The 288,358-nt window shown below is 40.6% G+C and overlaps 3 protein-coding genes and 3 pseudogenes across 8 annotated transcripts; 1 reads left to right on the forward strand and 5 right to left on the reverse strand.

Moving 5' to 3' along the window:
• Positions 1–1,626: 1,626 nt before the first annotated feature.
• Positions 1,627–81,670, reverse strand: AP4S1 (adaptor related protein complex 4 subunit sigma 1). 2 transcript variants are annotated; one of them, XM_003901680.4, is made up of 6 exons: positions 81,348–81,670; positions 30,906–31,114; positions 26,232–26,318; positions 23,189–23,257; positions 15,826–15,837; positions 1,627–2,153 (listed from the first exon to the last, which is right to left on the reverse strand). In XM_003901680.4, the coding sequence occupies exons 2-6, from the start codon at positions 31,041–31,043 to the stop codon at positions 2,025–2,027; spliced, it is 435 nt and encodes a 144-aa protein (XP_003901729.1). In that variant the 5' UTR covers positions 31,044–31,114; positions 81,348–81,670; the 3' UTR covers positions 1,627–2,024. The 2 variants fall into 2 exon arrangements, with proteins under 2 accessions (XP_003901729.1, XP_021796791.1); XM_021941099.2 differs by lacking the exon at positions 23,189–23,257.
• On the forward strand, positions 80,608–219,917 carry STRN3 (striatin 3). Of its 5 annotated transcripts, XR_004184958.1 has the most exons (19): positions 80,608–81,228; positions 154,003–154,106; positions 154,548–154,621; positions 159,620–159,701; positions 162,958–163,131; positions 173,322–173,451; positions 174,255–174,396; positions 180,212–180,322; positions 190,837–190,977; positions 196,071–196,204; positions 197,537–197,712; positions 197,895–197,942; positions 198,554–198,675; positions 202,622–202,789; positions 204,414–204,554; positions 207,313–207,420; positions 214,141–214,227; positions 214,309–214,603; positions 219,678–219,917. XR_004184958.1 is itself a non-coding variant. In XM_009211348.4 (18 exons), exons 1-18 carry the CDS (start codon positions 80,947–80,949, stop codon positions 214,476–214,478), a joined length of 2,394 nt encoding a protein of 797 aa, XP_009209612.3. In that variant the 5' UTR covers positions 80,608–80,946; the 3' UTR covers positions 214,479–216,058. The 5 variants fall into 5 exon arrangements, 4 of the variants coding, with proteins under 4 accessions (XP_009209612.3, XP_031524069.1, XP_031524068.1 ...); XM_009211348.4 differs by lacking the exon at positions 219,678–219,917 and having other exon boundaries at positions 214,309–216,058; XM_031668209.1 differs by lacking the exons at positions 190,837–190,977; positions 219,678–219,917 and having other exon boundaries at positions 80,610–81,228; positions 214,309–216,058.
• On the reverse strand, positions 89,073–89,383 carry LOC108586629 (annotated as a pseudogene).
• Positions 145,354–151,111, reverse strand: LOC108586628 (annotated as a pseudogene).
• On the reverse strand, positions 218,881–235,530 carry COCH (cochlin). Its single transcript, XM_003901679.3, has 12 exons — positions 235,484–235,530; positions 235,104–235,160; positions 234,973–235,020; positions 232,346–232,502; positions 231,120–231,253; positions 230,580–230,642; positions 229,288–229,332; positions 229,050–229,197; positions 225,100–225,203; positions 224,125–224,351; positions 223,431–223,947; positions 218,881–219,870 (listed from the first exon to the last, which is right to left on the reverse strand). Exons 2-12 carry the CDS (start codon positions 235,135–235,137, stop codon positions 219,695–219,697), a joined length of 1,653 nt encoding a protein of 550 aa, XP_003901728.1. The 5' UTR covers positions 235,138–235,160; positions 235,484–235,530; the 3' UTR covers positions 218,881–219,694.
• Positions 235,531–288,022: 52,492 nt separating this feature from the next.
• LOC116275739 overlaps positions 288,023–288,358 on the reverse strand; it is a 937-nt pseudogene continuing 601 nt past the window's right edge.

Raw genomic sequence — 288,358 nt, forward strand, 5'->3', positions numbered from 1 at the left:
GTACAGGTGCTCACCACCACAGCTGGCTAACTTTTTAATTAATTATTTATTTATTTTTAGAGACAGTCTCACTCTTGCCCAGGCTGGAGTGCAGTGGCATGATCTCGGCCTACTGCAACCTCTGCGTCCCGGGTTCAAGCAATTCTACTGCCTCAGCCTCCCGAGTAGCTGGGATTAGAGGTGCCTGCCACCAAGCCTGGCTAATTTTTTGTATGTTTAGTAGAGACAAGGTTTTACCATGTTGGCCAGGCTGGTTTCAAACTCCTGACCTCAAGTGATCCACCTGCCTCGGCCTCCCAAAGTGCTAGGATTACAGGCATGAGCCACCACACCTGGCTAATTATTTATTTTTTGTAGAGATGTGGTCTTGCTGTGTTGCCCAGGCTGGTCTTGAACTAATGGGCTCAAGGAATCCTCCTACCTTGGCCCCCCAAAGTGTTGGGATTACAGACCTGAGCCACCGCACTCAGACTTCTTTATTTTCGAGACAGGATGGAGTGCAGTGACACGATCATAGTTCATTGCAGACTCGAACTCCTGGGCTCAAGCAATCCTTCTGCCTCAGACTCCCAAGTAGTTGAGACTACAGGTATGTGCCACCACGCCTGGCTAATTTTTGTATTTTTTGTAGAGACGAGGTCTGTGTTGCCCAGGCTGGTCTTGAATTTCTGGCCTCAAGTGATCCTCCTTCCTCAGCCTCCCAAAGTGCAGGGGTTACAGGTGTGAGCCACTGCACCAGCCCCACATTATAAAGATTTTAAAGCTAGGCCAGGAAAGTTCAAGGTTGTAGTACAACATGATCATGCCTGTGAATAGCCACTGCAGTCCAGCCTGGACAACACAGCAAGACCCGCTTCTCTTAAAAAACAAAACAACAACAACAACAACAACAAAAAACACGTCTTGGCTGGGCATGGTGGCTCATGCTTGTAATTCCAGCAATCTGGGAGGCCGAGGTGGGTGGATCACTTGAGGTCAGGAGTTCAAGAACAGCCTGGCCAACATGGTGAAACACCGTCTCTACTAAAAATACAAAAATTAGCCAGGCGTGGTGGCGCATACCTACAGTCGCAGCTACTCAGGAGGCTGAGGCAGGAGACCTGCTTGAACCCAGAGGTGGAGGTTGCAGTGAGCTGAGATCACGCCATTGCACTCCGGCCTGGGTGACAGAGTGAGACTCCGTCTAAAAACACACACACACACACACACACACACACACACACACACACCCCTACACATCTCTTAAAAAGTAAATTTTACTAAGTCTTTTAAAGGAATAAGACAGCCTTCAGAAGTCGGGCACTGTGGCTCACATCTGTAATCCCAGCACTTTGGGAGGCTGAGGCAGGCAGATCACCTGAGGTCAGGAGTTTGAGACCAGCCTGGCCAACATGGTGAAACTCCATCTCTACTAAAATTACAAAAATTTTTTGTATTTTTGTATTTTTTGTGGTGGCGCGTGCCTGTAGTCCCAGCTCAGAAGCTGAGGCAGGAGAATCGCTTGATTCCGGGAAGTGGAGGTTGCAGTGAGCCGAGAATGCGCTAAGTGACAGAGCTAGACCAGACTCCATCTCAAAAAAAGAAAAAAAAAGACAGCCTTCAGAAAATAGCATTACTCAAAATGCCTTGTGTTTAAATTTTAAAACTTTATTGGCTGACAGAAAACTGCCATACTTTCTTCCCACTACCATCCTGCTATTCCTGAATTTGATTTGCAAAAAGAAGCATAGACCAATAAGGGTTCCTTAGGCGCTCAACAGAATTTAAAGAAGTGGGAAAGATATGTTTACAATTAGAATATAAAACTTCTCTCTCAGTTTAAACAATTTTTTTTCTTTTACATATTTTAAAGTACACTTTGTTTTCTTTTTAGGAACTGTGGGAAACGCCTATTTATAATGTCTTTGGAAGGATACCCCATTTTGTAATTGTGGTCTTCCAGATTCTTCTGGTTACAGATGTTGAGATGTATTCCACGGTACTCGCATTTCTGATAAATCCATTTGTCTGGAAGAGGCTTCCTTTCAGCTTTCTGACATCTTATCAAGAATTAGTAGAGGGGCAAGAATTCTTGCCCTGTTAGTTTCCACAATGCAGCCATTTAACACCATCTCATCCAAAATGATGTGTACTTTATCCAAATTAAACATTATCTAGGGTTGTATTAAGGAAATTAGTTTAAAGTTATAAAAATGTTAACATTCAGTAAAAATTTGTGGCTTAACCTGGAGTTTTCCCAGTGTAAATTAGTCTAAGCATGAGGTTTTCTGTACAGAATTTCTGAAATTAAATTTAAAACTGGCATCCATATTAGAAATTGTTACCTTCACATATACATACCTAGTTTCACCTTGGTTAAGCTAACAGGATAAGTGGGGATAAAAACGAAACAGCTACATTTTTTAACCAAAGGGATAGGGAGTCTACTAAGTGCTAGAGAACACAGCAAGTGTCATGTGGCAAGAGAATGACCTGAACTCAAAAATAATGGTGTCCTCCCAGACAATAATAATAACAGTAACAACCATTTGTTGAATGCTCCTGTTCCAGACATTGTGTTGAGTTTCAGCCCTCTGTAAATCTCTGATGTATGTTGTTACATATTATCCTTAGTTTACCCAGGATCAAACAGGTTCAAAGCATAGTCCAAAGCCACATGGCTAGCAAATGCCAGGCTGGAATTTAAATCCAAAGCTTGGCCTTGACTGCTCTGCTTCCAGGCTCCTCAGGAGCGGCTTGACACCTCCCTCCTCAGCCCCCAAACCTCCACCCCAAAATAAATGCCTTGTTCCTTCAGTTATCTTCTCTGTCAGACAGACTGACGTAAAAATAATTATGAGGAGAAAACGAATGAAGAAGGCACGGTGTAATAAAATTTCTGGATTTCACGACAGTATCTCTTACAAATGGGTAGTTCTAAGAAGTCATTTGAGAATGATGGAGCCACTTTGGCTTACAGGTGTTCTTTTTTTTTTTTTTTTTTTTTTGAGATGGAGTCTTGCTCTGTCGCCCAGGCTGGAGTGCAGTGGCGTGATCTCGGCTCACTGCAAGCTTCGCCTCCCAGGTTTATGCCATTCTCCTGCCTCAGCCTCCCCAGTAGCTGGGACTACAGGCGCCCGCCACCACGCCCGGCTAATTTTTTTGTATTTTTTTTTTTTTAGTAGAGATGGGGTTTCACCGTGTTAGTCAGGATGGTCTCGATCTCCTGACCTTGTGATCCGCCCGTCTCGGCCTCCCAAAGTGCTGGGATTACAGGCGTGAGCCACCGCGCCCGGCCGGCTTACAGGTGTTCTTACCGGAAAGTTAGCATGGGGCATCAGGAAAGAAGAAAATATTGTTAGACTATGATGTCTAGCAAACTAGAAAGAACTAAATACTTCCCTCAAGAATCCCTTCAACTGAATACCTAACTTTTCTTTTGTGAAAGAAGGGGAACTGGAATGAGATGATGACAATGAATGTTTCCCAATTCTACACCTTAATATCTGAAGTTCTGTATCTACTTATAAAGAGCAGGATCACGGTCTGTTACAAAAACAAAAACAGTTGACAGATTGTTTCAAACAAACTTCATTCAACAAATAGGTAATTCAATGCGCTAGGGGAGTTCAAAATTAAATCTTTGTAAAGTGAATTGTTCCCACTTGATTTTTTTCAACCAGACCAGATGTTCAAAGTCTACACTGTATTTGCTTAGTGAAGTGCAACTACACAGAACAGGACAAACGGTGAATGACTTTAAAGTTTTTATTAGGCTCTGTGTGAATATCTCATTAAGCTCTGTGCAAATAGTCCTCCAGCAGAATAAACTGTTTTCCAGGGGCCCATGGGAACTGTCCTTAAGTGACCCAGAAAAAAAAAAAAAAAAACGCATCACTCTGATATACCTATTAATAATGTCTTCCAATTATACAGATGACTGCTTTGTCCCATGGCCAAACTGGGACTGGCATGTTAGGCCCTTGACTCCAACCTGTTTACTAGACCCAGAAGCCAGAACTTAGGTGAGACAAAGTAGGAATGGCAGCCAGGTATATACAGAAAGGCAGAGCTGAGAAGCACAGGTGGCTACGTGAAAAATGGCCTACAGAACCTTCCTGTTGTACTCACTAAGGGCAATGAAAGCCTTAGTGCCTTTGAAAATGTCACCTTCTCCAAGATAACTTCCTTTGAGATACAAGGAAATCTAATTTTAACCCATGAATTGGTTTGGGGATCAAGCTGCTCTGTGGCCTGCCCCATCTCCGGCAAGCAGATGATTCGCTGTTCAGATGTCGCCTTGAGCAACTGCCCAACTGTTTTGAAATTCAGATCAGAATTTACTGCTAAATCTGGCCGGGCGCAGTGGCTCAAGCCTGTAATCCCAGCACATTGGGAGGCCGAGACGGGCGGATCACGAGGTCAGGAGATCGAGACCATCCTGGCTAACACAGTGAAACCCCGTCTCTACTAAAAATACAAAAACTTAGCCGGGCGAGGTGGCAGGCGCCTGTAGTCCCAGCTACTCGGGAGGCTGAGGCAGGAGAATGGCATGAACTCGGGAGGCGGAGCTTGCAGTGAGCTGAGATCCGGCCACTGCACTCCAGCCTGGGTGACAGAGCGAGACTCCGTCTCAAAAAAAAAAAAAAAAAAAAAAAAGAATTTACTGCTAAATCATATAAACCACTGACATCCCCACATTACAAGGACAAGGTCCTCCAGCAAGTCAATTTCCCAACATCCTGGAAACATGAGTTGCTCAGTGAGGTCATTGTATACTGTGGACATGTGACTGCCTGTGTATCTGTGTATCTGACTCAAACTAACAATCATGCAGCTTTCTGGCACTATATGGGGAAACTACAGACCAAATCCACTGTGAGGCAAAGGGCTGAAAGCTGATTTCCCCCTGGAATCATGTGACTCTTTTAAAATAAGAATCCAGCTGTTGTTTACATCTTGATTTGGTTTATGAGCAACTTGTACACCCTGGTGAGGCCAAGAGTAATGGCATTTAGGCCATATGCCAGGTAAGCAGGGACCAAAAAATACCCTATATGCTAAGCCCATGGAATAAACACACTGCAATGGTGACATTTGAAATAGGAGGAAGTAAGAAGGGCCCAGACTGTTGGTATACTAATGTAGTGAGCTGAGAATGGCTATTGAAAGATGGTCTTACCTTCAGGCTATAATGAACTTGACTGACTCTAAATATCCTAAGGAAACTTGTTTTCTTTCATGGGCCCCAGAGGTTGAGCTGACATGAACTAGAAACAATCTCCCAAAGAAGGGAGTTACTGAAGTCCATTTTCTCCCAACCTAGAAAGCTAAGAACCTTTCTGAATTTTCACATAATGTGGATTGGAATTGAACATTGCAGGGCTCATAGAATATTAGTGCCACCTGAAATCAACTTTTTAATGACAGTGATTGAAATGAGGCTGGGTGCAGTGGCTCATGCCTGTAATCCCAGCACTTTGGGAGGCCGAGGCGGATGGATTACCAGAGGTCAGGAGTTCAAGACCAGCCTGGCCAATAAACCCTGTCTCTACTAAAAATACAAAAATTAGCTGGGCATGGTGGCATGCGCCCGTAATCCCAGCTACTCGGGAGGCTCAGGCAGGAGAATCACTTGAACCTGGGAGGAGGAGGTTGCAGTGAGCCGAAATGGGGCCACTGCACTCCAGCCTGGGCAACAGAGTAAGACTCTGTCTCAAAATAAATAAATAAATAAAAATGAAAATAAATAAATAAATAAATAAAGTGATTGAAATGTTTATGGTCCCATCATTGGAATTTTATTTTTTTTTTAGATGCAGCTTCTCTCTATTGCTCAGGCTAGAGTGGAGTGGCGTGTTCTCGGCTCACTGTAACCTCCATCTCCTGGGTTCAAGGGATTCTTGTGCCTCAGGCTCCTGAGTACCTGGGAGTACAGGCATGCGCCACCACACCCAGCTAATTTTTTTGTATTTTTAGTAGAGATGACGTTTTGCCACGTTGGCCAGGTTGGTCTCTATAACTCCTGAGCTCAAGTGATCTGCTTGCCTCAGCCTACCAAAGTGCTGGGATTACAGATGTGAGCCACCGTGCCCGGCCCCAACACTGGAATTTTGATCTCTGGATAATAAAACACTTTTCCGTCATGAGTATTTTAACACCACAGTGGCAATCAAATTATCCTTTAATAAGTGAGAAACTGAGCAGCACAGACTCAAATGGAACCTCAAAAGGAATTCCAGGGCAGAGACCAACCTAGAAGCTACAATTTCTAACTCTAGGCTTGGGTCTCAGATCCCTTGGTTTCTCATTTTATTTCTTTTTTAAAAACATATTCTAGCTAAGTGTTCTTTAATAAAATATGTAGGGTGGGAAAACTTGCTTTCTTACTATTCATACTTTAATTTCCCACCAAATTGGATAAGCGGCCAAGGGCCACTGTGTTCACATTTCCCCCAGAAAATACTACCATATCGAAGGCTACCATTATGAAGATTCTGCATAGTCCTGGAGACATTCTTCTTGTAGTATAGTATAGTCTTCTGTTCACTTTTTTTTTTTTTTGGTGAAGAAAAGGTCTTGCTCTGTTGCCCAGACTGGAGTGCACTGGCACAATCTTGGCTCACTGTAGCCTCGACCTCCTGTGCTCAAGTGATCCTCTCACCTCAGCCTCCCAATTAACTGTGACCGTAGGTGCGCCACCACACCCATCTAATTTCTTTATTTTTTGGAGGGATGGGGTTTCACTATCTTGCCCAGACTGGTCTTGAACCCCTGTGCTAAAGTGAGGCACTTTGCCTTACTCGGCCTCACAAAGTGCTGGAATTACAAGAGTGAGCCACTGTGCCTGGCCCTGTTCACATTTTGTCTCTTGCTAATTAGGCCACTGAAAGGGACTCTTTTTTTTTTTTTTTTTTTTTGAGACGGAGTCTTACTCTGTTGCCCAGGCTGGGGAGCAGTGGTACGATCTTGGCTCACAGTAACCTCCGCCTCCCAGGTTCAAGCAATCCTCCCACCTCAGTCTCCCAAGTAGCTGGGATTACAGGTGTGTGCCACCACGCCCAGCTAATTTTTGTATTTTTAGTAGAAATTAGGTTTCACCATGTTGGCCAGGTGGTCTCGAACTCCTGACCTAAGGTGACCCGCCGGCCTCAGCCTCCCAAAGTGCTGGGACTATAGGCGTGAGCCACCGCGCCTGGCTGTTATCTTTTTTAAAGTTGGTTTTCATTAAAGGCCCACTCATATTCTGAGAACAACGGGATACCCAGCTGTGGTTTTGCTTAAAGTTTATGTAGGCTTAGTTATGTAGGCTAAAACATAAAGTTTCTGTTTGCTTAAAGTTATGTAGGCTTATGTAAAATTAAATATGAAAGTCAGAGGTGGGTCAATGAGCCTGTTATTATTCTCATTTCTCCCCCTAAATCTCTCTTGCTTCTCATAACTTGCTGTCACTATTCCTGACTAAAATGGAACCCAAAAAAATGGAACAAAAGGAATAGGGTTAAAGCTGAGGGACCTGGTGGTGAGGAATGCTGGTGGATGAATATAGCACCTACAGGGCTCCTTAAAGGAAAGAGGAAAGTGGTCAGGGCTAGTGGGAGCCAGAAAAAACCTGGAGGCAGAACTGTTGGATCTGTAACATTCACATCTCCTTCTGGGGTACTGGCTGACTCCTGGGGACTGTTCCTATCCAAGACTCTCATCACCCACCACGGCCCTGGCTAGAGCTCCCATGCTGGAGAAGGCCCTGGGTCCCTCGTCCCTCAGTGCCTGCCCTTCCCATGGAGGAACGGCTGCACATGTTCCCTCGGACCCACAGGCCAGTCCTCACTCTCTGGCAACGAGGCTTTCCATTTCATATTTTCAAAAGGAAAAAAGATGTTTCGAAATCTGAACGTGAACTCCGCTTTTGGAGAGCATGTTCTCAACAAGACATTCACAGATACTCTCAAATGTTTTCATCCTTTCTGACTCCTCCAACCAAAGGCATTTCTCTAAAACATCTCCCCTTATTCACAAAAAAGCTTCGACAACACCAAGGCACCATGGTGACAGGCATTTTATAAATGTTTTGTTAGAGACTAAATTGCCACAGTCTACTCCAGATGATTAATTTTTTAAAAATATGTCAAATTTAGGCTGGCTGCAGTGGCTCACATCTGTAATCCCAACACTTTGGGAGGCCAAGGTGGACATATCACTTGAGGTCAGGGGATCGAGTCCAGCCTGGCCAAAATGGAGAAACCCTGGGTCTATTAAAAATACAAAAATTAGCCAGGCATGGTGGCAGGCGCCTGTAATTCCAGCTACTCAGGAGGCTGAGGCAGGAGGATCTACCTGAACCTGGGAGACGGAGGTTGCAGTGAGTTGAGATTGCACCACTGTACTCCAGCATGGATGACAAAGCAAGGCTCTGTCTCAGAAAAAAAAAGAAAAGAAAAAAAATGTCAAATTTAACCTGCCCAATTTATAATCCTAGAGTCAAGGGCCCTGGCAACCCAGAAACTAGTACCAGCTCTGCCCTAAAGTAGCTCTACGGATTGGGACATGTCACAGAACCTCTTTGGGCCTCAGCCTTTTTACCTAAAAAGTGAGGTTTTACACCAGCCAACGGTGACTCACCCAGCCCTATGGGAGGCCAAGGTGGGAGGATTGCTTAAGCCCAAGAGTTCAAGACCAGCCTAGGCATCATACTGAAATGCTGTTCTTATTAAACAAAATTTTTTAATTAGCCAGCTGGGTGTGGTGGTGTGTGTCTGTATTCCTTGATGTATTTTTTTTTTCCTTGATATTTTTGTTTTCCTACTCTGGAGGCTGAGGTGGAAGGATTGCTTGAGCCCAGGAGTTTGAGGCTGCAGTGAGCTATGATCACAACACTGCACTCAAGCCTGGGCAACAGAGCAAGACCCTGACTGTAAAAATTTTTTTTTACATTAATTTTTTAAAGTGAGGTTTTAACCTGATGATTACGTGTAGGTGTCTTCTAGCTCCAAAGTATCTGGCTCCTACGACTCTAAATATAACCTTCAGGGAAAGCGGAGCTATTCTTTTCTGATAATATCAAGCCATTCCTGGCTGGGTGTCGTGGCTCACACCTGTAATCCCAACACTTTGGGATGCCAAGGGGGGCGGATCACTGGAAGTTGGAAGTTGGAGACCAGCCTGGCCAACATGGCAAAACCCTGTCTCTACTAAAAATACAAACTAGCCAGGTGTGGTGGTGCATGCCTGTAGTCCCAGCTACCTAGAAGGCTGAGGCAGGAGAATCACTTGAACCTGGGAGGCAGAGGTTGCAGTGAGCCAAGATGACACCACTGCACTCCAGCCTGGACAAGAGAGTGAGACTCTGTCTCAAAAAAAAAAAAAAAAAAAAAAAAAATCAAGCCATTCCTGAAGTCATCACATGCTCCATCATACCTCAGAAGAAATGCTTAAATAATGATTTTATTGGCCAGGCGCGGTGGCTCAAGCCTGTAATCCCACCACTTTGGGAGGCCGAGACGGGCGGATCACGAGGTCAGGAGATCGAGACCATCCTGGCTGACACGGTGAAACCCCATCTCTACTAAAAAAAAAAAAAAAAAAAAAAACAAAACTATCCAGGCAAGGTGGCGGGCGCCTGTAGTCCCAGCTACTAGGGAGGCTGAGGCAGGAGAATGGCATGAACCCGGGAGGCGGAGCTTGCAGTGAGCCGAGATCGCGCCACTGCACTCCAGTTCATTTAGAAGCTGCTGCTTCAGTGTTGGATGCTTCCCTGAAGAATTTGTTTGTTCTTCTGGCTGGTATTCCTATAGCCTCAGTTTGAACAAGTATTTTTGCAATTCCGCATTAAATCAGGCTGACATTATCTCCTACTTGGAGAAGCCCTATTCTGGTTTCCGGATCTCTAAAAGTATTTCAGATTTTAGGAAGCTGATGGAACTAGAGGTAGATGCCCCACAGTGGGCCTGATGGAGGCCTGCCTGCAAACCATGGTGGTGCTGATCTCTGCTGCCTGCACACCATCACTCTTCCAGGAAGCACCATGACAGATGCTAGCGGAGTCACAGAGAGGGCACACAGCACTGAGGCCCTTCCTATGCCCCACCCTCAACTGCAATAAAAGGAGCATGAATCAGGGTTCTTTCACACAACCCACCAGAGCTTTACGGCTCTAGAATCAACTGCTCAGGCTTTGAGATTTTAAGAGTTTATAAAATACAAACAGGAATGTTGTAAAGATGTTTTTATTTTTATTTTTAAAGACAAGGTCTTGCTCTGTTGCCAGATTGGAGTGCAGTGGCACAATCACGGCTCACTGCAGCCTCAGTCTCCCAGGCTCAAGCGATCCTCCCACCTCAGCCTCCCTAGTAGTTGGGACTACAGGCTCACATGACCAATGCTTGGCTTTTTAAATTTTTTGTAGAGACTGGGTCTCCCTATGTTGCCCAGGCTGGTCTCAAACTCCTGGCCTCAAGCAATCCTCCTGCTTCAGCCCTCCAAAGTGCTGGGATTACTGGCATGAGCCACAGTGCCAGGCCTGAAGGTGTTTTGAAATCAAGAAAACATTCTGGATTCTAGCGTATGTTTGTGGGACCTGGATGCTAGCCTCTATCTGTGCCTCACAAGAGTATAAAGTAGAGATCCCAGCCTGCTCTCGCTTGTCTCCCCAGGCACGTAGGTGGGACATCCCCGCTACCAGCCCAGCCTTCCTATCATTCCTGCCCCTAGTCTTGGGGTGAAGGTTGAGGAGAGGCTTGCAGAGGCCGTGGTGGCAGGCTCTGGGATATCTAGGGACCTTATAAATTCTAGGAAGTCAGAGGATGGTCAAGCAGTGGACAGGGAGGGCTGGTGGCCAACTGCCCCATAATGGGGAAGGGGTGCTGGCGAAGCAGAGACAGAGTGGGCCCTCTAGAGCACAGGGCCCGAGGAGACCCTGACTGTCCAGGCCTGAAGGCTGTACTGCTGCATTCCATTCTAGCCAAAATAAACTAAGTCTTTAGGCCTCTTTAAAGGCACCAAATACTGAAAAGGCTGTGGAGGTTTTCTGTACCTTCATGCGCAGAGCAGGTGTGCACCGATTTGAAGAGTAGTTGGTGTGTCTCCCATACTGTGCTGTTCATCGGTGCCATCCCCTGGCTATTCAGTAGATGGGGGTGGTGGAGGCAGCTCCTTTGAATTATGAACTGTCTGGAGAAAAGCAAGCCTGCTGGGGCTCCAGGGCTGAGCATATTTTGGGAAGTTCATCAATTGGTTCCTTAAAAAACCACCTTAATTCATAAAATTTAAAGTCTTAAATAAATCTACCAAGGTATGTGATGGGGCAAACTCTCCCTATAGAAACAGGCTTCACGAATCTTCAGGCCTCACTGCAGCCGGGTGGGTGAAGTGGAACTGAAGAGTGCACAGGAGTGTATTCATAGCACGTGAATGATTTAGGTCACTGACGGGCTTGGTCCCGAGGGGGCAGCCCGCCCCACCTGACACCACTGCACCAGAGGGTTTCCACTAACTGGAAGACTTTCAGCAAGCCGGAGTTGCTGTCCTGATTTCTTATGCTTAGGTCATTTCTTTTTAAAATCCAATCTGTCTTGGTCTGTGATGTCAGCCTTACTAGAAGTAGAACAAGTCCATACTAGGGAGAAATGTAAATGGTGCACTGTATTTCTCCAAGTCTAACTGTACAGGTTCTCGGAAACTTCCCTAGCCTTAAAAAATCAGGGGGAAAAGCCTCTGGAGAAAAAGACGGGGCTTCCTGGGAATTTATGAGGTTTTGACTTCCTTCTCCTGTGCCAAAACCAAGCTTTAACTCACATCTGTCCCATGTGGGCTGACAGGGGGGGCTTTCTTAAGCCTGAGCAAATACAAACAAGATTATGTACCGTTAGCAGTCGAAGGACCAAATCTAGGTTGCCATTATAGCAGTTTGCTTGTTTTCAACCTTTTAAGGCCTAAGGGAGCTTTCCTGGCAGAGTGGATATAAGCACTGCTGGCTGCTCCAGGAGGTGCCTGGCTACATGCTACCACACAGTGATGCAGAATGCCTACACCCTCCCCAGATGGAGCAGGAGCCGCAGCCGAGCCTCGATAAGGTCCCCTTGTCTTTCTGCTGTGTAACTAGTCTGCAGAGGTCCTCCTTGGACATGTGATGGTTAAAAAGGACTACGTATGAAGCAGAGAAGAGTCATGGGTTTTTAATTAGATATTTTTCAGATGGCTAAGGGTGGTAATCTTTTAAGAACGTCAACACTTTGGGAGGCCAAGGCAGGAGGCTTGCTCCAGCCCAGAAGTTTGAGACCAGCCTGTGCAACAGAGTGAGACCCCATCTCCACAAAAAAAAAAAAAAATTAAAAAAATTAGCCAGGCATGGTGTTGGGTACCCATAGTCCCAGCTACTTGGGAGGCTCAGGTGGGAGGATCACTTGAGCCCAGGAGATCCAGGGTGTAGTGAGCCATGATCACACCTCTGCACTCCAGCCTGGGTGACAGAGCAAGAGCCTATCTCAAAAAAAAAAAGTGTCAACAGAAAAGAGGGGGCGCATGCCCTTCTCTGCTGCCTGCTCCACTTTTAGACCACTGGAAGTACAAGTGAGATCAAATCTGGAGAAAGACGTAAACTTCCAGGTCTAGAGAGACTTAGTTCCCTTCTCTAAATGATGTAAAATTCCTAATTTGCCAGATGGATATGCCTAAGTAATTCCTAAGGACAGTAAATATATATAACTTGGTTAGAAGGGAAGAGAGGGTGAAAATGAAACCAGGTAAAATGAAGGGAAAATCGTATATCTTGGCGTAAAATTGTAATTCAAACAAGAATGCTGGAGCTCATCACATAGACCTATACTACACACCAGAAGGCTACAAAGACAAGTATCCCCATCTTTATTTCTAGTAAACATCTAGTAAATATCCAACACATCAACACGACTCATCCAACTAGAACACATATCCCTTCACCTCTGAGTCACGTTAACTCTCTCAATATCTAGTCTTGTAAGACTCTCTTCCTGTTTCAGATCATGGCAACATCAACTATTAAGGCTGAGCAGATGTTAAAGCTCTTCCAGTCTTCATTCTCTCATTTTAAGACGAGGGGGTTATGTGCCTTGTCCAATACACACAGCTAGTCAGTGGCAACACCAAAAGTGCAAATTGAGTTCTCTACTCCCAGTGAAGTGTCTTTTAGCCCTTGCTATCTTCCTGATGACTGTTTAAATCAAAAAGCTTTTTGTCTACTTGTACTTTGTTCAAGTAGGAAGAGATTTATTTTGAATTGCTTTGGATGGCTTAATTCAGATAGAATATTACATGTTGAATAAAAACATACTGTAATATACAGACCATGCTGAATGAAAATACACCATAATATACACCATGGTCTGTATATCACGGCACTTTTTATTCAGCATGCTAAAACCTACGAAGGGATCTATAATCCCTTCTAGGTCACAGTGATCACAGATTTGGGTCACTCACCACTAGAGGGCACTCAGATTTTCCCAGTTAGTTCACAGAGGCTTCCAATTACAGTGTACAAAACGAATTTTATCAACATGGCGACATTTCCTATCAGTAATAACAAGTAAACAGCCATTTCCCCAGAAATATTAAGTGGATGCAAACATACTGGTTCTGGGCATTTATATAAGTGTATCTATAAGTTTGTAAATTAGGCTGGGCACGGTGGCTCACACCTGTAATCCTAGCACTTCGGGAGGCTAAGGCAGGTGGATTATCTGAGGTCAGGAGTTCAAAACCAACCTCGCCAACATGGTGAAACCCCGTCTCTATAAAAAAAAAAAAAAAATTAGCTGGGCATGATAGCGGGTGCCTGTAATCCCAGCTACTCAGGAGGCTGAGGCAGGAGAATTGCTTGAACCCAGAAGGCCGAAGGCTGCAGTGCGCCATAATCACGCCACTGCACTCCAGTCTGGGTGACAGAGCGAGACTCTGTCTCCAACAAACAAACAAACAAACAAAATATATAAATTAGACACCTACACACACACACACACACACACACACACACACTCTGTCTTAAAAAAACCTTTTTTTGGCTGGGTGAGGTGGCTCACACCTGTAATCCCAGGACTTGGGGAGGCTGAGGCAGGTGGATCACCTGAGGTTGGGAGTTTGAGACCAGTCTGACCAACATGGAGAAATCCTGTCTCTACTAAAAATACAAAATTAGCCAGGCATGGTGGCGCATGTCTGGAATCCCAGCTACTCGGGAGGCTGAGGCAGGATAATGGCTTTAACCTGGGAGGCAGAGGTTGCAGCGAGCCGAGATCGCACCACTATATTCCAGCCTGGGCGACAAGAGCGAGACTTCGTCTCAAAAAAAATTTGCCATATATATATGGTCAGGCACAGTGGCTCATATATATATTATATATATATTTCATATATATATGATATATGATATCATATGATAATCCCAGCACTTTGGGAGGCCGAGGTGGGTGGATCACCTAGGGTCAGGAGTTCAAGACCAGCATGGCCAACATGGTGAAACCCCGTGTCTACTAAAAATACAAATATCTCATTTATATATGATATATATATGAGAAATATATATATATACACATATGATACATATCAGACACTATGCCCAGAACCAGTAGTTTCGCATCCACTTAATATTTCTGGCAAAATGTGGAAAAATGGCTGTGTGTTTGTGCATGTACTCACACATACACACACATACAAATAAGTGTATGTATATATACACATAAACATATTGTTATAATTTGTATATAGTTGTTATATTCTAATATATATAAATATTTATATATAACATTTGTTATAGTTAATTTACTATTTTAGATTGAAACTTGATGTGTTCTTCAAGGACTCAAGTGGTAGGTAGATTTTTGAAGTAAAAAATAAACTTGAAAGTTAGCTGGCCTCCCAAACACTGGCACAAAGCCTAAGGGCTCCTGCCAAAATCTGGGGGCCTGCAGTACTCTAAGCAAATCATGCTTGTTTTGAGGGTACTTGGATATTGTGATTTAAAAGAGACAGAAGAAAACGAGAAAAGGAGAACTTTCTCTGCTATCAAGGAAATGAATACATTTGATAGCAATGATTACAAGCCAGGCAATTTCTTTAACCTTCCGGTTTATCAACACTGAAGGCCTTATCTGGTCACGTAGGGCATTTCTAGATATTTATACCTGGAACCCTGGAAATCCAGTTTCTGTAGGAGGACTAAACACTTTTTTGGCTGTGTTATTTAAATTTTGAAAATGCCTATTCCATATGTTTAAAGGAAATTAAATTAACAAATAGTAGCTATTAACTACTATGATAGAGCTGTCCTGCCTGAAAAAAAAAAAAAATCTTAAGAGTCATCTTGCCAAGTACAGTGGTTCGCGCCTGTAATCCCAGCACTTTGGGAGGCCAAGGTGGGTGGATCACCTGAGGTCAGGAGTTGGAGACCAGCCTGGCCAACATGGTGAAACCCCGTCCGTGTCTACTAAAAATACAAAAATTAGCTGGGCGTGGTGGTGGGCACCTGTAATGCCTCAGGAGGCTAAGGCAGGAGAATCACTTGAACCCAAGAGGCAAAGGTTGAAGTGAGGTGGAAGTTGCAGTGGGCAGAGATTGCGCCATTGCACTCCAGCCTGGGCAAGAAGAGCGAAACTCTATCTCAAAAAGAAAAAACAAAGAATTGTCTTGTTGAAGAAGGGGGACGAGGTGGGGGAGGAGTTCTGCAGAACACCCACACCTCCGGCTGTCTTGTCATGGCTGTTGGTGATGAACACTCTGGGCTGCTGAATAGTTTTCCTGCTCCGTGGCACTTACCTGATAAGGACTAGAGTGAGCTTGCCAAGTACCGTGGAAAACAGTATTGAAAAAGGATACGTCTAATTCACTCTGGAAGAGAGAAAAAGAGTGCAAGGGTGAGAACAAAGACATTGGGACCCGTTGCTCTTAGCAGAGTCAGACTGAAGAGGCTTCTGCATCCATAGCAGTGGCCTCTCCTACCTGCTTCTGGGCTTGGAGGCCACAGCAGTCTGACTCTGCCAAGGCCCTGAGTTTGGGACTGTAATTTTTTTAAAAATAGGCTGTAGTTCAAAGGAATTTTACAGGCCAGTACCATTCATCTTTAGAAAGCAGAGGGAAAAAGAAACTAACTCAACCTTTACAGATGTAGGTAATTTGATGTGTGTATCAGAGATGGTAACAATGTGCCACACCTTTGAATCCACTAATGTTACTTCTAGGAGTTTATCCCAAGGAAAAAATTAGACAATGGCACAATGATATATGACAGGATATTCAGGGTAATGGTGCTTGTAATAGCAAATTATTGATAATAACCTAAATATCTATCAAGGAGGGGAACTAAGTAAACCGTAGCATATCCACAAATGACAATGTAGAAATATAAGTACTCACATATTGTTATAAAAAGTTACAAAATGCATACATAGTATTATCCTATGTATGCATGTATACAGATCAAGATATATATGGTTATATAGCTACAGACAGACATAGAAAGTCTAAAAGGAAATGTACCTAACAGCAGTTATCAGTAACTGATGGGCTTACTGATGATCTTCTTCTCACTTAAAAAAATCTATTTTATTTATTTATTTCGAGAAAGTCTTTATTTATTTATTTTGAGTCAGTGTGTCACCCAGGCTGGAGTGCAGTGGCATGATCTTGGTTCATTGCAACCTCTGCTTCCTGGGTTCAAGTGATCCTCCCACCTCTGCCTCCCAAGTAGCTGGGACTAGAGGTGTGCGCCACCACACCTGGCTAATTTTTGTATTTTTTTTTTAGAGACGGGGTTTTGCCATGTTGCCCAGGCTGGCCTTGAACTCCTGAGCTCAAGCGATCCACCTGCCTCAGTCTCCCAAAGTGCTGGGATTATAGGTGTGAGCCATCACGCCTGGCCAAAAAATACATTACTTTTTAAAGAGCAAGTTTTAGGTTCAGAGCAAAACTGAGGGGGTCTCTACTAAAAAATACAAAAAACTAGCCGGGCGAGGTGGCGGGCGCCTGTAGTCCCAGCTACTCGGGAGGCTGAGACAGGAGAATGGCGGGAACCCGGGAGGCGGAGCTTGCAGTGAGCTGAGATCCGGCCACAGCACTCCAGCCTGGGCAACAGAGCGAGACTCCGTCTCAAAAAAAAAAAAAAAAAAAAAAAAACTGAGGGGGAGGTACACAGACATCCCATCCCCTGTGTCCCTCCGAATGTGCAGCCTCCTCCTATGATCAGCATTCCCCACCACAGTGGTACATTTGTTAAAACTGACAAACCTACACCATTCTCACCCAAAGTCCACAGTTTACATTAGGGTTCACTCTGGTGGTTTACGTTCTATGGGTTTAGACAAATGTATAATTACATGTATTCGCTTTCCTCTTTCTCTTTGCTTATATGTTTAAAAATTTTTAAAATAAAAATAAAATAGATATTTATATAGTGAAAAAAGTATGGAGGAAGAAAAAAGTAAAGAGAATTAAGTTCAAATATGAAAGGACTTAAGGTTTGTCAAATGCAGCACTGAAAATTCCCTGATATCACTTCTTCAACAGCAGCCACCCTCACCTCTGGCAAAGTCGCATCCTTTGAAGCTAACTGGGTTGGCTTTTTGTTTTAGAAATGTGATGCTGAGATGCTTCTCTCAGCCCCAGACAGCATGAGACTGATCTCCAAATTTAAGATTTGGAAATTCTCGAAGATTAAAAATAGCCACAGAAAGAATGTTTAAAATTCACAAACCTAAAAATAAATCTTACATGACAAGGCTGTCTCTGTGAGGGGGACAGATCCCGTTTTCTTTCCCATAGTGCTCTTTTCCCTCTTCCTCTTCTTCTTTTTGCTATGGTTTGATCCTAAGCCAAGTCGTCCCTTAGTATCTACCGTCCAAGTCCTGCAGAATCACCTAACTGAAATTAAATTCTAATCTTTACTTTTGTGGTTTATGTGGTCTCTGACTCTCCCTAAAATTATACCTATAATTCAGTAATATGCTATTTATTCTTAGTTACTGAATATAATAATAATTTTAAAAACCTTAGCAATGATTGTACTTGTACCCACTTTTTATTCTCCTAGGCTTAGAACATTATTATTTTGGGAAATTATATTCTTCTTGGTGGGTGTCACCTTGAAATGGCTAATCATAGCTCTGATCATAGACCCTGACTTGCAACTAGTCCATCTAAACAAGAAAGTGGTCATCACAAGGTAAAGAGAAGCTAGAGCTATGCTGTCCAATATGGTAAACACCAGCCTCATGTGGAGATTTAAATTAAGTAAAATTAAAACTTCATTTCCTCAGTTATACTAACTGCATTGCAAGTGCTCAAGAGCCACATCTGGCTAATGCCTACTGTATTGGATGGCACAGGTACAGAACATTCCTATCTCTGCAGAAAGTTTTACTGAACAGTGCTGGTCTATGTCTTGCCAAGCAATCAACACAGAGATAGATTTTAAAGCCAGTCTCCGTGTCCTCTGTCCTCTAAGGCCAGTCTCTGGAATGACCACCTCTTGGTCTCTTTCGGCTTTGGAAGGCACCAGCCCCTTCCTGGCCAGAGGCATCACCACATCACAGACCACTAGGCATGTTCCCAACACCAACTCTTGAATCAAGAAAAGGCTGACAGCGGCCAGGCGCGGTGGCTTACGCCTGTAATCCCAGCACTTTAGGAGGCCGAGGCAGGCGGATCAAGAGGTAAGGAAATCAAGACCATCCTGGCCAACATGGTGAAACCCCGACTCTACTAAAAGTACAAAAATTAGCTGGGTGTGGTGGCATGTGCCTGTAATCCCAGCTACTCGGGAGGCTGAGGCGGGAGAATTGCTTGAACCAGGCAGTCGGAGGTTGCAGTGAGCCAAGATTGACAGAGCGAGACTCCATCTCAAAAAAAAAGAAAAGAAAAAAACCAAAAACGCTGACAGCAAGCCTCATGCACTAAGGCAGTGATTACCAAAATTAAGCATATGTCAGAATCACCTGGAAGCCTTCTTAAACCAGATTTCTGGGCCTCAACCTAGAGCTTCAGATGCAATGGTCTGGGGTAGGGCCCAGAATTTGAATTTCTAACAAGTTCTCAACTTATGCTAATGGTCCAGGAATCAGACTTTGAGAATGGTTGCACTAAGACGATGAAGACAGGCTAGCTGACTGTCCCATGAAGAAGGAGTTTGCCAAACCTCACTTCTGGCATTAGGAGGTGGGCTGAAGACATAACTTCCTAATCTGCGTTTTGCCCTTTCCGGGTTTTAGTGCACACAGTATTACTAATTAGGGAGCACATTCTGCTCACTGCCTCAGGAAGAAGCTTGGAAACAATTCCTTAATTGTTTTTATTAAATTGTTTTTATTGAAATTAAATGAAACAACTTTAAAAAATAAGCTTGCGCTAGCCGGGTGTGGTGGCTCACGCCTATAATCTCAGCACTTTGGGAGGCTGAGGTGGGTGGATCACCCGAGGTTGGCAGTTCGAGACCAGCCTGACCAACATGGAAAAAGGAGAAACCTTGTCTCTACTAATAATACAAAAATTAGCCAGGTGTGGTGGCATATGCCAGCTACTTGGGAGGCTGAGGCATGAGAATTGCTTGAACTTGGGAAGCGGAGGTTGTGGTGATCCGAGATCACGCTATTGCACTCCAACCTGGGCAGCAAGAGCAAAACTCTGTCTCAAAAAAAAAAAAAAAAAGCTTGTACCACTGCTACTTCTCAAGAATATCTAACTAAAGCTCAGGAAGGCCTACGGCAGCAAAGTAAAACATCTTTGCTGATTCTTTTTAAAAGACTGGTGAGTTTCAAACTTACTATAAAGCTACAGAAATCAAGAGTGTGCTACTGATGTAAGCTAGACATAGAGATCAATGGAACAAAAGTGAGAGGCCAGAAATAAACACTTACATTTATGGCCAATTGATTTACTGATAAGGGTGCCAAGACAATTCATTGGGGGAAAAAACAGTCTTTTGAACAAATGATGTTGGAATAATTGAATCTTTACAAATGAATGGGAGAAAATATTTTCAAATCATGTATCTGATAAGGGACTTGTATTCAGAATATATAAAGAACTCCTGCAACTCAACAATAAGATAACAAATAATGCAATTTAAAAATGGGCAAAGGATTTGAGCAGACATTTCTGCCAAGAAGATAGACAAATGGCTAATACACATATAAAAAGATGCTCAACATCCTTATCCATTAGTGAAACACAAATGACACCTACAATTCATTGGCGTCTGTACCACTTTACATCTACCGGGATGGCTATCATATAAAAGACAGATAATAACAAGTTTTGGTGAGGATGTGGAGAAATTGAAACCCTCATGTACTCCTGATGGGACTTTGAATCACACCAACACTTTGGAAAACAGTTTGGCAGTTCATCAAAATGCTAAACATGGGGTTACCACATCGCACTCCTAGGTAGTCCAAGAGAACCGAAAGCATGGTTCTATGCAAAAATGTGTCCACGAATGTTCATATAAGCATTATTTACAATAGCCAAAAACTGGAAATAACTCAAATGTCTACCAACTGATGAATGGATAAAAAAAATTTGGTATATCCATCCATACAATGGAATATCATCTGGCAAGAAAAAGGAAAGAAGTATTGATATATGCTACAACATGGATGGCTCTTGAAAACACTACACTCAATGCAAGAAGCCAGTCACACCAAAATCACATGTTGTACAATTATATTTATATGAAATATCTAGAACAGACAAATCTATAGAGACAGAAAGTAGATTAGGTATATATCCAAAAGAAAGGAAATCAATGCATTGAAGAGATGTCTGCAGTCCAATGTTTATTGTAGCACTGTTCACAATAGCCAAAATATGGAATCAACCAAAGCACCCATCAATGAATGAATGGATAAAGAAAATATGGTATATATACATAATGGAATACTATTCAGCCATAAAAAAGAATAAAACCCTATCATTTGCAGAAACACGTATGGAACTGAAGGTCATTATGTTAAGTGAAATAAGCCAGGCACAGAAAGACAAATATCACATGTTCTCATTCATGTGGGAAGTAAAAAAGTACATATCATGAAGATAGACAGTAAATTGGTGGTTACCAAAAGCTGGGAAAGGAAGAGGAAAGAGGAAATGAAGAGAGGTAGATTAATGGGTGCAAATACGCAATTAGATAGAAGAAATAAGACCTAGTGTTTGATAAATCAGTAGGGTGACAATGGTTAACAATAATCTATTGTATATTTCAAAAGAGCTAAGAGAATAATTCGAATGTTCCTAACATAAAGAAAATATAAATATTTAAGGTGATGGAGATCCTAATTACCCTGATTTGGTTTTTATACATTATATGAATGAATCAAATTATCACAAGTATCATGAAAATATCTACATCTCTTATGTATCAATATAAAAAATAAAAATAAAAAACTTACCAAGAAAAAAGATAGGTCACTAGTCACCTGGTGTGGGTGGAGGGGGATAATGAGGGGAAATGCTAATGGGTATGTTTCCTTGTCAAGTAATGAAATTTCCTAAAATCCTCCCACCTCATCCTCCTGAGTATCTGTCCCTACAGGTGCTTGCCACCACACCCAGCTTAATTATATACTTTTATTTATTTATTTATTTTGAGACAGAGTCTCCCTCCCAGGTTCACGTCATTCTCCTGCCTCAGCCTACCGACTAGCTAGGACTATAGGCGTTGGCCACCACGCCCGGCTACTTTTTGTATTTTAGTAGAGAGGGGGTTTCACCATGTTAGCCAGGATGGTCTCCATCTCCTGACCTCGTGATCCACCCGCCTCGGCCTCCCAAAGTGCTGGGATTACAGGCGTGAGCCACACGCCCGGCCAATTATACACTTTAAATGGGTGAACTGTATTATACATAAAATATATTTCAATATAGCTATTAAAATGGCTTCAAAAAGATTTTTGGAAAGGAGCTCACATATTCCTTAAGGAGAACTGACTTTTGACCCTCAAAACAAGGGTTTGGATGGGAATGATTCTTGAAGTGAAAAGTATCCTGGTGTCTTAGGAAAGAAGGCAGCAGGGGCCAGGCGCGGTGGCTCACGCCTATAATCCCAGCACTTTGGCAGGTGGAGGCGGGCGGATCACTTGAGGTCGGGAGTTTGAGACCCACCTGACCAACACGGAGAAACCCCAGCTCTACTAAAAATACAAAATTAGCTGGGCGTGGTGGCACACGCCTATAATCCCAGCTACTCGGGAGGCCGAGGCGGGAGAATCACTTGAACCCAGGAGGTGGAGGTTGCGGTGAGCCGAGATCGCGCCACTGCACTCCAGCCTGGGCAACAAGAGCGAAACTCTGTCCTTCATCTCAAAAAAAAAAAAAAAAAAAAAAAAAAAAAAAAAAAAAAGAAGAAAAAGAAAAAAAGAAAAAAAAGAAAAGAAAGCAGAGGAAGAAGAAAAGAGGAGGTTGCCGGGAATAAGCCTGGAATTAAAGGCCCCTTGGGAGGCTGAGACAGGTGGATCAGGAATATCAAGACCATCCTGGCTAACACGGAAACTGCCTCTGCTGTGGTCACACCAGTCGGTTGTAGGGCGCTGTCTCCAGTTACCGGGAGGCCGAGGGCAGGAGAATGAGCGTAGTCCTGAGTGCTATTACGTCGAGATCCAGCCAGATCTGAAAGAGATCCATTCAAAAAAAAAAAAAAAGAAGTAAGTCAGATCATTAAAGCCTCGACCAGAGAAAACAATAAGTGACGGAGTTTTGTTTTTTTGTTTGTTTTTTGATGTCCGGCCTGGTCTGGCTGAGGGCAGGGATATTGATCTCGGTTTCACTGCGTTCACCTGGTTCATCACGATTCTGTCTCCGAGAAGACTACAGGGATACCACCACTCGCCTCGCTAGTTTTTGTATTTTCAGTAGACACGGGTTAGTCACTGTGTTAGTCAGGATAGTCTCTAATCTCCGACCAGATCCTACCACTGCCTCCCAAAGTGCTGGAATTATAGGCGCGGAGCCACCGTACGGGCTGTAAGAGGGGTTTTTTTTTCCAGTTCTGCAAAGATCTCAGGCATATATGGGCTTGTAATACTTTGGATAAACCAGCAGGAAAGATAAAGAAAATTTGGCATCACTTAAGTTTTAATTTTTACTTATTAAAACTCTGTATTAACACATGTTCTTGATATAGGTCCAAAGAGACTCAATTTCTGGGAAACTGGGTTGAGGAAGTAAACCATTTTTTAGCCATTAGACTTACCACTCGGCTGAAATACTCATCTAAAACTTCCACAAAGTTATGAATGAATTCATAAATAGCCATCTCGTTCTAAAATAAAAGAAGAAAGGTAGAATCAATTTTAGTGTGGCCCTCATGCAAATCAGACAGAACATCTCAGTCAGCTTCCAGCTTTTAGTGAACTGATAATGTGAGGAAAGTAGCCTCCCACTGACAAATACTCGGAACAGTTCTGTACTCACTTGTTTAAAAGATGCTTATCAATAGGGGAAATGTAGATAAACCTTAACCTCTAGGATTTTTTTTGGGCCAGGTTTGGTGGTTCGTATGTGTAATCCTAGCAAGTTGGGAGGCCAAGGTGAGAGGATGGCTTGGGGCCAGGAGTTCAAGACCAGCCTAGGCAATATAGTGAGACTCCGTCTCCACAAAAAATTTTAAAAACTAGCCAGGTGTGGTGTTGCATGCCTGTAGTCTCAGCTACTCACGAGGCTGAGGCAGGAGGATGGCTTGACCCCAGGAGTTCAAGGCTGCAGTAAGCTATGATGGCACCACTGTACTCCAGCCTGGGAAACAGAGCGAGGTCCTGTCTTAAAAAACAAAAAGGTCATGCGTGGTGGCTCACACCTGTAATCCCCACCACTTTGGGAGGATGAGGTGGGAGGATCACTTGAGCCCAGAAGTTCAAGACCAGCCTGGGCAACATAATGAGATCTCTTCTTTACAAAAAATTTAAAAATAGGCTGGGCGTAATGGCTCATGTCTGTAATCCTAGCACTTTGGGAGGCCGAGATGGGCAGATCACTTGAGGTCAGGAGCTCAAGACCAGCCTTGCCAACACAGTGAAACTTCGTCTCTACTAAAAATACAAAAATTAGCTGGGCATGGTGGCACATGCTTGTAATCCCAGCTACATGGGAGGCTGAGGCAGGAGAATTGCTTGAACCTAGGAGGAACACTTGAACCTGGGAGGCTGAGATTGAAGTGAGCCAAGATCGTGCCACTGTACTCCAACCTGAGTGACATAGCAAGACTCTGTCTCAAAAAATAAATAAATAAATAAACAAAAATAAATAAATAAATAAATAAAGTAAAAATATCCAGATATCTTGACATGAGCCTGTAGTCTTAGGTACTCGGGATCATGACGCTGAGGTGGAAGGATCACTTCAGGCCAAGAGGTCAAGGCTCCAGTGAGAGGTGAAGGTGCCACTGCATTCTAGCCTGGGTGACAGAGAGAGACCCTGTCGTAAAAAATTTAGGCCGGGGCCAGGCGCGGTGGCTCAAGCCTGTAATCCCAGCACTTTGGGAGGCCGAGACGGGCGGATCACGAGGTCAGGAGTTCGAGACCATCCTGGTTAACACGGTGAAACCCCGTCTCTACTAAAAAATACAAAAAACTAGCCGGGCGAGGTGGCGGGCGCCTGTAGTCCCAGCTACTCGGGAGGCTGAGGCAGGAGAATGGCGGCGTGAACCCGGGAGGCGGAGCTTACAGTGAGCTGAGATCCGGCCACTGCACTCCAGCCTGGGCGACAGAGCGAGACTCTGTCTCAAAAAAAAAAAAAAAAAAAATTTAGGCCGGGTGTGGTGGCTCACGCCTGTAATCCCAGCACTATGGGAGGCTAAGGCAGGTGGATCACGGGGTCAGGAGATCGAGATCATCCTGGCCAAAAGGTGAAACCCCGTCTCTACTAAGAATACAAAAATTAGCTGGGCGTGGTGGTGGGCACCTGTAGTCCCAGCTACTCGGGAGGCTGAGGCAGGAGAATCGCTTGAACCCAGGAGGCAGGGGTTGTAGTGAGCCGAGATGGTGCCACTGCACTCTAGCCTGGTGACAAGGTGAGACTCTGTCTCCAAAAGAATCTTTTTTTTGAAGTCTATGATAAATCTAGCCAGATTAAAATCTTAGTGTCTAGTATTTAGAGTTCTTAGCTCCATTTCCTGACTTTACCACAAATTGGTTTAAGCAATTGTTCAGGTTCTTCATGCCATCATTTTTCTATCTGTGGAGATGGGAAAACCACTTCAAAGTTTGGTTCATGGATAAAAAACAACAAATCAATATTTCAGCTAGATGTAAAACATCCTTTCAGGGATTCCATGTCCATAGTGCTATTGATCTGGGAGTGGCATTTGTGAAGGGGTGAACTAAATAAATTTGAGGGGATGTAATCACAATACAATCATCTTTATAGTTTTCACTGGCTTTTGATATATCAGCCCATGTTTAATGCCAAAATCAGTTGGTCTCTATACTTATCTGAGCTGCTTCATTGTTCAAGAGAACAAGGGCAGGGCACTCGTATTGCTTACAACAGAAAAAGGCATTCTGTGGTTTGGGGCTTCTCTACTTTGCAAGCTCCTCATCTAATCCAAGAAACATCCTAGATATTTCTCTTCCACACAACTTTCCTCATCCTTGCTAGAAACCAAGATCCTAGCCAGGCACAGTGGCTTATGTCTGTATTCCCAGCTACTTGGGAGGCTAAGCCAGGAAGATCGCTTGAAGTCAGGAGTTCTAGACCAACCTGGGCAACACAGTGAGACCCCGTCTCTAAAAAAAATAAAAGCAAAAAAATTAGCTGGGCTTGGGAGTGTGAGCCTGTAGTCCCAGCTAGTCAGGTGGCTGAGATGGGAAGATGCTTGAAACCAGGCATTCAAGGCTGCAGTGAGCTATGACTGTGCCATTGCACGCTAGTCTGTCTCTTAAAAAAATAAAAATAAAAATAAATTGGGAGTCTGAGGCAGGCAGATCATGAGGTCAGGAGATCAAGACCATCTTGGCCAACATGGTGAAACCCCATCTCTACTAAATACAAAAAATTAGCCAGGTGTGGTGGCACGTGCCTGTAATCCCAGCTACTTGGGAGGCTGAAGCAGGGGAATCGCTTGAACCTGGGAGGTGGAGGTTGCAGTGAGCTGAGATCGTGCCACTGTACTACAGCCTGGCAACAGGGCAAGACTCCGTCAAAAAAAAAAAAAAAAAAAAATCAAGAGACTCATAATTCTTAGGGAGGCAAGTAGAAAGAAATTCTTGCATTTTCCAAGGGCTCTTCTATTATCTTACCTCAGTGTCATTAACTCCAACCACAATGAAGAGAGCTGCATACTGCCGATATATCAGCTTAAAATCCTTATATTCAATGAAAGAGCACTAGACAAAACACAATGAGATATTAACTCCTGTTGTTGAGAGAGAGTTATTTAAAATGACATGCATAAGTTCTAGGTTCTGATTCATCTGACAAACATTCCTAGAAATATAAAATATTAAGATGTTACACAACCACTGGTGGCCTTCTCACAATATTCAGGGGACCACTTGGAAGCATCTCTAGTGGAAATTGGAGAAGTCTTGGAAAAAAGTCTGAGTGTTCACATGGGTTCCCACTTACACTCCTTCTCATTCCTTTGCTTGGCTCTGTGTGGAACTCAGCAGGCAAAGATAATGAATAATCAGCAAAGTGCCTCTGAAGTGAAAATAAGCAAACATGATAAAGAAGACTTTCTTCTCCTCACCTCCCCAAGACTTTTTTTTTTTTTTTTGAGACGGAGTCTCGCTCCGTCGCCCGGGCTGGAGTGCAGTGGCTGGATCTCAGCTCACTGCAAGCTCCGCCTCCCGGGTTCACGCCATTCTCCTGCCTCAGCCTCCCAAGTAGCTGGGACTACAGGCGGCCACCACCTCGCCCAGCTAGTTTTTTGTATTTTTTTTTTTAGTAGAGACGGGGTTTCACCGTGTTAGCCAGGATGGTCTCGATCTCCTGACCTCGTGATCCGCCCGTCTCGGCCTCCCAAAGTGCTGGGATTACAGGCTTGAGCCACCGCGCACGGCCCCCCGCAAGACTTTTTTGGAAGCAATTAGATATTCTCGGTTTTGTACTATTTAATAGTCATCGAGGAGCCAAATACATGGTACAAACAAACAAAAATTGGTTGCTTTTTCCTAGACTCATGAAAAGAATCCATGTAGATTATTTTACAAATCATTTAAAGATGGCCTTTTTGTGGCAGATGCTAGACAAAATCTCGCATTGTAAACATTGCTTCGTATGAATTAATAACTAGCCTGCCACCACTGACACATGGATAAAACTCCCATCTCATTTATCCCTTTCCTATCACCTTTGTACAAAGAGTTATGGGAAGGCGCTGAGTGGATGGGAGGTGGAGAGTGGGCAGAAGCACAGGGTTACTCTCCTTCTGGATTTTAGGGTGTGCTGGATGTGTTGCTCTTGGGTGCCCGGATGTACCTGGGAATGAAGCTGCAAGTTTTGACCATGGAAATACCTCTATGGGAAAGCCATCTGACAGTCTATAAAATGAAGGAATTTAGGTTTTTATTTAAAATTAGGATAAAGGTAATGAGTACAGAAGCATTCTGCAGCTTTTGGCTCACTGTAGAGCCAGTGTGATCTCTGCTCAGCTGGATCTTTCAAGGAAACACAACCTTTTTGAAAGAACTGAGGAACATTTTTCAAAGCCTCTCAGGAGTTTCTGACATTAAAAAAAAAGTATCAAAGCACCTCTATGGATAAAAACTAAGCTGCTATTATGCTACGTTGGTGCCTGATTATGCCAAAAGCCCAGTGGACTCCTTTTAAAATCTAAAATAATTTAGAATGCATCAAAAGTATCTAACAGTATATTCATTCCAAAGCTTTCGTTTCAAAGGGTAACCTATCAGTGAAAATGATGTTTGAAATTGAGTGCCTGCATTCTGCAGAAAGGTTCAAACAGGAATGCTTCTAAGAGTATTTACTTTTACTTAAAGTATGTGGCTATTAACACAGCCCTTTAAAAGTTTCTGTTTCCAGGCCGGGCGCGGTGGCTCAAGCCTGTAATCCCTGCACTTTGGGAGGCCGAGACGGGCGGATCACAAGGTCAGGAGATCGAGACCATCCTGGCTAACCCGGTGAAACCCCGTCTCTACTAAAAAATACAAAAAACTAGCCTGGCGAGGTGGCGGGCGCCTGTAGTCCCAGCTACTCTGGAGGCTGAGGCAGGAGAATGGCGTGAACCCGGGAGGCGGAGCTTGCAGTGAGCTGAGATCCGGCCACTGCACTCCAGCCTGGGCGACAGAGCGAGACTCCGTCTCAAAAAAAAAAATAAAAATAAAAATAAAAAAATAAAAGTTTCTGTTTCCATCTGACAACATGAAACAGTGTGTGCCATGGCAGGCCAAAGTAGTAATTCAAAGAGGAACTCTGAGATGTCCCAACTGAAAAATCAGTTTAGATGCCAGTTTGTGCCATGTTACTTTTGAGCACTGATGTAGCTTAATATTTTATGATTTAGCAGTGGTGCTCACAGGCAGCCCACTATGCAGTGAAATGGAGAACTGACAAGATTAAAATGCATGAGTTAAACAAGTTTTCTGATTTTCCCTCAGTTGTTGAGTAATTTCCAATAGATCTGGCAAGCTTAGGACCTGGATTAAGTAATTCTCTAAATAAAATTCTTCATAAAAATTTTGTTCAAGGGGCCGGGCGTGGTGGCTCACGCCTGTAATCCCAGCACTTTAGGAGGCTGAGGCAGGTGGATCACTTGAGGTCGGGATTTCAAGACCAGCCTCACCAACATGGAGAAACCTCGTCTCTACTAAAAATACAAAATTAGCCGGTCGTGATGGCACATGCCTGTAATCTCAGCTACCTGGGAGGCTGAGGCAGGAGAATCACTTGAACCTGGGAGGCAGAGGTTGCAGTGAGCCGATATCATGCCGTTGCACTCCAGCCTGGGCAAGAGCAAAACTCTGTCTCAAAAAAAAAAAAAAAAAAAAATTTGTTCAAGGTATGAGCTAGGGAAAAAATTCTTTACAAAATGGACTCGGTTTTTGGCCAGGCGCAGTGGCTCATGCGTGTAATCCCAGCACTTTAGGAGTGGCTCATCCCTGTAATCCCAGCACCAAGGCAGGCAGATCACTTGAGGTCAGGAGTTCGAGACCAGCATGACCAACATGGTGAAACCCCATCTCTACTAAAAATACAAAAATTAGCCAGGTGTGGTGGCACACACCTGGAATCCCAGCTACTCAGGAGGCTGAGGCAGGAGGATCGCTTGAACCTCGGAGGCAGAGATTGCAGTGAGCCAAGATGGCGCCACTGCACTCCAGCCTGGGCGACAAAGGAAGACTCCATCTCAAAAAACAAAACAAAACAAAAATGGACTGGCCGGGCGCGGTGGCTCAAGCCTGTAATCCCAGCACTTTGGGAGGCCGAGGCGGGTGGATCACGAGGTCAGGAGATCAAGACTATCCTGGCTAACATGGTGAAACCCCGTCTCTACTAAAAATACAAAAAAGTAGCCGGGCGTGGTGGCGGGCGCCTGTAGTCTCAGCTACTTGGGAGGCTGAGGCGGGAGAATGGCGTGAACCTGGGAGGCGGAGCTTGCAGTGAGCCGAGATCACGCCACTGCATTCCAGCCTGGGAGCACAGCGAGACTCCGTCTCAAAAAAAAAAAAAAATAAAAAATAAAAAAAAAAATAAAAAAAAAAAAAGGACTCAGTTTTAAAATTCCTATTTAACCTCTTTTTTTTTTTGAGACAGAGTTTTGCTCTTGTCGTTCAGGCTGGAGTGTAATGAAGCAGTCTTGGCTGACTGCAACCTCCACCTCCCATGTTCAAACAATTTTCCTGACTCGGCCTCCCCAGTAGCTGGGACTACAGTTGTGCATAATTACGCCCAGCTAATTTTTCACCATATTGGCCAGGCTGGTCTCGAACTCCTTATTTCTGGTGATCCACTCGCTTCTGCCTCCCACAGTGCTGGGATTACAGGCGTGAGCCATTGCACCCAGCCTTAATCTCCATTTTGGAAGATGGATAAATGTGTTGTTTCATATGAATTTTTAATTTCCATTTTCCCCACCTAGATAATGAAATCAAACTTGTTTTGTTTTTAAATCACTGGTTTCAGCATTATATTGGTGGTATATTTACAAAAATAATAAGCAGAATAAAACCACCCCATTTGAGAATAATATTATCCTCTGGCACAAAATGGGTCTTCAGTATTTACCTCTATACCAATCATCTGATCTTCATTTTTTGGCTTATAGAAAGCTACCTGCTACAGGCACTCATGAGAGTTTCAGGGGCTGAATTCATAAGAACGAAAAAAGAAGAGGTGTCTATTAGCAGAAGGAAATTTTATTGTCGTTTCCAAGGTGCATTGAGACAAATATGCTGACTTAAATAAGAACCCAAGATTCTTTTTTTTTTTTTTTTTTTTTTTTTTTGAGACGGAGTCTTGCTCTGTCGCCCAGGCTGGAGTGCAGTGGCCGGATCTCAGCTCCGCAAGCTCCGCCTCCCGGGTTCACGCCATTCTCCTGCCTCAGCCTCCCGACTAGCTGGGACTACAGGCGCCCGCCACGTTGCCCGGCTAGTTTTTTTGTATTTTTTAGTAGAGACGGGGTTTCACCATGTTAGCCAGGATGGTCTTGATCTCCTGACCTCGTGATCCGCCCGTCTCGGCCTCCCAAAGTGCTGAGATTACAGGCTTGAGCCACCGCGCCCGGCCAAGAACCCAAGATTCTTCCAGGTTTTCCTTGGTTTAATTTTCTTAAAGGGATGTAAAGAGAGCTATGCTTCTTTCAGTTTTTCATTTCACATCACTTCTTATTTTCCTTAGTAGCTGTTGAAGGAATATAGATCAAAGAAAATGACGGCCCCTGAGACTCAGTAATAACAAATCTACCAAGGCCGAGTTGAATGCAGAGATAAAGGAGAGGACCAGAGACTTACTTGTTCATTGGAGCGAGAGAGACAGCTCTTTATGACTTCTGTTTCCAGAAGTGTACGCTTATTAATATCCACATGTTCATAGTACTTAGAAAGTCGAGTCTGCCCTTGTTTATTCACCATGAGGAAAAATTTTATCATTTTTCTTTCCTGGCCAGTAGTTTTCGAAATATAGTTCAAAAATTTTGACAAGAGATGGCTGTAACTGGAACCTTGAAGACAAAAACAAACAAACAAACAAACACCCAGAAAGGCAAGATCAAATTTCTCAAAGAATTATATTAAATGTTTTATAGATAAACAGTAAATAAAGTAGTAGTAAATATCATCTGATAATATCAGTCTTCATTCCTATGAACTAATTGAAGTTTTAATAAATAAAAACCAACGATAAATTTTCATCAGTTATTCTCCAAAACAATTCTGAGCAACTGCAGTACTTCTGTTTATATTCATTCAATGTATTCATCCATTTTGCTGGATAACAACGACGTGTCAAGCACCAGAAGAATGGGGAGATGAAGTAGTAAGGACTTCTGATCTTCTGATTTTTATACCTAGCAAAGGTGCGAGGTAGGTAAACAACGGCAGTACAGGCCGGGCGCGGTGGCTCAAGCCTGTAATCCCAGCACTTTGGGAGGCCGAGACGGGCGGATCACGAGGTCAGGAGATCGAGACCATCCTGGCTAACACAGTGAAACCCCGTCTCTACTAAAAAATACAAAAAACTAGCCGGGCGAGGTGGCGGGCGCCTGTAGTCCCAGCTACTCCGGAGGCTGAGGCAGGAGAATGGCGTAAACCCGGGAGGCGGAGCTTGCAGTGAGCTGAGATCCGGCCACTGCACTCCAGCCTGGGCGACAGAGTAAGACTCCGTCTCAAAAAAAAAAAAAAAAAAAAAAAAAAAACAACGGCAGTACAAGGTGATGAGTTATAACTGGGACAGCTCTGCTTCCATGGGTGTACAGAAGGGAGGGACAAGGAACGTCACAGGAGAGTGAAGAACTGCTTCCCAGAGAAGGGGCACTGATGTGAGGTCATGAAGAATGAGCTACAGGGACGACTGAGGCAGAGAAAATGGGTATGAAAGCTCTGCGAAGTTCACTGGGGCTGCAGTTCAGGGCGTGGGAAGAATAGTTGCTGGAAATTAAGCTACTCACATATGATATAGTTGGCTTTAGACGTCATGCTAAGGAATTTGGGCTTTATTTTATGGGCAATGGAGACAAGATCTATAGTAAAGCTTTTCTTTCCTTAGTGGTGGAAATAGTAGTGATATCAATTTATCAAATTCGTCTAGGCCTTATAACAAGCTCTGTAAGGTCCTATCCTGAGCAATTCTCACAACTGTTTGAGGCAGGTACTTCTGTTATCCTTTATTTTTGAGATAGGGCCTCACTCTGCACCCAGGCTGGAGTGCAGTGGTGCAATCTCAGCTTACTGCATCTTCCTCTGTACTCAAGTGATCCCACCTCAGCCTCCTGAATAGCTAGGATTATAGGCATGCACTATCATGCCCAGCTAATTTTTTAACTTTTTGTAAAGATGAGGTTTCACTATATTGCCGGCTGGTCTTGAACACTTAGGCTCAAGTGATCATCCTGCCTTGGCCTCCCAAAGTGTTGGGATTATGGGCATGAGCCACCATATCAAGCATGTTATCCTTATTTTAAGGTCAAGCAGGTTAAAGTTTAGAAGGGCGCGGTGGCTCGTGCTTGTAATCCCAGCACTTTGCGAGGCCAGGCAGGCGGATCATTTGAGGTTAGGAGATCAAGACCAGCCTGGCCAATATGGTGAATCCTTGGCTCTACTAAAAATACAAAAATTAACTGGGCATGGTGGTGCATGCCTGTAATCCCAGCTACTCAGAAGGCTGAGGCAGGAGAATTGCTTGAACCCGGGAGGTGGAGGTCGCAGTGAGCTGTGATGGCGTCACTATACTCCAACTAAGGGAAGAGAATCTCTTGAGCCCGGGAGGCGGAGGTTTTTTTTTTTTTTTGAGACACAGTCTCGCTTAGTCGCCCAGGCTGGAGTGCAGTGGCGCGATCTCGGCTCACTGCAAGCTCCGCCTCCCGGGTTCACGCCATTCTCCTGCCTCAGCCTCCCGAGTAGCTGGGACTACAGGTGCCCGCCGCCTCGCCCGGCTAATTTTTTGCATTTTTAGTAGAGACGGGGTTTCACCGTGTTAGCCAGGATGGTCTCGATCTCCTGACCTCGTGATCCGCCCGACTCGGCCTCCCAAAGTGCTGGGATTACAGGCGTGAGCCACCGCGCCCGGCCTTGGGGCGGAGGTTATAGTAAGCCAAGATTGTGCCACTGCACTCCAGCCTGGGTGACAGAGCAAGACTCTGTCCCAAAAAAAAAAAAAAAGAAAAAAGAAAAGATGATACCCAAAGTCACTGCATGGCTTTGTGTCAGAGGTGGGCTGCGATTCAAAGGCCAAGCATATGCATGGATCCATGACACCCCTAACTCATCCTCCTCATTCAGGGGTTCATGCTTGTGCTATTATGTCTAACTCAGTTGTATTGAATCTCGTGTTTGTTTCTCTTACATTCAACATAGGTTTTGGAAAAATCAATGCAAGTGAGCATAATATTGATGAATGGCCAGTCCTTCTTTCATCATGACCACCAGAGCTGGCTGGTCTGGCTCAGCTGACAAAATCATATTCACATTGTGTAATATCTGTGAGAATCAGTGCAAAAAACTAAGATGAATAATAGTTCTTTTTTTGAGACGGAGTCTCACGCCAGCCGCCCCAGGCTGGAATGTAGTGGGCGCCGATCTCGCTCACTGCAGCCCTCGGCCTCCCAGGTTCAGGTGGCCATCTCCTGCCTCAGCCTCCCGAAAGTAGCTGGGACTACAGGCGCCTCGCCACCACGCCTCGCTAGTTTTTGTATTTTTAGTAGAGACGGGTTTCACCATGTTAGCTGTGGGATGGTCTCATCCCCTGACCGTGATCCACGGCCTCCCAAAGTGCTGGGATTACAGGCTTGAGCCACTGCGCCCGGCCTGAATAATAGTTCTTAAATGAAATTTTAACATTTGAAATTTTAGATTTATAGTAAAGTTGCAAAGATGGCCAAAGTTAGCATCTCACATTACCATGGTACATTTGCCAAAACTAAGAAACCAATATTGGTACATTATTATTAACTCCAGACTTTATTTGGAGTTCATCGATTTTTCCACTAATGTCCTCTTTTTGTTCCTGCATCCCATCCAGGATACTATAGTGCATTTAACTGTCATGTTCCGAGACGGGTGGATCACGAGGTCAGGAGATCGAGACCATCCTGGCTAACACAGTGAAACCCCGTCTCTACTAAAAAATACAAAAAAACTAGCCGGGCGAGGTGGCGGGCGCCTGTAGTCCCAGCTACTCGGGAGGCTGAGGCAGGAGAATGGCCTGAACCCGGGAGGCGGAGCTTGCAGTGAGCTGAGATCCGGCCACTGCACTCCAGCCAGGGGGACAGAGTGAGACTCCGTCTCAAAAAAAAAAAAAAACAAAACAAAACAAAAAAAAACTGTCATGTTGCTTTAGTCTGTTCTGGTCTGGAACAGTTTCTCAGTCTTCCTTGTTTTTCATGTCCTTAATAGTCCTGAGGATACTGGCCCAGGCTGGAGTATAGTAGTACTATCATGGCTCACTACAGCCTTGAACTCTTAGGCTCAAGTGATCCTCTAGCCTCTGTTTCTCAAGTAGCTGGGAGTAGCTGGGACTACAGATACATGTCACTATGCCCAGTTAATTTTTATTTATTTTTATTTTTATTTTTGAGCCAGAGTCTCACTCTGTTGCCCAGGCTGGAGTGCAATGGTGCAATCAATCTCAGCTCACTGCAACCTCTGCCTCCTGGGTTCAAGTGATTCTCCTGCCTCAACCTCCTGAGTAGCTAAGACTACAGGTGCCTGCCACCATGCCTGGTTGATTTTTGTATTTTTAGTAGAGACAGGGTTTCACCATGTTGGCCAGGCTGGTCTCGAACTCCTGACCTAAAGTAAGCCGCCCGCCTCGGCCTCCCAAAGTGCTGGGATTACAGGCATGAGCCACTGCGCTTGGCCTTTATTTTTATTTTTGTAGAGATGGGGGGGTCTCACTATTTTGCTCAGGCTGGTCTTGAACTCCTGGCCTTAAGGGGTCCTCCTGCTTTAGCCATCCAAGTGCTGGGATTATAGGCATGAGCCACTGCCTCCAGCCAATATTTGCTTATAACATAAATTCCTAGTGAATTTTTTTTTTTTTTTTGAAACAGTCTCACACTCTGTCCCCCAGGCTGGAGTGCAGTGGTGTAATCTCAGCTCACTGTAAGCTCCGCCTCCCAGGTTCTCCTGCCTCAACTGGGACTACAGGCGCTCCCCACCACACCCAGCTAATTTTTTGTATTTTCAGTAGAGATGGGGTTTCACTGTATTAGCCATGATGGTCTGGATCTCCTGACCTCGTGATCCGCCCGCCTCGGTGTCCCACAGTGCTGGGATTACAGGTATGAGCCACCATGCCCGGCCAATTCCTAGTGAATTCTTACTGTGTGCTATCAGAGAATCCATTTGATTTCATTAACTTTAGCATCCTCATCTGGTAATGTAAGTATATTAAACTAGAACACAGACCCCTCTGAGAATACAAAGAAAGCTAATGAATCTTTTACAGAAAAATGTGCAAGGAGATACGTACTTAAATGCTGTAAAAGAACCTCAGGACATCCATAGACTTTGCTGACACCTATTCTGGGCTCCAGGTTGAGAACCCTGAGCAGGGTGATTCCTAAGGTCCTTTAAAAATAAATAGACCTGGCCGGGTGCAGTAGCTCATGCCTGTAATCCCAGTGCTTTGGGAGGCCGAGGAAGGCGGATTGCCTGAGGTCAGGAGTTCAAGAACAGCCTGGTCAACATGGTGAAACCCTTTCTCTACTAAAAATACAAAAAGTAGCTGGACGTAGTGGCAGGCGCCTGTAATCCCAGCTACTCAGGAGCCTGAGGCAAGAGAATCACTTGAACCCGGGAGGCGGAGTTTGCAGTGAGCCGAGATTGTGCCACTGTACTCCAGCCTGGGCGACAAGAGCTAAACTCTGTCTCAATAAATAAATAAACCTCCAGGATTTAAAAAATTTTCCCATTCACTTTATCACTATTTGCTATGCACAAAACACTAGATTTGTGTCTAGAATAAATGAGAAATTATGTGGAATAAACGTGGCATACAGATCAATCTGAAATCTTGGTTAAAAATTTGATTTTACAGCCAGGTGCGGTGGCTCACGCCTGTAATCCCAGCACCAAATTTGGGAGGCCGAGGCAGGCGGATCACGAGGTCAGGAGATCGAGACCATCCTGGCCAACATGGTGAAACCCTGTCTCTACTAAAAATACAAAAATTAGCTGGGTGTGGTGGCATGCACCTGTAGTCCCAGCTACTCAGGAGGTTGAGACAGAAGAATCACTTGAACCTGCAAGGCAGAGATTGCAGTGAGCCGTCGTCGCACCACTGCACTCCAGCCTGACAACAGAGCGAGACTCCATCTCAAAAAAAAAAAAAAAGAAAACAAAGTTGGATTTTAATGTATACTTACAACTTGTTCACAAATATTAGGTGTCACTTTTAGCAGCTGCAATTTCAGGGACCAGTTTCCCAATCTGCTGCTTAGGAGACTGAAAGTGGGGGAGATTATTACAGGGCTAGGTCATCCCAGGTAAGCATTTGCAGCTGGTGATCTTAGCAACAGTTCATCAGAAGGTGTCTGTTAAGAGTCAGTTTGCTAAAAGCTTGGCTGTCAGAATACCAGTCAGAGGCTGATTTACAGGGCTTGATCTACTTCACAGCCTCTTTGAGCACAAAACATTAATTGTCTGTTTGATGAGGCATCCATGCCTGTTGAAGAGTGGAGTTGACTGCCCAGGCAAGCAGCGGCTCACACCTGTAATCCCAGCACTTTGGAAGGCTGAGGTGGGCGGATCACTTGAGGTCAGGGGTTTGAGACAAGCCTGGCCAACATGGTAAAACCCCACTATCTACTAAAAAATACCAAAATTAGGCCAGGCACAGTGGCTTATGGCCGTAATCCCAGCACTTTGGGAGCCTGAGGCAGTGGATCATTTGAGGTCAGGAGTTCGAGACCTCATGGTGAAACTCGGTCTCTACTAAAATACAAAAATATTATCTGGGTGTGGTGGCATGAGCCTGTAGTCCCAGCTACTCAGGAGGCTGAGGCAGGAGGATTGTTTGAACCCGGGAGGCAGAGGCTGAAGTGCGCCGAGATCGTGCCACTGCACTGCAGTCTGGGCGACACAGGGAGACTCCGACTCAAAAAAAAAAGAAGAAAAGTAGAGTCGAGACTCTCCTTTATGATTCTCCCTATTTCACTAGATGCCTGAATGTCCTTTTTCATGTGTCATCCCATGCATCTAGTGAAATAAGCAGATTGCATGGAAGAACAGGACCTTTGGTGAATGAGTAGTTCTTGGACTAATCAGAATCCCAGCAAATACAGAGGCTGGGGAACACCACGATAGAGGATGGGTCCCACTAAGCACTGGGCTAAACAGCTAAGTCAAGCTGGAAACCAGCAAGTATTTTTTCCTTTGGGGGTTTTGCCTGCTTGAGGAGATAGGAGAATGCATTGCTTAAAAGCTCAGACCTGGCCGGGCGCGGTGGCTCAAGCCTGTAATCCCAGCACTTTGGGAGGCCGAGGCGGGCGGATCACGAGGTCAGGAGATCGAGACCATCCTGGCTAACATGGTGAAACCCCGTCTCTACTAAAAATACAAAAAACTAGCCGGGCGTGGTGGCGGGCGCCTGTAGTCCCAGCTACTCGGAGGCTGAGGCAGGAGAATGGCCTGAACCTGGGAGGCGGAGCTTGCAGTGAGCCGAGATCGCGCCACTGCACTCCAGCCTGGGTGACACAGCGCGAGACTCCGTCTCAAAAAAAAAAAAAAAAAAAAAATAAAAGCTCAGACCTGAGTAAGACAGACCTGGCTAAGTTTTGGCTTTGCCACATACCTGCCATGTGATGCTTAAGTTGCTTGGGTTTTTTGAACCCCAGGGGATGGTTAACTCTGAGGTGTGAGAGTGAGATGGGTAACACAAATAGCACTTAGCAAAGGGGCTGGTCTACAGTAAATATTCACTTTACAACTGAGCTGTTTTCATTACAGTCAACCCTTGGTATGCAGGTTATTAGTTCCGGGACTGCCTTGAGTATAACCAAATCTGTGCATACTCAAGTCCTGCAGTAGGCCCTGTGGAAAATACGTACACAAAAAGTCAGCCCCATATAACTGGGGTTTTGCATGCCACAAACACTGTATTTTCCATCTGTGTTTGGTTGGAAAAAAAGCTGCATATAAATGGATCTGTGCAGTTCAAGCCTGTATTGTTCAAGGATCAACTGTATTATTTCCTTGCTGCAACTAGAAACATTATGATATAATACTTGGACTAAGTTTTATATATATATATATATATATACATTTCGTCCTCCCAGCTCACTTCTTGTTTCCTAAGCCCTATCAGACAGGTGATTATGTTTTTTTTGTTTTTTTTTTTTTTGAGACGGAGTCTCGCTCTGTCGCCCAGGCTGGTGTGCAGTGGCTGGATCTCAGCTCACTGCGAGCTCCGCCTCCCGGGTTCACGCCATTCTCCTGCCTCAGCCTCCCGAGTAGCTGGGACTACAGGCGCCCGCCACCTCGCCCGGCTAGTTTTTTGTATTTTTCTTTAGTAGAGAAGGGGTTTCACCGTGTTAGCCAGGATGGTCTCGATCTCCTGACCTCGTCTCGGCCTGCCAAAGTGCTAGGATTACAGGCTTCAGCCACCACGCCCGGCCACAAGTAGTTATCTTACAGCAATTCTAAACACTAAGGTGTAAAGAGCCAGGCCCAGTGTGGCCAAGCCTAGGGTTGTTGCCTTCACTCCCTGTGTAGAACAGGATGTTATCTAGACCAGCTCAGCTGGGGATATAACAGCTGTGCCATGGGGGAGGCCTGTGGCCATTCACTCCCTTTTCCAGGAAGATAAGCTCATGGCTGTGGGTGGGGTTGCAACATACTCTGTGGTGTTTAATCATTTGCTATTAAATGCTGCTTTTACTTGTCTCACAAATTACTGTCAGTAAATTATGGCAGGTTACCAGGAAGTTAAGATCACCATCCTTTCTTTTACTCCCTTTCAGCAAAGTTATTTAAAAACCATCTAAATAAAAACCATCTTTATGATAGTTAGAAATTATAATTCTATACCTTGGATTTCAACTGCCGGGTAAAAGGAAAATGTCTCAAAGGTACTCATGGCCAAACCTTTGCCTTTAAATGTCCTGCTTGCATTAAGTGGTAAAATGAGATGTAAAAAGATCTCGTTGAGGTGTTACATCAAGGGATCAAATTGGTTTCTACCTTACAAGCACAGCATTCCTTCCCACTGACTTCAAGAGCAAAGATGACAAATAAGGACATGTTGAATTGATATTCATTAGGATGTAAGTTTTGAAAAGAGTAAATGAAGGTTTCCAAAGACTCGGATATATCTTTCTTTTCTTGCACACTCTTAAACATTAGACAATTTTAACTGTAGCAGGATGCAGTGGTAAAAAACTAGAGAAACACAACTTTAAACTATTTCTACTATAAAATATACAATGCCAAAATAAACATTGTGGAGACTCGAGAGACAAGTACACATCTGAGAACTGAAGATGAATGCTGTAAGCACCTATCATAGTTATTAATCATCGAGGAGGAGGGAAATGAAATAATTATGAAACTGAGGTAAGACAGTAAGAAGGGAATATGCTTAGACAAGTGTTGGGAGTGGTGAGGGAGAGGTATGAACTTCCTTTTTTAAACTATTTGCATTCAGTGACACACAATGACATTCAATGATGCCTGGGCCAGAGAGGCCAGGCGTGGTGGCTCACACCTATAATTCTAGCACTTTGAGAGGCCATGGTGGCAGGACAGCTTGAGACCAGAATTTGGGGACCAGCCTGGGAAACACAGTGAGACGCCATCTTTACCAAAAAAAAAGGAAAAAAAAAAAAAAAAAAAAAAGCCAGGCATCGTGGTGTGTACCTATAGTCCCAGCTACTTAGGAAGCTAAGGTGGGAGCACTGCTTGTGCCCAGGAATTGGAGGCAGCAGTGAGCTATGATCACACCACTGCACTCCCACTCTGGCCTGGGCAACAGAGCGAGATCCTATCTCTAAACACACACACACACACACACACACACACACACACACACACACACACACGCAGAGAGAGAGAGAGACACACACACACAGAGCTGGGAATATGTTTAGATGACCAGGAAGGAAGTCAGTAGAGGCTACACCGAAAAGCTTGTGTGTGAATGTGTATACATAAATCAAAGAAGAAGAAAGAAGGTAAAGGCAACTTCACTGGGGAAAGCATTACACAAATGGTGCTAGGATGCCCCAGCAAGAGAATCTAGAAAAGAGGAAAAGAAGGGTTAAGGTTACTTACAGCAGGAATCAAACAAGCATTTTCCTTGGATTAGCATTGTCAGGCCTCTGAGCCCAAGCCAAGCCATCGCATCCCCTGTGACTTGCATGTATAGGCCCAGATGGTCTGAAGTAACTGAAGAATCACAAAAGAAGTGCAAATGCCCTGTCCCGCCTTAACTGATGACATTCCACCACAAGAGAAGTGAAAATGGCTGGTCCTTGCCTTAAGCGATGACATTATCTTGTGAAATTCCTTTTCCTGGCTCATCCTGGCTCAAAAGACTCCCCCACTGAGCACCTTGTAACCCCCACTCCTGCCCGCCAGAGAACAACCCCCCTTTGACTGTAATTTTCTCTTACCTACCCAAATCCTATGAAACGGCCCCACTCTTATCTTGCTGACTCTCTTTTCGGACTCAGCCCGCCTGCACCCAGGTGAAATAAACAGCCATGTTGCTCACACAAAGCCTGTTTGGTGGTCTCTTCACACGGACGCGCTTGACAAGCATGAACATGCTTTCAAGACTAGTGAGGTTGGTAGATTCACAGTAGAATACAGGGCCAGGCAAGGTGGTTCCCACCTGTAATCCCAGCACTTTGGGAGGCTGAGGTGGGTGGATCACCAGAGGCCAGGAGTTGGAGACCAGCCTAGGCAATATAGGAGACCATGCCTCTACAACAAAAAACAAATGAAAAAACAAGAGCTGGGTGTGGTGGTGCGTGTCTGTAATCCCAGCTACTTGGGAGAGTAAGGCTAAGATCAGGAATTCTAGGCTACAGTAAGCTATGATCACTCCACTGCACTCCAGCCTGGGTGACAGATGGAGACCCTATCTCTAAAAAAAAAAAAGCAACTAGCTGGGTGCAGTGGCTCACGCCTGTAATCCCAACACTTTGGGAGGCCAAGGCGGGTAGATCACTTGAGACCAGCCTGGCTAACATTGTGAAACCCTTTCTCTACTAAAAATACAAAAAAATGAACCAGGCGTGGTGTCGGGTGCCTGCAATTGTAGCTACTTGGGAGGCTGAGGCAGGAGAACCACTTGAACCCAGGAGGTGGAGGTTGCAGTGAGCCGAGATTGCACCACTGCACTCCAGCCTGGGCGACAGGGCGAGACTTCGTCTCCAAAAAATAAATAAATAAAATAAAAATAAAATAAACCAAAACAACAAAAAAAGTAGAATATGCTCAGATCTGTGTCCCAGCAACCACATGATGTAAACTTAATGCCCAGAGAAAAGAGAGACTGAAGAGGCTGAATGAAGTACACATTGATTTGAGAAGGTATCGTATTTCTGATGGCGTACTTCTGGGAGTTAGACCTAGGACAGTCTTTACAGTTTGTCATATCCAAAGATGGCAAATGGGTTTCAACTTGGGTGTCAACTGTGACTAACTGTAACAGTTGCTTTGGGAAGGATTCTGGAGCTGCTTCCAGGTTCAAAACAAAAGGATGGCATGCGTGATTACTCGTCAGTTGTAGGTTACGTCAGCTGTAGGTTAGGAAGCAGGGAGTGGCAACATATGCACCTTATATTTGTCATCCCTGAGGTGTACTCCCTTCATTTTGTAGATGAGAAAACTGATCAGAGATGTAGCGTGAAGTACTGAATTCTGCTCCCCTGACTCATACTATAATGCTGTCTTTAATCTATCACATTGCCTCACTCTACATATCAGTGTCATTAAATGTTCACTTAACCTTTTTGTTTGTTCTGTTGACACAGGGTCTTACTCCAACCCAGGTTGGAGTGTAGTGGCACAATCACAGTTCACTGCAACCTTGACCTCCCAGGCTCAAGCAATCCTCCCACCTCAGCCCCCCAAGTAGCTGGGACTACAGGTGCATACCACCACACCCAGCTAATTTTTGTATATTTTGTAAAGACGGGGTTTCCAGTTGCGCAGTCTAGTCTTGAACTCCTGGACTCAAGTGATCCACTCGCCTCAGCTTCACTAAGTGCTAGGATTATACGTCTGAGACACTGTGCCCAGCCAAATGTTCATTTGAGCTTAATGAGCATTAACTTCAGGTAGCTTCGGAAGTGATCCAGTCATTATTCTCTTTGCTAATGCTGCTGCACAATTAATCTGGAAAATGCCAAACAAACCACTACATGAAAAAGTACAGTATGGGCTGGGCACGGTGGCTCATGCCTGTAATCCCAACACTTTGGGAGGCCAAGGCGCACAGATAACCTGAGGTCCGGAGTTCGAGACCAACATGGCCAACATGGCGAAACCCCGTCTCTACTAAAAGTACAAAGATTAGCCAGGCATGGAGGCAGACACCTGTAATCCCAGCTACTCAGGAGGCTGAGGCAGGAGAATCGCCTGAACTCGGGAGGCGGAGGCTGCAGTGAGCCAAGATTGCACCACTGCACTCCAGCCTGGGTGACAGCCTGACTGACAGCCTGACTGCTTGGCTCTACTACTTAGTTGCTTTGTGACTCTAGACAAGATACTTAGTCTTTTAGAACTCAGTCTTCTGTACAATGGCCACAGTAACAGTACTCACTTCCTAGGTTGTTGTGACAATTAAAGGAGTTAGGATATGTAACATTCCTAGAACAGGCTAGGCAGTTGGCACACAGTGAGTGCTACATAAGGGTTAGCCAGTGTCCTCATGATAACATGTTGTTTTTTCCCTGGTGAAGCTTTTCCTGCCTATTCCAATCCTCTCTTCCCAACTACAAAGAGCTGATGATCCTGTCTATAGTCTATATAATAACGATTTTATTGCATGTTGAGGTCTCCTACCAGAAAAGTAATTTAGACTTTTAAAGCTGTGACTGTAAGAGAAAGATTGTACATTGTGGCCCAGCATACAAGCATATATAATGTAAATGTAAAATTCAATATATATATTACATTATTTACATGATATACAGAGATACACCTTGACAGTTTTGAAGAGTATTGGTCAGATATTTTAAAGAATGTCCCTTTATTGGGATTTGTCTGATGTTATCAGTAGATAGCAGTTATGTCTTTTTGGGAGAAAGAACACAGAGGTAAAGTGCCATTTTCATCACATCATGTCAAAGGCACATACTATCAATACGACCTGTCACGGTTTTTTTTTTTTTTTTTTTTTTTTTTTGAGACAGTCTTGCTCTATCGCCCAGATTATAGTGCAGTGGTACAATGATGGCTCACTGCAGCTTTGAGCTCCCAGCCTCCAGTGATCCTCCCACATCAGCCTCCCGAGTAGCTGGGACTGGAGGTACGTACCTCCATGTCCTGCTAATTTTATTTTATTTTATTTTATTTATTTATTTATTTTTTTGAGACGGAGTCTTGCTCTGTCACCCAGGCCGGAGTGCAGTGGCGCGATCTTGGCTCACTGCAACCTCTGCCTAAACCCTCCAGGGTTCAAGTGATTCTCCTGCCTCAGCCTCCCAAGTAGCTGGGACTACAGGTGCCTGACACCACGCCTGGCTAATTTTTGTATTTTTAGTAGAGACGGGGTTTCACCATATTGACCAGGCTGGTCTTGAACTCCTGACCTTGTGATCTGCTCGCCTCGACCTCCCAAAGTGCTGGGATAACAGGCGTGAGCCACTGGGCCTGGCCTATGCCCTGCTAATTTAAAAAAATCTTTTTGCAGACATGGGGTCTTGCTATGTTGCCCAGGCCATTTGTTTATTTACTCAATTATTAATGTATATAAGTATGGCAGATATTTTATTTTATACTATGGGTTATAATATAATATGACCCACTGATTTTTAATTTCAGAACTTGCTAACAGACTGAGTCAAAGTTTGAAAAACACTATACCAGAACATGAACTTCTTCTAGCGGGGAGAATCTATGCCTTACTTCAGATCCTTGCACAGTGCCTAGTATACAGGGAGCATACAATAAATGTTTACTGAATAGATGAAAGAATGAATGAAAGCTTTTTCTAGCAATAACTTTTCCTTTAAAAAAGTCACATAAGTATTCCAACAAAGCAGACATATAAAATACCCTCATACCCTATTCCTGCCCCGAATCCTATTCATTTTCCCAAAGATATATCCAATGTTTTTAAGTTTAGTGCCGAACCTTTTAGTTCTCCTCTGTATATCATGTAAATATGTATGCAGATGTAGCAACTTTTTTTTTTTTTTTAACATAAATGTGATAAATTCATGAACTCTAAAATGTCTTAGTAACTATTCTCTTCCGGTATCTTTAAATGAACCCATTCCACCCACAAAGCCCTGGCTGGATCCCATAAAAGGTTACTAAAGGCCAGACATGGTAGCTCATGCCTTCAATCCCAGCACTTGAGAGGTTGAGGCAGGATGATCACTGGAGGCCAGAAGTTTAAGATCAGCCTGGGCAACATAATGAGACCGTCTCCACAAAAGAAAGAAAGAAAGAAAGTCACTAAAAAGATGTGTTTTAGAATTTAGAATTCATCCAAAGGACCTCCCATTTCCCAACCTAGCTCAGGCTGTCCCTTCCCTTCATTTGATCCAGTGACTTGGCCCCCATTCCTTCTCTGGCCTCTGTTCTTCGTGACTTGCTTTGGATTTCTTCTTCCAGCTCTGCTTTGGGCAATATTCCAGGACTTGACCTTTGGTATCTGCCCTCTGGCCATCATCCCAGGGGCCTATGGCACCCAGCCCTTGCACTGTCAACTGGGAGTATATCTACTTGACTGACTGATGGAGAAAGTTAAATGAGGCAAATGACATAATTGTTGTAAAAACATTTAGCATAAGTCTGGAGGCGGTGGCTCATGCCTATAATCCCAACACTTTGGGAAGCCGAAGTGGGTGGATTACCTGGGGTTTGGTGTTCGAGATCAGCTTGGTCAACATAGTGAAAACCTGTTCTCTAATAAAAGTAGAAAAATTAGCCAAGCATGGTGGCAGGTGCCTGTAATCTCAGCTACACGGGAGGCTAAGGCAGGAGAATCGCTTGAACCCAGGAGGCAGAGGTTGCAGTGAGCTGAGACCGTGCCATTGCACCCCAGCCTGGGCAACAAAAGCGAAACTCCATCTCAAAAAAAAAAAGAAAAAATTTAGCACACTTTCTTTCCTTTCCTCATTTCTTGTATTAAATTAGGGAAAAAGTACTGATAAGTCTACAGGGAAATAGATACGTATATTTATACATTTTTATTGGTCTTTTAAATTGCTATACATTTTCTGCCACGTAAGCAAGTAGAATGCAAAAACAAATCATGAAAATGATTCTATCTTTTACATTTTTATTTATTTATTTATTTATTTTGAAATGGAGTCTCGCTCTGTCACCCAGGCTGGAATGCAGTGGCGCGATCTCGACTCACTGCAAGCTCCGCCTCCCGGGTTCACACCATTCTCCTGCCTCAGCCTCCCGAGTAGCTGGGACTACAGGCGCCCTCCATCACGTCCAGCTAATTTTTTGTATTTTTAGTAGAGACAGGGTTTCACCGTGTTAGCCAGGATGGTCTCGACCTCCTGATCTCGTGATCCGCCCGCCTGGGCCTCCCAAAGTGCTGGGATTACAGGCGCGAGCCACCGCACTCGGCCCTTTTTTTTTTTTGAGAGGCAGTCTCGCTCTTGTCTCCCAGGCTGGAGTGCAGGTGGCATTATTTTAGCTCAGTGTAACCTCCGTCTCCCAGGTTCAAGTGATTCTCCTACCTCAGCCTCCCAAATAGCTGGGATTACAGGCACCCACCACCATGCCTGCCTAATTTTTTTGTATTTTTAGTAGAGAAGGGGTTTCACCATGTTGACCAGGCTGGCCTCGAACTCCCGACCTCAGGTGATCTGCCCGCCTCAGCCTTCCAAAGTGCTGGGATTACAAGCGTGAGACACCGGTGCCCGGCCAGTGATTTCACCTTTTAACTCAAGCATCCCAGTCTTAGGAATTTATCCTAAGGTATAATTAAAATCTATATGCATAAAAATGTTTACAACATTAAAAATAGTGAAACATGGAGCAAGCGCAGATACTACAAACTGAGAATTGTTAACACCAACTTCATGTCTTTTTTTTTTTTTTTTTTTTCCCTGAGAGGGTCTTACTCTATCACCAAAGCTGGAGTGCAGTGGCACAATCATGGCTCACTGCAGCCTCAATGTCCCGTGGCTCAGGTGATACTCTCACTTCAGCCTCCCTGGTGGTTGTGACTCCAGGTACACGTCATCACACCCAGCTAATTTTTGTACTTTTTGTAGAGATGAGGTTTTGCCGTCTTGCCCAGACTGGTCTTGAACTCCTGCCTCGGCCTCCCAAAGTGCTGGCATTATAGGAGTGAGTCACCTCACCCGGCCATGTCTTTTAATTATTAAAATGAATATGGATGGTGCATCGTGGCTCATGCCTGTAATCCCAGCACTTTGGGAGGCTGAGGTGGGTGAATCACTTGAGCTTGGGAGTTTGAAACCAGCCTGGCCAACATATATATATACACACACACACACATCTATATATATATATACACACACACCCCCCCCCCCCACACACACGTAAATTACCCTCAGACCTAAACATCTGCATTATACTGGTAAAAATTTAAATATTTAAACAGTATCACCATAAAGGTACATGTAGACTTACATACTCAGGCACACACACAAGCCCTCTTCATTTTATTTTTAAAAATTTTTGTTTATTTATTTTGAAACAGGGTCTTTCTTTGTCACCCAGGCTGGAGTGTAGTGGCATAATCTCGGCTCACTGTAACCTCTGCGTGGGCCACCACACCCGGCTAATTTTTTGCATTTTTTGTAGAGTCAGGGTTTCACCATGTTGCCCAATCTGATCTCGAACTCCTGGGCTCAAGCGATCTGCCAACCTTGGCCTCTCAAAGCACTGGGATTACAGGCATGGACGCCATTCCCGGTACCCTGTTAACTTTATTTATTTATTATTTTTTATTTGGTTTTGGAGGAGACTCCCTCTGTTGCCTAGACTGGAGTGAGTGGCGTGATCTCGGCTCACTGCAACCTCCACCTCCCAGGTTCAAGCAATTCTCCTGTCTCAGCCTCCTGAGTAGCTGGGATTACAGGCATGTGCCACCACACCCGGCTAATTTTTGTACTTTTAGTAGAGACCAGGTTTTACCATGTTGGTCAGGCTGGTCTGGAACTCCTCACCTCAGGTGATCCACCTGCCTTGGTCTCCCATAGTGCTGGGATTACAGGCGTGAGCCACCACACTTGTCCTAATTTTTGTATTTTTAGTAGAGACAAGGTTTTACCATGTTAGCCAGGCTGGTCTCGAACGAACTCCTGACCTCAGGTGATCGGCCCGCCTCGGCTTCCCAAAATGCTGGGATTATAAGCGTGAGCCACCGTGCCCAGCATATTTGTTTATTTTTTTTACTTGGAGTAGTCTTCAGTGTTACTCCATCTTCACTTTAATATGAATACTTATGTCTCTCTGATCTCTGCTTTAAAAAACACTAACTTTGTATGTGGAATTATTTTATTTATTTTATTGTTTAGAGACAGGGTCTTGCTGTGAGTCTGGTCTCAAACTCCTGTCCTCAAGCAGTTCTCCCACTTCAGCCTCCCAAGTATCTGGGATTACAGGTTTGAGTATTTGGAATAATTTTAGATTTACAAAGGTTGTGAAGGTAGTACAGAGAATTTTCGTATACCCTTGCCCATCTCCCCTAATATTATCCTCTCACATTACCATGGTACATGTATAAAATCTAACAAATTAACATGGATAGAATTATTATAACTAAACTCAGATTTTGTTCACATTTCACCAGTTTTTCCCTTTGTCCGATTTCTACTCCGGGCTCCCCTCCATGATACCATGTTGCATTTAGTCATCTTATTTCCTTAATCTTCTCTGGACTGTGATGGTTTTTTAGTCTTTTCTTGTTTTTCATGACTGTGACAGTTTTGGGGAATACTGGCCAGAATATCCCTCAATTTGGGTTTGTCTAATGTATTTTCTCATGATTGGCCGGGCTTGGTGGCTCATGCCTGTATTCCAGCACTTTAAGAGGCTGAAGTGGGAGGATCGCTTCAGCCCAGGAGTTCAAAACCAGCCTACGCAACAAAGCAAGACCCCATCTCCACAAGAAAATAAAAAAGTTAGCTAGGTGTGGTCTCAGCTACACAGGAGGCTGAGGCAGGAAGATCCCTTGAGCCCAGGGAGTCAAGGCTGTAGTGAGCCGTGTTTGCACCACTGCACTCCAGCCTAGGTGACAGAGTAATACCCTGCCTTAAAAAAAAAAAAAAAAAAAGAAAAAATACAATGTAGATATGCTGGACAAAGGGGATATTCACATCCCAGACACAGCAGAGCAGGATGGCACAAAACTTCATCATGCTACTCAGAACAGTGTGCAATTTAAAACTTAAGAATTGTTGCAGGCACTGTGGCTCACGCCTGTAATCCCAGCTCTTTGGGAGGCCGAGGAGGGCGGATCACCTCAGGTTGAGAGTTCGAGACCAGCCTGACCAACGTGGAGGAAACACTGTCTCTACTAAAAATACAAAAATTAGCCGGCGTGGTGGTGCATGCCTGTAATCCCAGCAGTTCAGGAGTCTGAGGCAGGAGAATTGCTTAAACCTGGGAGGTGGAGGTTGCGGTGAGCTGAGATCACACCATTGCACTCCAGCCTGGGCAACAAGAGCAAAACTCCGCCTCAAAAAAAAAAAGATTTTTTTATTTCTGGAATTTTCTATTTAATATTTTCAGACCACTGTTGACTGTGGGTAACTGAAACAGTGGAAAGCAAAACTGTGGGTAAGTAGGGACTGCAGTATGTACTCATGTATGTTTATTTTATACTTTGGGCTATATCCAATGCTATACTGTTCAATTTATTCCATCTTTGGCCACTAGGAACTCTTACAGGTTGTCCGATCTGCTTGTCTGTATCTCTTTTTAACAGCTTTATTGAAATATAATTAACATGCCATACAATTCACTCACTTAAAGTGTACAATTCAATGGCTTTTAGTATACTCACTTACTTGTGCAAGTATTACTACAACCTTATACCTCTTGTATATCATCCCCTAAATTCCTATCCCCTGGCAACCCCGAATTTACTTTCTATCTTTTTATATTTGCCTATTTGGGATACTTCATATAAATGGAATTATACAACATGGTGTCCTTTGTGACTGGCTTCTTTCACTTAGCAAAATGTTTTCTTTTTTTTTTTTGAGACGGAGTCTCGCTCTGTAGCCCAGGCTGGAGTGCGGTGGCGCGATCTCGGCTCACTGCAAGCTCCACCTCCCGGGTTCACGCCATTCTCCCGCCTCAGCCTCCGAGTAGCTGGGACTACAGGCGCCCGCCACCACGCCCGGCTAGTTTTTTGTATTTTTAGTAGAGACGGGGTTTCACCATGTTAGCCAGGATGGTCTCGATCTCCTGACCTCGTGATCCACCCGCCTCGGCCTCCCAAAGTGCTGGGATTACAGGCGTGAGCCACCGCGCCCGGCAGCAAAATGTTTTCAAGATCCCTCTGTTTTTGTTTTTGTTTTTTCTTTTGTTTGTTTGTTTGTTTTTTGAGATGGAGTCTTACTTTGTCGCCCAGGCTGGAGTGCAGTAGCACAATCTCAGCTTACTGCAACCTCCACATCCCAGGTTCAAGCAATTCTTCTGCCTCAGCCTCCCGAGTAGCTGGGATCATAGGCATGCCCCACCATACTCAGCTTGTGTTTTTTTTTTGTATTTTTAGTAGAGACAGGGTTTCACCATGTTGGCCAGGCTGGTCTTGAATTCCTGACCTCAGGTGATCCACCCACCTTGGTCTGCCAGAGTACTGGGATTACAGGCGTGAGCCACTGCACCTGGCCTATCTGTTCTATTTTGAATGTTTATCTATTTAGATGTTCACTTTATATAGTTGTAATCCATGTGACTGTAGAATTTGGCATTTTGATTTTGTGACTTAACATTATTTATGTACATTTTCCCATTCTTTTACAGAGTTTGCATATTCAATTTATTTATTTATTTATGAGACGGAGTCTTGCTGTATCACCAAGGCTGGAGTGCAGTGGTGTGATCTCAGCACACTGCAACTTCCCCCTCCCAGGTTCAGGCAATTCTCCTGCCTCAGTCTCCGGAGTAGCTGGGATCACAGGCATACATCACCACACCTGGCTGATTTTTGTATTTTTAGTAGAGATGGGGTTTCACCATGTTGGCCAGGCTGGTCTCGAACTCCTGACTTTAAGGGAACCACCTGCTTTGGCCTCTCAAAGTGCTGGGACGACAGGCATGAGCCACCACGCCTGGCTCAGATAACATCTTTTTTGTTTGTTTGTCTTGAGATGGAGTTTTGCTCTTGTTGCCCAGGCTAGAGGGCAATGGCATGATCTCGGCTCACTGCAACCTCCACCTCTTGGGTTCAAGCGCTTCTCCTGTCTCAGCCTCCCGAGTAGCTGGGATTACAGGCGCCCATCACCACACCCAGCTAAATTTTGTATTTTTAGAAGAGACAGGGTTTCTCCATGTTGGTCAGGCTGGTCTTGAACTCCCGACCTCAGATGATCCACCTGCCTCGGCCTCCCAAAGTGTGTGAGCCACCGTACCTGGCCTTTTTTTGAGATGGAGTTTCGCTCTTGTTGTCCAGGCTGGAGTGCAATGGCTCAATCTCGGCTCACTGCAACCTTGGCCTCCCAGGTTCAAGCGATTCTCCTGCCTCAGCATCCCAAGTAGCTGGGATTACAGGCATGTGCCACTACACCCGGCTAATTTTGTATTTTTAGTAGAGGTGGGCTTTCACCCTGTTGGTCAGGCTGGTCTTGAACTCCTGACCTCAAGTGATTCACCTCCTTGGCCTCCCAAAGTGCTGGGATTACAGGCGTGAGCCACCGTACCTGGCCTGTCCTTATCAAATGAACAGACAAATGATTTGGGGGAGTGCTACGGTCTGAATGCTTGTGTCTTCCACATATTACGTTGAAACCTTACACTCCATGTGCTAGTATGGGAAGATGGGCCTCTGGGAGGTGATTAGATCATAAGCACTCTGCCCTCATGAATAGGATGAGTGCCTTATAAAGGAGACCCCAGAGCTAGTTGGGGTGCAGTGAGAAGGCATAGTCTATGAGGAAGCAGGCCCTCACCAGACACTGATGAGATCTTGATCTTGGACTTCCCAGCCTCTAGACTGTGACAAATCTCTGCTCCTTTTTCTTTAGAGACAGGGTCTTGCTCTGTTGCCCAGGCTGGAGTGCAGTGGCATCATCATAACTCACTGCAGCTTCAAACTTCTGGGCTCAAGCCATCCTCCCACCTCAGCCTCTTGAGTACCTGGGACTACAGGCAGACACCATTGTGCCCAGTTAATTGTTTTAATTTTTTGTAGAGACAGGATCTCACTTTGTTGCCCAGGCTGTTTGTTCTTTTTTTTTTTTTTTTTTTTTAGACAGAGTCTCGCTCTGTCGCCAGGATGCAGAGTGCAGCGGTGCAAACTCGGCTCATTGCAACCTCCTCCTCCAGGGTTCAAGTGATTCTCCTGCCTCAGCCTCCCGAGTAACTGGGACTACAGGCGCCCGCCACCACACCTGGCTAATTTTTGTATCTTTATTTTTTGTATTTTTAGTAGAGACAGGGTTTCACCACGTTGGCCAGGATAGTCTCGATCTCTTGACCTCGTGATCCACCCGCCTCGGCCTCCCAAAGTGCTGGGATTACAGGTGTGAGCCACTGCACCTGGCCTGTTCTTAAAACCCTTAGTTTTAAGCAATCCTCCTGCATTAGTCCCCAGAAGTACTTAGATTACAGGTATGAGTCACAGGGCCCAGCCCAAATTTCTGTCATTTGTAAGTTATTTAGCCTAAGGTATTTTGTTGTAGCATCCTGTATTAGTCAGGGTTCTCTAGAAGGACAGGACTAATAGGATAGATGCATATATAAAGGGGAGTTTACCAAGTAGTATTAACTCACACGATCACAAGGTCTCACAATACGCTGCCTGCAAGCTGAGGAGCAAGGAAGCCAGTCTGAGTCCCAAAGCTGAAGAACTTGGAGCCTGACGTTTGAGGGCAGGAAGCATCCAGCAGGGGAGAAAGATGTAGGTTGGAAGGCTAAGGCAGTCTCACCTTTTCACATTTTTCTGCCTGCTTTATATTCACTGGCAGCTGATTAGATGGTACCCAAACAGATTAAGGGTGGGTCTGCCTTTCCCAGCCCACTGACTCAAAAGTTAATCTCCCTTGGCAACACCCTCACAGACACACACAGGATCAATACATTTCTTTTTTTTTTTTTTTTTTTTTTGAGACGGAGTTTTGCTCTGTAGCCCGGGCTGGAGTGCAGTGGCCGGATCTCAGCTCACTGCAAGCTCCGCCTCCCAGGTTCCCGCCATTCTCCTGCCTCAGCCTCCGGAGTAGCTGGGACTACAGGCGCCCGCCACCTCGCCCGGCTAGTTTTTTGTATTTTTAGTAGAGACGGGGTTTCACCGTGTTAGCCAGGATGGTCTCGATCTCCTGACCTCGTGATCCACCCGTCTCGGCCTCCCAAAGTGCTGGGATTACAGGCTTGAGCCACCGTGCCCGGCCGGATCAATACATTTCATCCTTCAATCCAATCAAGTTGACACTCAGTATTAACCACCACACAGCCCAAACAGAATAAGACAGGGAGCTTGTTAAAACAGAGTCTGATTCCAGGAGTTCGAGGTTGCAGTGAGCTATGATCACAGCTCATTGCTAGCTCCAGCCTCCCGGGTTCACGCCATTCTCCTGCCTCAGCCTCCAGAGTAGCTGGGACTACAGGCGCCCGCCACCTCGCCCGGCTAGTTTTTTGTATTTTTTAGTAGAGACGGGGTTTCACCGGGTTAGCCAGGATGGTCTTGATCTCCTGACCTTGTGATCCGCCCGTCTCGGCCTCCCAAAGTGCTGGGATTACAGGCTTGAGCCACCGCGCCCGGCCAGAGACCCCGTTTCTAAAATAAATACATAAATAAATAATAGAGTCTGGTTCCGTAGATCTGGGGCAGGGTCTGGCATTCTGTACTTCTAACAAGCTCTCAGTTGATGCCAATACTGCTGGTGCAGGGACCATGCTCAGAGTAGCAAAGACTGATCAAGGTTCACACCTATAAAAACATAAGGTTCATTTCACTGAATCCCAAATTAAATTCAGTTAACACTGATTGAGAGCTTACTTGGTATAAGACTACAAGGGAACAGCCTCTTGAGTAGCCGGGACTACAGGGAAACACCATTGTGCCGTTTTGTTTGTTTGTTTGTTTGTTTTTGTAGAGACAGGGTCTCACTTTGTTGCCCAGGCTGTTTATTCTTAAACTCCTAAATTTAAGCAACCCTCCTGCCTTGGTAGGTTGTACCCAGAAGTACTTAGATTACCGGTATGAGCCACAGTGCCCAGCTCAAATTTCTGTCATTCATAAGTTACTTAGTCTAAGGTATTTTGTTGTAGCAGCCTGTATTAGTCAGGGTTCTCTTTTTTATAAAATTAATTAACTAATTAATTTTTTTTTTGAGACAGAGTCTCGTTTAGTCTCCCAGACAGGAGTATAATGGTGTGATCTCTGGTCACTGCAACCTCTGCCTCCCGGGTTCAAGCAATTCTCCCACCTCAGCCTCCTGAGCAGCTGGGATTACAGGCACCCGCCATTATGCCTGGCTAATTTTTGTAGAAATTTTTTTTTTTTTTTTTGTAGAGATGGGGTTTCACCACGTTGGCCAGGCTGGTCTTGAACTCCTGACCTCAGGTGATCTGCCCTGCCTCCCAAAGTGCTGGGATTACAGGCATGAGCCACTGTGCCTGGACATTAGTCAGGGTTCTCTAGAGGGACAGAACTAATAGGATAGTCCTACACAAATATATAAGTATTATGAATAATTTTTCATTTGGTCATGGATCTGGCTGGTTGGGTGGCTGCTCCTCCCTCAAAGCCACAAGGTGTCTCTCCCAAAGTTGAAAATATTTTCAGCAGACATGGAAGAACCATTATTTTGTCAAGCATTTACCAGCACCTGGCTAGCTTTTTTTTTGAGACAGAGTCTCACTGTCACCCAGGCTGCAGTGCAATGACACAATCTCGGCTCACTGTAAATGTTGCTTCTCGAGGTTACGTGATTCTCCTCCCTCAGCCTCCCAAGTAGCTGGGATTACGGGCATGTGCCACCATGCCTGGCTAATTTTTGCATTTTTGGCAGAGATGAGGTTTCGCCATGTTGTCCAGGCAGGTCTCAAACTTCTGACCTTGTGATCCGCCTGCTTCAACCTCCCAAAGTGTAGGATTATAGGTGTGAGCCGCCGTGCCCGTTCCTGGCTAGAATTTTTATTTCACCTCAAGAAATTGCAGAAATAGGCCAGGTATGGTGACTCACGCCTGTAATCCCTGTAATCCCAGCACTTTGGGAGGCCGAGGCGGGTGGATCACCTGACGTCAGGAGTTCGAGACCAGCCTGGCCAACATGGTGGAACCCTGTTTCTACTAAAAATACAAAATACAAAAAATTAGCCAGGTGTGGTGGTGGGTGCCTGTAATCCCAGCTACTTGGGAGGCTGAGGCAAGAGAATCGGTTGAACCTGGGAGGCGGAGGTTGCAGTGAGCTGAGATCATGCCACTGCAGTCCAGCTTGGGCAACAAGAGCAAAACTCCATCTCAAAAAAAAAAAAAAAAAAATTAAAGAAATATATTTCGACTTTTATGTCACACCATATACAAAAATAACCCAAAACAGATCATAGACCTAAATGTAAGCACTAAAGTTATATAAAACTTTTAGAAAAAATAAATTTAAGGCTGGGTGTGGTAGCTAACACCAGTAATCACAGCACTTTGAGAGCCCAAGGCGAGGGAATCACTTGAGGCTAGGAGTTCAAGAACAGTCTGGCCAACAGGGCAAAACCCTCATCTCTACTAAAATTAACCAGGTGTAGCAGTCACGTCTGTAATCCCAACTACTCGGGAGGCTGAGGCATGACACTTGCTTGAGCCTGGGAGGAGGTTGCAGTGAGCCAAGATTGCACCACTGCAATCCAGCCTGGTGACACAGCAAGATTGTGTCTCAAAAAATAAAAAGAAACAAACAAACAAATAACACCCCCCTCCCCGCAAGAAAACCCACATAAGACACCATTAAGAAAATGAAATGTCAGGCCGGGCGCGGTGGCTCAAGCCTGTAATCCCAGCACTTTGGGAGGCCGAGACGGGCGGATCACAAGGTCAGGAGATCGAGACCATCCTGGCGAACACGGTGAAACCCCGTCTCTACTAAAAATACATAAAAAACTAGCCGGGTGAGGTGGCGGGCACCTGTAGTCCCAGCTACTCGGGAGGCTGAGGCAGGAGAATGGAGTAAACCTGGGAGGCAGAGCTTGCAGTGAGCTGAGATCCGGCCACTGCACTCCAGCCTGGGCTACAGAGCGAGACTCCGTCTCAAAAAAAAAAAAAAAAAAAAAAAAAAAAGAAAATGAAATGTCACAGACTAGAAAAAATGATTTGCAAACCATGTATCTGATGAAGGACTTGGATTTAGAATATATAAAGAATTCTTAATAGGAAGACAAGCAACATAATTAAAAAAACAGACAATGTATAAGGAAATAAATTTGAAGAGGATATATGAATGGCAAATAAGCATGTGAAAAAATGTTCAATACCCTTAATCACTGGGAAAATACAACCATGGTTTTAAACCCCAGTAAGATACAATTTCACACCCACTTGAATGGTCATAATAAAAAAGGCAGACAGTAACAAATGCTAGGATGTGGAGACCCTGGAATGTTCATACATTGCTGGTGGGAATGTAAATGCTACAGCCACTTTAGAAAACAAACTGGCAGTTTCCAAAAAAGTTAAACACAATTTACCATATTATCCAGCAATTCTACTTCTAAGTATATACTTAAGAGAAATGAAAATATTTCTATCAGTTAATGAATAGATGAACAAAACATGGTATATCCATACAGTAGAAAACTATTAAACAATGAAGGGGAACAAAATGAATGAATCTTAAAAACAGTTAGTGAAAGAAGCCAGATGCAGAATACTACCTATTATATGATCCTGATAGAAAGTAGATTAGTGGCTACCAGGACCAGCAGAAGAAAGGTTGGGGCTTTGTTTTGGGGATTTAAAAAATCTTCTGGCTCGGTGTGGTGGCTCACACCTGCAATCCCAGCACTTCGGGAGGCTGAGGCCGGCGGATCACCTGAGGTCAGGAATTCGAGATCAGCCTGACCAACATGGAGAAACCCCATCTCTACTAAAAACACAAAATTAGCCAGACATAGTGACGCATACCTGTAATCCCAGCTACTCAGGAGGCTGAGGCAGGAGAATTGCTTGAACCCGGGAGGCGGAGGTTGCGGTAAGCCAAGATCATGCCATTGCACTCCAGCCCGGGCAACAAGAGTGAAAGAAACTCCATCTCAAGGCCGGGCGCGGTGGCTCAAGCCTGTAATCCCAGCACTTTGGGAGGCCGAGACGGGCGGATCACAAGGTCAGGAGATCGAGACCATCCTGGCTAACAATGGCCAAACCCCGCCTCTCTACTAAAACACAAAAAATTAGCTGGCTAGGTGAGCGGCGCCGTGGTCCCAGCTATACTGGAGGCTGAGGCAGGAGAATAGCTGGAACCTCGGGAGGCTGAGCTTGCAGTGAAGCTGCAGAGATTCAAACACCACCGCACTCCAGCCTCATGACAGAGTTTGTGACCCCGCCTCAAAAAAAAAAAAAAAAAAAAAAAAAAAAAAAAAGAAACTCCATCTCAAAAAAAAAAAAATTCTAGCTCCTTCTCTCCCTTTCCTGAAGGCTGGAGGGTGGGACTGAAACTTCCAGCTCTCTAATCCTCTCATCACTTGGTCTTTCCTTGACTGGCCCCACCCTGAGGCTAGCTACAGACTCACTCTAGGTCACTTTATTAATATAAACTCAGGGGTTATGAAAGGGGCTCAGTGTGAATAACAAAAGATATTCCTATCACTCAAGAAACTTTAAGAGTTTTAGGGGCCTTGTCACAGGAATCAGAGACAAAGGCCAAATATATTTCCTATTATACCACAGAACTATATATTTTGAATGGTATATTAGTCCGCTTTCACACTGATATAAAGAACTGCCCAAGACTAGGTAATTTATAATGGAAAGAGGTTTAATTGGCTCACAGTTCAGCATGGCTTGGGGGGGCCTCATGAATTTACTATCATGGCATAAGGCGACGGGGAAGCAAGGCACCTTCTTCACAAGGTGGCAGGATGGCCAAGTGCCAAGTGAAGGGGGAAGGACCCCCTTACAAAATCATCAGATGTCACTCACTATCACACTCACTATCACAAGAATAGCATGGAGGAAACGGCCCCCATGATTCAATTACCTCAACCTGGTCTCTCCCTTGACATGTGGGGATTATGGGGATTACCATTCAAGATGAGATTTGGGTGGGGACACAAAGCCTAACCATATCGAATGGTATGTGGTCAATGGTTCATAAAAATTTTTATGGAATATACATTATACCTAAAGTTGTTTTAAAAAATTATAGAAAACAGGCCAGGATTGGCAGCTCACGCCTATAATCCCAGCACTTTGGGAGGCCGAAGCGGGCGGATCACTTGAGGCCAGGAGTTTGAGACCAACCTGGCCAACATGGTGAAACCCCGTCTCCACTAAAAATACAAAAATTAGCTGGGTGTAGTGGCGGACTCCTGTAATCCCAGCTACTCAGGGTGCTGAGGCACTAGACTTGCTTAAACCTGGGAGGTGGGGGTTGCAATGAGCCGAGATCGCACCACTGCACTGCAGCCTGGTGACAGAGCAAGACTATCTCAACAACAACAGCAGCAACAACAACAAATAACAGAAAATGTATCTTGCAAAATAAAGAATATACTGTCATGTCTGCCCCTAAACCTGACACTCTTCACAAGGTTCATCTTATGAAATGTGAAGGATTACCCTTGGAATGCATTAGGCAACAGGACCATGGAATTAAATGCATAGTGCCTGGGTCATTAAAAATAAACATATACACTTGAGGCCAGGAGTTCAAGACCAGCCTGAGAAACATAGCAAGACCCCATTTCTACAAAACATATTTTTTAAAAACTAGCAAGGCCAGGTTCATGGTTCAGGCCTGTAATCCCAGCACTTTGGGAAGCTGAGGTGGGCAGATCGCTTGAGCCCGGGAGTTTGAAACCAGCCTAGGCAACATAGCAAGACCCTGTCTCTATTTAAAAAAAAAAAAAAAAAAAAAAAAAAAAAAATTAGTCTGGCATGGTGGCATGTGCCTGTAGTTCCAGCTACTTGGGAGGCTGAGGCAGGAGGATGGCTTGAGCCCAGGAGATTGAGGCTGCAGTAATCTATGATTATACCATAATACTCTAGTTTGGGCAACAGAGTGAGACTCTGTCTTTAAAAAAAAAAATTACTAGACATATAATGTGTTCCTCCTACTCCTTGCAATACTTGTTAGCTACTATGTAGAAACTCTATCTCTGGAAGGTCCAGCACTACTATGACATAGTAAGTAGAAAAGGAAGGGTTATAGTAAAGTGCATTGTGCTTAACTCTAGATAGTAGGATTAGGGGCAATATTTATTCTATATTGTTACTTGGTTTTAAACTTCCCAAATTTTAAGAGATATATTACTTTTTGTGTCACATACATATATATATCACATACATACATACATACATACAGTTTGTTTTTAAAATATTGAGTTAAATTATATAATTTTACAAAGTTATCTAGCTGTAAAATAAATGTTTACCCTAAATAATTAAGCTACTGTTTCATTTATTGTGACATTTCTAAATGCCATAAGTCTTTAAAATATGTGCTGTTTTTCAAAATGGATGTGGTAAGAGCATCCAATCAGCATGTCTTAAACTCAGGAAATATGGAAATGGCAACTGCGAGATTCTTTTTGCCACGCCATATTGATTCATTCCATCAGCTTCCAAATATTAATAATTGAGCTGTTTCTGAATTTCTCCATCCATAAATGGGAGGAAATAATACTGGTCAGTAGCAGATTTTTATCTAATTTGGATAACCTCCCTCCGAGTTTGTTATATTATGTTTGTACACAACAAAAACATTGTTTCTTTGCCTCGGAATTTACTTGAATTTTACAATGATTCAGTTTCCTCACCTGTCAACTGGGAATAATGCTAACTCTGTTGCCGAGTTATTGTGAGGGCTAAATGAGATAAGGAAAATGTGAAACCCTCCAGAGGCTCCTTTCTCTCATCCTATTCTCCAGTGTAGGTAAGATTCTCTTGCCAACAGATTCTCCCTACTACAGTCCTAGGATTACTGAAATTTGTTTTCAAGAAACCTGTCACTCATTCTACCTTTTTTCCCATCCACTACCCCCTCTCAGTCTCTCTCTCAAAATCCCTCCTTTATGATTCAAAGTATATTTAAAGTAGCTTTAGATGAAACTTTTTCTTTTTTCTATTAAAGTCTTGAGTCACTCAACAAATATTTCAGCCATATTTGATTAATTTGGCATTAAACACATATGTATGTGTGTTGCTTTTTTTTTTTTTCTTTTTTGAAACAGAGTGCCACTCTGTCACCCAGGCTGGAGTGCAATGGTGCAATCTCGGCTCACTGCAACTTCCGCCTCCCGAGTTCAAGCGATTCTCCTGCCTCAGTTTCCCAAGTAGCTGGGACTACAGGCGTGCACCACCACGCCCAGCTAATTTTTGCATTTTTAGTAAAGACGGGGTTTCACCATGTTGGCCAGGCTGATCTCGAGCTTCTGGCCTCAGGTGATCCACCTGCCTGGGCTTCCCAAAGTGCTGGGATTACAGGTTACAGGCATGAGCCACTGCGCCCGGTTACATCTGAAAAATTTTAAAGTTTCACACAGCTTTCAGATCTTGATCTAAAGCCATTTTGGTAAAAGACATTTTGGTAAATTGACCGAAGAGTCTCATCAAATTCTGGTCCGAGATACAATTTAAGTCCAAATAAGTGTAGTTATTTGCAACTTTAAAGTAAACATTAATAAAGCAGAGGGAAGTCAAATGTTTTACTGAAAAGGATACTGTATTTTCAAAGAAGTTCAAGTCAGACTTTTTATCCTAAATTAGGGAGTTGAACTAAAGAATTTTAAATATTTTTACAGGAATATGATGCAGGCTGGGGAGAAAAACTGAGGATGAGGAATCTATATACTATAAATAGATCATCACATTGATTGATTGAAAGTACTTGTTTTATTTTTACTCCTTAATCATCTCTGTGCCTGTGGAGTGGGGGATGGAGAGATTGAGAGTAGACTGTCAAGCATTTGCCAGCGAGAAACTGACTAGCAGAATCCCCTGATGGTAGAGGAGGTAAAAACAGTTTAAAAAGATATAAAGTGGTAATGGCCAGAGTGTGTTATGTACCTGTGTGTGCATGTTTGTGTGTGCCATTGTTGCTATCTATTCCCTACATTTAAAGTTAAAAGTAACTTGGATCATCATATTCTACCTTCCACTCTTTGGACAGAAAAGCTAGTTCAAACAGACCCAAGCTTCCCATTACTGTATATAATGAAGGCAACAATATCTTTCAAAATGGAAATAAAATTTCTTCTTCTAAAATTATCTTTCTTCTATTTGGTTTCAGTGCCAAGGGTAATTTATTCAGAAATTTAAAGTAATGTTGGCCGGGTGTGGTGGCTCATGCCTGTAATCCCAGCACTTTGGGAAGTTGAGGCATGTGGATCACCTGAGGTCAGAAGTTCGAGACCAGCCTGGCCAACATGACAAAACCCTGTGTCTACTAAAAATACAAAAAAATTAGCCGGGTGTGGTGGTGTGCTTCTGTAATCCCAGCTACTAGGGAGGCTGAAGCAGGAGAGTTGCTTGAACCTGGGAGGTGGAGGCTGCAGTGAGCAGAGATGCAGCCTGGGCAACAGAGTGAGACCCCTCGTATCAAAAAATAAAATAAAATAATGTTAAAATAGGGAATTAAATACTCACTTTGACAAACTGGGGTATAGGTTAGAAATGGAAAAGAAAAAGCCCTGCAAGGGGAATCTTATTCTCAATTGTTCTAAATTAGCCACACAATATTTGTGCTTAGTGGTGAAAACTCTTCATCAAACTTGTGGATTCACAAGAATATCCAGTATCTTAATTTTAGACAAAGGCAGTGGGGACCAAAAATTGTTGTGTTTGGGATGCTCCCAGGAGGTGCTATAGTGATGCTGCAATGAGTCGTGATGCATGTCATGTTACAAAGGAGGAACTGCAGAGGAGAACTAGGATTACTACAGATTACTTCCCATTCCTAATAAATGGTGAATCAAGTTTTCCCCTCAAATTAAAAATATTACAAACCTGTCAGGCATGGTGGCTCATGCCTATAATCCCAGCACTTTGGGAGGTTGAGGCAGGTGGACACCTGAGGTCAGGAGATCGAGACCAGCCTGGCTAACATGGTGAAACCCCATCGCTATTAAAAATACAAAAATTAGCTGGGTGTGGTGGCAGGTGCCTGTAATCCCAGGTACTAGGGAGGCTGTGGCAGGAGAAATGCTTGAACTCAGGAGGTGGAAGTTGCAGTGAGCTGAGATTATGCCACTATATTCCAGCCTGGGTGACAGACACAGTGAGACTCCGTCTCAAAAACAAAAAAATAAACAAGCAAGCAAAATATTTCAAACCAGATACTCTGGATTCTGAAATATTTGTGTACTTTTTTTTTTTTTTTTTGAGATGGAGTCTCGCTTTGTCAACCAGGCTGGAGTTCAGTGGTGCGATCTCAGCTCACTGCTAGTTCTGCCTCCCCAGTTCACACCATTCTCCTACCTCAGCCTCTCGAGTAGCTGGGACTACAGGTGCCCGCCACCATGCCCGGCTATTTTGTATTTTTAGTAGAGACGGGGTTTCACCACGTTGTGTACTTCTTATCTAAATTTGTTAATTTTTATTAGATATCTGATTCCCAATGAAAACTGTGAAAGAAAACTGGTCTATCATTTTTCTAGTAGTATATCTGAAAAATTTATAAAGCTTCATGTGGCTCACAGATCTTGACCTAAAGCCATTTTGGTAAACTGATCAAAAAGTCTCATCAAATTCTGGTCCAAGACACAATTTAAATCCAAATTGTTTTATGACAGTCTTGAAAATTAAGAAATACAATAAAATGAAAAAAACTGTGAAAGACATACAAAGGCAAATAGATTTTTCTCATATAGTACATTTTTCTCTTCATTTAATGGGCAGTGATCACCTAACAGCACTGCATTAGGATTCAAATGACAAGTCTGTGAGTATTCTTTTTTTTTTTTTTTTTGAGACAGAGTCTCGCTCTGTCACCCAGGCTGGAGTGCAGTGGCACAATCTTGGCTCACTATAACCTCTGCCTCCCAGGTTCAAGCAATTCTCCTGCCTTGGCCTCCCGAGTAGCTGGGATTACAAGCGCCCAACACCACACCGAGCTAATTTTTGTATTTTTAGTAGAGAAGGGGTTTCACCATCTTGGCCAGGCTGGTCTTGAACTCCTGACCTCATGATCCACCCCCCTCGGCCTCCCAAAGTGCTTGGATTACAGGCGGGAGCCATCGCACCCGGCTCTGTGAGTGTTCTTAAGGTCAAGTGCAAAGTTATAGATTTTAAGTTCAAATCAAACCAAAGGACTTTAGAATTAAAATTTAATTTACCAATGTTTCCTATAGCTTTGTGTTAAGGAAGAAACAAATAAATGAAAGCTTACTAAGATGTGGAGGGACTAGCCTGAGCAATATGGCAAAACCCCATCTCAACAAAAAATACAAAAATTAGCCAGGCATGGTGGCACCTGCCTACAGTCCCAGCTACTTGGGAGGCTGAGAGGGGAGGATCACCTGAGCCTTGGGAGGTTGAGGCTGCAGCCAGCTGTGACTAGGTCACTGCACTCAGGTCTAGGGGAGACAGTGAGACCGTGTCTCAGGAAAAAAAAAAAAAAGATGCAGAGGAATTTGACTTTACAAAAACTATATCTCTGACAAGTTGACTGGTAGACTGTAAGTGAATTTAAGTGCAGTACAGGGATTATGGAGACTGTTTCTGTAAAACAATTGCTCCATAATTTATATGCAATTAATTTGTTTCAACATTACAAAGTCTTTTACTCTAATGTTCACATTACCTAGGGATAAATTAATTACCATGTGAATTTTCCCCTAAAAATATACAAGAAAATAAGACTATAAAACTACACCTGGCCGGGCGTGGTGGCTCAAGCCTGTAATCCCAGCACTTTGGGAGGCCGAGACGGGCGGATCATGAGGTCAGGAGATCGAGACCATCCTGGCTAACATGGTGAAACCCCGTATCTACTAAAAAAAATACAAAAAGCTAGCCGGGCGAGGTAGTGGGCGCCTGTAGTCCCAGCTACTCGGGAGGCTGAGGCAGGAGAATGGGGTGAACCAGGGTGGCAGAGCTTGCAGTGAGCTGAGATCCGGCCACTGTACTCCAGCCTGGGCGATAGAGCGAGACTCCGTCTCAAAAAAAAAAACCCAAAACTACACCTATTGTATAAGACCTTCCTAATTAAATAAAGTGTTTCCTGAGTTAAAATTAAGTGTTTTTTTTTGTTTGTTTGTTTGTTTTTTGAGACGGAGTCTCGCTCTGTCGCCCAGGCTGGAGTACAGTGGCCGGATCTCAGCTCACTGCAAGCTCCGCCTCCCGGGTTTACGCCATTCTCCTGCCTCAGCCTCCCGAGTAGCTGGGACTACAGGCGCCCGCCACCTCGCCTGGCTAGTTTTTTTTTTTTGTATTTTTTAGTAGAGACGGGGTTTCACCGGGTTAGCCAGGATGGTCTCGATCTCCTGACCTCGTGATCCGCCCATCTCGGCCTCCCAAAGTGCTGGGATTACAGGCTTGAGCCACCGCGCCTGGCCAAAATTAAGTGTTTTTAAAAGCCACATTAGGGCCAGGAACAGTGGCTCACTCCTGTGATCTCAGCTCTTTGGGAGGCTGAGGTAGGCAGATCACCTGAGACCAGGAGTTTGAGACCAGCCTGGCCAACATGGCAGAACCTGTCTTTACTGAAAATGCAAAAATTAGCTGGGCATGGTGGCTCACACCTGTAATCCCAGGTACTTGGGAGGCTGAGACAGGAGAATTGCATGAACTTCGGAGGCGGAGGTTGCGTGAGCTGAGAGCATGCCACTGCACTCCAGCCTAGGAGACAGAGCGAGACTCCATCTCAAAAAAAGTAAAAAAAAAGTAAAAGCTACATTAAGGCTAGGCTCCATGGCTGTCATCTGTAATCCCAGTGCTTTGGGAGGCTGAGGTGGGAGGATGACTTGAGCCCAGGAGGTCAAGGCTGCAGTGAGCTGAGATCATGCACTCCAGGCTAGGCAACAGAGCAAGACTGTCTCAAAAAACCAAATAAGCAAACGATAAAAGAAGAAAGCCTCTACATTTTAAAAAACAAAAACAAGTGAGTCATTAATGCTCCCAATGTTTGATGGTGGTCGTGAAAGACTTCCATTGCTATAATTTGGAAGGCAGTATTACTCACTCTCGGTAATACAATGTGCTAATGAGAGGTGACAGCAAGCTGGCAGCCCTTGCTCGCTCTCGGCATAGTGGACATGGACGAGGGGGCAGCTTGTCTCTCATTGGACAGTCTTATTTTAAAGTGTCCTTGTAAACCACACTGATAACAAGCTGTACCAGCTGATTGGCCTGCTCCATTTTTGGTCCTCTCTGAACCACCAAGGTTTGTTTGTCTGAGGGCCATGGGTAAGGCTGCGGCCTTTCTCTGATCTCGCTTTTCCTTTTGGGCCTGTTCCTCTTGGTCCCTATTATAGAACACCGAGGTTGCCAGGTTTAATAATGCCTCCATATTTTGTTCAGGGCCCAGGGCTTGCTTTTGGAGTCTTATTCTGATATCTGCAGCTGATTGGGTAATAAACTTATCCTTTAGAATCAATTGACCCTCGAGTGATTCAGGTGACAGGGAAGTATATTTTCTTAAGGCCTCCTATAGCTGCTCAAGGAAGGCAGAAGGATTTTCTTGCTTTCCCTGAGTTATGGTGGACATCACTGAATAATTCATGGGCTTTTTCTTAATTCTCCTTAGTCCTTCTAGAACACCGGTCAACTGATGTTTACAACTCCAGTCCCCATGATCTGAGTCAAGGTCCCAGTGGGGATCCATACTGGGTATGGCCTGCTGACCGCTAGGGAATGTGTCCTTTTCTTTGGCTGTCATTCTATCATTTACTTGACTAAGAAACCCGGTATCTCCAAACTCTCAGGCTGCAGCTAAAGCCGCATTCTTTTCATTAAAGGCCAAGATTTGATCTAACAGTAGCATGACATCTCTCCAAGCGAGATCGAAGGTTTGCCCTAGACCCTGTAGGACATCTATGTACCTATCAGGATCATCTGAAAACTTCCCCAGGTCTGCCTTGATCTGTTTTACATCAGAGAGGGAGAAGGGGACATGTACCCAGGTTGGGTCAAATTCCCCTCTCCCTAGAGCTTGAAGGGGACATAACCAATAGCCCAGGGGGTTTGTGGGCATTTGGAGATTTCTTTGCTTATTTCTTTTTTTTTTTTTTTTTTTTTTTTTGAGCCGGGTCACAAGCTCTGCCACATGGGCACGGTGCACAGTGGCCGACCTCCAGCTCACTGCAAGCTCCGCCTCCCGGGTTTCGCCATTCTGCCTCAGCCTCCCGAGTAGCTGGGACTACAGAGGCGCCATACCTCGCCGAGCTAGTTTTTGTATTTTAGTAGAGGCGGGGTTTCACCTGCCGTGTTAGCCAGGATGGTCTCTAGATCTCCTGACCTGCGTGATCCGCCCGTCTCGGCCTCCCCAAGAGATGTAACTGGGATTACAGGCGAGCCACCAGCGCCCGGCCTCTTTTGTGGGGCAGTGGCAGGGGAGGGAGGTTGGGATGAGGACAGGCTGAGGGTTGCATGGGATGTAAATTGCAAGCTTTGCATAGTTGTGTATTCTCCTTCAACAAAAAGAAAGCTTGGACATAAGGTATTTCACTCCATTTGCCTTCCCTCTTACAGAAAAGGTCAAGCTGCAGGATAGTATTGTAATTTTTACTTCCCTCAGGTGGCCCTTTTTCCCCATCAGAGAGAATATTGGGGCCAGGCTGTAGTGCAGAAAAAATGAGCCACCTCTTTTTCAGGGTTTGTGGGTCAAATTGGTCCCAATGGCTTAGGATGCATTTCAAGGGTAAGCCTGTTGATGCCTGAGTGTTTCCCATCTGAAAGACAAAACTGCCCACAGTTTTGGTTTGGTTTGTTTCTCCTCCTGCCCAAGAACCCACAACGGTCCCTTGGACCCTGCTGATTGGAATAGTTGTGCTCACCAACACAGCAGCAGAAACAATCCCTGCCCAAGAACCCACAACGGTCCCTGGACCCTGCTGATTGGAATAGTTGCGCTCACCAACGCAGCAGCAGAAACAATCCCTGCCCAAGAACCCGCAACGGTCCTTGGACCCTGCTGATCGGAATAGTTGAGTGTTGCTCTCAAAGGCGGCATGTCTGGAGTTGTTCGTTCCTCCTGGTGGGTTCGTGGTCTCGCTGGCTTTAGGAGCGAAGCTGCAGACCTTCGCGGTGAGTGTTACAGCTCTCAAAGATGGCGCATCCAGAGTTGTAACACTCACAGTGAAGGTCTGCAGCTTCACTCCTGAAGCCAGCGAGACCACGAACCCACCAGAAGGAAGAAACTCCAAACACGTCCGAACAGCAGAAGGAACAAACTCTGGACACACCATCTTTAAGAACTGTAACACTCACTTCAAGGGTCTGCGGCTTCATTCTTGAAGTCAGTGAGACCAAGAACCCACCAATTCCAGACACACTAATACCACCCAACTCACCAACTCAGGAGCAGAGGATAATAACAATAGGAAGTGCTTACAGTGCTCATTAGGTGCCAGGCATTGTTTTGAATGCTTTAACTATACCCATTTAATCCCCCTCATAGCTCTGTGAGTCAGAGACTTTTGATCTCCACTTTACAGATGTGAAAATTTAATTACTTGCCAAAGGTCACTCAGTGAAATGGTTGAGGAAGATCCAGTTTCATTTAGTGCATGGCTTTCAAGTCCGTGTTCACCCAAAGCTCATTACCTCTGGGTTTGCTTCAAGACTAGTTAAAGTTAATTCAGTAATGGCTGTAACAAGACCATGGATGTACAGTTTCACTCCCCATTCGCTGGTTTAAATCCAGCCTGTTGTACCCTCTACATAAAAGCTTTCAATGGCTAATATGCATGTTTTGGTAGCTTAGATCTTGACCCTGGAGCACACCACAAAAGGTACAATTCTAACAGATTATTTACTTGTAGTTGATCTCAACAGAGTCAAAGAAGTGGCTCAATCAGATAATGTGAAAATTTAGGACAATAAAGTTTAAATTACTATATTCACTATAGTGTGTTTCACATTTGTGATTAGAGCTAATAATACTTCCAAAACAAAATTCTTAAGTCTGATTTTCTCTTTTAGAAAGTTGAGCTAATCACTCTTTCCACTTGCAATAAATAAAACATACCAGGCAAATGTTATCCAAGCCAAGTTTACAGAAGTATGTCTGAACTTGGTACCATCCTCATTCAGATCAGTTGTCAGAGCAGAACACAGAGACTTTTTAGGTGGCCTGCTTGGTTGTCCTTAGTCCAGAAGCACTTTGTGCTATTTTGAATTTCACAATAAAGTGTAGCAACATGTTACAGCTCTTGCTAAAAATGAATTTTGCTTTGTTTTGTTTTGAGACGGGGTCTCCCTCTGTCACCCAGGCCACAGTACAGTGGTGTGATCATAGCTCACTACACCCTGGAACTCTTGGACTCAAGATCCTCTCATGTCAGCCTTCTGAGTAGCTAGGACTACAGGCATATGCCAGCCCACCTGGCTAATTTTTTCTTATTTTTTGTAGAGACAGGAGTCTCACTATGTTGCCCAGGCTGGTCTTGAGCTCCTGGGCTCAAGCAATCCTCCCACCTTGGCCTCCCAAAGTGCTGGGATTACAGGCATGAGCCATTGCATCCAGCTAAAAATGTAAATAAATTTAAATTGTCAGACAAGAGCCTGCCTGACTGTTGCCCAGAGGATATACATACTTAAATTTACACTTCTATATCTCACCATCTTTGGACTAGTAAAAAATGTCATAACGACTTTAATAGTGGTCGGATGAAAATATTTCAAAAGCAGGGCTAGAATATATTACTTAAGGAGAAAGAGCAGGCAATTTAAAATTTAAAAATGCAAGAGTGAAGAGAAGCAAAGAAAGTAGTGGTGATGGCAGCAGAGTACTTCTGGGATCTTCCTGAATCTCCTCACAAAAACAGTGAAAACAACTAGGATAGCAAAAGAAAACATCTACAGACAACACCTCTAACAAAAACTACATGAAAAAATGTCCCCTGGAACTCTAGGACGCTAATTAATTGATGGGGCCAAACTAAGGCAGCAACAAGAACAGGGGGAGGGTAGGGAGAGGTCAGGGTGGGAAGGGTGTGTCTGTGTGTGTGTGTGCGTGTCTGTGTGTGTGTGTGCAAGGCAAGGCATGTCCTGGCAGAAGTGGAGGTTAGAAAAAGAGGACTTGGCTGGGCACGGTGGCTCACACCTGTAATCCCAGCACTTTGGGAGGCCGAGGCAGGCGGATCACAAGGTCAAGAGATGGAGACCATCCTGGCCAAGTGGTGAAGCCCTGTCTCTATTAAAAATACAAAAAATTAGCCGGGCATAGTGGCACGCGCCTGCAGCCCCAGCTACTTGGGAGGCTGAGGCAGGAGAATCACTTGAACCCAGGAGGTGGAGGTTGCAGCGAGCCGAGATCGCGCCACTGTACTCCAGCCTGGCAATAGAGCAAGACTCCACTTAAAAAAAAAAAAAAAGAAAAGAAAAAGAGGACTTGAGAGCATCACAAGAACCAAGAAACCCAGAAATCACTTAAGTCATCACCTAAAAAAGGAGCCCCACTAGAAGTGAGTATGAAACTAAGAATCATAGTGGGAAATGGAAGGAGGACTGGTAGGGTCCCTGTTGCAGGGAATGACCCTAAAGCTCCCAGAAACACCTAGTAGAATTTCCTTTGCAGGACAGGCCCTGTACAGAGCAAGGTAGAATACAGTATGTATGTTAATAGCTAGCTAGCTAAAGCTGACAATAATAGCTAGGTCAGTCTAATCAAATTTAGTAACATACTAAAATTCAGATAACTAGACATTATGTGCCACCTGGTGTGACGCCACAGGAAGTATGCTGTATCCCCAAATAAGCATTTTTGCCAAGAAAATAAAAAATAAAAACTTAATAAAAAATATAGGCCGGGTATGGTGGCTCACGCCTGTAATCCCAGCACTTTGGGAGGCCAAGGCGGAAAGACTGCTTGAGTTCAGGAATTTGAGGCCAGCCTGAGTAAGAGCCCATCTCTATCAAAAGTTTTAGATTATTAGTTTTTTTCTTTTTATTTATTTATTGTTTGGTTATCTATTGCTACTGAACAAATGATTAAATTATTTTTTCTTTTTGTTACTAATTAATTCATGATGCAACAATATATTCGAATATTTTTTAAAAATAAAAATAGAAAATATGGAGGAGGAAATAATATATTAAATGATAATATAAGATTGTAATTATCCAAATGTGGGAAATTCTCCAGGATAAATAATCTAGTCTCTTCAATAAATAAATGGCATGACAATGAGGGGGGTCATAGAAAGGCACATTAAAAAAGAAAAAAAACACCTAAAGACATAACAACCAAATGAAATGTATAGATTTTGTTTGGATCCTGATTTGAAATTACCATCTTTTTTTTAAAAACATTGTTTTTTGAGATATTGGGGGAAATCAAATATGGACTGAGGATTAGATTATATAAAGGAATTACTGGCTGGGTGTGGTTGCTCACACCTGTAATCCTAGCACTTTGGGAGGCTGAGGTGGGTGGATCACAAGGTCAGGAGATCAAGACCATCCTGGCCAACATGGTGAAACCCCGTCCCTACTAAAAATACAAAAATTAGCTGGGTGTGGCGGCACATGCCTGTAATCCCAGCTACTCAGGAGGCTGACGCAGGAGAACTCCTTGAACCTGGGAGGCGGAGGTTGCAGTGAGCCGAGATCCTACCACTGCACTCCAGCCTGGTGACAGAGCTAGACTCCATCTCAAAAAAAATAAATAAATAAAAAGGAATTACCATTAATTTTGTAGGTGTGATAATGGTATGGTGTTTTGTTAAAAAAAAGAGAGGCAAAAACGCCTAATCTGTTAAAGATACTTGGAGAACTATGTACCAATGAAATATTATAATGTCTGGTATCTACATTAAACATTTCTTCACACAGAAAAAAAGTAGATGAAATAAGATGGCAAAATCGTGCAATGAGAGTTCATTAGATTTTTGTTGTTGTTTTTCCATAATTGAAGTTCTTCAAAATAAAAAGTTAAGTGGGGCCGGCCATGGTGGCCTGTAATTACAATTACGCCTGTAATTCCAGCACTTTGGGAGGCCAAGGCAGGCGGATTACCTGAGGTTGGGAGATCAAGACCAGCCTGGCCAAGTGGTGAAATGCTGTGTCTACTAAAAATGCAAAAAAAAAAAAAAAAAAAAAAATTAGCTGGGCATGGTGGCGGGCGCCTGTAATCCCAGCTACTTGGGAGACTGAGACAGGCAAATCGCTCGGACCCGGGAGGCAGAGGTTGCAGTGCACCATACCATTATCACACCACTGCACTCCAGGCTGGGCGTGACAGAGCAAGACTCCGTCTTAAAAAAAAAAAAAAAGTTAAGTACAAAACTTCTAGGCACAGGTGTAGTGGCTTACGCCTGTAATCCCAGCACTTTGGGAGGCTGAGGCAGGAGGATTCCTTGAGGCCAGGAGTTCAAGATCAGCCTGAGCAATGTAGTAAGACTTTGTTTCTCCCCCACAAAAAAAAAAAAGTCTAGGCAATAACATTATTATATAACAATACCTTGTGTAACACCCTGAATTTTTTTTTTTTTTGAGACAGAGGCCCCGTGGTTGCCCGAGCTGGAGTGCAGGGCTGGGATCTCAGCTCTCACTGTAAGTCTGGCCTCCGTGGCTCTTATCCTCCTGCCTCCTATTCCTGGTGTTGGGACTACAGGCGCCAAGCACCTCACCGGGCTATGTTTTGCATTTTTTTTTGTGAGGATGAGTCTCATTTGTCGCCCAGGCTGAGTGCAGGGCTTTATCTCAGCTTCACTGTGTCCCCACCCTCCCGGTTCACGCCGCATTCTCCTGCCTCAGCCCTCCCTGCAGCTGGGACACCTACAGGCCTCAGCCGCACCTCGGCCTGCTAGTTTTGTATTTCAATGACGGGGTCACCCCTGCCAGGCCAGGATGTGGTCTCCCACCCCTGACCTTGATCCTCCCTGCCTCGGCCCTCCCAAAGTGCTACTGTACTGAGCCAGCCCCAGCCCCTATATGTTTTGTATTTCTGTGGTAATGGGTTTCACTGTTAGCCAGGGATGGTCTCTCGGGACCTCCTGACCTCGATCCTTGCCCCATCCTCGGCCTCCCAAAGTGCTACTATAGGCTTGAGCCACTGGCCTGTCCAACTGGAACCATGAGAAACTATGAAAACGAGGAAACAAAGAACAAAGAGCGTGAGAGTTATTTTTTTAATGCCTAAAAGAATTCTTCAGTCTTATTGTTTATATAATTTGTCAAATTTCTGTCGTAATTTGCTTTTTCAAACTAGTTGTTATCATCATTTCAAAATATGTTGCTACAAAACATGCTTTGACTTTTTATTAATTTTAATATATTCTCCAGTTGAACACTGTCTTTAGCATAGATTTACTGGGCCAGGTGTCCATGTTTGCTCTCCTTCTTTGGAACACTCACCCTGCTGCTTCAATGACAGACAAACCAAGCCTGTTAAATTATTACCTAGCAAACTTTTGGCAATTTCCCAGTCAGTCACATTTTCCAGTCATTTTGCTCTTACGTTTACAGACCTGGTTGTTCATTTTTAGCCAATGTCCAGGAGGGACTTGGCTCCAGGCAATCTTTTTTTTCCTTTTCAATTTTGACATCTCTATGAGTTAGCTATTAAACAATATTATCACAGCCTATTTTTTTCTTACTCATATTACCCAGGAGACAATTCCAGAATGAACTTGGACTAAAATTTTATACAGCATGCTGAGTTTCCTAAAGGTTTGGTATCTATTTTCTATAATCTGTGAAGGTTCTTTTCCTTACAATATTTATCCAAAGGGTTCAAGTGCCCTGCCTATGTTTCTACAATTTTCTTAGCCAAAGCCAATCACTATAATGAGAAGTAGATCTTATTTGGCAGGTTAAAGTATGGCGCAGGTCAAAGCTGCCTCCTTTCTGTACCACGTGCATTAAACATTTTGCTTCTTTGGTTTCTGAACACATCAGCTCTTCTTAAAGATCTTTCTCTGGGGTCTAATACTTTACTCTCTCTGCTTATAAATGTAAACACTATGCCAGGTGCAGTGGCTCACACCTGTAATCCCAGTACTTTGGGAGGCTGAGGCATGTGTATCATGAGGTCAGGAGTTTAAGACCAGCCTGGCTAGCATGGTAAAATCCTGTCTCTACTAAAAATACAAAAATTAGCTGGGCATGGTGGCGTACGCCTGTAGTCCCAGCTACTCAGGAAGCTGAGGCAGGAGAATTGCTTGAACCCGGGAGGCAGAGATGCAGTGAGCCAAGATCACACCACTGCACTCCAGCCTGGGTGACAGAGCGAGACTCCGTCTGAAAAAAAAAAAAAAATTTAAACACTATGTAATTTCCCTGAGTGACTGGATCACCCCAAAACTATCTAAAAATAATTTCAAACACGTAAATGATTTGAGAACTAGAGACAGTAATATTGAACCCATTGATAGGATGGCAGTAGGCAGAACTGTGCAGGGAGACTTTCCAGTTTCCAAATACACATATACACTCAGAGCGAGAACTTCTTTTTTTTTATTTTTTCATTTTTTATTTGATAGGGAGTTTCGCTCTTGTTGCCCAGGCTGGAGTGCAATGGGGCAATCTCGCTGCAATCTCCACCTCCCGAGTTCAAGTGAGTCTCCTGCCTCAGCCTCCTGAGTAGCTGGGATTACAGGCATGCGCCACCACGCCTGGCTAATCTTTGTATTATTAGTAGAGATAGGGTTTCTCCATGTTGGTCAGGCTGGTCTCGCACTCCCAACCTCAGGTGATCCACCCGCGTTGGCCTCCCAAAGTGCTGGGATTACAGGCGTGAGCCACCGCGCCCAGCCAGAGCGAGAACTTCTACTAAGGACTTACTGAAGTGATCAAGAGCTCTTCAGCTTTCTTTCTTCACTGTGGAGATAAGAATACTTGTTATAGCCTTTGCAGATGATGCAAAAAAGATGACTAGTGTTTGTGAATTGATTTGAACTCTTTGGTAGAAGGATGCCAGGTACCTAGACAGCAAGATATAAAACTGTACAAGGCTGGGCATGGTGGCTCACGCCTGTAATCCCAGCACTTAGGGAGGCTGAGGTGGGCGGATCACAAGGTCAGGAGTTCAAGACCAGCCTGGCCAAGATGGTGAAACCCTGTCTCTACTAAAAATACAAAAATTAGCCAGGCATGGTGGTGCATGCCTATAGTCCCAGCTACTTGGGAGGCTGAGGTAGGAGAATCGCTTGAGCCCAGAAGGTGGAGGTTGTAGAGAGCCGAGATTGCACCACTGCACCCCAAATTGGGCAACAACAGAGTGAGACTTTGTCTCAAAAAAAAAAAAAAGCAAAACTGCACATTCTGGGTGAGTAATTACAGGGAGCTATACAGTCCTTAGAGGCAGGGTCAACACTCTTTGAACATCAAGTATTGTAGTAACTGGTAAGAAGACATCTGAGTTTTATCTACTCCTGATTTATTTAAAAGCCTGGAATTCCTTAACCTATCTTTGTTGACATAACACATGTAGATAAAATATGACAAGTCCCTCTCTGGTTCAAAATAGAATAAGCACACAGTGTCTAAGATTAGATGCCCTATTTAGGAAGTTTCAAAGGTGACGCCTGCTACCACACCTGGCTAATTTTTTGTATTTTTAGTAGAGATGGGGTTCCACCATGTTGGCCAGGCTGGTCTCGAACTCCTGACCTCAGGTGATCTGCCTGCTTCGGCCTCCCAAAGTGCTGGGATTACAGGCGTGAGCCACTGCGCCCAGCTCTTTTTCCTTTTTTTGGCGGGGGGACAAGGTCCCGCTCTGTCATCCAGGCTGGGCACCTAGTGGTGTGATCATAGCTCACTGCAGACTCAACCTCCCAGGCTCAAGTAGCTGGGACTACAGGCACCTGCCATCATTCCTAGTTAATTGTTTTATTTTTTGTAGAGACGGGGTCTCCCCATGTTGCACAGGCTGGCAAATAGGCATTGTTGAAGATTATCAGCAATAGATTGAAACTGGGAGAACTTATGGGCATGGAGGAGGCATGAACGGGACTGATGAAAGGACAGAACAAATAGGAAGTTTCAAAGGTGAGCTTTAAGAGAGGAAATGGGCCGGGCGCGGTGGCTCAAGCCTGTAATCCCAGCACTTTGGGAGGCCGAGACGGGTGGATCACGAGGTCAGGAGATCGAGACCATCCTGGCTAACACGGTGAAACCCCGTCTCTATTAAGAAATACAAAAAAAACTAGCCGGGCGAGGTGGCGGGCACCTGTAGTCCCAGCTACTCGGGAGGCTGAGGCAGGAGAATGGCGTGAACCCGGGAGGCGGAGCTTGCAGTGAGCTGAGATCCGGCCACTGCACTCCAGCCTGGGTGACAGAGCGAGACTCCGTCTCAAAAAAAAAAAAAAGAGAGGAAATGACTCAGCCACAGTTTAGGGTGATAGTTCCAGTTAGGTGAGTTGTAGGTGATAATGTGGCTTGGGTGAGCTCATTATCTATGGAGGACAAGATTCTAGAAACTCGCTCCGAGTGTCATCAGGAATCATGAACCAAACACAACATTACACAATATTTTTCCAATAGAGGAGGAAATATTGGCATTCTTTACTTTTAAAACTCAGGGCAGTTCTGGTTATTGAAGCTTAAGAGACAACTGGTATAATGACAGTAACAACTAATAAAAATGATTGACATGAAGAAAAAATATTCGTATTAGTCTGGTCTAAATTTGACTTATTCATCAAACATTTGAAGATCCACCCTTTCCCAGACTCTTGGGGTACAGTTTTGAAAGAGAGGGGTGTAGGTCCTTCCCTTCTACGAGGCTGCAATCCTGTAGATAAATGACTTTACGGTCTAGGAAGGATGAAGTCAAAGACTGCTGTATTAGTCCATTTTCATACTGCTATAAAGAACTTCCCTGAGACTGGGTAATTTATAAAGGAAAGAGGTTTAATGGACTCACAGTTCTGCATGGCTAGGGAGGCCTCAGGAAACTTACAATCACAGCAGAAGGGGAAGCAAGTACATCCTACATGAAGGGCAGGAGAGAGGAGAAAGTGAAGGGAGAAGAGCCCTTTATAAAACCATCAGATCTCCTGAGAACTCACTGTCACGAGAACAGCATGATCCAATCACCTCCCTCCCTTGACACGTGGGGATTACAATTGGAGATGAGATTTGGGTTGGAACACAGAGCCGAACCCTATCAATTGGATTATTGATATTTATAAAACCATGATTAAAATGAACGTAGACACATTCCATTGTAATTCTTTAAATAGGCAGCACACTTGAAGTTTCAAGAAAGGTAGTTTCAAGACAGATCAGGACAAAATATTGAGGAAGCCAGAGTGGCTGGTGCTAAGTAATTTGCCTAAAATTAGACGAGAAACTCTGTGAAGGTAGAGATTACATGTCTGGGTCATAGTGGATCAGCAGGGAGCAGTAGAGCACCTGAAAAGTCGTAGCCAATCAATACTTCTTAAAAAATAAAAAAAATGGGCTGGGCTCAGTGGCTCATGCCTGTAATCTTAGCACTTTGGGATGCCAAGGAAGGAGGACTGCTTGAGGCCAGGAGTTGGAGACCAACCCTGGCAACATAGTGAGACTCCCATCTCTACAAAAAATTAAAAACAAAAAATAGCCTGGAGTGGTGGTGTGTACAGGTAGTCTTAGCTACTCGGGAGGTTGAGATGGGAGGAAAGATTGAGTCCAGGAGTTCAAGATCAGCCTGGGCAACACAGTGAGACTCCCTCTCTACAAAAAATAGAAAGGAATAAAACAAAAATTGAGTACTCATTACGTGTAAGTATTGCTTTTGGAGTGTTTAGTATGAGTGTTACTGATCAGTACACAGATGGTGTAAATACAGTGTAATAAGTATTAAAGAGATAAGGCCCTGTGCAGTGGCTCACACCTGTAACCCCAGCACTTTGCTAGGAGTTCAGGACCAGCCTGGGCAACATGGCAAAATCCCATCTCTACAAAAAATACAAAAGTATTTGCTGGGCATGGTGGCACATACCTGTGGTCCCAGCTACTTAGGAGGCTGAGGTGGGAGGATCGCTTGAGCTGGGGAGGCTGAAGCTGGAGTGAGCCAAGATCGTGCCACTGCACTTCAGCCTGGGTGACAGAGTGAGACCCAGTCTCAAAAAAGAAAAAAAAAAAAAAGATTAAAGAAAAAAAGAGATAAGCATAGGAGGGAGGCTACTAGAATAGAATAGTGATTCTAAAGAATTCAGGGATATGGAGGCTTCTTGGACAAAGTAACGCTTGAGCTGAGTTTTTTTGGGGGGAGGGTTTTGTTTATCTTAAGACAGGGTTTTGCTCTGTTGCCCAGACTGGAGTGCACTGGCGCAATGATGCAATCAATTATGGCTCACTGCAGCCTGGACCTCCTGGGTTCGGGTGATTCTCCCATCTCAGCCTCCAGAGTAGCTGAGACTACAGACTCACATGGCCACTCTGGCTAATTTTTGTATTTTTAGTAGGGACGGGGTTTTGCCATGTTGCCCAGGTTGGTCTCGAATTCCTGGGGCTCAAGCCATCCTCCCACCTCCGTCCCCGAAAGTGTTGGGATTACAGGTGTGAGCCATTGTGCCCGATCTGAGCTGAGTTTTGAAGATAGTCAATGGGGCACAGTATGTGTTAAATCACTGTGGAATGAAATAGCATTATACATTTGAGGAACCAAAAACAGTGCAGTTTGGCTGAAGAGAAGAATGAGGTGGCATGATGGTGTTACGGTAGATTAGGTTATAGGGTGGATCTAGATCTATTTATATGCTATGTTAAAATTTCGGCTTTATTCTAAATTTAGAAATCACTCAACTATGTTAAACAGAGGAATGACAGAATCATATCTTCATTTTAGGAAGACCAATCAGGCAGCAGTGATAGTGCAAAGTGGGGGTAGAACGGAGGTGGGAAGGTTTAAACTAAGTATAAAGAGATAATAGAATCCATAGGAAAGATATCACTGAGAAAGAAATTGGATTGTGGGGGCTGAGTGAAGGGTGCTAGAATGACTGCTAGGCTTCAAGTTTGGATGTAGTGTCACTTAATAGGGTAGATAATAGAAGTAGAGGTTTTGTTTTTGTTTTGAGGGTAGGTGAGGAGGCAAAAAGGATAATAAGTCCAGTCTTTCCTTAAGCTCAAGGTACCAATGGGACACATAAGTGTGCATGTTAGTCTTCTTTTGATGCTATCATCAGGTCACCCACTCTCACAGATGGTTTTCTTTGTTGTTGTTGTTGTTTTTGGAATGGAATCTCACTCTCTGTTTTGCCCAGGCCGGAGTTTAGTGGCATGATCTCGGCTCACTGCCACCTCTGCCTCTGGAGTAGCTGGGATTACAGGCAAGTGCCACCACACCCAGCTAATTTTTGTATTTTTTTGGTAGAGACAGGGTTTTGCCACGTGGGCCAGGCTCGTCTCCAACTCCTGAGCTCAAGTGATCTGCCTGCTTCGGCCTCCCAAAGTGCTGGGATTATAGGTGTGAGCCACTGCACCCGGCCACAAATGTCTCTTTGTGTGTGTGTGTGTGTGTGTGTGTGTGTGTGTGTATATATGTCTTTGAGGCAGCATAATCTTTCCAAGCTTTTTATGTGCTATGAGGCCCCCTAAAAAGGAATCGGATGAATAAACAGGTTGTATGTTGGTAACTATAAGATAAATAGTACTTTGATAATTTGAAGAAATATGAAATCTTAACACTTTGTGAAGCCAACGGGGGTGGACCACTTGAGCCCAGGAATTGGAGACTAGCCTGGACATCATGACAAAATCCCGTCTCTACAAAAAATACAAAAATTAGCTGGGCGTGGTGGATGAACGCCTGTAGTCCCAGCTACTCAGGAGGCTAAAGTGGGAGGACCACCTGAGCCAGGGAGCTCCAGGTTGCAATAAGCAGAGATTACACCACTGCATTCCAGCCCGGGCAACAGAGTGAGACCCCGTCTCAAAAAAATAATAAATAAAATAATAATTCGAAGAAATAGTCCCTAGCATTATAGTACTACGATCTGATATCTCATTTCATATATAAATAAAACATGGCAGCATGAGTAACAAGTCCAATCTGCTTTCCATTATACTGTAATAACAGTAAAGCAGACGTGATAAAATAAGATGAATTACTTTATCTCTTTGAAATTACTTCCTGATTGGTTGGTAGTGCATACTCCATAGTACAAGTTTTATTGGCTTTTGCAACAAAGAAAAAAATTTTTAAAAGTAACAGATCTTAAATGCAATTTTCTTTTTTTTTTTTTTTTGAGACGGAGTCTCGCTCTGTCGCCCAGGCTGGAGTACAGTGGCCGGATCTCAGCTCACTGCAAGCTCCGCCTCCCGGGTTTACGCCATTCTCCTGCCTCAGCCTCCCGAGTAGCTGGGACCACAGGCGCCCGCCACTCGCCCGGCTAATTTTTTGTATTTTTTAGTAGAGACGGGGTTTCACCGGGTTAGCCAGGATGGTCTCGATCTCCTGACCTCGTGATCCGCCCATCTCGGCCTCCCAAAGTGCTGGGATTACAGGCTTGAGCCACCGCGCCCGGCCAAATGCAATTTTCTTGTATCGCTATTAATATAATTACCGAACCTAATTTCCTTATGTTGCTAATTATTTTTGTCTTATTTTTCAAACAAATGCCTCTTAGCTATATTAATTTTTAGAAACATTCTAGTGCATTAGGATATTTTCTAGGAAACTAAGCACATAAAAATACCCACGACTGTACTTAAAATATTAGCCTTGTCTCTTATGCGTATATTACATTCACTCAAACTTTTTAAAAAATTTTTCCGACACGGAGTCTCGCTTTGTCGCCAGACTGGAGTGCAGCGATGCGATCTCGGCTCTCTGCAACCTCAGTCTCCTGGGCTCAAGCAATTCTCGTGTCTCAGCCTCCTCAGGAGCTGGGACTACAGGCATGCGCCACCACGCCCGGTTAATTTTTGTATTTTTAATAGAAATGAGGTTTCACAATGTTGGCCAAGCTAGTCTCGAACTCCTGGCCTCAAGTGATCGCCCACCTCGGCCTCCCAAAGTGCTGGGATTACAGGCTTGAGCAGCCGCATCCGGCCATATTCACTTAAACATTTAATGACCCAGGAGAACATCCATCTAGGATTTTAAGTTGTACTCACAATGCTTTTATTTTCTGTTTCGATCAAAATAGTCTATTGATGACAATATTTGTGAGCCCATTCATTTCTAAGATATCAAATTGTTAGTCTAGCCAGTCTCCTTCAAACTTTTCTCCCTCTACCTACCATCGTCAAGATCTAAAGGAATTCACTACCTCTTCTTCTCCCAAGAAAAAAAAAAAATCGCTCCTCCCCCTCTCCCAACCCCCCGAAACACAACCCATTCCAGAAAAGGAAAGAAGAGGGGACGCAAAGTGGAATAAGTTACGACGCGCGACCCAGCGCACAGAAACGGGACCAAAGCCCAGGCTCGAGACGGAGACAAGGAATCAGTAACCACAGCCGGAGGATCTTGGCTATTTGCCAGAAGAGAACTGACTGGTGCTAAGAAACCAGAGACAGAGCCAGTGACAGGAAGGGAAAGAGGGCCCACCCTTGGGACTGCCTGAAACACCCAAAGAATGAAAAAGAAACGTCAGGAATCCGAGACGGGCTGCGGTCGGCCAGAGCTACCAGCCAGGTTAATAACCAGCTCCGAAACCCGGCACACGGGTGAGAGACCCTTGGGAAGGAAACTGCGCCTGGGGACGGCCTGCTCGAAGGAAACTGATAACCAGGAAGCCTACGGCCGCCTCGCTTCCAAAAGCCAGAGTCGGAGCCCCGGCGCCCTGTAGCTGCCGGCAGACACCGCACCGGGTCAGTACGCCGGCCTAGAGGCGGAGCCCGAGCTCTTTCCCCGCCCTCTAACGGCGACCCGGGCTGCGTTCTCAGTGCGCCGGCGTAGGGTGAGGCCGGACTCTATTTGGCGATTAAGCGTGAGGCTGCGTTCGCTACCCAGCATGCTGTGCGCTAGTGACGGCCCTCCGCCTATCCCCTTCCCAACTCTCCCCCCACCCCTCCCGCCGCGGCCCCCCTTCCCCTAAAGTGAGTGAGTGAGACGGGCAGATGGAGGAGGGACTGTAATGGCGGCGGCCGGCAGCTCCCTGCTCTGACCCACGGCAGGCACACATTAACGACCCCTTCCCCGCCCCTCTCCCGGCCGGCCTCCGCCCCGCAGCCAGCGCGGGGCCACCCTCTCCGGCCCTTCCCCCAGCTGTCGGCGTCTCGCCCTGCGCCCCGGCCGGGGCCCCACACACAATGGACGAGCTTGCCGGAGGCGGTGGTGGCGGCCCGGGGATGGCGGCCCCTCCCCGGCAGCAGCAGGGACCTGGGGGGAACCTGGGCCTTTCGCCGGGGGGGAACGGAGCGGCGGGCGGCGGGGGTCCTCCGGCCTCCGAGGGAGCGGGTCCCGCGGCAGGCCCCGAGCTGTCCCGGCCGCAGCAGTACACTATCCCGGGGATACTGCACTACATCCAGCACGAGTGGGCTCGGTTCGAGATGGAGCGGGCGCACTGGGAGGTGGAACGGGCCGAACTGCAGGTACCTCGTTGGGGTCGGTGTGCGGGACGGCTGCGGCGGCTGGGTTCCCGGCCGGGGGGTGGGGCCGGGGACTCCCCTCAGCCGGAGCCGGTGGCCTTGGGAGGCCGAGCGGAACCTACCTGTGCTGCTCGGGGTGTGATGGTCCTCTCAACGGCTTTTCCTGGAGTCCCCCTCCCTCTTTCCCGCAGAAGCTTGCTCCCCAACCTTCACTAGCTACGCGGTGCGGGCCTCCTCCAGGCAGCCATTTTGGCTTTTAGTATGGCGTCTGCGGGGGCTCCTCCGGAGGCGGCCTTCCCGGGTCTCCGGGGCTTGGGGCCGAGCACCTTTCTGTGGGAGAGTCCGGTTTGGGGCCTCTCGACCCAAAGTTTACTCTTGTTTGTTCCTCTTGAGATGAAGAGCCTGACGAGAATGACTAGGATAGGCATCTTACCCCCCTTTTCCGGACCACCCCCCTTTCCGATTTGGCATATCTGGCCCCCTCCCTCAGTCTTGGTACGCACTTGCCCCTTGACAGCCACGCTTCTTTCCTGGGCTGCTACGGTGCACAGTGACTTGGGACTGACCTGTGAAGTTTTATTTCCCATCGTCAACTTTTTACGTACTTTCTTACCTGAGATGCTGCCTTAGTCACTTGGATTCTCTGTAGTTATTCCTTACTTAGTGACTCATCAACGCTTTCAGCACTGAATTTTTCTTTTCACAGTACTCTTCACTAGATCTCCTTTCGTCATCTCTTTATCCATAAAAAAACCCAACCAGACGATCGATGCTGTACTTATGAAACGACTGAAGAGATTTAATATTCGCTTGAACTGAAATGTAGTTATATCATGTTACTTGTGCAGGAGAAGAGAAGTGAGATGTTCTCAGGACCCTTCATAGTTGAGCTTGACTCGATCCTCATGATGTGAACCTTTGATAGGCTACACATTTGGAAGCTGTTGGTAGTTAACAGCTCATGTCCTGGTTCTCAAAATTGCTGCATCTTTTTGAAAGGATTATTTAACTTTCTTAGGTATTTGTGTTTATTTTTAAGTACCTTTCCAGGGCAAATTTAGGCTTAGAAGCAAAAAGCATGCGTCTAAATAGTATGGCACCTGTTCTTCAGACTGTTGTATATTTAGGAGGTAAGCAGTATTTGCTGTCATATATGTCATATGCCTATGGTGAATAGTTAGGCAAATGTAGTGCTGAAAGGAGGAGGATTGGATTAACTAGAAAGGGCGTCCTCAAACAAAGGGTGTCCTCTTTAGTTTGGTTCTGAACTAGTAAACTTTTATATGACTGCACAAAGTGGGTGAAGTTAAACTTTTCAAAAGTAAAAAATACTTGGGTATTTTGACACTGTATGAAGTCTTAAAAAATTGTAATACTTGTTAGTCATAGCTTTACAATTGTGTTTTGATATAATATTGGGCTTTAAAATTACATAACTTTAAAAAAGCTGAAGTCAAAACTGGTTTCTTTTAAGTTGTGTACAGTCTTGCTTTTAAAATACTTAAAATTTATAGAATTCTGTTGATATACAGCTTTCTACTACATACTGTAAACTTAATTTTCTGTGTGAGTAAAGTTAGGCATTTGTTTTTAAAATTTGGATTGACAAGTGCATTAAGGCCTAGGCTAAGTAATACTTCACCAGTCCCTGCTATGGTTTCTTTGACCTTTGTACTATTGTATGCAAGTTTTGATTTTAACACTCTTTAAGTTAACAATTGCATTTTTCACCCATAAACTTCACTAATGTGAGCAGCTGAGAAGAAAGATATCTTGTGCGCAAATTAGTAAAACCTATACTATATATTAAAGAAGCCTTTATTGCCTGCTCTAGCATTTGCTTTCCCTTCTTGGTCTCCTCTCCTTAACGGCAGCAGCAAAGTATTTTAAGGAAGATTCTTTTTGCTTGCTTGCTTGCTTTCAGATCTATTGGTACAGTAGTTCTGTTATTAGCCATCCTACGTTTTTGTTTGTTTCCTTGTTTTGAAGAAGTCCTACACTGTTTCTAGACTTATTTCGTACTGATTCTTTTGGAGTAAAATGTTCATGATGGCTTTGTTTTTTTTGTGTTATATATTTAAAATGTTTTATTGGGTTAACTTAGTTAATAAGGTTTCTAGTTTCTATCAGGAATATTGAATTTGCCTTAGGTGCCTTCAGTCTACTGAGATTGCTTGTGAGATGCATATTTTAAAATGTATGTGTTGAATACATATTTGTGGGAGGATGTAGTGAAGCATCAGTGGATTTTTACTGTAAACCTAAACTTATTTTTAAGAAAGACAATCTAGAATTAAGACAACTTACATATTATTATGTGCAGTCTCCGGTGCGATTCCATCTACACATATTTTTAAAGTGTTAATTATGGAATAGTTTCAATAGAGAACATGAGCTTAAGGAATACCCCATATTGATGTAAAATTTTAATGGGGAATATTATTTTCCCTGGCTTTGGGAGAGATATTAAAAGGAACTTTGCAGTATGATTCTGTTCTCCGTAAAAAGAATTTATAGTAAAGGTCTTAGAAACTTGGAACGAAACCAAAGGATCATGTCTTAAAGCTCTTCTGTCTCTGATTCTTCCTTACCTTGAACTCAGGTAAAGCATTGTTAGTAAGATCGTAGGACAGTTGTTTCTTAACTTTTATATAACATGAATTACCAAAATTCCACAGACAGTCCACTTCAAGCCCTAGATCAGTCCAGATCTCCAGAGAATAAGAGGCCTACGTATTTTTTAAAGTTCTACAAGTGATTCTTTCTTCACAGTAGTGCCTGTTACAGAGAAAAATCACTGCACTACACTTTTCTTTTTTGTAATTTCATAGTAGATTCATTAAATCTTGTCATGGAAAAGACACTAGGATTTGCAAATCACTATTCTAGACCAGCTTTTGAAAATCCTGAAAATAGAAAATTCAGGAGATTCCCCCCTTAGAAATGAAGAAATCAAGTTAAGTCTAAGCAAAATATCTCCTACTAACTTAAGGATCTTTAAGCAGCAACATCTATCATGTTACGACTTGTAAAAGTTAGAAACTGCCAGTTAATCAGCACTATAACCTTCTGAGGTAGGTATTCCTATTTTACAGGTGAGGAGACAAATTTAGGTAGGTTAAATAATTTTGCCAGGGTCACCTAGCCATAAAGTATTGCAGCTGAGATTCAAACCCAGGTCTGTCTGATTCCAAAGCCTCTGGTCATATCACCACTCTTGTAACCATTATGTTATACTGTCTTAGCACTTTTTTATAGAGTGGAATCTGACGTGTAATTCTTCGTCTAGTTTTGTGTGGCCCACACCACTTGAGTACATTTCAATGAAGTTTTATTGAGCCCCCATGATGCTGCTGCAAGGCATAGTTTATATATATTGCTAATGTGTCCTTATATTTTTCTTTGTAGTTTATATATAGTAAGTGGATTTTGGGTATATACAAAATGCTTGTTTGCCAAGTGTAGAAATATGGCATACCTAATACAAGAAAATGTAGTCAAAGAGTTTTTGTTCTTTTTTTTTTGAGACGGAGTCTGGCTCGACTGTTGCCTGGGCTGGGGTGCAGTGGCACCATCTCAGCTCACAGCAAGCTCCGCCTCCGAGTTCATGCCATTCTGCTGCCTCAGCCTCCCAAGTAACTGGGACTACAGGTGCCTGCCACCACGCCTGGCTGACTTTTTTATATTAGTAGAGACGGGGTTTCACCGTGTTAGCCAGGATGGTCTCGATCTTCTGACATCGTGGTCTGCCCACTTTGGCCTCCCAAAGTGCTGGGATTACAGGCTTGAGCCACCGCGCCCGACTGACAGTGATTTTTCATAAAGGTGTTGCCTTTATTCTGGGATTTTTTCCCTTCATACATTTTTACTGTTAGGCGTTTCCTTTTTCAGATGATGGTGATAATAGAGTTAAAAAAAATTTATTGATGGTATTAAGGGAGTCCACTACCTTGTGTCAGATTCCCTGTTTCTTTTTGAAGTCCTTGAAATGAAGTTTAGGGACCACTGATCTAGAATTCTCTGTATGCTCCTCCACTACCCATTAACCCCACTCTATAGTCTGCCTTTTCGCACTACTCTCCCCTCACTCCCTTCTAAACACTTTGTATAACACTATGTTTTCTGTTCATGATTGACCTTCAAATTGCCAAATCCTGTGGCCTTATAGACCATATGTACCTAACCAACACTCTGCTGTTAACAAGTTCTTCAAAATTCTTTTCTTTTGCTTCCACTCTGTTTTTCCTGTCATCCACTTATCACTTTTCTTCATATGTTTTCTTTCTTTTGTTCCCAGTTGTTGTTACGTGGGGTTCTGGTTCTGTTTTATGTTTTCACTGTATATTCAGAATCAGATTTTTGGCTACCATGTACCATCTTAATAATACCTAACATTTATTTACTCTTTCCTAAGTGTTATTCCTGTGCCCCAGTATTTCAGTATTCATTTAATTCGTTCAGTATTCATTTAATTCTCAAAACAACTCAGCGAGGTTGATACAGGTATAATTGGCGTCTTTTTTTTTTTTCTTTTTTCTGACACTGCCATATTGAGGTCCAGAGGTTAAGTAATCTATGCAACTAGGAGGCAGTAGAACTGGGATTTAAACTTAGACTGCCTGTAGAGGCCATGTTCTTTTTTTTTTTTTTTTTTTTTTTTGAGACGGAGTCTGGCTCTGTCACCCAGGCTGGAGTGCAGTGGCCGGATCTCAGCTCACTGCAAGCTCCGCCTCCCGGGTTCACGCCATTCTCCTGCCTCAGCCTCCCGAGTAGCTGGGACTACAGGCGCCCGCCACCTCGCCCGGCTAGTTTTTTGTATTTTTTAGTAGAGACAGGGTTTCACCGTGTTAGCCAGGATGGTCTCGATCTCCTGACCTCGTGATCCACCCGTCTCGGCCTCCCAAAGTGCTGGGATTACAGGCTTGAGCCACCGCGCCCGGCACAAGGCCATGTTCTTAACCACTACTAGATTTTTGGCATCCAGATGTCCCTTGTATATCTAATTTCCTGTTTAGTTTTTCTTCCTCCAATTCAATGCATCCATTCAGTTAATCTCAAGTGCCTGCCTCTTCCCCTTGACAAAACACACTTGTTCATTCTTTATTCCTTGCCGCATTAAAGTTAACACTATCGGCCGGGCGCGGTGGCTCAAGCCTGTAATCCCAGCACTTTGGGAGGCCGAGATGGGCGGATCACAAGGTCAGGAGATCGAGACCATCCTGGCTAACCTGGTGAAACCCCGTCTCTACTAAAAAAAAAAAAATACAAAACACTAGCCGGGCGAGGTGGCAGGCGCCTGTAGTCCCAGCTACTTGGGAGGCTGAGGCAGGAGAATGGCGTGAACCCGGGAGGCGGAGCTTGCAGTGAACTGAGATCCCGCCACTGCACTCCAGCCTGGGTGACAGAGCAAGACTCCGTCTCAAAAAAAAAAAAAAAAAAAAAAAAACCACTATCCTCCCCATCCCTAGTACTATAGAGGTCATTGAACCTTCCCCCTGTGTATGTTTGGCCTGTGAGTTTTATTGATTCCAGCATGATTATTTGGTGGTATTTGAGTGCAATTTTATGCTAGATCCTGGGTGTATAATGATGTATGAGACAAATACTTTGTCCTCAGGGAGCTTATACTCTAGAAATAATTCTTTTTTTTTTTTCAAGAGAGGGTCCTGCTCCGTTGCCCAGGCTGGAGTGCAGTGGTGCCAACATGGCTCACTGTAGCCTCAGCCTCCTGAGATCAAGTGATCCTCCTGCCGCAGCCTCCTGAGTAGGTAGGACTACAGACATGTGCTGTCACACCAAGCTATTTTTATTTTTAGTTCAGATGGGTTCACAGTTTGTTGCCCAGGCTGGTTTCGAACTCCTGGGCTCAAATGATTCTCCCGCTTCATCCTCCCAAAGTCCAAAGTGTTGGGATTACAGGTATGAGCCACCATGCCCGGCCAATAAAATGTTACAAACAACAAATTAACAGAATGCTGAGAGATAAATGGTGATAGGAAACCTGTATATGTAATGGAGTTTCAGATAATACCTAATATTTATTGAGTACTTTTTTTTTTTTAGAGACAGAGTTTTTGCTCTGTCACTCAGGCTGGAGTGCAGTGGTGCCATTTCAGCTCACTGCAACCTTTACCTCCTGGGTTCAGGTGATTCTCATGCCTCAGTCTTCTGAGTAGCTGGAATTACAAGCACCCACCAACACGCCCGGCTGATTTTTGTATTTTTAGTAGAGACGGAGTTTCACCATGTTGGCCAGGCTGGTCTTAAATTCCTGACCTCGAGTGATCTGCCCACCTCGGCCTCCCAAAGTGCTGGGATTACAGGTGTGAGCCACTGTGCCTGACCTATTGAACACTTTCTATATGCCTGACATTATTTTAGGTTCTTCAATACATTTAATTCTCATAAAGTTCCTAAATGTATACTTTTAGATCTGAAGTATCAGGAATACCTAATTGTACAAAGAGCATTCCAGTTGGAAGCTACAGCATTTAGCAGAAGTTCTAAAGTAGGAAAGAGCTTCATTTAAACTGTGTGAACTGGCCAGGTGTGGTGTCTCATGCTTGTAATCCCAGCACTTTGGGAGGTTGAAGTGGGAGGATCACTTGAGCCCAGGAGCTGGAGTCCAACCTGGGCAACAGTGAGACCCTGTCTCTAAAAAAAAAAATGTGTGAACTGGACTATAATGATTCAAAAAGGCTAAGTAATATAGATAACATCAGTATCCTAAAATATATTCTAATTCACTGATTCTTGATTTTTTGGGGGATTGTGTAGTCCCCTTTGCATATATTACGAAACCTATGGAGCCTCTTATAGTTTTTTTCCAAAAAGGGTAAGAAAATTTTACTTAGAATGCCCATGAAGCCTGACTGCTGACCTAAGGAAGTAACTGATTTAATCTGTGCTTTTTGTTTCTGTACTAACATTGCCTTAGTTCAGAGTAGTACTCCTGCCGGAATTCTTTGAGATAATCTCCTTACAGGTTTGTTTCATCCATTGCACCTCTTAACAGTTTATCCTTTATATCATAAATATGATTGTATTATGTATGATCCTCCTTTCCTTTTTTTATGAAAAGTTTCAAACATGTATGAAAATAATATAGTATTGTGACCTCCCACAAACCTGTCACTCATCTTAAACAGTAACAACTCATGATCAGTCTTGTTTTACCTGTACTTCTATCCAGTCATTGTCCATTCCAAATTATTATTATTTTCTATTATTTTATTTTTAAGAGACAGGGTCTCACTATGTTGCCCAGGCTGGAGTGCAGTGGTGCAATCGTAGCTCACTGCAGCCTCAAAACTCCTGGGTTCAAATGGTCCTCCCACCTCAGCCTCCCAAATAGCTTAGACTATAGTCTAAGTGCCACCACGCTTGGCTAATTTTGTTTTTAGTAGGGACGGGATCTTTCTGTGTTGTCTAGGCTGGTCTTGAGATTACGGCCTCAAGCAATCCTCCTACCTTGGCGTCTCAAGAGTGTTGGGATTAAAAGCATGAGCCACTATGCCTGGCATTGTTTTTTTTTTAATTTTTATTATTATTTTTTTGAGGCAGAGTCTTGCTGTGTCACCCAGGCTGGAGTGCAGTGGTGCGATCTCAGCTCACTGCAGGCTCCGTTCCCCCCACGCACCCCCGTTTCAAATGATTCTTATGCCTCAGCCTCCAGAGTAGTTGGGATTACAGGTGTGTCATCATGCCTGGCTAATTTTTTGAATTTTTCGTAGGGATGGGCTTTCACCATGTTGGCCAGGCTGGTCTTGAACTCCTGACCTCAGGTGATCTGCCCACCTTGGCCTCCCGAAATGCTGGGATTACAGGTATGAGCCACCATGCCCGGCCTAAATTTTCTTTTCTTCTATAAGTGCTTGAAGTTACTGAGTTCTGAAGTTGTTGAGCTCTCTGCTATTGATTTGAGCAAGTTCCGGGCACTGATGGCTTTCATCTTCTCATTTTCTGCTTCTTTTGCAAGCTGATCATCAAGCTCAATTAAACTACCAATTATTTTTTGAAACTGGCCAATTTTGTCCACAAAGTTCTTGCACTCTTTCTTGAACTTTATGGTCTACTGGGTAATCTCTGAGTCCAACACCCACAGCTTGTTCAGCTCATCAAAGTGCAGTCCCTCTTCACCCAGGACGTCTTTTACCATAGGTGTTTCCCATCCAGCTTCCCTAGAGAAGCTCTGCTCTGAAGGAGTGACAGTGGCAGGAGGAAGTGTGTCATAGGAACAAGGGTCGAGAAAGAATAAAGTTCGCTTGCACAGGTATTGTTCATTCAACACACATTTCTTGGAGTGCCCACTACATGCCAACACTGCTGGATGCTGGGGGTACAAAGATGAATGCAACATGGTGCCCACCCTGCTAGCCCTGTGGCGGCAGCTTACTATGACCCAGGCTGATGTAGACTGGCAGCTTCTCCCTGTCCCTGGCAGCTGTTATGCAGGCAGCCTGCCTCGGCTGTTGCCATGACTACAGAGACTCTTTACCCATGACCTGAAATATATTTTTATTAAGGTTTTTTTTTTTTTTTGCAAAATGCTTTTAAATTTATTTAAATTAATTTCCTTTTTTTAAAAATTGAGGCAGAGTTTCGTTTTGTTGCCCAGGCTGGGGTGCAGTGGATGCGATCCTGGCTCACTGCAACCTCTGCCTCCCAGGTTCAAGCAATTCTCCTGCCTCAGCCTCTTGAGTAGCTGGGGTTACAGGCATGCACCACCATGCCCAGCTAATTATTTTGTATTTTTAGTAGACACGGGGTTTCACCGTGTTGGCCGGGCTGGTCTTAAACTCCTGACCTCAAGTGATCACCCACCTTGGTCTCCCAAAGTGCTGGGATTACAGGTGTAAGCCACCGTGCCCAGCCTAAATAACTGTGTATGCTCGCTTCTGTGTGTACACACTCACTACCCCTCATAAGACCATTGCAGTTTTAGGTTCACAGCAAAATTTAGCAGAAAGCACAAGCAGTCCCCTACCCCAACGTTTTGCCTTTTCCAGAATACATTCATATACCTTCCCATGGTACTCTTGGGGGAAATTTGTTCTAAGAGTTCTCCTCCAGGATACAAAATTGTTAGATGCTCAAGTCCCTCAATACAATGACTTCGTAACTTATGCACATCTTCCTGTATATTTTAAATCTCTAGATTGCTTATAATTATGTAATCTAAATGCTATGTAAATAGTTGTTATACTTTTTTAAAATTTTTATTTGAGACAGGGTCTCAGTCTGTCACCCAGGCTGGAGGGCAGTGAAACAGTCACTGCTCATTGCAGCCTCGACTTCCGGGTTCAGGTGATCCTCCCATCTTAGCCTCCTGAATAACTAGGACTACAGGCACCCGCCACCACACCTGACTAATTTTTGTATTTTTTCTAGAGACAGAGTTTTGCTAAGTTGCTGAGGCTGGTTTCAAGCTCCTGGACTCAAACGATCTGCCCTCCTCGGCCTCCCAAAGTGCTAGGATTACAGGTGTCAGCTATTGCACCTGGCTAGTTGCTATAATTTTTAAAAACTGTTTTTTGCCTGGGCACCGTGGCTTATGCCTGTAATCCCAGCACTTTAGGAGGCCAAGGCGGGTGGATCACAAGGTCAGGAGTTTGAGACCAGCCTGGCCAATATGGTGAAACCGTGTTTCTACTAAAAATACAAAAATTAGCCAGGTGTGGTGGCATGCGCCTGTAATCCCAGCTACTCAGGAAGCTGAGGGCAGGAAAATCACTTTAACCCAGAGTCGAAGGTTGTAGTGAGTCGAGATCACGCCACTGCACTTCAGCCTGGGTGACAGAGCGAGACTCTGTCTCAAAATATATATATATATTTTTTTATTATTTTTCCAGAATGTTTTTGCCTTGCCATTGTTTGAATCTGTGAATGGGGAACCCTTGGATACAGAGGGTGGCCTTAGTTTGAATCATAAAATATGTAGCCTTTTCACTTAGTAGCAGTGCATTTAAGGCTTCTTCTTGTCTTTTCTATGGGTTGATTATTTCTTTTTAGTGCTGAACAATATTCCATTTATGGATGTACCACAGTTTGTCTATTCACCTTTTGGAGGGTATCTTGGTTACTTTCAAGTTTTGTCAGTTATGAGTAAAGGCTATAAACATCCATGTGCAGGTTTTGTGTGGACGTATGAGTTTTCATGTAATTTGAGTAAATACCAGGGAGTGTGATTGTTGGATCATATGGTAAGATTATATTAAGAAACTGCCAAATGGTCTTCCAAAATGGCTGTACCATTTTGCATTCCCACCAGTAATGAGTGAGAATTATTATTGCTCCACTTTCAGCTTTTGGAGTTGTAGTGTTTTGGATTTTAACCGTTTTGGTAGTTACGTAGTGGTATCTCACTGTTTTTAATTTACATTCCCCTAATGAAAAACAGTATTGAAGCTAGGCATGGTAGCATGTGCCTGAAGTCCCAGCTACCTGGTGGAGGGGTGAGATGGAGGATTGCTTGAGCCCCAGAGGTTGTGGCTACCATGATCCATGATCTCCCCACTGCACTCCAGCCTGGGTGACAGAGTGAGCCCCTGTCTCACAAAGTTCTGTAGAGGACTGCTGGGAACAGAACTGAACTTCTAAAAGTAAATGTCTTGACAGCTGCTTTCCAAGGCCTGGCTATAAGTAAGGTCTGTAGAGCCAAAAGGAACATATACCTCTTCTTAAAATTGAGGGTGTTGGCTGGGCACAGTGGCTCATGCCTATAATCCCAGCACTTTGGGAGGCCAAGGCAGGTGGATCACCTGAGGTCAGGAGTTCGAGACCAGCCTGGCCAACATGGTGAAACCCTGTCTCTACTAAAAGTACAAAAAATTAGCTGGGTGTGATGGCGCATGTCTGTAGTTCCAGCTACTCGGGAGGCTAAGACAGGAGAATTGCTTGTACCCGGGAGGCAGAGGTTGCAGTGAGCCGAGATCGTGCCATTGTACACCAGCCTGGGCGATGAATGAAGCTCCGTCTCAAAAAAAAGAAAAAAAAATGAAAGTGTTTAAGCCCAAGATGAAACTGGATTCTATTTAAGAGATATGTTTATGTGTATAAAGCAAAGAATAACATAGTCAAATGGAACAAAACTAGAGTAATTAGGGAAACGCAACTCATACCTGTGGAAACAGTGGCGTGATTTGTGTCAAATTCTGAAGCAGCCTTCCTGGTAAGGCTACTGGACACAGAATACCCTTGAAGGAAAGTAATGAAAAGTAAATAAATAAAAGTGGGTGTGAGGCTGGACGTGGTGGCGCTTACGCCTGTAGTCCCAGCACTTTGGGAGGCCAAGGCGGGCGAGTCACTTGAGGTCAGGAGTTTGAGACCAGCCTGACCAACGTGGTGAAATCCTGTCTCTATAGAAAAATACAAAAATTAGCCAGGTATTGTGGCGCATGCCTGTAATCCCACCTACTTGGGAGGCTGAGGCAGGAGAATCACTTGAACCTGGGAGGTGGAGGTTGTAGTGAGCCAAGATTGCGCCACTGTACTCTAGCCTGGGCGACAGACTCCAGCCTGGGCAACAGAGTGAGACCCTGCTTTTTTTTTTTTTTTTTTTTTTAAAGTGGGTTTGTGCTCTTGTAATGAAAAAGAAAAAAGGTTTAAAAAGGGTGCGCTTTTGACCAATATGTAATGCTGTTTCAAGGTAGTACCAGTATCTTGTGTTCAGTGGAACCAAGGTAAACACAAGGTACTGGTATTACCTTGAGATAGCATTAACACCTAAGTGGTTTCAGTGAACAAGATTTAAAAGACTAGAATTAAAGCAATTATAAATGTGCAGTAAAATTTTGGACTACTTTTAGATAGACTTTATAAAAAGACTTAAAAATTCCTATTAAAAATTTTGCACTTTGGCCGGGTGTGGTGGCTCATACCTGTAATCCCAGCACTTTTGGAGGCCGAGGCAGGTGGATCACGAGGTTAGGAGTTTGAGAACAGCCTGACCAACATGGTGAAACACCGTCTCTACTGAAAATACAAAAATTAGCAGGGTGTGGTGTCACATACCTGTAATTCCAGCTACTAAGGAGAATCAGTTGAACCCGGGAGGCGGAGGTTGCAGTGGGCCGAGATCACATCACTGCACCCAGCTTGGGCAACAGAGCAAGACTATCTCAGTAACAACAACAACAACAAAAATTTCTGCGCTTTCAGGACACTTACAAGCTCCTTCCTATAATCCCAGCACTTTGGGAGACCAAGGCAGGAGGATAACTTGAAGTCAGGAATTCAAGACCAATCTGGGCAACAAAGTGATACCCTGTCTTTACAAGAAAATTTAAAAATTAGCTGGACACAATGGTGTTGTGCCTGTAGTCCCAGCTACTCGGGAAGCCAGGGCGGGAGGATCACTTGAGCCCAAGGGTTCAAGGCTACCGTGAGCCATGATAGCACCACTGCACTCTAGTCTGGGTAACGGACTGAGACTGTCTCAAAAAAAAAAATAGTAATAATAGTAATGATGATTGCTTTGAGAAACCAAGGCAGGAGGATTGGTTGAGGCCAGGAGTTCGAGACCAGCCTGGGCAACATAGTGAGATTCCCCACTTTCTACAGAAAAGAAAAAAATTAGCCGGACATAGTGATGTGCACCTGTAGTCCTAGCTTTGGAGGCTCAGGCGAGAGGATTGCTTGAGCTCAGGAGTTTGAAGCTATAGTGAGCTGTCATCAAGTCACTGTACTTCAACCTGGTAAAAGACTGCCTATTAAAAAAAATTATATTTTGAATAAGTAATATGTGGTTCAAAATTAGATCTTATACTCACCATGATCCTGTCTACTACCCCCATCGCCAAGTTAGTAATCGACTACTATTTTTTTAGTCTGTGTGTGTCCCTCTGTAGTGTTTTTTATGTAGGTAGATGAAAGCAAATATGTTTTCGTCCTTTTCTGGTACAATGTGGCAAACTGTATAACCTATTTTTCACTATAATTTTTTTTTTTTTTTTTTTTGAGATGGGGATCTTGCTCTTTTGTCCAGGCCAGAGTGCAGTGATGCGATCTTGGCTCACTGCAACCTCTACCTCCTGGGCTCAATTGATCCTCCCACTTCAGCCTTCCAAGTTTGGGACTACAGGAACGTGCTTCCACACCTGACTATTTTGTTGTTGTTGTTTTGTAGAGATGGGAGTTTCCCTATATTATCCATGCTGGTCTTGAACTTCTGGGCTCAAGCATTTTGCCCACCTCGGCCTCTCAAAGTGCTGGGATTATAGGTGTGAACCACTGCCTACTTTTTCATTTAGCATGTTGAGAGATCATTCCAAACCTGCTAATAGAGAGCATCCTCACTTCTTTTTTTTTTTTTTTTCTTATTGCCCAGGGTAGAGTGCAGTGGCGCAATCTCAGCTCACTGCAACCTCTGCCTTCCGGTTTCAAGCGATTCTCCTGCCTCAGCCTCTCAAGTCACTGGGATTACAGGCACCTGCCACCACGCCCATCTAATTTTTTTGTGTTTTTAGTAGAGATGGGGTTTCACCATGTTGGTCAGGCTGGTCACTTACTGCTGACCTCGTGATCCACCCTCCTCGGTCTCTCCCAAAGTGCTGGGATTACAGGCGTGAGCCGCCATGCCCAGCCCTACATCCTCTCTTCTTTTTAACAACTGCATAGTATTCTGTGTAGATGGGCCGTAGTTGATCCACCTAATCCACTGTTGCTGGACAGTTGTGTTAAATTTTCATAAAACATTTGTAGCTGTGTTCTTTCTTAAATGTGTGAGCAGTCAGTCTTGTTGCCTCAAACTCTATTGTGTTTCCTTTTTGTTGCTGTTGTTAGAGTTGTTAGCAGTTGTGAAAAGTTTAAAATTTTTGTAATACTTTATTTCCTGGCTTGCATTTAAATCTGAACTTAGGATGTTTTTGCTTTGAAAGCTGTTAACTGGGACTTGATTTTATTTAAGTTATCTTTCATCAAAATCCTGGAGAGTAGAGAGTGAGAAAGAGGAAACAAAGATAATTAACGGGATGAAGTGGGTAGAAAGAGAAATAATATGAGAGAGTAACAGTGGATAAGGGTAACAATATGACCCTGATAGTCATCTTAGATAATAAAAATATTTCACAGTGGCCTGGACTAGTATTTGTTGTGTTGCTTTTTTCTTTTTCTTTTTTTTGAGACGGAGTCTCGCTCCGTCGCCCATGCTGAAGTGCAGTTGCGCAATCTCGGCTCACTGCAACCTCCGGCTCCCGGGTTCAAGCAATTCTTCTGCTTCAGCCTCGCAAGTAGCTGGAATTACAGGCGCCTGCCACCATGCCTGACTAATTTTTTTAAATTTTTGGTAGAGACAGGGTTTCACCATGTTGAGCAGGCTGGTCTCCGACTCCTGACCTCAGGTGGTCCGCCCGCCTTGGCCTCCCAAAGTGCTGGGATTACATCCATTAGCCACTGCCTCAAAAAAGTAAAAAATAAACAAATAAGAATAAATAAAAAGATGAGGATTGAGATTCTAGCCTCTGTTTTGATGAATCTTTATATTTTACATATGTAACTGCTCCCTGGTCATTTCCTTCTTAGCACTTAACATATTTTGCAATTTTATTTTATTTTTTTGAGACACAGTCTCGCTCTGTCACCCAGGCTGGAGTGCATTGGCATGATCTCAGCTCATGGCAACCTTCACATCCCAGGTTAAAGCAAGTCTCGTGCCTCAGCCTCCTGAGTAGCTGTAATTTCAGGTGTGCGCCACCACACCCAGCTAATTTTTTGTATTTTTAGTTGAGACAGGGTTTCGCCATATTGGCTAAGCTGGTCTTGAACTCCTGTCCTTAAGTGATCCACCCACCTCGGCCTCCCCAAATGCTGGGATTACAGGTGTGTATACCCAGTGTGAGAGTAAAGGGTCTGGCACGTGATAGATGTCTGCCAAATATTTGCTAAATAAGTGAAATTGCCGAAGACGTCTCATTAAACTGTTAGAGATGAGAGCTTGACTTACAATTTTTGTGTTGTGTATATACTAGGAGAAAATGTTCACAGGATAGAGTAAAAGAATACTCTTTGTCAACCCCTCATTTGATACTGGAATGAAAACAAACTTTCTGGGTTTTATTATATTATGATTTTTCTCCCCTCCCCGTCATGGGAAAGGGAGTATCAGAGAAATCACTTCAATTAAAATGTTTGTTTTGTTTTTTTGAGACGGAGTCTTGCTCTGTTGCCCAGGCTGGAGTGCAGTGGTGCAATCTTGGCTCACTGCAACCTCTGCCGCCTGGTTTCAAGTGATTCTCCCACCTCTGCCTCCTGAGTAGCTAGGATTACAGACATACGCCACCACGCCTGGCTAATTTTTGTATTTTTAGGAAAGACAAGGTTTCGCCATGCTGGCTAGGCTGATCTCGAACTCCTGACCTCAGGTGATCCACCCGCCTTGGCCTTCCAAAGTGTTGGGATTACAGGCATAAGCCAGCACACCTGGTACTTCAGTTAAAACGAATCTTTGCCTGAGATTAATGCACTGTGGGGGGGTACTTTATCCCTTTGAAATGAATAATTTTTATGAAGAATGTTTAATGACTGTGCAATGCTTACGGTAAACTAAACATAAATTTTGTGTGCCATAAATCAGCTATATGAAAAATATGTACATTGAAAAAGTTCAGATATTTTTAAATACTTTGCGGTTTTTTTGGTGATGGGATTATTGGAAACATTTCTCTTTTCCTTATTTAAAAAAAATGACCCACCAAACATTATAGTTTATTTTCTTTTAAAATTGATAAGTTGGCCGGGCGCGGTGGCTCAAGCCTGTAATCCGAGCACTTGGAGACCATCCTGGCTAACACCGTGAAACCCCGTCTCTACTAAAAATACAAAAAATTAGCCGGGCATGGTGTCGGGCGCCTGTAGTCCCAGCTACTCAGGAGGCTGAGGCAGGAGAGTGGCGTGAACCCGGGGGAGGCGGAGCTTGCAGTGAGCCGAGATTGCGCCACTGCACTCCTGCACTCCAGCCTGGGCGACTGAGCGAGCCTCCATCTCAAAAAAAAAATGAATAAATAAAATAAAATAAAATAAAAATAAAAAAATAAAATAAAATTGGTAAGTTTCAGGAGTGAATTCTTTATGCCAATACATAGTCATTGTTGAAAAAATACTTTGTTATAAAACAAAACAATTGTATTAGTTTTAGTGAATTTATAGACTAGTTTGTCTTTTTCCTATTTCCTTTTTTACCGATTTCTTCTTTTGTTTTTTATTTTACTTTCGTTTTTTAGAGACAGGGTCTCATACCGTCGGCTAGGCTTGAGTGCAGTGATGCGATCGATCATGGCTCACTGTAGCTTTGTCCTTCCGGGCTCAAGCAATCCTCCTGCCTCAGCCTCCTCAGAAGCTGGGACTACAGGCATATGCCATCATACGCAGCTACTTAAAATTCTTTTTTTCGTAGAGATGGTGTCTCAGTATGTTGCCCAGGCTGGTCTTGAATATCTGGTCTCAAGCAATCCTACTACCCCAGCCTCCCAAAATGCTGAAATAACAGGCATGATATCAGCACCCAGCTTCTTTTTTACTGATTATTTAGAAGCTGTCAAATATGTTTTGTTACTTACTAAGATTTTATTTTATGATGTATTTAAAATTTTTTGTGTTTATATTTAGCCACTTCTATTTGTTTTTATATTAGTTTTTCATATTTTTATTTGTAGTTAAAGTAATACATTTATATGAAAATTAAGTTATAGAAATGTAGGAAAAAAAAAAGGAAAAAAAGGCAATGGTTTTTTGTAATCCTGATTTTCCAGGAACAACCACTGCTATATTTTTGGGTGCATGTCTTTTCGGAGGTTTTTCTGTACATATACAAAAGTGGTTTTCAACTGGGAGTAGTTTTGCTCCCATTGGACACTTATTTGGCAAGGTCTGGAGACATTTTTGGTTATCACAGTTGGAGGCAGGCGCTCCTGGCATTTAGTGGGGAGTGGACAGGGATGCTGCTAAACATGCACAGGACAGCCCTCCATGTCCCAAATAAAATATTAGTCCAAAATGTTAATAATTGCTGAGGTTGGGAAACCCTGATATACAACTATATGTATGTATTGGTGTGTGTGTATAGATATGTCATCTCATATCCTTTCATGTCTAGTGCCTGGTAGTCATATAATTGTTGCAATAAATAATTGTTGGGATGAATATATCGATACAAAAGAAACTCATACTAAGTTAATTTATTTTAAATATTGTTTTATTTTGGCATACATAGATCTACTTTTTTTGTGTGTTTACAAAATACTGTTTTTCTTAAATTTTTTTTCTTTTCTTTTTTTTTTTTTTTTGAGACATCATTTCTTTCTGTCTCCCAGGCTGGAGTGCAGTGGCACAATCACGGCTCACTGCCACCTAAACCTCCTGGGCTCAAGTGTTCTTCATCCTCAGCCTCCTGAGTAGCTGAGACTATAGGTGTGTGCCACCATGCCCAGCTAGTTTTTGTATTTTCTTGTAGAGACAAGGTTTCACTGTGTTGCCCAGGCTGGTCTCAAATTCCTGACCTTGAGTGATCCACTTGCCTTGTCCTGCTAAAGTGCTGGGATTACAGGTGTAAGCCACTGCACCCAACCATTTCTAAAATTTTACTGAAAGAATACGTGCATAAATACTACAATACTTACAGCCAAAATAGTTGTTCCCTACTGAGTCCACCTCTCTAGACCAGCTTTCCAGAAGCAACTACTTTCAACTCTTGTGATATTTACTTATATTTAAATAATAGACTTACCACTATTTCTTGTCTCTGGCATTTAAAAAAAAATGATGCTGCGAAATATCCTGTCTAGCAATATATAATTTTTAAATTTATTTTTTTTTAAGACAAGGTCTTGCTCTGTCATTCAGTCTAGAGTGCAGTGGTGTGATCATGGCTCACTGCAGTCTCGATCTCCCGGGCTCACATGATCCTCCCACCTCAGCCTCCCAAGCAGCTGGGACTATAGGCGTGTGCTCCCACGCCCAGCTAGTTTTTGTATTTTTATAGAGACTGGGTTTTGCTGTGTCGTACAGGCTGGTCTTGAACTCCTGACTCAAGCAATCTACCTGCCTCCGCCTCCCAGATTGCTAGAATTACAGGCATAAGCCACTGCACCCAGCCAATTTTTTCTGTTTTGTTTTTTTTTTTGTTTTGTTTTTGTTTTTGTTTTTGAGACGGAGTCTTGCTCTGTCGCCCAGGCTGGAGTGCGCTGGCGTGATCTTGGCTCACTGCAACCCCCACCTACTGGGTTCAAGTGATTCTCCTGCCTCAGCCTCCTGAGTAGCTGGGATTATAGGCACCCACCATCATGCCCAGCTAATTTTATTTTGTAGAGACTCGGTTTCACCATGTCGTTGCCCAGGCTGGTCTTGAACTTCTGACCTCAGGTGATCCTCCCACCTCGGCCTCCCAAAGTGCTTGAATTACAGGTGTGAACCACCATGCCAGGCCCAATTTTTTATTTACTTCAGAAACAGGGTCTCACTGTGCTGCCTAGGCTGGAGTGTTGTGGTGGGATCATAGCTCACTGTAACTTTGAACTCCTACGCTCAAACGATCCTCCTCATAGCTGAGACTACAGGTGAATGACATCACATCTGGCTATTGTTTTTTATTTTTGTAGAGATGTAGTCTTGTTATTTGCCCAGGATGGTCTTGAACTCCTGGCCTCAAGCAATTCTCCTGCCTTGGCCTTGGCCTCCTAAGTTGCTGGAATTATGGATGTGAACCCCTGCACCTGGCCATCTGACAATATTGAGTATTACGTTTTGGCTTCTTACTATGTTAGTAGGATTTATTACACCTCTTATATCTCCTTTCATCATATTCCAATATAGATAATATTTCAGTATAGGTAACTCTTTTTTTTTTTTTTTTTTTTTTGAGACAGAGTCTCGCTTAGTCGCCCAGGCTGGAGTGCTATGGCGCGATCTCGGCTCACTGCAAGCTCCGCCTCCCGGGTTCACGCCATTCTCCTGCCTCAGCCTCCCGAGTAGCTGGGACTACAGGCGCCCGCCGCCTCGCCCGGCTAATTTTTTTGCATTTTTAGTAGAGACGGGGTTTCACCGTGTTAGCCAGGATGGTCTCGATCTCCTGACCTCGTGATCCGCCCGCCTCGGCCTCCCAAAGTGCTGGGATTACAGGCGTGAGCCACCGCGCCCAGCCCTAGGTAACTCTTAAGATGTATACTGTGGTTACTTGTCTGTATATTTTGTTTTATTTGGAGTTATTTGCCTCCTTTTTTAATTTGCCTAGTTTTCTAGGTATGTATTGCTGTATTTCCAAAAGGTTCTACAACTGTTAGGGTTTTTAAATTAAAGACTCCCAAGCACATCACATTGTCTACCAGTTCTGCCTTTTGTGTGTATGTTTGGAGCGGGAGAAGACTTGCTTTCCAGAGTTGTCCATTCTCTTGCTCTAATGTAGACTTGTTCTCAAGATTTGGTATCGAGTTACTATTCTGAAACTAATGTCTGCTGCGGTCCTTCCGGAAATCTCTTTTTATTGGACCCTTTCTTGGCTTACTCCTTCATTTTGCTGAAATGTTATCTAATTGTTTCTTGAGAAAAGTTGGATTGGAGGTAAATGTTAAGGACTTAACCTCTTTTAAAAAATGTCTGTATTTTATTTTCACACTTGATTGCTAGTTTGGAAATACACTTTTATTTAACTTTATTTATTTATTTATTTTAGAGTCAGGGTCTCACTCTGTTGCCCAGCCTGGAGTGCAGTCGCTCTTCAGAAGTGCATTTACAGCCCACTACAGCCTTGACTTCGTAGGTTCAAGCATGTCTTTCCACTTCTGCCTCCAGAGTAGCTGGGACTACAGGCCTGCCCTATTGCACCAGGCTATATTAACATTTTGAAGACGTTTCTCTTGTCTTTGAACTTTCATGTCTCTTTCAAAAGGTTTGATGCTGTTCTGATTCTAGATCCCTTGTTTTGTTTTTTTTTTTTTGTATGTGTGATTTGAATTTCTTTTTCTTTTCTTTTCTTTTCTTTTTTTTTTTTGAGATGGGGTCTCGCTCTGTCCCCAAGGCTGGAGTGCAGTGGCGGGATCTCAGCTCACTGCAAGCTCCGCCTCCCGGGTTCACGCCATTCTCCTGCCTCAGCCTCCCGCCTTTTTTTTTTTTTTTTTTTTTTTTGAGGTGGAATTTCACTCTTGTTGCCCAGGCTGGAGTGCAATGGCGCGATCTTGGCTCACTGCAGCCTCTGTCTCCCAGGTTCAAGTGATTCTCCTGTACTTAGCCTCCCAAGCAGCTGGGATTACAGGTGCCTACCACCACGCCCAGCCTTTTTTCGTATTTTTAGTGGTGTTGGGGTTTCACCATATTGGTCAGGCTGGTCTTGTACTCCTAACCTCAGGTGATCCACCCACCCCGGCCTCCCAAAGTGCTGGGATTACAGGCTTGAGCCACCACGCCCAGGCTACTTTTTTAATTTTAGTAAACACAAGGTCTCACTGTGTTGCCCAGGGCAGTCTCAGGAGCTACCCTGGGCTCAAGAGCTGCCCTTCTGCCTCAGCCTTTCAGAGTTCTAGAATTACAGGCATGAGCCACCATACCCAGCCTAGATTTCTTTTAAAGGGTGGTTTTACCTTTATATAATGAACTGTTTTGAGCATAGTAGAGTTTTTGTTGTTGAATTTTTCTCTCCATGATTTATTGGTTTCCTCAGAGTGCCTTTTTTTGTTGTTTGTTTGTTTCTTTTTTTTTTTTTTGAGACAGAGTCTCACTCTGTCACCTAGGCTGGAGTGCAGTGGTGCGATCTTGGCTTACTGCAACCTCTGCCTCCCAGGTTCAAGAGATTCTCCTGCGTCCCTCCTGAGTAGCTGGGATTACAGGCGTGCATGTGCCACCACACCTGGCTAATTTTTGTATTTTTAGTAGAAATGGGTATCACCATGTTGGCCAGGCTGGTCTTGAACTCCTGAGCTCAAGTGATCCACCCGCTTCAGCCTCCCAAAGTACTGGGATTACGGGCGTGAGCCACTGTGCCCAAGCTAGGTTTTCTGAGCTGTACTTATAATTGGTTATCTGACTCTCCAGATAACTTTCTGTCTAATGTTCATCCTTGTGATTTAAAAAATTTTAGCTATGTAAAAAGAGAGTTTATCATTCTTGTATTTTGAGTAGAGCCTGCCTGCAGGATATTCTATCCCTGCTGCATTCTTTGGTGTCAGATTTCTTCAAATCATCTGTTAGTGAATCTTTTCACAATTCTTTTTTATATCTCTATTAGTATTGTGAGAGGAAACCAAAAACTCAAGACCCTAATTCACTATGCCAAAGGAAAAATAATTAAGCTGAAAGCTGTGTCATGCAAGAAATTGCTGTTCCTTTTGTTTATAAGTAGATAGCTACAGATAAAAGGTTAAATATTTCCACAGGTAGCTACTCTATGTTTACCTTATGTAAGGTGCCATTTCCTGATCATGAGACAAATACATCGTTGACTGTTCTCCTACCTGCTCCTCCCCTGCCATCCCTTCTCCTAGATGGAGTCTCTCTCTGTCGCCCAGGCTGGAGTACAGTGGCATGATCTCGGCTCACTGCAACTTCCGACTCCTGGGTTCAAGCGATTCTTCTGCCTCAGCCTCCTGAGTAGCTGGGACTTCTGGCGTGTGCCACCATGCCCGACTAATTTTTGTATTTTTAGTAGAGATGGGATTTCACCATATTGGCCAGGCTGGTCTCAAATTCTTTACTTCATGATCTGCCCGCCTCAGCCTCCCAAAGTGCTAGGATTATAGGGGTGAGCCACTGTGCCCGGCGCTGCTCCTTTTTTTCTTGCAACATGTGGATTACCATACCTTTCCTCTTTTCACCTGTAGCCCACTTTTTCCCTTTAAATACTGAAACCCTCAGCATCATCTTTGGAGAAAAGGTTAGACTGTTTCTGGGATTCCCTGTTTAGTTCTTCCAGGCATGTCCTTAATCTTGGCAAAATTAACTTCTAAATTGTTTGAGACCTGTTTCAGGTAATTTTTGGTGTACAGTATGTGGTCACTTTCCCCCAAGATTCTTTTTTAAATTTTTTTTTCTGAGATGGAGTTTCACTCTTGTTGCCCAGGCTGGAGTGCAATGGCATAATCTCGGCTCACCACAACCTCCGCCTCCCGGGTTCAAGCAATTCTCCTGCCTCAGCCTCCCAAGTAGCTGGGAGTACAGGCATATGCCACCATACCCAGCTAATTTTGTATTTTTGGTAGAGACAGGATTTCACCATGTTGGCCAGACTGGTCTTGAACTCCTTACCTCAGGTGATCCACCCGCCTTGGCCTCCCAAAATGCTGGGATTACAGGGCTGAGCCACCGTGCCGACCTCTTTTTTAAAATTTTTATGTATTATAACTTATTTTAGAAATACAACTAGTACTTTTCTTTTTCAGACAGGGTCTTACTCTGTCATCCTTACTGGAATGCAGTGGTTTAAGTGATTCCCAGTTTAGTTCCCTACCAAGTAGCTGGGACTATAGGTGTGTGCCACCATGCTCTGCTAATTTTTTTCTTTAACTTTTTTTTTTTTTAGCCAGGGTTGCGCCCTGTTGCCTAGGCTGGACTGGAGTGTGGCAGTGTGATCATGGTTCACTGCATCCTCAACCTCCTGGGCTCAGGTGATCTTCCCACCTCTCAGCCTCCCGAGTAGCTGTGACTGCAGGCGCACGCCATCACACCTGCCTGATTTTTTTTGTATTTTTTGTAGAGATGGGGTTTCGCCATGCTGCCTAAGCTGGTCTCGAATGCTTGGGCTCAAGTGATGTGCCTGCCTTGGCCTCCCAAAGTGCTGAGATTACAAGTGTGAGCTATTGCGCCCGCCCAGAAACTTGTTGATACAGGGTCTCACTCTGTTGTCCAGGCTGATGTTGAACTCCTGGGCTCAGGTGCCTGGGAGGCCTGTGTTGGCCTCCCAAAGTACTGGGATTATAGGCATGAACCACCATGCCTGGCCAACTAGTGCTTTTTGTATCCTCTACAAGAAATCTCCCTTTGCTACCAAGTTTTTTTTGTTTGTTTGTTTAGTTTTGTAGAAAGATGTGTTTTGCATTAAGGTCTATCTTAGTTTATTTTGTGTTGCTATAAGGAACACTTCACGCTGGGTGACTTACAAAGAAAAATGGTTTTATTTGACTCAATTCTGTTGGCTGGCAAGTTGAAGATCGAGCATCTGTATCTGGTGAGGACTTCAGTCTGCTTCCACTCATGGCTGAAGGCAAAAGAAAGCAGTGTGTGCAGAGCTTACATGGCGAGAGAGCAACAGACAGCTTTTGCTGGAACTAATAGAGTGAGAACTCACTTGCTAGCCACCTCCAGAGAAGGCATGAATCTATTCATGTGGGATCCACCCTCCATGACCCAAATGCCATTAGGCCCCACATCCAACATTGGAAATCAAATTTCAGATGAGGTTTGGAGGGGACAGATATCTAAACCATAGCAAGGTCTATAATCCAGCTTGAGGTTTTTTTTTCCCCCAATTTTTAAATTGTAAAATACATATAAGATAAAATTTACTGTCTTAACCATTTTCTTTCTTTCTCTCTCTTTTTTTTTTGAGACAGAGTCTTGCTCTGTCACCAGCCTGGAATGCAGTGGCGTTATCTTGGCACACTGCAACCTCCGCCTCCCGGGTTCAAGCCATTCTCCTGCCTCAGCCTCCCGAGTGGCTGGGATTACAGGTGCCCACCACCACGCCCAGCTAATTTTTGTATTTTTAGTAGAGACGGGGTTTCACCATGTTGGCCAGAATGATCTCGATCTCCTGACCTCGTGATCCGCCTGCCTCAACCTTCCAAAGTGCTTGGATTACAGGTGTGAGCCTCCGCGCCTGACATCATCTTAACCATTTTCAAAGGTACATTTCAGTAGTAGGCAGTATATTTATACTGTGCAACCTTTACTACCATCATCTCCAGAACTCTTTTTCTTCTTGCAAAACTGAAACTGTACCCATTAAACAATAACTTATGTTCCTTCATGTCCTAGCTCCTGGAAATCACCATTCTACTACTTTCTGTCTCTATTATTTTGACTACTGTAGGTACCTTACATAAGTGGACTGATACATACAAATGCCCTTTTGTGACTGCCTTATTTCCCTTAGCGTTGTGTCCTTAAGGTTCATCTATATTTTAGCTGTTTCAGAATTTCCTTTTTTTTTTTGAGAAGGAGTCTTGCTCTGTCGCCCAGGCTGGAGTGCAGTGGTGTAATCTTGGCTTGCTGTAACCTCAGCTGCCTGGGTTCAAGTGATTCTCTCATCTCAGCCTCCCGAGTAGCTGCGATTACAGGCACCCACCGCCCAGCTAATTTTTTTTTTTTTTTTTTTTTTGAGACAGAGTCTTGCTCTGTTGCCCAGGTTGGAGTGCAGTGGCGCGATCTTGGCTCATTGCAACCTCTACCTCCCGGCTCAAGCAATTCTCCTGCCTCAGCCTCCTGAGTAGGTGGGATTACAGGCATGTGCTCTCACGCCCAGCCAATTTTTGTATTTTTAGTAGAAACGGGGTTTTACCATGTTAGCCAGGATGGTCTCAATCTCCTGACCTTGTGATCTGCCTGCCTCGGCCTCCCAGAGTGCTGGGATTACAGGTGTGAGCCACCAGGCCCGGCCCCCTCCCCCGCTTTTTTTTTTAGAGGTGGAATTTCGCTCTTGTTACCCAGGCTGGAGTACAATGTCGTGATCTCAGCTCACCACAACCTCTGCACCCCGGGTTCAAGCAATTCTCCTGCCTCAGCCTCCTGAGTAGCTGGGATTACAGCCATGCGCCACCACGCTCAGCTGATTTTTTGTATTTTTAGTAGAGACGGGGTTTCTCCATATTGGTCAGGCTGGTCTCAAACTCCCAACCTCAGGTGATCCACTTGCCTCGGCCTTCCAGAGTGCTGAGATTACAGTCATGAGCCACCGCACCTGGCCTGATTTTTGTATTTTTAGCAGAGACGGAGTTTCGCCATATTGGTTGACCAGGCTGGTCTGGAAACTCCTGACCTCAGGTGATCTGCTTGCCTTGGCCTCCCAAAGGCCATTCATAATAGATAACAGATCCATTTATCTGTTAATGGAGACTTGGGTTGCTTCCAATTTTAGCAATTGTGAATATAGTTGCTGTGAACATAGGTGTACAAATATCTCTGAGATCCTGCTTTCAATTCTTTTGGTACAACTGAGTTTTACTGACTATGATAAATTTAGTGCTTTCTATCTGATATGGTGCTTTTCTCAAAATGTGAATTTAGGGCATTCAGGTTTTTTTTTTTTTTTTTTTAGATGGGGTCTCACTCTGTTGCCCAGGCTGGAGTGCAGTGGCAGTGGCATTACATAGCTCATTACAGCCTTGATCTTCTGGGCTCAAGTAATTCTTCCACTTCAACCTCCCGAGTAGCTCTAACTGCAGGCGCACATCACCATGGCCGGCAAAATTTTTAAAATTTTTTTTGTAGAGACAGGGTCTTGCTATGTTGCCCATGCTGATTTTGAACTCCTGGCTTCAAGCAATCCTCCCACTTTGGCTTCCCAAAGTCCTGGCATTATAGGAGTGAGCCACTGCATTTGGCTGCTGCTTCTTGTTCCTCTAAAATTCAAACACTGATTTTTGTTTAAGTTGTAAGAATACTTGAATTTTTGGTGGACAGTTTCACATGATATCACCTGACTGCTCATTTAAGGCTACAGTGGCCAAACATACCAGATTTTTAATCTGACTTAGATACTAATTTCAACAGAAGCATCCAACACAGCTAGGTACTCCCTGTAAACCTTCAGCCCTAGCACCTCTGCCTCACTCAGTAGATGTCTTTACAACTCCCATTTAACGGAGACAATAGAATCCTATCCAGTGGGGAGTTCTTTATTGTTACCAAGTCTACAGATTGTATATGTGCACACATATCCCCTTTTCTTAGGTTGCTATTAATATGAGAAACATTTCTGTCCTTATAAGGCTTATCTCTACCTATTGTTTTTTTTTTTTTTTCCTTCATTGGCTGTTTATTTGGCACCTGCTGTGTGCCAGCCACTATAAATAAAATGAAGCCGTTGCCCTATTGAAGCTTAAATTTTAGTGGGTAGAAAGTAAAGTTTGTTGGGTGGTGTTAAGTGCTATATAGAGGAAAGTAAAGCAGAGAAGATTGGTAAGGAATGAGTTGATGTGTAACATTATTATTTAAACAGGGCTCCTGGGAAAGATAACCTCACTACTGAAGACCAGATGCCTTTTGTTTTTCTTTACTCATCATTACTGCTGCCTTTTATGCTAAGATGTTTTCCTGGGTACCATTTAAAATCTTTTATTTATTTATTTTTTAAAAGATTCTTGCAGTGACTCGGAATTGTATCTTTTTGAGTTATTTTCCTATTGGTTGCCCTAGTTAGGATTAATACCCATTTTAATTATAATAGTATATAAAAGAACTTTGTTCCTATAAGCTTTATTTCGTTTCCTCTTTGTGCAGTTGGTGTCCTACAAGTTATGTCTCTCCATTGAGTACCCATCAACACAGATTTCTAATTATTGCTTAATGTGATTGATTGCCTTTTAAATTGAGAAGAAAAAAAGACTTACCCCCCGCCGCAGAAATACATTTATACTATCTTTTTTAGTTACATATGGAGTTAACTTTACTAGCACTCTTTTATTTTTTAGGTGGATTTGAATTACTCTCTGGTGTCTTTATATTTTAGCCTGAAGGATTCCCCCTTAATATTTCTTTTAGGGTAAGTCTATTAGCAAGAAGTTCTTTTATGTTTTGGTATGGGAATAAATTAATTTCTCCTTCATTTTTAAAGGAGAGTTTTGTTGGATATAGACGATCTCTTTTCTTTCAGCTCTTTGAATGTATCCCACTGCTACCATGGTTTCTGGTGAAAAGTCAGCTGCTTTGGGAGGATCCTTAGTATGTGATGAATTGCTTCTCTTTGATGTTTTCAAGATTTTCTTATTTTTATTGACTTTTAATCATTTGATTTGATGTATCTTGATGTCAATCTCTTTGAGCTTATCTTACTTGTAATTCATTGAGCCTCTTGGATGTGTAGATTAATGTTTTCTATCACACGGGAAATTTTGGGCTGTTATTTCTCCAATTATTTTTGCTGTCCTCTCTCCTTCCTTGATTCTCATCATGCATATGTTGGTATACTTAATGGTGTCTCACAGGTTTCTGAGGCTCTGTTCATTTTTCCTCATTATTTGTTCTTTCTGTTTCTCAGACTGGCTAATCTCAGTTGACCTATCTTCAAGTTGGTTGATTGTTATGCCTGCTCATAGCTGCTGTTGAGGCCCTCTGTTGAGTTTTTCATTTCAGTTTCCATACTTCCCAATTCCAGAATTTCTGTTTGATTCTTTCTTATAATTTTTGTGTCTTTATTGGCATTCTTTATTTGGTAAAATATTCTCGTATGTTTTCCTTTAGTTCTTTAGACATGATTTTCTTTAGTTCTTTCAACATGTTTATAATAGATGACTTAAAGTCTTAGTCTAGGGCTAGGTGCAGTGGCTCATGCCTGTAATCCCAGCACTTCGGGAGGCTGAGGTGGGAGGATCGCTTGAACTTGGGAGTTTGAGACTAACCTGCGCAACATAGTGAGACCCCCATCTACACAACAAATAAAAAAATTAGCTGGGCATGGTAGCACATGCACCTGTAGTCCCAGCTCCTCAGGAGGCTGACATGGGAGAATTGCTTGAGCCTGAGAGGGCGAGGCTACAGTGAGCTGTGTCACTCAGCCTGGGCAACAAAGTGAGACCCTGACTCTAAATAAATAAAGTCTAGAAAGTTCAGTGTCTGGGCTTTCTTAGGGACAGTTTATATTGACTGCTTTTCCTCTGTGTGTAGGTCCTACTTGTTTTTCTGCATGCCTAGTTAGTTTTTTGTTGAAAACTTTTATTTTTTAGGTACTGGGTCTTGCTGTGTTGCGCAGGCTGGATTTGAACTACTGGACTTGAGATCCTGTTGCCTCAGCCTCCTGAGTAGCCAAGACTACAGACATGTGCCACTGTGTCTGACTAAAAAACTAGGCATTTAATATAATGTGGAAACTCTGGAAATCAGATTCTCCCACCTCCCAGGGTTATTTGTTGTTTGTTTTGTGAAGTCTATATTTTTTGTTGTCTGTGGTTACTGAAGCCTCTGCACAGTTAACTTAGTAGTTGAATGAATGGGCAAAGAAGCTAATAAATGAGCCGAGATTTCCTTGGATGCCTAAAACATGTAAGTCCTCTGGTCTTTGCCAAGGGGCTCTATGTGTATGTTGGGGCATGCCTTCAACATTCAGCCAGGAATTTACAACTCTGCTTGAGCTCTTCCTGCCTGTGCAGAGCCTTAATGTTAGCCAGAGGTGAGAGTTTAGGTCCCCCTCTGGTCTTTTCTGAGCATGTGCACAGTGCTACATGAGTATGGCCTTTTGGGTTCTCAGGATTATGTCAGAATTTTTCAAAGTCCCCTACATACATCTCATTTCCCAGCTTTTCTTTTTAAGCTTTTTAGTTAGCCTCTTGTTTGCCTCAAATATTATCTTCTACCTCAGGCAGCCACGATATTAGACAGTTGTTTCTGATTGTTTTTGACCAAAGGTGCCCATGGAAACACCTATTTACGCTGAATGAGCTTGATTACAGGTCAGATAAAGATGACTTTGCTAGGAGAGTCTTCCAGAGAACCACCAGATATGTCATATATTGACATTTGTTTAGGGATGGGACTTTAAAGGGGCTCCAACTGTGTTCTGCCCCCTCCAGTGGCCGCTGATTTTCACGGTGATTGTGGGCTATTGGATTTCATGGGTACTGTGGAAATGGGAAGGAGTGAAATGGGAGTAGGAAGTTAAAATGCCATAAAGGTTGTAGCTCCTACCAAGATTCAGCCATATTTGTTTAATAGACACTCCCTGGATTGCCACAATCCTTTGGTTGATTTCCACAGTTTTGAAAAAGTTGATTTTTACAACTTTGCTATGTTTTTGTTGCTTTTATGAAGGAGAGAATTTCAGAGGTCTCTCCTCTGCCATTTTTGCCGACATTACCTTCTCTGTGTCATTGGAAGTCAAGGATGGGAGTAATATCCACCCTTAATAAGGATGGATATTATTAAGATATCCATCCTTAATAAGGATGCGTGGGTTCCTTCTCTGAGCTTAGAGGGTTCAAGGGATCTTGGGTGTTTGTACTCTAGTCAGGTGACACCATAAGAGGAGACATAGAAGAAGTTCAAGAAAACAAAGTTTATTATACACACAGGTTTTATAGACATGAGGCACAACATGCCATGCAGGGCCCTCCAGGGTGGTCAGGAGACTGAAGACAGGAACGAGGGGAAGGTTTAAGCCAGAGCCTTTATTAGAGTTTCCATGGGAAAAACAAGACAGGTGCTTTGCAGTTTAGGGCTGACTAGTCTGAATAATTTTGGTAGGCTCTAATCTAAAGGGTTGGTTCCTAGTTGTGTGCTACTTGGCCTAGGATGATTAAGGCAGAGGAACATTGCCTACTGGGGTGTAGGGGCCAGATAGAGGAGGTGTGGCTCTGGATTAATTTGTTTGTATATTAAAGGCAGGTTCCTCCTTGAGGCCTTGCTATCTGTAAGAATTGGCTATCCCTGGGAGGGGCAGCCTACATACAATACACTGGGGATTGAACATTTTTAAGTTAATCTGCTCGTGTCCCCCTCCCATTTTTCAGGGTCCCTGTTCTTTCCTTTTTCCATGCAGGCATTAGTTTAACTTTCTTTTGAGCCCTGCTGCTGTTATGAGTGGGTCCTGATCCTGGTCCTTAGCCTTTTGTGGCCTCCTGTTGCTGGAAATGAGTGTCTTTTTATGCTACCAAAGAACCTTCTGGCTTTCACATTTAGTTTTTTTTTTTTTTTTTGTCTATTACTTTCGCCTCTTATTATAGGTCATAGTTTTCCAAAGGGTCGGTTGCCTTTAACAACAACAACAATCCAATTTCATGGTCCTTATAATTGCTCTTTTCCTCCTATTTCTCAAATACCTGATAGACTGCACTTTTTTTTTTTTTCTTGAGGCGGAGTCTTGCTCTGTCACCCAGGCTGGAGTGCGGTGGTGTGATCTCGGCTCACTGCAATCTCCACCTCCTGGGTTTAAGCAATTCTCCTGCCTTGGCCTCCCAAGTAGCTGAGACTACAGGCGCACACCACCATGCCCAGCTAATTTTTGTATTTTTAGTAGAGATGGGGTTTCATCTTGTTGACTAGGATGGTCTTGATCTCCTGACCTTGTGATGCACCCACTTCGGCCTCCCAAAGTGCTGGGATTGCAGGCATGAGCCACTACGCCCGTCCTGCATTGCACCTTCTATTGCAGAGGTTGTCAAAGTATGGCTTACAGGCCAAACCCAGTTCTTGGCCTGCCTGTTTTTGTGGTGGCCCATTATTAAAGAGTTGTAAAACAATAACAACAAAAAAGACTATGAAATGATGCCAAGCCCGAGTAATATATTTACTGTGTAACCCTTTATCCAAAAGATTTGCCAACTTCTTCATTCCCTGTACTGGAAAACTACCCAGTTTACTACCAATGGAAGTTTTAACATTTGCGGTGCCACTTTGTGCTGGAGGCTCCTTTCTACCCACCACCAGTGATAGGGTTCTCATTGTCAGCTGGGTGACTAGGTGGTCGATGACCCAACTCCAGTACTATATTTTAGAGCCTGTTTTCTTATATTATTCCTGTCACCAGTGGCTTAAAATTGAGCTCCCTGGGGGAGCTAACAGAGGCAACAGTTAGCATGTGTGAAGTATGTTATGGGAAATCTTTTAGTATCAATGTCTGTGAAAGGAATGGAAAATAAACTGAAGGATAAATCGGCTGCAACAAAAAGCTCACTTGAACCCAATGTGGAACTCTGCAGCTGGGATAGCCCTCAGAATTGTCGTAAGTTGGGGGTAAGGGGCTAGAATTTGATCAGTCATTGGATGGAGGCTACTTCGGAGGACAACTGAATTTAGCAGAGGTAATTTCTAAAGAGGATTGACAGCCGAGGACTGTTTTCCAGCAGCATTCTCAGCAGCTGGACAATAAATCCTTCATTCCTGAAAGGGGTTATGGGGCAGCACCTCATGTGTCTGCTACATGTAGTATCTGCTACATGTAGCCTCGTGTGAGTTTTTCTAATTAAAATTTACTTTTATTTTTTTAAATTGTTATAATTTTCTTTTTTAATGAATTAGTTTTTCTCATGAGAAAGTGGTAAAATACAGTATTCTCAAGTTGTGGTATATTTTTACTGATAATAAGATGGACAGTTCTTCCTAAGGCATTTTGGAAAAACTGAGCTGTTTTGGTTTTAATTTGTGTAAAGTATAGTTAACCATTTTAGTACTAGAAATATCATCATAGAGTCCTGAAATCCTAATCAAAAGATTGAAATTTATAGCTATCAGATCTTGAAAAGGCAGCTAATTCATTCCTCTCATTTGACAAATGAGGAAACTAAGAACAAGAGAGAGGGTTATGAAGCTATTAGTGACAAGGAAGGATTAGAATGTAAGTCTCCAAACTCCCAGGCTAGTGTCCTTTATAATAATTTATGAGAAGAGAGAGAGAGAGAGAGAGAGAGAGAGAGTGTGTGTGTGTGTGTGTGTGTGTGTATGACCTTTATAGCCATCTTGTTGCTCCCAGGAACTTTGTTAAACAATATGCAGATACTTCAGTAACAACAAGAATTGTAAAGTTAACTTTTGGAGTTATGTCATTTTGGACAGATGAATCTGATTTATTTTTAACTTTCCTGGAAGATGATTCACAGTTAGCTTTAGAAACTTTTTCCTGATGACTATGGGTTATCAGGTAATGGAAACTTCATTATTTATTTGCTGGCAGGATCATGCAATGAACATGGTATTTTCAAGTGCGATCTGAAAGTGCTCTGGCATTTAAACATTTGGTATTTTAGTTTTAGTAATAGATTATCTTAAACATATTCTAGATCATTTGACTCATAACTGTCACTTGACCCTGGGATCAAAATTTGCATTTGTGTTTATGTTTATAGTGGTGCCAAGTAAATACTGTTTTGATGTTGGGGACTAATACTGAGGAAAAGAATAGAGGTGTTCTTAATGAGTAAGATGATTTTGAGTTAAATGACCAAATTATTTTCTAATATGTGGCATTAATGTTTCATAATTGAAACTGAGAAAAAGTACGTCTTATCATGAGGCATTCAGTAGTCCAGTCGTTCAAAACTTAAAAGATATCTTGTGGTACAGTTGGTACATTTTCATGTTGTGAGCAGAGATTTAAATTCAGCAAAAGCACATCACCTATTTTTTTTAAAGTGTAACTTGTTAAATTGAAATTTGTTTGGAAGTTTTATATTTAGTTTTTAGTTTATTTGGTTTTGTGTTTATGTTTTATATTTAGTTTTTAGTTTATTTGGTTTTGTGTTTTTAGTTTATTTGGTTTTGTGTTTATGTAAGATCCCTATGCATACAGTTTATTTCTAGATTTATGTTTGGATAGATTTAAATAACCTTAAAGGAGAAATAATTTATGTAATACTAGAAATTGCAGGAACATTTCGCCTTTTTAAAAAGTCAGTGTATAACTCAAGTTGATAGCCTCTATCTCCAGAGTACTAAATGAGTTTAAAGAAATTGATGTTAGACCACCTGAAGACATCTAGTTAAAGTATATGACAGTTGGGCTGGGCGCCGTGACTCGTGTCTGTAATCCCAGAGCTTTGGGACGTTGAGGCAGGTAGATCACCTGAAGTCAGGAGTTCAAGACCAGCCTGGCCAACATACTGAAACCCCGTCTCACCAGGCACGGTGGTGGCTCATGCCTGTAATCCCAGCCCTTTGGGAGGTGGAGGCAGGCGAATCACCTGAGGTCGGGAGTTTGAGACCTGCCTGACCAACACGGAGAAACCCCATCTCTGCTAAAAGTACAAAATTAGCTCGGCGTGGTGGTGCATGCCTGTAATCCCAGCTACTCGGGAGGCTGAGGCGGGAGAATCGATGAACCCAGGAGGCAGAGCTTGCGCTGAGCAGAGATTGCGCGCCATTGCACTCCAGCCTGGGCCACAAGAGCGAAACACCATCTTAAAAAAAAAAAAAACAAAAAAAACAAAAAACCTCTTCTCTACTAAAAATACAAAAATTAGCCGGGTGTGGTGGCGGGTGTCTGTAATCCAAGCTACTTGGGAGGATAAGGCAGGAGAATTGCTTGAACCCGCGAGGGCGAGATTGCAGTAAGCTGAGATTGCACTATTGCACTCCAGCCTGAGCGACAAGAGTGAGACTGTGTCTGAAAAAATGAAAGTATATGAAAGTCATAATGAATGTGTTAGTCATATTTTACATGTATATAAGCAGCAAAGGAGTATGTAGAAGAATATTTTAAATTATAAAAATAATAAATTTGTTCTGAATAAAGCATCTGATACCATAGGCTACTGCAAAGAAGTTCTGACAGTTTCAGCCTTCAAAGATTCACTCCATTTCTCATGTTATAGTTAAGTCATTTGAATGTGTTTAACTCCAAATATTCTATAGTGAATCTTAGGAAAAAATTCCTAATTTATTTGTTTTGTAAATTCACATTTTTGCCAATTGCTCTTTAGTGTGATGCAGGTATTCATGATGAAATAATCATGTTCTCCCTACTAAGATTTACTTGATAAATCCGGTACTTATTGAAGTCAGGCACTACGTGTAGTTTACTCAGTTTGTGGATTTTTTTTTTTTTTTTTGAGACAGTGTCTCACTCTGTCACACAGGCTGTAAGGCAGTAGTGGGATCATAGCTCACTGCAACCTCAACCTCCCAGACTCAAGTGATCCTCCTGCATCAACCTGCCAAGTATAATAGCTGGGACTACAGGCACATGCCACCCTACCTGGCTAGTTTATTTTTTGTAGAGTTGGGGTCCCACTATATTGCCCAGGCTGGTCTTGAAGTAGAAGAATGATTATGTTGATAAATAATGTCTTATTAAGATTATAGATAATGTCTTATTAAGATTATAAATTATGATTAGTGAAATATCTAGCTAGGAACAATGGCACAGCCACCCATGTCCTAGCTACTCAGAAGGCTAAATCCAGTAGTTTGAGACCAGCCAAGGTAACATAGTGAGACTCTGTCCTCCCCACTATTTTGTTTGTTTGTAGAAATAAGGGTCTGGCTGTTGCCCAGGCTGGTCTCGAACTTCTGGGCTCAAACAGTCTTGCCGCCTTGACTTCCCAAAGTGCTGGGATTATAGGCATGAGCCACTGTACCTGGCCAGTTTACTCACTCTTTAATTAGGGAATACAGACGCGTATAAAAATAATTACGGTGAATTGAGCTGAGCACCAGTAAGTTTTATTTAGTCTTTATACTCTTGAAAAGATATTTCACGTTTCATTAGCCCCCCCTACCTCTTTTTTTTTTTTTTTTTTTTAAGAGACGGGGGCCGGGCCCTGTGGCTCATGCTTGTAATCCCAGAACTTTTGGAGGCTGAGGCTGGTGAATCAGTTGATCCTAGGAGTTTGAGACCAGCTTGGGCAACAGCAAGACCCTCATTTCTTTTTCTTTTTCTCTTTTTCTTTTTCTTTTCTTTTTTCTTCTTTTTTTTTTTTTTTTTTTTTGAGACAGAGTCTTGGTCTGTCTCCAGGCTGGAGTGAAGTTGGCACAATCTTGGTTCACTGCAACCTCTGCCTCCTGGATTCAAGCGATTCTCATGTCTCCCGAGTAGCTGGGATTACAGGCGCCTGCCACCATGCCCAGCTAATTTTTGTATGTTTAGTAGAGATAGGGTTTTGCCATGTTGGACAGGCTGTTCTTGAATTCCTGAGCCTCAGGTGATCCACCCGCCTCAGCCTCCCAAAGTGCTGGGATTACAGGCATGAGCCACTGCACCCGGCCCCTTTACCTTTTTAAAATTGCTTTTTTTGTGTTGTTGTTGTTGAGTTTTCCATATACTGTTATCTCTACTGTTGTGTTTGAGAATGTCCAAAAAGAATTTTCAAAAACATTTTTAGTAGTCATATGGACAGATATATTCAAATAAAACTTTTAAATTATATTTTATTTATTTATTTTTACTTTATTTTATTATTTTTTTAAAGAATAGAGAAAGGGTCTTGCTATGTTGACTAGTCTGGTCTTGGACTCCTGGCCACAAGCATTCCTCCCATCTCGGCCTCCCAAAGTGCTGGGATTACAGTTGTGAACCACTGCTCCTGGCCTTTAATGACATTTTCTAATAAGGTCTTTTATAATATGGCTTCTGCTAACCTTTCAGTTTTATATTCCTTCTGTCTCTTCTCCCTCCTCTCCTCTCCTCTCTTCCTCTCACCCCCACCCCCCAAACACACACACAAAATAAAGTTCCAGCGATTCTTTATTTCCCTAAACTCTGGTGAAGTTAGTGTATCTTCATCTCCAGGCCTTCACACATACTGTTTCCTCTACTTGAAACACTTCCTCTCCCATTTGATCGGAGTTCTCTTCAGGTCAAAGCTTAGCTATCATTTACTCTGGAAAAATATTTTTGAGCCTGCAAGTGTAAATGAGGTATTCCTCATATGTGGTGAACTTCTGTTATTATAATATTTATTAACCTGCATTACAGATGCCTATCCTATTTACTTTATCTCTAACAGTAGGCTAGGGATTATATTGCCCTGTGTATCATTGTATCCCAGAATGAAAGAATGAATACTAATATTCATATTATTTCAACAAATTTGTGTTTCTTGTGGGTTCAAGGAACTCTGGGTGATACAGAGTTGAACATAAGTTCTTTTATTCAGGTAACTTCAAATCTAATGGGGGAGAAATAGGTTTCCTCATCCCTTGCCCTACTCCACATGACCTTTTAATAGTAGGAACTTCACACTAAATGGTATGATCATATCTGGTCAAAACCAAGTTGAAAATAAAACCTAGAAATACTGCTGGCCTGTGTCTGAAGCAGCTAATGATTAGACTGTATCTTCTCTTTCTCATATTAGTCAAGAGTAAGCTGTGATGATCTTTTTTTTTTTTTTTGAAACGGAGTCTCGCTCTGTCGCCCAGGCTGGAGTGCAGTGGCCGGATCTCAGCTCACTGCACGCTCCGCCTCCCAGGTTCACGCCATTCTCCCGCCTCAGCCTCCCGAGTAGCTGGGACTACAGGCGGCCGCCACTTCGCCCAGCTAGTTTTTTGTATTTTTTTTTTTAGTAGAGACGAGGTTTCACCGTGTTAGCCAGGATGGTCTCCATCTCCTGACCTCGTGATCCACCCGTCTTGGCCTCCCAAAGTGCTGGGATTACAGGCTTGAGCCACCGCGCCCGGCCAGCTGTGATGATCTTAATGCTGTGTCTTAATTCCTTCATTTTCTGGTACAGCTGCCTCTCTGTATGTGTGGGTTCTACATCCTTGGGTTCAACCAGCTGTGAATCATAAATATTCAAAGAAAAGAAAGGACTGTTGCATCTGTACTGAACATGTACAGACTTTTTTCTTTGTCATTATTCCCTAAACAGTACAGTTTAACAACTATTTACATGCGGCTGCATTCTATTAGGTATTTAAAGTAATCAAGGATAATTTAAAGTATATGGGAGGACATGCATAGGTTATATGCAAATACTATACCATTTTATTTAAAGGACTTGAGCATCTCTGCATTTTGGTATCCTAGGAGGGTCCTGAAACTGCCCCCTCACAGATAGTGAGGGCCAACTATATTTTAACAGATGAAATCTGTGCTGTGTCAGCTTTAGAGAGACAAGTCATGGTCACATTTTCTGGCACTCTTACACACACCCTAAATTCTGTGGTCTTTATTATAAGTTAAGGAACCTGTCTTCCCTTTTGCATATCAAGTACGTGCCATCTCTTAAAAGTCATAGTGCCCTCAGAAGACTGCTAGAACACTCTTGCCACTCTGGTTTACTATTACTTCTCTTTAACTCCTTGAGTCATTAGGCCCAGGAATTTTTTTAGGAAATGTGTATAAAAGAGAAAAAATTCTCTCTTTTATACACATTTCCTGAGTTTATAGCCTCTTGTTCTGTCCTATTCCTCTTGTTGTGTCCCATTCCACATTTCTGAATTGGAATGACACACATGCTCTTAAATTATCTGAGCCTTACTTCCATTTTTTTTATTTAGTCATCATTATTGTCACCATTATGAGTCTTTCAGTAACTGATGACAGACAATTCGTATTAATCATCCCATTTCACAGATATGGAAACTGAGGTAATTAATTTGCCCAGGGTCACATGAGTTAGTATGTGTTAGGGATGGAATTATGAATTGGAATCTCCTACCATCTGGCTGTAAATCCTGTGTTTTGGCTGGGCGTGGTGGCTCACGCCTGTAATCCCAGCACTTTGGGAGGCCAAGGCAGGGGGTTCACGAGGTCAGGAGATCGAGACCATCCTGGCTAACACAATGAAACCCCCTCTCTAAAAATACCAAAAAATTAGCCAGGTGAGGTGGCGTGCGCCTGTAGTCCCAGCTACTTGGGAGGCTGAGGCAGGAGAATGGTGTGAATCCAGGAGGCGGAGCTTGCATTGAGCCGAGATTGCGCCACGGCTTTCCAGTCTGGGCAACAGAGCAAGACTCCGTCTCAAAAAAAAAAAAAATTCTTGTGTTTAAATGACTGTTTTGTTGCTGCTGTCTCTACCTCCCAATCTACTACTTTTGGAGAAATAGTCACTATATCATTGGACTGCCACAAAGAGGAAGGCTTTTGAAGTCAGGCCTAGGTGTATAACAGCAAGCCATCTCTTCCAGGTATGGGTGCCATTGCTGTGAAGATAGAGGAAGTTCACGGTGAAGAAGGTAGTCAGAATCTGTTTGTGGCAGAGTGCCAGACTGGACAGGTTACTAGAACAGGAGGCTTTAAGTGATTGCTTAGTGGGCCAAAGAATAAGGTAACTGACCCGTCTCTTTATCTTGAACTTGACCAGACTACTTTGTGTGGATGATTCAAACTCCTTTTCATATGAGTCTTTTATTTTTGAAGGTTGAGAATCTACCTGGGGTAGTGAAGGCATTGGACTCTGGGAAGCCAGTAGACTTGAGATCTACTGTCCTGATTCTTCTATCTTACTAAACAAGACAGTGTCTGTGAGCAAGACACTTTACCTCCAGAGGAGGTGGCTTAGTTGCCTAATTTGTAAAATAATTATAATTCATTATTGGAAGTGGAGATTATAGAGCTGGAATAGTCAATACCTGTGGTATAAATAGTGTGAACAAAAGTTGGATGGCCGTAAAGTGCAAGGTCTTTTTTGAGGAATGTTGCATGGTTCACTTGTGGTAGAGTACAGAGGAATGATGAAAAATAAGCCTGAAAATGTACGATAATGGTAGATTTGAGAGAACCTTGAAAATAGCCTGGAGGACAGTAGATGAGTCCTTCAAAACTTTGTAGGAGAAAAGTGAGAGGACCTGCTTTATAATTGTACCATGACTTCATTTTCTTTATTAATTATTCTCTCTTTTTAAATGTTCAGATTTTAAGGAATAAATTTGCCTTCCAACCAAGTTTTGCTGTTTCATCTCCATTCATTGATAAGTTTTAATTTTGTTGTAGTTGGGCTCAGCAGATTTCTACTTTGTATTGTATATGTTCGTTGAGTAAATATATTTGGTAAAATTAAGAAGGGTAAATAACAAGCAAAAATAGGTTGTGATGCTAGCAGAAATACATTTCTATGTTTCATTAAACATAGAAATTGGCATAAAGAAATAAGCTTAGAAAAGTTACTACTTGGAACAGCTTTTTGCTTATTAACTTTTAGTTTGAGTATAAGGGTCAGAGTTTGGTTGATAATACCTTTTAGGATTTGCTCATGAGGCCAAAGTGCTGCTCTTGTCACAGGACCTAGCTGAGCATCTTGGACATTGTTTTTTAATATGTCAAATCAGTTTCAGTCTTGTTCAGTATAATAAACATTTATTGAATGTTTGGAATAATGGAAGACTTGGCTTCTGTTCAAGGCTCACAATCCAGTGAAGGAATATAAAACTTGCTTGAATATATAAGACATTCAGAAGAAAGCACTGCAAGAAGTGCGAAAAATAGCCGGGCGTGGTGGCTCACGCCTGTAGTCCCAGCATGTTGGGAGGCCTGTAGTCCCAGCATGTTGGGAGGTGGGCAGATCACGAGGTCAGGATTTCAAGACCAGCCTGACCAACGTGGTGAAATTCCATCTCTACTAAAAATACAAAAATCAGCCGGGCATGGTGGCACATGCCTGTAATCCCAGCTACTTGGCAGGCTGAAGCAGAAGAATTGCTTGAACGCGGAAGGCAGAGGTTGCAGTGAACCGAGACCATGCGCCACTACACTCCAGCCTGGGCAACAGAGCAAGAGTCTGTCTCAAAAAAAAAAAAAAAAAATTTCAACTGGTTAGATGTAAGAAAATATTGTGGGCAGAATCACAGTGAGTAGTGAGAATAATCTTTCTGGAATGCAAATATTGATTATTTTATTGTTTTACTTTTTAAGTTACCATGGCTCCCTCAAATTTCTAATACGACCCTCAAGGTCCTGTGTGGCCTGGTTCTGACTTATTTCTCTAGCCTCAGCTTAAATTGTATTTTATATTTTCTTTTTCCTGCTGCCATGCCTCTCTACATACTCTTGCCCTTTCTTTGGAGTTTTACTATTCTTTGTATCCTCAGAGTCTATCACAGTGTACAGCCTGTACTAGTAATTGTGTTTGAAGGACTATGTGCCTTGTTGTACCATAGAGAGGGTAAGTTAGGGCAAACACTGAAATTGAGGAACAAAATTTTGTTGGTAATTGGAGCTTGATTATTCTTTTTTTGATTATACTTCCATACAGTGAAATAAGTGGAGATACCAAAATACAAAAAAATGAACTTTTTGCTTTGTGGATTTGAGAAAGACTGTAAAGAGTAAATTATATAGTATGTGTGAGAAAGGTGAAATTCACCATTGATTTTTCTTTTTTTTTTTTTTTGAGACGGAGTCTCACTCTGCCGCCCAGGCTAGAGTGCAATGGCCGGATCTCAGCTCACTGCAAGCTCCGCCTCCCGGGTTCACGCCATTCTCCTGCCTCAGCCTCCCGCCACCGCGCCCGGCTAGTTTTTTGTATTTTTTAGTAGAGACAGGGTTTCACCGTGTTAGCCAGGATGGTCTCGATCTCCTGACCTCGTGATCCGCCCGTCTCGGCCTCCCAAAGTGCTGGGATTACAGGCTTGAGCCACCGCGCCCGGCCTACCATTGATTTTTCTTTCCTTCCTTTGATTTGAGAGTTTAAGCTTGTATTAACAAACTCAAATTAACAGTTTCATTTCTGAAAAAAAATAGTTGATACCGTCTGTTTAAGCATGGCACTACATTACACCAAAGCAGGTATGAGCCAAAATGAATTGTACTTTTTTCTGTTTATTTCCCAGACCTGGGGAAACATTAACTTACTTAATAAGTATTAGCTGGCACTTGCATTATGCAGGATGGAAAATGTAATTTGCATGACGCTAAGGTAGCACTATAGTAGGATATAATGACGTGGCCTGTGTTTTCAAGGCACTTTTTTCCTGCATAGTATGGAAAGTAAAAGAAATATAGGGATAGTGTTAATAGATAAAAGGTTTATTGCCTTTTAGGTTAGGTACTTGTCTTATTTGCAAATATGTCCTTTCCGGCTACTGTCTAGCCACTACTGTAATAATCACATTCCTGAGAAATGCTTGAGTTCTTGAAGGCATTTCAGCCAAGTGCACATTTCTAAGTAAAACTTGGACTGTCCCTTTCTATGTTTTCTAAACAGGTGAGCAGGCTAGATAATGTAAATAAAAATACATATTTCTCTAATTTTCTTTTGATCCTAGAACACTACAGGTGGCCAGTATTTTTTTCTTTTTCCCTTTGGATCTGCTTTGGTTGTTCTTAGCGTTTTAGAAGCATACCTGTCCCTCACACGCATCCATGCAATGAAGCCTTATACATGTTTTCCAAATGGAAGGTAAATGAAGAGGGAACTTTTATACCTTCACTTCTTTCATAGAAAGATCATTCTCATTGTCTTTTTAAGAGATTATTTCTCTTTAACAGAAAGATCATTCTCTCCTTCCCTAGGTTTCCCATGTTGTGGTTAAGGCTGAGAATTCCTGAGAGAGATAGAGTGAGAGAGAGAAAGTGCACGCACACAAGTGCTTATGATTGAGAATGAAAAGAGAGCTAAGTGGGGTGTGTGGGAGACTTAATAAAATAGATGTCGAGCTAGGTCTTGAACAGGTAGTTTTTGGACAGAAAAAAAAATGGAAAAGGATACTAATGTGAGCCTAAGATATTAGCAAAAGATGTAAGTGTGCAAACATTAGCAAAAGATGTAAGTGTGTAAACGTTAGGAAAAGATTTATTTCTTATGATAAAACTATAAACAAACGTAAGTCAAACATGGATCATCATTTATACATGTTTATGTGAAGATCTTAAAGTTTCTCCTTAATGGTATATTTTCCCATATAAGAAATGTTTATGATACTGTTTAGACTACTAAAGATCAATTTTTTTGGCCGGGCGCGGTGGCTCAAGCCTGTAATCCCAGCACTTTGGGAGGCCGAGACAGGCGGATCACGAGGTCAGGAGATCGAGACCATCCTGGCTAACACAGTGAAACCCCGTCTCTACTAAAAATACAAAAAATTAGCTGGGCGTAGTGGCGGCGCCTGTAGTCCCAGCTACTCGGGAGGCTGAGGCAGGAGAATGGCGTAAACCCGGGAGGCGGAGCTTGCAGTGAGCCGAGATCGCGCCACTGCACTCCAGCCTGGGGACGACAGAGCGAGACTCCGCCTCAAAAAAAAAAAAAAAAAAAAAAAAATCAATTTTTTTTTTTTTTTTGAGATGGAGTTTCGCTCTTGTTGCCCAGACTGGAGTACAATGCATGATCTTGGCTCACCGCAACCTCCACCCAGCAGATTGAAGTGATTCTCCTGTCTCAGCCTCCCAAGTAGCTGGGACTACAGGCATGCGCCACCACACCTGGCTAATTTTTGTATTTTTAGTAGAGATGGGGTTTCACTATGCTGGCCAGGCTGGTCTCGATCTCCCAACCTCAGGTCATCCACCCGCCTCGGCCTCCCAAAGTGCTGGGATTACAGGTGTGAGCCGCCGCACCCGACCTTTTTTTTTTTTTTTTGGCGGAGTTTTGCTCTCATTGCCCAGGCTGGAGTGCAGTGGCGCCATCGCGGCTCACTGTGACCTCCGCCTCCTGGGTTCAAACGATTCTCCTACCTCAGCCTCCTGAGTAGTTGGGATTACAGGCACCTGCCACCACGCCCGGCCAATTTTTTTGTATTTTTAGTAGAGATGGGGTTTCACAATATTGGCCAGGCTGGTCTCAAACTCCTGACCTCAGGTGATCCGCCTACCTCGGCCTCCCAAAGTGCTGGGATTGCAGGTGTGAGCCACCGTGCCCGGCCAAGATAAAATATTTTTTTGTTGTAAAAAAAACCCAGTATTCCTCAATTACATTTTAACTTTTTTAAAGCTTAGGATACTTCATAAAAGGAAACATCCTAGGAATTTCTAAATGCCTAATTCTCATCTATTCAGATCATTAAGTATATATTACTTCTAAAGGGGTATAACAAATTAAGCTATTAGAGTTCTTAATGTCAAAATTGTGGGAGCAATGTTCTCTATAGTTGCCATACTTTTTGTTTTATATTTATTTAATTTTTTTGAGACAGAGTCTCGCTTTGTCGCCAGGCTGGAGTGGAGTGCAGTGGTGCAATCTTGGCTCATTGCAACCTCTGCCTCCTGGGTTCGAGTGGTTCTCCTGCCTCAGCCTCCTGAGTAGCTGGGACTACAGGCACTTGCCACCACGCCCAGCTATTTTTGTATTTTTGGTAGATATGGGGCTTCACCATGTTGGCCAGGATGGTTTCAATCTCTTGACCTCATGATCCGCCCACCTTGGCCTCCCAAAACGTTATAGTTGCTATACTTATGAGTGGTTTCAATGAGCTAGTACTAAGTAATGTGAATAATTTTTTCCTGGATATTTAAAAGCCATCCCTCTCAAAATTAGGTGGCTTAACTAACAGCGAAGTTTTTTTTTGAGACGGAGTCTCTCTGTGTTGCCCAGGCTGAAGTGCAGTGGCAGGATGTCGACTCACTGCAGTCTCTGCCTCCCGGGTTCATGTAACAGCGAAGTTTTATTTTATTTTATTTTATTTTTTAAGAATTCTTCATCATTTTCTTTCTTTGCCTGCTTTGTTTTTCCTTCATAGTAAGTTTTAATTATCAAGACTTTTTCATGAAAAGAAATACGTTTAAACCTTTTTATAGGCGCGTGTGTGTGTGTGTGTGTGTGTGTGTGTGTGTGTGTGCGCGCGCGCGCAGAGGAAGATGCCATGGAATTCATTCCACAGAGCTATCCAGGATATCTTTCTACATCAGTGTCTGTGGGCCAGATCAGATATCCTTTTTGTTGTTGTTGTTACTGCCATCACCCCCACTCTCCTTCCCTCCCTAGACACAACCTAGTACCTGCCTCCCAGACCTGCAAAATTAAGTTTCTGTATTTTGCAGAAACTTAATTGATAAGTAATGTCTACATGAGCTGTTAAAGGGAATTTTCAAAGAATATTATTATTTGCTTCTTTTATTTTTAAAGGTTAGATATATCTATTATAGAGATTGTGTTTAGATTTTTTCTCTTGGAAATTTTAAATTCTAGGTTTAATAACTACATTTATTGAATTTAGTACTATAGTAATAAATATGAGTATAAATACCTGACTCCTAAATTTAGGATTCTTTCAGCTTATTCATGTTTATTTTCTTAACGATCTTAAATATTTCTTTCATTTTGATCATCAATATACTGAATTAGTGTAGAGTAGATTAATAAAATCTGAGGAATCACATTTATTTGATCAAAGTGAATTCTCCCTTTACACATGTAAAAAACATCTTTGCCTTATTTTATTTATTTTTTTTGAGACGGAGTCTCACTCTGTTGCCTAGGCTGGAGTGCAGTGGCACAATCTCAGCTCACTGCAACCTCCACCTCCCGGTTCAAGCAATTCCCCTGCCTCAGCCTCCGGAGTAGCTGGGATTACTGGCACACGCCACCACACACAGCTAATATTTTTTTGTATTTTTAGTAGAGACAGGGTTTCACCACGTTGGCCATACTGGTCTCGAACTCCTGACCTCAGGCAATCCTCTGGCCTCAGCCTCCCAGAGTGCTGGGATATAGGCGTGAGCCACTGCACCCAGCCTGCCTTATGTTAAGGTAATTTCATTTTTTGTAGATGAAGTAAGTTCTTCCAAACTTGAGGTATTATTATAAGAGATTGCACACATATGGTCATTTCCATATTTTACAGTTAAGAAAACTGAGAACTTTATGACTTCATTTATTCAGCAACAAAAATTTGCCAAATATTTATTGAGTCTTTACATATGCCAAACAATGTTCTAGATAATAGGAATATATCAGTGAACAAAAGACAAACACTTTCTAATTTTATAGAGGTTACATTTTGGTAGCATTTTTCTCATTTATTTTTAGTTTTTAAGTTTTAACTTTTATTATAGATTAAAGGGTACGTGTATAGGTTTATTATTACGTGGGTAAATTGTGTGATGCCGAGGCTTGGGGTCCCAGTGATCTCATCACCCAGGCAATAAGCACAGTACCCAACAGGTACTATGATCGGCACCATTGTACTCCATCTGGGCAACAGAACGAGACCGTCTCTAAAATAAAAAATAAAAGTAAAAAAATAAAGTACCATTAAGATAGCTCATCGTTTCCTACCTCAAGGAGGTAAACTTCCTCTGTTTATGGAAAAGGGGCTTATATGTGGCTTAATGCTTTCAAATACCACATAAATGTGAAATTATTGGAATACAATTACCAGTTAAAAATTATCTATTAGCCAGACACAGTGGCTGACGCCTGTAATCCTACCACTTTGGGAGGCCCGGGCAGATCACTTGAGGTCAAGAGTTCAGCACCAGCCTGGCCAACATGGTGAAACCCCGTTTCTACTAAAAATACAAAATTAGTCGGGAGTGGTGGTGTGTGCCTGTAGTCCCAGCTACTTGGGAGGCTGAGGCAGGAGAATTGCCTGAACCCGGGACGCGGAGGTTGCATTGAGCTGAGATTGCGCCACTGTGCTCCAGCCTGGGCAACAGAGTGAGACTCTGTCTAAAAATAAATAAATAAATAAAAATTGAATATCTCTATTATGCTTTAAACCACCTACTGCCATGTAAAATGTCATTGAGATCTTTGAGGATGGTGGTGGTATTTTGATAATTCATTAAACCTTATTTTAGGATCTATTATAAGTAGAAGAGATAAGTTTTATTTGCTTTTGGACATCCTAGTTACTGTTTAGTCTTTTTTTTTTTTTTTCCACCTCAGAATTCTTTTTTTTTTTTTTTTGAGAGGGAGTCTCGCTCTGTGGCCCAGGCTGGAGTGCAGTGGCCAGATCTCAGCTCACTGCAAGCTCCGCCTCCCAGGTTCACGCCATTCTCCTGCCTCAGCCTCCTGAGTAGCTGGGACTGCAGGTATTTTTTAGTAGAGACGGGGTTTCACCGTGTTAGCCAGGATGGTCTCATCTCCTGACCTCGTGATCCGCCCGTCTCGGCCTCCCAAAGTGCTGGGATTACAGGCTTGAGCCACTGCGCCCAGCCGTTTTTGTTTGTTTGTTTGTTTGTTTGTTTGTTTGAGGCAGAGTCTTGCTCCTCACCCAGGCTGGAGTGCAGTGGTGCAATCTTGGCTCACTGCAACCTCCCTGCCTCCCGGGTTCAAGCGATTCCCCTGCCTCAGCCTCCTGAGTAGCTGGGATTACAGGCACATGCCATCATGCCTGGGCTAATTTTTGTATTTTTAGTAGAGATGGGGTTTCCCCATGTTGGCCAGGCTGGTCTCGAACTCCTGACCTCAAGTGATCCATCCACCTTGGCCTCCGAAAGTGCTAGGATCATAGGCGTGAGCCACCACGCCCAGCCTGGAATTCTTTTATCAGTAAAATTGGAAAATGTTATTTTCATGAAAAATTTTATAAGCTCTTGCAAGCAAGTTTTTTGTTTATCCATTCTCTTTGAAAAGACGAAAATTGAGTATGTACTGGGTAGGTGGGGGACTGGACTGTTTCTATTATTAGATGATCGTACAAAGGTTTTTGTGCCCTGCTTCAGCACACTGAATTATGGGGTAAGGGGTGTGTGTGTGTGTGTGTGTGTGTGTGTGTGTGTGAATTCTAAGCTACCTTGTGATTCTCATAATTAACTAGGTTTTGAAACCCTTGTGTGATACGGTTTTTATTTTGTATTTTTTGCTTTATGTAAAATGTCAATGGTTTGCCTGACTCTTTATCTTAAAATTATTTTACATTTGAACCTTGCCTCTAGCTCCAAATACTTAAGTGCTTTGAATACACATGAATAATTTTAGTTGACCATTAACAGATGAGGGTGCCAACATTTCTTAACCTACTGTTTTATTTTAATTTATTTTGAGAGATGGAGTCTTGCTCTGTTGCCCAGGCTGGAGTGCAGTGGTGCAGTCATAGCTCCCTGTGGTCTCCAACTCCTGGGCTCCAGTGGTCCTCCCATCTCAGCCTCTCAAGTAGCTGGGATTACAGGCGCACACCACCATGCCTGGTTAATTTTTAAATTTTTTTTGTAGAGACAAGATCTTGCTTTGTTGTCCAGGCTGGTCTTGAACTCCTGGCTGGCTTCAGGTGATCCTCCTGCCTGGGCCTCTCAAAGTGTTGGGATTACAGGTATGAGGCACCGTGCCTGGACAGAAAACCTACTGTTTTTGAGTAGTGGTGTTATGGATTTATTATTAGTTGCTCTAACCTGAATTTGCCTGTATGTTGCTTCCAAAGCTACAATATTTAAGTTTTTTCTTAATTCCTTAGATGTTTGCTTCTGAATGGTATTGCAGTTTCTTTTTTTTTTTTTTTTTTTGAGACGGGGTCTCGCTTTGTCACCCAGGCTGGAGTGCAGTGGCCGGATCTCAGCTCACTGCAAGCTCCGCCTCCCGGGTTTACGCCATTCTCCTGCCTCAGCCTCCCGAGTAGCTGGGACTACAGGCGCCCGCCACCTCACCCGGCTAGTTTTTTGTATTTTTTAGTAGAGACGGGGTTTCACCGGGTTCGCCAGGATGGTCTCAATCTCCTGACCTTGTGATCCGCCCGTCTCGGCCTCCCAAAGTGCTGGGATTACAGGCGTGAGCCACCGCGCCCGGCCTGCAGTTTCTTTATTAAGTGCTAAAGAATGTCTTAAAATCATTAAATACAACAAAACTCACCTGTATCTAGTGTTTCCTTTTAGTTAAAATTTTTTTTTAAAGTAAGAAAACTCTTGCAATAGAATAAATTTTATGAAGTTATTTGTCAAAGCAAGATACTGTTTTTTTAAGAAACATTGCAAAATAGGGCCAGGTGCGGTGGCTCACGCCTGTAATCCCAGCACTTTGGGAGGCCAAGCTGGGCAGATCACAAGGAGTTTGAGCCTGGCCGGTATGGTGAAACCTCATCTCTACTGAAAATACAAAAATTAGCTGGTCATAGTGGTGGACGCCTGTAATCCCAGCTACTCGGGAGGCTGAGGCAGGAGAACAGCTTGAACCCGGGAGGCAGAGGTGGCAGTGAGCCGAGATTGTACCACTGTACTCCAGCCTGGGTGACAGAGCAACACTCCATCTCAAAAAAAAAAAAAACTGCAGAATAGTAGTTGAACTTTTTAGTTCACTACCGGCAGAATCAAAGTTGAAAGTTTTACACTGGTGACCTCTAGTGGTCTTGCAGTTAAAAAATTATCTGCTGTCAAGTACCAACAAATATCAAATAATTCTCCCCACCCCCATACAGAGTCTTGCTCTGTAGTGCGGGTTGTAGTGCAGTGGTGCAATCTCAGCTGACTGCAGCCTCTGCCTCCTGGGCTCAAGCAGTTCTTCTGCCTCGGTCTTCCGAGTAGCTGGGATTATAGGCACGCGCTACGCCCGGCTAATTTTTGTATTTTTAGTAGAGATGTGGTTTCACCATGTTGGCCAGGATGGTCTAGAACCCTTGACCTCGTGATCCGCCCACCTCGGCCTCCCAAGGTGGTAGGATTACAGGCGTGAGCCACCGTACCCAGCCTGAAATAGTTCTTAAGTGCATTTGCCTGCTGATTGTTGAATAAATTCAGATGATATATAAAATGTCCCGCCAGGCATGATGGCTCACGCCTGTAATCCTAGCACTTTGGGACTCCAAAGTGGACAGATTACCTGAGGTCAGGAGTTCAAGACCATCGTGGTCTTTCACATGGTGAAAGCCCATCTATACTAAAAATACAAAAATTAGCTAGGTGTGATGGCGTGCACCTGTAGTCCCAGCTGCTCAGGAGGTTGAGGCAGGAGAATCGCTTGGACCCAGGAGGTGGAGGTTGCTGTGAGCCAAGATTGTGCCACTGCACTCCAGCCTGGGCAACAGAGCGAGATTCCATCTCAAAAATAAATAAATAAAAAATAAACTGTCCCAAATGAACACCTTTTCCTGTATTCAAAGGAAGAAAAGCTATCCTGAAAATCAGTAATAATATTTGTTACCCTGAATTATCAACTGAAATTGTATATGGAAACAAGTTTACAAAAATTAATTTTTGCCTGAAATAACACTTCAGATCAGAGTAATTAAAAACAAAATTTGTTGAGTTGGGCACATAAAAACGAAATTTTTGGTGCCTATTTTATTGATGCAACTACAGAGTCCATTGGGAAACCTTTTTCTTTGGGCCTCGGTCTTTGACCTTATCTTCACAATAAAAATACACCTTTTAAATCTTTTTTTTAATTTAGATTTTCTTTGATATCTCTCAGAGTTTTTTGTAGTTTTCTTCCTGTGCATGTTTTGTTAGCTTTATGCTTAAGGTTTTTGGTGCTAAGGTAAATGGTACTGTGTTTTGACTTTCAAAATCTAAATGTTTATTACTATTGCATAGGAAAGTAATGGACTTTTGTTTATTAATCTTGTTTCCTGCAACCTTGCTGTAATTGCCTTTTTTTTTTTTTTGAGATGGAGTCTCACACTGTCATCCAGGCTGGAGTGCAGTGGCATGATCTTGGCCCACTTCATCCTCTGCATCATGGGTTCAAACAATCCTCCTGCCTCAGCCTCCCGAGTAGCTGGGACTACAGGTGTGAGCCACCACGCCCAGCTAACTTTTGTATTTTTTAGTAGAGACAGGGTTTCACCATGTTAGCCAGGCTGATCTCAAACTCCCAAGCTCAAGTGATCTGCCTGCCCTGGCCTCTCAGAGTTCTGGGATTACAAGCGTTAGCCACCGCACCCAGCTTTATAATTGCTTCTTTGATCCAGGGTTCTTTTTATTGATGTTTTAGGATTTTTAATATAGGCAGTCAGGTCATCTGCAAACAGAGTTTTATTTCTACCTTCTCCATCTGTATACCTCTTCTTTTCTCATCTCCTGCATTAGCTAGGACTTTGAGTATGATGTTGAATAGGAGTGATGAAAGAGGAGATCCTTGCCTTCTTCCCAGTCTTAGAGGGAAAAGCATCTGCTTTTTCATAATTAAATATGATATTTAGCTATAGGTTTTTCATTGATATCCTTTATTAAGTTGAGGGCGTTCCCCTTATCCTATTTATTGAGAATTTTTGTCATGAATGGATATAAGATTTTGTTCTTTTCTGTATTTATTGATATTTCTTCTTTAGCTTGTTTAACCAATTAATGATGTGTTATATTAACACAGTTTTGAATGATGAATCACTCTAGTATGCCTGGAATAAATCCTACTTTGTTGGATTCAGTTTGCTAGTATTTTGTTAAGGGGTTTTGCATCTATGCTCATGAAAGATACGTTTGTAGTTTTCCTTTCTTGTAGTATATTTGTCTGGTTTTGGTATTAGGATAATACTGGCTTCATCAAGTGAGTTAGTAAGTGTTCCTTTTGCTTCTGTTTTTTGGAAGAGATTGTAGAGAATTGGTATTTCATTCTTAAATGTTTAACAGAATTCACCATTGAGCCCATCTGGGCATGATGCTTTTTATTTTTGAAGACTATTAATTGTTGGTTCCATTTCTTTAGTATATATGGATCCATTCACATCATTTGTTGCTCCTTATGTGAGTTTTTGTAGAGTGTGTCTTTCAAGGAATTGGTCCATTTCATCTTAGTTATCAAATTTGTGGGCATTAAGCTGTTTATAATTTTTATTTTCCTTTTAATGTCCATGGGTTCAATAATGAGGACCCTTCTTTCATTTTTTTTTTTTTTTTTCCCCTGAGATGGAGTCTTGCTTTGTTTCCCTGGCTGGAGAGCAATGGCATGATCTCTGCTCACTGTAACCTCTGCCTTCTGGGTTCAAGCGATTCTCTTGCCTCAGCCTCCCCGATAGCTGGGATTACAGGCACCCACCACCACACCTGGCTAATTTTTTTTTTTTGTATTTTTAGTAGAGATGGGGTTTCGCCATGTTGTCCAGGCTGGTCTCAGATTCCTGACCTCAGGTGATTTGCCCAGCTCGCCTCCCAAAGTGCTGGGATTGCAGGCATTGAACCACCATGCCTGGCCTCATTTCTGATATTAGTAGTTTGTGTCTTCTTTCTTCCTCTTTCTCCCCCTTTTTCCGTCTCTCCCCTTGTTTTTTTTGCGAGCCTGGCTAGAGTTTAATCCATTTTAATGATCTTTTCAATGAACTGGTTTTACTGATTTTTCTATGGTAAGTTTTTCGATTTCTATGTTCTATTTTGTATTATTTCTTTTGTTTATAATGCTGTTCTTTCTCTGCTTTCCTAAGATGGAAGCTAAATTGTTGGTTTCAAAGCTTTCTCTTTTTTTTCATTTACGTATTTATTTTGAAATACTTTCACTCTTGTTGCCCAGGCTGGAGTGCACTGGCACGATGTCTGCTCACTGCAGCCTCCGCCTCCCAGGTTCAAGCGACTCTCCTGCCTCAGCCTCCCAAGTAGATGGGATTACAGCCACCCACCACCACACCCGGTGAATTTGTTGTATTTTTAGTAGAGATAGGGTTTCGCCATGTTGGCCAGGCTGGTCTCGAACTCCTCATGTCATGTGATCTGCCTGCCTCGGCCTCCCAAAGTGCTGGGATTACAGGCTTGTGCCACCATGTCCGGTCAATTTTTGTATTTTTAGTAGAGAGGGAGTTTCACCATGTAGGCCAGGCTGGTCTCAAACTCCTGAGCTCAGGTAATCTCCCCACCTTGGCCTCCCAAAGTGCTAGGATTACAGGTGTGAGCCACAGTGTCTGGCCAAAATATTTTAAAACGTATCCTGATACTTCTTTGACCAATGTTTCACTTACAAGTATGTTTAATTTCCTATATTCTGGGATTTTGTAATTATCTTTCTGTTACTGATTTTTAGATTTAATTATATTGTAGTCTGATAGTACACTGTATGAATTCTAATCTTTTAAAGTTGTTAAGGTGTGTTTTATGGTCCAAAATGTTTTTCTTTTTTTTTTTTTTTTGAGACGGAGTCTCGCTCTGTCGCCCAGGCTGGAGCGCAGTGGCCGGATCTCAGCTCACTGCAAGCTCCGCCTCCCGGGTTTACGCCATTCTCCTGCCTCAGCCTCCCGAGTAGCTGGGACTACAGGCGCCCGCCACCTCTCCCGGCTAGTTTTTTGTATTTTTTAGTAGAGACGGGGTTTCACCGGGTTAGCCAGGATGGTCTCGATCTGCTGACCTCGTGATCCTCCCGTCTCCGCCTCCCAGAGTGCTGGGATTACAGGCTTGAGCCACCACACCCGGCCCAAAATGTTTTTCTTGATGAACATTCCATGTGAGTTTGAAAATAAGGTGTGTTTTGCTGTTCTTGGATAAAGTACTGTGTAGATATCAATTAGATCCAGCTGATTGATGATGCTGTTCAGTTGAACTATATCTTTACTGGTTTTCTGCCTTGCTGGATCTCTCAGTTACTGGTAGAGGAGTGTTGTAGTTTCCAGCTATAATAGTGGATTCATGTATTTCTCAATTTTTGCTTCTCCTATTTTGACACCCTAAAGGGTTGTTTTGTTCTTGGAGAATTGACCTCTTTATCATTATGTAACATCCCTCTTTATCCTGGATTATTTTCCTTGTTCTGAAGTCTGCTTTGTCTGAAATTAATGTAACTATTCCCACTTCTAAAAAATTAATGTTCCCATGGTATAACTCCCCATCCGTTTACTTTTTGTCATTTTCTGTGTTTGTACTTAAATAAAATTTATTGTAGGCAACCTGCCTGGCATTTTATTTTTTTAATTCACTACAACAGTCTTTTTTGATTGGTTTATTTAAATAATTCACATTTAAAGTGATTATTGATGTAGTTGGGTTAGTACCATGTCCGTAACTCTTTTCTATTTTTGCACTTGTTCTTTGTTTATAATCCTCTTTTTCTGCCTTCTCTGGTTTGAGAATTTTGTATGACTGCATTTTCTCTGCTCTCTTAGCATATGAACTATAGTTTTAAAATTTTTCGTTTGGTAGTTATCCTAGAACTTCTAAAATACATTTACAACTAATTCAAGTCCACTTTTTTTTTTTTTTTTTAAAGAGCCAGGGTCTCTCTCTGTCACCCAGACTGGAGTGCAATGGCACAATGTAGCCTTGATCTCCTCGGTTCAAGTGGTCTTCTCACATCAGCTTCCCAAATAGCTGAGACTAGAGGCCTGTGCTGCCACACCTGGCTAATTTTTTAAATAAAAGTTTTGTAGACATGCAGTCTTGCTATATTGCCCAGGCTTCAAGTCTGCTTTCTTGCCTTTCTTTCCTTCCTGTTCTGTTCTGTTTTCTTTTCTTTTCTTTCTTTCTGTCTTTCTCTCTGTCTCTCTTTTTTTCTTTCTTCTTTCTTTCTCAGTAGATTTGGGAGAATAGGTTGCGTTTGGTTGCATGGAAAAGTTCTTTTTGGTGATTTCTGAGATTTTGGTGCACCTGTCATCTGAGCAGTGTACACTGTACCCATTGTGTAGTCTTTTATTCCTCACCCACCTCCCATTTTTCCTCTCAAGTCCGCAAAGCTCATTATATCATTCTTAGGTCTTTGCATCCCCATAGCTTGGCTCCCAGTTATGAGAATGTATAATGTTTGGTTTTCCATTCCTGAGTTGCTTCATTTAGAACAATGGTCTCTCCAGCTGCATCCAGATTGCTGCAAATGCCTTTATTTCATTCCTTCTTATGGCTGAGTAGTATACCATGGTATATCACATTTTCTTTATCCACTCGTTGGTTGATGGGCATTTAGGCTGGTTCCATATTTTTGCAGTTGTGAATTGTGCTGCTGTAAGCATGCGTGTATAAGTGTCTTTTTCATATAATGATTTCTTTTCGTCTGGGTAGATAACCAGTAGTGGGACTGCTGAATGAAGTCACCTTTCACATAATATTGTATAGCTTCACAGGCAGCGCAGGCACCTCATAGTGTAGGCATACTTCACATTAGTGCACTGTGCTGATACGAGTTTTTTACAATTTGAAGGTTTGTGGTAACTCTATGTCAAGCAAGTCTGTGCCATTTTTCCAACAGCATGTGCTCACTTTGTTAGCAGTTTTTGGCAATGAAGTGTTTCCTCCTGTTTGTTTGTTTATTTTTGTTTTAAGACATTGTTACTTATTTTAAGACAGTCTTACTCTGTCACCCAGGCTGGAGTGTAGTGGCGCAACGTCAGCTCATTGTAGCTTCTACTCCCCCCAGGCTCAAGTGATCATCCTGCCTCAGCCCCCTGAGTAGCTGGGACTACAGGCGTGTGCTACAGCACCTGACAAATATTTGTTTTATTTATTCATCATTTTCAAGGTTTTCTTTTCTTTTCTTTTCTTTTCTTTCCTTGTAGTTATGCTATTGGGGGTTCCTTGAGATTCCATGTGAATTTTGTGATGGATTTTTCTATTTTCTGCAGAAATAAAGTTGGGATTTTGATAAGGACTGCATTGAATCTGTAGATTGCTTTGGGTATTGACATTTTCACAGTATTAAGTCTTGTAATCCATTAACATGAGATGTGCTTCCATTTATTTATGTCTTAATTTCTTGCAGCATTGTTTTATAGTTTTCATTATGTAAGTGTTTCACATCCTTGGTTAATTCCTACTCTTTTTGATGCTATTGTGAATGGAATTGTTTTCTTAATTACCTTTTCAGATTGTTCATTGTTAGTGTATAAAAATGAAACTGATTTTTCTGTGTTGATTTTGTATTCTGTACTTTGCTGGATTCATTTATTCTCATAGATTATTATGGAATCTTTTGAGTTCCTACATCATACCGGTGAACATAATTTTATTTCTTTCTTTCCAATTGGGTTGCCTTTTATTCTGTTTCCTAATTGATGGGAATTCTAGTACTATATTGAATAGAAGTGTGAAAGTGGATTTCCTTGCTTTGTTCCTGATCTTAGAGAAAAAGCTTTCAGTCTTTCATCATTGACTATGTTTGCTGTAGGTTTTTCATATATGGCTTTTATTATGATGAGGTAATTTTCTTCTGTTTCTTGTGTGTGGAGTGTTATCATGAAAGGGTGTAGAATTCTGTCCATTGCTTTTTCTGCACTGAGATAATCATGACTTTTTCCTTCATTCTGTTAGTGTACTTTCTTACGTTGATTGATTTTCATGTTGAATTATATTTTCATTACAGGAATAAATCCTTCTTGGTCATGTAATTCTTTTAATATGCTGCTGAATTCAGTTTGCTAGTATTTCGTTGAAAATTTTAGTATCAGTGTTCATAAGGGATGTTGATTGGTCTATGGTTTCTTTAGTGTCTTTGTCTGCCTTTGGTTATCAGGGGCAGTGCTGGCCTCATAGAATGAGTTGGGTAGTATTCCCTTCTCTTCAAATTTCTGGAAAAGTTGGAGAAAGATTGGTGTTAGTTATGCTGGTGGAATTCACTAGCGAAGCTATCAGATTCAGGGCTTTTCTTTGTTGGAAGAGTTATTTGTGTGGAATTGGTGGTTCCCAATTTAACTTTAATATCTGATTTTAGTAATTTGAGTCTCTCCTCTTTCTCCCTCCCTCCATCTCTCTTCTCTCTTTCTCTCTTTGTCCCCTTCTCTCCCCTCCCCCCCAGCTAAAGGGTTGTCAGTTTTTTAATCTTTTCGAAGATCGGACTTTTGCTTTCAATAATTTTTTTTTTTTCTGTTCTCTTTCATTGGTCTCTGCTCCAATCTTTATTTCCTTCTACTGGCTTTTGGTTTAGTTTGTTCATTTTCTAGTTTAAGTTGTAAGTTGTTTGAGATCATCTTGTTTTTTACTTACTATTGTTTTTGGTGTGTTCACTTTACTAACAACACATCAGTTGTTCTCACTGTGGAATGTAAGTTCAGGTTAGACGAGAATTTCGTAAGTGTAAAAGCATTCTGTAGTGTATCAAAGTTTGTATATAATGTCTGGCAAAACCAACTTGCTCATAAATCATTAATCACTTCCATTATAGATAATTTTAGTTTAAAATGTATGAATTCTTACAGAGAAAATAAACATAATGTACACATCTTAATAGTGTTCTTTTATCGTTGTATCAAGGCTTAAAAATATATATGTATTTCAAGATGACATTTTAAAATATTCTAATAGAACTGTAGCAAAATACAATTCTGCAGTTACAAAAGAGCTAAACTGGAATCCATAATTAAGTTATTCTAATCTTTACAATTAAAAAAATTTTTTTTGAGACAGTCTCACTTTGTCACCCAGACTGGAGTGCAGTGGTCTAATCTCAGCTCACTGTAACCTCCGCCTCCCGGGTTCAAGTGATTCTCCTGCCTCACCCTCTTGAGTGACTGGGATTACAGGCACGTGCCACCACACCTAGCCGATTTTTGTATTTTTTGTAGAGATAGGGTTTCACCATGTTGGCCAGGCTGATGTCGCATTCCTGACCTCAGGTGATCCACTAACCTTGTCTTCCCAAAGTGTTAGGATTACAGGCGTGAGCGCGTGCCCGGCCTAATCTTTCCAATTGTGATTCTGAAATAAATATTATGTAGCTCTGTTGTTTGCTGTAAGTTCAATTTAGACACACTTTTCGTTGTGGGAGGCGTTAAAAGTTACACTCCATTACAAGTTAATAGAGATAGGGTCTTGCTCTTTTGCCCAGCTGGAGTGTGGCGTAATCATAGCTCATTGTAACATCAAACTCTTGGGCTCAAGCTGTCCTCCCCACTCAGCCTCCCAAGTAGCTGGGACTCCAGGTGTGCACCACCATGCCCAGCTAATTTTTTTTTTTTTTTTTAACTTTTTTATAGAGATGGGGTCCTGCCATGTTGCCTAGACTGGTCTCTAACTCCTGGCCTCAAGTGATCCTCCTGCCTCAGTTATAAAGTTTTGGTGCTACAAAAGAAATAGCACTCAAATATAAAATTTTCTTTTTCTCAGCAAGGCAAGTTACTTCTATATAGAAGAGTGTGCCCTTACAGATGGAACAATGGTGAGCACACACTTGGACAAGGGAGAGGAAGGGGTTCTTATCCCTGACGCATGTGGCCCCTTGCTGCTGTGTCATTCCCCTGTTGGCTAGGGTTAGACTGCACAGGCTAAACTAATTCCGGTTGGCTAATTTAAAGAGAATGATGGGGTGAGTGCTTTGGCGGGGGTCAGGACAGAGCAGGTAGCAGGTAATTGGAATGAGTTAGAGTGGAGCAAGTGATTGGAGTGTAGAGTGAAGTAGGTGAGTCAGGGTGGAGTAGGTAATTGGAATGAGTCAGGGTGGACTTAGTTAATCGAAAAAGATTGCTTTATGAGGAAGTTTAAAAGTAGAAGGCAAAGAATTGAACATACTGACACATTCTTTGAAAAGATATTTAGGACTCATATCTAACAATCCCTCCCCTTGGTGTTTCCTTACAGCTTTCTTTTCAAACTTTTTTTTTTTTTAAATGTCTTTGCTTAGTTGTTTTGCTTGACTTTCTAAAAGAAGCAGCTTTTCTGGATAAGGTGGAGGGTAGTTAAGGGAGGTTTTAGTAAGTGCCGTTTTTATGAGCCTCTGCATCAGCTTACGGATGCATGGTATGACACAGCACCTGACAAGAATAAGTACACCTATTATAGCTGCAAGGGAAGAATTGAGGCTATTATTCCTTTCCATTTACCAAACTACTTTTTTTAGCCATCCTGTAAAGGGATCATTTACCCCTGAGTTGCTGTCTAACTCATTGGATAGAGCAGTCAGACCTTGGAATGCTTTTGTTATACTTTATTAGGGGCGGTGCTGTTTGGGATGAAGGTAAAACATTGAGTTTTAATCATGATGCAAACTCCTCCTCTTTCTGCTACTATCGTGTCTAAGGCTATCCTATTTTCCTAAGCCATCTAGCTAGTAGCCCCTAATTGTTCAGGTATTCCTTTAACAGCATCTCTAGTGTAGTTAATAAATCGCTGTTGGTTGTAATAGATGTAGTTTATCCAGTCTACCTTTTTGTCACCCACCAAAATATTGAATCAAATCTTGCAGCTATTTGATTTTGGGCTTTAAATTGATCTGGTATTCCCCATGGGACTTTAATTGTATCTAAATAGACGTGAGCATTGAAAGAGCTGTAAGGGGCTTCTCTCGCTTTACGATGTCTTATTTTTCCTTTCTCTGGTTGATGAAATGGTAGGGTGAAAGGGATAGCCAATTGGACTAAAGCACAAGTGCCATTCCAGTTATTTGGCAGAGTGTCCAGTAAAGGTCCACCACAATACCACCACACATCCGCTTGGGGATGAACAAGGGCTGACTGATTGATAAGCTCTTGAAAATTCGTAAGCTCACTGCATCCCTTCAGGTCTCCAAGGAACGCTGAATTTCCTCCCTGTTGTGAGAGACACAAAGTGAACTTAGTGTTGGGAGATGGAGACTGGATGGCCCTCGGGGGCTGACCCGCGGGGTGCCAGATTTCGGGATATACCAGAGAGAGAGCTTGGCAAGACTTATTACTCCAGGCTGTAGAATCCTGGAAAAGAGCTACCATGCAGCCCATGCCTGGTTGACTGGAGGACCACCTTACTGGAAAGGGGACAGTCTGGGCCTCTGGCCTGCTGTGCGCACAAACGTAACAATTGCTTTTGTTTAATGTGCGGTTGGAATATTTGATCCATTCCAACCAGGTATGTATATCTTGGTATCTTGTCTCAATTGCCAAAGTTTGTTTTAAGTCTTTAACTTTTACCTTCGCTGTCTTGGCCTTGTCGTAAGATGGAGGAGGAACAATGGTTCTGTGAGAGGTTTTGGAAAAAGGCTTAGAGGCCGGTGCAGGTGGCGGGGTATCCAAGAAACGCATTTTAAAGAATCCAATAGGGTCTGTCCTTGAAACCTCAGCCCCTATACCATAAAGCTGGTGTAAAGAAGGGAACAGGCTTAGAAAAGGGGGAGAACTTTGGGGGATTGAAATAATAGCCTGTATAGGGTTACACTGGTTTAGCTGACAGTTGAGGGAGGCTGTCCCTGTAGTAAAATGAATGTGTGGTTTTAGGAAGTTACAAAAACTGGTTAGGGCAGTCTATCTTTGCTCTTTAGTGGTCCATAGAACGTTGGACTAGCTACAGCATAAAAGCTCTATATCAGGGGCAAGGCTCCTGGTTGACACTCGGGTCTTTATTGAAATCTCCCTGGATTAAAAGGTCCCAATTTACTAATGCCCATTCTGAGGAGAGTCAGGATGGACAGAGGTACTTTTCTGAAGTAGAGAGCTGTCTTTGACTTGGCAGGTCCCCACAGTGTATAACAAGGCAAGCATCAAATGCAGTAGTTTGAGGTGAAATTGACTTGGTTATGTTAATAACTAGAAGGTCAGCAATAGAGCGAGAAAAGAAGAAAGAGTAATAGAATAGATGAAAAAGTTAAATTTTTCTTAGCTTTAGTTTGGTAGGGTTTTCCCCTGGGACTGTAGTCCACAACATTGGAAGGAGTGGTGCCTTGACCTGGGTGTGATGAGTCCATCCCTTTTTTTGCTATGCGAACAGCAGTCTCGGTGGTTAGCAGCACAAGGTAGGGTCCTTCCCAGGCTGGCTCGAGTTTTCCTTCTTTCCACCCTTTCATGAGAAGGTGATCTTCAGGCTGGTGCTGGTCTACTGGAAATTCTAGGGGTGGTACCTGTGCCACCCTTTAGTTTTGAGGGAAAGGAAAGTGGAAGATAAACCAAGTATATAATTTCTAAGAAATTGACCTTTTGCTTTAAATGTGGGGACATCAACAGTGGACTTTATAGTCTTTGGTGCCTTCTAAGAAATTTCCTATAGCACCTATTTTTATTACTTTTTAGACCAAAGAAAGCCAAACAACCATTTTATATTTAACAATGCTTCCTGTATGATTTTTATACCAGATAAGCTGAATTTCACCTTTATATTAGTGTGTTATTAATGTTAATTTTAATAAAACCTTGTAGACATATTTATCCAATTTTTAATGTCTGACCGTGAATTTTTTTTTTTTTGAGGCAGTCTTGCTCTGCCCGCCCAGGCTGGAGTACAGTGGCGGATCTCCAGCTCACTAGCTCCGCCTCCGGGTTCACGCCATTCTCCTGCCTCAGCCTCCCGGTAGCTGGGACTACAGGCACCTGCCACCATGACTGGTTTTTGTATTTTTAGTAGAGGCGGGGTTTCACCGTGTGGGATGGTCTGATCTCCTGACCTGAAGTGATCCAGCCCATCTCCAGCCTCCCAAAGTGCTGGGATTACGAGCTGAGCCACCGCCCGGCCCTATGACCGTAAAAGATTTTTATAGACTTTTTTTTTTTTGGAGACAGAGTCTCGCTCTGTGGCCCAGGCTGGAGTGCAGTGGCGCAATCTCAGCTCACTGCAAGCTCTGGCTCACTGCAAGCTCCGGCTCCCAGGTTCACACCATTCTCCTGCCTCAGCCTCCCGAGTAGCTGGGACTACAGCGCCTGCCACCACACCCGGCTTTTTTTGTATTTTCAGTAGAGATGGGGTTTCACCGAGTTAGCCAGGATGGTCTCGATCTCCTGACCTCATGATTCGCCTGCCTCGGCCTCCCAAAGTGCTGGGATTACAGGCGTGAGCCACTGCGCCCGTCTTATAGACTCTTTTTAACCTTTTTTATAATTTTTGTTAAAGAGCAGGTTAGTGCTTTAAGAAAAACCTGTTATGCTTTTATTTTTTATTTATTTATTTTTTTGAGACGGAGTCTCTGCCCAGGCTGGGTGCAGTGGCTGGATCTCAGCTCACTGCAAGCTCCGCCTCCCGGGTTTATGCCATTCTCCTGCCTCAGCCTCCCGAGTAGCTGGGACTACAGGCGCCCGCCACCACGCCTGGCTAGTTTTTTGTATATTTTAGTAGAGACGGGGTTTCACCATGTTAGCCAGGATGGTCTCGATCTCCTGACCTCATGATCCGCCCGTCTTGGCCTCCTAAAGTTATGCTTTTATTTTAATATCCAGTTCACAGAAAAACTGGATGATACCTCTTTAACTAATGTTTACACACAGAATTTCCTTTACAATTAACGTTTTAAAACTTGCTTAAACCTTTGAAACAAAATATATATATTTTTAACCTTTTAATGTAGGTAAAAATTTATATTCTCATGCCTCCTTATAATCTTTTTACCAAAAGTATATTTTACTTTCCTTACACACACTTTGCACATAAACTGTTTCTTCAATCATTTTACATTTAGGAGGCTTAATTACTTTTAAATTATACATTTCTTGCATAAATTTCCTTTTATAACCTTTTTTTCCCCATGACTTTCACAGATAATTCTGCGACATGCCTCCATGCCTCACCTTTCTGACATGTCACAAACATCCTTTTTTTTTTTTCTTTTTTTTTTTTTGAAGACAGAGTCTCCCTCTGTTGCCCAGGCTGGAGTACAATGGCACCATCTCGGCTCACTGCAAGCTCCGCCTCCTGGGTTCACGCCATTCCCCTTCCTCAGCCTTTGGAGTAGCTGGGGCTACAGGCACCCGCCACCATGCCCGGCTAATTTTTGTATTTTTAGTAGAGACGGGGTTTCACTGTGTTAGCTAGGACAGTCTCAATCTTCTGACCTCATGATCTGCCCACCTTGGTCTCCCAACGTGCTGGGATTACAGGTGTGAGCCGCCACGCCCAGCTTTTTTTTTTTTTTTTAAACAACCAGTTAATTTATTTTAGGACAGGACAGGAATTTACAATATAACATTCTTTTTACATAAATTCCCCCCCTCACTTTTTTATTTTTGAAGATGGTAATCATTCTTTTCTGAAGTGAAGTTTGTTCATGTCTGTAGAGTAGACTAAGGCCATAAGATTAGAAGTTAGGATAATACATGTTACACTGTTAACTTTTAGCAAACTTGACTTTTGTTGAAAACCTTCTAAGTTTGGGATTTCAGTTATTCTGTGCTATTAATAAGACCCCGTTTAGTCCAAATTTACTTAGAATTGATGGTTCTAAGTAAATTGATGGTTCCTTCCTGGTTTTGTAAGTACTTTAAGGCTTGGCTGAGTGCAAACAGCTCACATGTTTGAGCAGACCAATTATTAGGCAGTTTTCCTAACTCTGCTTCTACAAGAGTTTCCCTGTCAATTACTGAGTACCGTTGTTGTTGTTGTTGTTCCCCACTCCCCAGTCACCCAGGAGGAACCATCTGTCTTCCTCTCCTGAAGGGGCTTCCTCCTAGGTCTGGTCGGACCTTTGTATGGTAAAGATTTAAATCCCCTGTTAGGAAACCTGCTGGGTTAAGGGAATTTTCAGTGGTTAATGATAAATCATCTTTTTCTAACAGAATAGCCCTATGCTTTAAGATTTTTGAGTTAGTAAACTACCTTTTTGCTTTTTGACTTAGGATAGTTCTGAACCGGTGAGGTGTGCTCACAGTGAGGTTTCCTGTAAAAGTTCTTTTTCTACCTTCTTCTGTTAGCAAAGCAGTTGCCGCTACAGATTGAATGCATTTGGGCCATCTGCGGGTTACCAGGTTAAGGATTTTTGATAGGAAGGCCGTGGGTTGTCAGTGGCCTCAGTGCTTTCTGGCTACGCCCTCAGCCCTTTCTGGCTACTGACAGTGAGGTGGTATTGGAGTTTGTTATAGGGTCCCGGAGAAGACCTTCAATTATTAACTGTAGGTTTTAAATTTACCCTGGCTCTTAAAGGAATGTTTTTTCTTTACTGCTTCTATTTTTCTCTTTCTCTTTTTGACTTTGTCTTTCTCTCTGACTCCATCTTTGTCTCTCTGCCTCTCTTCCTCCAACCTCTCTCCCTGTCTTTCCCCTCTCTCTGTCTCTCTCTCTGCCTCTAGGGTAGGGACCTGCAGGAGTAGAGCTACTCTGTCTTCCCCCAAGAAGAAAGGAAAAGTCAGGGGGTTATGTCAGATTCAACCCTTGAAATTAGTGGAAGGTTCAACCCCTTAACACCAGGGATGTCTCGTCTTGCATGTCCCGGAAGGCTCAATCCCTCAAACCAGGGAGTGTCTTGTCTTGCTTGTCCTGGGAGGTTGACCTGTTTCCCCCCTTTCCCCCTCTGAAGGTCCTTTGCACACTTCCCACTCATGCTGTCCTCTCTGGCTGCTCCCTTAAGGGAGAATTAGGCCCCTCTTAGTGTTGGCGTGGTGGTATAAATCCCATGGCAGGATCTGCTCTAAGCCATATAAGGTAGCTACAGAACCGCGGAGAGGACCCACTCACTTCATTCAGCAGTAGGACTTGTCACCATCCACACAACACCGCAAGCAGGGTTGTTGATGATCATTCACACACACACACATTTAGCCCTCCAGAATTTGACCACAAAGGAAGTACTTTACCAGCTCCTACCTTCTCCTTCCTTGGCCTGTGCACAGAGTTGTAGCTGCAGTATGTGAGGATCCTTTAAGCTAGGTTGCTGGCCAGTCCCACGCTGCCCCACCCCACCCCACCCGACCCCACCCCTGGCATTGCTGAGAGCTTGGGTTATTCCTCACACTGGCTGGGTCTTGATATCTCATCCCTGAGGCTGCCACAATAGGGAGGGTGCACCTCCTCATGAGAGAGAACCAGAGACTGTCCCCAGAGGGGAATGTAATCCTAGATGAACCCCCAAATTGTTATATATAAAGTTTTGGTGCTGCAAAAAGAAGCAGCACTCAAATATAAAATTTCCTTTTGAATTCTCAGCAAGGCAAGTTACTTCTATATAGAAGGGTGCGCCATTACAGATGGAAGAATGATGAGCATACACTTGGACAACGGAGAGGAAGGGGTTCTTATCCCTGACGCATGTGACCCCTTGCTGCTGTGTTGTTCCCCTGTTGGTTAGGGTTAGACCGCACAGGCTAAACTAATTCCGATTGTCTAATTTAAAAAGAATGATGGGGTGAGTGCTTTGGCGGGGGTCAAGGCAGAGCAGGTAGCAGGTAATGGGAATGAGTTAGGGAGGAGCAGGTGACTGGAATGTAGAGTGGAGCAGGTGAGTCAGGGTGGAGTAGGTAATCGAAAAAGATGCTTTATGAGGAAGTTAAGTTTAAAAGTAGAAGGCAAAGAAAGAAGTGAACATACTGACATATTCTTCGAAAATAAATTTAGAACTCATATCTAACACACAGCATCCCAAAGCACTGGGTTTACAGATGTCTGGCCCCATGCACTTTTTTGTTTGTTGGTTTTTTTTTGAGATGGAGTTTCACTCTTGTCACCCAGGCTGGTATAAGTGATTCTCGTTCCTCAGCTTCCTGAGTAGTTGGATTACAGATGCCTGCCACCACTATGCCTGGTTAATTTTTTAGTAGAGATGGGGTTTCATGATGTTGGCCAGGCTGGTCTCGAACTCCTGACCTCAGGTGATCCACCTGCCTCAGCCTCCCAGAGTGCTGGGATTACAGGTGTGAGCCACCGCTCCTGGCCTCTTTTTGTTTTTTTTTAGAGATGGGTCTTGCTCTGTTGCCCAGGCTGGTCTTGAACTCCTGGCCTCAAGTGACCCTTCTGCCTTAGTCTCCTAAAGTGCTGAGATTACAGACATAAACCACTGCACCCCCATGCACTTAAGGAGCCCACCAGTCTACTAGGCAGGCATAAGAAAGTATATTAACTGGGGTAAATAGGACTCTATATAACATCCAAAGCATGTGGGCTTCTGCAGCAAACTGGGAGTACTTCTGGATTGGCCTCCTGTCTTCTTTAGAACTAATTTCACTGTAACAGTTTAAGAAGGTGGATATTTTTACATAGTCAAGTGCATTAGGTGACATATTTCTTTTCTGTTAACTTGCTTCCTCTGAATGACCTAGTTCACTAGTGAACTAGTGACTAGTAATTTGGTCACCAAGCAAATCAAGCCTGCAGGAAAGAAAATCAATACTTAAAATAGTGTGTTATCATCTGAATTCCATCAAATAATGTGTTTTCTATGTGAACACTTAACCTCAATAATGACGTGTCTGACTAGAGCAAGCTCCTCCAATAAGACGAAGACCAAGACAGCACCAAGACCAAGACTCTCTTTGTTTTTTTGTTTGTTTGTTTGTTTGTTTTTTGAGATGGGACCTTTCCCTGTTGTGCGCTGGCTGGAGTGCAGTGGTGCAATCTTGGCTCACTGCAACCTTCACCTCTGAGTTCAAGTGATTCTCCTGCCTCAGCCTCTGGAGTTCTTGGGATTACAGGTGCGCACCCCCACAACTGACTAATTTTTGTATTTTTTAGTAGAGACGGGGTTTCACCCTATTAGCCAGGCTGGTCTCAAACTCCTGACCTCAGGTGATCCGCCCCCCTCACACTCCCAAAGTGCTGGGATTACAGGTGTGAGCCACTGTGCCCAGCCTGCATCTCTTCTTTTAAGGCTTAGGTTTTGCCCAGAATTCTCAATGCATGGAATAGCTCACACCAGCCGTCATTGTTCCCACCACAAAACCTTGGGCTGCCACATGCATGTGGATCAGGTGAAGGGACATTTTAATATTTCTCCTGCTCTTCAATTTGTATATCCACTGCAACAATTGCTGCAAAACCTGCTGTTCCAATGGGGGACAAATGGTGCCTCTTTAGCTTTTTGGATGCATTTGGATCCCTGATCATCATATGAAGAAAGAGAAACATCTGTGTTGGTTGGTATGGAAATTGCTAGAAGAATCTCCCAAGAGCAACAAAACCCTCATAATCCAACTGGCTTCAAATCCCAGCTCCTATACCCTGTCTTTTCTTGTGTATAGTTTTTTGTTTTTTGTTTTTCTTTTTTAGACGGAGACTCGCTCTATTGCCAGCTTACTGCAACCTCCGCCTCCCAGGTTCAAGTGATTCTCATGCTTCACCCTCCCGAATAGCTGGGACTACAGATGCGCACCACCACACCTGCCTAATTTTTGTATTTTTACTAGAGATGGGGTTTCGCCATGTTGGCCAGGTTGGTCTCGAACTCCTGACCTCAAGTGATCCGCCTGCCTCGGCCTCTCAAAGTGTTGGTATTACAGGCATGAGCCACCGCACCTGGCTCTTTTCTTGTTTTTTAATGTAAGCATTTATATCTATAAATTTCCTCCTGAACACTGCTTACATTGCATCCTCTAAGTTTTGGTATGTCCTGTGTTTGTTTTCATTTGTTTCTGTTACCTGATTTTTCTTCTTTGATCCATTGGTTAAGAGTATGTTGTTTAATTTCCACAAACTTGTGAATTTCCAGTTTTCTTTTGTTATTGATTTCTAACTTGATCTTTTTGTGGTCAGAGAAGAAACTTTGATATCTGTCTTTTTAAAGTTATTGAGACTTGGCTGAGCATGGTGGCTAATACCTGTAATCCCAGCACTTTGGGAGGCCAAGGTGGGCAGATCACTTGAGGTCAGGAGTTCGAGACCAGCTTGGCCAGCATGGTGAAACCCTGTCTTTACCAAAAAATACAAGAATTAGCTGGGTTTAGTGGCGCGCGCCTGTAGTCCCAGCTACTCAGGAGACTGAGGCAGGAGAATCACTTGAACCCAGGAGATGGAGGTTGCAGTGAGTTGAGATTGCACCACTGCACTCCAGCCTGAGTGACAGAATGAGACCCTGTTTCAAAAAAATAAAAAAGTTATTGAGACTTAACTTGTGACTCAGCTTACATGGTCTATTCTGGAGACTGTCCCGTGTGCACTTAAGATGTGTATTTTTTTGTTGGGTGAAGTGTTCTGCATATGTTTGTTAGAGCTGATTTGTTGTGTTGTTCAGATCCTGTTTTCTTCCTTACCGTTTGTCTGGTGGTTCTATCCATTATTTACAGTGGGGTATTGAATCTCCAACTACTGTTGTCTATTCTCCCTTCTATTCTGTCAGTTTTCACTTCATATGTTTTGGTGATCTGTTACTAGATGTGTGTGTGTTTATAGCTGTAATATCTTCTTGTCATTATTAGTATAGTCGTGTCACTTAATGACAAGAATACGTTTTGAGAAATGTATCAGGTGATTTCATCTCGTGAACATCACAGAATATGCTTACACAAACTAGATAATGTAGCCTGCACTTGGGCTATATGGTATAGCTTATTGTTCTGAGACCACAAACCTGTATAGCATGTTACTGTACTGAATACTATAGGCAGTTGTAACACAGTGGTATTTATTTGTGTATCTAAACATAGAAAAGGTATAGTAAAAAATTGGGGCCAGGTGCTGTCGCTCACACCTGTAATCCTAGTACTCTGGGAGGCTGAGGAGGGAGGATTGCTTGAGGCCAGGAGTTTGAGCCCAGCCTGGGTGACGTGGTGAAACCCCATCTTTACAAAAAAATAGAAAAGTTAGCCAGTTGTGTAGTAGATACTTGTGGTTCCAGCTGCTCGGGAAGCTGAGATGGGAGGATCACCTGAACTTAGAGAGGTTGAGGCTGCAGTGAACTGTGATCGTGCCACTGCACTGTAGCCTGGATGACAGAGTGAGGCCCTGTCTCAGAAAAAAGAAAGATAAAAAATGGTACGACTGTATAGGGCACTGACCATGAATGGAGCTTTTAGGATTGGAAATTGCTCTGGTTGAGTCAGTGAGTGAGTGGTGAGTGAATTTGTAGGCCTGTGGCATTATTGTCTCTCCCGTAGATTTTATAAACATTGTACACTTAGACTTTACTAAATTTATGTGAAATATTTTTCTTCAATGATAAATTAGCTTACCATAATTATTTTACTTCATACATTTTAATTTTTTCAGCATTTTAGCTCTTTTGTAATAACACTTAGTTTAAAACAAGCACATTGTACAGCTATATAAAAATGTTTTCTTTTTATCCTTATTCTATTAGCTTTCTTCTAGTTTTTAAAATTTTAATTTATTTTTACGTTTTAAACTTTTTTTGTTAGAAATGAAGACACAAACAGACATATTAATCTATGCCTATGTAAGGCCTAGGAAGGCCTGGGTTAGTATCATTGTCTTCTACCTCCACATCTTGTCCCACTGGAAGGTCTTCAAAGGCAGTAACACACATGGAACTGTCATCTTCCGTGACAACAATATCTTCTTCTGGAATACTTCCTGAAGGACCTGCCTGAGGCACTTTTGCAGTTAACTTTTCTTTTTATAGGTAGGAATATACTCTAAAATAACGATAGAACCAGGCATGATGGCTCACACCTGTAATCTCAGCAACTTGGAAGGCTAAGGTGAGAGGACCACTTGAGGCCAGGAGTTCAAGGCCAGCCTGGGCAACAAAGCAACACCCTTCTCTACAAAAGTAATTTCTAAAAAATTAGCCTGGCTGGTGGCCCGAGCCTTAAGCTGAAGCGGGAGGATCACCTGAGCCTAGGACTTAGAGGGTACAGTGACCTTTGACTGCACACTACAACCCAGTCTGGGTGTCTCAAAACAAAAACATATAGTAAATCAACTGTAGAATAGTCATCATTGTCATTATAAGTATTAAGCACTGTACATAATTATATGTATTGTACTTCTGTACCACTGACAACACAGTAGATTTGTTTATAACAGCATCAGGACAAATGTGAGTAATGCGTCTAATGCGTCCCACTACAATGTTAGAATAGCTATGACTTCTAGACTTCTACGACTTCACTAGGTAATAGGAATTTTTCAGCTCTGTTATAATCATAATGGGACCCCTGTTGTATATGCAGTGTGTCATTCACTGAAATGTCATGTGGCACATGACTGTATATAAAGTTCTTTGTCTCTTGTCCCTTTTAAAATTTTAAGCGTATTTTGTCTGATATTAGTATGGGAGATTGACAGACTTTTAAAGTAAGTATATTAGGTTTTGTGGGCCACAAAGGGTTTGTGTTGCCTATTCTTTGTTTCTTGTTTTATGATACTTTAAAAAACATTTTTAGTTTTAGGGCTATGCAAAAACAAGCGTGGGGTAGGTTGCCAATTCCTCTTTTATCTTGAATAAAAATTTTTTAATTGTAATGAATTTTTAATCCTTTTCTTTATGGCTAGTGTTTTTGTCTTTTTCAAGAAATCTTCCTTTAACCTGAAGTTGTGAAGATACTTGTTATATCCTAAAAGCAGTACTGTTCTGCCATCATATTTAGATCTGTAATCCTCCTGAAACTGTGTGAGGCAGAAAGTATGAGGCAGATGTTCCTTTTCTTTTTTTCTTTTTCTTTTTCTTTTTTTTTGAGACGGAGTCTTGCTCTGTCACCCAGGCTGGAGTGCAGTGGCGCCATCTTGGCTCACTGCAAGCTCTGCCTCCCGGGTTCACGCCATTCTCCAACCTCAGCCTCCCAAGTAGCTGGGATTACAGGTGCCCCCGCCACCATGCCCGGCTAATTTTTTGTATTTTTAGTAGAGACGGGGTTTCACTGTGTTAGCCAGGATGGTCTCGATTTCCTGACCTCTTGATCTGCCCACCTCAGCCTCCCAAAGTGCTGAGATTACAGACGTGAGCCACCACGCCCGGCCTCATTTTCATTTTTAGCCCACATTTGGATTCTCTGTTACTAAGCACCATTTTTGAAGCAACCTTTTTTTTCCTCAATGTTCTGCACTGCCATCTTTCATAAATCATGTGATCTTCTATGCTTTAGTTTGTTTCTGGAATTTCTGTTCTGTTTCTTTGGTACATTTTACTATCCCTGAATCATCAGTGTCTTAATTTCTGCAGTGTTATAATATATCTTATTGTTTAGTAGAGCAAATTCTATGACCCCATTCTTTTTTCTTCTCTTGAAACTCTGTTGCCCGAGTTGGACTGCAGTGGCGTGATCATAGCTCACTGCAGCCTCTACCTCCTGGGCTCAAGTGATCCTCCCACATAGGTGGGACTACAGGTGCATCCCACCACGCCTGTCTAATTTTTGTGTTTTGTAGAGATAGAGTTTTGCTGTGTTGCCCAGGCTGGTCTTGAACTCCTGGTCTCAAACAATCCGCCCTCCTCAGCCTCCCAGAGTGCTAGGATTATAGGCATGAGCCCCTTCTGTTTGGCCCATCTCATTCTTTGTAATTGTCTTGGCTGTTCTAGGTAATTTGAATTTTTTTTTTTTTTTTTTTTTTTGGTAAATTTTAGTATCAGCTTGTCAGGTTCTACACATACAAATTCAGAATTTGAAATTAAATCTGTCAGTCAATTTGGGTGAAAGTTGATATTTTTACAGTAGTCAGCTAGTCCGTTTAGGTTGTCTTTAATGCCTTTGTTAAATTTTTATATTTTCTGTATAAAGCTCTTGCCCATCTTTGGTGTTTTTTTCCTAGTTACTTTTATTTTTCTATTATAGTTTTGGAGATGGAGTCTCACTGTGTTGCCCAGGCTGGTCTCGAAGTCCTGGGCTCAAGCAGTTCTCCCCCCAGCTCAGCTTCCCAAGTAGCTGTCATGTGCCACCATGCCTTTTTTCAGTACTTTTATTTTTTGCTGCCATGGGGAATGTGTTTTTTGAGGTTACTTTTAAAAGTGTTTATTTGCAGAGATGATGCTATAACGTTGCTGAAAAGTCCATTGTTAATGATCCTATACTAAGTGCTTAACTTATTATTTAATTGGTCATTATTATGTTATTATCACTATTAGGTGTAACCTTTACCTTTTCAATCAGTTTACCCTCTAGATACTTGATGATAAGAGGTCATAAGATCAGTTCCAGTCATTATGGCTTCTCTCTTTACTTGGTCCTCTTCCATGTGTTTTTGGTTAATCCATGGGTTGGTGGTGGTGGTGGTGATGGTTTTTTGTGTTTTTTTTCCTTTTTTTTTCTTTAGACAGGGTCTTGCTCTGTCACCCAGGCTGGAGTGCATTGGCAATCATGGCTCACTGCAGCCTTGACCCCTCGGCTCAAATGAGCCTCCTGCTTCAGCCCCTTAAGTAGCTGGGACTACAGGCGCACACCGCCACACCCAGTTAACTTTTAAATTTTTGGTAAAGAGAAGATGTTGCTATGTTGGCCAGGCTGGTCTCAAACTCCTGGGCTTAACTGATCCTCCTGCCTTGGACTCCCAAAGTGCTGGGATTACAGGTGTGAATCACAATGTCCACCCTAGTCCACATTTTTAAAAAAGGTTTTGTTTTAATTAATTCTTGAGCCTTTTCCTTGTCCTAAATTCGTGCAAATTATTTCCTTTCAGCCCTCTGTTCAGTACTGCTTTGGGATTTTTACTTTTTGGTGTGTGGTTTGTGCTTGTCTTAGATTCCCTAAGTGTGGATAGTTGGTAATACAAAAATGCAAAAGAAGGAAATGAAAACCAATTCTCACAACAGTATAAGATTCTACTAGGAAATACTACTGCTGGGTAGTCTTTTTTAAAAAGAATCTCTTAGAGGACGTTACGACTTTCACCTAGTTTCAATGCCTTTCTCAATCAGAAACCCACCAATTTTTACTTCAGAAGCAGAATAATAAAACAGGTTTCCTTCAGCTTTTTGTAATGGTAATTTTAGAATGCTTATTAGATCTGAAAATTGAGAGTTACATAATTGTTCTATAGTATGGGCTTAGTGGTTTTTAGAAACAACAACAACAACAACAAGCAGCCAATACAGGGAGAAAACCCTAGTCAGAATCTTTCTTGAAAGTGTATAACGAATTTGACATCTTTTCCCTTTGCTCCATAACTTGATATAGAGTAAGTGCTGTTCTTTTCTTCAGGATCATAGACTATTAGGTTCTGAACCTTTATTATTCCTCCTAGTGCTTTTTTAAAATTTTGAAAATATGTAGTTATAAGTGTCATGCAGCTGTTTATTTATTTATTTATTTTAATTTAAAAAAAAATTTTATTTTGTAGAGGCAGGGTCTTGCTGGTCACCCAGGCTAGAGGGCAGTGATGTGATCGTAGCTCACTCTAGCCTCACTCCTGGGCTCAAGCGATTCTCCTGCTTCAGCCTGCCAAGTAGCTAAGACTACAGGAACATGCTACCACGCCTGGCTAATTATTGATTTTTTGGTACAAACAGGGTCTCGCTGTGTTGCCAAGGCTGGTCATGAACTCTGTAGCTGTTTATAGCTTTTCAGGTGTTACGAAGTTGTAGATAATTTCATACAAATTTTTTTTAGGGTAACAGTTTTTTTGATGACAGCAATTATTTATTAGGTGTTTTTATTAGTAGTTTTGGTTTAGCTGGTATCCTTGGCTAATATATTTGTCTTGTAGAAATCAACACATCCTGACTAAAATTTTAACCACAGTTTAGCTTACTAAATAGCTTTCTTTCTCATACTGAACAAATGCACCTGTGTCATCTCTGCAAGAACATTCTACCTCTTGTGAAAATTAGTTTTATTGTGAATGTGTGGATAATGGCAAATGTCCTCAGACAGATGCCAGTCTCTTTCAACATTATTCTTTAGTGTGAGGTGGTTAAAGGAGGCTGACATACAGGGAAGGGCTAGAAAAAGGCAGAGAATTGCCTTTTTCAGGAAATAAGGATAAAAGGCACTTAAGGAAAAAAATTCTCTCACAGTGGAAAAGTGACAATAGAAAGCAATGAGGTAATGGAATGTATGGTGGCCTTATTTAAACTATTTGTATTACCATGGCATTTACCATTTCAAGAATTAAAACAGAATTTGGAGTGGGGTGGTACAATGGAAAGATTATAAATTTTCATTTTTCTCTCTCTTTTTTTTTCTTTTGAGACGGAGTCTCGCTCTGTTGCCCGGTCCGGAATGTAGTGGCGCTATCTTGGCTCACTGCAACTTCCGCCTCCCAGGTTCAAGCGATTCTCCTGCCTTAGCCTTCCAGGTAGCTGGGATTACAGGCACCTGCCATCATGCACAGATAATTTTTGTATTTTTGTAGAGATGGGGTTTCACCGTGTTGGCCAGGCTGGTCTTGAACTCCTAACCTCAGGCACGCCTCGGCCTCCCAAAGTGCTGGGATTACAGGCATGAGCCACGTGCCCAGCTCAGATTATAAATTTTCTAGTATTTCAAGAAAAGCTTTTGAAGTAATCTGATTTTTGAAATAATATCTCACTTTCTGACATATTTATCTATTTGTGAACATGTTTTTCAGTTCTTTGTGAATTGTATGTTAGGAATTAGGTGCCATTTTTATGTATATTTTTCTTTCAAGGTTATGTGAAGGTGAAATACTAATATTAGGAATCTTAAGGATTATAAACTAGCTAATTTATAGTTATCTTTATTTCAAAAGGAATGTGTTAGATCTAACGGAAAGTTTGGCCATTTTATGAGTTTTTTTTTTTGTTTGTTTGAGACAGAGTCTTCTCAGCTTCGAGTAGCTAGGACTGTGGGCACACACCACTACACCTGGCCAATTTTTAAAATTTTTTGTAGAGATGAGGTCTTGCTGTGTTTCATAGGCTGGTCTAAAACTCCTTGTCTCAAGAAATCCTACTGCCTTGGCCTACCAAAGTGCTGAGATTACAGGTGTGAGCCATTGCCTGGCCCGTTTTTATGAATTTAAAATCTTGATATCATGAGTCAAGTGCAAAAGTTTGCGTTTATTGTTTTCCATTTTTCAGTTTCCTATGTATGGTTAAGGGAAAATGTAAATAAATGCATCTTTTATGTTTTTAGGCCCGGATTGCATTTCTACAAGGAGAAAGAAAAGGTCAAGAGAATCTGAAGAAGGACTTAGTAAGAAGAATAAAGATGTTAGAGTATGCATTAAAACAAGAAAGGTATGTGTGCGTCATTTTGTTACATGAATAAAGTAGAACAATAGTGTACTCATGTATACCATTGTACTCTGTATTTGGCAGCTTTTTTTGAAAGGTACAAATCCTTGCCCAAATACATGATGCTATCTTGATTTGATTCGTACTTGGGAAAGAAAGGCAAAAGAGATTAAGATACTTCAATTGAAATGTGTTTTGTTACAGAATCTAAATTTTGGAACTTAAAAAAAAGACAAAGGATAATTGATCTTTTTTTAACTTTTGGATATGTGTTACTTGGGAAACTTACATTTTTTTCTTTTACAGCAATAGAGTCTTCAACGTTCTTTGCAAACAAAGTTTAAAGAAACAAACATTCATATTATGTTTTGTTATTGGAATAATATAAAACAAGAGTGACAAAAGGAAGAAGTTATTATTACTAATTTGTGATTAAATTTTCAGGGCAAAATATCACAAATTAAAATATGGCACGGAACTGAACCAAGGTGACTTGAAAATGCCAACCTTTGAGTCAGGTAAACTTGATTCTTCTGTTACTTTTTTTTTTTTAATTCATTTTTTATATTTAGACATGTTCCCTTTACCCACATTTTGGTTTGATAATATTAGAGAATGACTATTGTAAACTGTCTGGAATTTGGGAAAAAATATTAAATGAATAAAAATAAATGGTTTCATGTACATCTTAATCCTAAGGCAACTTGTCTTATCCTTGAGTTGAAATCTATGTAAAAGTGTGATTGCATTTATGGTAGTAATTTGAGCTGAAAGGTAAGGAAGTTTAGGTATTACAGTAAATTTTAAAAATTTACTTAATTGTTTTTGAGTTCAATATTAAGTACATAGAACTTGGCAGAAACACACACCATACATACAATTTGCAGTTGATTTATTTTTTAATCTTTAACACTTTCATTCTTAGCAGTAGAACTTTATTAGAGCTTCCGTTTGTTATCATATATATAAAATTAAGAGACCAAGATGGGAGTGGCATAGGTTTTCTTTGACCTGGCTTTTCAGTGGTTATGGAGACTTATTCTGATGCCAGGAAACTATATTAGAATCTCCTCCTTGGAAAAAGCAAAAATCAGGAACAGAAACATGAAAGGTCTGTTTGTTCTGAGCCATGATTATTATAGTCGTCTCTTTGCAGTTAAAGGGAGTAGAGTGACTTCACCAGAAAAATACCGGGTTAATTCAGAGCTTTTTTTTTTTTTTTTTTTTGACTCATTTTATTTCCAGTATGGCTAGAATATTCAGAAAATAAGCAGACACTTCTAGAACTGTAGGGCTTGGTCTGTGTAAAGAAGGGAGGCTAGTTAAAGCCACGTTGTACCTGCAGTAGAGGCTAAGCAGAGTCAGAATTGGCTAGGTGGTCCCAGTGTAACAGTTTGTATAAAGCAAGATAAATCTTTTTTGCTTGCAACTGAAATTGTGGCAAAACAAATCTGTTTTTATCTGTATTAACCTAAATATTAAAAGTTCCTCAAGTTGAGGAATAAAATAATATCCAAGTATTTTCTTTACAGGACACACAATAACAGTGAAGTAAAATGTTTTCAGTTATATAGAAAAATTTGTCAGGGTGTTCAGTGGAAAACCAAACAAAGGGATGGGCAAAAATACATCGTGTGAACAAAATATTATAGAATTATTTACGTCAGAGTATATATGGAGATAATATTAAATGAAACAGTGTCACCTTTTATATACCCAATATGGGAAAGAAAATGTACAAAATATTGATTTGATCAAAGTAGAAGATACGTGAGTATTTATACCCCTCTCTCAGTAAAATAAATAGATATAGCCTAAACCTAACCTTATAAACAGGTTATATTTAAATATAAAAGAGTTCCCTTTCTTCTACATTTAGAAAACAAACGGTCAGATAGAATAATGGGCAAAAGACTTAAAAAGACACACCATAGAAGAGGATATATAAATGGCCAATAAAAATATGAAATATTGCTTGATTTTTATTAGTTATTAAGAAAATACAACTTAAAACCACGATGGAATATAATTAGACACTGACCAGAATGGCTAAAATGCAAAAGAGTCAATATTAAGTGTTGAGGATGTGGAGTAACCAGAATTCGTAGACATTGGTGTTAGGATTATAAATGGATAATGCTGCTCTGAAAGTGACTTGACACTGTGACTATTACTAAAGAGGATATAACATACATATCCTAGGCCAGGTGCAGTGGTTCACTCCTGTAATCCTAGCATTTTGGGAAGCCGAGGCATTGCATCACTTGATCCCAGGAGTTCAAGACCAGCCTGGACAATATGGCGAAACCTCATCTCTACCAAAAATACAAAAATTACCCAGGCTTGGTGTTACATGCCTGTAGCCCAGCATTTAGGGGGCTGAAGTAGGAGGATTGCATGAGCCCGGGAGGTCAAGGTGACAGTGAATTTTGTTCACACCACTCTACTCCCTCTTGGATGACAAAGTGAGACCCTGTCTCAAAAATATTTATATACATACCCTATGATCCAGTAACTCTACTCCTCAAAAGGCATATATATGTTCATCATGAAGCTTGTGTAAGAATGTTCATAGCCTCATTATTTACAGTGAAAATCTAGAAACAACTAGAACAGTCTTCAGAATCAGAATAAATGGATAAGTACATTGTGATATGTTAGCATAATAGAATGCTGTTTAGCAACAAAAGTGAGCAAACTAAAACTGAATGTGACAACATGGTTTAATCACATAAAACTGAAAATTGAAGAAATTATTACATCATATTCAAAAATCTCAGTAATTTTAGAAATCAAGATAGCGTTCATACCCTTTTTGGAGTGGCTAGTGACTGGAGGGCACAAGGAAGGCTTTTGGGGATGCTGATAGTGTTTCGTTTCTTCATCTAGGTACTGGTTACATGGGCGTGTTCAAAAATTCCTTGAGCTATACACTTGATGTACTTCAAGAATATCCTTAGCAACATTATTTATAATAGAAAATGGAAACTAATTTCAACATTAGGGGATTGGTTAGATAGGTATATGTTTTCTATAGAATGTTATGCAATCATTTTTTGTGTTAATCTGTATTGCCATACAGAGAATGTTCAAGGTACATTTAGTGTCAGAAGCAGATTATAGTGCAGTATATACATTGGCACATTTTTTAAAAGGGTGGGGTTGTATTATGTATATTTTCAGGTAGAAAATATGAAATGATAAACACTAAAGCACTACCAGTTGTTAACTCTTGGCAATAGGGTTTTAGGCAGTTGTATTTCTTCTTTTTTTTAGTATTTTTTTCTCCAGTGATAATGTGTTATATGTAATTTTAAAATGTTATAAATAGAAGAATCAGCAGGGGGACTATTTGAAATAATTATTTCTGGAAATCAAAGAAATGCTTACTTTTGGGGTAGAATAAGAAGTGTTTTTTGTTTTTTTTTGAGACAGGGTCTCGCTCTGTTGCCCAGGTTGGAGTGCAGTAGTGTGATCTTGGCTCACTGCAATCTCTGTCTCCCAGGCTCATGCAATCCTCCCACCTCAGCCTCCCAAGTAGCTGGGACTACAGGCACGTGCCACCATGCCTGGCTAATTTTTGCATTTTTTCTAGAGATAAGGTTTTGACATGTTTCTCAGACTGGTCTTGAACCCCTGGGCTCAAGCGACCCACCTGCCTTGTCCTCCCAAAATGCTGGGATTGCAGACCTTAGCCACTGTTCCCAGCTAGAGGTATTAGTAATTGGATTGTTAGGGTTAGAGAAGTAATGTCTGAAGAGGATATTTGAATCACTACCAGCAGGTACTAAGTGACTTTGAGGAGCTTACGAGCCTCACAGAGTCCTCAGCATTCAGTATGAGGGTTGATCTTCTAAGTCCCTCTCTTCTTCACCGTGTCTTTATGTTAATAATGGGAACTTATGGGGAAATATTTCTGTGATATAAATGTCAATAGTTTTAAATTTTGTTCTGGAGATGCTTGTTGAGAGATTAATCTGAAATCATACTGTTTATTAAACTTTTTTTTTTTAAGACACAGTCTTGCTCTGTCGCCCAGGCTGTAGTGCAGTGGTGCAATCTTGGCTCACTGTAACCTCCGCCTCCTGGGTTCAAGCGATCCTTTTACCTCTCAGCCTCCCGAGTAGATGGGATTACAGGCATGTGCCGCCATGCCTGGTTAATTTTTGTATTTTTGCTAGAGACGGGGTTTCACCATGTTGCTCAGGCTGGTGTTGAACTCCCATGCTCAAGTGATCTGCCCACCTCAGCCTCCCAAAGTGCTGGGATTACAGGCGTAAGCCACTGCACCTGGGCTAAACTCTTTTTTTTTAATGTGTACACTTTGTTATCTGAAAATAAAATATGACTCTTTACCTATAGTAAAAACTCTTTTCTGGTTTAATTTTAGTTCTAAAAAAGGAACTTAGCTAGATGAAGTCCTGTGATGTAGACTTAAGGTCCATTGATACAGACCCCAAATTAAGGTATTCAGTATTTTTATGTATGCCTAATATCTTAACGGTGTTGATTTTGAATAGCTCATATAATACAGCTTTTTAATTTTTTTTTTTTTTTTTTTTTTTGAGACGGAGTCTCCCTCTGTCGCCCAGGCTGGAGTGCAGCGGCCAGATCTCGGCTCACTGCAAGCTCCGCCTCCCGGGTTCACACCATTCTCCTGCCTCAGCCTCCGGAGTAGATGGGACTACAGGCGTCCGCCACCACGCCTGGCTAGTTTTTTGTATTTTTTAGTAGAGACGGGGTTTCACCGTGTTAGCCAGGATGATCTCGATCTCCTGACCTCGTGATCCGCCCGTCTTGGCCTCCCAAAGTGCTGGGATTACAGGCTTGAGCCACCGCGCCCCGCCATAGCTTTTTAATTTCAAAGGCAATCGACTCAGCAGAATTCTAGTAGTTAAAAAAAAAATTAAATTGCCAGGCATGGTGGTTCACACCTGTAATCCCAGCACTTTAAGAAGTTGAGGCGGGTGGATCCCTTGCGCCTAGGAGTTTGAGACCAGATTGGGCAACACGGCAAAACCTCATCTCTTCAAAATACAAAAATTAGCTGGATATGGTGGTACATGCCTGTGGTCCCAGCTGCTCGAGAGACTGCAGTGGGATCTCTGGAGCCCAGGGAAGTCAAGACTGCAGTGAACCGAGATGGTGCCACTGTACAACAGCCTGGGTGACAGAGTGAGACCCTGTCTCGAAAAAGAAAGAAAGAAAAAAGAAATCAGTTCTAATAATATTTTATCTCCTGTTCGTTTGATTTTTGAATCCTTGATACTAATAAAGTACACTTGGGTTTTCCCTGTTTTAAAATGGGGGACATAGTACTTAAGTCATTGGGTTATTAGGACAAACACATTTAAAATGAGTGACCCACAGTTAATACTTAGATAAAACTTAATTTTTTCCTGTCCTTTATAAAATATTTAGGTATGTTTTTATGGGAATTTATCCCTAAGAAAACTTTGACGGTATTTTCAGGAGTTGAAATAATGTATGTAAAACCTTTTTTTCTTAATTTTTAGAAGAAACCAAAGACACAGAGGCTCCCACAGCACCTCAGAATAGCCAGTTAACGTGGAAGCAAGGCAGACAGCTTTTAAGACAGTGAGTAATTATTTATTTTCAGCTTTCTTTAAGGATCTAGGTATGAAAGTGTTTATATTGAATCAATTTACAAGTAAAAAATTATATTGGGACAATGTGTATGTTTTTTGTATTGCTGCTTTTTTGTTGTGAGATGCTTGGATCTTTTTAAAAGTTTGTTTCCTCTGAGTTTCAGGATGATGTTGTCTTCTTACTTGCAGGGTAGAATGTCTAAAAGACTGGATGACTTGAGCAGAATAAAAACAATACAGAATTCATACTTCCTAGAGCCCTCCATTCCTGTCAGTGCAGAATTCACACGTTTCTTTTCAGTGGGGGTGTGACTGGTCTAGAAAATGAATTTAGTTGAATTCATCTGAAACTTTTCAGAAGTGGATTGCCAAATTTTCCTTTTAGTTGAAATTTTAAGGAGGTTTTTTGAATTTTGACTTACTTGGTGTATTAGAAGTATTTCTCTGGCAAATCTTGTTTTTTGTCTTTCATGTATTATTTTCCTTATATTTTGAAAATTTTGAAATTTGTGTCCTACTGATATCCTGGGTGATTTTCAGTTATTCAGCCTTTTCTACTCTAGGTATCTTTACCTTCACCCTTAATCTTGTAGAACTGTCTTTAGAATATTTCATAGTCTGGACAGGACAGTCATCATGCATTCCACCTCTGACCATTGTGTTATTTGCGCTCTGACTTTACCATGATTTTTAAATCCTTAACTATATCATTTTTCTCTTTAGCTCTTCTACCTATGGTTGCTTTTATTTTATTTCTGTTTCCCTAGCTCCAGCTTAGACTCCATAATTGATCACCCTTATCTAGTACCCTTAATTTTCTTGCTGCCCACTGCTTACCACTTCCTCACCAGTCATTTTACTAAATTTACCTGAAAAGCTCTAGCCCTAGTTCATTCTGTCTGCCTCTTTCTAGTTAACTCTTGGATGAAAACTATAGAATCATGTGAATACTATTACGTATTCATAGTTTCCTGTCCAAACATTGCAGAGAACCTTTTTCCATAACCCTTGGCCACCCCCTGCTTCCATTGTCCTCAGTGGATATTCTGAACTTTTACCGTATCTCAGCCCATTCTTCTTTATTTCATTAAAGCACTTCAGGCTCTGCTTCATGGAAAATATGAAGGCTGTCAGGTGACAATTCCCTTAACACTTTCCTTTCTGTAAATGTGTGGTTTTTTTTTTTTTTTTTTTTTTTTTTTTTTTTGTGAGACGGAGGCTCTGCTTATAAGTGACTAAAATTTGAAGAAAAGAATAGATTATTGATTGGAAGGATGCTGGATAACTAGCAGAATTGAAGGAAATAGTGAACAACCGAGTGTCAGGAAGTGAAGAGCTAGGGTAGCTTGGAGGCCGTCTCAGACTGGAAACTCTAAAGACATTCTTACTTGATTTTCTACCCCTCTCTGTCTCAGGTTTATTCTTCTGAAAAACCACTTTTTTTCTGTATGTCAGAGAATACTCTGTATTGTCCTGACTAATCAAATAATTGCCCATGAGTCCTGACTGATCAAATAATTGCCAGTTCATACCTGGGTTGTGTAAGATCTTGGCAGTTCATTCAGACCAAATGGTTAGAGTATGATGGGAGCTGTTCTCCCCAAGAGAGGACTGCATTTTTTAGAAGAAAAGTGAGGACAGCTCTTCTGGACAGTAGAGAAATCACTTGGACAGTATTCCTCTCATAAATGCTTAATCCCATTGCCTGATTTACAATTTAGTCTCTTGCCACCTTTATCTTTCCCTGTGACTTTATAGCCAAACTTGTTAAGGGTAGTTTATCTCCATAGTCTGCCTTCTTGTTCGTTTGTCAGCTGTCTATCTGTTTTCCATTTTGACGTTTCTCTGAAGCAGCTATCACAAACATATTCAAGAGACCTTTTTTGTTATAATTGGTATCTTGGAAAAATTTGGCATTAACTATTCTTTCTTGAAACTTTTATTTTTGCTTCCATGACAGCACTCTCTGCTATCATTTTTTCCCTCTAGTTTCTCAAATATTTTCATTTTCCTTTGAGTTTTTATTATAATTCTAGTCCTTTGGATGTTTGTATACCCAGACTTTCTGTCCTTATTTATGGTTATTCTCTCAGTGACTTCATTTAAATCCATGGCTTCAAATATTGCCAAAGATTAATGACCCAAATCTGTAGACCCAGGTCAGTCTCTTCTGAGCTTTTGATTTGTATCATCCATGTGCCTAATAAACGTTGTCACTTGTATTTTTTTATAGACACTGTATGGTTGTCTGATAGGTACTCTATAAACTTGATTCTGACTCTATATAATATTTTTGAACGTACCCATCATCTGACCATCCAAGCTAGAAACCTGAAAATTGTGCAAAGTTCTTACTTGTTTTTTCATTCTACTTCCATATATATTTATGCATCATGTCAGAAAGATTATATCTTCTTATTTTTCTCACATTTATTCTTTCTCCATTTTTACTTCTTGCTGTGTTAGTGTCCTGATCAAGTCTTTTTAGCATTCACCTAAAAATCTTTTGTTCTTCTGCCAGCAGTATTTAAAGTTTCTTTTAAGCGTCCTTCATTACCCTCTTAAATACTTTAATTTATCACAAAGCCATTCACAACTCATTATCTTTGTATCATAATCTAGTCCTTTTCTTCTTTTCCAGTCTCATCTTAGATCCTAGGTTAAGTTCCTTGTTTAGATATAGTGAAAGATTGAAAATCACAGGACTAGAGGAGTGCTGTGAGATCTTAGATCCTAGAAGGAGAATTAATGTGTTCATCAATCTCTAGTTAACAACCCCAGGTTTAAACTTAGTATATCTGTGTGCTAAGATTGAGTTCTACTCATTCTTTACTGCTCCTTGGAAATTACAAAATGTATGTGTGTGTATTGTGTTTGTGTGTATATGTGTGTATAAATTTAAAAATATGTGTGTGTATAAATTTAAAAAATGTGTGGTTCTGTGTGTATGGAAATTTAAAGATGTATGTGTGCGTACATAATCCTAAAAGCGTTTTAAGACTTCTTGGGTTTTGAGATAATTGGCTCTTAATCAGTGTTAACCATACTATATGCTTTTTAATTTAAATTTCGTTTGTAATTGGTATAGTTCTCTTAGAACTGGAACTAGTCTGTAGAGAAGAAAGATACTGAGACAAAGGGAGAGCATGTTTTAATAGGATTATGGGTTTTTCTAAAATTGATACGATTTTGAGTCTGGCAAATGTTAACAATATGTGGATTTTAATATTTGTTTTCTCTTACAGGTATCTTCAGGAAGTAGGTTATACAGATACAATATTAGATGTACGGTCTCAGCGGGTAAGGTCATTACTTGGACTATCTAATTCAGAACCAAATGGATCAGTAGAAACAAAGAATTTAGAACAGATCCTGAATGGAGGTGAATCTCCTAAGCAAAAGGGACAAGAAATAAAAAGGTATGATTTATACTTAACATAGTTTATATAATGGATATTATGGATATTATTACTGTTAATCTGTTTAGCTCCTTGTTACTGCCATTAACATTTTTTTTTTTCTTTTTTTTTTTTGATACGGAGTCTTGCTCTCGTCGCCTGGTCTGAAGTGCAATGGCGCGATCTCGGCTCACTGCAACCTGTGCCTCCCAGGCTCAAGCAATTCTCCTGCCTCAGCCTCCTGAGTAGCTGGGATTACAGGCACCCACCACCACTCCTGCCTAATTTTTTGTATTTTTAGTTGAGACGGCATTTCACCGCATTGGCCAGGCTGGTTGCAAACTCCTGACCTCAGGTGGTCCACCTGCCTCGGCCTCCCAAAGTGCTGGGATTACAGGTGTGAGCCACTGCACCCGGCTGCTATTAACCATTTTTAAAACAAACCGAGTTCAGAGTTAAAGAGCTAGCCATCTCCCACCCCACTCCATGGTACCATGGGCAAATAAATTTTCTAAATTTTCTATTTAATGGCTTTTAAATTTTATCTATGTTAAGTTGGTGTGTGTTTGTTTTTTGAGTCAGGGTCTGGCTTCATTGCCCAGGCTGGAGTGCACTGGTGTGCTGCTGGCTCATTGCAGCCTCTGACTCCCATGCTCAAGTGATCCTCCCACCTCAGCCTCCTGAGTTGCTCAGATTCCAGGCATGCACCACTATGCCCAGCTAATTTTTAAAAATTTTTTGTGGAGACGGGTTCTTGCTCTGTTGCCCAGGCTGGTCTCAAACTCCTGGCCTTAAGCAGTGCGCCCACCTCAGCCTCCAAAAGTGCTGGGATTATAGGCATGAGCCACTGTGCCCAACCTGTTAAATTTTGATAACAGGAGAATGACTGTAGTTCGAAATAGGTGCAGAATCAGATTTGAGGCTGATTTCATGTAGTTCAGAGCTATTTTAACATCCTTATTTTAAAATTTTCGCTAGAAAAATTTATTTTTCTATATTAATTATAATGCTACTCTCACTAGAATAAGCAATGGTTATTTAGACACTAGTGTGAAAGAAACAAGGCTTTTCTTTGTGTTTGGATTCAGAAAGCTACCAGATAAAAACATTTATTGAAATATAATTTACATATCATAAAATTTACCCATTAAAAAATACAATTTAATAGTTTTTAGAATACTTACAGAATTGTTCAGCTATCACTACAATTGAAGTTTAGAACATTTTCATCACCCCTAAAAGAAACCCCATACCCATTAGGTGGCTACTCTCCATTTCCCCCTATCTCCCAACCCCAGGCTACCACTAATCTACTCTCTGTCTCTGTAGATTTGTATATTCTGGATATTTCATATAAGTGGTCTTCTGTGAGTGGCTTCTTTCACTTAGCATATTTTCAAAGTTTATACATGTTATAGCATGCATCAGTGCTTCATTCCTTTTTATTTCCAAGTAATATTCCCTTATGGATATACTACATTTGGTTTGTGTTTCTTTTTTATTTCATTATTATTGTTATTATTTTTGAGACAGGTCTTACTCAGTTCTCCAGGCTGGAGTACAGTGATGTGATCACGGCTCACTGAAGCCTTGCTCCCTGGGCTCAGGTGATCCTCCCACCTCAGCCTCCCGAGTAGCTGGGACCACAGGTTCACAACACCATGCCTGGCTAATTTTTGTAGAGACGGGGTTTTGCCATGTTGCCCAGGTCTTGAACTCCTGGGCTCGAGCAGTCTGCCCTCATTGGCCTTCCAAAGTGCTGGGATTACAGGCCTCAGCCACCACACCCGGCCTTCATTATGTGTTTCTTATACAGGTGAAGGGTATGTGGGTTGGTTCCAAGTTTTGGACTAATGAAGAAGATTGAGGACCTGCCAAACTCTTTTCCAAGGTAGTTGCACTATTTTACCTTCCCACCAGCAGTACTAAAAGGATTCTGATTTCTCCACATCCTCATCAACACTTGTTACTGTCTAACAGATACGCTTTTGATTAATATAGACTTGATAAATACAAGGAGTTAAGCATTTTTACCATGAGACGTTACCCTGAGTAACATAGGTTAGAAAGACAAAGAAAATGAGAAAAAAACCAGATGAGTTCATTGAGGTCATTTAGAGCTTAATAAATAAATAATGTGTATAGTTTATAAACATTATTTCATGCCCTAGATGTATTTTATGATATTGTGCAGTTATCTAAAATATATTCTGGTCAACTGGGCGCAGTAGCTCTTGTCTATAATCCCAGCACTTTGGAAGGCTGAGGCAGGTGAATCACTTGAGGTCAGGAGTTTGAGACTAGCCTGTTCACCAACATGGTGAAACCCCATCTCTACTAAAAATACAAAAATTAGCTGGGCGCATGCTTGTAATCCCAGCTACTTGGGAGACTGAGGTGGGAGGATCGCTTTAACCAGGAGGCGAAGGTTGCAGTGAGCTGAGATCATGCCATTGCACTCCGGCCTGGGTGACAGAGTGAGACTCCATCTCAAAAAAAAAAAAAAAGAAATGTGTGTGTATATATAAATATATCTATATATACATATAACACATATATGTGTGTATATATAGATACATATACACACACATGTGTATGTGTATTTTTTTTCTGTAAGGTTAAAAATTAAGCCTTTGATTTAGAGTTTTTATTTCTGAGAAATGACTATTAAAGTCAGTTTGACATCAAATAGAGCCCTTATTTTCTATACTGTGATTTCAGAAATAGAGTGCTTTGTAGCATAAGAGAAAAAGCAGAAATATTATCAAGTATTTTTAGCCAAACTGGTCACCCACGTAGTTCATAGAATTTATAAATATTTTACAGCAATAGAGGTTTGCTATACCACCAGTGACTCTGAATCTGAATCAAAGATCCTTTCGTTTTTTTCCCCCTCACTCTTAGTATCATCTTACAAAGATCCTTGATAAGCTGTATCTTCTCCTTGTAAAGCTTCTTGCTTTTGCAAAATTAAGATTTTGATATTTTTTTGGAGTTTGTGTGCGTGCGTGTATGTTAAACACATAACATGAGATCTGCCCTCTCAACAAACTTTAAAGTGTGCAATTTCGTTAACAGAGGTACAATGTTGTACAGCAGCTCTCTGGAACTTTTTCATCTGGTATGACTGGAAACCATAACTTTTGAACAGCAGCTCCCCATTTCCTCCTCCCTCCGACCCTTGGCAACCACTATTCTACTTTGTGTTTCTGGGTTTGACTGCTTTAAGTACCTCATGATTGGACTCATGCAATGCTTGTCCCTCTGTGATTAGCTTATTTTACTTAGCATAATGTCCTCACGGTTCATTCATGTTGTCACATATGACAGGATTTCCTTCTTTTCGTAACTAACGATATTCCAGTGTACGCATATACTACATTTTCTTTATTTCTTTACCTGTTGATGGACATTTAGGTAATAGTTGTTTGTTTATTTGCTTAGTGTTGTTTTGAATGGTGTCTTGCCCTGTTGCCCAGGCTGGAGTGCAGTGGCATAATCAACAGCTTACTGCAGCCACAACTTCCCAGGCTCAAGCAGTCCTCGCACTTCATCCTCCAGAGTAGCTGGGACTACAGCCACGCGCCACCACACCTGGCTGGTTTTTTAAGTTTTTGTAGAGATGGGACCTCATTATGTTCCCCAGGCTGATCTTGAACTCCTGGACTCAAGCAACCCTCCTGCCTCAAGCAGCCCTCCTTCCTCGGCCTCCTAAAGTGCTAGGATTACAGGCATGAGCCACTGTGCCTGGCCGGAAATAGTTGTTTTAATCAAGGCTTTCTTCTTAACGAGTACACTGACATTTTCTGATTCTGCCCTAATGTAGGTGTGTGTGGTTGAGCCATTATTAGGGCCATTTGAAAACCCCTAGGAATAAGAAAATGATATAACATGTGGATCAAGATTTCAGCAAAATATGTTTATTACATTCTTATTTATTAATAGGAGAAAATTAGAAGCAGTCTTAATGTCCATAAGTAGAGGATGGTAAATTTTAGATTCGTATTTTAGAGGCAGTATGCCTAATGATTAAGAATATGAATTCTGAAGACAGACTGGATTTGAATCCTAACTTAACCACTGGTTACTAGCCGTAACTTTGGACAGGGAACTTTACTTTCCTTATTTGTAAAATGAGTATCATAGGATTGATATGAGGAAGGAATGAATTAATGTAAAGCATTTAGAACAATGCCTGGCACACAGTAAGTGTTACATAATTGTTAACTATTAGGAAATATTGTGTATCTAGTTGAAGTGTGACTCCCACCAAGACTAGTGTTTATTAGATGCTACCGAGGGAGTGACACTATTGTATTTCTTGATTTATGGTAGGGATGTTGTGGTTGTATAGAGCATCATAGCACAAAGCATCTACTTTATGAGTATTCATTGGGAAAGTTCTCTTAGATCTTATAACTGGGAAAAGTTGTGCTGTTTCTTAATAACTGGTCTTATTTACCTTTGAACCTCCAGTTGTTGCTCCCCTCCCACCTCTTTTTTTAACCCTGTTTGGAATCTCAGGGCCAAATTTGTGGGCCTCCTCTAGAAAATGCATTGACGGCCGGGCGCGGTGGCTCAAGCCTGTAATCCCAGCACTTTGGGAGGCCGAGACGGGCGGATCACGAGGTCAGGAGATCGAGACCATCCTGGCTAACACGGTGAAACCCCGTCTCTACTAAAAAATACAAAAAACTAGCCGGGCGAGGTGGCGGGCACCTGTAGTCCCAGTTACTCGGGAGGCTGAGGCAGGAGAATGGCGTAAACCCGGGAGGCGGAGCTTGCAGTGAGCTGAGATCCGGCCACTGCGCTCCAGCCTGGGTGACAGAGTGAGACTCCGTCTCAAAAAAAAAAAAGAAAATGCATTGACACATTTAGTCTTTTACTTAGCAACCTTACCTTTGGCTTCATTTTATTTACCCTTTCATCGGGATATATTTATTTTTAAGATTCTGTTGTCTTTTTAGAATGAGAGAGGGTAGTAAATAAACAGTTGGCAAAGAGAAAAATTATCCACAGATGGAGACTTCCATTTTAAATATGGTAGGTTAAAGTCACATTTTACTTGTGTGCCTTTCAGAAATTTTGCTAAAAGGACAGTGAAGGGCTTAAGATGCATTAACACAAAAGAACAACAACAAAAAAATAATGACATACAGAAAGAATTAGAGAGTGTACTGTCTGTGAGATAGAGAGTATTTAACAATTTTGAATCCAGAAAGAAAATGGAGGAATGGCAACTGACTGAGTGACCCTGAGAAAGCTTATTAAACATAAGTGCATTTGAGAGTGATAGTATGAAGAAAAGGAACAAGCCAATTCAAGTCACAGAATTCCAGTAAAGCCACAAAGGCTAAGGAATTATATGTATATGGTGAGGTTTAAATAGGGGTATGAATAGAGAATTGGTTTAAAGTTTATTTAAGAAGCACAGGCTGGGCATGGTGGCTCATGCCTGTAATCCCAGTACTTTGGGAGGCTTAGGTGGGCAGATCACTTGAGATCAGGAGTTTGAGACCAGTCCAGCCAACACGGTGAAACTCCATCTCTACTAAAAGCACAAAAATTAGCCAGGCATGGTGGCAGGCGCCTGTAATCCCAGGTACTAGGGAGGCTGAGGCATGAGAATTGCTTGAACCTGGTAGGCAGAGGTTGCAGTGAGCCAAGATTGTGCCACTGTCCACCAGCCTGGGCGACAAAGGGAGACTCCATCTTAGGGGGGATAAAAGTTTAAGAAACACAATGTGAAATCCTCTCTTTCATTTTGTGAAACTGGTTTAATACCACCCCTCCCCTACCGCAAAAAATGGTAGTGTGTTTTCCACCAGTGATTTCTGTTTTTTTTTTTTTTTGGAGACAGAGTCTCGCTTTGTTGCCCAGGCTGGAGTGCAGTGGCCAGATCTCAGCTCACTGCAAGCTCCGCTTCCCAGGTTTACGCCATTCTCCTGCCTCAGCCTCCTGAGTAGCTGGGACTACAGACGCTCGCCACCTCTCCTGGCTAGTTTTTTGTATTTTTTAGTAGAGACAGGGTTTCACCGTGTTAGCCAGGATGGTCTCGATCTCCTGACCTCGTGATCCGCCCGTCTCGGCCTCCCAAAGTGCTGGGATTACAGGCTTGAGCCACCGTGCCCGGCTCTGTTTTCTTAAGAAATAAAACAACTGAAAGATGGCGTTATTGTATTAAATGAAAACAGCAGAGTTGTGTGAAATGCTCCAGCAGAGCATTGAGATCTCCTGTGTTCTCCTACTGTTTGACTTCCAGTATGTGGGCACACATGTGTCGAATCACATTAATAGGAAAGGCCTAATGGTACTGAAAATTGGGATATGTCAGTGAAATGGCTGGGCCTGTGTCCTATCATGCAGAAGTTAAATCAGCAGCTTGACAAGACATAGCCATATTCTCAGTCCTTCTGGGCTGCTTTAACAAAATACCATAGACTGAGTACGTATAAACAATAGAAATTTATTTCTCACAGCTCAGGAGGTTGGGAAGTCTAAGATCAATGTGTCAGCATGGTTGGGTTCTGGTGAAGACCCTTTTCTGGGTTGCAGACTGCTGACTTCCCACTGGATTTTCACGTGGTGGAGAAGGCAGGCTCCTTTGGGCCTCTTATTTTTATAAGAGTACTAATCGTATTCATGAGAACTCTGTCCTCATGACCTAGCCACCTCCCAAAGGCCCACCTGTCAATACCATCATATTGGGGATTAGGTTTCAAAATAGGAATTTTGCTGAGGGACACAAACATTCAGACCATGGCAGATTTCAGAGAAGAATAGTGGTAACATCCTTGGAAAACCAGGCAATTAAAAAAAACCAGACTAGGCAGTTATTTCAGGAAAACTATATATAAAAGAAAGGAAGTAGAGTCATTGTAATGTGATTTAAATGGAAATATTAATATGTACTTACAGTGTAACCATGGAATATTAATATAACAAAAAGTAAACTGATGTAACTATATTACTGTTATGGGTGGAAGTATAGATGTGGGATGGAGATTGTGAGGGAACTACATTTTTATCAAGAAATAGCAATCTAAGCATGTTATTTAGAACAAATAGGGTAAATAACAAAGGAAGCTTCTTTAAAAATAAGTTTAAAATGGTTTTTCCTAGTGTGTGGGAATCAAAGACAGAGAAGAATAGGGCAGGAGACTCTATTGTTACTCATTGTATGCCTTGTGAATTTATTTAGAACAATTTGGCTTTTTTCTCCTAAGTATTTCCTAGCAAGCAGAACTTCATTTTAGCAACTGCAACAACAGTAACAGCAACAAAAGATTTACGATACTCATGATCCCCAAATTATTCTTAGCTAACTTCAGTAGAGCCCTAAAAGTTGTCTGACAAATCTTTTCTTTTTCTTCACTGGCTGATTCCTTACTTCATTCTTCAACTCAGCAATTCTAATCTTTTTCTACTCTTTATAAACTCCACTCCAGACTGTGTTCCTTAATTTTAGTCATTCTTATAAGTTTGTGACACTTCCTCATTTTTGTTTTGTTTTTTAGAGACAATTCTCCACTGATCTCTCATGTTTCTAAACATCCTGTGAGCAGAGACACATATTGCCCTTTTATTCTGGACTATCTATTTAAGGATATTTATATAACAACCAACATTGTAAGATAGAGACAGTCTTCTGGGAAGTCATGCTTACTGTTCAATATAAATGATTCAAGTTCCCTAAGCTCAGAGTTCCTCCGCTATGATTCAAACGAACTGTAAGTGTAACATCTACCCAATTACCTCCTTGCCACCCTTGTGGGACCTGGGCAAAGGAAATTCAGCAAACATGGTCCTATTACTTCCTGTGCTCCTGAAGAGAATTCTTGTCTCTGTCTCAATTTTATGACTTATTTCAGGATCCATGAAACAGTAATAGGCTAGGTTGTTAGCATGAAGGCCGGGAAAAACCTGAGACCTTTCACAGTCCATGATCCTTTAATTTTCATTTCCCTAAAGACTAATGATGTTGAGCATCTATTCATATGCTTATTTGCATTCCACCTATCATTATGATGCAATATCTATTTGAAATATTTCCCCATTTTTTATTGTTTTGTTACTGTTATGGTTTAAGTGTTCTTTATATACCCTTGACACAAGTTTTTCATGAAATATAACTTGCAAATATTTTTTCACAATTTATAGGCTTTTCTTTACATTCTCTTGATGTCTTTCAAAGAGCAAATGTTAATAATTTTGGTGAAATCTGATTGACGAATTCTTGCTTTTATGCGCTGTGTTCCATTTGACTTTTAAAGCCATGCACATATGTTGCTGTGATTAAATACAGTTTTTAAAACCTGGAAACAGGAGGCACTCTCACTTTAGAGACAGAAATTTCTATCCAAGGAGCAGGAGTACTTAATTTTTCAAAGTTCAAAACAAATATATCTTAAAATTCTTTTAAATTATTGTATCATTGATATGCTACTTTTATCAAATGCATTCATTGCCTTTCATTTAATATCCAAATATTAAGTTATATTGTAAGTTTTGAGCTGAAAGTACATTTTGTTCTCGTAGATTTGTGGTTGTTTTTACTAATTTGCATTTGAAAAAACCATCTCCTACATTCATTCATTATACAGTTCCTTTAAACTATGTGCTGGATTGGGTGGGATATAGTACAGCCTATTAACACTCTTTGTTAATGCTGTTTTAAAAATATAGTCAGCCCTTTCTGTGTAGGTTCTGCACCTATGGATTCAAAATACCACATTGAAAAAAATGACAATTAAAAATTAAAATAATGCAAATTTAAAAATACTGTATGACACCTATTTATGTAGTATTTATATTGTATTAGGTATTATAAATAGTCTGGAGATGATTTAAAGTATACTATAGGGAGAATGTGCTTAGGGACTTGAGCATGATAGGGAGGTGTGTATCCTAGAACCAATGCCTCATGGAAACCAAGAGACAAGTATAATCTGAATTGTGTTATATATTTAATTTGGACTAATGGAGTGAACCAATCAGAGAGGGGGGCAAAAACCCTCCCTGAGTTTTATATTATTTTTCTTTTTGTTACCATGTACTCTTAGTAAAGACATTTGAGATAATCTAATTCAGCCCCCACAATTTACAGGTAAAGAAATTGAGGCCAAAAGATATAAATGGTTTGGCCAAATTCAAGCAGCTACTTAGTGGCAGAGCAGAGACTTTTCATGGTGAAAGTCTTTGTTCGGCTGAATTTTCTACTGTTTTGTTGCTGCCTTTATTGTTAAACATTTAAACAACTATATGAAAACCTTTTTTTGTGTGTGCATAGAGAAACTCAAATTAGTTAAAAGATTTAGTTAAGTGGATAAAATAGATTGTCCCTATGACCTGTTAAATGAGTAATTCTACAAGACTTAAAAGTATTTATTTAATAGATTTTGAGTTATTTTTTCTAGCTAAGACAGTCTGTGAAATGGATTGGGATGTTTTATATTTGATGTACTATAAATTTAAATCTGAGCTGCTTGATAAATTATTTTTAAGTTTTTTTTGTTTTCATTTTGAGACAGGGTCTTGCTCTGTCACCCAGGCTGGAATGCAGTGTATAGTCAATAGCTCACTGCAGCCTCAACCTCCTGGGCTCAAAGAATCCTCCTATCCCAGCCCGCTGAGTAGCTGAGACTGTAGGCACATGACACCATACCCAGCTAATTTTTTTTTTTGAAGGTGGGTTTCACTATGTTGCCCAGGATGGTCTTGAACTCTAGGCTCAAGCGGTCTCCTCCCATTCACCTCCCAAAGTGCTGGGATTACAGTTACGAAGCACTGTCCCTGGCCCCACCTGATAAACTTTGGTATTTGCTGTTTTAGTCCTCAAACATTTAGACCAAACTGTAAGAGGTTGTAGTTATAAGAAATACTAAGTTTCAGTTGCTCATTTATGATGGCTTTATTTTCAGAACTAATAATATGTGTTTGAGTGTCTAATACTATAGGATTTTAATGTGTTGCAGTAATTACCTAAAATATTTTGGACAATGAACTTTGGAGAAAGTCAGCAGAGAATAATTACTTTTATTTCAGTTGTAGAACATAAATGTTTCAAACTTTTTTTCTTGAATAAAGTCCTCAGACAGTAGGTAGTCATTCAAATCTCTTTAGTTTTAAGAATTGATTTAAAATGGGAACCAGAAAGAAGTATTAGAACCAACCATTGGAATAGTTGGATTCATCTTTTTTCCTTCACACAGGTCCTCTGGTGATGTTCTGGAGACATTCAATTTCTTAGAAAATGCTGATGACAGTGATGAAGAAGAGGAAAATGACATGATTGAAGGCATCCCAGAAGGAAAAGACAAACATCGGATAAATAAACACAAAGTAGGAATTAGCTTTTATATTCTTATTAGCTATATATTCATATAGTTGGAATAGGAATTTTTTTTTACATGTGTGCTATTACCATTTTTTAAAAAATTATACTTTAAGTTCTAGGGTACCTGTGCACAATGTGCAGGTTTGTTAAATATGTATACATGTGCCATGTTGGTGTGCTGCAACAGGTGGGTAGGTTTAATTGTGGGTATTTGAGATTTTACAGTTATGTAAGAAAAAAATGACGATGTTCCACAAAAGTTTCTGGTCTGCAAAATCAGTTTTCAGTTTTTGTTTTGACACATTCTATATGTATAACGTCTATTTGAGTGAATAGGGATTTTGATCCTTTTTATTTATTTTTTGTTCTGAAAGGTAAAGCACTGTTACAATTATCACAGCTATGAACTTAAATTAGTTACTATGCCATATCTCTATGAGTGAAGGGCTAAGCATGCAGTTTCCCATTTATGAGGTCAATTCAACATAACATATCAGAATGCAAATAAGTGACTGGTTCTTTAGTGGAGGACTAACTGTGAATGTACTGTAATTTAAGAAGTTAACTGTTCTTGATGATTAGCACTTAAACCATTTTTAGTGCCACATTACTTAGATCAATCTTGGCACAGCACTGTTGAACCATTTAGCTAAAGTATAATTTGGGATTTGTGAATTACATGGGAAATCTAAAATTTTGGGTCCAAGTAATTTTAAAATGGGTGTGTAAATGTAGTTATGTGACGATATTAAAGCATCCCTTTTCCATTTAGGATAAAAGTAATTCTTGGTTTATATTCTATTTACAGATAGGTAATGAAGGTTTAGCTGCCGACCTAACTGACGATCCTGATACTGAGGAAGCACTGAAAGAATTTGATTTTTTAGTGACTGCTGAAGATGGTGAAGGAGCTGGAGAAGCACGGAGTTCGGGGGATGGCACAGAATGGGGTAAGATGATAAAGAAATAGGGGGTGGGAGGAAATCTAGCCCTTAATGATGGGTTATTATTAAATATTTTATGTGGAATGTGTGTATCAGTGTATGGTGGCAGTTAAACTGAGAGCAAGGGGAAGTGGTATTGAATAATAGCAACGTATTTTGTACCAATTTATTTAAATTTGGTGACTAAACTTTAATATATATGGCTTTTGGTGAATTTTGATTTTTAGAATTTGTCTGGATTTAAAGTTGAAACATTTAATTGATTTGGAAATCCAATTTCTTTCCTTTTAGTAGATTTTTAAAAATGTATGTATTCAGTTTTGAACATTCCCATTGTTTAATTTGATATTCTAGATTTAGGAAGATTTAACACTCAGTATGTCCATATAGTGTTATCTGACTAATTACTAAGAAAGAATAAAGCTACTCATCCTGAATTATAGCTCTATATTGAGCACAATTTAATGAAGATACTACACTTTATTACCTATAATATTCAGTGTGCAAAATGTTAGGGCCTAAACTTTGGAAGTGGTACATTGTGCTAATAATGATTCAGCCATAACTAAGAGAAAACCATTCTCTATCTGTACATGGTTAAAAACCCCATTAGGAGGTAAAATAAGTGTAAAAAATACTTTAAATGAATAGCTGGTGTCCTTAATGTTTTTCCTAGTAAATATGTTCATGCATTCCTCATTTAATATCGGCATGTTGTCTGGTAGGTAGAACAAAGTGTGTTTACTGAGCTTTATTGGAGAAGGTTATTATTTATTTTATTATTTTTTTTTTTTTTGAGATGGAGTCTCACTCTGTCGCCAGGCTGCAGTGCAGTGGTGCAATCTTGGCTCACTGCAACTTCGCCTCCCAGGTTCAAGTGATTCTCCTACCTTGGCATCCCGAGTAGCTGGGACTACAGGTGTACACCACCACACCCAGCCAATTTTTGTATTTTTAGTAGAGGCGAGGTTTTACCATGTTGGCCAGGATGGTCTCGATCTCTTGACCTCGCGATCCACTGGCCTTGGCCTCCCAGGGTGCTGGGATTAGAGGCATGAGCCACCGTGCCCAACCTGGAGAAGGTTATTTTAATGCATCAAAGTTTTGCTTAATTACAAGCAAGAAGAATAATCACTAGATCTTTTTTTAAAACTACTTTGATAGCAAACACTTGGCTTTTAAAAGATGCCTCATTTATGTGTTTAAACCAAATATTGCTAATAGCAAGAGAGAAAAAACCTAATATATAGTACATTTATTATCTTGATATAAAAAAATGAATCAGGTACTTAAAAGATTTGAATTTTGCCACCAGTTTTCTTATTATAGTTCTTAAGCATTATTTTCAGACCTTCACTTCTTTCTTCTTCTAAATGGAAATAGAAGAGACACATTAATTCAAACATGAGAAAACACAATTACCTTCAAGACTACATTTTTGTACTTATTTGAAAATGATTGTGTTTTAGAAGAGTATCTTTCTTCAAAATCAGCATTGCTCAGGAGAAACAGTAAAAATATTTAACTTTTCTTTTAGCTTCTCTGTGCAGACAATGTTGGAAATACCTTTTTCCAGTAATTTCAAAAGTATTGCTTTTTTCCTGATTGTTTTGTAATTATATAAATATATAATTACTTTGTAATACAAGTGTGTTTTAGAAAACTTAGAACCTACAAATACATGTGAAGATGAATATTTTTTATAAGCATGTGTATATATATTTATTTATTTAGTAAAATAAGGAGTTTGCTCAATGTTGATTTGTAATGCACACTTTTCACTTAATACATGGTTCTTCTGCATCCCCCCTTTTGTTTTTTTAAACAGGATCTCGCTTTGTTGCCCAGGCTGGGGTGCCATGGTGCAATCTTGGCTCACTGTGACCTTCACCTCCCAGGCTCAAGGGGTCCTCCCACCTCAGCCTCTTGAATAATTGAGACCACAGGCGTGTGACCACACCTGGCTAATTTTTGCCTTTTTTTTTTTTTTTTTTGTAGAGACTGAGTTTGGCCATGTTGCTCAGGCTAGTCTTGAACTCCTGGACTCAAGCAATCTGCCTGCCTTGGCCTCCTAAACTACTGGGATTACAGGCATGAGCCACCATGCCCAATCAGCATCATTTTTAATAGCTGGAAAACATTCTGTCAATAATGTGCCATGATTTTATTTAACCAGAGCCCTATGATGCACATTTAGATTATTTTCATTAAAAAGAAAATGATCAAAATATTTATCGAGTATCTTTTTAGCTAAATCTTGACACATACTTACTCCTGTTTTCCTTAGCCTAAAGTTGCTAGAAATTTAGTCAAAAGGATAAAGAAAAAATTCAGGAATGTAATTGGTATGGAATGGCATTATTTCTTTGATAATAGTTCCCATATTATGTACAACTGATTGGTCCTTCTGTCTGAAGACTTTTGATTGTAGAGCAGAGTTTTAAGACAACTCTCAATACTTTGCTTTTTACTATCATTATTTGACAGAGCCGGTGTCTCCTGTGTTAAGTGGAAATAATTGGAAAGGTCTCTTACTTCCAGACAAGACGGAAATATTATCTTTAAAACATTTTAAGTTCTTGATGAAGGAAAATAACTCATTTAAGTATAAGATGGTTGAAATAGTTTTTTTTCTGTGAGAAATGAAAACTGTCAAGTGATTTATGCAGTGTTTCCAAAGTTCTTCATCTTTACTCAACAAGATGTCATAGTCATTTTTTCCAAAGCAAAGACGATGAATATGCAAACACTCTTTATATTTATGAAATTCGTTTTCTAAAAATTTGAATATATTTATAAATAGGAAAGTGGTAGCTTTCAGATTTTTTTTTTTTTTTTTTTTTTTTTTGAGACAGTGTCTCACTCTGTTACCCAGGCTGGAGTGCAATGTAACGATCTCGACTCACTGCAACCTCCGCCTCCCGGATTCAAGTGATTCTCCTGCCTCGGCCTCCAGAGTAGCTGGGATTATAGGCGTGTGCCACAATGCCCGGCCAGTTTTTCTATTTTTAATAGAGACAGGGTTTCACCATGTTGGCCAAGCTGGTCTTGAACTCCTGACCTCAGGTGATCCACCCGCACGGCCTCCCAAAGTTCTGGGATTACAGGTGTGAGCCACGATGCCCGGCCCAGATTTGAATTATTGAGTAAAAGAGCACTGATTTTTTAAAAATGTAAGTCTTGTCTTAATGAAACATACTCTGTAGTCCTTACATTAGAGAATCTAGTTTTTATTTTGTATATTAGCAATCGACAATTTGTTATCTCTGACTTTGAATTTTTTTTTTATCTTATGAAACCACTGCCTTTTGGCAAGCTTTCTAACTCTCTTTTCAGTGTCATCTGTGTTAGATAGTCTGAGTTTAATATTAGTGATTTTTAGTTCTTCTAATTATCAAAAACAATAGTTGGCATTTCTATTTTGCTTTTTCTTTCATGGAGACTAGGCATTTTAAGACTGTTCATTTATTGTCTCCTATCTTTGAAACTGATCTGTAGAGATTTATAGAACTACAAAATACAATTAGCACCTGAATGTTTGTACTTAAGTATAATGGATAAAGTATAAGTATATGCATAAAGTTAGTTACAAATTTATGCGACAGTTAATAGATGTGTATAATTCCTCTGCTTTGGTAATCAGAATTGCCATAGTAGAATTTCATGTTTTTGTGGGTTTGAGCTGTCAGGAGTCAACTTTCTTATGCATATTTGTGTTTTCTTTTAGACATAAAAGTTACCGTAAATGATTCAACCTCATTTCTTGGTATTTTTTCCCCCTAGATTTTTTAAAAACAGGATTAATATGTAGAAGATTATGCTGCCTCTTCCCTTTTGCTCTTATCTGTTTCTTATAAGCAATATCAAACAGCTGTTACTTACCAGGCAAGTTTCAGGATGTTGTTTGTGCACATATGCATTCACCAACCTGTTCTTTGCACTGCCTAAATTTACTTTTGTTTTCTAGATTTGAGATTATCTTGCAAGTAATATTTTTTCCTTAAGTTTATCCTTTTTTTTATTCTCTATGCATTTTCACTCCACTCTCTTTGTCAACATTAGAGCTGTTCACAGTTTTATTCTCTCTACACAGGTCTTTTAGAAAACTGTTTGGCTCTTATTAAATTTTTCTCTTCTATCTGATTTCCTATATAACCTTTATACAACTTAAGTTTTTTTGGTCTCTGTGAGGTTTAAAAAATATTTGCTCGTAATGTATCAATTTGTCTTGCTTTAAGTAGTTGAAATTAAGAATTGTTAACTTCATTAAGATGAGTGCAAATGATTAATTGTTGAGATCCCGTTTTTCTTAGTATATTCAATAAGTTTACAGAAGGATTCCTGATGCAGTGTAGTTTTCAGGAAACTTCATGATTTGAGTGCATGTGAATTGAGTAAAGTGAATTTTCTCTTTATAACTGTATTACAAACAGCATTACAATTTGTGGATTTGACAGATAATCTTAGGTGTAAGTTTTAGTCATGAGTAACTTAGTTTCAGGTAATTCAAGTTAGCAAATTAATTTAAAGCTTAGGATTTAGCTTTTCACATACTGACCACCTGTGATCATAGGTGGTCTAACCATCAGGGAAAAAGTTACGACAATTGTAGCAGGAAAAACTCAAGGTACAGTAAATATTTGCATTTCTGTGTGCCATTCAAATATGAGAATTTCTTAAGTTTGGTACGTATAACAATCTATAAAGGAAGAGAACGGCTTTTTATGTCTACTTTATAGATTAAGTCAGTGAGGCCTAGCGTGGCTCTTAGAAAACTTGTGAGCCAGAATATACTGAATTACCAAAAACTTAACAAGTCAGGATGTTAAACTTCCTTATAACATGGCTGTTTTAAAACCACACAAAGGAAGGAAAAATCCTCAATATTTAAAATAAGTCTCAAAGACTTAATTATTTTTATGCTGCCTCTTTAGTGCTGTTTTTCCTCTAGTTGACTATGAGTAAATTTTCTCAGGCACAAGTATTTAGTTAAATATGGATTTATTATTCAGCTAAAATAGCTGATGTAGCTTTAGCAGATGTACAGCAATGTATGTTTTCACTTCTCCATGCTGATCACTACTTTTATCCTGAAAAAAATATCAATTTAAAAAAAATTCTTCAGTGGAATTTGAGTTTTGTTTTTTTGTGTTTTGTTTTGTTTTGTTTTTGTTTTTTTGCTAATCTTAGTTGTAGACCAATGGAAGAAGGTAATGAGATGTTGAACTATTTGGGTGGGTGGGGGCAGAGGTGGGACTTTCTGAATGCTTTGTATGGATTATTCAAGACATTGTATTTTTCACCTTATGTGTATTATATTGGACTAGAATGCCTCTCCATTAGTACAGTTAATCCTGTGCATGCAGAATCAGTATGACAGAAGGTGCATGAATATTTTCATCAATGAAACAGCACTTAACTTTCTAGCTTGCACTTTTCCGAGTAGTTCGCATGTATTTCATTCATTTGCTTTTATGATGCTGGCTGAATAATTTTTTATTAACATTTTTATAAAGATGCAGTGATCTATTTTTATTTAGATTTCTAATGTCAGTCTATTGAATGAATGATAACCTTCAAACTTGTGGTTCATGAAAATGAAGCACTATTTAATTGTTGATATTAAATGTTTAGAAACTTATGACATGGGCATTTAGAGTTTGAGTTGTGAATACCAGAATTGAGACTGCACCTTTAAAGTATTTTGAGTATATGCTATTATACATTTTTTTATGATTATGTAAAGCTATAACAGTTTACTGCCAACAGCTTGCATTGCCAACTGCTGATTTTTTTTCTTTTAATAATATGCTGCATGTAGATAAAGATGACCTCTCCCCAACTGCTGAGGTTTGGGATGTAGACCAGGGACTAATAAGTAAACTGAAGGAACAGTACAAGAAGGAACGAAAGGGGAAGAAAGGGGTGAAGAGTAAGTGCAGATTCTGACTATTATAATTTTTGTATACCAATAATTAAGGAAAAAATTCTTCAATTCTGTTTTTTTGTGTAACTTAATTTTTTGTTTCAAAAAGGGGGCAACTAACTTTAAACTTTGTCTGTTGTATAATTGAAATTTGTTTGTATATAATTTAGGATGTGTTACCGATCAAGTAGAAAATCATTTAAAATATATGGGAAGGGTAAAGGAAAGATTTTGAGGATTGTTTTTAAGCTTTAAAAACTTTACCAAATTGTTAGGAATATTGACATTGGAATAAAAAAATAAAAATTTGTTCAGAAGGGAGAAAAGTATAAATTTCTCCATTTTTGATACATAGAGTATAGCTATAAACAACTCATATCCAGGTTACATTTCTTAGTTTGGGAATCCTTACCTAGAGTGAGTAGGAAAGCCCTTTCTGTAGTTTCTGCTTTCTGGTCTTAATCCAACCACAAACAACAGCAGCAGCAAGAAGAATCTCTTGGGTAGTTTTTTTTGGCTACTGTGGTGAAGGAGACCAGGAGTGGGAGGTTAGTGGTGGCAGTAGGGTTTGTTTAGTCATTGCTGGGTGTCTTGGTGCCTGGATGTATTTTTCACTGTGTTGTATATTAACCAATTTACTTATTAAAATATAAATCCGCTACAGTACCTCTCTTAAAGTAGCAATTCATTTCCATTTGGTGGTGCAAACTTAAAAGTTGCTACATAAAAGTATCTTCAGATCTATGACTGTTAACTAGAGAGACTTGAAACTTATTTTGGGACTCTTTTCAACTGGCCATTGACCCCTCCTAGTCTAACATGTTGACTATATAAAGGAGAAAATAGTGTGAGAAAAAGGCAAAAATGATACAGACATTCTTTTTGTGTTTCTTTGGTGACAAATACATTAATATATAAAATGGCAGGTGTAATAGAAACATGTGCGAGTTTCTTTCAGTAAAACCTTTTTTGAGTGATTTCATTTACTGTGGAGGCTAATAAGTGAAGTTTTGGGGGTTTCGCCTGTTACACAATTTTCTTTTATAACTTTATGATAGCTTTTGTTATTGCATGTGAATTAAAAGACTGTATAGTGAACAGCTTATTGTATTTAAAAACATTTGATACTGGGCTAGGGTTGTGTTTAGTTCTAACATCATTTACCTATAATGCAAGCATTTTGAGTATAAAAGTACGTTTGCATGATTGACTATTTTAGAATAGACAAAATGACATTAGAATTTTAGGGTTTAATTTTTTTTTTTTTTGACGCAGTCTCACTCTGTCGCCCAGGCTGGAGTGCAGCGGCGCAACCTCGGCTCACTGCAACCTCCGCCTCCTGGGTTCAAGCGATTCTCCGGCCTCAGTCTCCTGAGTAGCTGGGACTACAGGCACGTGCCACCATGCCTGGCTAATTTTTTGTATTTTTAGTAGAGACAGGGGTTTACCACATTAGCCAGGATGGTCTCAATCTCCTGACTTCGTCATGATCTGCCTGCCTTGGCCTCCCAAAGTGCTGGGATTACAGGCATGAGCCACTGTGCCCGGCCTAGGGTTTAATTTTTTTTTTTTTTAAGGAAATAAAGTGGTTCATTTTACTAGTGGATTGCTTATTTTATATATAGTATCAGAAACTGGCTTAATCTGCTAAAGATTTTTTTTTTGGAAATATTAGATAACGTTGCTTCTAATTTAAGATGGAAGTATCCCATTTTCCTCCTCTGATAGACTATGACTAGACCTATATCTTTTTGAGGTCTGTAAATAAGATGTAAGTCAAGGTCTTTTTTAGTTGTTGCTTTTAAACTTTTCTTAAAAATATTTTTAATTTAAAAAAGTATGTTTAAGTATGTTTAAGAAATATTAGAAACAGATAAATTAAAGCTGAATTTTTAACCCCTCATACAAATTTTAATTTTTTTAGAACCCGGTTTGGAGTGCAGTAGTGCAAATCATAGCTCACTGTAGCCTTGAACTCTCCTGCCCTCAAGATGTCTTCCCACCTCAGCCTCCTGAGTAGCTGGGACTATAGGCACGTGCCACCACACCTGGCTAATATTTTATTTTTAAAAGTTTTTTGTAGAGATGGGGTTTCTCTGTATTGCCCAAGCTGGTCTCGAACTCTTGGCCTGTGGCCATTCTTCCACCTCAGCTTTTCAGAGTGTTGAGATTATAGGCATGAGCCACCATGCTCGGCCTTATGTTTTTTTTTAATTGGACCTTAATACACACAATATTATAATTTGCCTAGTACCATCATAGAAAACATCATTTTATGTCAGCAAATAATTCCTTTGTATATGTTTGTGATTTTTTTTTCTTTCCAAACAACAGAGAGGAACCCAGTATGTGAAATGGATGAAAGTGAACTTCTTTTATTGAATCAGTACCTGGAGACCCCAAATTCATAACTTAAGGCTTACATGTCTCAATAACATCTTACTATCTAGATGGGTATTCTGTTATTCAGCCCATTCCACTTTAATTTTGATTTTATATCTGTTTTTTCAAAAAAATGAATTTTGCTTATATAATCATCAACACAACACATGCTTGTTATTCAGATAATATAAGAAGTATACAGGAACATAAAGAAAAACTATAGCGGTGGCTCAAGCCTGTAATCCCAGCACTTTGGGAGGCCGAGACGGGTGGATCACGAGGCCAGGAGATCGAGACCATCCTGGCTAACATGGTGAAACCTCGTCTCTACTAAAAAATAACAAAAAACTAGCCGGGCGATGTGGCGGACGCCTGTACTCCCAGCTACTCGGGAGGCTGAGGCAGGAGAATGGCGTGAACCCGGGAGGCGGAGCTTGCAGTGAGCTGAGATCCGGCCACTGCACTCCAGCCTGGGCGACAGAGCAAGACTCCGTCTCAAAAAAAAAAGAAAAAAAAAAAAAAACTATAAAAATCACCTGCAATCCTACCACTCAGAGACTATTTGGCATATATTCATCCATCTTTTCTTAAAAGTCTATATACACAAAACCTCCTTCTTAATATTTTAACTAGAATATTATTGTTGTAATTTAACTCATTATTTCTTAATGTTTCACAGTCATTTAAAATACAATATTTGTGGATTTAACTTAGCTTCCATTAGTTAAACCTGTAGATTTGTTTCTAATTTTTAAACATTTTTTAAGTATTACTGTCTTTAAGGCTACTAATGTAAGTAGATATAGGGATAAGGTCTCTAGCAAAGTGTCTCAGGAAAGATAATTCAGAAATAAATTATGTTTCTTTTTTATACTTCCTTTATGAAATTTTGTAAATTAAAAAATTTTTGCTCTTGAATACAGAATTCAGTGTGAAAATGTTGGCTCTGAATCCTTGCCATGAAAATAGAGTTTAAGAAAGTAAAAACTTTTTTTTCTGTTTATAGATCGCAAACTTCTAATGATCTTAATTCAAATAACTCATCGTATTAATACTAAGATATAATTTTACATGAAAAGGTAATTCATGAATTTCTTAGCATTTCTATTATCTAGTCCATGTTGTTGTTCTGATGTTCTCCTTATGTAGCTTTGTACAAGATAGAATAATTCATTATCTGTGGCCTTTTGATTTCTTTAAATTTTTTTTTTGCTTATAAATGACACATAATTATAAATATTTATGGGACACAGTGTGACGTTTTAATATATTTAAACATTGAATAATGAAAATCAGAGTAGTTAGCATATTCATCATTTCTTTGTGGTTATAGCACCCATACCCTTTTTTTCTAGCTATCTTGAAATATAGAATACGTTATCATTAGCTATAGTCACCCTATTGTGTAATTAAACCAGAACTTGTTCTACCTATGTAAATGTAAATGTGTATACATTTACCAACCTTGATTTTTTTCTTTATTCCAGAATTTGTTAATAAGTCACACCTACTGAATTAGTATAAGCTTCTACAGATTTTTCACCGCAGCGTCTTAGAGGGAAGAAAACTATTTGCTGACTTTACCATATGGAATCAGCAGATGTAATCCAGTATTTTTTCTTTTTCTTTTTTTTTTTGGAAGGGAAAGAGAAAAATGGCAAGAATGCTGACTTTTTAACTTTGTAAAGACCCATTCAAGATTTGACTTTTAAATGGAAAGGCTTCTAAAATCAAGTACTAAGTTAAAGTTTCTTTGTCTTCCAGCTTGTTCACTGCATCCCACTCTTCCTTTTTTTTTTTTCTTTTTTTTTTTTTACCTTGCCCCCTGCAAGAGGAAGAGGGGTTAAAAGTGACAGCCTTGCCTTGGAATGTAGACCCACTTCAGTATTTCCTTCTCACTAAGTGAGATATACAATATAATTGAGATGTACTTTATCTTATTAATACTCTTAAGAGTCAATACTATGAAACTAAAGAGGTTTGATGCAGTTATTTTGGTCTCAGGCTTCACAGGGTTAAGCTTTCTTTTCCTTTTAACTTTTTATTTTGACATAATTTCTGACTTAAGAAAATTTTGTGAGAATAGTACAGAGAATTCCATACACTTTTCACCCAGGTTTCACTTTTCGCCCACCAAATGTTAACACTTTACCACACTTGCTTTTCCCTTTCCTTTCTGTAAATATATTCTTTTTTATTTATTTATTTTTTGAAACAGGCTCTCTGCTTCTGCAGATGGAGTGCCATAGCACATCGTAGCTCACTGCAACCTCAAACTTCTGGGCTCAAGCAGTCTTTCCACTCCCACCTCCTGAGTAGCTGGGACCACAGGTGTGCATCACTATGCCTGGCTAACTTTTACATTTTTTAATAGACAGGATCTCTGTATGTTGCCCTGGCAGGTCTCAAACTCATGGCTTCAAGTGATCGTCTCACCTCAACCTCCTAAAGCATTAAGATTTCAGGTGTGAGGCTGAGTGCAGTGGTTCATGCCTGTAATCCCAGCACTTTGGGAGGCCGAGGCGGGCAGATCACCTGAGGTCAAGAGTTTGAGATCATCCTGGCCAACATGGTGAAACCTTGTCTCTACAAAAAATACAAAAAAAATCAGCTGGGCATGGTGGCTCACACCTGTAGTCCCAGCTACTTGGGGAAGCTGAGGCAGGAGAATCACTTGAACCCAGGAGACGGAGGTTGCAGTGAGCCAAGATCACGCCACTGCACTCCAGCCTGGGTGACAGAGGGAGACCATCTCAAAAAAGAAAAGAAAGATTTCAGGCATGAGCCACTGTACCTGGCCATGGAATTTTTTTTTTTTTTTTAAATCAGAAAACTAAGTTGTAGACATATTGCTCTTTAAATATATTAGTATGTATTTAAACAAAGACTTTCTGGTGTATGACCATAGTACAGTCATGAAAATCAAGAAGTAAACATTGATGCAATACTAATATCTAAGCTAAAACTCAGTTTTCTTTCACTTTTTAATAATTTCTGTTTTCTGTAATTTGGGAGGAGCTTGAAGTGAATTAATCTTTTGTAAAAATGTTGGGCTGGTAGCATTATTCTAACTTTTTAAGGTCTCCATTTGTGCTGTATTTTATATCTTAGTAAAAACATGTAAATCAGTGATTAAAAATCACACAGTGTGAACGAAGCATCTGAAATACGGAGGCTTTAGTTAGAAGCGGCTAAAAATCTTTTAAGACTTTCTTTAGTATTTGTTATTCCTTTTCAACATGGACAATTTAAACTGTGGATTATAATAATGTATTTTCCCTTGATAGGAGCCGTTATTCGTATAGCCTGTTGTTACTTTTAAGCTATATTATACCTATAAAATTTAAACTTACCAATAAAAGATTTTTTCATTTCCTTTCTTGAAAAGATGTATAGGCTTTCCCCATTTTAAAAAATTCACATTTTGGGAATATGTGTTTGCATTCCTGGTTCTTAGTGAGTGGATTTATCTTAATTTTCCTAATTATTCTCATTTATCCTAACTTTTCTGTCTCTTCTATGTATAGAATATGATTTTTTTTGCCATTTCCCTTCTTTCCTTTACTAGCATTGCAGAATTGCTATGCACCTTCTGGCCTGATTATCAATACATTTGAAAAGGGGGAAGTCTTGTAACTTTTTCAGCATTTCTTAAAAATCATAAGTGAGCTCCCCCGAGTCATTTTCTAATTTTTATTTTTAAAGTTTTGTATTAATATTTGTCGTTTGCTATTCTAGATCCAAGAAAACATGTTGTCAACAGGAAATCCAATTTTTTAAAGTGTGACTTGAAGCCAGATATCCAAAATTAAGCATTTGAATACATTTAAGAAGAAATTACTCTTAAGTAGGCTTTTAAAAACACCTTTGCTCACACTACAAATTATCTGTGATGAGTAAGCTACTTCCGTTTAGCACATAGTACTAATTCGAAGAGCTCACAGAATAGTTATATTCTCTCTCCTCCCTCAAAGACAAAAACAAAATTGTTTCATAGAAAAGAGATGTTATTTTCAACTAGGCATGTGGTTTTATGTTTCTGACTTTAATTTCATTCTTTTTTTTTTTTTTGAGACGGAGTCTCGCTCTGTCGCCCAGGCTGGAGTGCACTGGCCGGATCTCGGCTCACTGCAAGCTCCGCCTCCTGGGTTCACGCCATTCTCCTGCCTCAGCCTCCCGAGTAGCTGGGACTACAGGCGCCCGCCACCTCGCCCGGCTAGTTTTTTTGTATTTTTTAGTAGAGACGGGGTTTCACCGTGTTAGCCAGGATGGTCTCGATCTCCTGACCTCGTGATCCGCCCGTCTCGGCCTCCCAAAGTGCTGGGATTACAGGCTTGAGCCACAGCGCCCGGCCGATTTCACTCTTCAAAAACAAACTATTCATGTCCTTTAACTCGGGATTTTTTTCTTTCAAGAAAATAACTTAGGTGTTTTGCCTAGGATCAGAATGTATCAGATTGATACTGTTTAATCAGTGCACTTTTTAAAACTGAAGAGTCACTTTGCAGCTGAAGTTATTTTTTCTTATTATTGTGATCTCGTATTTATTTAAGACAACAGTTGTGTGAAAGCTTTAATTATAGAAAATAGAACAGATCTAGCAAACATTACTTAACTAAATAAGCTTATCTTTTCCAGATTGTTTGCCTCCTAACAGTTTTGCTTCAACAAAGGGAGGGCTTATTTGAGAAAGGGAAAATGTTAGATTTATTCAAAAGTACTATTTTACTTACAGTGATAGAGAGCATAGGAAGATAAATTTCATGGCATGAGCGTGTACATGTTAGAGTGGAATTTGAAAACGTAACAGTAGTCTATAGTTTGGCTTACACGTGGCATAATTAGTATATTTTTCATTGTGTCAGTCCGTTTAGAGGATTATGCATTTATATAGGACTTTGTATTAAGAAGTAGGTGGGTTGTTTTCACAGTAGTAGAAAAGTTTTTCTAGCTGGGCACCATGGCTCATGCCTGCAATCCTAGCACTTTGGGATGCTTAGGGGAGAGGATTGCTTTACCCCAGCAGCCAATACCAGGCTAGGCAGCATGGTGAGACCATCTCTACAAAAACAAAAAATACAAAAATTAGCTGAGTGTGGTAGTACATGACTGTGGTCCCAGCTACTCTGGAGACCGAGGTAGGAGGATTGCCTGAGTCTAAGAGTTCAAGACCAGCCTCGACAACATGGTAAGACCCTGTCTCTATAAAAAATTTTTTTTAAATTAGCCAAGCTTGGTGGTACATGCCTGTGGTCCCAGCTACTGGGCAGGCTGAGGTGGAAGGATCACTTGAGTCCGAGAGGTCAAGAGCCAAGGAGATCAAGGCTGTAGAGAGCCGTGTTTGTGTCACTGCATTCTAGCCTGGGTGACAGGGCAAGACCTTGTTTCAAAAATAATAATAAAAATTAAAAAATAAAAGTTTTTCTTGCTGTAAGAATTAGAAAAAGTATTTGTACTTCTATAAATTTCAGTTTTTGTTTAATTAGTGCTTAATGGGCCTTCAAATATGCCTTTAAATATTGATATTAATATTGTCTAGTATCCTGTTATACCCCTACAGTTTTCTCATTGCTGATAAGACTTCACATTTTTTATTTGAAATTGTTTTGTTGCGTTTATTATATTTAGAATATTGGATAGATTTAGAAAGAAAATGAAGACATTAAATTTGCAGTTGAAAGATGCTCTACACAATAGAGTAAAGACTAAATTGTGAAATCTGCTGTCATCTTTTGGCAGCGTTTGAGAAACTAGGATTAGAGCAGGGAAGTTTCATCATTTCCTCAACTTGGCACTGTGTCACACTGAAACTATCTGGCTATAGTATGTAAATAATATTATATAATTTGGGATCCTCAGTTTGAACAGTAGCTTCCATAATAGTTCCTAATTTCTTTCCCTTCTGTATCTTCCAGTTCATGTATACAGGAAGATTTTGACTTTACATAATCTGTAACAAAACTTTGTCAAGGCTTTATTATGTTTCACATTAACTATCATATAATGAAATTATTTACAAGGTAGTATTTAATAAAGTCATTTTATGTTACACACAAATAAGAGAACATTGAAAGATCAACAAAAGCTTTACAGAAGAGATGAAACTGGTGTGGAGGAATGGGTAGAATTTAGATAGGCTGAGGTGCATGTTAGAAGATTAGAAAGAGAGAGAGAGAGAGAGTGTGTGTGTGTGTGTGTGTGTGTGTGTGTAGAAAGCATTCTCACCTTTCTGAGAATGGGTGAGGACAAATATGACAAAATATGGCAGAAGTAAACTCAGTGAACACCGAAACTACATATGGAAACTGCTTTGACTGGAAAATGGAGGGAGTTTGTATTGTGGATTATTAAAAGATAAGATGGGGTAGAAAAAATAGGATCAGATCATAAAGCCCATGAAAGGTTAAGTACATGATTTTAGTTAACTTTGATCCAGAGTGTTGAAGTGCTACTTGTGGTTTCTCAGTGAGGGAAGATATAATAAATGTAATAATTTTGGAAAATTAGTTGTAGTATATTAATGTGATTGAAGGTAAATGGAGCTCAGAGATAGAAGAACCGATTAGGAGTCTGTTGTAGTAATTCATAAGGTTGAAAGGCTTGATTAAAGTCAATAGAGAGATAAACTTGGAGAATACTTTAAAGGAAGATTCTTTTTATAAAAAAGCCCCCACCCTTTTATAATTTTACAAGTTGAAGAAGAATTAAGATGTGGTTGCAGAATTTTAAGAAGCGAAATTAAACAAACGATGGTGGTAGTCATACAAGTGGGAAAGTTACAAATGGGAGCTATTTTTGAGAAAGAATAATGTTTATGTTCTTTTACATTGAATTTAACTGGTGGTTGGATATCCAGTAGACAGTTTTTTGTTTATTGGAGAATTTGTTTACAGTCATTTCTCTGTGGGGGAAAATCCTCAGGTAACACTGAGTTTCTTCATTATTATTAGTTAGGAAATTCAGACTACATAACATATTACCTAATCCAGAAGTAGAGTTGTTTAAGCATTTCTAAGAAATTAGGAATTACTGTAAAATAGGACCAATAAATGTTTAAAAGTCCACCTATTTCCACTAAATTTTACCATCTAATTGTCTGGTATTTTGTTTAGGATACATAGATGGGTAATAGTTCTTAGAGTTACTTACACTCAAATAGCCACAGTGAACTTAACATCCATTAATGATGACGTTAGTAAATATAAGGTCATAATGTTTGACCTTGGACTTACCTATTTTATTTTTTTAAACTTATGTAGATTATAAAGCATTGTCTTTTCAAAGTATTTTTTTCTGACATTCTTAAAACTTGTTTTCTTTCAAAATATATGGTTCAAAATAAATAATTCTGCTATTTCTAAAGTTCAGAGTTAAAGAATATTCTACAATACTACAGAAGCTTTTGAGTTTTATATGTTTTGGCCTGAATTACCCAGGCAACAGCCAAAATTCTTCCCTTACATTTATGGCTTATGACAGTGCTGACTTTCATATCATTATGAGAAACTCAGAGATCTATCTCATGGATAAATCAGGTTTTTCAGATTTGGGAAAAATGAGAAAAACATTTTGGAAGAAATTGGGGATGATTTGTTAATGACAAATTTGTACTAACATGGCAGGAAAATATCCATGGAAACACCAGGTAAAGTTAATCGTTTGTTGCACCCTCATAAAAATTATTTGTACTTATTCCTTTGTTAACTTTTTTAAACAGTGAATTATGTTGAAAAGCCCTTATTTTATTCTTTATACTGGTAAATGTTAACCTTAAACACCAAAATTTTCCTTTGTTTTAATGATACCTTCTGTGTCTGTGAGTTTACAGAACTTTAAAGAACTCTCTCTAAAGTATTTTATGGAGATATATATATATATCTTTAGAGAGAGATATATATGTAATACATATATGTATCTTTATATATATATATCTCTCTCTCTCCACAGAAATAATAAATATTTAAACTCAATGTGTTTTGGGGGATGGTATGGAAAATGGAAGACATCTTTAATTTTCTGATATTTTAATAACTGAGACTTCTTAATAGTCTGTTTTGTTAATGAACTGGTTTTAGACGCTGCTGGCAAGTCAAGCGGTAGCCATTAAATGAACCTCTACTGCTGACATTAATTTACAGGGGCCAACAGGACAAAACTCTACGACATGATAGCTGATCTGGGAGATGATGAGCTGCCCCACATCCCTTCAGGAATCATTAATCAGTCTAGGTCAGCCTCTACTAGAATGACTGATCATGAAGTTGCAAGAGCAGAGGAAGGTACAGAATTTAGCTACCGTGTTTATTTACATTTCAGAAGACCTTAAATCCAAATCACATCTTAATATTGCAACTAGGCTACTGTTTAAAATGTTGATGATCATTTTATATGATCTTTAGAGAAGGTGTTGGGCAAGCTCTTGATGTAATTAATTTAGGGATTTTGACATTTCTGGCTTCTATTTCTTCATATTTTGTTTTCATTTTTAATGTGAGGAGGAGTTGTTTCCATCATAGGTGAATTCAGAGTCTTTTCTTTAATTTTAACTACAGATCCAGTAATGGGAAAATAGTAACTTACAAAAACAAACTTAAAATAATACATATGGAAAAAGCTGCTCATTTTGTCTTATTGCTTAAATTTAGCAGCTAATAATAATTACCACTTACTAGAAGACAACTGTGGTGCCAGGCATTGTGCTTGGAACCTTTTTTTTTTTTTTTCTTTCTTTCTTTCTTTTTTTTCCGTGAGATTGAGTCTCACTCTGTTGCCCAGGCTGGAGTACAGCTCACTGCAACTTTCGCCTCCTGGGGTCAAGCGAGTCTCCTGCCTCAGCCTCCCAAGTAGCTGGGACTACAGGTGCATGCCACCATGCCTGGCCAATTTTTTGTATTTTTAGTAGAGACAGAATATTACCATGTTGGCCAGGCTGGTCTCAAACTCCTGACCTCAAGTGATCCGCCTACCTTGGCTCCCAAAGTGCTAGGATTACAGGTGTTAGCCACAGTGCCCAACCTGTTACTTTAAATATGTATTACTTTAAAAAATATGTGTAACTGTTGCCTCAATTAATCCTTTGAGAATAAGGCAGTATCATTATTCTTTAACTTGGTAGCAAGTATATGCTACCTAGTAATCAATTTTATAAAATTTGCCTAAACTAGAAATGTGTAGGAAATGAAAGTACTACTTAAACATTTTTTCCAAAATTGATTTTGGCCAAAGATATATAGGTATACTTGAATCATTTATAACTCTAAGTCTAGATGTTTATAAGTATTGAATCTGAGTTTTTAACCAAAGATTATTGTGACATATGAGATACAGTAATTTGGCATATATATTAAATTTCATTGATGTTATTGCCTTTGCTGTGTAAAGAGGATTTGTTTGATGTCCCAGTCAAAAAATTTTAAATGCATCTTGTTCCCTTTTAAGATTTCCCTAGTGGCACAGTTTCCTTACAGTTAAATAATTTTGCATTTTTTTCCCTCTCATAATTTACCATTTACTTCACTCACCTTAAAAAAAAAAATCACTAAAATAACAGTCATTCAAAGCAAAATGAATGAAAAATAAAATAGTGTCTGTTAATTTTTTCAGATCTCATTTCCACTATTGAGATATATTCCTGTTTTACTTTAGAATGAAAAATAAAATAGTGTCTGTTAATTTTTTCAGATCTCATTTCCATTATTGAGATATATTCCTGTTTTACTTTAGAAGTATTTTCTAAACTACACATAGCAACTCCATTTTTTTTTTAAAATGCATTTAGTGATGATTTTGCTTCATTTTTGGTCTGTTTTGCCAAATATGCATAGCACAACTTGCTAAAATTTTTGTAATTAATGTACATTTAAACTGCAAGTTTTGCAGTTTAAGGCAAACCCATGTTAGCAGTGTGAACCCTTTTAAATGTTTCAAACCAATGACTTATGGTAAAAGCCAATCAAGGCACACTCTACACGAAAACCAGCTTAGAGCTCTCTATGTGTGTTTGTTTATGTGTTACGTGTGTGTTTTAAAGAAAGAATATAGGTCAGTGATCTGTTTCTTGATGCTGGGAGAAGGGCGAGGGGAGAGATTTGATAAGTGTGAACTTCATTACAGTTTTTGAAGTGTCGATCTTACTAGAATTTGTTATTTAAAGAGATGTGAGTTTGACTTCAAGCTAAGAAGGCAGCTTTGGAGTACATAATCTCTTTATTTTCAGTGGCACTGTCCAACTTACTTCTTTACTTTTGAAGTCCATGTCCTACCTCATTTTGTAAAGAACAATGTCTGTTTTCTAGGAGTGGTACTTCAACATTACAATCTTCTAGACTGTTGTTACTAAAGACTTGAGACATATCACGTTGCCCCTGGTATAAATGGAATCTGTAACCTGGACTAAGTTCTTGGGAAAAAGAGTTCAGTATGTGAGCTACAGGTTTCCTTCATGATAAGTGTCCATCAAAAGGAAGATTAGTTATAAAAATCTGAAAAAAACCTTGTATTTTATAGACCCATTATACTAGTATTGTTATATTACTTGATGAAATCCTTCTTAGGCCTCCTAATAAAATGTCTTATAATTTCCATCATTAAATTAAAAACTAGGCCAGGCATAGTAGCTCATGCCTGTAAGTCCAGCACTTTGGGAGCCCAAGGCAGGAGGATCACTTGAGCCCAGGAATTCAAGACCAGCCTGGGCAACATAGCAAAACCCTGTCTCTATTAGAAAAAAAAAAAAAGATACCGAAACTAATTTTTTAGGCTGGTTAAAATAATTATATTTTTCTTTGAATTACTAATGACATTTTTGTACTATGGGTAATTATATTACCATTAATAAAATGAATTTTTAGGATAGAAATTAATTCCATCTGCAGGGAAATAAGGGTAAACAAATGAGTAGCTGCTGGGATTACCATATGCCACAGTGATGGGTAATATGGAAAGCAGAGATAATAGTGTAAAAGAAGTTTTACACATATATATGTAAATAAATACTGAGTAAGCAGAATAGCTTGCAATATCTACATAAATATGTCATGAAATATATGTGTGTATATAGAGAAAAGGATAGAAATGTGGTCATATGATTAATTAGAAATGAGTATAATACTAATTTTTTGTTAAGTACAATTAATCCAAAACGCGAGCAAAACTAACATCCAGACACTTACCTTCACATGCTCCTAAATTGGTCAGTGGCTGATCAGAGATAGTCCTGCAAAATAATTTGTTACGTTAAAGTTATTTTATTGGGCTTTGTGTCAGTGAATGTTTGTATAATTGTGAGTGGGAAGAACTGTGGCATTTTAGAAACAAATTATGAGCTTAAAGTAAAAATATTTCTTTGTCTAGAGAAAAATGCTTTGAGTAAATGTTATCTAATGACTTATATGTACTTATCCTTAAACATAAGTTTAAATTATTGATTTTATAGTTTATAGCTGCTTCTGGTATTGCCAATAACTGCATGCTAATAATTTGTAGGAAAAGATCAATGCTACAGATTATTCAGATTCATAAGTGTCATAATTGAAAGATTAACTAAATACTAGTTAGGATCTCTATGTATATATTTTCTGTCAGGTGCTTTCAGATTCATTTTAGATCAAGTAACTGAATCAGAGCTGCATTTTAGAACCCTATTTGAGTCAGATTATATAGCTTACTTTGATAGATAAAATAATAAAATAACAAGATGTTTTAAATAAAGATGAATTTTATTTTGCCATAGTATACATATATGAATTATATCTTCTCAGAATTATTTCCAGTAGTATTAGTGATGACTGTCAAGTTTCATTACAGCTCTTGTGTTTCCTGTAGCATATTTATATCATTTTTCATGGGAATTTTTAAAAAATTGACAAACAGCTTAATTTTTTTTGTATAATGTTTCCCTTTTAAATTTGCTCATGAATTTTAAGTGTGTTTTAATATATTGAGTTTTATATTATAATGATTTGAGTATTTCTCCCTTGTTACCTTAATGTTAAATTTTTGCTTTCAAAGCATGTTTGAAATGATATTGAAGGTTGTTGCTTAAACTATGACTGTTACAACAAAATATTTAGATAATAGTTATTCAATTATGGCAGAGTTTAATTGGTTAATAGTATGTACAGAAAGGAAAACACATTTTAAATAATTCGAACTGCTAATATTAACATGAAAAGCTGTAATAATGCACATGATATAGTCAAGAAATCTAAGTGAAGCTCAACCTGAGTTTAGTTTGAAATTGAAATGGCACATCTGATCAGAAATTAAAACTCTGTGGTCAAGATTAGTTGCTTCATTTTAGAATGTCATGGTAACTAGAATGGGACATTAAAATAAAAATCATAGTCAAAGCTTTAAAGCCAGAAGACAGGCTGGACGCGGTGGCTCACGCCTGTAATCCCAGCAGTTTGGGAGACCGAGGTGGGTGGATCACTTTTGAAGTCAAGAGTTCAAGACCATTCTGGCCAACAAGGTGAAAGCCGGTCTCTACTAAAAACAAAAAAATTAGCCGGGCGTGATGGCTGGCACCTGTAATCCCAGCTACTTGGGAGGCTAAGACAGGAGAATTGCTTGAACCCAGCAGGTGGAGGTTGCAGTGAGCCAAGATCGCACCACTGTACTCCAGCCTGGGTGACAGAGCAAGACTCTGTAAATAAATAAATTAATTAATTAATTAAATAAAGCCGGAAGATGTTCTGAAGTCCACATGGATTAACCTCTTTATAGAAAGGAAACTGACGTTGTTGGTGGAAGAACTTTTTCCTAGACCATTGCTGTTACTGAAGGAATCTGAACAATTAAAGCTTCATTCTAGTGAACTGATATAGTAATAGCTGACTGTAAACCATTTACATTTCAGTGTTTGTACTAGTTTTTATCAGGGACTAGAATGCCTAGTACTTCTTTAGAAAGCAAAAGGACTTAGCAACAACCTATTAACATTTAAAAAATACTGTATGACTACTTTGAGGTCCTTGAGGTCCATGGTAGAGATTTCCCCCCATGAATAGCAAAAATCTGATATTTAACTCCATTGTTTAATCAAAATTTGTTTTATTTCTTATTTAACATGTAAACTATAGTTATAATTGTACTGAAGTGATAAGAGATTTAGACAAAGCTTTTGTGCCCCAACTTCCACCCCAGAATAATATATCTAGTGCACATTTTATTTGTGGACAGTTACTACACCACAGTTCCAACACATTTGTTTAACACTGCTTAGTAACAGGATTTTTTGAGTAGAAGTGGGAAAATAAAAATTAATTATATTACTGAATATTGTAACTGTTAAGTGCTTAAATTTTCCCCACAATATTGTCTTGTACTGTATGATTTTTCAGCATTTAAGAAGCGGTTTTGTTCTTTATAGCTGAACCAATAACGTTTCCATCTGGAGGAGGCAAGTCATTTATTATGGGTTCTGATGATGTTTTGTTAAGTGTACTGGGCCTTGGAGACCTTGCAGACTTGACGGTAACAAATGATGCAGACTATAGTTATGATGTAAGTGCAGTTTTATTTTTAATTTTTTAATGATTTAATAGAAGGCTCCTTATTTTTTGGAATCACTTATAAAACAGAATTAATGTCGAGGTGCATGGAAAAGATAAGTTTGTGTCAATGTGTTGATTTGAAGTGACATGTAGTTTTTCTTTTATAACTACTTTCTTTGTGGTATTTAAATTTTGTTTTAGGTATTTTGGTGGATTAACTAGAAGTTTGAGATGATTAATATATTGGTCAATAAATACATCTTGAGTAGTCAACTCTCAATTATCTCAAATTAAGCCATATTTTGGTGTTAACAAGAAAAAAAATAACCTGAATCACTTATTTGCCTTCAGAATACTTCTTAAAAAGCATGTTTTATTTTTGAACTTTTATTTTCTTAAGGAAATATTTTAAAGTTTCTAAACATTTTAAAGTTAGCTTGCATCATTTCCTGAATACTTAACTCCATTAGAGGGATGGGGAGTGGATGGAAGGGATAGGGAGTCCGGTGTTAGAGGTGAAACTTGTCTTGAATTTAATTTTTCTAGATATTAATATTTCAATTGAGAGTTAACTATACCTGTTAGATCTTTATGTTAATTGCAGTTTTTCAGCAATTTTTTTTCTTTTTATAATGAATTTCTTTTTCTACATTTTATAGTTAACGTTAGCATGCTTTTTAGAGACAGCCTTTGGTGGGCTGGATTATTCTCATTAATGTATTTTTTTAAATACATAAGCAACTAAATTCCAGTAAACTTTTGACTGCTTTAGAAGTGGTTTCACAGCCTGTCTTTACAGATGGAGAAATGTGAAGGTAAAAAGATAAACCTCTGTCAATACCAAGAATTATGAAAATGGGATAAAAATATTCTTAAAGGGTCTTTAGTTCAGACTTTCAGAAAGTACCTTAACTTGCTGCCTTTAAAAATTTCACATGTTAATACATTTCCTAAATGACTTTACTGTTAATACTGTACCATTGGATATTTGTAATATGTAATTAGTTTTCATGTAAAGTATTGCAGCAATGGTAGCAGTGATGATTTTGTTCTCATCTGACATTTAATAGGAGCTTTGGGTTTAGCTTGATAGGTATAAACAGACTAAAGAACTCTGCATTTGATCTAGGCTATTTGTAAGGCAAATGAAATTATTCTGAGTTATTATTAAATGATAAAGATTTTTTAGAAAGTTTTAAAGGTACATTAAATTTCCACTGGACATTTTAGCCAAACAGTTTTAAATATATGTGTTAAACACACCAAAAAGAAACGAATAAACACTCCACATGCCTTCCAGTTTACTACTTTCACCACTAAATATTGTGTTCTTTCCTTTTAGTTGCCTGCTAATAAAGATGCCTTTCGAAAGACATGGAATCCCAAGTATACACTACGTAGCCATTTTGATGGAGTACGGGCATTAGCTTTTCATCCTGTAGAACCTGTGCTGGTTACTGCTTCTGAGGACCATACCCTGAAACTCTGGAACCTGCAAAAAACAGTTCCTGCCAAAAAGCAAGTATTTTAATGTTAGCCTGGTGTATTTCTTCTAATTTTGCTAATATAAGTAATTATTCCTCATTATTGTTGCATATCTTTAATGCACACATTTGATCTAATGACTATTTAATATCAACCAGTGATTTATAGTTATTTAATTGCCTTCTCTTCCCCTACCCTTTTTCCGCCTCTTTTAGGAGTGCCTCTTTAGATGTAGAGCCTATCTACACATTTAGGGCCCACATGTAAGTTTTACTGAATTGGTATTTAATTAACAATCATACTTATTATTAAATATTATTTATCAGTCCTCAAACCTTGTAATTTTCTCAATGTTTTATATTAGAAAAGATGTATTACTTGAATAATAGCTATTTAATAATTGTATTGGTGAAAATATGAATATAATAGTACCATTCAGGCTAGATGCAGTAGTTCACGCCTGTAATCCCAGGACTTTGGGAGGCTGAAGTGGGCAGATCACTTGAGGTCAGGAGTTCAAGACCAGCCTGGCCAACATGGTGAAACCCCGTCTCTACCACAAAATACAAAAATTAGCTGGGCGTGGTGGCATGCGCCTGTAGTCTCAGCTACTCAGGAGGCTGAGGTGGGAGAATCGCTTGAACCTGAGAGGCGGAGGTTTTAGTGAGCCGAGGTCACCACTGCTCTCCAGTCTGGGCTGGCGACAGAGTGAGACCCCGTCTCCAAAAAAAAAAAAAAAAAGTACCATTCATATGTACATGTTCTGTTAAAACAGTTTTTCGATATTACATAAATGCAGAGGTTGGGGGAATGGAGACTTGAGTTTCTTCTTGGAATTTATCAGTAATTTTTTTTTCCTCTCTTCCTACAATAGTGGCCCTGTTCTGTCATTAGCTATTAGTTCTAATGGAGAACAGTGTTTCAGCGGTGGTATTGATGCAACCATCCAGTGGTGGAATATGCCGAGTCCCACTGTGGATCCATATGATACGTATGGTAAGTAAAAGGATCAAAATGTATTTTTTTTTAACTGAATGGAGCTGACAAAAGTAAATACCTCAAATAGGATTACAAGGTTATTTAAACCTATGTTAGTCACCTCATTTTGTTCTTCCATTTGCTAATAAATTGCTTTATTAAAGAGAAAAATTAGAAAATGTCATGCCATGGGTATTTAAGCCTATGAATTGATACTTCCTCTGTTGTTAAAAAAAGTATATTAATTAAAGTGTTAATTTAGGTAGTAGGAACAAAAAGAAGAAGGAAACAAAATATAATCTAAGTAACAAAATTTTGAACTTAAGAAATAGTTTATATATTTTAAAAATATTAGCAAAAGACAGTGGAACCAACAGCAAGGGTGTAAATCATTAAAACTTTTTGGAGCCAAAAAATTTTTTTGTTATTCTTAGCTCTTATATACAAAAACATTTTTAATTTCAAAATGGAAAGAAAAAGAAAAGAAACCTCCTTTGACTTACAAATGGAGCTTTTAGAAATCTGTTCTACAGAAACACCTACCTGTACCTGTGTTCAAATATATTTGTAAGGGCATTATCAATAATTATATTAAAACAAAATGTTTATGAACTCTTTGTTCTTTTTATTTAACACCACTTTGTGCCTACATTAGCTAGGCATTGTGGTAAGCACTATGTCAAGAAATAAGATTGTCTAATGGAAAGTAGAGACATAAATAAGCAAAGGGATGGGATCTGTGGTTACAAATTGTGATAAATGATAAGAAGATAGAGTACTGTGAGAGGGAGTAACAGGCAGAACCTTCTCTAGAAGAGTTAGTCAAGAAAGGTCTTTCTAAAATAGTGAGATTCAAGCCAAAATCTGAAGGATAAAAGGAAACTTTCAGTAAAGAGTTTTAAGCCAGAAAGTTATCTGATAAATGTAAGGTTTTAAAAAGGTGACTGTGTCTGCTGTGAGAAGAGTAAATTGGGGGTGAGAAGAGTGGAAAGAGAAATACCAGTTAGGAGGCTGCTGTCATATAGTAGTCTAGTAAACTAGGTGACAGACGACATTGCCAAGATTAGAGTGGTGGTAGCAGAGCAGTTAGAAGTGGTTTTAAGATAAACTGAGGGAGTATGGTAGAATAGACAGGATTTATTGATAAATTATGTTGAGTAGATAAAGTGATGGGTGAGTGATGCTTAATTTGATTGTATGTGTTTAACTGCTTTATTGAGATGTAATTTAACATATCACAAAATTCACCCTTTTAAAGTATACAATTCAGACTGGACACAATGGCCCACTCCTGTAATCCCACCACTTTGGGAGACCGAGGTGGGAGGATCACTTGAGGTCAGGAGTTCAAGACCAGCCTGGGCAACACAGTGAGACCTCATGTCTACCAAAAATTTAAAGATTAGCCAGATGTGGTGACACGTGCCTATAGTCCCAGACACTTGGGAGGGTCACTTGAGTGTGGGAAGGGTCACTTGAGTGTGGGAAGTCAGGGCTGGAGTGAGCTGTGATGGTGCCGGTGTACTCCAGCCTGGGCAAGAGAGTGAAACCCTATCTCTGGCTCTTTTTTTTTTTTTTTGGAAACAGGGTCTCACTCTGTCTCCTAGGCTGGAGGGCAGTGGCGTGATCTTGGCTTACTGCAACCTCCACCTCCCAGGCCCAAGCCATCCTCCTGAGGAGCTGGGACCACAGGTGTGAGCTACCACACTCCACTAATTTTTGTATTTTTTGTAGAAATGGTGGCCTTGTTGCCCAGGGTGGTCTTAAAACTCCTGAGCTCAAGTGATCCGCCTGCCTCAGCCTCCCAAAGTGTTGGGATGATGGGCATGAGCCACTATGCACAGCCACAAGACCCCATCTCTAAAAAAAAATTAAAAATAAAGTCTACAGTTCAGTAGTTTTTACTATGTTCACAAAGTTGTACAGCCATCATCACTAATTTCAGAACATTTTCATTACCAGTCCTGAGTGTTTGATGTGAGTAACTGAGCAGGTGATGGGAGCATTTATTGAAACAGAGGCAGAACTGGTGTAAGGAGATTTAAGATGGTGAGTTCAGATTTTAGGCATGTTAAAGGATGACAGTATCAAGTAGGTAATACACAACTAAGGAGCCCAAAGAGATCTCGATTGAAGTTAAAAACATGGACAGTCTTCTCTATACAGATGATACATTAAGCTATAAGAATGGGCAATGCAGGGAGAGGGTATTGTTTAATATAAGAAGAGAAGACAACCTGGGACTGAAGTCCTCGTAACTCTGACACTGGGAGGGTGGCTAGAGCAAGAGAGCCAACAAAGGAAACTGAGGAGGTATGACCCAAAAGACAGAAGGAAGTGCAGGAGAGTGTGTGAAATCATGGAAGCACACTAAAGAAGAAACCCATTTTGAGAAGAAAGAAGCAGTCTGTACTTTCAAATGTTACTGAGAGTTCTAATAATATGATATAAAGTTTCCCTTTTATAAGTGACCAGCAGGTCACCCACATCTTGGCCAGATAGAGTTTGGATGCTGGAGCTAAGACTGAAGGATGAAGGGACCTCTGGATAATCTTTCATGTCAGACTATATGGATGAAAAGCATAATGGGAACAACAACAAAATGTTTTGTATCATCAAAGTATTAAATTTGATAGTAAAGGGATCATCATTAGCAAGGATTGTTTTGGTGTGGTAATGGTATCAGAAACCAAACTGGAGTCATTTGAAGAGTAAACAGGAAGTGAAAAGCATATTTCTACTGCTGGGTAGAAGGGGTGGTAGGGTAGGATTAATGAAGATTTTTTGTTGACAAGATTCTGGAACAAGTTTTTTTTCACTGTGGTAATGATCCCAAGGAGGAGAATTTGTGTAGTAGAGAAGCAGTAAACATTACAGCAAGTTAGTGACATCTGGTACTAGCCCTTGATAGGATGGAGGACAGATTCCTTGCTTGTATCTGGAAGCTAGGAGAAGATACCTTTAGACACTAATCATTTATATGTTAGGCAGCAAGAAGATGGGGGATAAGAAACATACAGCATTATTTGAATGCTGTATTTTCTCAGTGAAGTATGAGGCATGGTCATGTGGAAGAGAGGTTGGGAGCTGTGAGAATTGTGGAGATGATAAGAAGCATTCATGCAAAGTGGGAGGAGTTTACTAGAAAAACAGGATTGTCAGACAGATTATGTTCATTGTTATCAGCTGTCAAATGTCTGTCAGTTAAGGAACAGATAAATAAAATATGGTATATCCATACAGCAGAGTATTATTTGGCACTAAAAATAAATGAAGTACTGATACATGCTGCAACATGGATAAACCTTGAAAACATGTTCAGTGACCAGGAGGTCAAGGTTGCAGTGAACTGTGACCGTGCTGCTGTACTCCAGCCTGGGTGACAGAGCAAGACCCTATTTCAAAAAGAAAAGAAGAAAACATACTCAGTGAAAGAACCCAGTCACAAAAGACCACATATTGTATGATTCCATTTATAGAAATCGTTCATAATAGGACACATCTGTAGAGACAGAGCATTAGTTGTTGCCTAGACTTGTGGAAAGGTGGGGAGGAGGAATTGGGGGAAGTGACTAATGAATGATGAAAGTGTCCTAAAATTGATTGTCATGATGGTTCTATAACTCTGTGAACATACCAAAAATCATTAAATTATACACTTTAAATGAGTGAGTTGTATGGCATGTAAATTATATCTGTATCTCAAAAAAGCTGTTTTTTTAAAAAAGCACATGTTCCTTTATAGAAAATTGTGAAAATACAGAAAAATGTTGATGGGAGGAGGGGATAAAAATAGGCCATAATTCTACTCTTAGATATAGCCACTATGTACACTTTGGTTTATCTTCTTGTGGCCTAAATTTATGTTGTGTTCTTTATACTCAGTTATATAGTAAGTTTTCTTTATGTATCAAAGTTTGTTTTAAACTTCTTTTACCTGATTTTTTGTTTGTTTTTTCTCCAGAGCCAAATGTTCTAGCTGGCACTTTAGTTGGTCATACAGATGCAGTTTGGGGTCTTGCTTATAGTGGCATAAAAAATCAATTACTGTCTTGTTCAGCAGATGGCACTGTTAGGTTATGGAATCCACAAGAAAAATTGCCATGTATTTGCACTTACAATGGAGATAAAAGTAAGTAAATTTTGCATCTGTGAGAAAAGTTCGTTTTTTAAAAAATTTGGAATATATAAAGGACAAAGTAATTGATTTATTTCTTTACTGCTTCGAAGAGATATATTGAAATAATTTTGTAAAAGTTAGGATAATCTTTTTACTCATTTTTTTTTTGAAGTGCTTTGCAACTATATCCCGTAATGCAGTTCTTTTTTACCTTTTTTGTGTTCAATTTTTTAAAAATGTAAAACTACTTGTATGTAATAGTGGAATAGACAAATGAGGATACATCATAGGGACAACAGGAGGCACACCATCTGTTCCAGATGACTACCCACAAAGACTGAAGGGATCACAGTCTCAAGCATACCTATAAACCATGTGTTCCATGACCCTGAGCACACTAGTTGAGTAGTCCAGCCATAATCACTGAACCCCTAACTGGAAAAGTACAAATTAGGTTATTTTCATGATTTTAAATATTTTCTATTTAAAAAGGCTTTAACCAGTTTACCTTTTGAAGACATTTACTGATCTTATTTTCCAAGTCATTTTTAATTTTTTTTTCTTTTTCTTTTTTTTTTTTTTTTGAGATGGAGTCTCGCCCTGTTGCCCAGGCTAGAGTGCAGTGGCGCGATCTCAGCTCACTGCAAGCTCCGCCTCCCAGGTTCACGCCATTCTCCTGCCTCAGCCTCCTGAGTAGCTGGGACCACAGTCGCCTGCCACCATGCCTGGCTAATTTTTTTTGTATTTTTGGTAGAGACGGGGTTTCACCATGTTAGCCAGGATGGTCTCTATCTCCTGACCTTGTGATCTGCCCGCCTCAGCCTCCCAGAGTGCTGGGATTACAGGCGTGAGCCACCGTGCCCCGCTTTTAATTTTTTTAATTAGACCTTTTATTTGTATGTAAAAATACATATTATTTTAAAACATTTTAGGTGAGTAGTAAATGTATAATTTTGTGTCTCTTAGGACACCTTAGTGGTACTAATTTTCAGTTATCCAAGCTTTAGAGGTAAGAATTCATTTAGATATTTGTTTCTGGCTTCATCTAGATAGTTAATAGCTTGGCTCCATATTTCGTCTAACTGCATTGATCTGGCTAGTTTAATTTAGTATGTTAAAGAGAGAAATTGCTGCTCAGGCCATTTTAGGGTGAAGTACTGCATCAGCTGATTCCAGAGTCCAGGCCATTTTCATGAGTCCAAAAATTTGACTTGTATTAGCTCCTTTATAAGGCCTACAGATCTCTGACAGGTGAACCAGCCTGCCAAAACAGTTATATGAGAGTGCTAATTTGTCACTTTTACAGTAAGAAGTATTATTGGCAAGTTGGCCAAAAGACTAGGATTTTATTTAATTCCTTAGAAGAAAATGTGTAATAGAAGAAATAACTTTTACATGTATTTATTCTTTATGAGCTCTGTAGTTATATTTTTCTTATAATATTAAATAGAATGCTATAAATTTTTTAAATAATTGAGGAAAAGATATTTCTTATCTTACCATCCTGACACAGTTGTATTCCTTTTCATTATTAACAGTATTTCAAGATTATTTGAATTCCTTTTTCTGATTAGAAAAGTAGAGATTTCATAGAATTTTACTTTGTTTACATTGTCTGTCTTTGGGCTCATTTCAGAGCATGGAATACCTACATCAGTTGACTTTATAGGCTGTGATCCAGCTCATATGGTAACCTCTTTCAACACTGGTAGTGCCGTAATTTATGATTTAGAAACATCACAGTCATTGGTGATACTTTCATCACAGGTAGATTCTGGTAAGTTTTCATGGAGTTTCTTTGAAACCTTAAAAAGGGTTATTACACAGAGGATGATCTTTTAGCTAATTTTAATGTTTTTACTATTTGAATTTAGGATGGCAAAATAGTTTCATAATGTTACAGTTATACTTATTTATATTATTTCTGCTATTCAAATTTTGCTTAAAAGTTGGGGCGGACTTATGGGAAAAGAGGAATGACTAGAGCAATATAAAGGTGAAAGTAGAGAAAATAAGATAATGAACCTAATGTACTCATCATTCAGTTTTAATACCTGTCTATAAATGCCCAGTATTGCACATGTGATATGTGGTATGTGTTTTACAGTTTATATAGATAAGGATCGCATAAGATTTATGTATTGCAATTGGTTGATAGGTCTCTCAGGTCTCTCTTCATCCATAGATTCCCCTTCATCTCTTTTATGTTCCTGTTTTTTTAATTGAAGAAATTGGCTACTTTGTCTTGTGAAGTTTCCTACAGTCTGAATTTTGCTAGTTGCGTACCTGTATTATTTAACGTGCTTCTCTATTTCTATTCACAATTCTCCTGTGAACTGATTATAGATCTAAAGACTTACTCAAATTCAGGTTCACTGTTTTTTTCTTTTAAAAATGTTTACATGTTTTTGGCAACTTTACTTCACAAGTAATTTGTAAGCTTTTATCAGAGGTAAGTATTTTCTGGTTGTTTATATTTTTGTGATGTTTTAAGTCGGATTATTGCTTGGGTTCATTAATTTTCTATTGAAAAATGATTTTCTAATTTTATCATTCCCTCTCCATTTATTAGCTAGATTATTCCTATAAAAAAGAACATCTCCTTATCAATAATTTGGTTACCTTGGATATAGTGTGTATTAAGGAAAGGCAAGATAAATTATTGGGTTTTAGTTTTCCCCTTTATTTACCAGTTTTCAAAATATGAGTTGGTTTGCTAGCACCCTCTAAAGGTGACCAGTTTGTCTTGGGTGGTGTTTTTGGTATCATCGTACTCTCTCATGGATATAATGTATTTGATGTGTTTCAATCCATTACAGGTATTATCTTTCTTTATTGCTGTTCAGATCCTTTCATTTTGGCCAGTGGGGCTTACTCCGCGGGGCTGAGGTTGGCTCCTGAGTCCTTTTGCCATGACCTTGGTAGTTGTTGATAGCTTCCTGATATGACATACGACAAGATGTGCTAGGTTCATCTTGTTCATTTTGTGCCCTAGATCTGAAATCAGCTATTTATTTAAGGAGTTGTGGTTTCTTTTAGTGGGAAATGGCATTTAGAGACTACAGTTGGGGTGCTAGGCTGCTGGGTTGATCCTCATGGTCTTCATGGCTCCTGGGTTGTTCATTGTGTTAGACTTTTTCAATGTACAGAGCTAAGAAATAAGCATTTTTTAAACAGTAAAATACTTCCTCTTCAAATTCAGATTTATTTTGGTTCTCAACAAAATTGTTTCTTATTTTATTTACCCCACCCACAGTATACACAGAATTGTCTCAGTAATAATACCATTGCCATGAAAAGATTGAATATTGATAATAAAACTTTGTAATTAGCGTATATTCCACTAGTAATATACAATCTGATTTCTGTGCTTTAAAGTCACTTGGAATAGTTCCTTCCTTTGTAGTTATACCACCAGTTGGATATACTTAAGTTCATTTGTTTAATTTTACTTTTGATTTTCATTAATTTCTTTTAGAAAAACAACTGTTGGTTGGGCGCGCATTGGCTCATGCCTGTAATCCCACCACTTTGGGAGGCCAAGGCAGGAAGATAGCTTGAGGCTAGGAGTAGAGACCAGCATGGGTAACATAGTAAGGCCCCATCTCTACCAAAAGCTTAAAAAATTAGGTGGGCATGGTGATGTGTGCCTGACATCCTAGCTTTGGAGACTGAAGCAGAAGCACTTGAGCTCAGGAGTTCAAGGTTACAGTGAGCTATGATTGCACCATTGCACTCCAGCCTAGGCGACAGAGTGAGACCTTGTCTCTTAAAAAAAAAATTGCTTTGTAATTACGTAAAATATTTACATGGTGCCATGGTCAGGTCTTAAACCAAAATTATCTTCTCTTTCCCAGTATCTCCTCAAACCTTTTTTTTAAATTACCCTACATAGATAGCTATATATACATATTCTTTTATGTGTTTAGGTGTAATATATGAGTCATGGTACGCATGCAGAATGAATGATCTAAAGTCTATTAATATTGAGGATTTTTCGCCCATTTATTTGTTTTGATATTTCTCTGTTCTCCCTCATCTTTAATAAAAAGTTAGTAAGAGCTTCCTGGAAAAGAAAAAAGTCTCATCTTTAAAGAGCATTAATTCCAGTTTTCTGTTTTTTTGTTTTTGTCAGTGTAGGTAGGATGGGGGTTGTTCCTTACAAACATCTAACTAGCAATTATGAATGTTTCCTTCTTTAAATGCTTATAATTCTTATATGGACTGTTTATTAGAAGTAATAATTGTGGATCTTTTAAAAATTCTAAACTACCTATAATAAAGGGCTGCATTAAAACACTTCTCATTTTTTCTAAATTTGAGCCTAGTACAGTCTATATTATAGGACATAATAACGTAAATGTTTATTTTTAAAAAAATCTCTCTGGAGTCCTTATTTCGTTGTCAGATTTTTTGTTTTATGCAAAAGGTTTAGTTTTTAATGATTTTTATATTTTAACATGATTAAAAAGGCCATTATCCAACTTCTTATTAAAGGTTTGAATTTTAACGTATTGTCTTCCTTTATTTTTCAGGTTTACAATCTAATAATCATATCAACAGAGTAGTAAGTCATCCCACACTTCCTGTTACAATAACTGCTCATGAAGATAGACACATCAAATTTTTTGACAATAAAACGGGTAAGCAAATTGTCTTCTTTTCATATTAGTTATACTGTAAATTTGAGATGATCGATAATGCTATTTTATATAAGGTATAGTGAGTTTCAGATATGAAATTGCCAAATGAAACCATTTTAACTCAGATTTTTGCTTTTCTTAATGTTGCACATTTATGTTGTTTTATCCTTAACTAGCCATAATACCTTGCCTAGCTATTATGATTTCTTCAAGTCATGTTAGTTAAATGTAGATCCTTCCATTTGAAATTTTTTCCTCATATTCTGTTATGAATAAGTATGATGGAAGAGGTCTCTTTCTGGTGTTTGGCATTTCCAGTATTTTTTTTTTTTTTTTGCGGCAGTTTCGCTCTTGTTGCCCATTATCTAGTCATTACCTAGAATAGTACATAATATATTGCTTGCTCTCTCTCAGGAGAGGTCTGACAGCTAGAAAGGCTACTTGAGGAGAGACTAGAACAGTCAGGGTACTGAAGGACTTCTAAATAAGAAACATAAATGTTAATTGCAACATTGTTACAGGGTAACAAATTATCAAGTAAGACAGTGACCCAGAATTACAGGTTTCTCTTTGAAGATTATATAGAAAATGACAATATGTTTTAGTCCGTAGTCTTAAGGATGAAACCCTTTTGTTCAAACAACGCTTTCTTTTTTTTTTTTTTTGTGAGACAGAGTCTTTGCTCTGTCGCCCAGGCTGGAGTGCAGTGGCGCGATCTAGGCTCACTACAAGCTCCGCCTCCTGGGTTCACGCCATTCTCCTGCCTCAGCCTCCCAAGTAGCTGGGACTATAGGCGCCCGCTACCACGCCCGGCTAATTTTTTTGTATTTTTAGTAGAGACGGGGTTTCACCGTGTTAGGCAGGATGGTCTTGATCTCCTGACCTTGTGATCCGCCCGTCTCGGCCTCCCAAAGTGCTGGGATTACAGGCTTGAGCCACTGCGCCCGGCCTAAACAACGCTTTCATGGACAGATTCTTTTTAACAAATTGCAGACAAAATGAATATTTACAGGTTGTGCACAGGACGTAAGATTCAAGTGGATGTTCTCTTTAAAAAAATTATTTAAAATTTTTTTTTTTTTAGAGACAGGATCTCACTGTGTTGCCCAGGCTGGTCTTGAACTCCTGAGCTCAAGCAGTTCTCCCATCTCAGCCTCCTGAAATGCTGGGATTACAGGCATAAGCCACTGCTTCTGGCCCGTGTTCTCAATTTAACACTTTATCAAATCAATCCTTTGAACTATTTTTATGAAACCAATAATGTTTTTCTCTGCTGCAAGAGCAGAGAGGTTAATTTCCTTTGTGTTTCTAAAAAGATTCCTTTTTATTAATTATTGAAGATTTACAGTTATATGGGAAAGTTCAGGAATTTTAGTAGTTACATTAAAAGCAAAAGGTGAGAATCTGTAGAGCTGTTTTATTAGCAGAAATCAAGAAAATGGTCAGTAAAAGTTTACTCAATATCAAATAAGCAGTGTATAGTCTTTCAGATTGTTTCCAAATTCTACCTATTTACTCTTTCTGTTAACTAGTACCTTGCCTGTAGTATGAAGATAATTGAAGCAGTAGGTTCCAAATAATAGGAAAAAAAAATCCTTTTCTTTTCTTTTTTTTTTTTTTCTTTGGAGCCAGTCTTGCTTTGTTGCCCAGAGCTGTAGGGCAGTGGCACCATCTCAGCTCACTGCAACCTCCGCCTCTTGGGGTTCAATTGATTCTGGTGCCTCAGCCTCCCGCATAGCTGGGACTACAGGTGTGTGCCACCATGTCCGGCTAATTTTTGTATTTTTAGTAGACATGGGGTTTCACCAAGTTGGCCAGGCTGGTCTTGAACTCGAGCTCAAGTGATCTGCCCGCCTCAGCCTCCCAAAGTTCTGGGATTACAGGCGTAAGCCACTGTGCCCAACCATAGTAGAAAAAAGTATTTCTCAGTTGACCTCCTCTCTATCTCATATCTCTATCTCCTTTCTCTCTCTCTCTCTCCCCTCCCCTCCCATCTTTCTATTTCTCTCTGTCTCTGTCTCTCACTCACACACACACACACACACGCCGTTTTGAGTTATATGAAACTATGAGTTGTCTTCAGATGTAGTGGTTTTTTTTTTGAGACGGAGTTTCATTCTTGTTGCCCAGGTTGGAGTGCAGTGGCACAATGACGGCTCACTGCAACCTCTGCCTGCTGGGTTCAAGCGATTCTCCTGCCTCAACCTCCTGAGGTAGCTGGGATTCTAGGCATCTCATTCCACGCCTGTATAATTTTTTATATTTTTAGTAGAGATGGGCTTTTATCATGTTGGCCAGGCTGGTCTCGAACTCCTGACCTCAGGTGATCCACCCACGTTGGCCTCCCAAAGTGCTGGGATTATAGGCATGAGCCACTGTGCCCGGCCTGGATATGGTGTTTTCAAAGAAGTTCTTTAAAAATTCATTTAATTGTGGTAAACTAGATTGTCCCCATAACTGCTACTTCCGGTTAGCTAAGTTGTTTTTAATAGAGTATTATGTTATAAAATGAGTAGTAAATTTATTGAGCTTTTATGTCTGAAACATGATAGAACTTTATGCTATGAATAGGCTCAATAAATAAATATTTAAATGAGTAAACCATTTTAATGAAAATTTTCTCAGCATTTTGTGTTCTATAGTGCACTGGATACTATCATGTATAAGATGTGGTTCCTGATTTCTCTGGGCTTATCTAGAGGAAATAAGAGGGGGTGCGGGAGGGTGTGTGCAAAATGAAGCTTTGCCTTAGGAATGGAAAGGTGTTTTTGGGTTGTTTTTAAGTGAAGGAAGTGGTAGTAGGAAGTTACAGGTATGGCGATACTTTGAGCAGAGGCGCGGTGGTAGAAACTCTAAGGAACAGAAGTTTCTTATAGACAAAACCAAAGACAAAGTTTGAGGAAGGAAAATAGAATCTATTGAGGACTTTTAGAACCAGGTTAAGAATATTGAATTTTTGTCTATGCTGTATATGTGGGAACTACTAAAAATATTTGAACAGCAGGGGCTTGGCAAAATTGGTTTAGAAAAATTAATCAAGTCACATTTTGCACTATATGATAGATTCTTGACGTTAAAGGATTTAGAGTTTTCAATTTCTACTATTTATTTCAGAGAGATTTTCAGGGCTCATGGTTTCTACCAAAATTTTGGTAGAGGTACAAATTCAAGTTTCCTATGCTGTGTCTGAAAGACTTAGGTAGTGAGTGATTCTGGAAGAACCTATAGTATGAGTGAGGGATGTGGAGGAGTGGGAGGAAGATCTTGTATCAGTTGTGGACTCATTCATTTAGCAAAATGGCTAGACTATCTGCCATATTCTTGGCACAGTTCTTGAAGCTTGGTGAACAGAATAAAATGTCCTGTCCTCTTGCAGCTACAGACTAGTGTTATATTGTCTATTCTGTGTGAGACATTGTTCTATTTTATTTACATATGTTAACTCATTTGTTCTTCTAATAACTCTATAATAACTCTATAAGGTAGATATAGTACTATTATTATGCCCATTTTACACATGAGGTTGAAAGGCTTAAAGAAGTTAAGTGACGTGTACAGTATTTAAACTCACAGAGTTTGTTTCTGTAGTTCACATTTGACATCTTTATTTTCTCTCCATTTAATAGAGGCCCACAATACTAGCCAGTGAAAGGGCTTAAGGTGCCAGGGAGGGGAGAATGGGCATGTGCAGTGGCATGTGTCCAGCCTTTATTTCTTTAGTCATAGGAGGAAAAAATTAGGATTAGTATTGGTAGACTATTAGCAGAAGCATGAGGCCAAAATGAAATTGGTGAGATGTGAGAAGCTGCAGGTGTATGTTAGTGAAGGAGAGGTCCTAGTTACTGGAAGGGGTCAGAAGCTTTGTGATTTATGTGGTCACCAGTGGAAGCCCAACATACAACTTGGTCCAGCATTGAAGTCTCTATTCATGGTCCATCTGAAGGGATTACTTACATTTTGAAGTGATTTTTGTGACTGTGGACAAGAAGGGTTAACTCTCAATTGACTTAAGATAATCAGGGTGAGGGTTAGTTTAGTGCACATGTTGGAGAGCTGGAATTAAACTTAGAAAATTATAGCATCCTTAAAGAAATGTATAGCTCTCGTATTGGAAAAAAGTCTTTTGGTTTAGAGATGTTAAACTTAGGAGATAGAGGATCATTCTCAAGAGAGAAGCTTGAACTAGATCTGTGAATTAAAACACCATCAAGGCTAGGTGTGATGGCTCATGCCTGTAATCCCAGCACTTTGAGAGACTGAGGCAGGAGAATCGCTTGACACCAAGAGTTTGAGACCAGCCTAGGCAACAATACGAGATTCTGTCTTTACAAAAAATTTAAAAATTAGCCAGGCATGGTGGCATGTGCCTGTAGTTCCAGTTACGTGGAGGGTTGCTTGAGCCCAGGAGTAAGGTTGCAGTGAGCCATGATGGTGCCACTGTACTCTGGCCTGAGTGACAGAGCAAGACCCTGTCTCAAGAATACAAATAAAATAAATTTTAAAACTAAAACTTACCATCATAGATTTAACATAAGGAAAGCTAATGATACTTGGTATTTAACCCCTAATATTTTGAAAGTATTGTCATGGAGGCCATCCATTTTATACGCTGTGGTCTTTTATAGGAATTTTGAGAGGAGTGGATTCTAGAACTGGAAGATGAATTGTGTTGAACTAAACAATTGACGATAGTTTGTTGAAGACTTTTCTGTTCTTTGGGCTAGCAGAGTAGAATTTCTAAGACTGTTTTGTTTATTACTCTTAGTATTAATGAGAGATAGTTGTGGCTTGAAATGAGAGACTTTAATTTGGTCTTAAATTTTTGACTTTTTAAAAAATTTTGTCTTCAACTGATCAGTGTTTAATAGTTCTGGAAAGTGACAGGACATTTTTTCTTTTTTGAGACAGAGCCTCACTCTGTCACTCAGGCTGGAGTGCAGTGGCACAATCTCAGCTCACTGCAGCCTCCGCCTTCTGGGTTCAAGAGATTCTCTTGTCTCAGCCTCACTAGTAGCTGGGATTACAGGTGCTCACCACCGCACCTGCTAATTTTTGTATTTTTAGTAGAGGCAAGATTTCACCATGTTGGCCAGGCTGGTCTTGAACTCCTGCCCTCAGTTGATCCGCCTGCTTGGGCCTCCCAAAGTGCTGGGATGATTATAGGCATGAGCCCCTGCCTATTACTTTTTATAGGTTTTTTGGAGTGTATTTTTGCACATTTTATTATGTTGTGGTTTTGTATTCAGGTCAACAGCTATAGCCCCATTACAAATAATAAAACTAGACCTCTTTCATATCTTAGTGTAGAGTATCATCATTGGGACCAGAGGCATGGCTAATGATTATAACTAGAATTTTGGAAAAAGCCTCTATCTTTCATTAGGGACATCCCAGGCATTTGAGTAATAAAGACTCATTGCTGAGTGAAAGGGGAGTAACTTATAAAAGTATCAGTATTTCTATTTTATTGCCTGCCTAGTGAATCAGTTTATAATGCTTTCTGTCTGTCCAAAGCATGTATTGCCATTGCAGGATGCCCTTGCCCCAAAGTATTTGTGCAATACAACTTTGTATTCACAACTTGTCTTTTAAATTCTACTTTCTATTGAATTCCATTTGCTTGCCAAATCTTCACTGAAGATACTAATTAAGTCACATTTTCCAGAGCAGCGTTTTTGTTAATGTCTGGGGAAATCTAGAGTTATTTGTTTACCTCCTTTCTTTTTTAGAGTATGTAAAATGATTTTATTTCAAAGGATAAGTGAACTGAACTTGATAATGGAATGTTTAGGTAGAAATATATTTTTTGGTGATTTAGTTTTTGTTAGCCCAGTATATAAAATAGTCTTAAGGTCTTTCACTGACACTTTTCCTTCCTTCTCCCCTCCACTCCCCTTCCCTCCCCTCCCCTTCCCTTCTTTTCTTTCTTCTCTTTTCTCTTTCCTTCCCATTTTCCTTTCCTTTCTTGACATTTCTCTTTGTTGCCCAGGCTAACTAGAGTACAGTGGCAACTCACAGGCACAATCATAGTGCACTGCAGCCTTGAACTCCTAGGATGAGGTGATTCCCCAGCCTCAGCCTCCTGAGTAGCTTGGGACTACAGGCACACCTCACCACACTTGGCTTATTTAATTCCAATTTACATGATCTTAAGCCTTTGATGCAATCCATTGTCATTGCTTTACAGTGTCTATCAGATATTGTCAGATACATGTTACACAGATGTCTTTTTTAGGAGTAATTATCAGAGAAAGTTCTGCATTCGAATTAAAATTGTCTTGAAAACATTACTGTAGTGGTGGATGTACTCTTAAAACGTTATGTTAAGTGAAAGAAGCCAGACACAAAAAGCCACATATTGTATGAGTTCACTTATACGAAGCATCCAGAGTAGGCCAGTCTATAGAAAGAGTTGATTAGTGGTCAGGGGTTGGAGGGACAAAGAGGAGTGATTGCTTAATTGCATATGGGGTTTCCTTTACCAGTGATGAAAATGTTCTGAACTCTAGAGAATGGTGATGGTTGCATAACCCTGTGAATGTTCTAAAAGACACTGGATTGTGTACTCAAATGTTTATAGTGGTAAATTTTATGTTGTGTATATTTTACCACAATAAAAAAGTTGCTATAATGATTGTTTTATGTCGATGCTATATTGTAGTTTCTGTTCTCTCATTAGTATTTGTGAAAACTTAATCTGTTCTGTTATGTTTTGTTTAGGTAAAATGATCCATTCTATGGTAGCTCACTTGGATGCTGTTACAAGTCTAGCAGTAGATCCTAATGGAATCTATTTGATGTCTGGAAGTAAGTCTTAAAGTCCTGTACTGCCCACAAACTTTATAAAAGATTGTTACTCAGTAACAAATTTTATTTGTTCTTTTATAGGCCATGACTGTTCCATCAGATTATGGAATTTAGACAGCAAGACATGTGTGCAAGAAATAACAGCTCACAGAAAGAAATTGGATGAATCAATTTATGATGTTGCTTTCCACCCGTCAAAAGCATATATAGCTAGTGCAGGAGCTGATGCCCTTGCCAAAGTATTTGTATGAATCAACAAAAACTTGCATCGTAACAAGATTTGCTTGGACAGAAAGAGGGTCTGCATCACTGCCATCAAAAAGGTTACTGATATGACACTACATGTGATCTGCCTGGTGAAAGCTATTTGGGGCAGGTACAGATTGGTGGAAATCACACCTTAATGTCAAGCTCATTAAGTTAACTGTAATTACTGTATTTTGTGGGACAAAGAAAAAAGGACTCCAGTATTTGTGGCCTGTACTGGATATGAACTGAGCGTATGTCTGTTTTTAGGTGTCTTTAAGCCAATGTGGAGTCTGATCTTTCAAAAAAAGTTTTTTTGTTTTTTGGTTTTTTTTCTTTTCTTTTGGACTCTGTGTGCTGCCTTAGGGTTAGGAATGTGGTGCTCTTGTTGGGGGAAGTGAGCTCCAAGAGTAGCTTTTTTTCATCTCTTAGTGATTTTCTGTTTATCGGTTGAATGCCACAGATTCCCTTTTAAACTTATTTTGCTTTAAAAAAAAGAAAAAGAAAAAGAAAATTTAACTTAAAATATTTTAGCATTAGTTGCACAAAATGTTTGGATAAAATTCTAGTTTTTATAAGTCTTTTTATATATTTAGCCTGTCACAACAGTGCTCAAGATTGTATTGAAGTTTTTCTGCATTATACAACCCTAAAACACAGAGATCTCACTGACCCGCTGCCCTGTAACCACTTTCTTTTCCTTCTTTTGCCTAATACAGCTCAGCTAAGTCCTTCCATAAAGATGCTAAATAACTTTCATCATCACATAAATGTCTTCATAAACCAAGGACTATTAAGTGTATTAAAATGAAACAGTGGAGTTTAGTACTCCAAATGAACTCTTAAAGAAAAAAAAAACTAATCTTGGCATCCTATCACTATGTGATATTTTGTACATCTTACTGTATTTACAAGTTTATTTATCAAGGATTATCCATCTTGCTAATGGCCTATTATTTATTTCACTTTTTGTTGGTCTTTATATCCTTTTATTAATGTGCTAAAGGAACCTGTATATCTATTTTGGAAATCTTTGAATAGTCTAAAATAGACTAAAAATGGAATATTTTATAGTTTAAATTACAAACCAAGATGGTTTCCCCTAAGATATGTATCTTGGTTTACCATGATTCCAAACAAAACTAACTTGTTTTAAAATATTTGGAGTAAAATTTTATTTGCATTACAAATAGGATACAAAAATAGTTGAATCAGGATACAGAAATCTGCTGTGTTTTGACTAGTTATCCCTGTTTTATTTTTTTAGATGTGCTTAATTTTATGGTGTAACTAAAGATTTTGTTTGTGTAATGCATGATTAAGACAATAAAGTATTTTTTCTAGTCTTCCAAGAAACTTTTCTGATCAGTTTGCGAGTTTTGATGAGTTTTGTAAGGTTTTTGTTTTACAAACTATGAATCAGCAAATTTTTAAGATTGTACCACATAGCAAACATACAGCTGTTGAAAAATAATGTATATAAAATGCATATAATAAATATTAAATTGTGTACCTGTATGTTACTGTTGGCTACATCATTTTGTGTTGAATAATAAAGTGCAATACTTTACTCTCCGTAATTAAACTAGGAAATGGAGATTTCTTAGTGAGTCCTTCATTTTTATGCTGTTCTTTCAAACTTTGTACTACTTATTGATATTCTAATAAGAGTAGATCACTATTAATAATGTCTAAGTATTTCACCCCACTTGAGGATTAAAAAAAATCTTCCATTAAATTATGCAATGCAAAATAACCCCAAAAAATGCACAGATGCAGTTATAAATAATTTGCTTAGACAACCTGTTTCAATCTGAATTTCAGTTAATGGTGGTGTTGTTCCTATTTGCTATACCTGTTTCTACAAAAAAATTCAGCAAGAAATAAACTACATTGAATATTTAGCTTAGTTGGTGCAAAAGTAATTGCGGTTTTTGCCATTTCTGGCACAAAAAAAAAAAACTGTTAAAAGTCTTACAAATAATGTTAAACATTAATATTTTGAAACGTGTCTTCAATAAGGTAATATCCTTTGTCTTTTAAGGGAATTGCAGATGAAATTACAAGGGAACACTAGGAAACTTATGCGTAAAATTCAATTTGAATGCTTGCTGCTGTTGCTGGGGGAAAAAAATTACATTGTACATTGAGAAATTTTGTCATCTACCATAAAAATCTAAGTGGCAATTTTAGTCATTGATGAAAAACTAAAACTTTTCAAGGTTTTTTTTTTTTTTTGAGATGGAGTGGAGTTTCACACTTGTTGCCCAGACTGGAGTGCAATGGTGCAATCTCAGCACACTGCAATCTCCGTCTCCCAGGTTCAAGTGATTCTTGTGCCTCAGCCTCCCAAGTAGCTGGGACTACAGGCATGCATCACCACGCCTAGTTAATTTTGTATTTTTAGTAGAGACAGGGTTTTACCATGTTGGTCAGGCTGGTCTCAAAGTCCTGACCTCAGGTGATCCACCCGCCTCGGCCTCCCAAAGTGCTGGGATTACAGGTGTGAGCCACTGCATCCAGCAAATTTTTTTTTTTTAACCATTTTTTTTGTTTCTCTGAACTGAACATTCAACTAAAGAACAAAGTAAAGGGGGTACTTTTCTCCTCTTCTGTTTCTTCTTTTTTGAAATAAAGAATAAGCTTTTCCAAAGCTAGAATTGTTTCTAGCAGCTGTTTCAACCCAGTACATCACCATTGATCTGAAATATAATTATTGGAATGCATAAACATTGATGTATTTTGGAATGTATTAAAACTGAAATGGATAAAAATTAGTATATATATTTTGTTGTTATCTCTTTTGGTTGTATTTTTCTCTGCAGTATTTAGTCTCTTTGGAAGAGACTAAAGGTATGCACAAATAATGTCTTATTTTCATTATGTGTGCTTCCATTTGACACATGGGAAATTGATTTCACTATTAAATAGTACTTTATACAAATCTTAATATGTTGATTTCTTCCCTCAATAGTTAATCATATTCTGCCTCTCATATTTCATGTTGTTTTTCTCATTATTTCAAACTAGGTAACATCCGTTGAAGACTAACATTGCATTTAATGCATTAAGTTATAAATGGGCTAGCATATTTGAAATCTAAGCATGTTTGCTTAAGTTGGATTGTAATACATCTTTCCTTTTTACTCTCTGTCCCCTGTAAATAACCTTTATCCTGATTATGTTTACTTATAAAATTATTGATAGTAACCTACGGTTCTGATTTCTGCTCTCTTGCTGCTATTCCCTGGTTACTTCAGGTGACTCAAAACTTGGTCCTTTATAAAATTAAAGAAAAAAGCACTTTCTTAAAAGGGCTAATGAGTGGTAGCTGGGTTTTCATTAAAGCTTAATTTTCCAAGGGGTTGTACTCCTAGCTGAGAGTTTTCGGTTTACTTACTGGGGAAAAAGTCATATTATGCTAAACCCAGTTTTTATGATGTTTAATTAAAATTATCCTTGTTACATGATTCAGTCATGTTTGAAGCATTTTATAAAGGGGGAGGTTGTCTTCTGAAACTCCATTTTCAATTATGTAGTGAAAAAGGCAATTCCAGTTCAGTTTTTCCCTGTGTGTACTCCTTTTATTCCTCTTATGCAGGGTATAAAACTGTAAGACTCAAAAGATTTACTGGAGTATATTATTCTGACTGTTTAACACCTTTTTCAGGGGGCTTAGGTGGATGAGAGGAGGAGATAGGACCCGTATTTAGAAAAGACAGGCAAGATGGGATGATAGAGCACCTCTTTCTTTTGGGAGAGGCCTTGGTGAGCTAATCATCTAAGTCATATTAAGGGAGTCCTAATGTCCTCCTTTCATAGGGACCAACTTCACAAGCATTTTTAAGTAAAAATGATGTCAATTACAAAACATTTCTGGTGAAGCAAGTACTCAAAAATATCTTATACTGTTTAACCAGGTAGTCACTGTGTATAATGTCTAGAACAGTAGGTATTCAATAAACTTGTGTCTTTTTGTTTTTTTGTTTTGGAGATAGGGTCTTGCTCTGTCACCCAAGCTGGAGTGCAGTGGTGTGATCATGGCTCACTGTAGCGTTGACTTCAGCTCAAGCAGTCCTCCCACCTCAGCCTCCCGAGTAGCTCGGACTACAGGCATGCACCATCCCACCCAGCTAATTTTTTTTTTTTCTTTTTTGTAGAGTCAGAGTTCTCACTGTTGCCCAGGCTGGTCTTGAATTCCTGGCCTCAAGCAGTCCTCCCGCTTCAGCCTCCCAAAGTGCTGGGATTACAGGCATGAGCCACTGTGCTTGGCCTCAATAAATAATTGAATCAAAAAATATTCTTGGTATTAATACATGATTTAAAAAACAATTCAGATTGGTCTTTCCACGTGAATTTTTACCATATCCTCAGGGGAAACACTTGCAGTAATAAAAGTAGGCCAGCTTACAATCACTCACTAGCAGTTTTATTGCTTAAGTATTCCAATTACATTATTTTTTCCTGCAGTTACTTGAAATGTCTTTAAATGTTTATAAGCAGTCAGTAAATACTTTACCAACTTTTAAGTACTTGGGTGACAGAATATAAGCCAAATATATATACATATAAAATTAAGGAGAGAAATAGAAAAATACCTGGCAATCCTGCTCTCTTATTCAGTGTGATATTTTTAGTCATAAGTTGTTATGAAAACACACTACAAAAGCAGTTTGATACAGGACTCCTTTCTATACCCAGATTTTATAGTCTGCAGAATAGCTAGCTATTGTTGATTGATTTTAAGAAAATATCCACTTGGGTCAAAATATGTATACCTGAACCATGTTAAAGAGCTGTGTTCCATTTAAGTTTCTCTTTTCATTTTGCTTATATAATCAATACAGAATGGTTAGAGAAGGAATGTTGCTTTTGGTCTAAGTGTTAGATTCTTTTATTGAGCTATGGAATGTGCATATCTGTACATTTAGTAGGCATGGTTAGAACTCAAGGTTTTAATCCACATTATCTCCTCTTTCCTGAGTTTCTAAGGGCCATGATTATGAAGCCTCAGCAGTGTTTTTAACAAAGTACACTGTAAATTGTAACCAAAAGGCAGTGGCTTTAAAGGAGTGCTTATTTGCCTAAATGGCTGTTGACATATTTAATATAATAGTTTTGTATCTGATTCTAGTATGCTAAAGCATTTCAGTATTATGAGAATACAATTTATACACTGGATCCCCTTGTACTTTTTCTTTCAGTTGTCAAAATGTTACCATTATTGCTGGGATTCTAAGAAATCTCTACAAATGCCTCTGATGACATCAGAAACAATCGGTTCTAATCCTGTGAACTCTCTTGTGAAGAAAGCATGAGACTCCTTCGGTTTAGAAGCCATATCTTTCAGGTCATCCAGAGGTGCCCAAGCCACACCAACAGAGAAGATAGTGATTCCTACAATGGAAACATTTTAAAGTGAATTAAAAACCAGGTCTATCTAATATATGGAATTATGTCTATATGTTTTCCATACACTGTTACATAGTTGCAGCAAAAACTGCTTACTAATTTCTGGACAATTAAATCCCCCGAACAAATTTAAGTTTTCACAGTCATTGTGACAAGAGTGGCAAAAGAGTGGTCCAAACCAGAAACTCTGCTATATCTGTAACTCACCACATGAACAGGTAAGTCATGATCACTGATAAGAAATATTTGATAAAGTTCAACATCCATTAATGACGGAACACATCTAATAAACTAGGAATAGAAGAAAACTTTTAACCTGATCCACAGTATCTTTTTAAAAATCCTACAGTAAATGCAGATGGTGAAAATTTTCCATACAAGGTTGGCCTGCATCAAACAGTATACTGGAGTCAGTCACAGTCCATTAAAGCAAGGAAGAAAGGTACCAGAGATGGGATAAGTAAAAGGTAAAAGTGTTCAAAGGTTGTTTGAGGAATGGTGACTAGTCCTCTGATAATGACAAACCCTCTTCCACTTCAATCTTTAATACTGGCAAACTAAAATCAGAAAATGTCAGCCTATAATCCCAAAGCAAAACTAGTGATTAAAAAGTACTGCCCAAGTGGGGTCTGTATGAAACTGGAGTAATTTCTTCCAGTTCCATTGAGGTATTCTATTTCCATTCACTTGAGTTACTAGAAGGCTTTTAGTACAACTGTACATTTAGATAGGGTGATAATACATTGGTTGGATTCACCCCAATCTCAATTGTAGAAGTTTTCATTTAATCTTTTTTTTTGAGACAGAGGCTGGCTCTTTCGCCCGTGCTGGAGTGCAGTGGTACAATCAAGGCTCACTGCAGCCTCAACTTCCTGGGCTCAAATGATCCTCCTCAGCAACCCCATCCTCGAGTAGCTGGGACTGCAGGTGTATGCCACCAAGCCCAGCTAATTTTTTAATTTTTTTGTAGAGATGGGGTTTCACCATGTTGTTCAGGCTGGTCTTATTTCAAACTCCAGGGCTCAAGCGATCCATCTGCCTTGGCCTCCCAAAGTGCTGGGATTACAGGCGTGAGCCACCACACCGGGCCTCATTTAGCAGATTCTTAGTGTAGAGTACCATCTATCTAATGCTGGGTGCAATTTTCTATAGCTTTTGGAGTTTCTTTAATAGATTTCCTCTACGGATCTAAAGCTTCATCCCCCTTCTAGTGGTACACAGTGCTCAGAGTGGTAAACACCTAAGATACACAGCAGGTTTACATGATGTAAAAGCTACTTGGAACAATTTCCAATTGTTCCAGTCTCCTTTTCCTGACTCCTACTCCCTGGCAAAAAAAAAAAAGTCAAAATATTTTTTTCCTCCCCCTCAGTTTTCCTCACTTCTTTTCAGTTCTACATTCTAGTTCAGATTTTTTAGCTCAAGCCCAGCATATAATTACAGTTTTGAAAAATAAAGCAATCACACCACTGTACTCCAGGCTGGGTGACAGAGCAAGACCCTGAAAATAAATAAAAACAGTTGTGATCTAGCCCTAAAATCCTACCCTATTTTCTGGCCTTTGCAACTTTCAATATCACTAAGGGATAATTTTCATGAATCAATTTTGGTGTAGTCCAGCCTTCTGAAGTTTAATGAACCTAATCACTTTATAGCCTGAATACAATCCTGTTATCTATAAGTTCAGTAAGCTAAGCATTAAGGAACATGAGAGTAAACAGGTCTTTACTTCACAGATTAGTTGCTGATGTATAAAAAATACTTTTTATGCTGGGCGCGGTGGCTCACGCCTATAATCCCAGCACTTTGGGAGGCCGAGGCGGGCAGATCATGAGGTCAGGGGATCGAGACCATCCTGGCTAACACGGTGAAACCCCGTCTCTACTAAAAATACTAAGAAACTAGCCGGGCGTGGTGGTGTGCGCCTGTAGTCCCAGCTACTCGGATGCTGAGGCAGGAGAATGGTGTGAACCCAGGAGACGGAGCTTGCAGTGAGCCGAGATTGCGCCACTGCACTCCAGCCTGGGTGACAAAGTGAGACTTCATCTCAAAAAAAAAAAAAACACTTTATAAGCTAGATGTGGAACGTAAGTTGCATATCTTCTCTGTCTTAAGAATAATCTTTCATCAGTATCTGTAAAAATAGGTAAGTACATTGGCAGAGGTACTAATGTAAAGGTTATGTCATTAGGAATTAAGTAGGGAAAAGGAGGTACAGAAGAGGATAAAAACAGCAAGTCCATTGATTCTTCCCTCCTGTCACTCAGTTATATCCTCAGAAAGGGAATCTTAGGTTTTTGTTGGTCTATTTGATCTCCAACACATTATGTTAATGTCCTCAGGAACGAGGCCTGTGCCAAAAGTAATATTAAGGCTGGGGTGAGGAAGAAAGAAAAAGAAACACTTCTTATACCCTTTTATAACACCAGAGTGTGTTTTTATTATCTTAAGGGGGAGAAAAAAAGGAAGGTTTTTTTTTTTCTTTTTGAAACAAAGTCTCCCTCTGTCACCCAGGCTGGAGTGCCATGGCACGATTTCAGCTCACTGCAACCTCAGCCTTCTGGGTTCAAGTGACTCTCATGCCTCAGCTTCCTGAGTAGCTGGGATTACAGGTGTATGTTACCACACCCGGCTAATTTTTGTATTTTTAGTAGAGATTGGTTTTTACCATGTTGGCCCAGCTGGTCTTGAACCCCTGACCTCAGGTGATCTGCCCACCTCAGCCTCCCAAAGTGCTGGAATTATAGGTGTGAGCCACTGCACGTGGCCAAGGGGGATAGGTAAAGACTATGGGAGACCTTATCTCAGGAAACTCATGCCAGACAAAACTTGACTAAAATAAAAGTTAGGGTTGGGTGCGGTGGCTTATGCCTGTAATCGCAGCACACTGGGAGGCCGAGGTATGAGGAATGCTTGAGCCCAGGAGTTCGAGACCAGCCTGGGCAACAAAGTGAGACCCCTGTCTCTACAAAAAAAAATTTTAAAAATTAGCCAGGCGCAGTGGCATATGCCTGTCGTCCTAGTTACGTGGAAGGCTGACACAGGAGGATTACTTGAGCCCAATAGTTGGAGGTTGTAGTGAGCTCTGATCATGCCACTGCACTCCAACCTGGTGACAGAGCAACAACCTGTTTCATACACAAGAAAGTTAGGATAAATTACTGAATGGCAGATTCATGGTAGGTTATAAGCTGGCTATTTGGAGATATAGTCCAAGTTTGAGCTAAATGTGAGCACCTGTAACATTTCCTTAACGTGACATGGTTCTCATGACAATTCTCCCAACAATACAGTGGTTAGGAATGTGGACTCTGGAGCCAGAATGCCTGGGTTTGGATCTTGGCCTTGCCACTTACTAGATGTGTCATTTCCAGGAAGTTTGTTTCCTTATCTGTAGAATGAGATTAGTAGGGCTGCTTTGACAGTTACTATTGGGTAAAGCTGCAGGTGTTTGTTCAATGAAATGCTTAAATTTTTATTTACTCCTAAAATTCACTGAACCGTTTTTTTCTGTTCCCTTCTCCTATAAAGAACAAGGACCTTACCTGCATCATGTGCAGCAGCTGCAGGGCCTTGGACATCATCATAGGACTGCCCATCTGTGACAATTACTAGGAAGTTCTTGTTGGGGCTCTCCCTTATAGGGCCAAACACATTTCTAACAGTAAAGGAAATGGCATCACCAGTAGCTGTTCCACCACTCATATAGCGGATGTTTCTGATAACAGCTAGGACATCCTCTTTGGTGCTATAGTCAGTGAAACTGAACTCCGTGCGCTGATCATAAGTAAACTGTACAGCAGCTATCTTGGCACCAATGTCTGAGATTTCAAAAGTCTTGGCTATGTTGGAAACAAATTCAAGCATGAGGCGGAAATTGCTATCTCCAACACTGCTGGAGCCATCAATTAGAAAGGCAATGTTCACTGAGTTATAACAGGTCTTGCTGCACATCATTTGTTCATGAGTGCACAGCTTCTGTACCAGAGGCTTTACGTATTTTGTGGTGCCAAACCAGTTGGGCATGTGGTAAGAGAAGAAGCCATTATTCCGACAGACAGCCTAATGGGGGAGACACATAAAAGATATCCAAAAGGATCAAAAGTTGTTTCTTCTTAAAACCTGTGGAAAATCCTGAATGTTACAAGTTAATCTAGATAACAGGCAGTCAGCACTGCACTTAGAGGTCCAAAATGGAATACCTATCACTGTAACAGAAGATGACCCTCACCACTTTACCTTGTCAACAAATGTAACATCCTGAACCATCCCCAGTTCTTCAGGAATAGGCTTGGCCACAGAAACTATAAATACATTGACACCAAACTCTCTGGCCACAATGCCTGCTTCCTCGATGTCATCAGAAGGCCAACCATCAATAAATACCACCACCACTTTGGGGATCCCTTTTCTTACTCCAGCATCTACTGTGAAGAATTTCTGAGCAGTATGCTTCAAGGCTTTTCCTAAATTTGAAAAAGAAGCAAACAAGTAGCATTTACCACTGCTCAAACCACATTTCTGTTTCCCTGTAGCATTTGATGCTGCAAAGTTTAAGAATTATATATAGAACTGGCAGTGGGGCGGGGCACACACAAAAAAGAATTATATAGAACACAGTTCTGTAACAGATGCATCAGCTGGGAAAGTTTAATTATCTACCACGCCTATTTTTTTCTCTTCACAAACCATATTAGTTCCCCCTCCACCTCCTAGAAGCCTCACATTTGCTTATCCCACATCAGTTGCCAGTTAGAAACACAAAACTGATTCCCACTTCTGTGCATGTGCTCTCTATGTAGACCTTTGGTGACTGATTAGTGCCTCTAAGAAGTCTCTCTTCAGAGTCAACAGTAGTGCTACTCTCATTCTTTCTGCCATGTCTGCATTCATTAGATAAGTCTATTGATCTTCACTTCTTTTTAGCAGTAAAAGAGATACTTCTCCAATGTTATATATCTAGTCAATCCAACATATGAGAATTCTAAATCACCATGCTTTATATTTTTTAAAATAAGAAACATCAACACACTTTAGTATACTTCCCTTATAAATTGAAAATTTATCTCAGATGATCAAATGCAGACCTAGCCAAGATTTCAGTTCCAGGAGGATTTCACATCTGCTCATATAAAATAGCATAATACTGTTTTACATGTCTGATCACTGATAATCCTCTCCTATATTACTTCCCAGGTATTGAAGTCTACTTACCTGTATTGGAATTACCCCCTCTGAAACCTACTTCCTTTATGGCAAACAAAACATCTTTGGCTGATGTAAAGTTTTTCAAGTAAAATTCTATTTTGGGATGTTCACTAAGTGGAAGAAAGAAAATGTTACTCAGGGAGAATTAAAAAGGTAAAATAAGCAACATTGCATGCCTTAAAAAACAGTTTTAAAACCAGACAACACACAAGTTTCTTTCTTAATTCCACAGTACAGCCAACTAAGGCATTGCATCCTTACTTGAATTATTGGGGATATTTCAGAGGTGTAACAAAGAATTGCCATATTGAAGATTTATTATATTCTGGATAATAAGTCAAAAGCATAACACATGTATAACCTCATTTCATCATAGCTCTACAAGGCTGGAATTATCCCAATTATGTAAATGAAGAAACTGAGGCTCAGAGCATTTAGGGAGTTTGCCTGATGAAACACAGCTGCATTTTAAGTTCAGGTTGTCTGGCTCCAAAGTCCACGCCTAAACTATACGAAGAACTTGAAATCAGGTTTGGCTCAGAGCCTTGGGTTTAACAGAAGTCCACAGAATTGGGCACTAGGTAGCTAAACTAAATTAGGAAGTGGCTGGGTGTGAAACTAGGGTCTGTTCCATCGTGGGACCCAGAGGCTCTAAGTAGTGTGGATCTATTAACCCAGGTCTCTCTGTTCAGGAGAAACAATTTCACTGATGTGATGGTCAACATTTTTTTAAAGGGAAAAAGGTGAAATGAATTATAAAGTTACAATATTGAGTTTTTCTTATGATGACAGTGACATTTGTGGACCTTAAAATTATGTGTATTATAAGAGTTTTGCGATCTCATTTCCTATATTTAATATTAAAGGAATTTCAGCTTTTATATAACTACTCTGTGTTCATCAGAGACTGTATTGAGTATAAACAACCAAAGCACAATCTGCTGTGTTTAGATTCCAGATGAGTCAGTATTTCATAGTGCAAAATTTTAAGATCTTAGCATTATCAGTAGCTATTTTATTCAAGATTTTTTCAGAGAGAAGTATAACACTGACTGCATTTCTGCACACAAACAAGATGGAATATTGGGTCATAAAATCAGATTCCATGGGTTGAAAACCTTTTCACTTGTGGTCACTTTTCAACTATCCAGATTATGACTTAGGAAATTAGTCTCGTTTTTGTATCCTTAATGATATGTTCTGTCCTTTGACTTACATATAAACTTGACAGGGTTTATCTATTCTAATGGTCTTTCTGAAACAGAAAAACTGCAAACAAGGAAGTTACAAGAAGCTAGTCTTTGTATGAGTCTACAAGGTAATGAAGCATTGATCTTCAAAAAGAATTGGGTCAAAATAGTCAGAAAAAAGTATCAGACAAAAAGTATTGCAGGGGAATTTGCCTCATGGGACGTTAAAATGTGCAAGAAAACTATGATAATTAAAGAAGTGTAGAAAAAATATGTAAAGATTAGCATATGAAGCAAAGAAATAGACTTGCTCAAACTCAGGTATAAATATGATACTATAAGTCAATGAAACAAGGAACCCTTTTTAAGGGTGAGAGACAAATGGTTAAATTATGTAAAAAGAGTTAAATTTTCTTCTCACGCCAAAAAAATTCTATCTAAACTAAGAGCAGAGCCACTTGTAAAAAATAACATAGATGAAATGCAAATTAATATTTGTAATAGCATTGTTTATACATCCTTATACACTGCTGATAGTAGTTTAAACTAGTTCACCTTTCTAGGAAGCAATTTTGCTATTTATTTATTTGTTTTTTTAGAGATAGGGTCTTGCTCTGTTGTCCAGGCTGGAGTGTAGTGGTGCCATCATAGCTCTCTGCAGCCTTGAACTCCTGGGCTTGAGATCCTCACACCTCAGCCTCCTGAGCAGCTGGCACTACAAGCATGAGCCACTGTGCATGGCTCAATTTCACTATTTATATCAGAGGCTTTAAGTCAGAACCTCACTTGTAGAAATCTAATGTGATAAAATAATCAGAGATGGGCACAAAGATAATATAAGGATGTTCATCACAGTGTAGTGTGTAATGTAGTGAAAAAACAATAAAAGAATGGCTAAATAATTATGCAGAGGAATATTATGAAATATTTTTGATGAATATTTGTGATATGAGAAAATGCTCAAAATACTAAAGGATGAAAAAAACAGGATGCAAGGCATTTTTTATAGTCTGAGCTTTTAAAAAATAATACAGTCAAATATATCCTTAAAATACTGAAGGGGCCAGGCGTGGTGGCTCACACCTGTAATCCTAGTACTTTGGGAGGCTGAGGCAGGTGGATCACCTGAGGTTAGGAGTTCGAGACCAGCCTAGCCAACATGGTGAAACCTTGTCTCTACTAAAAATACAAAAATTAGCCAGGCATGGTAGTGCACACCTGTAATCCCAGCTACTCAGGAGGCTGAGGCAGGAGAATCGCTTGAACCTGGGAGGTGGAGGTTGTAGTGAGCAGAGATCGCACCAATGCATTCCAGCCTCATTGACAGAGCAAAACTCCATCTCAAAAAAAAAAAAAAAAAAAAAAGTACTGAAGGGAAATAAAACATTTTATAGTAATTATCTCTAGGGCATATGATTTAGGGAATTTCTTTTTTTGTGCTTTATGTATTTTCAAGCTTTCTACAATAAGCATATTCTATATTCTAAAAGCTAAATATATATTTTTTGTTTGTTTGAAACAGAGTCTTGCTCTGTCACCCAGGCTGGAGTGCAGTGGCATGATCTCGGCTCACTGCAAGCCCCACTTCCCAGGTTCATGCCATTCTCCTGCCTCAGCCTCCCAAGTAGCTGGGACTACAGGCGCCCGCCAGTACTCCTGGCTAATTTTTTATGTATTTTTAGTAGAGAAGGGGTTTCACCATGTTAGCCAGGATGGTCTCGATCTCCTGACCTCATGATCTGCCTGCCTCGGCTTCCCAAAGTGCTGGGATTACAGGTGTGAGCCACTGTGCCTGGCCAGCAATTAATAAAACTTTTAAATGAATAAAATAGAAAGGTCATGCTTCAGATCACCAACCAAGAGAATATGGAAAGAGCTAAAAAGCATAACAGAATAGGGAGGTGGAATAGACATATCACTGCTTCTTCCTTCAGAAAAGAGAAATTAGGAATTGAGCAGAGTAGATAAGCAGAGGTGACTTGTATAAGCAACAGGACTCTCCAATCTACCTTCTTGTTCTTATATAGCTAGCACACAGTTTTCTAAATTCTTTTATTCCAAAAAGAAGGCACTCAGAACTACTCAGTCTGCCCAGGCAGTCTCAGATCCTGAACTTACAGTTTAGGAATCCAGTGTTTCCATAACTCAAAATGTTTATACTGAACTGACATGTACCCACTAAAAGGATTGATCATTTGTCATCATTCAAGACATCATAGAAATCGCCTCTCATTTTATTTATTTATTTATTTATTTATTTATTTATTTATTTATTTATTTTTGAGACATAGTCTCTCTGTTGCCCAGGTTGGAGTGCAGTGGTGCAATCTTAGCTCACTGCAACCTCTGCCTCCCGAGTTCAAGTGATTCTCCTGCCTCAGCCTCCCAAGTAGCTAGGATTACAGGCGCATGCCACCACATCTGGGTAATTTTTGTATTTTTAGTAGAGACTGGGTTTCATATGTTGGCCAGGCTGGTTTCAAACTCTTGACCTCCGGTGATCCACACACCCACCTTGGCCTCCAAAGTGCTGAGATTACAGGCATGAGCCACTGCGCCCAGCCTCATTTGATTTTGAATGTATCCAACACAAAGAAGTGATCAATGTTTGAGGTGATGGATATGCTAATTGCTCTGATTTGATCACTATACATTGTATGTATGAACCATTACTATGTACCCCATAAGTATATATAATTATTATGTGTCAATTACAAAATAAATACATAATTTTTAAAAATTCTCCCATTTTAACAAGGTTGGTACCTGGCTTGAACAAGACCCACATGTGGTCCTTCTGTTCCAATTCCCAACATTAGAGCCACTTTTCCAACAAAATTCTTCTGTAAATTAAATCGGCGCTGCCCAATATTAAAGCTTCCATCAATCAGAAATGCAATGTCTGCTTTACAATCTGCAAACAACCAAACCAGTCCCCTCGTTAGCAGTCTCAGGAGGAGGGAGGGAAAATGCTGCCTTCCCAAATGGAGATTTTGATTCTTACCTTTATTGCCAGTTTTCTTCTCAGGTGTTTTCTTTAGTCGTTTACCTGAAATAAAAGATGCACTTGGCATTAACAAAAGACAGTTACATAGCAAGAAACCCACATGGGGAGAAGCTCATAACAACAGAGTGCCATTCTCGAAAGGACTTTTTCAAAAAATTTAATTTCCTCAGGATTTTCTGGACTAGGGAAAGCAATGACTCAACAAATAAACAAATCAGTATGTAGGCCTACATATTTGATATGCCTCTAATCCAGGACTTTGATCCCAAACCCACAGGTGAGGCAGGAACTCAACATTAGATCCTAATGTTCTTAATATCTTTGACTTTAAAACTGCCATAGTCATACAAAAGGGGTTCCCTGGCTATTTCTTTTTTTTTTTTTTTTTTGAGATGGAGTCTTGCTCATCGCCCAGGCTGGAGTGCAATGGCGCGATCTCGGCTCACTGCAAGCTCCGCCTCCCTGGTTCACGCCATTCTCCTGTCTCAGCCTCCTGAGTAGCTGGGACTACAGGTGCCCGCCACCTCGCCCGGCTAATTTTTTGTATTTTTAGCAGAGATGGGGTTTCACCGTGTTGGCCAGGATGGTCTGGATCTCCTGACCTCGTGATCCTCTCGCCTCGGCCTCCCAAAGTGCTGGGATTACAGGCGTGAGCCACCACGCCCAGCCCTATTTCTTATAATAGACACACATTCCTTATTCACATGACAGTGCAGTAATTAAAGGAATTTAATGAAGCAAACGGAACTGGAAGTTCATGGTATTTGACCAGTTCTTAGGCGTGGTTTATCAAATCTGGGAGAAAATAGGACTTTAAGAGAATTATTAGGCTGGGTGCAGTGGCTCATGCCTGTAATCCCTGAACTTTGGGAGGCTGAAGTGGGAGGACTGCATGAGGTCAGGAGTTCAAACCAGCCTGGGCATCATAGCTAGTCCTCTGTCTCTACAAAAAAGTAAAAAAATTAGCTGGGTGTGGTGGCATGTGCCTGTAGTACCACCTACTCAGGAGGCCAAGGTGAGAAGGTTGCTTGAGTCTAGGAGTTTAAGGCTGCAGTGAGCTATGATTGCACCACTGCACTCCAGCCTGAGCAATAGAAGGAGACCCTGTCTTTAAAATATATACATAAAATGGAATGTTTCTATATGTAATATACCAATAAACTTAAGACATTTGCTTTGTTTCTCTTTAATACCAACTTTCTTTAAGCAAAGCTTCTACCAACAACACATTTATTCATAACTTCCAAATGCTGTGCTGGCAACTAGGAGATAGGTTTCATAGTTCATACCTGTTGGTGGATGTGCTGTGGACACAGCTTGTCCTGTGGCCTCCTGTGTACTACTTTTGCCTTCTGTTAAAATAAAAATAAGCTTACTTTTTCCTTTTCCTTCTTTACCAAAGTATTATGAATCTAATTTAGGGCTCTCTACGATGACAAATGTAACAGGGTAATGGTGATTGTAGTTACAAACATCCTACTGCATGCTAATTTCAGAGAACCAAAATGCTTATCCATTATATCTTCAAAGGATCATCAAAAATGAATTCAGTAGTTTTTCAGTTCCTTGGTAAGTGTCTGGGCATTCTGACAGCAGATAATTCAAGTTTCTATTGCCATCATCTGCCAGTAAGATTGTCTTCTATTCACCCATATTTGGCTTCAGTGGGTACTTGACCCCTCAGTCTAACCTACAGTTTACCTCTATAGGTCAACTTCAGTCTTGATCACAGGTTTTTCCATCAAGGTTAAAGAGGCTGAGCTAAAAAAAGCAGAAAACTTTTGGGGGGTGGGAGAATATTACAGGATGAGAACAGTAAGTATACCTACTAGTTACTGTGAAAGAAGCAGACCATCTAGAAAGCATTTGAGACTGGATGCCATTGGCATCTACTGAGGAATAGTTTTCTCGGCCAGGTAGGCTGTAGACTCGTACAGGTCCCCCTGAGTTGCTGATTACTCCCCTGCAACACAAGAATAGCAGCTGAGATGCTATCCACACTTTTTTCATGGCATCCCACTGACTTATAGTGCCATGTTGTATCTATTGCTTTGATTAATCAAGAAAATAGCTCATCAGGGAAGTCATCAAAAGATTCTGCTTATTTTGTTTGTTTATTTATTTATTTATTTGACGGAGTCTCGCTCTGTAGCCCAGGCTGAAGTGCAGTGGCGTGATCTCGGTTCACTGCAACCTCCACCTCCCGGGCTGCGATTCTCCTGCCTTAGCCTCCCAAGTAGCTGGGATTTACAGGCGTGCATCACCACGCCTGGCTAATTTTTGTATTTTTAGTAGAGACAGGGTTTCACTATGTTATCTAAGTCTTGAACTCCTGACCTCAAGTGATCTGCCTGCCTCAGCCTCCCAAAGTGGTGGGATTACAGGCATGAGCCACCACTCCCAGCTGCTGCTAGCCTTTTAAAAACTTGCTTACACAAGAGCAAAATTTGCCTGGAAAAAATTGTTTTGTGCTGTCGAACTTCCTAAGTGTTGATAAGAACACATTTGTAATATCCTGTTACCTACAACTTAGAAATTCAGAGCACCAAACAATTTTCCTAAGATACTCTCTTTAACTACATGCCCTTGGACTGACTGACTTTAGGAGTATTATACTGGCTATTCTACTACAGGATAGCTTGGCACTTGCTAACAATAGTCACCTGGGGCAAGATACTTGACAACTCTCTGAGTTCAGTTTCTTTATCTGTAACTGGAGTAAAATTCTACCTACCTGGTCAAGTTGTGGTGGAAGTTAAAACAATAGCTGGCACATAGTAATAACTCAGTAACATATCACATGATTAGGAATGTTTTGGAATCACAGCAATCTAGCCATCAAGAAGTAATGCAATTTGCCTTTTGTGAGAAAGCTTTCCATGTGTATTTCGTGTTTCAAGTATATCCAGGAGAACCTTGAAAATATATCCATTTTCTGTGGCCACAATGGCACCAAAAGAAAGAATGCAGGGAAGAAAGGGATCCAGATGGCTAAAGCAGGAAAGGAAATAATCATGTTTGCATTTCTCTCCCACCCTGGTGTGTTTGGGCTTACCTGTGGACAGCAGCCCCACATATGCTCGATACAGAAGCATATACTATGTTCCCATACACAGAGAATTCCTCAAGAGGGCAGCCCCCTGGGCAGAGGACATCAGCTTTCTCTTTCCTGATGTCCAAGCCTCTGGTAAAACATGTGATAGCAATGGGAGCTGAAGAGAAAGGAGATAATATTGTAAGCATTCTTAGGACTTCTTGGGGCATAGTGGTGGGGAGACTACCGTGTGAGATTTAAGTTTTACTTCCCTAATTTCTACTCTTCTAGTTATGAATATTGATTTATATACCATTCCATACCATTCTGGATTTTGGCAAACCACAAGGTTGTTTTCCAATTTAATATAGTCCCCAGCCACTGTAAAAGTCTAATGTGAAAGTTCTGGGTTTTTATTTTGTTTTTGTTTTTGAAATGGGGACTTGCCAAGTTGCCCAAGCTAGGCTCAAATTCCCGAGCTCAAGTGATCCATCTCTACCTCCTTAGTAGCTGGGATTACAGGTGTGCCACTGTGCCTGGCTTCTCAGTTCTTAATCAGGTTGGAAATATATAATTGGAACTATATCTGAAGTAGAAAATAAAGGTCATTTAATACTTATTAACTATAGAAATACAAAAAATCTTGGCTGGGCTTGGTGACTCATGCCTATAATCCCAGCACTTTAGCAGGCCAAGACAAGAGGATCTGCTTGAGTCCAGGAGCTCAAGACCAACCTGGACAACATAGCGAGACTTCATCTCTTCTAAAAAAAAGAAAAAAATTTTTTTAAATGGCCACACATGGTGGTGTATGCCTGTACTCTCAGCTACTGAGAGGCTGAGGTGGGAGGATTGCTTGAGCCCAGGAGTTCGAGCTTACCGTGAGCTATGATTGCATCACTGCACTCCATCCTGGGTGACAGAATAAGATCTTGTCTCGAGAAGGAAAAAAATTTTTTTTAAATCTCAACTGTGATGACACTGTGTACATAGTTGCTTGAAGTAAAAATAGTAAATCTGGATCGAACCTTTGTGGAACATTTTCATAGACATGTGCACAAATCAAAGCCATCCTTTCCTGCATAGGACCATTTATCTTAGCCTACAAATGCAGATCCTTAAAATCACACATTAAGGGAACCAACAAAAAGATGTTTAGATTCACAGAAAGTTATTTAACTCGATTGTTCATTTTATAGATGAGAAAATTAAAGCCGTGGGGTTAATTTGCCCAAACAACATTCTACAACTCCTGAAGGACAGAAAACAGAAAAGTGAATCCCTTCAGAATAGAGCATTTTTATCTTAATTGAACCTGATTATTTCTGCTCCAGATCTGTCCAAAGAGATTTATCAAGGAGTGAATGCATTTTTAGAAAGCACTGTTAATATTCTCAAGTTTTACACTGTCAACCTAACAAAGAATCAAAGTTTTTACTATAAATGATGCTAGGAAGAGACAAGCTCTTGGCATCAAGTAACAACATAATACAACACGTTAATTTGTGAATTTACTGTCGATACTAAATTGAGATTAATGTTATTAAATGCTATTTTTCAAACATGGGAAATTGTAGTTATCCAAACCTTTCTAAAACATGTATTCATTTCAAAAACCTTTTTTCCAGGGCAGAGGAATACTTTCTGGTCATACTGTTCAACTGAGTACCTTGCCTGTGACAAACACCCTCCTCTGTGCCCTTTGTGGTGACAGGTACCCTGGACTTTACATTCCATGGAAGAGAAGGAAGGATGCAGGCGCAATGCCCATTTCTTAGCTCTGAAACAGTCTGGAGAGCTGAGAGGTTAAAATCCTTACCCTCAAACAGCCTCATACCTATCATCAAACAGCCTTAATCCTTCCTCCCATTTTCTGCTGAGGTGGGGGCGGCATCAGAATCCGGTGCCGAGACCGACCGCCTTTAGTTGCGAACACTGACTTTTGTTAAGTGGAGCGGGAAAAACACAGCCATGTGGGATACTTACCCTCATTCCTACTTTCAAGGAAAACAAACGGTAGCTCTTAGGAAAGCGTTGCCTTTTACACTGTAGAAAATACACCAAACCACACGCCCATACCCGGACCTCCACACGTGGTACAAACTTTTTAGACTCTCACGTGTAGAATGAGACCGCAAGTGCTTCTGATTATAGGGGTTACACCTAGAAACATAGCTAGCGAGTCAAACAAGGTGGGACAGCAACGTTCGCCCCCCTCTCTCTCCGCTATGGCAACCTCAAGTCGGGTCTGGGCGGCTTCTCCTCCACCCCAAATGCAGCGGAGCCCGGGACGGGTGCGCCCCTCGGTGAGGCTCAAGGAGTCCTCCTTCCTTGACCTCCTGCTGCCGACGCTCGGCGGGCCCGGGGTCTGGAGCTGTGGGTGGGACTGGAGGAGGCGTTCTTCCTAATGCTCTAGGAGAACGTCCCCCCACCGGACCCCAGAGGCCCCCTACCATGGCAGAAACAGGTGAGCAAGAGCAGATCGGCTGCAGGGGTTAACGCGGGCGCGCCACGCGGCGGCTCCAACCTCCGCGCCTTCCATCTCGGGCTCTCTGGCCGAGGCCCAGGGGGCTGGATCTGAGTCCCGTTTGTACCCGCGGGGCTCAGCCCCTGCGACCGCCTGGACGCACCCCAGCTCCCCGACTCACCAGCTCCCTCGCTGCCCGCGGGCCCCGGCAGCAGCAGCAGACACACACCTGCGAAGAGAAAAGCGCGAGGGCTGGCTCCAGCCTCCACCCAGCGGAGCAAGGGGCCGGGGTCGTCAGGGGCGCGCACCCACCAAGGCTGAGAGCCGGGATCCAGGCTGCGGACATGGTGACTGAGAGGCTGCTTAGACCTGGGAGAGAGGGAGAATGCGGGCAAGGCCAGGGTGCGGGAGGCCCCGCGCGTCACCTCAGAGCCCAGCACCCCTCGGACCCCCGGGCGCGGCGCAGAGGAGAGAAGACACCGACGACCCGCTGCTCCAGGCCAGTGCCCCTCTAGGTCTGGAGGAGGCGCCTCGGCGGCAAATCGAACCAAACCCAGGATCGGTGTGCAACCCCGCACCGCGGGGAGGCGGGGGCGCCAATACGAAGACAGACAGGCTAGGAGCGACAAAGAAACAGGGACAGAGGCGTCAGGGATCCCTCTCACCCGCGCCCGCCGCCCGGGGCTCCGCACCTGTGCGAGATCCACCCGGCTGCGCCCGAGTGCGGAAGCCACGGCCCCCGTGGCCGCTATAAAGGCTGGGCCGCGCGCATGAGCACTGTGCGGGGGGCGCGGGAGGGCGCGGGAGGCGATCCCCCGGGGCCGGGCGGCGACCTTCCAGCTCCGCCTTCGCCCCCTGCCGGCCCCGGGGTGAGCCCGGCGCGGAGGCGCCTCCTCCAGCAGCGCGGGCTTGGCCACCTGGACGCGGCGCGGGTCCCTAGAGGGGGCACGAAGGTCCCCGAGCCGGCGTCTCAACGAGTGCGGAAGGCCGGCGGCCCCGATGGCGGGAGCAGCGGCCTTGCCAGCCCGGCTCTGCGGGGACCAGGGCTGCTGAGGCAGCGGTGGCAGCTACCCAGGCCCTCCCACCCCCTACTTCCCACCCACTACCCCCCGAGGCCCGGGGCTTCTGATAGCTGCCAAATCCGCGCGGCCTGAGAACCGAACTTCCCAACTTGGTGCTCTGGTGGAAACGGAGTTCCTACTTCTGAAGTAAAACCACCCTAGGTTTGGTAAACGCATGCCGCGTTTTCGTTAGAAACTCTGTCAACTGACTGCTAGCTCGTTGGACCTTAGGGATTCGGCCTTGCGCCTTCGTTTCTGCTGGAGTCCTACTTTCCCCAGTGGTTCCATTTGCGCTCCTGCCTAAAGCCACGCGTGTGAGGTGGCCCAGACCCCGGCAGCCGGTACCTTTGCTTCTTTTTCACCTCAGGAAGAATTTACGCCTGATTGCCTTTCCAAATTCCCAGACTTGGTGTTTTGTGACTACACAGAATCTCAGATTTGATAATGTGTTCTTCTCCCCGCACCATCCTGCTAACGTTTTACAAATGGAAATGGAGACAGAGCAGAATTCTTGAGGAGTGTTAGGGACAGGCAACCTGCATGGCAGCCGAAGAACCAGATCCAGGCCTAGACGCTAACTTCCTGGTACAATATCAACTTTTTTCAAATAGCCTTATTTAGTTACAATTTACATGCCATAAAATCCGTCCATTTTGAGTGTACAATTCAATGATGTTTAGTAAATTTGCAGAGCTGTACAACCATCACCGCAAGCCAATTTCAGAACAGGTTCATCCTCCCCAAAAGGATCCCTCCTCGCCATTGTCAATCTCTTCTCCCACTCCTAGTCCTAGGCAAACACTAACCGATTTCCTGTCTCTATAGATTTGCCTTAGCGGTCGTTTCTTATAGATGGAATTATACTTTGTGGGGCTTCCTTCTCTGCACAGAATGTTTTTGAGGTTCATCCGTGAGGCATTGTAGAAGAGTACTTCTTTTCTTTTTATTGTTGAAAAGTATTCCCATGCCATTTTATACTGAGAAACAAATACACCACCATCACCTGGAAGTCAGCTCGTGTAGTAGTCTTAATTACAACTCTCTTTCTGATTGGAATGACTTAGTATTTCTATCAGGCAACTAAAGAGTGTTGATTTCATTCCCTTTACTACCTGAATGTCTTTTGGAGGGAAAGAGACCAAATAACATTTGAGGGCTGGGAGGTTTTTTGATGTTTATTTTCATGGCTGCTTTCAAGATTTACTCCCTTCCCTGGTAGAGAGAATTACCCTTTTGTTAGCAATCCAGTCATCTAGCCACTGCCCCTGATATTTTCCGTGGGAGAAATTTCAAGCCTCAGGACAATTAAAGCTGTCTTTTTCATTATTGTTTATTGAGTGTCCTCAATCAGGGTTGGATAACCTCCCCTAATTAGGCTGCACAAATTGTCATGATGCTATATAATTAGGAAGAGTCCGTACACTGGAAAAAAACCTGCCACTTCACAGCTCAGCAGGCAGGTCCCAAATGGCCAAAGGGGTACATGCTATTCAGAGCCCCCACAAGGCACAGGCGCCCTCCTGTGATGTAATTTCACTGAGTGATTAGGCAGAGTCAAAACTATGCAGCTATTTCCATGACAGACCCTGAGTCTGTAACCATTAAAAATAAAGGAAATACCTCACTGAGTTTCATGATTGTTTACCCAGATTCATCTTAATTATTTTGTTTTGAAACATTTAAGAGAAGTTACTCTGTCTTTATTATTTTTTTTTCTTTTTGGTAAGGCCAACCAAGGAGAGTGAAAGAGTGGGGTTTAGACTCTCATTCTTAACTAGTTTGTAGTTCATGCTCACCATAAGTATATTAAAGACAAATATCTGAATTTAAGAGGTAATTGACTCTTTTGGAAATATCTGAAGAGAGTCAAATCTAGGTATATTTGACTTAAAAAGACAAAATGCTAAAATGACAGAGTTTTGTATTCAATTGGGTGATATTGTAGGGTAATTATACTCCTAGGATGCCTGGTTAATCCTGCTTTATTATTTTAAAAAATATTTTATTTTATTTTATTTTATTTGAGATGGAGTTTCGCTCTTGTCTCCCAGGCTGGGGTGCAATGGCGCTATCTTGGCTCACTCCTACCTCTGTCTCCCAGGTTCAAGCAATTCTTGTTCCTCAGCATCCTGAGTAGCTGGGACTACAGGTGTGTGCCACCACACCCGGCTAATTTTGTATTTTTAGTAGAGATGGGTTTCACTATGTTGGCAAGGCTGGTCTCGAACTCCTGACCTCAGGTGATCCACCTGCCTTGGCCTCCCAAAGTGCTGGGACTACAGGCGTGAGGCCTGGCCTCATTATTTTTTGATTTATTTTAATCTTATTATATTTTTATTATTATTATTTTTTAGAGACTTATTCTCACTCTGTCATCCAGGCTGGAGTGTAGTGGCACAATCAACGCTCACTGCAGCCTCAAACTCCTGTGCTCAAGAGATCCTCCCACCTCACCCTCCTGAGTAGTGGGACTACAGGTGCACACCACTATGCCTGGCTCGTTTTTAAATTTTGTGTAGAGAAATAGTCTCACTATTTGTCCAGGCTGGTCTCAAACTCCTCACCTCATGTGATCCTCCCACCTGGGCCTCCCCAAATGTGGGGATTATAGGCATGAGCCACTGTGCCTGATTTTATCCTGCTTTAATGGGAAGTATCTGATATTCAAAATTTAGACAAACTCCCTGTAGAGCAGTGGATTCCTGTCTGGGCTGCACATTGGAACTACCTGGAGAGCTTTAAAAATACTCATGCCTGGGTGCCACCCCAGAGATTTTCATATAATTGGTCTGGGCTGGGGCCAGGGCATTAGAATTTTTAAAAGCTCTCCAGGTGATTCTGATGTGCAGTCCAGGGTGCTCAGTGGTAGAGGTTAAGCTAATCCTTCTAATATTTCATTCTTCTTTCATTATCTTTTCATGAAAATCCACCTTTAATATGCCTACTGTATTCCCCTGATAAAAATAATGGAAGCATTTTCTGTCCTGTGGTTATTTAAAAATCCCTAACAAAAAGATTGAAAACTCAATTTCAAAAGTAATTTTCCCTGGGCATGCTGCACAGTCACATTTCTGACTTTGTGCAGAATGGGCTGGCATTGTTAGGGAAATAAGCTGCCTCTAAAACTGATACCTGGGTGGCATCTTCAGGCTTCAGGATGCTGTGATGGCCTAAACGAGTTTCTCAAGGATGGCATAGTTACTGATGGGATTTGGCTTGTGCTTACATAGATAAAACTCTTAGTTTATATAGGCTCTGTCTCTGTCCTGTTGTTACCTAGGTATGACTTTGCCTCTGAAGTTTTTATATGTTTGTTGTTGGTCTTTTTTACTTCTTTTTTACCTTTTAAAGGAGTATCAGTCCTGTTCTATCCTCTATGCCATTTAAGCTCCCCTGTAAACTTTTACTTGGTCAATGTAATGCATAGCAACTTGGTTTTATTTTGATTATGGTGGCCTTAAAGCAGCTGTCCCCAACCTTTTTGGCACCAGGAACTGGTTCCATGGGTGACAATTTTTCCACGGGGTTGGTTGGTGGGGGGAGGATGGTTTTGAGATGAAACTGTTCCACCTCAGATTATCAGGCATTAGATTCTTAAAAAGAATGCGCAACCTAGATCCCTCGCATGTGCAGTTTACAACAGGGTTCGAGCTTCTGTGAGAATCTAATGCCACTGCTGATCTGACAGGAGGTGGTAATGCTCACTGGCCCATCCACTGCTCACCTCCTGCTGTGCTGCCCAGTTGCTAACAGGCCACAGACCGGTACCCACTTGTGGTCAGGGAGTTGGGAACCCCTGCCTTAAAGTGAGTTTGTTCACTTTTAGGAAGTGTACGTTTATCCTGCGGTATCCTTTAAGTTCCTATGATTGATTATAGAGCAGAAGCAGCTTGGGAACTCTTATCACCTATATTATTAAACCCACACTGATATTTATTCTATATCTAGTTTTTCTAATTCTTTTCTGTTGTTCACATCTTATGCTAAGCAAGTATATTTGTCTAGCCTTTCCATTTTTGATGATGTCTAGCAGGAGAATAAATGTCTACAGCCTCAGAGGAGTGAAAATTAAAAAGTTAATTCAGAGATACCCCTGTGACTATGAGATCTCAGTTTCTTTTCCTATGAAGTGAAGGGGATTAGACCAGCAATTGGAAGAGACGTTCCTCTGGTCACATTCTGTGACTGGCAAGTGCTCCCTGGGTATATATAGGCTCTGGGAGCTGTGCTGTCTTCCAGGGTGTGGGAGGCATTAGGAAACACTGGCTGTGCCAGCTGGCTCCCAGCTGTCCCAGGACTTATCCTTTCTTACTCAAAGTCTCTTTTTATTCACCTCTCACTGCTCAACTATGGCCTGGCTCATGTTTGTCCCTTATTTAACAAGAAGTAATGAGGTCACATTGTCACTGGAGTGCCACTAGGACTTCCTTCCTAAGAGAGGAAGTTGTGATGGGAAACATAAATCAGTTCTGCAAGGCTTGGCATTTATCTCGTGTAAACTCATCAAAGGCAAGGATCTTTCTACCTTTTGTTCATTGCTGCACCCCTAGTCCCAAGAAAACTGTCTAGCACACTGTATGTACTCAAGAAATACTTGCTGGATGAATGAATCAATCGCATTCTGTCTTGACATTTAGTACCTTATATTGATTTTTTAAAGCTTATTTTAGAAGTTTTATGTTTACAGAAAAATTAGTAAGATAGTAACAGTTTCCACACCTAATTTCCCGTTATTAACATCTTCTACTAGTATTGTACAGTTGTCACAATTAACAAACCAATACTGATACATTATTAAGTGAAGTCTATATTTTATTCAGATTTCCTTTTTTTTTTTTTTTTTTTTTTGAGATGGAGTCTTACTCTGTCACCCAGGCTGGAGTGCAGTGGTGTGATCTTGGCTCAATGCAACCTCCACCTCTCAGGTTCAAGCGATTCTCCTGCCTCAGCCTGCTGAGTAGCTGGGATTACAGGCATGTGCCACCACACCTGACTAATTTTTTTGTTGTTGTTGTATTTTTAGTAGAGACAGGGTTTTACCATGTTGGCCAGACTGGTCTCGCACTCCTGACCTCAGGTGATCCGCCTACCTCGGCTCCTAAAATGCTGGATTTATAGGTGTGAGGCACTGTGCCTGCCCAGATTTCCTTATTTTTCACCTAATATCTTTTCTCTGTTTTAGAATCTCATCCAGATACCATATTATATTTAGTCATCATGTCTTATTAGGCTCCTCTTAGCTGTGACACTTTCTCAGATTTTCCTTATGTTTGATGACCTTCACAGTTTTGAAGAGTACTGGTCTGCTGTTTTGTAGAATGTTCTTCAATTGGGATTTGCCTGATGTTTTTCTCATTATTAGAACAGGGTTATTGTTTTTAGGAGAAAGACCACAGAGGTAAAATGACATTCTTATCACACCATGTCAAGGGTATATACTATTGACATGACTTATTATTATTTTTTTTTTGTTTGCTTGTTGAGACAGAGTCTCATCTGTCACCCAGGTGGGGAACAGTGGTACAATCTCGGCTCAATGCAGCCTCGAACTTCTGGGCTCAAGTGATCCTCCAACCTCAGCCTCGCAAGTAGTTAGGACTCAGGCACATGCCACTACCCCCAGCTAATTCTTCTGTATTTATTTTTTAGAGACAGGGTTTTTGCCATGTTGCTCAGGCTGGTCTCCAACTCCTGGGCTCAAGCAATCCTCCTGCCTTGGCCTCCCAAAGTGCTAGGATTACAGGTGTAAGCCATCACACCCAGCCAAGTTAAGGGCTTAAGAAGCTTACCCTTAAGAGTGGAGAATTATGCTCAACTTCTTTGAGAACAGAATATCTACATAAATTATTGAGAATCCTGGCCAGCTGTGGTGGCTTACACCTGTTATCCCAGCACTTTGAGAGGCCTAGATGAGAGGATCACTTGGGATCAGTAGATTGAGACCAGCCTGGGCAACAAAATGAGACTGCATCTCACATTGTTACAAATTTTTTTTTGTCAAAACATTTAAAAAATTAGCAAGGCATGGTGGTATGTGCCTGTGGTCCCTGCTGCACGGGGTGCTGAGGCAGGAGGATTGCTTGAGTCCAGGAGGTCAAGGCTGTGGTGAGCCATAATCACACCACTGCACTCCAGTCTGGGGAACAGGAAGACCCTGTCTCAAAAAAAAAAAAAAAAAAAAAAAAAATATATATATATATATATATATATATAGAGAGAGAGAGAGAGAGAGAATTCTTCTGCATGGGAGATTTGTTCCTTCTCCCTTGTTTATTTACCATTGGTTTTTTATTTGTGGCTAAAAATAAAAGGCTATAAGCTCTTCAAAGGTAGAAACTATTCCATATGCTCCTCTATATTCCCAATAACTTGCACAATGCTTTAGATTACAGAGTAGCTAGATGCTCAGTTACTGAAATAGAAGACAGTCTACCACCTTCCAGTCCCGGGGTTTTCTGCCGATAGCTTATTTTTTCTCACAGTGAGATTTGGGCCACCATGTTGTCCATGTGGCTCTTGGCAGAGGTGTAATCAAAGTGCTAATAATAATAATGATCCTGACACTGTGCCACGTTCTTTATACATGATCTAATTGAATTTTTGCAACATACCTAGAAGATGGATGTCATCCTGATTTTATGAATGAAAATACTGATGTCCAGATTGATTAAGGGATTGTCCTAAGTCACACAGCTAAAAGTAGAGCCACAATTCAGATTTCGGTCTCTAAAGCCTTTGTCCTTAACCACCAGGTCATACTGTGCTTTCCCTCTTTATAGTCGAAGTCACGAGGAAAAGTTTGAATAAATGCAAGAAGGTGATAGAAATGACAAGTGCTATAAGAATTGGAAAAATTCAAAAAATCCCTGAGTGAAGAGTGGCTGGTGAGATCTTCTAAGCATGGGTGGCCCTTGAGTTCTTCCATGAAACTGAGAAACACATAATTCATAGGTTAGCATATTAGCATAACAAGACAATTAGACATATTATCATGTATCCCAAACACAAATCCAGCAGGTCTTCCCATAACATTCTTAACATTTGGATCAAACCATACTTTCTGAAACATATCTATATGGAGCAAAAGCCTAAGGTGATTCATTTAGCTCATAAAACAGGTAGGAATTAATACCAATCCCAAACCCTTTGCTCCAAGAATGTACTCTGGAAATAATTTTTTATAGGATTTCATACACTGGAACCATTCATTCATTCATTCATTCATTCATTCATTCTTCTCTACCCTGGGAGATATAGTTGGTTTGTGGTGGGGTGGTCAACTGATAGTGATAGTATTGGTTATTTGAAGTCATTGATCCAATACACTTTCTTATGTTGAACTGTTAGGATCTGAGATAATATTTCTCAGACACGTGGGTCTGGAATTATACATATTGATGATGTTGCTAAAATATGAACTTTACATAACATTTTCTATTGAAACAAAGAGTATAAGCTGAATACAAACTATTTTCAAATAATTATATATAGCAAAGCTCAATTCCTTTATTCCTCATTAATATAAAAAAGTGAGGTCATGAGAAACAGCTCTTAGAAATACAGTGTGTATATAAATTGAAGTGCTTCATATGGGTAATTCCATCCCTAGTTTTCCAGTTCTACTGTTCTGCTGTAATACTACAGTATTTTCATATTATAAAATAATTGTTGAAGATATTTTAATATTATGTCAAATCCAAGCTGCAATAAAATATGACACATCATTATTAATGTAATTTTAAATAAGAAAAAAATGCTTTGGAAAAACTACGCTGATTGTAAGACACATTCCAATTTCAGAGGTGTTAAAAAGTGGATGACATGTGCATCTTAGAATCAATCACACATATTATTCCTAATTCTAAAAGAATACATTTTTACACTAAATAATTCACATAAAAATCTAAAATATAACTAAATCACATAAGAGGGACGGAGAAACATTAAAAAACAGAGTAATAATTAAATTCAACTTTGAATTCCTAGAAGACTAGGTAAATAAAGAAAATTTATTGTACTATTTATTGCATGATTAAAAGGATTTATCCCTCTCAGGGAAGACCAACTTTTTTTTTTTTTCTGGAACTAAGTTATAAAAAGAAATGCTTATTTGGAACATATATAAAGAGCTCAAGGCAATGTGCAGACATTGTCCTAACAACTGTTTTAAAGAAGATATAGAAACATTTTTATTTGGCCATTTCTTCACCCTTGAAAGCGGAAAGCATGAGTGAAAATTTGAACAATGTCTTTATAAATTTTAAAATGAAATTAAATTTATCTAAATTGCTTGGCCAACATTTCACATGAAAGAACAAACTGAATAGTAATGTTGTGCCAAGTATGACAGTTGTAGCAAGAGATGCACTGAACTTTATATTACCCTAAAAGCCACAATTATGTGAAACTTAATTGGTATTAAAAATAATTTTCATGGATGGCAGAAGAAAAGCACAAGTTTCAACTGTCTTTAGATTGAGCTTTTTAAGATCAATAGTTTTAAAAATTGTTATAAAGCTGTTAGGACCAAAGCTAATTCAAATTATGCACTAGGCTCAATTTCTTCCTTTTAAAAGACAAAAACAAATATTTTGTTGTGAAAATTTTCAAACATATGCAAAAAGCAGTTAAAATAGTATAGTGTGCTCCTTTTTATATATCACTCAACTTGAGACAATGATCATTTATAACATTTTTGTTTCTTTTGTGTCCTTACCCCTGATTGTTTTCAAGGAACTCCAGACAATACAATCATTAATCACTAAAGATTTTTGTCCAAGGCAAAGACTCTCTTTAAATGTAACCATATTATGATTATCATACCTAAAATTTACTAATTCCTTAGTGTCATAGCCACTCAGGGTTTATATTACTTCAATTGTCTTATAAATTTTGTTATTAAATTGGTATTTTGCTGAATCAAGATCAAATGATGTCTACATTATAATTGATGTTTCTCTTAAGTCTCTTGATATGTATAGGATTTCTCTTCATCTCTTTTTTTTTTTTTTTTGGCATGTCCATCAAGCCAGCCCTGCCTGCAGGAAGGGCATTCTTTTTTTTTTTTTTTTTTTAATCATACTTTAAGTTCTAGGGTACATGTGCACAACATGCAGGTTTGTTACATATGTATACATGTGCCATGTTGGTGTGCTGCACCCATTAACTTGTCATTTACATTAGGTATATCTCCTAATGCTATCCCTCCCCCTCCCCCCACCCCATGACAGGCCCCAGTGTGTGATGTTCCCCTTCCTGAGTCCAAGTGATCTCATTGTTCAGTTCCCACCTATGAGTGAGAACATGCGGTGTTTGGTTTTCTGTTCTTGCGATAGTTTGCTGAGAATGATGGTTTCCAGCTCATCCATGTCCCTACAAAGGACACGAACTCTCTTCATCTCTTTTTAAAAATTTTCTTTCTTTGGTTTTTATTAAAAAATCCAGGTCATTTTCTGTAGCTTTCTTCATGGTCTGTATTTTACTGATTATATCTCCAAAGTGTCAATGAACATGTTTCTCTGGCCCCTGAATTTCTATAAATTTGGAGTTAGCTACAAAGGGTTGATCAGATTCAGGTCATTTTTTCAGATTCAGGTCATTTTTTAAAAATTGTGGTAAAAAGCATATAACATTAAATGTACCATCTTACCCAACTTCGAGTAAACAGTTCAATAGTGTGAAGATTTAAATAATTTTGTTTCACATGTGTGTAGACAACTCTATAGGTGGCAGTTTATACTTTTAAAACATCAGAGGGTATAAAAAAATCTTTCTTTTGTGATGCTTTCAGCCATTGCTAAATTATTGCCTTGATCTATTATTTTATTGGGGGTTGGTTGTAAAATGGTTATATATATATATATATATATATATATATATATATTTTTTTTTTTTTTTTGGAGAGATTGTGTCTTGCTATGTTGACCAGGCTGATCTTGAACCCCTGGCCTTAAGTGATCTTCCCATCTCAACATCTCAAAGCTCTGGGATTACAGGCATGAGCCACTGTACCCAGCCTGAATCAATAATTTAATTTCCATGCATGAAAGCGGTTTCAGAATAACAATACTTAAAATAAATAATGTACTTTTTTTGATTGGTATAATCATTGTTTCAGGTATTATTATGGAAGTCAGCCAGTTTTGGACGAGTTACCAAAAAAAAAATCCAGCAAAAACTAAATGACAAAGATATACATTCGTGTATAATTTGAAGCTTAAGGAAATTCAGTAAGACTATTTGATAAATCTATAGAGGCAGATACCTACTCAATTTATGTCAGTATGCCATATTTTGTGGTTTATAAGAACCACAAACTACTGAGAAGAGGTGAATTGTAAGTGCTGAGTACTAAATTTGTTAAGTCAGCCTTCCTGAACTGGGGTTCCAGAAAAGTATTTAAGTGGATACTTTCTCAGTTCTCTCAAGGATGGTACATGACAAGTACCACTGTAGATGCAAAACAGAGAAATTAGTTCATTACCAACAATAGAAACCTTAACGCATTAGAGCTTGGGGAATGGGTTAGGAAGGGCTGCTTTAGATTATTCTAGTGATTTTGAATCCTTTAGGCAGAAGAAGTTTAAGATTAAAAAAGTATTTGCTAGCCTAATTTATTCCTACAAAAGCTAAAGAAAGTTTTGATGTTTCTGTTTGTTCTTTGGAGCAATATGGTTTCCTTCCATCTAAAAAATTTGTTTTGGATTGTGGCATAATTAAGATGATCATTTCTATACTCGGTGACATCTGTTTGCTTGGACCTGCTAGTAATTGCATTTAACTAATTCAACCATGGTGTGTTCCTCACACATTACTGTATTTGACAGACTGTTAATTTTGCTGTTTGGTGTGTTTGTTTGTTTTTTCATCAACTTCTTTAAGTCATTTTGATAGTGAAGTTAACTTCTTATTTTTTGCTTTTTTAATGCATTTTGATGTTGCCATTTTTCTTTTTTATTTATTTCTTTATTTTATTTTTTGTAGAGTTGGGGTCTCCCTATATTGCCCAGGCTGGTTGTGTTGCCACTTTTGCCTCATTATAATGAGGATATAGAAGATGGAGTTAAGTCCCCCAAAGCCAAAAACATTTCACCTTAGACAATGAATAGGACTTAGACTTTAAATGGACTCAGAAGTCGCTGAAAATACAGAAGTTACAAATGTAAGAATATTGCTTTTGCTTTTATCTTCCCTTTGAGCAATAACTTTTTTTCTAATTACAGTACCTCTTAAAGACCCTTGTGCCCCATTTGGGACCTTGGAGTGATGGAATTGAGAGCACCATGTTTAATTGTCCCATTTTGCAGTGAGAAACAGACCAAGAGATTCTGAGTGTGGTGCCTAAGACTGTATAGCCAGTTACCGGCAAGATCAGAACTAGCCCATTTCTGGGCTTTCTAGTATACAACACAACCTGAACGCTTAATCACTTTCCTGAACATAGCAGCAAGGATTGCTGTTTATTGACAAATTTGGACCCGAGTTTTGTGAACAGATCATGAGACATAAAACAAGTTCAGGAGGTTTTTGGTTGATGATGGGCTTTTTGCATTCAGCTACTGTCAAAAGATAATAATATAGAGGATCATTTGCTATTTGGGGATCACCTCTAGATCCAGAAAAACAAGGACATTCTCATACTTGGTATGTTTTGTATGAAAAGGGAGAAGGGTAAATGAAATGTTCCCCTTTTCTTGCATAGTATCAAGGAACTGGTTTCTTGATGGGAGAAGGAACAAGAATGATTGCCCTGTAGTGCTTCCTTCTCAGTCTTTGAACATTTGTGTCCTCAACAATATTAACTGAGTGGCTACAGGGGCAGGTGCCATGCTGGACGGTGTAGAAACAAGGATGAATACAACAAAGTCCTGCTATCAATGAATACATCATCTACTGCACAGGAAGGAGTAACTGAATACTTTTGTTAATAGAGGATGCTTAGCAGCCTTCATTACCAGAAATGTTTCTCTTATATGTAAGCCAAATTCCTCATCATGGCCTGTTTTCACTCTTTTTGTCCTTTGTGAACAGGGAATACATATAATTGCAGACTATTATTAACTTACCTATTTTTGTCTTCTTGAGGGTGAGATTTCCTTCCTGTTTTTACTTTGTCTTTGCTGGTATTTTTGTTTTGTTTTGTTTTTACTTTTCTGCCTTTCTTTGATCTTTGTAGCTCTCCTGTCCAGTGTCTGCTTTGTGTATGCTATATCACCATGTAATTTGTGATACACTCTACCACAAATGGTAGATATAAGATCTGTATTTACCTAGGAGAATTAATCCAAAATGGCTGTTTTGACCATTTATGACTGCTTATGTTACATGGTAGACATAAGATCTATATCCACCTGGGAGAATTAATCCAAAATGGCTGTTTTGACTGATGATCATTGAACTCACAAGTATTTCCACAGGAAGAGTGGGTTTGAGTTAGAATTCGGAAGAGGTGCTTTATTGTGTGCAGACTATAGATAACATCATTGTAATATTTAAAAATACTATCACATCTATTATCTCTTTATCCTTTCTGTAATCCTATGAGTTACAATGACAAGTATAAATGTCTTTGATAGATTAAAAAATGCAACCCTAAGAAATTGTGCTGTACAAAGGATACATTAAAAAGGGTTTTTTGTTTTGTTTTGTTTTTTGAAACAGAGTCTTGCTCTGTCCCCAGGCTGGAGGGCAGTGGCCTGATCTCGGCTCACTGCAACCTCTGCCGCCCGGGTTCAAGCAATTCTCCTGCCTCAGCCTCCTGAGTAGTTGGGATTACAGATGCATGCCACCACGCCCAGCTAATTTTTGTATTTTAAGTAGAAACAGGGTTTCACCATGTTGACCAGGCTGGTCTCAAACTCCTGACCTCATGATCTGCCCACCTCAGCCTCCCAAAGTGCCGGGATTACAGGCATGAGCCACCACGCCTGGTAATAAATTTTGAATAAGGTCAAGCTGAGAGACTAGTTGTCTAGACTGAGGCCATGTTCCTCTACTGGTTTCTGTGTCTGTGATGTTTTTATGAAGTTATGTAGTACTGACTGCACTTGACAGGAGAGGAAAAAACTGACATGTCTACCACAGGCCCACTGGTCATTTTGACCTTCCTGCTCATTCCTCCTCTCAGAGACTGCTGAACAACCCTCCCGAGAGTGCAGCAGACCAACCTAATGATTGCGCCCAGCCCTAGCTGACTGGCTGAGGAATGGACATCTGACCCTAGATGCAGGCTTTTCCAGAAATTTGAAATCGGCATATAGGAACTACTCAGCATTTGTTTGGCTCTTGTACAAACAAATTAAGCCAGGAAAGCTAGCCCTGACAGAGAGAAGACTAAAGCAGTGGGCATTCACTTCCTGGACAAGTGAATTCGGTCCCTCCTACGGCTGGCTCTACTTCTGCTGGTGAGATACTTAGTATTCATCCAATAATTTCCCTTTTCTTGCTGAAGAACCTTGTGTAGAATTCAATTCTTTACACTTAAAGGAGCCCCAACATCCAATCCAGTGCTTTATTAAGGAAATAATCTGAAGATGTTTTTGCTTTGGGGCTTTTTACTTTCTAAGTCAAGACCCATATGTGTCAGTGTTTCTTTTGGTTTTCCAGTGGTACTGATGGAGTGTTTGTGGATTTCTTTGGAAAAGTAGGAGGAATTTTTCACCATTTAAAACTTGCCCAGCATTGGAAGGTTGTTCTGCTTCTCCATTTGATTCCAGATCTGTAGGAACTGGAGGAAAGAACTATGTCTTGATTCTCACATCTGGAGTACCCATTGTGGTGCTCAAACTCCAAGGCGCCCCCAGGGGACAGAGAAGATCCCTCTTGAGCAGACTTACACTTTGAGATTTCTGTTGAGTATTCAGAGGGTCCCTGCTAGCCCCTTCACCACTGCTGTGCCCTGCCATCTGGGCTTAGTAGGATCCTAGAAACCTCAGAATTCAACATGTCTTCATAAATATTTTGTTTTCTTGAAACAATAACTTTGGAATGCATTGTCATTCACTAAGCATGTATCATGCCACCGTGGTGGACACTGTGGTTGTCTTTGCAACATTCATTTCCCCCTTTCCCGTTATGAAACATCTCTCCATTCAGTCTCTCCAGTTCTACACTCTATTGCATAGTTCAAGGGGCTCCGAAAATGAGAACTCTTGTTCACTGTGTGAAGTCGCATTTTCTCTTCCCTGGATTTGAAGGCGAAATTGCGTAGCCCTGGTAGCAGCTGGCAGCCATCTTGCAGCAAAGAGGACACCAGCGTGAGGGTGAGCCAACATACAGAGTAGGACAGAGTGGAGAGAACTGCAGAGAAGTGGAGCCAGAGCCTTCAGTGAACAATGCCTGACACTTACCTTACCGAGACTTTTCAGTTACAAAACCCAGTGAATTCCCACTATTATTTAAGCCAGTTTGAATTCAATTTTCTGTTATTTTCATCATAAAAAGTTCTGATGAATATAGAGCTTTTAAGTTAATTTTCTAGCCTTGGCAACACAGGGAGACCCTGTCTCTACAAAAAATGAAAAATTAGCTGGGTACAGTGGGGAAGCACCTGTGGTCCCAGCTACTTGGGAGGCTGAGGGAGGAGGATTGCTTGACCCCAGGAGGTTGAAGCTGCAGTGAGCTTACACCACTGCACTCCAGCCTAGGTGACACAGCAAGACCCTGTCTCAAAAAATAAATAAATAAATAATCAGCTTCCTAAGCATTTAGTAATGATAATTCATATCTGTGGAATACTTTTTATTTCTTCAAAGCATATTTGCTATGCTACCATCATATTGTTAAGTGTCAACAGTGAGTTCTGATTAATATAGAGGCCAGACACAGATACTACCTGGGAAATAAGTGGATACACATTTATCTAAAGCACACAAATGAAAGGGCACTATCAGGATATACAGTAGAGAGATCAGCAATGTCTCCAATAACAGACACAATGGATAAACCTCTGGGTGCCCCAAAAGGGCTTCAACATCATTGTGTATAATTCAGTCTGATTGAGTGGGGATCACATTGGAACTTCTGGAAAGTTTCACTGATCAGTGGGCAAAATGTCCCCACTGCCTCCAAAGCCCACCTGGGTCCTTATGATCAGATCTATGCCAGGAAGCACCTCGTCAATCTTGATGTTACACAATATGACTATGGAGAGTAGATAATACTGTGCACACAGGCATCAGCAAACCATCTTTTAACATCTTCATTATCCCCAGGCTAGCAGAGTCTGGTCCACTTCCTTTTCTGATCTTAGGGCTGCAGAATTAACACAAAGGTCAGTCACCCGGATGTCTTTGAGGATGTCTGAGGATTGAGCCCTCAGACAAGCTGTAGGTCTGTCAAAGTGGTTATCACAATTTTACAAATGGGAAAGTAAAGACAGTTAAATTAGAGGAGTTAAAATTATTTGCCCTCCAAGTGCACATAACTAGGTGGCAGCAGAACTGAATGAGAACTGAAGTATTTTAACTTGCAGTTCAATCTTCGCTTAACTAGAACACATTAATGTTTCACCCCCAGGGAAGTTACCTAAGCAAATTGTGTTGTAAGTTAAAGCCCACAATTAAAGTCAGGAACAACATTAAATAACCAACCTGAAAAGATTAAGCCAGGATTACTTTGTAGTCATTAATATCTAAGAGTTGATAATGAGACTGGCACATGGTTTCACCAGACTTTTGATAACACAGAACAGACATGCTGTGATGACTGTGACAGTAATGCTCACCAAGACAATGCTGGTTTCCTAGCAGGGTGAGGGGCTTCAGGACCTTAAGGTTTTCCATGACCTTCTCATGTGTATCTTGATTAGTGGCTTTAAGCAAAAGTGAGTAATAGTCTCCTTTCTCATTGCTAATATCTCATTTTGACATACCAATAAGGCCTGAAGAGACAGTCCTCTGCCACCATAAATTCTAAACACTCTTGGCTAACTTAACCTTATTAGATAAACTAGAATTGGGGGCATCTTAGGTAGTGGATATTTTTAGACAATTCCCATATCTCACTTTTCTTAATTATTCAAAAATATTTATTGAACATAGTCTGCCTGTTGGGCACTGTGCTAATCCCAGATATCAAATAAAGAACAAACAAATGTGATCGCCATACTACTGAAGCTTGTAGTTTAGTTGGGGAGGAAACACAAATGTGTAATTATGAAACATGACAGAACAAAAAGGAAAATAACTCAGTGCTGTGAAGACATATACCAGGGGGCATGTTTTGGACTGGGGCATGATATAGTTGGTTGGATGTTCATCCCTGCCTAAATCTCATCTTGAACTGTAATCCCCAGTATTGGAGGTGTGATCTGATGGGAAGTGATTGGATTATGAGGGTAGATTTCTTATGAATGGTTTAACACCATCCCCTTGCTGCTGTCCTCGAGATAGTGAGTTCTCGTGAGATCTGGTTGTTTTAAAAGTGTGTGCCACCTCCCCTGTCTTGCTCCTGCTTTCACCATGTAAAGTGTCTGCTCCCCCTTCACCTTCTACCACCAATATAAGCTTCAGAAGCCAAGCAGATGTTGGCACTATACTCCCTGTACAGCCTGCAGAATCGTCAGCCAATTAAACATCTATTATAAGTCACCCAATCTCAAGTATTTCGTTATAGCAAAGCAAGAACAGCCTAATGCAAGGCACCACTTTCTGAAGAAATGATGTTTATGCTGGAAACTGAAAGATGAGAAAAAGCCAGCTAGATAGAGTGGGAATAAGAGTTTTCTAAGCAAAAGAAAAAGAGATTACTTATCCTGATGAAGGAAAGAACTTGTCCTGCTATAATAACTGAAGCTGGAGTATGTAAGTGAGAGGAGGAAAATAAACTGGGAGAAGTAGGTAGGTGTAAGCTTATGCACTCTGGTCATTTGAACTTTGGAATTTTGAGATATCTGGATTCAAATCTTGGCTTCCTCTCTTATTTATGATCTTGGACATGTCACTTAATTTTGCTGTGAATCAGTTTCCATTTCACTAGAACAAGAGTAAAATAATCTTGCAAATCTTGCAAACGAGTGCAGATTAAGTGGATTTAAATGTCTGGTCCATGGCAATGTCAGTACCTTTCCTCCACCATCTGCATCCTTTACTCTTCCTGCATTTTTACCCAGAGCTGTTGATGCGATCTACTCGAATGATTACGTAACTTCGGTTTTCTTTGCCCTCTTCCATTATCTTGGGTGGAAGTTGCTTACAATCCAAATAATCAAAAGCTGAATAATCTAGAGTTAACTATTATTTAAGAAATTCTAGTTACATCATTGATATTACTTTTATTAATTATAACAAACAGATTTAGAATCAATCATCAAAGCTTGGTCTCAGGTCTGATGTTCTGAGATACTCAAGTTCATCTTTGCTTAATGTTTTGTTTACAAAATAGCTGCAACTTTAAAAAAAACTTGGAAGAGGCTTTCTGTTTTGATGCATAATATGAAAGCTGACTGTGACTTAGCAAACCAAAAATATTTATTCAGAAAACACTTCATTTCAACTATCTGTCCTGGTGAAAGGCAGTTTTTGTTTCAGTGTGATCAATGCAACACAGTGTGTTTTCATTATCAGCTCTCTTGGTTGAGAGTGGTTCTAGGAAAACACTTGAGCGCTGATTCCAAAATCTAACAAGTGCTCAGATTCTCAGAAGCCAGGAAGATGTCACAGGATATATCCATTCTTCCTAGTGAATGGACTAGATCAGAGTTCAGTTTCTTTCCTTACCCAGCCTTATTATAAGGAAGTATATTGTGAATGAACTTTCTGAAGTGGGAACCAGCACTAATAACTTTCAAAAATTCTTTTACAGGGAGCTTATGCTTCACACCATCTTAGTGGTGACCTAGGACTGTGACATAGAACTACCTCCTTGGCTTCTGTGAGCCTTAGTGTGAAACAGAATACTATGATGTCTCCTACCAACCTCGCAGGGTTGTCATGGGGGTTAGACTAGATGCCATTTATAACCTAGTTGAATGTGGGGAGCATTCATTCAACAAATCCTGTTGAATGGAAAGAACTAGAGGAGCTCTTTTCCAACCTGGTCCAGGTATATCATCTTATTTGAGATTTGTAACAACCCTACAAAGTAGTCAGGACAGACAACTATAAAATGCTAGACAAATAGCCATACAAAAATGATTTTTAAAATCCACTTTTTCTGGGCTGGGCGTGGTGGCTCACGCCTGTAATTCCACCACTGTGGGAGGCCGAGGCGGGCAGATTATGAGGTCAGGAGATCGAGACCATCCTGGCTAATATGGTGAAACCCCGTCTCTACTAAAAATCCAAAAAAATTAGCCAGGCATGGTGGCAGGCACCCATAGTCCCAGCTACTCAGGTGGCTGAGGCCAGAGAATAGTGTAAACTTGGGAGGTGGAGCTTGCAGTGAGCTGAGATTGTCGCCTGGGCGACAGACCAAGATGCCATCTCAAAACAAACAAACAAACAAAAAATCCACTTTTTCTGGCTGGGCGCGGTGACTCACGCCTGTAATCATAACACTTTGGGAGGCCGAGACGGGCGGATCACTTGAGATCAGGAGTTTGAAACCAGGCTGGCCAACATGGTGAAATCCCATCTCTACTAAAAATACAAAAATTAGCTGGGCGTGGTGGTGAGTACCTATAATCCCAGCTACTCAGGAGGCTGAGGCAGGAGAATTGCTTGAACCCGGGAGGTGGAGGTTGCAGTGAGCTGAGATCGTACCACTGCACTCCAGCCTGGGCAACAGAGTAAGACTCCATCTCAAAATATAAAATAAAATATAAATAAATAAATAAAATCTACTTTTTATACTTCTCCAAGTAATTAAACTCCACAACTATTCCATAACTTTTTGATGTGTATCAACCTGTATTGTAAATTCTTTCACTATATAACCTCCTAAACTTTTCATTCTTTACCTATGCCTTCTTAATTTTTTCAATGAATTGTAAAATAGCGCTCAAAGACCTAAACATACTCATTCATTTCTTAGCCTTCTCTTTTAAAAAGTGGTAATTACAGCATATCTTGCATAGTTTTCTATTCTTTCATGGTTCTTAGTTTTCTAGTTATCATTCCAAATTTCCTGAACTGTTCCTCCTAGATTGATTAATTTGATTTAGAGTTAATGTCTCTGTAGCTCCCTCTTTTTTCTCCATAAAGGAGTTTTTCCTTCCCAGAAAGTTGTGCTGTTGTCCTTTGTAACAGCTGAATTGTAATACTGTTACTTTTCTGGCATACTGGACTGAACACCACTGGACAGCTTTGGGGAGGGCCTTGTGTTGTCAATGGAAAACTACCAGTTACTAACAGAGCTGGGCACCGTGCTGTCTCCACCCACTCCCCACTGCAGGCTGGGAAGCCCCATTGCTGGGAGGCGTTTCTCCTACTAGCTTCTTCCCCTTCTAGAGCAGAGCCAGATCAGCTGACTTGCTGTGGGTGAGTTCTGTCCAAGGGGCTTCACTCCCTCCCTATACACATTTATCTGAGGGTATAATTCTGAGGGACAAGGGACAGCCAAGGCAGATTGGATTGCTGCTGTAGACTTTGCAGCGTCTGTTCTTCCCTGCAGGGCTGCGGGGGGCACACTGTTCCAGCGTGCCCTCATGTGCTGATCCGTCTCCTTCTCCTGGGGCAGCATGGAGGTTTCCATACAGAGTGGTTTGCTCGGTCCTCACCAAGATGACAAAGAAGAGAAAACCAAGCGCACCTTCCACACCTGGCCAGGGGGAAAATGAAACCAGGAAATGAAAGTCCTGAATGTCACACTTCCCTTCAAGTGGGAGTCCAAGGTGGAAATTCTCTGAGCCACACCCTGTAAATATTTTCACATCTAGTTTATTTTCCTTAGATCTTTTGTTGTCAGGGAGAAACAGAGAGAGAAAAAAGAAGAGAAGAGAGAAAACCAAAGTTCAAAGAAAGCTTGGGAACTTGACTCCTAGAAGTAGACTATTCAGTGATAGACATTTAAGAATTGTTGAGAACCTCTCTGACTTTACTGAAGGCAGTGCACCAAATTTTACCAACTGCTAAGTGACTGGTGTTTGAATGTAAAAGACATATAAATTGGTTTATTTTGGACATGGCAAAAGAATGAAATGTTTTACAGGGCAAAAAAAAAAAAAAAAACAAAAAAAAAACAAACCTATTCAATCTCAAGAGAAAGTAGAATAGAGTCCAAAAATGAAAATTCTTGAAGAACAGAAATGGTCTTAATTATTAACAAATATACATTTTAATGGATTCATGATAAATATTAATCCTGGTTTTTAAAATGAAGTACCATTTATTAAAATTTACTTTTTGAGATAAAATACAAAATATAAAACTTATGTCTAAAAATAAAGCTCTCTAACCTGTAATTTGAGAGCTACTCAATCTTAATATGAATTTATTTGACAAGCTCTGTTTTCCTTGTGACAGAATGTCTCTTTTCAGTTTGAGTCATCATCGCACATTTATGAAATCTGACAATGCTGTTTTTACACAGCCTTAGACATTTGGGTCAAAGTGATGAGTGAGACATTGCACAGGTGAAGTAATTTGACAGATTGGATGTGGGTGTTGAGGAAGGGTTACCTGGAGGTGGGAGAGGGCTACAGAAATGGGGGGAAGATGGGGCACCAAAGATGAATTTCGTTGCCTTTATCATTTTGCCTGCCATTTGAGTTCTCAAGTGCCTGAGGCTGTTGAATCCAGTTCTTTATTCATCTTTGAAATTAGCCTGGAAAGGGACTTTTCGTGTAACTTAGTCCAGGCTTTGGAAACTGGGGCCACAAGTGTGCTTGATTGTAAGTTCTGTATTTCTGTTCCAAGTGCATCATCTATTTTAGTTGGTAATGACAGTTATTTTGGAGAATGTAATTTCTTATTTTTTATTTGTTAGGTTTTTTTCCCATTTTTATTGACAAAATATCAAGGGGCTAGATTTCTGTGCTGCTTGGGCCTGAGAGCTTAAGGAAGCCACTCCATAAGAGGGACACAGGAGGCTTTTCTTCTTGGATCTCACAGAGAACGCGTTACTGCCAGCCTAACGCATACAGCATGGGGAAGGCCATAGCTGTGAATGCAATTAATGGCCCCTGCATTTGCAAAAAACACACAGATCCATAAACTGCAATGACGTCTTTTTAAATGTGTGCCATATTTGGGGTCAAAAAAATAATTTACAAGCAGGGTGGGATTGTGCTTAAAGCAGAAGGGCATGTTTTTAATGTGCCATGGTATGGGGTGGAGCATGAAAATGCCCAGTTCTACCATAAAATATTAAGATCTGCTGGTGTTATGGAACTTTTGTAGTTTCTTCTTTGGCCTCTCCAACATCCCTGTCTTCTGTCCAGATCTGGACCCAGATTCTGGCCAGCTTCTTAAACCAGAGAACTAAATGGTTCCATGTGTTACCAGCACCTAATTCTTAGACAAGGAAAAAAACCCGAAGTCAAATGATTCGCTTTTTCCATCAGCTTGCCATGTTCTTGGAATTTTTAGGTGTATTACCTACCAGATTGTTTACTACGATGCTTCTTCTTCATAATACTGACAATGTCTTTTTAGGATGCCTTTGATCAGTGGTTCTCAAACTTTAATGTGCATCAGAATAACCTTGTTGAATACAGATTGCTGGGCCTCACCCCCATAATTTCTGATTCAGTGTGTGTGGGGTGGGATCTTATAATTCGCATTTCTAACAAATTCTCAGGTGGTACTATGCTGCTGGTTTGGAGGCCACACTTTGAGAAACACTGCTTTAGATATTAAGTTTCATAGATATTAGTTCAAATCTTCTAAGCGGATATTTTTATTAGCCCTGAGTAACCCTTAAAATGCCTACTTTTTGTTTGTTTGTTTGTTTTTGAGTCAAAGTCTCACTCTGTTGCCTAGGCTGGAATGCAGTGGTGTGATCTTGGCTCACTGCAAACTCCACCTCCTGGGTTCAAGCCATTCTTTTGCCTCAGCCTCCCGAGTAGCTGGGATTACAAGCGCATGCCACCCGGCTAATTATTATATTTTTAGTAGGGACGGGGTTTTACCATGTTGGCCAGGCTGGTCTCGAACTCTTGACCTCAAGTGATCCACCCACCTTGGCCTCCAAAGTGCTGGGATTACAGGCATGAGCCATGGTGCCTGGCCAAAATGCCTATTTTTAATAGGTGTTTTCAAGAGGTACAAAACTGTAAATTAGAGGGACTCTAATCAGTCATAAGCAGCCAGAACCTAGCAATATTCCACTGGAAGAACTTTAAGAGACGGTGTTGACCACATGGCATCTACTACACCTGGGGAGTTTGTTGGTGTCCTGGAAAGAGTTGGAGCTGCGAGGGTTAGAGATGTTAGAGCTGAATGTCTCATCACACTCAGATGACTTTTGATCACATCCCACAGGCTGGATCCCCAAATTTCAACCACTGTTGATGAGATGTGACCCCCATAGTTGAGGCCATATTTTGTTTGATTGGCATGGTAGACCTGTTGTAATGAGAAGCTTTTTAATATGAATAAAACAAAAGAATCTTTGAGTTTCTTTCTGTTTAAATAACAGGTGGCTGGAATTGTTATGTTTGTTTTTAGTAACCCTATGGAAGTGAAATATGTGTCAATCATTTTCATGTGGTCTGAGGGACAACAAGTAGATCAGACACGAAGCTTGAGCCTCAATCTGTTTTTTGTTTTTTTTTTCCGAGACGGAGTCTCACTTTGTCACCCAGACTGGAGTGCAGTGATACGATCTCGGCTCACTGCAAACTCTGCCTCCCAGGTTCAAGAGATTCTCCTGCCTCAGCCTTCCAAGTAGCTAGGATGACAAGCACCCACCACCATGCCTGGCTAATTTTTTTGTATTTTTAGTGGAGACAGTTTCGCCATATTGGCCAGCTGGTCTTGAACTCCTGACCTCCTGATCCACCTGCCTCAGCCTCCCAAAATGCTGGGATTACAGGCGTGAGCTACAGCTCCCGGCTGAGCCTCAATCTCTTAACATCTGGATGACAGATAGGAAAGGAAGCTTGAAATTTTTAGTACAGACCCCTAGATGCAAAGAGGAAAAGTTCCTATTGATCTGAAAACCCCTAGAAATGACTAGCAAAAATAACCACCTCCATTTGCTGTCTTTTTTTACCCTGGCTTATTTTTTCTATAGTACTTTTTACATCAGACCTTATTTCCTTATTTATTTGCTGATTTATTAAATGTGCTTATTTATTAAACCATCTGTCACCATTGAATGTACATGCAATGATGGCAGGGACTTTTTCTTGTTCACTATTGTGTTCCCAGTGCCATGTAAGCATCACTTGATGAATATTTGATGAATGAATGACTGAATCTATCTTGTTCAGCAACTTATCTCATTCCCAGATTATCAACACACCAATAGATTTGGCACTTTCCTTTAAAAAACAGATTACCTAACTGTTATAGATCTGAAGGACTACATTCTATCAGCAGCATGTAGGAATAACAGTGGCATTCTGAAACAATTGTGTAGGTTAACAAGTTGGGGCACTCTGGCAGAGAATGGGCAAAGGCAGTACATCGAATACTTTGAGTTATTGAACTCCTTATACTATCATCAAGACTTTAAGATTAATAAAATATCTTACCTTGTTCTGCTTAATAATACCTCTTCCTTAGCCTATATAGTTTCTTGATTTAATGGTCCTATTTTTGGGTTAAATCTTCTCTAATAATTGCCTTAGTAGGCAGTATTATTGGCCATTAGAACTTTTAACTGAGGATCTCCTCTTCATGGGTGCAGCCTGGGTTGAGAGTACTGTGCCATACATTTGCTTAGGATTTACTCAGAAGGGCAGAGGGCATTGTTCATGATTTACCTGTGAGAATTTTAAAACCTGCAACCTCTGCTTCCCGAGTTCAAGTGATTCTCTTGCCTCAGCCTCCCAAGTAGCTGGAACTACAGGTGCCCGCCACCATGCCCGGCTAATTTTTGTATTTTTAGTAGAGATGGGGTTTCACTATACTGGCCAGGCTGGTCTTGAACTCCCGACCTTGTGATCCACCCACCTTGGCCTCCCAAAGTGCTAGGATTACAGGCGTGAGCCACTGCGCCTGGCCAAAATGTTGTGTTTCTTATTCTGATGATAATTTTTAAAATGTGATGCAGGTATATTCTAGGTCATCAGGCTGACTACTTCACAACTAAGTTCTGCCATCATAGTTCATTGCCCACGTATGCATCTGTGTTTATGACGGTTGTGTTGGTGGCCATGCATTTTTATGAAATTCATGCACTTGTTAGAAAAAAGCAGAGACAGCTTGCTATGTGATGACACACTTGAGGCAAATGAACATCAGAACACAGGGTACAGAGACCCAATATGAAGGAGCTTGGATCTGATCTTATAGACAGATCTTCTGATGAAAAACCATTGAAGAGACTCAACTAAGGTGGAGGTAGTGAAGATGGAGTGGAGAAGAAGAAATATTTATGATGTTCAATCAACATGACTTGGTTATTGTTTATCTCCTGAGGATGGAAGGTTAGGAGGTGAGGGTTAGTGGAAGTAGTCAATGATGACTCCCAGTGTTTCTCAAGATGAGCAATGAAGAGATTTCCCCCCCCAAAAAAGTTCTGGTGTTAACTTGAATTAATTATATAAAAGCATTACTTAACTATGTATATATACAAAATTAGGCATATATTTCTTTTATTAGTCTTATAAAACCAAAAAAACTTACAAATTAAATATAAAAATCTATGAAACCTGTTAATTCTAAATTAACAGCATTCATTTAATGTGACAAATGGTACTGTTTTGTTAGAACGAAATCACTACTTGCAAATTAAATATCTAAATATAGCACAGACTGCTATAGTAGAGGATATTTTGAATTAGAATGGAGGAAAGTTGTGGAAGCATTATCGATACACAGCAGCCCATGAGGACTAAACCCTTTTAAAAGAAGAGGCCCTGCATTTCTCAAATTTGAGTGATTTGTTTTAAGACTCAGCTTGAGGCTTACTTCATTTGAAAGTCTTCTGTGACTAAACCCAGCATGATAGATGCTCCTCTTCTGGATCTGTGCAGAGTTCTGTCATTTAATTTATCTCACAGCAATATGATTCATAGGTATTTGTCCATCCTTGAAAACAGTGTTTTAAATTTTGTCAAAGACTGGGACAGTGCCTAGCACACAGCAGAGATAAGTAAATGTTGGTTGGTTGAGGGAAAGGTTCATACATACATTCTGGGCTTAAAAAAAAACATTGATTAAGCTAAATAAAAAAGCCATGGGGATATATTAGTCAGAATTCAGTCTGAAGAGAAGAGAGATTATGAGTGTTTTGGGATAAGTGATTCGTATGGGAATTAGATCTTACACAATTGGGAAGGAGCTGGGAAGTGAAGGCCCCGTAGGGGAATCAGATGATAGAAGAGGCCACTAGCCAGGATCTGAGAAGTCACATCTGTTGATTGGGAACCTCTTGGGAAGGTCTGCAGGAAGTTGTTTGGCCACCAGCTGTGTATCTAGGTATGGGCTGCTGTTGGCCAACAAGGTCAGTGGTTGGGAAGAAGAGCTGGACAGAGGAACTCTTCTAGAACACAGGAGAGCAAAGACCAGCTGGAGTCTGCTGGGCACCTTTGCATATTTCTGTCATTGTGTCTGATGACAGACTTTCAGAGCATAATGGCTATTGTTTCACTTCTGCCTTCTAAATCTCACACAAGGTCCTCTTGGCCAATTAAGCCCACAACCATAGAAGGGAGAAGATTTTGGGAAACATGATTTCAGTTTGACCGAGTCAACACAGAACAAACCACCACAGATTTCTGCTTCTGTCAGTGTGGCTCTTTAGGACAGTCTTTGAGGCATGTCTGGTCTCATAAGAGGGAGTAAGGTCTCCAAGGACCCTCTCCCAGCAAATACAACAACTAGCAGAGCTGTGGGCAATAAAAGCGTGAGATGGGCTTTCCCTGAGAGTAGACGTCAATAGTCATGACGCTACGAAGATATTGGTGGCCAGGTAAGGAAACTGAGCTTGGAACATCCAATGTGAGCTTAGACTGTGCCAAGGGGCTAATGTCATCCCAGGGTAGTACTGTGTTTTGCTGCTGGTAAAAGAAGAAGCAAAAACAAATTGTCTCTGGAGGAAATCTTTAACAATTTAGTTTGTAGATTAAGCAATCATTTCACAATCAAAGGTCACCATGCACATTGCAAGGCAAGCCATGCTGAGTGAGATCAGTAGAAAAAATAAACAACAGATTTAGATCCCCCCATAGACTTAATTATTAGAATTGTCAGTTGCACAATATAGGGAAGCTATGTTAAAAATATTTAAAGGGGCGGGTGTGGTGGATCATGCCTGTAATCTCTTTAGGAGATGGAGGCAGGAGGATCGCTGGAGCCTGGGAATTTGAGACTACCCTGGATCACATAGCTAGAGCCCCATCTCTACAAAAAATGAGAAAAAAAAATAGCCAGGTATGGTGGTGCACACCTGTTGTCCTACCTACCTTGAAGGCTGAAGCAAGAGGCTCTCTTGAGCCCAGGAGTTGGAGGTTGCAGTGAGCTATGATCTCACCACTGCACTCTAGTCTGGGCAACAGAGCGAGACTCTGTCTCAAAAAAAAAAAACAAAACAAAACAAAAAAAACAACAACTTAAAGAAATAATGGACAACAAAAAAACCAGCAGGAATAAATAAAAGGGAAATTCTGAAAATGTAAAATACAATTGTTAAAAATTCAAGGACTCAGTGAATGGGTTTGACAGCAGATTTAATACACCCATAATCACTCCAGGAAAGGGAGAAAAGGAATTGGAAAATATAAAAAAAATAGATATGTGAGGAAATCTAATATATATTTAACCAGAGTCCCAAAAAGTGAGAATAGAGAGAAAATTGTAGGCAATATTTAATTGAGATATGGACTTTAAGTTTTCTGGAACTAATCTAATCTACTCCATAGATGCTAGGAAAAAACTGTTTTGAAAAGAAAGGAGAGCTGTTGTAAAATATGGTGACTATAGTTAATAACAATATATTGTATTCTTGAAAATTGCTGAGTGTATATTTGAAGTGTTCTCATCACAAAACAATGATAGGTATGTGAGGTAATATATTTGTTAATTAGCTCAATTTAGCTATCCCACAATGTGTACCTATTTCAAAGCATGCTGTTCATGATAAATATATACAATTTTTATTTCTCAATTAAAACAAATAAATAAAAATTTAGAAAAAAGAAATAGAAAGCCTGAATAGTCCTAAGACTGTTTTAAAAAATCAAACTATCAGTGATGTTTTTCCACTAAGAAAACTCCATGTCTTGGATGTTTTACAGGTAGTTCTACCAAATTTCTAAAGAGCATATGATTCCAAACTGAGTAATTCTTTGAGAGGATAGAAAACTCATTCTATGAGGTCACTGCTACCCTGATACCAAATCCAGGCAACATTAGTAGGAAAATGGGTTATTACAGTCACTCTTTCTCATTAACACATATACAGACTGAATCTTTCAGTTGATAATGAACACCCAAAGGTCTCTAATACAAAATTTCAATGAAATGGCTAAAGATAAGTAAAAACAAGGAATAAAATTTACTAGCATTAAAATCAGGAAACACTGCCAGGTATACTTCTCCTTATATGAAGAGGGCACCTTCCACCACAAGGGGAGGGCAAATATATAGTTACAATTTTTTGCAATGTTCTGTTTCTTATATTGTCAAGGATACAGAGTGTTGTTCTTTGTCTTATTTTACTTAAAACTTACATATACATTACATATATTCTTTTGATTATATCAAGAATTATATATACATGTGTGTATATGTGTGCACATATTTGGGTATGTGATAAATATTTTTCTTCAATGGAAAGGTGATGGCATGAAAACAAGCTTGTAATGGAACAAAATGGCCAAAGAGAAGTAATTAGGACAAAACTGCATTGGCACTGAAACTAGGAAATCATGCTAAGCATAAACCATGCATTTTTGGGAATATCAGCCAGATAAAAAGCAATTTGAAAAAGATTAATGAAACCAAAAGTTGATTTTTGAAAAGATAAAATTGACAAACCTTTAGCCAGATTAAGAAAAAAAGAGAGAAGACCCAAATAAATAAAGAGATGAAAAAGGAGACATTACAATTGATACCACAGCAATTTGAAAGATCATTACAGGTTATTTTGAGCAACTATATGCCAATAAATTGAAAAGCCTAGAAGAAATTGATAAACTCCTAGGCACATACAACCTGCTCAGATTCAGCTATAGAGAAATTCTAAACTTGAGCAGACCAATAAAAAGTAATGAGATTAAAGCTGTAATAAAAAGTCTCCCCTTAAAGAAAAGCCCAGGATCTGATGAATTCACTGCTGAATTCTACCAAACATGTTAAGAGAAACAAATACCAATCCTACTCAGATTATTCCAAAAAACAAAGAAGGAGGGAATACTTTCAAACTCATTCTACAAGGTCAGTGTTACCCAATACCAAAACCAGACAAAGACACAACAAAAAAAGAAAACTACAGGCCAATATCTCTTATGAACATTGATGCAAAAATCCTCGACAAAATGCTAGCAAACAGAATTCAACAACAAATTAAAAAGATCATTTATCATCACCAAGTGTGATGTATCCCAGGGTTGCAAAGATGGTTCAATATACTCAAATCAATATGATCCATCATATCAACAAAATGAAGGACAAAAACCACATGATCATTTCAACTGATGCTGAAAAATTCAACATCCATTCATGATAAAACCCCTAAAAAAATACTGGGGCTAGAAAGAACACATCTCAATGTAATAAATGTCATATATGACAGAGTCACAGCTGGTATCACACTGACTGGGGAAAAACTAAAAGCTTTTCCTCTAAGATCTGTAACACAAGGCTGCCCACCTTCACCACTGTTATTTAACATAGTACTAGAAATCCTAGCTAGAGCAATCAGAAAAGAGAATGATATAAAGGGCATCTGAATAGGAAAGGAAGAAGTCAAATTATCCTTGTCTGAAGATGATATGATCTTATATTAGGAAAAACCTAAAGACTCCACCAAAAACTATTAGAACTGTTACATTGAGTAAAGTTGCAGGATACAAAATCAACATAAAAAAACCAGTAGCATTTATATGGCAACAGAAAACAATCTGAAAACGATAAAAAAGTAATCTAATTTACAATAGCTACAAATAAACTTACCTGGAAATTAAAAGAAGGAGTGAAAGATCTTTACAATGAAAGCTATAAAACATTGATGAAAGAAATTGAAGAGAACACCGAAAAAATGGAAAGATATTTCATGTTCATGGATTGAAAGAATCAATATTTTAAAAAATGTGCATAGTACACAAAGCAATCTACAGATTCAATGCAATCTCTATCAAAATAGCAATGACATTCTTCACAGAGATAGGAAAAAAATTCTAAAATTTATATGGAACCACAAAAGACCCAGCTTAGACCCAAGATAGCCAAAGCTATCCTGAGCAAAAAGAACAAAACTGGAGGAATCCCATTCCCTGACTTCAAGTTATACTACAGTGATATAGTAACCAAAATAGCATGATATTAGCATAAAAACAGACACATAGACCAATGGAACAGAATAGAGAGCCCAGAAAGTAATCCATACATCTACAGTGAACTCATCTTTGATGAAGGTACCAGGAACATACATTGGGGAAAGGACACTCTTCAATAAAGGGTGCTGGGAAAACTGGATATCCATATGCACGAGAATAAAACTAGACTCCTTTCTCTCACCATATATAGAGATCAAATCAAGATGGATTAAAGGCTTTTCAACTTTAATGGATTTAATTTAATCCATTTTCACTTTAATCTAAGATCTCAAATTATGAAACTACTAAAAGGAAACGTTGACAAAACTCTCCAGGACATTGGACTGGGCAAAGATTTCTTGAGTAATACCCCACAAGCACGGGCAAGCAAAGCAAAAATTGACACATGGGATCACATCAAGTTAAAAAGCTTCTGCACAGCAAAGGAAACAATCAGCAAATTGAAAAGATAACCCACAGAATGGGAGAAAATGTTTGCAAACTATCCACCTGACAAGAGATTAATAACCAGAACATATGAGGAACTCACACGACTATGTAGGAAACAAATCTATTATAATAATCTGATTTAAAAATAAGCAAAAGATGTGAATAGACATTTCTCAAAAGAGGACATATGAATGGCAAACAGGCACATGAAAGTGTGCGCAACATCACTAATCATCAGAGAAATGCAAATCAAAACTACAATGAGATATCATCTCACCCCAGTTAAAATGGCTTTTATCCAAAAGACTAACTATAACAAATGTTGGTGAGGATGTGGAGAAAAGAGAATCCTCGTACACTGTTGGTGGGAAAGTAAATTAGTACAACCACTATGGAGAACAGTTTGGAAGTTCCTCAAAAAACTAAAAATAGAGGTACCATATGATCCAGCAATCCCACTGCTAGGTTTACATGTAAAATAAAGGAAATCAGTATATTGAAGAGATCCACACACTCATATTTATTGCAGCACTATTCACAGTAGCCAAGATTTGGAAGCAACCTCGGTGTCCAACAACAGATGAATGGATAAGGAAAATGTGGTACATATACACATGGAGTACTATTCAGCCATAAAAAAGAATGAGATCTAGTCATTCGTAACAACATGGATGAAACTGGAGGTCATTATGTTACATGAAATGAGCCAGGCATACAAAGACAAACTTTACATGTTCTCACTTATTTTTGGGAACTAAAAATCAAATCAATTGAACTCATGAACATAGAGAGTAGAAGGATGGTTACCAGAGGCTGGGAAGGGTAGTGGGGCTGTAGGGAGAAAGTGAAGATGGTTAATGGGTACAAAAAACATGAAGAATGAATAAGATCGAATATTTCAGAGCACAACAGGATGACTATAGTCAACAATAATTTAATTGTACATTTAAAAATAACAAAAGGAGGGCTGGGCATGGTGGCTCACGCCTGTAATCCCAGTACTTTGGGAGTCCATGGCAGGTGGATCACCTGAGGTCAGGAGTTTGAGACCAGCCTGACCAACATGGTGAAACCCTGTCTGTACTAAAAGTACAAAATTTGGTGGGCATGGTGGCATGCGCCTGTAGTCCCAGCTATGTGGGAGGCTGAGACAGGAGAATTGCTTGAACCCGGGAGGCGGAGGTTGTAGTGAGCCAAGATCACTACACTGCACTCCAGCCTGGGCAACTGAGTGAGACTCCATCTCAAAAAAAAAAAAAAAAAAAAAAAAAAAGGAGAAAATAGTAAAAATAAATAAAGGAGTATAATTGGATAGTTTGTAACAAAGGGTAAATGCTTGAGATGATGGATACCCCATTTACCCTGATGTGGTTATTGTACATTGCATGCCTGTATCAAAATATCTATGTAGCCCATAAATATATAAATCTACTATGTATCCACACAAATTAAAAATTTATAATTAAAAAATGTAGGCTGGGCGTGGTGGCTCATGCCTGTAATTCCAGCACTTTGGGAGGTGGCGGCAGGTGGATCACCTGAAGTCAGAAGTTCGAGACCAGCCTGGCAAACATGGTAAAACCCTGTCTCTACTAAATACGCAAAAATTAGCCAGGCATGGTGGTGCACACCTGTGATCCCAGTTACTTGGGAGGCTGAGGCAGGAGAATCCCTTGAACCCAGGAGGCGGAGGTTACAGTGAACTGAGATCACGCCACTGCACTCCAGCCTGGGTGACAGAGTAAGACTCTGTCTCAATAATAATAATAATAATAATAAATAAAAATTAAATTAAATTTAAAAATGCAATTTGGACTCAAGTGTTGGAAGTTACAGCAAATGAGCCAGTACTCAACTGCCTCTTTATAAGATAAATGCAGTATTACAGAAAGTAGGTAGAAAAAATTCTCTAAAATCTTCTAACAGTCCTTTGTGAATGATTCTTAAATTTGGGTCAAAGCCCTAGGATTTCAGAATCTCTTGAAGGACTCATTCAAAATATACACGTATCGTCATGGGATTCTGATATGAACTCTTCTATGAGACTCATAGCCACAGTTCAAACTGATCAAGGCTGAGCATGGGTGGTTTATGGAGGAAAGTATCACAGCGGAGGTGCCTTTCCCCATTACCAATCTGAATGTGGCCTTTGAGGGCCATGTATGTCTGGAAGGGAAAGTGTGCAGTACTTTCTTGCCTTTTCTGCTAGGCTGATAGCTTCTTTACATTTGTTCAGGTTTGTTTCCATGTGGGAAGAATAGCTAACCTGGAGTGGTAAGTAAGGGGTCCAGTCCACAACTTATTATCCATGTGACCTTGAGCAAGTAATTTTTTCTTTCAGAATTGGTTTCTTGACTGTCAAAAGGGGAAAATAATTCTTACCTAGCAGAGTTTGTGTGGATTAAACAGGAAGTATGTAAAGCTTTTAATATAGAACATGGTGCCTAGTAAACCCTAATTTTAACAATATTACGGTTTAAACAGTGACAGTGTAACTGTCATAAATCCTTATTCTTGATAGGTTTGTGTCTATGTATACATATAACTACATAAAGGAAAATACTTGTTTAATGGACTTGTGTTGTTTGCATGTTCAGCAATTGTTAACATCTGTAGTAGGGACTCATTCGGATTATTCATTAAATAACTTGTTCAAAGCAGTCGAACTAATTTATTAGAATCCTGGTACTGCCAGAAAACTGAGGAATGACATTGATAAACGGTCCTTGAATTGCTGATTTGTGATTCTAAAATGGCACCAGGAGGTCTTATGGCTCAGTTCCGACTGACTTTAGGACTGAGATCTGTAGCCCACGTCTTGGTATTACATGGTTGAAATTGCTTCTCTCATGAGTCTCCCTCTAGCAAACCTTTTGTTTTTTATTTCACTGAGCATTCACAGGGGTGTTGTGTAATTACTGCTTTCTTTTTAAGATTTTATAAGAATTGCAGAAAATTAAAGAGAGCTTATTGAGGTCAAATGTCTGCTATAATTTTTTTGCAAATATATTAGTTGTGACCATGAAATTAATAAAACACAGAACCTAAAACAAAACAAAAGAAGGCAAGCCTAGCTAACTTGGAAGAAGACAGATGTTCTACCTCTAGCTGAAGAGTAATTAGGTCCCAAAGTATTGAGATTCTCACTTTGTCCTTTATTTGAAATCAGTATATCTTCTTCTGAGTTCTAGCCTCAATGATATTTGGGGCTCTTAAAATTATGTTGTAATATTGTTGAATTTTTAATATTATTGAAGTCATCTTAAGAAAGTTATAGTGCTTTAGTCCCTAGAAGTTAAACATTTTTAATTTGCCTACTAAAGTATTCTTACATTCTTCTATTTCAGCAGAGGTTATTACAAAGTCATAAAACCCACAAGAAAGATACAGTAAAGCAATTCACTATTTTTTTATTTTAAAGAAGGAGTTTCCTTTAAAGCTTTTGTTAGAAAGAGTACATTAAGAAGCAGGTGGGCTGAGCATGGTGGCTCACGCCTGTAATCTCCACACTTTGAGAAGCTGAGATGGGAAGATCACTTGAAGCCAGGAGTTTGAGAACAGCCTGGACAACATAGCAAGACCCCATCTATTAATTTTTTTTTTTTTTTTAAAAAGAAGCCAGGCTTGTTGGCTCGCGCTTGTAATCCCAGTTACTGTGGAGGCTGAGGTGGGAGGATTGCTTGTACAATAAACAAATAACAGGCAATAAACAAATAAACAGACAATAAACAAATGAACGTGAGCCATTTGGGAGTGATAAATATCCTAATAAAAATAAAATAGAGGGGAGAGAGTGGCTGGGTTGGAGGCCAGGTACTTTATGATTACTTACAAAAGGTTATTCTGAGGAAGTGCTTGTGAGTCGATGCTTGAGTAAGGCAAAGGGATCAGCCTGGTGAAGATCAGGGGCAAAGCATTACAGAGAGCGGCTGCAAAGACAAACTTGTTTGTTGCAGTGAAGAATGGCAAGGAGGGGAGTGGAGCTGAACACATTGAGCACGGGAAGGTTGGTGGGATAGAAAGGTAGGGATGAGATAAAATTATCCTAGCTTGTACTTGTTTTGAGGCAAGATCACTAGGGGCAGGGTAAGCATTTTGTATTCAATTTAAAATGTGAAAGGAAACTGCTGGAGGGGTTTGGAGAAACAAGTGGGGAAAGGATATGATCTGATAAATATTCTTCAGCATAATTATATTTTTAAACATCTCAAAGCTTCAGAATAGTACAGAGAAATAGCCTATACCTTTATCCAGATTTACCATTTTTAAGCTTTTTAATATTTTATGTCTTAATACTATATATTAGTGTGTGTCAGATCCCGGGGTCCAGGTCCAGCCCATGCTGAAGTCCAAGGGCAGTGGGTGGATGAGCAGAAAGAACACTCGGGGGCTGCAGGCAGGTGAAAGATGATTTTATTCAGCAGCAACTCTCATCAACAGCTTTCTCACACTGTCCACCTTTATCTCGGCTGTCTGCTCCAGCTCTGAGGCTCCTGCTGCCCCAACGCCTGCAGCTGCACAGGTGGTTCTCCTTTGCCTTCAGGGTCAGCAGCTTAACTCTTTCTCTCTCTGGGCAGGAGCAAGCCAAGCTGTGTCCTGGCTCCCTCCGTCTGCAAGATGGACAGCTTTGGCGCTCTCTCTTTCCCTGGGCACCAGTGCACCCAGCATATGAAGCCACGCTGAGTCAAGCTGAGCCCCAAGAGCCCAAGAACCATGTCTTTCATGCACAGGGCAGTTATACCTTTTATAGACAATAGTGGCTCCAAGCCAAGTATGAACTTACACAAACAGGTTGTATAACAAGTGGAGGTGTGCACCGGTGCACCAAACTGGCTGACTTATGCAGGCCTGGATATCCGTCTCAGCCTATTCCTTGACCAAAGCACATCCATATTACTTACAGTGTGTATTCCCTAAGAATAAAGACGTCCTCTTATCTAGCCACAGTACAGTTATCCAATTCAGGAAAGTTCTCATTGAAGCATTGATACAGTACTTATTATCACTCCATATTCCAATTTTGTTAATTGTTCCATAATGTCCTTTATATAGCATATTTCCACTCCTTCCCCTTGGCAACATAATGCATTTAGTTGCCAAGTCTTTTTAGTCTCTTTTATAGGAACTTTATAGAAAACTCTTCAGCCTTTTTTTGTCTTTCGTGACATTGACAATTTTGGGGAAAAAAGGTCAGTTATTTTAGAAAATATTCTTCAGTTATGTTTGTCTGTTGTTTCCTCTTGAGTAGATTCACATTGTTCTTTTCCAGTTGGAATGCCACACAAGTGATGTGCGTTGTGTCATTCTCACAGGGCCACATCTGCTTGTTGCTAATTAGTGATGTTAATTTTGATCACCTGGTCAGGACTTTCTGCAATGTCTCAAGTTACTTTTCCCTTCTTCCTTGGCTCTCTCTTGATTTCACGTTTTTATTATTTTTTATTCTTTATTTTTTGAGATGGAGTCTTGCTCTGTCACCCAGGCTGGAATGTAGTGGTGTGATCTCAGCTCACTGCAACCTCCGCCTCCTGGGTTCCAGCAACTATCCTGCCTCAGCCTCCTGAGTAGCTGGACTACAGGTGCCTGCCACCACGCCCAGCTCTTTTTTGTATTTTTAGTAGAGACGGGGTTTCACCATGTTGGCCAGGCTGGTCTCGAACTCCTGACCTCAAATGATCCACCCACTTCGACCTCCCAAAGGACTTCATGTATTTAAAATTTGCTATTTAGGTTGGGCATGGTGGCCCACGCCTGTAATCCCAGCACTTTGGGAGGCCATAGGCGGGAAGATCACTTGAGCCCAGGAGTTTGAGACCAGCCTGGGCAACATAGGGAGACCTTGTCTTTACAAAATAAAAAAATTTGCTGTTTAATGTCATTCTTAAGAAATATTAAAAATTTTAATTATTAGCATAAATTTTACTGTTCTTTATATTGTACCAGCTTAAAGTGCAAATATTAGAGCTTTTAAAAATTAAATTATTATTATTATTATTATTTTTAGAGACAAGCTCTCCCTTTTGTTGCCCAAGCTAAAATGCAGTGGCGATCATAGCTCACTGCAGCCTCAAACTCCTGGACTCAAGTGATCCTCCTACCTTTGCCTCCTGAGTAACTGAGAGCCACTACACCTGGCTAATTTTTTAGAAAAATTTTGTACAGAAGAGGTGGTCTCTCTATGTTGTCCAGGCTGGTCTTGAATTCCTGGCCTCAAAAAATCCTCCCTTCTTGGCCTCCCAAAGTGCTGAGATTACAGGTGTGAGTCACTATGCCTGGCCCTTGGAGCGTTTAGCTTGTTTGTGGAATCATCTAAAATCATACAATGTATTTTATAGTTCACACACGCATATAGTATATTTCATTCTCACTAGAGTGCTGGAAACACTGCACACAACTAACTCAAGTATTTTTATTTGTTTCGTTTCTTGATATGCTCACATTCTACCAACACTTTACTTTTGGTTCACTGATGAGTAAGAAAGACTGAAAGCAAAAGGAGTGTGGATTGTTCTTGTTTTTAGAATCCTATTTCCTTCTTTCTGTGTTTGAAGTATTCAAGGAGAAACAGAAAGCGTAGCATTTCATGGATGTCAGTGCCCTACTTAGCTGTGGACATGACACACTTAGCTTGTGCTTGTTTTGAGTCTTGCTGAACTCCCATGTACTGTGGGTCCCCTAGAATTCTGTGTTCTTGGGACGCTGGGAACACTATATGCATATGGAGTGGCAAGGAACTACAGAGACATATGGTGCATAAACCTTCTCTACTTAGACACATGCTTCATCGTCCCTTAGGACTTTATTTAAACCTTTTCTCGTTTAGAAAAAACAAGTGCAGCTTACTGCCAGTGCTCATTTAGTTTTACATAAACACGCAAATCTGAAGCAAATCTGACACATTTTCAATGTGAAAATAAAATATAAAAACTGTTCTTATTTCTAAACAGAACTAACATTGGAATTGTCTGAATCAAGCTCATCCAACTCGTGGCCCATGGGCTGCATGTGGCTGATGGGCTGCATGTGGCTGATGGGCTGCATGTGGCCCAGGATGGCTTTGAACGTGGCCAACATATATTCGTAAACTCTCTTAAAACATTATGAGATTTTTTTGCAATTTTTTAAAGCTCATCGACTATTGTTAGTGTTAGTGTATTTTATGTGTGGCCCAAGACAATTCTTCTTCCAGTGTGGCCCAGGAAAGCCAAAGTATTGGACACTTCTGGTCTGAATCATCAGAATCATCTATTTCAGAAAAATTAGATTCATCAAATGAATCTTTGGCCAGCAACTGTTTGAGAACAATGTTAACATCAGTGTGTAGGAGTGCTTTGTTTTCTAGGATGTGACATTTTCAGCAATCGAGAATTACTATGTTTGTAAGTGGAAAATCACTACGAAAAACAGAATGCTATAAATAGAATGATGTATTTTGTTTCCAAGTCAATATAGTAGAGCAATGAGAAAATAGTAATAAAATTGACATATTTCATGGCAAAGTTATCTCAGGGTAAACACTACAGCCACAAGTGCCACCAGCAAGTATTATTGGGGCAAATGGAAAAAGGTTTAAAAATACAAGTTAAAAGATAAAATTATGGCCGTGCATGGTGGCTCATGCTTGTAATTCCAGCACTTTGGGAGGCCGAGGCAGGGGGATCACCTGAGGTCAGGATTTTGAGACAAGCCTGGCCAACATGGTGAAACCCTGTCTCTACTAAAAATACAAAAATTAGCCAGGCATGGTGGCAGGTGCCTGTAATCCCAGCTGCTCAGGAGGCTGAGGCACGAGAATCACTTGAACATGGGGGACAGATGTTGCAGTGAGTGAGATTATGCCACTGCACTGCAGCCTGGATGACAGAGTGAGACTCTGTCACACGCACACACACACAAAAGATAAAATTATGAAACATTTTGAGATGGCAATAGAAGACCATTAAACCAAGCCTGAGGTCTTTCTGAGCATGGGCCCAGTGGAGCTGGCCCTGCCTCCGCATTTGTTATCATGGATTTTTTTTAAGCTCTGCTCTAGGAAAGAGCCCAACCCATTTTTAATTTACTTATGTAGGTATGCATTTATTTATTATTAGTATGGACTCATGGATTCCTATTTTTTCAATGGCTTATAATCCATTAATTCCACTCTTGATAATCAAATTCCCTAGATTTGCCCCATCAAACTGATTCTTGTGTTCTTTTGAAATGCCTTCCTCTTCTTTTTTTTTCAATATATATTCCTTTTCTAATACAAAAGATGTTTCAGGTTAATCTTGTCCCTTTTCTCCAGTACTCCTGGAATAAGCCTTTTCTTGAAAGAACCCTTGTTCCTTTTAGTGAGGAATGATGTTTAGAAACCATGACCTAGGACTGGACCTGGTGGCTCACGCCTATAATCCCAGCACTTTGGGAGGCCAAGGTGGGTGGATCACTTAAACTCAGAAGTTCGAGACCAGCCTGGCCAAAATGGCGAAACCCCCATCTCTGTTATAACACACACACACACACACACACACACACACACACACACACACACACACACACAGAGAGAGAGAGAGAGAGAGAGAGAGAAAGAAATCATGACCTGGGTGCTAGGTTTGCTTACTGTTTCTGAGACGTCATTGCTTCTAGGCCCTTTTACAAAATAGAGCTGGGGGCGAAAACTGTTTTTTTTTCTTAGGAATCATAAGATCATATCAATGCTTCCAATTCCAATCTACCTCTGTAAGGTTCTTCTTTGCCTTTCCTCTTCTGTATTTGTTTCCCTCTTCTTTCACATTAAGAACCCTAACACATTTGTTCTTACCTAACAAATGTTCACTGGCTCAATTCTACAGTGCATTCTACAGCCATACCACAGAAAAACAAGAGATTAAGGTTTGTTGCTGGGGTTTCTTTCTTTTATCTAAACTTAGGGCATATAGTTGTTGAAGTACCGTGTTGGAAAGTTTATTGGATTACTGCTTTCTGCCCTTAAATATGGTTGTTATTTATTTGAAATGCAGTAGGAGACATTTGTTTTATGTTCAATTTTATGCTTTTCCACACTCCTTATTGATTTTCTTGTTCTTATTGATTCAATTTAATATATTTTTTGTATTTATTTATTTATTTATGTTAAAAAATTTATTTGGTATTTATTTGTGTAGAACACTGACGTGTTTTCAAGAGTCCAACTATGTAAGAAATTATTTTAAGAGATGTCTCTTTCTTCCTCTGTACTTTCCAGTGTTACCCACTGATTGGTTTGCCTGTGTCCCCACCCAAATCTCATCTTGAATTGTAGCTCCCATAATTGCCTCGTGTTGAGGGAGGGACCCAGTGGGAGAAAATGGAATCATGGGAGTGGTTCCCCCATACTGTCCTTGTGGAAGTGAATAAGTCTCATGAGATCTTACAGTTTTATAAGGAGAAATCCTTTTGCTTGGCTTTCATTCTCTCTTGTCTGCCACCGTGTAAGACATGCCTTTCACCTTCTGTCATGATTGTGAGGCCTCCCCAGCCATGTGGAACTGTGAGTCCATTAAACCTCTTTTTCTTTATAAATTACCCAGTCTCAGGTATGTCTTTATCAGCAGTGTGAAAACAGACTAATACAGTAAAGTGGTACCAAGAGTGAAATTCTGCTGTAAAGATACCCAAAAATGTGGAAGCAACTTTGGAACTGGGTAACAGGCAGAGGTTGGAACAGTTTGGAGGGCTGAAAAGAAGAGAGGAAAATGTGGGAAAGTTTGGAACTTCCTAGAAACTTGTTGAATGGCTTTGACCAAAATGCTGATAATGATATGAACAATGAAATCCAGGCTGAGGTGGTCTCAGATGGAGATGAGGAACTTGTTGGAAAATGGAGTATAGGTTATTCTTGTAATGCTTTAGCAAAGAGACTGGTGGCATTTTTTCCCTGCCCTAGAGATCTGTGGAACTTTGAACTTGAGGGAGATGATTTAGGGTATCTGGTGGAAGAAATTTCTAAGCAACAAAGCATTCAAGAGGTGACTTGGGTACTGTAAAAGCATTCAGTTTTAAAAGGGAAACAGAGCATGAAAGTTTGGAAATTTTGTGGCCTGATGATGAGCTGGAAAAGAAAAACCCATTTTCTGAGGACAAATTCAAGCCAGCTGCAAGAAATTTGTGTAATAATGAGGAGCCAAATGTTAATTGCCAAACGTATGGGAAAAATGCCTCCAAGACATGTCAGAGACCTTTGCAGCAGCCCCTCCCATCACAGGCCTGAAGGCCTAGGAGGAATAAATGGTTTCATGGGCCCACCTGCTGTGTGGTGGTGAGCCTGCAAGTACACAGACGTCAAGAATTGAGGTTTGGGAACTTCCACCTAGATTTCAGAGGATGTATGGAAACACCGGGATGCCCAGGTAGAAATTTACGGCAGGGGTGGGGCCTTCCCTTCTGCACTGCCCTGAGATCCTCTGCTAGGGCAGTGCAGAAGGGAAATGTGGGGTTGAAGCCCCCACACAGAATCCCCACTGGGGCACAGCCTAGAGAAGCTGTGAGAAGAGGGCCACCATCCTCCAGACCCCAGAATGGTAGATCCACTGACAGCTTGCACCATGCTCCTGGAAAAGCCACAGACACTCAACACCAGCTTCTGCAAGCAGCTGGGAGGGAGAGGCTGTACCCTGCAAAGCCACAGGGGTGGAGCTGCCCAAGACCATGGGAACCCACCTCTTGCATCAGCATGACCAGGATGTAAGACATGGAGTCAAAGGAGACCATTTGGAACTTTACGATTTGAATGTCCTGCTGGATTTCGGACTTGCATGGGGCCTTTAGCTCCTTCATTTTGGCCAATTTCTCCCATGTGGAATGGGTCTATTTACTCAATGCCTGTACCCCTATTGTATCGAGGAAGTAACTAACTTGCTTTTGATTTTACAGGCTCATAGGCAGAAGGGACTTTCCTTGTCTCAGATGAGACTTTGGACTGTGGGCTTTTGAGTTAATGCTGAAATTAGTTAAGACTTTGGGGGACTGTTAGGAAGGCGTGATTGGTTTTGAGATGTGAAGACATGAGATTTGGGAGGGGCAGAGGCAGAATGAATGATTTTGCTGTGTCCCCACCCAAATCTCATCTTGAGTTGTAGCTTGCATAATTCCTACATGTCATGGGAGGGACCCAGTGGGAGATAATGGAATCATGGGGACAGTCTCCCTCATACTGTTCTTGTGGTAGTGAAATAAGTCCCATGAGATCTAATGGTTTTATAAGGAGTTTCCCCTTTCACTTGGTTCTCATTCTCTCTTGTCTGCCACCATATAAGACATGCCTTTCACCTTCCACCATGATTATGAGGCCTTCCTAGCCATGTGGAACTATGAGTCCTTTAAAATTCTTTTTCTTTATAAATTACCAAGTCTCAGGTATGTCTTTATCAGCAGCATGAAAACAGACTAATACACCCCCTCATCACCCTGTCCTTGTGGGTATTAATTTCATTTTTTGTTTTGTTTTTATCATTTCTATGTTTCTTTTTGCAGAAGTAAGGAGATATGTGTATGTATTTTCTTTTCCCTTATTTTCTTTACTTTTCTTTGTTTCTTTTTTTTCTTTTTTGAGACAGATTCTTGCTCTGTCACTCAGGCTAGAGTGCAGTGGAGTGATCAGAACTCCATGCAGCCTCAAATTCCTAGGCTCGAGCAATCCTCCTGCCTCAGCCTCCAGAGTAGCTAGGACTACAGGCACATGCCATTGCACTAGGTTAACTTTAAAATTAATTTTTGTAGAGACAGGGGTCTTGGTATGCTGCCCAGGCTGGTCTAGAACTCCTGACCTCAGCAATCTTCCTACCCTGGCCTCCTAAAGCTCTGGGATTATAGGTGCAAGCCACTGCACCTGGCCCTTCCCCACATTTTCTCATACAAAAAGAAATATACTTTAAAATTTTTACAATTGAAACTTTTTACATTTTTAAACTTCAATTTTTTTTTACTAAAAATTATTCTGAAATATCTCCATATCACTATATAGATATCTTTCTCATCATTTTTTACACAGTTTGCATAGTGAATGTACTATAATTTATTCAACAATATCCTTTACTTTACTTTGGTCCTTTAGATAGTATTCTGGTATTTTGTAACTATGAACGACGCTCTAATGAATAACCTTTTGGAGATGTACTTTACTTTCATATTACTAGAGTTGAATCTTTAGGGTAAAAATTCAGTGAGTGGAATTGCTGGATCTAAGGCTCAATACACATGTAGTTTTGTTTGATATTGCCAAATTTTTCTCCCATAGGTGTGACATTGTTTTCCTTTACTACCAATGCCTGTTTCCTCACAGTCTTGGCAATAGAGTATCTAGTTAAGCTTTTAATTTTTGACAATCTAATTGGAGAAAAATTGTATCTTAGTATAATTTAACTTTTTATTTCTTTTATTTTGCATGATTTCGAATGTAGTTTCACTTGTTTAAAGGTTATTTTTTTCTCCATTTTCTTTATGACTTATCCGTTCATTTCTTTTGCTTATTTTTCTATAGAATTATTTATATTTTCCCTTAATTTTAAAAGTTGTCTATTATCCCTTTAAAGATATATATATAAATAGACATATATCACACATATATGTGTATATGTGTATTTAAAATTTTTTCCCAGTTAGACATTCATCTTGTGACTTATATTTTTGTCATGCAATAGTTTTTTATTTTTGTGTAGTCAAAATTTTTTATGTTTTATTTTATTGCACTTGGATTTTGAGTTATGGTTAGAAGACCTTTTCCCACACTCAGATTTGGAGGAATTTGTCTATATTTTATTTTAATACTTTTAGTATAGTGTATTGTTTTATATTTCAATCTCTGATTCATTAGGAGTTAGTTCTTTTGTTTGGTATGAGGAATGAATCTAATTTTGTCTTTTTTCAAATGGCTACTCATTGGTACCAACAGCATTTATTCAAAAATTCATCTTTGACATAGTAATTTAATAGGCCACCCTTATTATATACTAAACTTCTGTATGTAATTGAATATCCTGTTTTATTAATCCATTAAATTATAGAGGCAAATCCTCCCTTATGACCTTTTCTTATTCCTGGTTTTCTTGCATGTTTACTTCTCCATATGAATTTTAGTATCAACTTGTTTAGTTCCAGAAAAAAAGAGCCTTGTTGGTACAAAGTGAAAAACTTTCTAGTGTTTCTCTGTTAAGTAAGATTTGGCTTTAGGATTAAGATATATGACATGTTAAGAAAGTATTCATCCAGTCCTGTTTTCTTGAGAGTTTTGATTTGGAATTTGTGTTAATTTTTTTCAAAGATCGTTTCAGCATGTATAAAAGTAATCATATGATTTTTTCTCCATAGAACTATTATAATGGTGGACAACATTAATAGATTTCCTAAAACTGAATTATCCTTGCAATTCTGGTATAAATTCCCTTGGTCATAGTGTGTTATATTCTTAATGTGATGTTGGGGTCTATACGATAATATTTTATTTGGGATATTTTACACTTACATTTATAAGTGATATTAGATATTAATGTTATACTCCATTAAAAGAATTTGCAAAATTTCCTGTAGCTTTTTTTTTTTTGAGACAGAGTCTTGGTCTGTTGCCCAGGCTGGAGTGCAATGGTATAATCTCAGCTCACTGCAACCTTCACCTCCCAGGTTCAAGCAGTTCTCCTGCCTCAGCCTCCTGAGTAGCTGGGATTACAGGTGTGTGCCACCATGCCCAGCTAATTTTTGTATTTTTAGTAGAGATGAGGTTTCACCATGTTGGTCAGGCTGGTCTCGAACTCCTGACCTAGTGATCCACCTGCCTTGGCCTCCCAAAGTGCTGGGATTGCAGGTGAGAGCCACCACACCCAGCCAAATTTCCTTTAGCTTTTATTCTCTGAAACAATTTACCAACATTGGTACTATCTGGTCTCCAGAGGTTTGGAAGCATTCTTCTCAGAAACCATCTGGGCCTAGTTCTTTTTGGTGGGGGTAGTTTTTTTGATAATGTTTTCAAGTTTTTGCTATGAAAATGGGTAGATATAAGCTTCCTATCTTTATTGGGGTAAATTTTGGTGAGTTATACTTTTCTAAGAAGTTTTCTGTGTCATATAGATTTTAGAATGTATTTGTTTAAATATGTATGAAATATTTTATGATTTAAATTTTTCTTCATCAACAGTTATTCTTTTATTATATTTTGCTGTCTTCCTTTTGGTCTTGGTTGAATTACCTAGTATTTTGTCTATTTTGTTGACTTTTAAAAAAGAATCAGGATGTTTGTATTAATAATTTGATGCACTATTTTCTGTTCTTCATCTCCTTAATTTCTGTTTTTATTTCTATTAATTCTTTAATTGTGCTTTATTTTAGAAATGCTTTATAAGCTTTTTCTAGTTTTTTGAGTTGAGAACTTAATTCATTTTTTATTATTCTTTCATTTTTACTGATATGGGTGTTTAAGGTTATGTTAGTTTCTTAGGGCTTTTATAATAAATTACCACCTTAGTGGCTTAAAACTACAGAAATTTATTCTCGCAGAACAGAAATTATTCTGGTTCTGATGGGCAGAGGTTCAAAATCAAGACTTCCACAGGGCTGTACTCACTACAGAGGCTCTAGAGGAGAATCAATTTCTTGCTTCTTTCAGCTTCTGATGGCTATTGGCATTGGTTGGCTGGTGGTTACATCACTCCAGTCTCAGCCTCAGACTTTACATTGCTTTCTCCTCTCTGTGTCTGCCTGTCCCACTCCGCCTCTCCCTCATAAGGATGCATGTGATGGTATTTAGGGCCCATCTGAATAATTCAGGATAAGCCCTTCCTCTCAAGATCTTTAATTTAATCACATCTTTTGCTTTATGAAGCAATATTTACTGGTTCCATGGATTAGGAAGTGAATGTATCTTTGGAAGGCCATTTATTTTTTTCAGCTGACCACAAAGCCTACAAATTCTCCTTGATCACTCCGTTAAACATAACCATAGATTTCTGATAAACAGGGTTTTCATCATCATTTTTCAGATAGTCTATATGTGTGTATTTCTCATTTCACCCAAGACATATCATAGAAGACTTTCTAATTTTCAGCAGAAGTGGCTTTTTATTTTATAATTTCAATTTTAAATTTCTGATTTTATTACATTGTGGTGAGATAGCGTTGTTTGTGGTATTTCTTTCTTTCTTCCTTTTTTTTTTTTTCTGGAGACAGGGTCTCTTTGTCACCAAACTGAAGTGTACTGGCAAGAACATGGCTCACTGCAGACTCTACCGCCTGGGCTCAAGGAGCTGATCCTCCCATCTCAGCCTCCTGAGTAGCTGAGACCACAGGTGTGTGCCACTATGCCTGGTTAACGTAAAAAAGGTTTTTTCATAGAGATGGGGGCCTCGCCATGTTGCCCAGGCTGGTCTCAAACTCCTGGGCTCAGGTGATCCTCCCACTTGAGCTGGGATTACAGGCATGAAAACACTGCGCCTGGCCTGTTGTGCTGTTTCTATTCTGTGCAACTTAATGATATTTTCTTGTGACCTAAAATATAATTAATTTTGAGAATATTCCATATGTACTTAAGAAAGTGTGTGTGTGTGTGTATGTGTATATATATATGCATAGTCAAGCACAGTAATGAGAAGGGAGAAAGAGTAGAGCAAGCTGTCTGATCTGTAATGAAATGTGAACTATTCTTTATTATCAGGGTATAATATTCAAGAAATATCCATATGAATGGCCTTATGGATTGTGTTGTTTCCATATCATTATCTTTACAATATCTATTCATATTCCATATCCTTATCTTTCATCCACTGGACATCTCTGTGCTGAGAATGGGTGGTGAAGCATCCTATGTAATCTCTATCTGTTTCTCATTCAGTCTCATGTAGTTTCTGCTTTGTATAGTTGGCTGTTGGGTTATTTGGTACATGGATATTTATAACTGTTACATCTTCTTTGTGAGTTGTGGCTTTTAGCATCATAAAGTATCATCATTTGTTTTATTTAATGCTTTTTGGCCTGAATTCTACCTGATAATCAAGATGACAATCCTTGCTTTCTTATGAGTTTCATTTGTCTAGTATATTTATATAATTTTTTTTTTTTTTTTTTTTTTTTTTTGAGACAGAGTCTTGCTCTGTTGCCAGGCTGGAGTGCAGTGGCACGATCTCGGCTCACTGCAAACTCTGCCTCCTGGGTTCAAGTGATTCTCCTGCCTCAGCCTCCCGAGTAGCTAGGTGTACAAGCACGTGCCACCACACCCACCTAATTTTTGTATTTTTAGTAGAGACAGAGTTTCACCATGTTGGCCAGGATGGTCTCAATCTCTTGACCTGGTGATCCACCCGCCTTGACCTCCCAAAGTGCTGGGATTACAGTCGTGAGCCACTGCACCCGGCCTGCTTAGTATATTTTTGACTATGCCTTCATTTGTAGCCTTTTTACCATGGTTTAGAAGTGTCTCTTGTAAAAAGCACAGAGTTCAGTTTTTTGTTGTTGTTGTTTTTGTTTCATTTGAGATGGAGTCTCACTCTGTTGCCCAGGCTGGAGTGCAGTGGCACGATCTTGGCTAACTGCAACCTCCACCTCCCAGGTTCAAGTGATTCTCCTGTCTCAGTCTCCCAAGTAGCTGGAACTACAGGCACATGCCACCACACCCAGCTAATTTTTTTGTATTTTTAGTAGAGATGGGGTTTCACCTTGTTGGCCAGACTGATCTTGAACTCCTGATCTCAGGTGATTCACCTGCCTCGGCCTCCCAAAGTGCTGGGATTACAGACATGAGCCACCGCACCTGGCCCCCAAAGTTCAGTTTTGATTTATGAGCCAATTTGAAATTCTTTTCCTTTTAATGGGCAAGTTAAGCCCACTAATATTATTGATGACTGATATGTTTGTTCTCAACTTTCTTATATTATTTTGTGTTATAATTACTAGATGTAATTATATTTACTGTGCCCCTCTTGTAGAGAGAGGCATTTAGGGAAATTAGTATTGTTATTCTTGTGGTTATCTTTGTATTTATCCTTTTAATAGGTTAAATTCCTCCTTTTTTGGCTGAATTTTTTTTTTTTTTTTTTACTAGCGGGCTTGTAAGTTTTAAATGATATCCTTGGGCTCCTAACTATCATCTTTATAACACTCAATTATCTTACTCTACTACCCCCATTCCTCTCTTTTTCCGCCTGCTGGTTGCATTCTTTCTATTTTGTCAGAATGTATACTGCTCACATACTATTCTTTCAACCCTGTCCCTACTTTTCTTTTATTCTTGGTTCTACAATTAGTACATTAAGTGCTTACCATGTCTGTTTACTGATGTTTCCCCAGTCATCTCTTGTGTGGATAAAACTTATCTTAGTCTAGGGCAGGAGTCAGCAAAATTTTTCTGTAAAGAGCCAGAGAGTAAATGTTTTAGGCCTTGCAGGCCATATATACACTCTTTGCTGCTACTACTGCTGCTGCTGCTTCTCCTTTTCCTTCTGTCACTCCTTTTTTTCTTACTGTAAACCGCTTTAACAATGTAAAAATTCTTAGCTTGTGGGCTGTACAAAAACAGATGCCAGGCCAGATTTGACCTGTGGGCTATTGTGTGTCAACTCCTGCCTAAGTAGACACTTCAAAAAGGACTTTTGAGTACCATGTTTCTTGAGCTCTTGCATGTTCAAAACTGTTTTTATATAGCCTTGATGCTAGACGAACTTTGCTATAAAATACTTTGCTTATTATTTGTTTCCTTGAGTTTCTTGAAAATATTGGCCTCTTGGCTTTAAATGCTGCTTTTGTGGAGACTAAAGCCAATCTAATTTTCTTATGCCTGTTAGCAATTTGATCTTTTTTTGCTAGAAGCTCTGAGGAATATTCTTAGCCTTCAAATTCTAATAGTTGTATTAACATATATCTTAGAGTTGATCATTTTAGGTCAATATTTTCAGGTAAATATATATTTAATGTATTTTTTATTTATTTTCTTTTTATTTGTTTTATTTTATTTATTTTAAATGTATTTTTATTTATTTTAATGTATTTTTATTTATTTTCTTTTTATTTTTTATAGAGTTGGAGTCTCACTATGTTGACCAGGTTGGTCTTGAACTCTTGGCATCAAGCAATCCTCCCACCTTGGCCTACCAAAGTGCTAGTATTACAGGCTTTTCTTTTATTTCCAGAAAGTTTTCTTGGTTTATAGTGTTAAATATTAGTTCTGCCCCATTGTATTGTTTTTCTTTGTCAGGATTTCCAATTATACATATGTTGAGCCTTCTTTGCATGTCTTCAATTTTGATCACTTTCTACTCTCTGATGCTTTTTTGCTTCTTTCTTTATCTTATTATTATGATTTTTGAGACAGAGTCTCACTCTGTCCCCCAGGCTGGAGTGCAATGGTATGATCACCACTCACTGCAGCCTCAATCTCCTGGGCTCAAGTGACTCTTCTGCCTCAGCCTCCCAAGGAAGTGGGACTATAGGCACACGCCACCATGCCCGGGTAATTTTTTATAGAGATGGGGTCTCACTACTTTGCCCAGGCTTGCCTTGAACCCCTGAGCTCAAGTGATCTTCCTGCCTTGACCTCCTAGAATACTGGAATTACAGGTGTGAGTCACAATGCCTGGCCTATCTTATATTTTTGTTCTTGTTTTTTATTATTATTAAATGTTCATCCAAATATATTTTCCCTTGGGCACCTTGCAATTTATTCCTCCTTTCTGAGATAATTTTGTCTTTTTCTTGGATTTTCTTTTTTGGTCCAATCTACTCTCATTACATTTTCCCCTTGCATAGATCTCATAAATTTTCCTGGGCTTATTTATGTTATTTATTTTAAATTTATGACTCTAGACTTTTTAATATCTCCAAATGTTGTTTGACATTATTTAAATCAGTTTGAGTGTATTGTGTTTTGTGGTTGGCATTTTTAGAGAAATTTTTACCAGTTGAAACATTTTGTTTTTTTGTTTTGTTTGTTTGTTTGTTTTCTTTTTTGAGACTGAGTCCTGTTGTGTCACCCAGGCTGGAGTTCAATGGTGTGATCTTTGCTCACTGCAGCCTCTGCCTCCCAGATTCAAGTGATTCTCCTGCCTCAGCCTCCCAAGTAGCTGGGATTACAGGCACCCACCACAACACCTGGCTAATTTGTGTATTTTTAGTAGCAGTGGAGTTTCACCATGTTGGCCAGGCTGGTCTCGAACTCCTGACCTCAGGTAATTTGCTGGTCTTGGCCTCCCTAAGTACTGGGATTAAAGGCATGAGCCACTGTGCCTGGCTGAAAAGTTTTGATTACATATGTTCTGTATTTTTTTCCTTCTGATAACTTTGTATGGAATTTGTTTGATTTTATTTTTATTCCAAGGCATCTTTTTGGACAGAGTTTCTCACTCATGAGCATGCTCTTCTCTCATTTTAGTAAAATACATTATTTTTCTTCCAAGTAAGATTGTGATTGTGGTAGTGGTAGTTGTGGGGAGAGTCTTGCCATGTCTTGTTTCTGTTCTTTTTCTGCAGCATCTTTAATTTTTTGCCATTGACTTCCTTATTTTCCTTTACTGCCACTCACCAAGGGGCTGTTCTCCCTCTTTACTTATCTCTTTGTCTCACAGATGTAGTATTTCCTCTTCTGCCTCCTCTGTTCTACTCACTTTCAAGCTCTTCCCCTCTATTGGGTGCCATGAGCTACTAAGTCATGGACCTGTGTGTGGTATTTTATCACATATGTTGTGCTTTCTCTTTCTGCAGGTAGTTTTGTGTATGTTTTAAGTCCTCACCTGTCTTCTTTTCTCGTTAGAGTGTCTTAGGCCTTCTGTGTCACTGTTCTGTACACCCACAGGCTTGCATTGGTGGGGCTTCAAGTTTCATTTATCTACATTCAGGTAATTTGAAATTCCTGCTATACTCTGGTTCATAGTGATTTTGGTGGCATGTGTAACATTTTTGTTTTATTTGTACTCCTTGTTGCTATTATTTATTTATTTTTGGGGGGATGTGTGTAGAGATTTGAATTCAGGTTACCACCATTATCCTCCAGTTAATTCCTCTGATATGTACTTTTTACAAAATGACTCTTGATGTAGAGTGGTAAATGAATTCTAGGAATCAAGAGTGAGGCAGTTGTGGCAGTCCAGGTGAGAGATGATGCTGGCATAAAGTTATACATTAAACTTATTTAATTTATACTAATGGTTTGTGAAGTTATAGGTTAAAAGAAAATTAAGAGATACATCAACCAAATGTAATGTGTGAACTTTGAATTGAATTTTACTCTTTAAAATGTTCCATTTGTGACAACAAATTATATGGTTATTCTACTTATTTATCAATTTTCAGAATAATGAGTTAGTACATTAGTAGTCTTCACAGGTGAATGATGAATTGTCTATCTTTATTTTTTATGTCATTTCATTATGAACTCATGCATTTTATATTGAATAAAGAAAGAAATAGTCTATAACCTCCTTGACATACCCAGCTACTATTTTAAGTTTAACATAGTCTCTTCTGATTTTGTCTATTGGCTTACCCATTTTTATCTAACTTTAATTAACAGGAAGAGTTGATTTTATATTCTGCCTAATATTATGGACAGCAAACTCAATGATGGTGGGAATTTTATTCTGTTTTGAATATACTCCCAGCTTCTCAAACAGTGACTGGCACAGAGTAGGTGCTCAATAGAAGTTTGCTGAATGAAGAAATTAATGAATATGCTTTAAAACTATTTCTTTTAAATATTCTTAAAAATTTTTTTTTTGAGATGAGATCTTGCTGTGTTACCCAAGGTGGAGTGGAGTACAGTGGTGTGATCATGGCTCACTGCAACCTCCATCTCCTGGGCTCAAGTGATCCTCCCACCTCAGCCTAATGAATAGCTGGGACCACAGGCATGTACCACCATGGCCAGATAATTTTTTGAATTTTTGGTAGACATGGAGTATCTGCCATGTTGCCCAGGCTGGTCTCGAACTCCTGAGCTCAAGCAATCCTCCTGCTGTGGCCTCCCAAAGTACTGGGATTACAGGTGTGAGTCACTGCGCCTGGCCTTAAATATGCTTTTAAATTCATCAAACTTATTAAAATGTTTTGGCATGGTTAAAGAGTACTGTTGTTTCTCCCCATAGCAATTATATTAATTCTTCTGAAACTCATATTTACCAGTCTTTAAAAAGTGACAGTTTAGAAAAAATGCACTATTACATTTCCTGGAAATAATTAGGGAAGTTATTATTTGTGTCATGTCAATTTGGGAGGAACATAACAGCGGGTATTTTAGAGGTCTTATTTTTAAGCTAGATTCCTTTATATTTTTTGATGTTTGGAATGATATAATGGAAGGAACAGCATAAGCTGAGTGTGATTGGAAGTGCCTGGAAGGATATTATTAGAATTCAAAATGACTTAGTAATTGAGGGAGTGTGAAATGTGGTCAGAACAAAATGCAGTGTAGTGAATTGTTGCTAGGAGGAAAAATAAGACTGCCCTAATATATAATGGGGACTTATAGACAAATATGGCTAAGATTTAAATTTCAGGGGTATAGTAAATCTAACTTGAATCAGCAATGTTAGTATATACGATATTCAAAGATATAATGGCAGAATGTTATTTAAGTGTTGGGATCAGAGTAGTGTTCTAGGGACTAGGCTTAACTTCTGGGACAGAGGTTACAAACTGGCACCTCACGAAACCACCCCGATGGGTTTTGGTTGGGCTGAGAGAGAGAGAGAGTGGGAAAAGGAGAGGGAAAATGAAAGGAAGGAAGAAGTTTCCAACTTTTAAAAAGTGAGAATTTTGACATAAAATCCAGATTTCCAGTGTCTCTTGAAATATTTGGCAATATTATGTATTGTTGTGACTAGCCTGTCTACAATAGACTAATGCTGAACAGTAGCTGCTTACTTAAATTGGGGTCTGTCCTGTCCAGACCTCCATGGTTCCCCCCCACTTCCTAGCTCTAAGCCACAAGCTCCAGGTATTGTTATAGTTCTTTCCCCTGCAATCGTTTTTCCCATACCAGGTCCGTACCTGTTTTAATTGCCTCCCAGTCACTCTGTTGATGAGGAAGGGATTCTTGACCTAGGTTTATGGAAATGGCCAAACACCTGACACCCAACATTGGACAGGTAAGATCAACAGTAGTTTATTCATCACATATACTCACCGCCTGAGGAGGAGGACATGGTATGCTACACAGGACCACACTGGATTTGCACTCAGGAACACAGTGAACAAGGATGGGCTTTGGGAGCCAGGCTTTGTAGTATCTAAAGGGTGAGGTGTCCCTTGGTTCCAACAGGAAGGTGTGATTCACTTGTTCGAATAATTTCACAGTCTGATAGGGAACAAAAACTCACTACTCAGAGATAAGCAGGAACTACACCTGGTCCTCTTGATACAGAGGGTTATTTGGCTAGGGAATCTTATCTCTGGGAACAGAGCTGCAGGGGAACTTACAGTTAGGCCATTTAAGGCCCTCCTGATTCCACCAGCTATCGAAGCAGCACAGAACACTGGATCTTAGTTTTAGGCCTTATGACAAAATACCCTCCTTTATGCATTTACCTTGCTTGTCAAGC

The sequence above is a fragment of the Papio anubis genome, chromosome 7, assembly GCF_008728515.1.
Source record: "Papio anubis isolate 15944 chromosome 7, Panubis1.0, whole genome shotgun sequence".
Lineage (NCBI taxonomy): Eukaryota > Metazoa > Chordata > Mammalia > Primates > Cercopithecidae > Papio > Papio anubis.

Bases quoted from the DNA above. Each gene is read 5' to 3' on its own strand.
- AP4S1 (XM_003901680.4), bottom strand. From the start codon at position 31,043: ATGATAAAATTTTTCCTCATGGTGAATAAACAAGGGCAGACTCGACTT. The intron at 26,319-30,905 runs GTAAGTCTCTGG...TGTTTTGTCTAG, and splicing joins TCTCTCGCTCCAATGAACAA to TGCTCTTTCATTGAATATAA. The intron at 23,258-26,231 runs GTAAGATAATAG...CTTTTATTTTAG, and splicing joins TTGGAGTTAATGACACTGAG to AACGAGATGGCTATTTATGA.
- STRN3 (XM_009211348.4), top strand. From the start codon at position 80,947: ATGGACGAGCTTGCCGGAGGCGGTGGTGGCGGCCCGGGGATGGCGGCC. The intron at 198,676-202,621 runs GTAAGTAAAAGG...TTTTTTCTCCAG, and splicing joins GGATCCATATGATACGTATG to AGCCAAATGTTCTAGCTGGC. The intron at 202,790-204,413 runs GTAAGTAAATTT...GGCTCATTTCAG, and splicing joins CACTTACAATGGAGATAAAA to AGCATGGAATACCTACATCA.
- COCH (XM_003901679.3), bottom strand. From the start codon at position 235,137: ATGTCCGCAGCCTGGATCCCGGCTCTCAGCCTTG. The intron at 230,643-231,119 runs GTAGGTATACTT...TTATTTTAACAG, and splicing joins TGCTTCTTTCACAGTAACTA to AAGGCAAAAGTAGTACACAG. The intron at 223,948-224,124 runs GTAAAGTGGTGA...CTCCCCCATTAG, and splicing joins ATGTTACATTTGTTGACAAG to GCTGTCTGTCGGAATAATGG.